The sequence below is a fragment of the Zootoca vivipara genome, chromosome Z2, assembly GCF_965207765.1.
Source record: "Zootoca vivipara chromosome Z2, rZooViv2.hap1.1, whole genome shotgun sequence".
Lineage (NCBI taxonomy): Eukaryota > Metazoa > Chordata > Lepidosauria > Squamata > Lacertidae > Zootoca > Zootoca vivipara.
Window position 1 is genome coordinate 36,792,711 of NC_142585.1, and position 269,401 is coordinate 37,062,111.

Sequence of the window (269,401 nt, forward strand, 5' to 3'; positions counted from 1 at the left end):
ACCTTTACCTTACCTGGCTACCTGTCATGTTGATCTACTTGCACTTTGTGGTGCTTTCGAACTGCTAGGTTGGCAGGCACTGGGACCAAGCAACAGGAACTCACCCTCTCGTGGGGACCTTCTGATCAGCAAGCCCTAGGCTCTGTGGTTTAACCCACAGCGCCGCCCGTGTCCCACAGCTCCACCCATAACAAAAGTAGGGGATGCTTATTTCCCTGCTAAAATCCTTCAGTGATTTCCAGCAACAGGTATTCAGAGGAATCAGTGCCTCCATGGCTAGTAGCCTTTTCCTGTATGAATTTGTCCAATCCTCTTATAAAGCCATCCAAGTTGGTGGCTATCATTGCTTCCTGTGGGAGTGAGTTCCACAGTTTAACCATGAGCTGTGTGAAGAAGTACTTTCTTTTGTCTGTTCCAAATCTTTCAACATTCAGCTAGATTGCATCTCCAGGAGTTCTGGTGTTATGAGGGAGTCAACAAAAAAAAACCTTTATCCACATTCTCCATGCCTTGCATAATCTTATAAACCTCTGTCATATCACCTCTTATTCTTCTTTCTCTAAAATAGCAAAGTTCTAAGATTTGTGTTCCCATCCCAGATCTGAAATAATGGATTGACAAGAGGGGCAGACTTCTATTTCTTTAATTCTGCCTGTTCCAGTTCCTTTCTGCAGTATTTCACACCTCAATTTTTATTCCCTGAAAAACGCTGCTTCACCTTGATCTTTTGCAGAGGTCAGGGAGAATGGTCAGGCACAAGACAAGCGTGTTAATACTCAGCATTATAACCTTTGGAGATTCTTGTCACACTCTGGCTGGGCCGGCCTTCTGGGCCAGGTTCAATCCTGGGCTGGTCGCCCAATTGCTGCTATTGAGTCTGAAAGATCAGCGAGTAATCACGGCCACTGCTGAAATGCATTATTTATTAGAGGCCCTCTTCGTGCCCTTATCATGAAAGATCAGGGTGGGTTCCAACAATATTTAAAAGCAGATTGTTATTATTTTGTATGTTCAGGCATTAAGATTTAAAATCCCATCAATCCTAACAAAATGAAAATCTTGGCTCTTTGAATGGCCTTATGAAATCATTCCTGTTTCTCTCGATCTGCCAAATCGTTCAGACACATTGTGGGGAACTTCAGGCCCAGGAGATGGTTGTGGCCCTCCAGCCTTCTCTAAGTGGCCCTCAGAACCCTTCCCCAGGTCATACCCCTCCCTCACCAGCCTTGCTCAGTGCTGATGTTATATAGACAGTTTTGAGTCCTGACCTTTGCCTGTTGGTTACTATTTCTTGGGCCACTGATCGCTTGTGTTGCTTTTGCTTGGACCTTTTACCACTTCTGCAACATCATTTGTGCAATGAATGAAAATGAATTTGCAATTGAAGGTGAAAATGGATCATCCATTTAGATAACAGTCCCTAAAAAAAAAAAAAAAACAGACGGCTTCCATCATCAGAGGAATAAAGAGGTCAGAATCTTCTTTTGACTATGACGTTGCGTGCATTGTTAACAAATTGTTGTTTTAAACATTGTTATTTTATTACATCAGCTGTTTATTATTGATTGCCTTCATGTCCTGTCCCTTGCCTGACATTCTCAGGATAGCACATGCCTGTCCCTGAGAGATGCTGCCTGGCCCAAAGTTATCGAGTAATCTTTATGTGTGGATTTGAACCCTGATTTCCCTAGTCTAAAAGCCCAAGTCTCTCATACCTAGTCCTGGACTGACGCCAGCCATGGAGTACTTCAAAGATAACAGCACTTTTTGAGCATCTTAACCAGCAGACAGGGTCTTCTGGTACTGGTGTTTGGGATCCCCTTGGGGGGCCCTCTGGGTTGGGACTTGCTGGAGAACCTCTGTAGCTGTTGGAGGAAAAGGCCCTCCAGTCCTTGAGAACATCAGCACCAAAGGTCCAGGCTGAACAATAGCATCATAGCACACATCTATGCACCCAGGGTTGTTGTGCTACTCTTGAGTAAGGGGCCAGCTTGTAAGCAATCCCTGAAAATTATTTAGTACTAGTGGCTGTGGCCAGTGCATGGTCCAGGAGGCCTGAGGTTCCCCACTCCTGAAGTAAGATTTAACTGTCTGTCTGATATGTATCTCTATGTGATTTTTTTTGTGTTGGGATGGGGAGGGGAAGTGTAATCTTGTCTGCCTCAGCCAGCAAAATGTATTGGGTCCAACATGCAAATCCCTACACTGCTCTGGCCCTTTTAATTTTATTTATATTATTGTGGCATCTGTAACTGTGCCAGTTTCGCACATCAAAGTGGGCATATATGGCGTCAGGCCATCTCTCAGGTAAACTGGCTCCAAGCTGTTAAAGGCTTTGTATACCACTGGTAATACTTTGAACTTGGCTGGTTAGCAAATCAGCAACCAGTCCAGGTCTCTGAGCACAGGTGTTATACACTGACAGGGCCTTGGTCCTGTCAGTAATCATGCAGCAGCATTCTATGCTAGCCTGCTTTGAATTCTGCCTCACACAAAAGGCCCATTCTAGATCAACCACTGAGTGACAATTAGCTCTTTGACAACAAAGAGACTTGTGGCATTTTCAAGACTGGCTAAATTTATTAGGCACCAGCTTTTGTGAACTTCGATGGATGTGAGACACATTCAGAGACTGTATTGTTAATCTGCTGGGCGGTGTAGGGTTTAGTTTCCGGTGGATAATGTGAAAGGAATGAAGATGCCAAGAGGCGAAATCTTGAGTGGGGCCAGAATAAATGAGCCTAGTGGCTCCTTCCAACTGGGCTCAGTAGGAGCTCTCTGATGGCACAGTTGAACTCGATTAACTTTTCAAGGGTTGGGGACCTCCCGTGGCCATTGGGAAATGAAGGCACAACTGCCCTCCCTGCCATGCTATGGACCCCCTTGCCTATTCTGGCCTTTGTTCCCTTTGTCTGATGAGGAAAAGGCTCTGTGTGTCAACAAATAGGCATTATGGAGGGCTTCTTTGCCTGCTGCTCCCTCTGAATTACCAAACAAAATAAACAAATAAATAAATAACCTCCAAAGACGGAAATCTGGAGGCCAGGCTCTGAAAAGGGGAAAAAAGGAAACACAGAGACTGAGTTGAGGCAGACATGAATTATAGAATCATACAACTGTAGGTTTGGATGGGACCCAAAGGGTCATCTAGCCCAACCCCCTGCAGTGCAAGAATCATGAAGAGGAGTGCTTAAGAAAGGAAACAATGCTGTGGCATTTCTCTCATTATCTGGACAATGTGCCCTGATTTTTTTAAAAAAAATATGTGGTCTGGCAGATGTGAAGTCTAATGGACCAGCTGAGTTAGCTTCATCACAAGGTCGTGGGTTTGAGCCCCACATTGGACAAAATATTCCTATGCTGCAGGGGGTCAGACTGGATGGCCCTCATGGTCCCTTCCAACTCTACAATTCTATGATTCTAAGAGAGATCTCCTCTTCTGCGGTCAGGAACCTTAAACCCAGGGGCCAAATGCAGCCCTCCCGACCTCTCTGTCAGGCCTGAGGGACTTTCTAGGCTATGCAGCTTCCTAGGTCACACCCCCTGTCCTCAGGTGACACACCTCAATCTGTACCTTCCCCAAGAGCTTTTTCTTGCCTGGGATGTGCCCTTCAGCTGTGATCATGTCTCTTGCTTGCCTGGATAGAGGACAGAGAGTGAGGGGAGGGGTATCTCTGAGTGTATGTAGAAACAAGCCAATGCACAAAGGTAAAGGGGGAATATATTGCTCCCCCCACTTTTGCTTCTGGCCCTGCCCACCATCTTGGAAGGTTGCCAGAAGGGAACATGGCGCTTGGATGAAAGGCTTCTGCACCCACCCGCAGCACATGAAGCATTGTGTAAATACTAACAATGAACTCATTATTCAGGTGTGCCTCCTTAGTTATCCAAAACATCACCTTCCATCCAAAAGAGGAAGGAATCAGAGAGGCCTATGTTAAAAAACAGTGCCAGTTTTTTGTAGGGGGGAGAGTTCTAAAGGGAGGGGGGAACCCAATGGCCACAGAATGCTGATTGTAGTATGAAATGGAAAGCAGGGGACCAGGATATGGAATGCAGTACTGCAGAGGAGGGCAGGGCCGTTTGGCATCCTACTCCATGATTAAAAAAAAGTTCTGGTCCCATTTGAATTTCAGTCTTCAGGAGCACCCACCCACCCACCCACCCACCCACTTCTTCACACACATCTTCCTCTCCCCTCCCCATCTCTGGTGTTACTAGTCCACTGTTAGCATCCAGGAACTTTGTGGGAACTTGGCAATACAGAGGGATGCTGTTTTCTTGGCTCCAGAATAAACTCTGCATGCCCGGAACTAGAGCAAGGAGAAATGAAATTGGAGATCAGAGCTGTCATGTCTTGTAACATTTCTCGTGGGGGTCACCTTTCCTTCCAGAGCATGATTTTTTAGGATTTGACTTTGGGATATTGATTTTGAATTTCCTTGTTTTTGTGTCCTGTTAATTTTCACTTGTTTCTTCTTCTTCTTTCTGCAAAGCAAGCCCAGAGTCACCTTCAGCTCCTCTGATTTTGGATGTGGGGGAGGCAGGGAGGAGAGAATAACTCTGCCTTTGAATTTCCTGGTCATAGAAAGTTTTCAAAGGAACGATGGCTCTGTTGGCGATTATCTGACTAGAAAAACACCATGGGTTGCATGCTGAGATTTTATATGGAACGTCTCTCTTGTAGATGATCAAGGAAGCCAGCTCAGTCTCAAAGATTCATTGTACAGTACTGGCTTACTCTATGGCCTTTTGCCACACTCCTAACCTTTTATCCAAGGAACTCAATGTGATGTATACACTTCTCTCCCCCTGCTACATTTTATCCTCAAAACAAGACTGTGGTCAGGCTGAGAGTCAGTTGCTCAGTCACCCAAAGTCACCCTTCATGACTGAGCAGGGATTTGAACCCTGGTCTCCCAGGTCCAGCACTCAAAGGTAGCTGTGGACTTACTTCAGGCATGGTCTCATTCTGCAGCTTCTTGGAGCCACCTTCCAGCCAGCTTTGTCTGGCTTCCAGCCAAGGTGTCACTGGGAGCTATCCAGGGTGCTGACCCATCTTTGCCTTCTCTACCTGGGCTTGTCTTCTGCTGTATTTAGCTTGGCCTTGCTGGGGCCTGGTTCTGTCTCTTGGATTACAAACTTGGGGCTAGCTGAAAAGGTGATGATATTGAGAACCCCCTAAAAACTAGGCAAAACATATACACTCCCCAAACAAATAAAACACAGGCATTAAAAAGGCAACAATGTCCATTGCCCCTAAATAACACACAGCTCTAGGGAAAGTTCTAGCAATGCTATAGAGCAGCCGCCCCCCAAACTGCAGCCCTCCAGATGTTTTGGCCTACAACTCCCATGATCCCTAGCTAACAGGACCAGAGGTCGGGGAAGATGGGAAATGTAGTCCAAAACATCTGGAGGGCCGAAGTTTGGGGGTGCCTGCTATAGAGCTTGAAAGTCTCGAGTGTTTTTCTATCAATGGGTCAGATAATGCATAATTTGTCCCTTTACAGGGCATTTTCCTGGTTGATCTTTGGAGATCCTTTTGATAACTTTCTTGAAAAGGGGGGAGGTGGCAACATATTTGAATGTTGAGATATTTCTTAGACCTTCTATGACTGTTGATTCTTCTTCTGAGGCTATGATTATGGGGTTTCCGCCCCTAAATATATTAGGGGCTCTGCTCACCAACCCAGAGTCTGCCAACCCCTATTCCCACACACCACCTCCCTTTGCACCTGACCAAACCCCCTCATTTTACACCTCACTCAATGCTTACAGCTCACCCCAGCCCCTTTTAAAGAAGGGTAAGAAGCTACAGGGCACAAGGAGAAGGGGACAACAGAGGATGAGATGGTTGGACAGTGTTCTCGAAGCTACGAACATGAGTTTGACCAAACTGCGGGAGGCAGTGGAAGACAGGAGTGCCTGGCGTGCTATGGTCCATGGGCCACGAAGAGTCGGAAACGACTAAACGACTAAACAACAATAACAAAGAAGCTACAGAGAGCAGTTTTCTCAATAGTTTCCCCTCCCTCCATTAAACTTCACTACAGCCTATCAGCAGCCACATGAACTGCAGCATGATGACATCCATTTGTTTTTATGTATATAGGAAGATATTTAGCACTTTCTTTAGTGTTTGGTTGACCATAACAAATATTTGATTGACAACTTTAAAAATTAGTTAAGAAAAAAACATTAAAAGGAAAATATTGAAATGGGCATGGGGAGCCTTGGCGAGCAGCAAGGGGGTGTCTGAAGAGGTCGGCATGCCTAGACCTGGTTCTCCCCATTGACTACAACCAGGAATCAAGGTTAATCAAAGAGAAGGATTGTTCTCGTACTGTAATGTAATACTTTGGTAGCAAGTGGGTAGATTAGCTGATGCTTCCATGCATCAGCCGGTTACACTGAATGCAGATGTCTCTGTTTGGAATCCTTTAATAATTTAAACTTAAATTATAATGGCATGTTTATTATGTCCCATGCAATGCTGCCCTCTAGAGAAAATTGATGGTATCAAATTATAACTTGTGTTTATGGTAGGCCTATTATTGAATAAAATAGATTTAATCATGAATTGATTGATGGCTGGACAAATGAAGGCTTAAAAGTTTTTGAAATGGAAAAAATGAGGTTGGAGCCAATGTTAGTCCTAATCAGAGTAGACCCATTTGTTTTAATGTATATTTTAATTAGGGATGTTTTAATGCCCTGATGGATTTGTTATTACACATTTTCATTACATATTTATTTTATTTATAGCTGTAAAACCCTTTTAGAGCCATTATGGCATTTAGGTTGTGTATGAATTAATAAATAAAACAATGGACATACTAACATGGATCCATTATTTTCAGTGGGTCTACTATGAGTAGAACTTAGTTGAAGACAACCTAGGATTGTCTATTTTTATGGAATTTATTTTTTGTTCTTGTAATTCTCTGTCTGAATCTGTTAGATGCCTTGAGTCTCTTTTGTTCTGTAAGAAAAATACATCTAAGGACATAAATGAACTAAATTTCTAACACTGCCCTTTTAAAAGAGGACATTTTGGACTGGTGTTTAACAGCCTAACCACATATATTTGAAAGTATATCCATATACTTCAGTGAAGATTCCTGCCATACAAAAACAATTTAAATGAGGTTTTAAAAATTACCAGTAACAAAATGTATCAGAAATTGTGTTAGATATATTACTTTGAAATATTTTAGGCACCTGGTTGGCCACTATTATTTATTATTTATTTCATTTATGAACAGCTTTCTGTGAGACATCTGGAAGTGAATTACAATAGCTTCACATATATTGCTGGAAACCTGGGGGGGAGGGAGGGTATTGTTGAACTAAGGGTGCTGCTTGCTGCTCAGTGCCCAGTGTGGCAGAAGTGGTTGCGCTGCCCTAATTCTGCCTCTGCAGTTGCTGATCCTGATCATTCTGCATTCTCATATCAAAGAATCATAGAGTTGGAAGGGACCCCGAGGATCATCTAGTCCAACCCCCTGCAATGCAGAAATACGCAGCTGTCACTTTCTGGGATCAGACCTGCAACCTTGGCATTATGAGCACCACACTGTAACTAAATGAACTATCCTCTCATTCGGGTCCTCAGGTGGGTCCTCGTACCCCAGGGCAAGAAGACAAACACTAAGCTGACTGCTACATTTATTCTGGAGTCTTTAGTTAGTTCATGGATTGAGTTAACAGGAAGACATTATATCTATCATCCATCCATCCATCCATCCATCCATCATCATCTCCCTGGATTTTTATTTTTTGTACTTCTGCAGACCTTGGGGTTCCCAGAAACCTCCTGATTGCTCCCTGTTGCTTGTGCATTGATCCTGGTTAAATAATGATTGGCACTCACCTCTGAACGCCAGAATTAGCAAGAGTACTGATGAGCAAGTAATGGAATGAAGCAGACCACCTCATCCTTGGAGCCACAGAACAGAAAGAGACACAACATAATACCCCTCTAGCCTAGTTTGATGTGTGTGTGATTGATGCACATTAAAGCCCTCTGTTGTTGGGGGCTGTCAGGGGCTCAAATGACTAACTTTTGCATCTGTGTGGAGCTGCCCTGTGTGGTGAGGCACAGAACTGCATGTGGCAGCAACGGCCTGGGCAATTTAGCATCCTTGGTCTCTGCAGTAGTGTAGCGTGGGTTGCCAATGCCCAGGGCCATGTGGAGGGGTGGGTGGGAAACAGGCAGAGTATGTATGCACATTCAACTGCCTAACGCTTCACCCAGACCGCAGCTGCAGAGATAAGAAGAGTTGTTCCATTGTCTGGATGGAGAGGTCACTTCCTGGTTTGTACGGAGGAGCCATTTTCAATGGAGCCCAGCGACAGAAGCACACAGTATTGAGGAATTGCTGGTTGTTGAACTGTTGCTCCTCTAACAATTTTAAGCCTGGGGAAACCATCCCTGCCCCCCCCACACTATGCCACTGGGTCTCTGCACCCACTCCATCCATTCTGGATGATAATTGACTCCTTCTGGACAAGAACAACTATAAGGGGTTCCTGCTCCAGATAAACCTTGCTTGAGCTTATCTGCTTCATACAGTTGCCCTTTGGTCTTGGCATTCTGGTTTGCCCCTTGTTCCTGTGTGTGTGTGTGTGTGTGTGTGTGTGTGTGTGTGTGTGTGTGAATAGCACAGTGAATAATAAATAATCTGGTAAGACTGCTAGTTGGAAGAATAAAGAAAAGTTAAGGTTCATCAAGCCTGGCAAAGAAAACCAATCTGAGTACAAGCTTACATTTGGCCATCATGGAGTCATGAGGATGTGAAAAGGAAGATCCAACACTGAAGAAGTAAAGGAACAAATGGTTACTCAAGAAGGAATTGGTGAAGGAAGAATAGGATGCCTTTCTGGCTGTTGTCCCCCAATGGTTTAGGTAACTTATTGCAACTGTTGTTGCTTTTAATTCCAACATTTTCTGCCTGCTGGCTGGCTCTATAGTCCTTATCCACAGCTCCTGTCTCACTGCAGACCACTTCCCACAACTCAGTGCTACCGGTAACTCCCTGGAACTCTGTGTGCATTGAGCTGATGGTAAGAAAATTATTCTCTTAAATACCCCCCAAAACAACTGCTGAATCTCAGTTTTGGGAAACATATCTTGGCTGTAGATAATAACACCAGGGCTAATGACAACTAAGAATATAACGTTATGGTTGCCAACTGGCAGTGGGTGGGAGAGGCTTGGCCAGCTCCTGCAGCGTGAAATGCAGTAATTAGGAGGCAAAGCTTTTCACAGCATTAATGGGAGAAATGTGCCTATTTGGCACCCTCAAAACTCTGCAGGGGTGGAGGCCAATTAGAATGGCTCACCCCCAGAGTCTGATAGATCCAAGTGTTTCTTAGTTAGCTCAGGGGTGTGTGTGTTCCTGCTGACATGGCTTGTGGTTCTGTCAATGCCTTGGTCACCCTCTGGAACTGGGAGCTTACTGGAACATCTGACCCTATTCTGCTTCATAAAGCCTATTCAACTCTGAGACAGCAGCCAGAGTGACAGTGGGGGGGAAACTGAGGCCGCATGTGATTGAATGACAGCTAAGCAGCCCTTTCAGTTGTGTGCATTTACTGTTTAGGGACGTGGGTGGCGCTGTGGTCTAAACCACTGAGCCTAGGGCTTGCCGATCGGAAGGTCGGCGGTTCGAATCCCCACAACGGGGTGAGCTCCCATTGCTCGGTCCCAGCTCCTGCCCACCTAGCAGTTCGAAAGCACATCAAAGTGCAAGTAGATAAATAGGTACCACTCCGACGGGAAGGTAAACGACGTTTCCAAGCGCTGCTCAGGTTTTGCCAGAAGTGGCTTAGTCATGCTGGCCACATGACCCGGAAGCTGTATGCTGGCTCCCTCGGCCAGTAAAGCAAGATGAGCGCCGCAACCCCAGAGTCGTCCATGACTGGACCTAATGGTTAGGGGTCCCTTTACTTTTACCTTACTGTTTAGGCTTAATTGCAGGCTTTTGGAGGAGAGCAGTGATGAGTCCTACCAGATGTTCCCTGGGAAGAGGGATTGATAAACCACTGTGGGAATTGTAGCTCCATGAGGGGAATAGGGATCTCCTAACAATTCTCAGCACCATTAACCAACTACAGCTCCCAGGATTCCTTGAGGGAACCCATAACTGTCTGAAGTGGTATCATAGTGCCTTTTATGTGTAGTGAAGATGAGGCCTGGGGGGAGGGAGGGAGGACAGAAAACCAGAAGGGAGGAAGATCATGGATGAAGTCATGGATGCCTGAACAAGAGCACTCCAAGATTTTGTTTTAAGTTTGACTTGTATTCCTTTAAAACAATGTTGTTTAGTATACACTGGAGTTAATTTAATAAAAGAGTTGCCTTTCACATAAGTTTCAAGGTGATTTACAAGCATACAGCAAAAGCAACAAAAATACCGGTAGGTTTAAGAGAAATACAAACACAAAGGTGTGTACTGAAAACAACACAAACACCCTAGAACAGTGGTTGTACTGCTCCCTGGGGAGGGGATTAACTGGGGGGAGGGGGCCACTGCAGGTGTAAATGACTTTGAAAAGCTGGAATCACTGGATCAACTTCATCAATTTTGTTGAATTAATTAAATTAAATAGCTTTAGTTGGATTTTGAATAAATGTGCAATTAATTGAATTTGATTGTGGTTTGAATTTTATTGTGTTATTATCGTCCGGAGAAGAAAAAGATAAAGAGTAAACATTACAAAAATCTGGAGTGAAGTCCCTGCAGTTGTATGCCTACTTCTAGAAACTCCTGGCAGCCAAACTGGTGCCAAACGTATTGCTCTGCTTTCCCTTGGACCACATCAGTGGTTGTATGGGCAGCCCATGACTTCCATGCACACTGCCCAGACTTGCACCCTGGGGATGGCACTTTTGGCGCTGCTAATGCAGCAAAAACAACACAGGAGGTTATGAATTACTGGTCTCTGCAGCCACAGTAGGCACTGTGATTCTCCAGTGATTTGACTTCACCCCCAGAGGCGCACTCCATTGTCTCTCGAGACAGATGGATGCCATGTGCAAACAGCTGTTCTGAATCAATGTTTTCTATAGAGCAGGGTAGGACGGAGGCACTGGGGATGAACTTATGAAACTAAGGGGGTGGTGGCTTGAAAAAGTTTGGGAACCACTGTCCTAGGCAGAGAATTTATTTTTAATAAACAAACAAATAATAAAAATCAGTCAACTGGAATGGTTTGTTGAAACATAAAAATTCTTCATTTGTTTTCAAAACTTACACATGCTGTTGCACAAAAACAGGGACTTCCTTAACATGGAGCTTTATAATATGGAAAACAGCTTACTTGAAAGGCAGATTACTCACCTTAGGAAGAGAGGAGGCAAGCCAGAACCTTTCCCACAATTATCTGCAAGCAATGGAGTTCTGTAGCAATCACGCAGGGGGTGTCCAGCAGGCAAGCTGGTGTGGTACGGGTTCCCTAAAAGGGTTAGAAAGTTTTGGAAAGTACAGTAATATCTTTAAAATATATAATCATGCCAGATTTATGCAGCATAATTTCTCTTCCCACCACCACCACTAGAGGCCACCCACTCTCTCTGTCTGGCCAAAATAATTTCAGGGCTTTCTACTGGAATTGTCAAAGAGTGCACCAACCAGGGTCAGGATTACAATTGAACCAACATGAAGCCGTGCTTTCAGGCAGTTGGTTATAGAAAAGGGCACAGTGCCCAATTTGAGGGGAGAATGTGTCATTTATTTATTAATTAAACTTTTCCTTCCCAGTTACACTGGCATGATACCCTGTTTCCCATCATACACATGGATGCACAGTCTCACTTTTTAGGGACTGAGGGAGGGGGGGGGGCTGTTTTTTGTTATTCCAAAATCAAAATAAAACCCAATCTGGATAAAAACACAAGACTGTAAGAGCTGTTCAACATTGGAACAAACTTCGACAAGAGGTGGTGGACTCTCCTTCTTTGGAGCTTTCAAGCAGAGGTTGGATGGCCATCTGTCATGAATAATTTAGTTGAGATTCCTACATTGCAGGGGGTTGGACTAGATGATCCTCAGGGTCCCTTCCAACTCTACAGTTCTATGATTTTATAAGACCCATCTAATTCAGCATCCTTTTCCCACACTAGCTAACCAGATGCCTCAATGGGAAGCACCACATGCAGGATCTGAGCACAAATGTTTTCTTCCTGCTTCCACCAACGATATTTCTGCATTTCTGCCCTCAGACTGTGGAGGCAGACCATAGCCATTAAGACTAGTAGACACTGATAGCCTTATCCTCTGTAATTTGTGGAATCCTCTTTGAAAGCCATCCTGTAACTGTTTCCTGTGGGAGTGAGTTCCACAGTCTAACTATGCACTGTGTGATAGAAATATGCTAATAATTGCCAATTCGTTCTTATTCTGAAGATTAAATATGCAAGTGAATGCAAGGCTATGGGAATGAACTAAAACCAGCAAAGGAAGGCTACTACCCATCTCTTAACCTCTCCATACCAGGAAAAAAGCTTCACTTGAACAGAGATATTTAGAAGAGCAGGAAACCTGCCCCCAGTTTAGTCTCTAAATCAGGGATAGGGCACCTATGGCCCTCCAGATGTTGCTTGATTACAATTACCGTCATCCCTGACCATTTGCCAGGTTTTTCTTCTTAAATATTTATTTTTAATTATTTAATCAAAAACATATAATTCAATTAACATATTATGGTAAAGAAACAAAAGAAAAACAATACAGTTGCATGGAAATTAAAATTAAACACACACAATCCCTGGGATAGCTCAGTCAGTAGGGCATGAGACTCTTAATCTCAGGGTTGTGAGTACGAGTCCTACATTGGCTAAAGATCCCTGCATTGCAGGGGAGGTTGAACTAATGATCTTCTGGTCCCTTACAACTCTATGACTTTGCTTTGCTGATATGGAGGGGGCAGTGAAAAATTGTTTTGTTCATAAATTGTTTTGTTTATGTCCTCAAGATCTTGCAATATTTTCACCTGAAGCTGAAAAGTGACTAAGAATTCTAAGCAGAAGGCATATTTCACATGACGCATTTGAACCCTTGGCTATGTTGATGGGAGCTTGGAGTCCAACATCTGGAGAAAGCCATGGGTTCCCCAGTCCTGCTCAAAATGGGTACAAATTACTTTGCCTTTAGTTTTGATGTGATTTTCAGACTCCTCTTAATCATTTATTACAGCTTGGGGGGGGCACCAGAAACCTTGGCTCTCTAGATCATGCATAGGCAACCTTGGCTCTCCAGATGTTTTAGAACTACAACTCCCGTGATCCCTGACCACTGGCCCTGTTAGCTAGGGATCATGGGAGTTGCAGTTCCAAAACATCTGGAGAACCAAGGTTGCCTATGCCTGCTCTAGATGTTATCAAACGATGGTTTCCATTAGCCCTAGCAAGGACAGCCAGTGGCCAGGGATGGGCAATTGTAGTTCAGCAACATCTGGAGGGGTAACAAAGCTTCTCTACACCTGGTCCGCAGGCAACCCAATTGCCCCTGCGTTGAATTGGTTATGGTGAGAAGTCACCTTGAAACTGTTTATAACTGCTCCTTAGTAGACACATAGACTGCAGTCCTATCCATGCCTACTTTATTGGCGTTATTTGCATTTATATCCCATTTTTCCTCCAAGCAGGTTCAAGGTGGTGTATGTGGTTCTCCCTGCCACTCCCCCCCCCCAATTTAAACCTCACTCAGGGTGACCTTAGGCCTGTCGTGCCTCTCAGCCTAACCTACCTCACAGGGTTGTCATTAGGGTAGAATCATAGAATCATAGAGTTGGAAGAGACCACAAGGGCCATCCAGTCCAACCCCCTGCCGAGCAGGAAACACCATCAAAGCATTCTTGACATATGCCTGTCAAGCCTCTGCTTAAAGACCTCCAAAGGGTAAAATGGGGTGACTTATTTATGTCACCTTGAGCAAACTGGGAGTAAAATAAAACCTATTACAGTATTGACAATCCTATAATGTACTGTATACACACTTCCCTGGGAGTAAGCTTCTGCTGGACTCAGTGGGGCTTAACACAGGATTTCCTTGGAGGGGTTTACTCCTGTGTAGGCAGTGTTTTGCCTCTGACTGGACAGGAGGACTAGGCTTGCCTTTTTGCCCCACTGAATTCTTTTTTTAAAAAAACAACAACATGTTTTTATTAAATTTTCCAAATAAACAAAACAAATTACATTTCATCATATATTCACCCTTCCCACTGAATTCAACGGGGCTCCCCCCCCCTTCCCCAAGCAAGGTCACAGCCCTACAATACAGCGCCTGCTTGCTGAATTCTGTGGGGCTCCCTCCCTAAGCAGAGGGGCTGGTTCATGACCAGGCAGCGCGAGGCCTCCCCCCTGCCCCACTGAGTCCCTCCCTAGGCAGGCTGCCATCCAGCAGGGGAAGAGAAGGCGAGAGGCCTTTCCCTCCCCCTTAGCCACCGCCACCGGCTCCACTGCCTTCTCCAGGGCGGGCAGCAGGGCGCGCTGTGCGGCCTCCTCTCCAGCCTCTCTCTCTCTCTCTCTCATACACACCGGGGCCCGGCCGAGGGAGGGGAAACGAGACGAGGCGGCGGCGGCGATCGAGGAGGAGGAGGACGAGGAGGCCGGGCTGAGCCGCTCGTCTTAGGCCCCGCTGCGGCGTCTTGAGGCGGAGCAGACTGGCTTCCTTCCCGCCCGGCTCGGGTGTCCCCCCGCGGCGGCAGCCTCGTCGTCGTCGTCGTCGTCTACCTCCACCGCTTCCTCCAGCCGGGCTGGGCCTCTGAGCCCCGAGCTCCCGTCCCAAGCCCCCCTCTGCAGGCGGGCGGGATCGGAGCCCAGCCCCGGCGCGGCCGCGACATGTCCGGCAAGATCGAGAAAGCAGGTGGGTGGACGGCGGGAAGGCCGCTGAGAGAAAGGGGGGCAGGGGGGTCGCCGGCCGCCTTTCCTCAGTCGGTGGGGCGGTACTTTGGGGACGCGGGGGGGGAGGGAAATTGTGTGGGGTGAGGGCGCAATTGAGACCAGGGCTTTTCATTCACACACCGTTTTGGTTCCTGATTTCTTTCATCAGCTGGATTATATGGGTCTGAGAGAGATAGAATCACACAGACGCACACCCCCCCCCCATGCTCCATGGAGGCAGCCCCCACCCGGAAGGGTCTGGTCGCCCTATAGAATATAATAATCCTCCCTCCCCCACGACAGAGATCCATTGAAGTTAGGCTTTCCTCTTGCCCCCTTCTCCTTTTGTTTTTCTTAAAAACGTTTTCCGCTTGCCTCATAGAATAGCAGCCCCATCTCTTTTCATTTTTTTTAAAAAGTCTTCTAAATGCTAGAGAGCAGTAGGCCCTTTGCTGCCCTGTAGAAGAGCAGGTTTAAATATATATATATATGTATATGTATATGTATATGTATATGTATATGTATATGTATATGTATATGTATAAAGGGAAAGGCTGCAAATCATAAATAGCAAATGTGAGAGATGCACACATACCCCCCAGTATAGGAAGCCCCATAGAAAAGGCGTCTTCCCTACCCCCTTTGGAGGAACACACCCCCTTTTTTCCCCTTTCCTTTCCTTTTTTTTAAAATGCTGTTTCTAATACTGTGGAGTAATAAGGGTTCCTGCCTCTTGGCGCTGCTGTCACTCATACCATAGGTCCTGGGATGCTCCTAATTTCCTCACATATAATGCTCTTTATTGGATGCATAGAATCAGAGCCATCTTCCCTAAGTTCAGTATCCCCCCTGATATTTACACACAGCCTTTTTTCCTCCTGTGGAATAATCCCTTTTGCACCCTGTACAGTACAGCTATTTGTTTACTCTTTCAGTCCTGTAGGAGGGTGCTATAAAACAGGTTTACTCCTGCCCCATGGAATAGCAGCTCTACATTCTTGCACCCCTGTTGTAAAAGACATTGAAGGCTTCTTGACCTATAGGGGGGACTTGCGCCAAGCCCCACATACTACTGGGAGGGTTTGTCAAAACCAATCTTAAAAGACTGACCTGAATCCCCCCCCCCAGGACACTCTATTTCTCAGGCCTGTGTGTCAGGTATGCTCCCTCCCTCAGAACTATATAAGCTTCACAACTTCTTTCAGCTCAGAACCACGCAGAGCAAAGTTCCTCCTTCTTCATATGGCAGCAGCAGCAGCACCTTTCCCTGAAACTTCATTCAGAACAGACTCTTTCATATAATCATAGAATTGTAGAGTTGGAAGATACCCAGAGGATCATCTAGTCCAACCCTCTGCAGTGCAGGAATATGCTGCTCTCCCAAATGGCAATCGAACCTGCAGCCTTGGCATTATCAGCACCACGATGTAACCCAGAAGTCAGCAACCTTTTTCAGCCGTGGGCCGGTCCACCGTCCCTCAGACCATGTGGTGGGCCGGACTATATTTTGAGGGGGGGGGAATGAACAAATTCCCATGCCACACAAATAACCCAGAGACGCATTTTAAATAAAAGCACACATTCTAATCATGTAAAAACACCAGGCAGACCCCACAAATAACCCAGAGATGCATTTTAAATAAAAGGACACATTCTACTCATGTAAAAACATGTGGATTCCCAGACTGTCTGCGGGCCGGATTGAGAAGGTGATTGGGCCGCATCCAGCCCACGGGCCTTAGGTTGCCTCCCCCTGATGTAACCACTCTCATAGTGCAATACAGTAGATAATCTGTTTTCTGACCTGAACAATCACCTCCAGCTTCATAAATCAGATTCTTCTTATTACTGTAGAATAGATGGTTTCCCCAATGCCACAGAATATCTTGTTTTTCTTCCAACGCTCTCATGCTTCATAAAGCTCTGTAAAACAAACTTCATTCCACTTGTAGATTAACACTTTTCCCCCTACCTGGCCCAGGCCTTTTAAATAAAATCTATAGTGTAAATTCATCCTATTACAGTACTGGATAAAGAATTGATTCTTCCAGCTCCTTATTATTTATTTATTTATTTATTTGTTTATTTATTTATTGCATTTATATTGTGGCTTTTCTCCATGGAGCTCAAGGTGGTGTGCATGATTCTCCCCCTCATCATTTAATCCTCACAATAACCATAGAAGGTAGAACAGGCTGAGAGGCAGTGACTGGCTCAAAGCCATCCTGTGAGCTTCATGCTGAGTAGGGATTTGAACCTGGGTCTCCCGGGTCTTAGTCTGACCCTTTAACCACTACAGCACATTGGCAACCCAGTGACCTCCAAATATTTTGGACTCCCATCAGCCCTGGCTTCATTGAGCCCTATAAAGCAGACTTTGTGGGGGAGCTTTCTCAAGTACCGTAGTGTTCAAGGGGGTGGTATTAATTTCCACTGACTGTATTTCACAAATAGGATTTAGTGGTATTCGGTGGTGTTGGGCTGGGACTGTGGAGGTCTGGGTTCGTATCCACACACAGCTATGAAAAGTTGTATCTGTAGATGCTACTTCCCAAGGCGCTGGGTGGGCCTGATGAGAGCTGTCGTTCAAAATATCTGGAGGATATCAGATTGAGGATGTGTGGTTTACACGAATAACCTGTAGAAAGAAGACCTTGGGCTTTCTCCCTCATCCCTCCAAACAGGGTCCTTTGCAGGTAGCATGGAACAAGGGAAGAAGGAGGCTTCTTGCATTCATGTACCAGTACCCTGTGTTTCCTCGAAAATAAGACACTGTCTTATATTTATTTTTCCTCAAGAAGACACACTATGGCTTATTTTCGGGGGGTGTCTTATTCCAGTGGGAAGAGCTCTGTGCAGCGCGGCATGGCTGAGGGCAGCGAGCTGTTGTTGGGAGGTGCCGTGTCCATGTCTTATTTTTGGGGTATGGCTTATATTGCGGAAATGCTTAGAAATCCTGCTACGGCTTATTTTATGGCTATGGCTTATTTTCGGGAAAACAGGATATATGCTTATCCTCTACTACTGATTAGCCTCATGAAAGTGTTCCCTGGCATTTTCTTGATATTTGCAGAACCCCACAGACTTAGAATTTCCAGAGTTTCTGCTCCTGATTTGCGGTATGAAACTGGTGGTGATTGGGGGAACTAGTGGGTGTTTCAAGATGTGACTGATATTGTGGTGTAGGTGGGGAAATGCCTGTCCCAGCACCCATTGAAAGGGGGGTGGGGTTTTCCTGCTGAATTGCATTGCGATTGAAGTTTGAACAGAGAGGTATGAGTTGAGGCCTCTTGTGAGGGAAACTCCAAATGGCACTTGAAAGAAATTTTCTACTTGTTTATATATTTGTCTTGCTTTTTTACATGTGTTGAGAGGGGTGCACTAGAAATGAGTTTCTCAAGTCTTTCATATTATTTCTGAAAACTAATATCCACTGTTTTGAAAGTTGTATTTTTGCACGTTTATTAACTGAAAACAAGGCTGTTAATGAGTGGCATAGTTTTATGCATAATGACTGGTTTTTAAATTCTAAATGCCCTCTTTAGTGGAAAGAGTGGAAGATATTCTCTTAATATTCCTTCCCTCTTCTTTGTTCTCCAGAATGCTGGATCTGGCTGGGATCTCCCCCTCCCCAGTCTTGAAAAGAGAGAGGTTAGGAAGACATTCCTCTGCTTGAAGCAGTGAACTGGGAAGCATTTAACTGGGATGCCTAGTGGCACTTCAGACTCTCCTAAAGCGTCTCCTCTGATTTTAAGCTGTAGCTGTTTACAGCTGCTTTTCGGTGTACCAGAGGTGTTATATTTAAAGATTCAATTAGTGTTTTGCAAATCAAGCAGTGAATTTATTTGGTTTCATTATGTAGCATTTAATTAGCAGAGAGAAATCAATGTTGTATTGTGTTCTGTGGTGTAAGGACTCTCTGGATATCTTCCTTGGGGGAATGTACAGTAACAGTTGTGGTTTCGTGCCACCACCCTTTCCTCACCAAACAGGCACTGTTCAGACCTGTCTGTCCCTACTTGCTTGAAAGGCATACAGTAGGGAGATTTCTGGGTCTGATGATTTTTAAATGCTTTTTGTCCTGACTTCTGAGCTCTGTGCATCATCTGAATCTGTCTTCCTGTGATAAGGTTTTGGAGGAACCCCTTGGGAATAAAAAGTGACTTGGTTTTCCCAGCAGCTGATTTCAAGTACTATGCACTGTGCAAATCGTGTCTCCTGTACCAAGTAACTGTCTAAAACAACTGAGCATCCCATTGTGTCAGAGGTCAAATTGTTCCCCAGATACTGATTAATTGCTGAGTAATATCTCCTGAATGCTTGGAGCAGAATACTGTGACAGAAGGACAAGGATGGAGCTCTTGAGCCTCTTGAGCTTGCAGATCTTAAGGTCAGCAGTTCAAATCTGCCCAACAGTGGTGAGCTCCCGTTGCTTTGTCCCAGCTCCTGCCAACCTAGCAGTTTGAAAGCATACCAGTGCAAATAGATAAATAGGTACCACTGTGGCAGGAAAGTAAATGGCCTTTCCGTGTGCTCTGGCACTCGTCATGGTGTTCTGTGTGCCAGAGCTGTTTAGTCATGCTGGGCAGTTGACCTGGAAAGCTGTCTACAGACAAACACTGGCTCACTTGGCCTGAAAGTAGAGATGAGTGCCATACCCCATAATCAAATTTGACTTAACCATCCTTTAAGGGGCCCTTTACCTTTAATTTGTGTGTGTGTGTGTGTAATGGATAAAGCAACTGTAGATAAAGCAACCTAGGGCAATACTTTTCAGGGGATCTCCCACTCATTCAGTTAGGGGGCAAAGCATTAGCCAGGATCAAATACAGTCCTTTGTCTAGTCCTTAGCTCTCTTCCCAGGCTGTCATTCCCCTCTCAGGCTTCCTCCATGCCCTCCTTGAGTACTTTTGCTTGGCTAGGATGTATCCTTAATAGGTGCCGTAGCTACCTATTTGTCTGGGTAGAGAATGGAGACAGGCATGGAAAGGGAGTATAGAAGGCTCTGGCTTTTGTACAGCTTTGATGAAGCTCACTGTGCCATTGTCAGAATTACATCTGTTGCCCTCCTACTAGTGGCATCTTGCTCCCAAAAAGTTGCCTATGAAGGAATGTGGACTGAAAAGGATTCCCCAACCCAGGGGTAAAGGAAGGACACGGGTTTGCCTGATGCTCTTGGGAGGCAAGGATCCCAGCAGCACTGTGGAGCACTGTGAACCTCTGGTGAAAGATTAACTGGCTGTCCCAGCAGGTTAATTGGAGAAACAATATGTCATGTCAGCCTGCCGTTACAGGACTGCTAGACCTGGCTGTTCTTTCTCTTCCTGGCTGCAAATAATAAGCCCAGGTACTATATCTTGAACAACTAGCAACTTTTGCAAGCTTATTTGAAAAACTGCCTACAAACCAGGGGCTTTGGAACCTTTTTCAAGAAGTAGGTATGGTAAAGGTAAAGGACTCCTGGATGGTTAAGTTCAGTCAAATTCAACTATGGGGTGTGACACTCCTCTCCGCTTTCAGGCCTAGGGAGCCAGCATTTGTCCACGGACAGCTTTCCGGGTCATGTGGCCAGCATGACTATATGCTTCTGGTGAAACAGAACACCGTGATGGAAGTCAGAGCACACGGAAACACTGTTTACCTTCACGCCACAGTGGTACCTATTTATATACTGGTGCTGGTATGCTTTCAAATGCTAGGTTGGCAGGAGATGGGACAGAGCAACAGGAGCTCACCCAATCGCACGGGTTCGAGCTGCTGACCATACAATCAAGAAGTATTATCAAAGTTCAAGGGCACATTCCAGCCAAGAAATAACACTCAGGTGTGAAGGAGGGCCAGTGAGGGGTGTGGCCTTGGAGAGGGTGCATGGCCTGGGGAGTATTCCAAGGGCCAGAAAGAGAGACCAGAAGGGCTGCATTTGGCTCCTGGGCCTGAGGTTCCCCACCTCTGCTGTGACATTTGGAATTTGCTAGGCTCATTTCGCACCTGGCTATTAGCTGCTTGCGACCAGTGAAGATGACCAAGTGAAGGGCAGCAGGATGGCGTCTGACATCACCATCTGAAGGTGCATGATCCTTGGATCTTGACTGTGTTCACACACTAGTAACACATCCTGTAGAATTCTATGGGTTATATTTTATCTGCACAATCCAAATGAACTTCAGTAACCAAAAAGTCATATTGAAAAATACGACTTTTGAACTGGCTGGCCCCAAAATGGCAACTAGGCATTTCATTTTGGTGACTGTAACCCTGATTTAATGAGCCATTTGGTGCCTAGCTTATAATATTTGAATTTCTAACATTGCTCTGTTGAAAGTAACAGGTGGTTATGAGACTAGTTCTATGCATGCTTATTTAAAAGCAAGCCTTGTTGAATTTGATAGGATGTGTACTCCCAAGCAGGCATATATAGGGTTGCGGCATGTACATCATCTTAAGGTTAATTAATCCACAGTGGTTGATCTTACGCAAGCTTGCTTTGTCTATAGGAGTATTTCGCAAACTTTTGATAGTTGAGGCATGCTTCTTCTAAATTAAAATGGGAGGTTCCCTCTGTTTCTCTTTCCAACAGGCTTACTTTTTAAAGCATTGAAGCAGCTTCCCCTCCTGTGTTTTTGTCAATAGGCAACCACCTTCAAGGGTGGGTAATTCTGATGACTGTTCACACTGGGAGTGATTAAATGTCTCAGCTGCTTCTAATGTAGAGACTTCAGAAGGGCAGTAGCTCAGTGGTAGAGCGTCCCATATTCCATCCCTGGCATCGTCAGGTAAGGCTGGGAAAGACACTTATCCTGGAGACCCACTGCCAGTTAATGCAGGCAATATGGTAGGGTTGTCATATTTTGAATAGCAAAAAAGAGGACACATTTGCCAATTTCCAAAGGATGTTCATATTTCAGCACCGTATACTACTGTTTGAAGTAAACACACTCCCCAGAATTTTTTTTATTGGTTGTAGGAGTCCCATGAGATATTGTATTCAGAGACTCTGGGCAAAATCTCATCTCTTAACCACACTGTTGTAGTGAGGGAGCTTAGGCTAACATCACTTTGAGGTTTTTTCTTTCCCTTTCCAAAGAGAGACGAATGAAATATCCTATCATGAAAAGATGGGGGGGGCAGACTTAAGCATAATGCGTCTTCATAAAGATAAACAAAGCTTTCTTTGGGAAGAACATCCATTCTCTCCCCCCCCCCCCCGCTTCTGTAGAAATCAAGGGAAGTGGCAATTTGGGAGCGAATCCTGATGGCCCCAAACAGAAAGAAAAAAGCCAATTATCTCCCCACCCCTATACTGTAGTAGTAAATAACCCTCTTCCCCCACCCTAAAGAAAAATGATGTTTCTTCTCCCACTGGTCCGTGCTCCCAACTCTCCCACACATAGCCATCTACTCAAGTTCTAGAAGGGCTGGTACATCCTCATAGCCCTTGGTGGGCCAGGTGGGGAGGCAACAAGTTCCACACCCAGCACACTAGGTCCATCTTGGGACCTTCCTCATTCCCACCACTTTAACTAATTGTAGGAAGAGAAAACACAGAGGCAGACATTTTCCAAAAATTTAAAAATCTGCCCGGGTAGTAATTTCACCCCTGAAAAAGAGGATGTGTCTGGCACTCGATACTGGAAATAACTGGCAGGCTTGCACTAACACTGTGATCAGCTGATTTCTGCTCTCAGGCTGGTGCAAGTGCATCTTACTGCTCACCGCATGGCAACAAGCTGTATGTATGAAATGTACACCGTGGGTGCAGTGCATAGCTTTTGCATCCGGTAAATATTAAGAGCTGATTTGTGATGAGGGAGAGCCGGCTTCGACATCAGAAGAGTCTGGCTCCTGGATCAGACCAAAGGCTTGTCTAGTCCAGCATCCTGTTCTCACAGTGGCCAACAAGAGGCCCATGATGGGAAGCCTAAAAGCAGGACCTGAGTGGAACAGCACTTTCCTCACTTGTGATTCCCAGCAACTGGTGTTCAGGGGCAGATTGCCTCTTATAGTGGGGGCAATTGAAAATGGTGTTGAAAATACTGTGGTTATAATCTAAAAAACAGTATTGCTAAAATAAGCAAAGTAGCCAACGGACTCATTAAGGTAACACGTGGATGCCTGTTCGGGTGTAAGAAGGGAATGTGTGTTTTGTGTTATTGGGATGGGGAGGGAGACAGCTGGAGTCTGCTGGAATGCGAGGCAGCTGGCTTGTGACTTAACCAAAAAGCTGAATTTGGAAAGAATTTCTAAATTTATTTTCTGGGTGTGGACAATTCCTTTGGACTCACCATCAAAGAGAATAGGGGCTCAAAATCTGGCTTAAAATATCTGTTGGTGCAACCCGGCTGCCCTTTTTGGTGAGAGATTCTTCTCCCCCATGTATCCTAAACCCATAATTTGCTTTTTCCAATGTAGTTGTTGCTGCCAGACTCTTCCGATGGCAGAAAGGCAATGGTTAGTTCTTCATGTGAGATTTGGTCCTACACGAGGCAGTGATGGCCACCAGCTTGGAGGGCTTTAAAAGAGGAATAGGCATATTCATGGAGAAAAAGGCTATTGCCTCCACTGTTGGAGGATATCTTGACATAAATCTGACACCAGGAATCACAAGACAGAGAAACCAGAGAAATCTCCCAGGACATTCTATACAAGATCTCAAATTAGCTGTCTTATTACAAAAGAATTTCAGAAATAGACTTGAAAGAGAAGTTGCTGAATTGCAACTTATTACCAAACTTAAAACCATGGAGAGACCTGGTTTGAATAGATCTAGTTACAGGTAGGTAGCCGTGTTGGTCTGACGTAGTCGGGGGAAAAAAAATTCCTTCCAGTAGCACCTTAGAGACCAACTAAGTTTGTCATTGGTATGAGCTTTCATGTGCATGCACACTTCTTCAGGTATCTATTAGAGACCAAACTGAGTCGGTCTCTAAGGTGCTACTGGAAGGAATTTTTTATTTTGTTTGGTCTGAATAGAGACATTGGATTCTTACCTCATTATACATGATAAAGCTATTTATCATGTATAAATACATGATTTTTCCTGTAAGACCAATTGCAGTCGTTAACAGTCGTCCACAGGTTTACCACACCTATCAGCCAATCACCCATTCCCACCACCCTTCTGAGTAATACCCCTCCCCACCCTCTCACTATATATAAGGGTCTGGTTTCAGTGTATCTGAAGAAGTGCGCATGCACACAAAAGCTCATATCAATGACAAACTTTGTTGGTCTCTAAGGTGCTACTGGAATGAATTTTTTTTTAATTTTGTTGGAGGCAGTGTACCTCAGAGCACCAGTTGCTGAGAATCACATGTGGTAAGAGTGCTAATGTACTCAGGTCCTGCTTGTGGCTTTCCCTTGGAGGCAGGAGTGGGGAACTGATAAACTTCCAAATGTTGCTGAACTACAATTCCCATCACACCTACCGGTAGCAAGTGCGGCCAGTGGCTAGAGATGAAGGGAGTTTCAGCAACATCTGGAAGGCCAGAGGTATTCCACACCTGCTCCTAGGGCATTTGGTTGACCACTTTTAGAACAGAACGCAGGACTAAATGGGTCATCAGGACTTTTCTTGCATTATTATGTGAGCATGCTGTTGATTTCCTTAAGACAACTAATCTGCTTTGCAGTGCTTTGAACCATAGAGTGGGAATGGGGAACACACAATGTACCAGATGTTGTGAACACCCAACTCCTGTCAGTCCTTGCCAGCATAGCCAGTAGCCAGAGATGATGAGTGTTATGGCCCAGCAAAATCTGGATGGCCACAGATTGGCCAACAACAGTCACATAGTTTTTGTTTTGGCCATAAGTCACCAATTTGTACAACATTTGGCAATACACCAATTTACATTCTTTCTGGGGACAAGTAATGTAGCTCACTGCTAACCAAAAGACTCCTCTAGGTACTTAAGCTGCATTCAGTCTGGAGGAGAACAAACTCCCTAGCAGTGCTCAGACAAAAACTTGACACTCCACCCTGAAGTTTGGAAACTATCTCAGTTCTTTTGAACCAATTTCTGAGATTTTCAGAGTTTCCCAGTGCCACCAGTGTGGGTCAGTAGCCCTAGGAAAACTACCATTCCCAGCTCTCCTTGCATTTGGCATGCACAACATTGGCTTGACTGTTCTTGGCCACCCCACAATAATTCTGCAGGTCATCTGGGTGGAGCTTGTGAGCTACTAGTGGACTGCCGCCTCTACCTTTAGCTTCTCTGGAGTAGACACCTCTTTGGTCTGATCAAGCAAGGCAGTTCTGTTTACTGTGAACCAGAATGCACAATCTGAGGACCGCATGCAGCCCTCAAGGCCTTTTTTTTTGTGGCCCTCAGCATTATTTGACGCCCCCCACAACCTCATGCTGCCTTCCTAAAGCTGGGTGAGCGAGGCACTGTGCTTTGTGAAGGAGGGAGGATTACTCTCGGTCCCTGCCATAGCCTTGTGCCTCCTTCCCAAAGCCTGGCACCTTGTATAGCTGACTTTGGGAAGGCAACCTGAGAACAGGGTGAGGCATCAGATTTTGGACTCACTCCCCAGCCCCTGTGCACACAACTGGGCAGTGTGTGGCCCACATGTTCTGTGTTGAAGTACTCTTGCAGCCCACTTGGTATGAAAAGTTGGACTGCCCTGAATCTGAATGATCTTCACTTACAAAGGGTTGTAGTAGGGTATTGCCTGCAGGGTATGCCTTTTTCAGAGAGATGCAGGTCATTAAAGAATTGCAACTGCGTGGGCAGCATAATTGTGAACTAATTTCATTCATTAATTGCTCTGCAACTATCTTCAGCCCTGGTTCCTTTATTTATCCATTCATATTCTGTGTTTCCCGAAAACTATTCAAAGCTTGTGACAATTGAAATCCGTAGAAAAGGACACACCCCAAACAATCCATTGTGTCCAATGGTCATGAACAATTGATTGCATTGAAAGGTCTCAGGAGTTTCTTTAGTGCCTTCCATGGGTTGTTTCGTCCTTGTGAATCTCTTGTAGTTTTCTGAAGTGTGTTTTCTAATCCAGTAAACCTCTGTACATGTGTGTGGTCTGAATTGCATTAAAATAGCCTGAGGAATGTACTCTGTATTTAGAAACCAGTTCTGTTTTCCCCCCAAAAAAGCTCAAGGGGAAATCAATAGACCTAATGGTCAGGGGTACCTTTACATTTGCCTTTTACCCACTAGGTTCAGGCTCATAACCTTCCGCCTAGCTCACTGCTTTCCAAGCTTCTGAAAAGTGAAGCTTGATTTAAAAAATAATAATATTTAGAGACAATTTTCATTCTTACGCTAAAAAAAGCTTACTTTTAGAGCAAGGTGTGAGGAAATTGTGGCCCTCCAGGTATTGCTGGACTCTAGCTACTATCAGCCTTGCTCATGTTGGCCAGTGGTCTGAAATAATGGATGTTGTTTGTCTTCTTATTGTTTTGCTCCGTCCGTCTTGGGAGACAATGTAAGAGTTTGCCTTTGGGAGTAAAGTGAAACTGTTGGAGAGTTACAGCTCCTGCTGTGGTTGTAGAGATTGTTACAGGAGAGCCAAGTTTTGTTGCAGGTGTGGCAGATGAAGGCATATGGTTTTGCTACAGGTGCACCATAGTGTTTTTTCTTTCTGCGCTCCTCCCAGTCATTTCTCCTTTGGTCACTGCTGTGAATACATGACCTGACTGTCTGTCTCCCAGCACTGTAATCGTCTGCAAGAGATTCCCATATGGCAGGATTAATGTTGCCAGCCTTCATATAACGTTTGTGGACATCTTTGTAATGCAGAATTGGTCTGCCAACAGGCCTAGTGCCTGAAGCATGCTCCTTGGGGAGCACATCCTTGGGGATCCTGTGATCTTTCATTCTATGTACATGACCAAGTCAGCCTAGACCTCACTGAGACAGAAGTGTGAACATGCTAGGAATGTGGGCTTGGGAGAGCACATCTTTGTTTGAGACGTGCCATGTGATACCCAAAATCTTCCTGATGCAGCACATATGGAAGGCATTGAGGCATCACTCCTGGCAAGTTGCCCATGACTCACTTCCATAGAACAGTGTGCTCAGCATGCAAGGTTGGTAGACCTTCATCTTTGTATTGGTTGTTAGCATCACATTCTCCCATACCCTTTTGGAGAGGCAAGTCATTGCCTTGCCAATTCGCTTGTCCATCTCAGCATCGATGGAAAGGTTGCTGGTTATGGTGGAACCCAGGTAGACAACATTTTCCATCATCTCAAGCGTGTTGTCACTAAGCTGATGCATGGAGTGCTGGCGATGTCCTGACCCAGGATGTTGGTCTTTATCAAGCTGGTGAGTCCAAACCCCTTGCAGGCTTGGACAAAACAGTTGATGAGTCTTTATAGAGCTTCCTCAGTGTTGCAGTCCGGCAGTATCTGAAGGGCCACAGGTTCTCCTTACCTGTCTTTAGAGAAGCCCACCTGTCCCGTTTCTGCATGCATTGCTGCTCTGTGTAGCTGCTGATTGAAAGGAAGCTGCCTTAGAGCACTATAACTCATGCAGAGTTAAATCAGGCAACCTCCTCTGGAGATGGGCCATGAGGGATGTACCGGTAGTGTAGGAATTGCCTTCTTAGGTTATAATCCTTTTGTATCCTTTTACCTCAAGGTATAGGTAGCGTGGGGTGATGCCCTTTCTTGTTCATTCTGCAATTGGGGTCAATAATTATTTCCAGAATCTCAGAGAGAAATGGGAAACGTGAACTCATACTGTATTTGGAATTTGCTGTCCATATAGGAGAGTGCTGGATCAGTTAAATTTTTACCCCACTCTTTCTTCCAAAAGAGCCCATGCATTGTGTGTGCACTTGGAAGCTTTGCAGCCTCCCCTCCCCTAAGAACCAGTAGAAGCCAGTGGCTCTGTTGCACAACACATGCAAGCCTTCTACCAGTACATGAACTACTTAGTCCGTGCCTTTTCTTATTCCCAGGTAGAACAGGTAATGTTTTTTTTGGTTGAACTCCTTGCTGCATTATTAAATGCTACTCCGCTGTGTCCTAAATAATGTCAGCCATTCAGGATATATAGGTGAAACTCGGAAAATTAGAATATCGTTGAAAGTGCATTTATTTCAGTAATGTAACTTATTCTTTTTTATTTTTCTTTTAATTTTTGCAAATGCTTTCTTTTGGAAATTCCACAGTAATAAAACAAATAGTTACAATAATACAAAAATAAACATTGCTATTACATTTCATTCATTCCATTCCATTTATAATTGACCCACCTAACAACAAATAATTACAGTTACAACAAATCAAGGCTTGACATCTCTTGCTTTGCATGCCATGCCTCTATCTCATATATTGGTTTCACCTTTTAAGTTGCATTACTGAAATAAATGCACTTTTCGACGATATTCTAATTTTCCGAGTTTCACCTGTATTCAGGGGCTCATTTAGATCAGGAGTGGGCACCCTACAGCCCATGGGGAAGGTGATCCCTGCAGAAAGTAACATTGCCAGCCCTGAACTTGGAGGTTTGCTTAGCATGAGGCCAGTAAAGCTCCTTATGCTGCAGTTCGCAAGTGTCTGATAACCAACCAGCTGTTAAGTGCTTTGGGAAGCACTACAGTGCACAAAGTACTTTTGACAAGGGTGGGTGTAGGGGGGGCAATCATAATGATGTCAGGTGATTGACAGGTGAGTTGTCCCCTTCACCTGTAAACATTGATGGGGAGGTTCGTGGGGGGGGGGGAGCCTGGGCAGGAAAAAGAGTCTGGAGGGAGGGAACCTGAATCAGGTGGGATGATGGAAGCAGCAAAAGCTCAGTTTCGACCTCTCTCAAAGAGCAACCTATTCCTCCAATAGCAGGAAGAGGGGAGTGAGAGAGAAAAGGAGTAGCTGAAAAAGAAAAAGGGGTGGCATGCAGTCTGAGGGCATGCAGGTCTCAACAGAAAAGGGTTCCTCACCCTGACTCGACTTCTGTTTTATTTTGAAATACTGCTTTCTTCTTCACTAGCTTTCTCTTTCTTCTCATCTTCCCTTTAGACTTGCTCACTTTCTGTCTCCACCTCCTCTTCTCCTTCTGTTTCCTCTTCATTGATGAGTTGCAACTCAGTGTGCCAGTGGGACGCCATGGAATGCATTCAGGTGATGCGGAGGTTCTCACTGTGGCGTTCGACCTGTGATGGCACACTGACACATGCCCTGCATCTGATGGTGAGGCCTGCATGTGTGAACATGAGACAAGGGCTTGCCCAAGGACATCCAGTGAGCTTTTGTGGATGAGTAGGGAGCCTGAACTGTGTCCAAGCTGTAAAATATCAACGTGTTGTGCCTTGAATAGTGTTGTGAAATGATTGTTTTCTCCCAATTTACTTAGTTTATGGCCTTTCATTTCTAGACTACCTTTCATGTATATAAATCAGGGTGGTGTGCAAACACTCATATAAAATTCAACAGCACATAAACACAACTGAAAAGAAAATCAAATGACAGTGTATTGCATAATTCTTTAAAAACTGGCAGTCATACAGCCTTTTCTTCCTACTTATCATCTCAAAAGACTGAATGGAAAAATACGCCTTCACATGGCAGTGAAATATTAATATGGAGTGGAGCAGTCTTATGTGGTGGAAGTTCCACAGTTGGGGTGCTGCTACAGTGAAGGCCCTGCCCCTACATCACCGCATGGTGAACTGCTTCTCTTGGGAGTGCCACCCCCTACCGATGTCACGGCATGAGTTGGTCCTGAGTCATTCAGAGCTTTATACACCAGCTGTTGGCACCTTAAATTGGTGATAGTCCATATAGCCATAAACCTGCCTATGTCTTAAGATGGAGGTTTTGCTCAGTGGAACTGTGGCCATTAAGATGCACAGCAGGTGGAGCATAGGAAACAGGGCCTCTTCTGTAGTGGTGCCTAAAACATGAGAATCCCTTTCAGGCTAGATCCATCCAGTTATGTCTTTTTGCTCGCAGTTTGAAGGGCTAGGCAAGGCTCATTTCTTCCAGCAGGCTTACTTTCTGATCTTCTGAAGTCACTGTCCTGGTTGCTACCTCTGCAATTTTGTTTTTGTGCATTTTAAACTTTCTGTAAATGCTTGGCCACATAAGAACAGCTTGCTGGATCAGGGCAGTGGCCCATCTAGTCCAGCTTCATATTCTCACTAGCTAGATGCCTTTTATCTCTCCTGAATCTTCCTGCATTCAGCGTCATTGGGTGGTCCTTGAGTCCTAGTATTATAAGAGAGGGATGAAATCTTTTCTGTATCCATTTTCTCATTCCTCATAACACGCCTTTCTAAACTCAAAAGCCCCAGATGTCATGGCCATTCCTTGTGGAGTTTGTTAGTTGCTTGGAAACTTGACACTGATACGCAGGGGTTCAAATGCCTTGAAATGCTGAAATAAATAGGAAGCCATTTTTCCTCCTGCCCTCCACTCTCCCCCAGCTTTTGTACTGTAATTTATTTCCCAAGAGATATTTTTATTTTATTGGGGATTGGGCAGGCGAGGGCCCAAGCAGTTTGTCTTACAGATGACAACTGTGTTGAAAATATATGACTAGCTGTGGCTGCATTTGAATATTCTTATCTTCCCTTGATTTGCATATTCATGTCTTCATTTAATTTGTGCTACTGCTTTGATAAGCTGTGCAGGTTGGCATTAAGAAGTGGAACATAGGGTCTTCCAGACATGTTTTGGATTGGCTATACTCAGCTGTGAAGGAGCTTTGGTGGGGTTAATGTGTTCAAGACCACAAGGGTCAGCCCCCCCTTTGTTCCCAAAGCACATCTAGTGTCTATTGTGCCTTACAATTCTTATTGCTCCTCCTGCCTTAGATCATAGGGCTGATACAGCTCTAGCACTTGTCTTTCTTGGTGCAAAATGTCACTGGACCAGGGATGATCGGAATTGTTGCTCATGATCCTAGCAGGTGGAGACATTGTGAGCGTGACCTTTTGTTTTCAGAGTCCTGTACTGTCATGGGGAATAGAGGGTTTGGTCAGGGTAGACCTTTACTCTTCTAAGAAGGAGCTTTTGGCTTCTATCCACATGGTCCCCTTCCTAAGATAAGGATTGCAGTGTTCTTGGTGTGCTTGGGGTGGGTGAATGCATGAGCAGAACTGGAACTGATAGCTCACTTGAGTTGGGGTGCCCTCCCCTTCCCAGATGTGGAGGGAGAAACTTATCTAGGATGCATTGCTAGTCAGCTTCGTTAGGGAAAGCTGTGTGAACATCTGCCTTGTATGCAGGTAGCCTCAGGATCTCTTTTTTTGAAAAATAATTTTTGTTGAAATTTACATTATTATTCTTTTATCACAATCACATCATAAAATAATAACAAATTGAATCCCCCCATGACTTCCCTCAACTTCCCCTTCTGGTTTTTTTTTACATATAAACTTGTCTGCTTACAATACTATACTTCAATATTATATTCTTAAATTGAATGTTGTTATATTCTTATCATTTTAACCTCATCTTTATAGCTTCTATGTTTATATTATTAATTGTAAGTGTTTACTCAAACCCTGCTAAAGAGTTACATTGATTCTGTAAATACAGCATAAATGGTTCCCAATCTTCTTTAAAATCTCTATTGTCTTTGTCTTGGAGTCTTTCAGTTAGCTTTGCCATTTCAGCATATTCCATCAGTTTTTCTTGCCATTGTTCTTTGGTTGATATTTCATCGCTTCTCCATCTTAGCCGCTGTTGTAGCGTACATGAACAGTTTTTTCTTCTCTTTTGGCATATCTTGACCTGAAATGCCTAATAAAAAAGCTTCTGGTCTTTTAACAATAGTTATCTTTTTTAAAAAAAAATTTAATTCATTATAAATCTTTTTCCAGTATGTTTTAATTATTTTAAAAATCCACCACATATGAAAGAATGTGCCTTCTTTTTCTTTACACTTCCAACACTTATTGGAGCCTGTTCTATACATTTTTGCCATTTTAGCAGATGTAATATACCAGGCATCCCCAGACTGCGGTCCTCCAGATGTTTTGGGCTACAACTCCCATGATCCCTAGCTAACAGGACCAGTGGTCGGGGAAGTTGGGAATCCAGATGTTTTGGCCTACAACTCCCATGACCCCTAGCTAACAGGACCAGTGGTCGGGGAAGTTGGGAATTGTAGCCCAAAACATCTGGAGGGCCGAAGTTTCGGGATGCCTGTAATATACCATCAATACATCATCTTCATGTAATTCTCTCCTAATAATATACAATTGGTAAATTTTAAATTTACTTTCCATAGTTTTTCCCAGTCTTCCATTTGAATATTATGTCCTACAGGCAGCCTCAGGTTCGGTCCCCATTGGCATCTCTAGGTAGGGCTGGGAAAGACTCCTTGCCTGAAACCCTGGGGAGCTGCTGCCAGCCAGTGCAGACAATATTGTGTTAGATGAACCTGTGTTCTTATTTAATTCAGCCCTATATTCAGAACCTCAAGGACTAGACTTTTACTTTACTTTTCAGGGAAAGGCCATTGCGCAGTGGTAGAGAAACTGTTTTGCATGCAAAATGTCCCAGGTTCAACCCCTCCAGGTTTGGCTGGAAAAGACTCCTTGCCTGAAACGTGGAGAGCTGCAACCAGTCATTGTAGACAATACTGAGCTACGGTAGATAGGCTGAGGGGCTGGCTCTTTATCAGGCAACTTCCTCTATTGAGCACCCCTAATTCATGCTTGTCACCCATAGTGAGTAAGAATTGCCTTCAAGGGACCAGAACAGGAAGTTATTCTGCAATGGTTTCGCCTTCCCTTTCAAGCTGCTGATTTGCCACAAATACATTCTATAGATAGATACGTCTGAGAAGCAGTCATTTTTGTGGACATTTGCAAAACTATACTGTTCATTTATTTATAGCCGTTATATTTCGAAACAGAGCTTTGTAGCCACGAGGACTTAGAAATTAAAGTTTGGCCTCCCAGAGTTTCTCTTCCTTGGTTCAGAAGAGTGAATTGGTGAGGGATGGGTTTTGTGGGCCTGCAGTGGAGACATGTCAAGAACACTTAAGTACCAGATCACCTCACCTGACACTGCATCTTGAACCATTGTCGTTTAACAGCTTTGATCCCAAGATGTCCCCAAACGTATGCAAGTTTAATTGACCTCAGAAACCAGGGTTCTTTTCTTTTTCTTTTTTAGAGAGAGATTACATAAGTACCACTAGCTATTGCATGTTTTAGCGGGTCTTATTTTCCACCTCTCTGAAAAATGCATGGTTCAGAGTCTGCATTGCCAGTTGTCTGACATTAGAAGCAGCTGTAAGATGAATTATTCATCTGTGATGGTAACTTCCAGAAGCTGGGGGATACCTGTGGAGAGACTTGAAATGACTTGGCCTGAATGTTCAGGGACTTAGTGCCCAGGCACACGGAGTTGCTTGGCGCCACGCAGTTAACAGCACCCTCTAAATAATTGGGAAAGTGGGGCAGAAAGTACTAACAGCCTGGCCTTCCTAGAAGTTGGGCTCATCAGACTTCTTTTTACAGATGAGAAACTGAAACTTGAGGGGCAATGTTTAATTTGTTCCTTGTTTCCAAATGTGCGGCGCATAATAAAAAATGTCCAGCTAACTGTGAAGGGTGTGTGCGTGGGTGTGTAGACAGTAATTCTTCTTAATACCAGTTGCTAGAAACCACAGGAGAGAAGAGGGTCTTATGCTGGGGTCCTCCTTGTGTTTTTTCCTGCAGGCATCTGGTTGGCCACTGTGAGAACAGGATACTGTACTACCGTGTTTCCCACATTTTAAGACACCGTCTTATTGCTTTTTTTTCCTCAAAAAACCACAGGGTGGCTTATTTTTGGTGGCATGTCTTATTTTTTTACGGTATTACGGTTTTTACAGCACCTTAAGGTCTTCTTGGCCGGGCCAGGCTGCTGGCTCGGGGCACTGCGCACCATGCTGCTGGGCTGTCTGAGCGCTGCTGGGCGCTTTGAGCAGCTGGGCGCTCCGCGCGCTCCAGCAGCCATTTCCGGGCGGCGGGACGGCGGCGGCCGGGTGGAGGCGAGGCCGCTGGCTCTGGCGCTCAGCTCCGGGGCTGCTGGGAGCTCCGCGCGCTCCAGCAGCCGTTTCCGGGCGGCGGGGCGGCGGCGGCCGGGTGGAGGTGAGGCCGCTGGCTCTGGCGCTCAGCTCCAGGGCTGCTGGGCGCTCCGCGCGCTCCAGCAGCCGTTTCCGGGCGGCGGGATGGCGGCGGCCGGGTGGAGGCGAGGCCGCTGGCTCTGGCGCTCAGCTCCAGGGCTGCTGGGCGCTCCGCACGCTCCAGCAGCCGGCGGCGGGACGGCGGCAGCCGGGTGTAGGCGAGGCCGCTGGCTCCGGTGCTGCTGGGTGCTCCGTGCGCTCCAGCAGCCGGTTCCGGGCGGCGGAACAGCAGGTCTCCTCCGGGCGGTGGAACAGCAGGTGCGGGTGGAGGACGCTGAAGGCGACGCGGCTATTGGTGGCTCGTGCACTCCGTGGGGGGAAGGGAGCGTGCGCCGCCTGGCCAGCCGCGTCTTGTTACTGGCGATGCCGCGCGCTCCGGGCTGTGGGTTGGTAGGCCTCCTCGGCCGGTCCAAGCAGAGACCCGACTGCTGGCTCGGCGCTCTGCCTGGCGCTGCTGCGCACTGTGAGCGCTCGGTGCTGCAGCAGCCACCGGAAGGCTTTAGAGTAAATGCCCTGAGCAGCATGAATTAATGCTACTGGCAATCAAGCAAGGGAGGGGAACTTTTTTTTGGCTTGACAGACCCGATCGTTCTTCCCACCCCACACAGTGTTTGCAAAGCAACATAGGCCCGGCCGCTGGCTCAGCACTCTGCCTGCGCTGCTGCAGGCATGGAGATACACTATGTCTTATTTTCGGGGTATGTCTTATCTTTCGCAAATGCTTAAAATTGCTGCCCTGGCTTACTTTATGACTACGTATTAAAAAGGGGGAAACACGGTAGAAGGACCGTTGGCCTGATCCAGCAGGGCTCTTCTTACATTCTTACGTTTTAGAGACCCACACACCCTTTTACCTCTAATTGTTGTCCCAGAAGTCTGATCTCCCAATTTGCATAGAAGGAGCCTCTTCTCCCTTGCTCCTCTTATTTTGGAAACACCACCAAAAATCTTAGTCTTGAAGTCCTGAAGAATTCCTGGAATTTGGTTGGGGGGGGGATTGCGGGGAAAGGAGGAGAGTTCAGATTCTTCCACAGCAACCAAATTCCATACATGTTTAGAAACCACCCAACTGTTGAGCTTCCAGTGAGACAAACAAACATTCTTAGAGCAGCCGGATTGTGTTAAGTGATTTTGTTTGGAAACTCATCAGTTTGACTTAGAAAAAGAATTGTTTGGAAACATTCTGCAATCTTAAAATAAAGCTGTCAGGAATGGAAACCAGGAAACAGATCAGCACTTTGTGTTTACAAGGAGTGCTTTGGAAATAAACCGATTTGATCTGAATAGGTGGAAGACATTGTAGGCATTTTACCAATCAGTTCTGACCTGGCATTCCTGTCACCTTTTGGGAAGACGCACACCACTCTCTTGGGTCTGAAAGGTAGGGATGGATGGGTCTTGATCTGGTCCCTGCTCCTTGAATATGAGTCAACTGGCTGGCTGTTCTGTCCCAGCTACCGTGTTTCCCCCTTTTTAAGACGTAGTCATAATATAAGACGTAGCAGGATTTTCAAGCATTTGAGAAATATAAGCCACACCCCGAAAATAAGCCATACCTAAGACGGCCCTGGATAGAGCTCCTGAGGGTGGCCAGCCTCGCTATCGCCACCTCCGCTACTGCTGCCACCCCGCACGCTCTTCATCCCCCTGTTGTTGTTTTAGTTAGTTTCTCCCCGCTGCAGCGTCTCCCGGGTCCCGCATGCTGAAGCGCGGGCAGATAAAGGTTCGCTCCGCATAGGATCGGCCTGCCGCAGCTGCAGAGCGGAGCACCGAGCCAGCGGCCTAGCCTCTTTCTCTTTTTTTGCCCAGCTGAGGAGGCCTGCAGCGCCGAGCGCTCGGAGAGCCTTGCAGCGGGCGGAGCGCCGAGCCAATAGCCTGGCCTCTTCCTGCCCCAGCCGAGGTGGTCTGCCGCCCCGCCGTCAGAATCGGCGGCTGCAGAGCGGAGCGCTCCGCAGCGCCGAGTGCGCGGAGCGCCCTGCAGCTGGCGGAGCGCCGAGCCAGCGGCCTGGCCTCTTCCTGGCCCGGCCGAGGAGACCTGCCGCCCCGCCATTGGAATCGGCGGCTGCAGGGCGGAGCGCTCCGCAGCGCCGAGCGCTCGGAGAGCCTTGCAGCGGGCGGAGCGCCGAGCCAATAGCCTGGCCTCTTCCTGCCCCAGCCGAGGTGGTCTGCCGCCCCGCCGTCAGAATCGGCGGCTGCAGAGCGGAGCGCTCCGCAGCGCCGAGTGCGCGGAGCGCCCTGCAGCTGGCGGAGCGCCGAGCCAGCGGCCTGGCCTCTTCCTGGCCCGGCCGAGGAGACCTGCCGCCCCGCCATTGGAATCGGCGGCTGCAGGGCGGAGCGCACCCCAGCAGCGCCGAGCGCTCGGAGAGCCTTGCAGCGGGCGGAGCGCCGAGCCAATAGCCTGGCCTCTTCCTGCCCCAGCCGAGGTGGTCTGCCGCCCCGCCGTCAGAATCGGCGGCTGCAGAGCGGAGCGCTCCGCAGCGCCGAGTGCGCGGAGCGCCCTGCAGCTGGCGGAGCGCCGAGCCAGCGGCCTGGCCTCTTCCTGGCCCGGCCGAGGAGACCTGCCGCCCCGCCATTGGAATCGGCGGCTGCAGGGCGGAGCGCTCCGCAGCGCCGAGCGCTCGGAGCGTCCTGCAGCGGGCGGAGCGCCGAGCCAACAGCCTGGCCTCTTCCTGCCCCAGCCGAGGAGGTCTGCCGCCCCGCCGTCGGAATCGGCGGCTGCAGAGCGGAGCGCTCCGCAGCGCCGAGTGCTCGGAGCGCCCTGCAGCAGGCGGAGCGCCGAGCCAGCGGCCTGGCCTCTTCCTGGCCCGGCCAAGGAGACCTGCCGCCCCGCCGCTGGAATCGGCGGCTGCGGGGCGGAGCGCTCCGCAGCGCCGAGCGCCCGGCAGCGCTGGGCAGAGCAAAGAGCCAGCGACCTGTCACCTCGGTGCCTGGAACCTGCTGCTGCTGCGCAGAGCGCCCAGCAGCACCATGCAGAGCACCCAGCAGCACCCCGAGCCCTCGGCCCGGTCCGGCCAAGGAGGCCTTAAGGTACCATAAAAACATAATTAAAAAATTAAGACATCCCCTGAAAATAAGACACCGTGTGTTTTTTTGATGAAAAAATGTTATAAGACGGTGTCTTAAAAAAGGGGAAACACGGTATCAGTAGCATTCCAGGATTCTCCTCATGCTTCAGAGTAATGTAGGAACTTCATATGATCATACAGGAAGAACTATGCTAGTGTCAATTCTGTGCCTGGGATTTCCCCTCCCAGTCGCTTTTCCTTTTGTGTCATGTCTTTTAGATTCTAAACCTGGGGGCAAGGACTGTTTTATCACTGACATTTGTAAACTGCTTTAGGACCTCCCCCCCCTTTTTATTTTTGCTAGGCAGCTAGAGGAATGAACTAAACATGCTTTAAATAAATAGGTCTTCCTTACCCTGATCCATTATCTGATTTTTATTTGTTTATTCTGACTAGTTCAAGTGGTTCATCCCCTTTTAACTGCACCTTGAGTAAGATTTAGTAATGCCATCAACCGTGGGTGGTGGGTAGTAAATAAAACTGCTTCCAAGACTGGCTCTGGCCCTCAGGCTACCAGTTTAACTGTTCCTGCTGTTAATTGAAATGGGCGGAGGCAGGGAAGCTTCTAAAGCACAATAATAGACACATATTTGCATGCTTTCTCTACTCAGTATTTTTTTCTCCCAGGAGAGAAGTTTGGGAGACAGCTCAAAAAGGGCGGTGGCGTGGGTGATAATTGTCCCTCAGGGCTACGCTTCCTTGCCAGTGCAGGGGCAATTAGACCATTGTAAACAAGTTGATTTAGCAATGTACTCATCTGTCTAAACTGGAGCAGAGCATGACATCATTCTCGTTCTCTCTTTCTTTGACTTGCATTAGGCTGCCATTCTTGGCAGAGTGTTTGTGAAGGAGTTTGCTGCTCAAGTGGAGCAACGTGCTTAAGACTAGATTGGTGTGGGGCAAGCAGGGTGATGGCATATGATGTCCCCAGTTCTGGGTGAATTACAACTCCCATCATCCACAGCCAGCTTAGCCCAGTGTTCAAGAATGGTGGGAGTTGTAGTCCACCCACATCTGGGGACCCACAGTTGAATAACGCTAGGTATGTAATATGATATGTTTTCCACCTGGTTTCCAACGTAGCTAAAGATTTTATTTATTTATTCATTCATTCATTTCATTTATGAATCACTTCCCGTACAACATCCCCAAGCCCTTGATAATAAAAACACCAAAAATGAAAAGCATGTATGAAAACAACTTTTAATCCATTACAGACACAAACAAGGATAAGATTCTGCACTTAAATTGCTTTTTTTTTAAATTGAAGGCCCTTCAGTGCCCTTTTAATTCCTTGTTCTCCTTTAATGACTGAGAGAAGCAAAAGAGATTACATGTATGTAGACGAAATGAATTTGTATCATTTATACTACCAGCAGCAAAAAATAAAATAGATAAATAAAAATTACTTTGTTCTTTACAGCAGGGAGTACATGCAGCTCTGGCCACAAGTGTGTTGTTGAAATGCTATGGTACGTAGTTAGCCCCTGCCTTTAAGAGAAACTCATATTTTTGTCTGAGAGGGACAGTACACTTTGCTTGCCTGGAGCCCTCCTGCAGCTTTGCACCACTAAGGAAATAGTGAACAGTGACAATGGATGGCTGACTACACCATCAAAGTAATGAAATACAGTAAAACAAACCTCTGCTCAATCATCAGTGCTTGTGCTTAACTGGAAAAATATGGAGGAATCTAAAGCATTCAGCTTTACAGATGTGTTGAACCAGTTAAATCCAGAGCGTTCCCTTGAATGCAACCCTTGAGCAGCTGAGGAATCTCTTGGAAAGCTGACACCTTTGGTGAGTGAAGGGTGTGCCTCTAGCTAAGATGTTTGGGGAAAGCAGCAGCCTGGGATGCCTTTGGCAGCCTCAGTGGGAAGCTGAGGCAACCTTATTGGACCCTTATTTTAATCCCACAAACTCTGGCAGCTGTTGCAGACCCCACTCCCATCTGAAGCCAACAAACGTCTTAAGTTCTGTACATGTGCAAAAAGCCTTGATGAGTAATTTGAGTATGACTTTGCAAAGGGCTGTAACTCAATGGTAGAACATCCAGGTTCACTCCCTGGCATCTCCAGGCAGGGCTGGGAATGTCCTCTGACTGCTATCCTGGAGACGCCTCTATAGGTTATATTTTATCTGCACCCTTTGAATGAATTTCAGGAATCAAAAAGTCATATTGAAAAATACGACTTTCGAGCTATCTGGCCCCAAAATGACAACTAGGCATTTCGTTTTGGTGACTGTAACCCTGATTCAAGGAGCCATTTGGTGCCTAGCTTATACATCTGATTTTCTAACACTGGGCTCACCTCAAAAAAGGGTATTATAGAAAGAGCTGGAACAAGAAGTTCAGAAGAGGGCATCCGAAACAAACAAGTGACACCGCTGTGAAGAAAGGTTGCAGTGTTTGGGACTTGCAGATTTAGAGAAAAGGAGAGTAAGAGGTGCCATGATAAAAATTTATAAAAATTATGCATTGCCTGGAGACAGTGGATAGGGAAAAGCTTCTCCCTCTCCCTCTCCGCCTCTCCCTCTCCCCAGCAGAACTAATGGACATTCAGTGAAGCTGAATGTAGCTGTCTTAGGTGCTGGCTCCTCCTTCAGTGGGAGGAGGATCTTCATTTAAAGGGGCCGAGCCCGCTTTGTTGTTGTTGTTTAGTCGTTTAGTTGTGTCCGACTCTTTGTGACCCCATGGACCATAGCACACCCGCTTTAGCAGTTGTTTTCTGATGGGGATTTAGGTTTCCCTAGAGGGCTTCTGAGCTAGAAACACAACATCATTGGGTCAAATTGATACTGCCATAATGGGCTTCTTTTACTTAAGTGTTTCTGCTTGCTTATATACTGTCCATAAGCTTTAATTAGCTTGTGTTTAAGTAAAGAAATTTACCGGTCCAGTCACGCTTCCAGACGTAAATCTTCCCTTTCAGCAGAGCCTTTTAGCACAGCGGCAAAGAGTAAGGTGAGTCAGCAAGAGTTGTAAATGCAGGAACTCTGGAGCATGTTGCAAACTCAAAAGGCTTTATTTACAAAACGTAGCCAGGAGATAAGGCAGACATTCTTCATCTCTGGCCAAGTAAAAAACTTAAACAAAACTGTGCCTCAGTGTACAAACTTCAGGCATCACTCCTACACACAGCAACCAAAACTAAGAGATAACACTACTGAGAGAAAAAACGCTCCTAAGAGAGAGAACACATCAAGGAACTGACTATTTATACAGGCTGTCTTACATTCCCGGATGCTTAATTAGGTTCAGCTGCTCAGTGTTTAGAGCGACTAGTATAACTTAACCCTTTAATACCAACACCCCCTCTCGCTCGTGACACTGAGCTGTAACAAACTTAATTCAAATTCAGACCTGAACAGAAATCTTGATGTGATTGCAAACTTAATGCTTTTGTAAAACCATCTGCGAGATTATCTTTACTCGGGCAGTACTGTAGCTTTACCAAACCTTGTTTTACACTTTGATAAACGTTTTGATAACGGATGTCAAGATGTTTCGTATGTGCCTTGAATTGTCCTGATTCAGCTAATCTAATGCAAGGTTGATTATCTTCCCATATTCTGATGGGTAGAGGACATTCCCCAAACAATTCCTGAACCAGTTGTTTATAGAACTCAAGTTCTCTGCAAACATCAGACACTGCAGTGAATTCCGATTCAGTGGAACTTAAAGCTAAGAGTGATTGCTTTCGCGATCTCCAACCAATTAATGCATCTCCAAATTTTATAGCCATTCCTGAAACTGATTTTCTATCTTGTCCAGCATCTGCCCAACTGCTATCAGCCCAGCATTCAAGTTCTGTGCTGCCCTCTGCTGACAGTTTTAGGCAAAGACTTTTGGTAGTTTGGAGATATCGCAACACTCTTTTTACTCCTTGCCAAGCATGAGTGGATGGTTTTTCAGCTTGTCTACATAACATATTCACAGCGTACGTAATGTCAGGCCGAGTCCACTGTGCAATGTGGAGTAGACTGCCTATTGCTGACTGGTAAACCTCGGGGTTACTGAACTCTGCTTGTTGCTCGGCTTGAGCATCTTTTACATAACTTAGTTCCATTGGGGTTTTTACACCAGCACATTTATCCATTTTAAATCTTTCTAGTAATTGTTGGATTTTAGCCTCTTGGCTGAGCCAATAACTTCCTTTTTCATCTTGCTGTATTTTAACTCCTAGATACACGGATACAGTGCCTAGAGATTTTAGCTTAAACCTTTTCCCAAGTGTTGTGGCAAACTTTTGTGCACATTTATCATCCTTTCCACAGTACAATAGATCATCAACAAATATCAGAACCACTTCTTGCTTACAACCAGCACTTTTTAAGTACAGACATGCATCTGCCATGCTCTTCTTGAACCCCATGCTCTCTAGAGCATCAGATAAACAGACATTCCAGTTGCGGGCAGATTGTTTCAGCCCATAGATGGATTTGTGTAGACGCCAGACCTGGTTTGGCTTGTCTCCCTCAAAACCTGGCGGTGGCATCATATACACTTCCTCCTGTAAATCTGCATTCAAATAAGCCACATTGACATCAAAATGAAATAGCTTGTTTCCCTTCTTAGCTGAAGAAGTTAAAAGCATTCTTAATGTCTCTGACCTCGCAGTAGGGGCATAGATTTGGGAATAGTGTATGCCTTTGCGCTGCGAAAACCCTTTGGCAACTAGTCGGGCTTTGTATTGCAGCTCACCAGTGGTTGTGGGCTTTATACGATATACCCATCGACATCCCACTGCTTGTTGGCCTTTAGGAAGTTCAGTGGATGTAAACACACCGAGAGACTTCATAGAAGCCATCTCTTTCTCCATCGCTTCCTGCCACTTTGCAGCTTCTGAGCTTGAAAGCTGTTGTACCTCTGTGTAGCTTTCTGGCTCACATTGGGCTAAATTTACATATACACTTGTCACTTTAAACCTCTCTGGTGGTTTGCCCTTTGTGGTGCGTTTGGACCTACGCAATTCCACCTCTTGTTCCCCCTCTGACTGTTGGCTGTCAGAACCTTTCTCAGACTTTAAATCTGGATGCGCCTCTAGGGATAAAGACCTTCGTTTAGATAATTCCCTTGGGCTTGGCGTTGTTGGCGACCTGCTGCGCTTTTTCTGCCTGCTAGGTCTACCTGTGGGCGATGTCGGAGCACTCCTAGACTCAGGCTTCTCTGCCTTAGGAGATGTTCCTTGTGCATGGTCAGAGTCTACATCTGAACCCTGTGCACCATCATCTTGTTCTGGTTCACCAACCTCTGGATTTTCCTCTCCAGTGTGAGTTCCTAAATCATCCCTCAAAATATCGGGGTTACCATGCAAGCGAGTCCAACCGGACTGCTCACAAAATTCAGCGCTCCTGCTGATGACCACTTTGGTAGTATCCCCATCTGGATTCACGAACCTCCAAGCTTTAGAGCACGGTTCGTACCCACAGAAAATGAGTTTCTTTGCTCTTGGACCTCCCTTTCTCCTTAACGCTTTTGGAATGAGAACATAGGCTGGAGATCCAAACACCCTAAAGTAATTCACTTTGGGTTTCTTGCCATATAAAGCAAAATATGGCGTGGTGTCTATAACAGAATTATAAACGCGGTTCAAAACATGAGTGGCCGTCGTCCAAGCTTCCGCCCAATAACTCTGAGGTAGCTGCGCATCGTACAGCATAGAGTTTGCCAACTCCTGCAAAACTCTGTTTTTGCGTTCGGCTACGCCCCCTTCTTGGGGTGAGTAAGGGGTGGACAGACGATGCTTAATTCCCTTTTTCTTAAAGAAATTTTGCAGCACAGACCCGGTGAATTCCGTACCGCGGTCCGACTGAAAAGCAAGGACTCTAGTACCAAATTCAAGTTCTACTGCTTGAACCCAATTTTTAACTGTTTCAGCAGCATCCCCTTTTGTCTTAATTGGAAAACACCATGTGACCTTTGTCTTGTCATCTGAGAGACAAAGCACAAACCTCGAACCTCCGAAGCTAGCGGTAGGCATCGGACCACATAAGTCCATATGCACAAGCTGAAACGCTTTGTCAGATTTCCTATCTGACCTGGGATAGCTGCACCTGTGAATTTTTGAACTTTTACAAGCAGTGCAATCCAAAAACTTTGTACATTTGTTTAGCTTACACCCTTCAGATAATTCAGGCTGTCTCTTAACGTATTGGAAGTTAATGTGTCCGAGACGCCTATGCCAAAAATGAACGCAATAATCATGAGTGGGAGAGTTTATACAGCCAGCTTGGACCTGTTCAACTGCATCAGAATTAGTCTCAAAGCTGTATAGTCCATTCTTGCACTCCACCTGTAAAAGAGACACACCATCCTTGGAAATAGTGCAAAACCCACTTTCAAACACAGTTTTAAACCCATCTCTGTCAAGTGTTGATACAGACAAAATACACCCTTTCATCCCCTCTAGCACATAGGCATCAATTTCTGTGTTCAAACAGCTCAGGAACACTGTGCCTACGGATCCTAGAGAACGTGTGGATGAATCAGCCATCTTGACAATTTTTGGAGTTTGAAGTTGCCTGCAATTTTTCAAACGAACACTAGATGGCGCCACCAGGTGATGGGATGCACCACTGTCAATAATCCACCGTTGATCACTCTTGCAGTCACTAGCTCCCCTTAAAGCCATAGCTGAAGCCATGTGCTGTGAGCTGTGGGCTTGGCCACGCCCTCCTCCTCGTCTCTGCCGTCCTCTGGAACTCCTTATCTGGTAACTTGGGGCAATGGCTTTGAAGTTGTCCTGGCCTGCATCACGTGGACAATTCCTAATTAAGTGGGAGGGAGAACCACAGTGGTAGCAGCGTCTAACTGCAAAGGCATTCACTGTGTTCTCAGGCTCTGCACCCCCACTCCTGGGCATAGCACAGCCTCCCCTTTCCGACAAGCCTTTTTCTCTTTGTCTCTTATCCTGTTCATCTGCAAGTCTAGATGAAATATAGTCCAGCGTTAAGTCACTGGCTTTCATGCATTCCAGAGTCAGAGCAAGAGTCTGGTAACTTTTATCAAGAGAGGACAACAAAATATATGACTGCTGCTCCTGTGTAAAAGGAATGTTCAGCTGTCTTAATTGGTTAAAGACAGAGACCACCTTGGCAATGTGCTCTTTCACACATGCTCCCGGCTGCAGACGTAACTCAAACAGAGTCCTCGTGGCATGGATCTTGGCCCCAGCAGTGTTTCTGGAATTTAACCGCTCCAGGGTCGTCCAGACCTCATGCGTAGATTGTAACTCAGCTACATAAGGCATTTGTTCCTCGCCCACTGCTAACGTTAAAAGACCTTGAGCTTTACGATCACGTCTCTTTGCAGCTGCAGCTATCGCCCTGTCTGCTGCTGAAGCGTCTTCTGCAGCCTCCACAGGAGATGCCTGTGTACAGTCCCATAACTCTTTAGCTTGCAGCCAGACCCTCACCCTGGCCTTCCAGTCCTGCCAATTTTTCCCATTCAGCCTTGCAAAGGGGACTATAAAACTTTCCTGGGGCTGTGCCATCCTCCCTGGGGTTTAGGAAAAAATACTCACACACTTGTAGACTGCTTGCTTGCTTCCCAGCTAATGAGGTGGCTCCTGCAGGCGTCTTCCAGCGAGTTCAAAACTGCACAGTGCCTCTTTAAAACTTTCAGCACATTGCAGGACTCAAGCTGCTTTCTTTTGGCTGCTTTTTTCTGCTTTCCCCTTTGCTGGCAGCCTCTTCTTGGCTTTGCTCCAGTCCTTTCATAAATCACTCTGGACTTCAATCCTTAACTCTTTTCACGCACTGACCATAACCTGTCCATAAGCTTTAATTAGCTTGTGTTTAAGTAAAGAAATTTACCGGTCCAGTCACGCTTCCAGACGTAAATCTTCCCTTTCAGCAGAGCCTTTTAGCACAGCGGCAAAGAGTAAGGTGAGTCAGCAAGAGTTGTAAATGCAGGAACTCTGGAGCATGTTGCAAACTCAAAAGGCTTTATTTACAAAACGTAGCCAGGAGATAAGGCAGACATTCTTCATCTCTGGCCAAGTAAAAAACTTAAACAAAACTGTGCCTCAGTGTACAAACTTCAGGCATCACTCCTACACACAGCAACCAAAACTAAGAGATAACACTACTGAGAGAAAAAACGCTCCTAAGAGAGAGAACACATCAAGGAACTGACTATTTATACAGGCTGTCTTACATTCCCGGATGCTTAATTAGGTTCAGCTGCTCAGTGTTTAGAGCGACTAGTATAACTTAACCCTTTAATACCAACATATACCAATGAGGGCAATTCTTTCTCCTGCTCCACATCCCCAGACTAATCTCCTGGAGAAAAAGAGCCTGAAGGTCAGGGTTCCACCCTTGATAAGCTTGCATCAAAAGGTTTGTTTAGGGAGTGAATGAGGTCAGAGCATGGAATAATGCATCCTTTGAGCTCAGGAGTTGTTACTAAAATAAAATAAAATAAAAAGGCAGGAATGGGAAAACTGTGGCCTTCCAGCTATTGTTAGATTCCACCTCTCACCATCCCTTACCATCAGCCTTACTGACTGGGGCTAATGAGAGGGGAGTTCATTGTCATCTGCAGGGCCATGAGTTCCATATCCCTGTATAATGGGAATGCATTTCTCATGATGCACTAGCTTCCCTTGGTGCATCATTTGGGAATCAATGTCTCTTCCTCATCACAGCACACAGATGTGCAGGGCAAGACGTGAGGACTGGTTGGTCTGCCAAACTGGTGCTCTTCAGCATGGTTGTGTCACCTGAGGCTGATGGGAGTTGTTGTCCCAAACATCTGGAGGGCACCAGGCTGCTGGTGGCTGTCTGGTTCAGGACTGGTAGTGTTTGTGAAGGCAACTTTTCAGTGTCGTCTCTGAGTGGCATTGAGGATGCTTTTGTGCCACAGCTTGACTCTCTTGTCACAACACTTGGAGCACTCTCTCCATGGCGAGTTGTGAGGCTGTTCTTTTAATAATAATAATAATAATAATAATAATAATAATAATAATAATGCCTCTCTTGTCATTTCAGTTGATTCAACAGATGTCATTTAATGTCATAATGTTTGTCCTGATAACTCTGTGAAACTGTGGCTGCATTGTGAGTGGGTCTGGGTTTTACAAGGAGTCCTTTGTGTGCTGTGTCTCGACTTGGATACCCAGACTGCGGAAGAGATTGAGTTTTGGGCCAAGCCATCCTTGCTCAATCCTTTTAGCCGTCTGCATCTGTGGACATTCTGGGAGCTTGTGTTGCCAAAGGCGGTCAGTGGTTCAGCAAGAGGCTGTGGATTTTCCATCCTGAGCTGAAAGGGCACAGCTTGATTAGCAAACATTTTTGTATGTACATGTCATGGGTGATGGATGTGTTTTCTGTTAAAAATACGACCAATGGTCACCAAAACTATGCTTCAAGCAGCCTTGCAGGAGTCCCTTGGAGTCATTGTCAGGCTTTTGAGCTGTTGCCCAATGAGGCATTAAGTGATATTGGACAGGCTTCTTTGCAAGACAGGTTAAGAACGTAAGAAGAGTCCTACTGCATCAGGCCAAAAGTCCATAAGAACATAGCATAAGAGAAGTTGTCAGGGTCAGGCTAATGGACCCTTTAGCCCAGCATCTTGGTCTCACAGTGGCCAACTGGGTGCCTCAAGGGGAAGCCCACAAGCAGGACCTGATTTCAAGAGCTTTCTTCCCACTTGTGATTTCCAGCAACTTGTATTCAATTTAGAACATAGCCATCATGGCTAGTAGACATTGATACCGTAGCCTTCTTCCTCCATGATCTAATCCACTTTTAAAGCCATCCAAATTTCTGGCTGTCGCATCTTGTGGGAGTGAGTTTCATAGTTTAGCTATGTGCTGTGTGAAAGTATTTATTTCAGTAGCCATGAATCTTCCCCTATTCAGTTTCATTGGGTGATCTTGATTTCTAGTATTATAAGCTGAAGCTGGAGGGAACTGGCAGGATCCTTGCAGTTGCACTGGACTCAGCGTAATAGGGTGTGGGTGGGTGTCCTGTCCAACTCCAAGCAGGGAACTGTAGTTATAGGATCATAGAATTGTAGAGTTAGAAAGGACACTGGGGGTCAACGAGTCCAACCCTCTGCATTGCAGGAATCTCAACTAAAAGCATCAATGACAGATGACCATACAACCTCTGCTTAAAAACCTCCAAGGAAGAAGAGTCCCCAAGGGAGACCATTGAACTGTTGAACACCTATTACTGTCAGAAAGCTCTTCCTGATGTTTAGTTAGAATCTCCTTTCTTATGACTTGAATCCATTGGTTTGGGTCCTACCCTCCAGAGCAGGAGAAATTAAGCTTGTTCCATTTTCCATGTGACAGCCCTTGATATACAGTATTTGATGGTGGTGATCATATCTCCTCTCAATCTCCTCTTTTCCAGACTAAACATACCCAGCTCCTTCAACCGTTCCAGACATAAACCTTGGTTTCCTTGATCATCTTGGTTGCCCTCCTCTGCACACATTCCAGCTTGTCCATTGTTGTTCATAGAATTTTCCCAAAGTCCTTTTCCCATCTAGTTATCAGTGTAGTAAGTGGGGGAAAGCACAGGAAGACTGTGAAGGTTATTGCTGGTGAAGAGGGAGCCTCCCTATATGGGAAACTCCCACCAAGGTTTTCATTGTAAAAGAGGAGTGCCTTCCTCCTGAACCCCATCAGACAAGGAAGATAGACTCATGCCTGGAAACAAAATACCTGGAGGGCACCACCTTATAGAAGGCAAATGCATAAAGTGTCACAGGTGACCAGGCAAGTGGCCTAAATGCAAGCCTACTCAAGCTATGGTAAATAACAGTTTCAAATTGAATCTGTTGCCAGTGAGGAACAGAGGGCTCCAGTGGTGCTGACTTGAGTGCCCTTGTGCACATGCCACACTGCATTGTGAAGACGTCGCAGTGACATGATGTCATGGCCCTATTAGAGGCCTTGCGGCAGAGGTGCAGACCTAGGCTCAGTTGCCACTAGAGCGTCTGAGTGCCAAAGGTAAGGCGGTGATGCGCTGGGGGGGGGCGCAAGCTGGGCAGCAGCAGGGGGGACAACAAAAAATTGTAGGTTGTCCCCAAGGAGCCCTGGAGTTGGCGCCAGTGGAGGGCTTATATTACCTTATGCTACATCAGACCGTAGGTCCATGTACCCCAGAATTGTCAACATTGGCTGGCATCATTTCTCCAAAATAAAAAAAAATTCCTTCAGTAGCACCAGAAATGTGCATGCACACGAAAGCTCATGCCAAAATATAAACTTAGTTGGTCTTTAAGGTGCTACTGAAGGAATTGTTTTTATTTTGCTTCGACTCAGACCAACACGGCTACCTACCTGTAATCATTTCTCCAGGATTTCATGTGTGTGGATATGTTTCTTTCTCAGCTCTGCCTGAAGATGCTGGGTGTGGAACTTGGGATCCTGTGTTTGCAAAGTATGTCCTGTGCTGCTTGAGCTCTGTCTGCTCTGTAAAATTTGCTAAGACTAATGTCTTTGCTAAGAGAGTGGAGGAATTTTCTTGTGTGAATTTTGAACAGTGGAGAAGGAAACTGTTTTGTTTTCGGTTTTGTTTTTTTGCCATCTGGAGTGTGTGTGTGTTTCTGAGATATTCTTATGATGGAAACAATATCGGTCACACTCAAGGGACTTTCGGATGTCTTCTTACCCTGGGAAACCTGTCTAAAACATTTTCCCTTTCAGCTCTCTTCCTTTTCTCCAGTTGTATAGAGGGTGTAACTGTTTCCTCGAAGGGAGCGCTGATGGCAGGAAGCCAGGGTTGCAAGAAAACGCACACAAACCCAATCTAGGATCTGGATTGTTTTAAGGGGGGAAGGTTTTGACTTCCCCCTTTGCGTTCTAATACATTGATTTACATTTAAGCAAGGAAGTTGCATGTTGATTCTGACCCTTGCCAGAGCAGCTGTTCCTTATGAGTAAGCCACATGAAGCGGGAGGGATGGATGTGTGGATAAATCTCGGGAAATCCTCAGCATCAATAGGAAGTGGTTACCGCCTTCACTGGCTGGCAGCAAAACACAACAGCTGCATCTCTCCTCCCCTCTTCTCTTCTTTCTCTCTCTCTCTCTTCTAGATTATCGTGTAGATTAGAGAATAAATGTGGAGAATCTCTTTAGAATAAGCAGTGCTAAGTACCCTGTTTCTCCAAAAATAAGACGTAGCCATAGCAGGATTTTTAAGCATTCAAGGAATATAAACCATACCCCGAAAATAAGACATAGTTATAGTCAGTTTAACCTTGTTAAACTGTACCATACTTAATAATAAAAAGACATCCCCTGAAAATAAGCCATAGTGGTGTTTTTTTTATAGGAAAAATAAATATAAGTCGTGTCTTATTTTTGGAGAAACACAGAACTCTTGTACTAGCACTTTCCTGATCAGTTATCCCTTCTATCTTCTGTGTGTTCTAACCATTTACACCTGATTTTCCTTTTTTAAATTGTAAATGGAATGGGGGGGCACTCTCCAACTTGGTTTTGGTCTCTTCTGAGTAGCGCCTTGGCCTGACAAACCCAGATGACACAGCAGTTTATCACTGATTTTAATTATTTTTAACTGTTTTAAATAGATGTTTTAGCTGTTCTTTTGTAACTGATGAAGGGTTTGTTTGTTTTACAGTCAAGTGGTATATAATTTTTGTGAAATAAATAAATAAATTATTAAGTAAGGTGGCTTGCAGCATTAAAAATAATAGCATAATTATTTTGAATACATAAAACGTATGACAGATTTTAAATACTGCAATCATTTTAGCAAAGGAAGAAAGTATTACTTGCCTGAGCAACTGAAATGAGATTTGAATTCAAAGCTTTCCAGCTCACACTAGGTGTTGGTGTTTCTGGTGATGGGAAGGACCATAGAACATCAGCTTTGGATGCAGAAGGTTCAAGGTTCAGTACCCAACATTTTTGGGTAGGATTAAGACAGACTCCTCTGTGAAACCCTGTAGAGCTGCTGCAAGTCAGTGCAGATAATACTGAACTAGGTGGTCCAATAGTCTCATTCTGTGAATCACCCACTCCATCTAGGGGAAGGTCTGCAACTTAGTGGTAGATCATCTGCCTTTCATGCAGAACGTCCCAGGTTCAATCCCCAACAACATCTCCAGGTAGGGCTAGGAATGTGCCCTTCCTGAAACCCTAGAGAGCTGCTGCCAGACAGTGTAGACATTATGGAGCTAGATGGACCCAATGGACTGACTTGGTATAAAGCAGCTCCCTGTTATCTTGCTCTGCACCAGTTCCAAGATCAACTGATCCCTCCCTGTTAGGAGATAGACCAGGGGTCCCCAGACTTACCTGCCTTTGGGCCGGTGTCCGCCGTGCCGATCGCGCGACGGGCCGGAGGGTGGGGGAGTGCGCGCCAGTGCGCATGCGCACACCCATTTACTGGCGTGGTGGCGCGCTTCCAGGCCAAAAAAATCGCCGAAAATTGTTTGTGCGCATGCGTATGGGCCTCCCCCGACCCGGAAGTGCACCTCCCCCGACCCAGAATTGCACCGGAAATGACCTCTTCTGGGTCGGGAGAGGCCCATACGCATGCGCAGAAACGATTTTCGGCGATTTTTTTCAGATCTGGAATGGCGGCGCCGCGCAGCGCGCCACAAGAGCGGGCGGCGGCGGCGGGGTCGTTGCGGGCCGGATTGGGAGGCCAATTGGGCCGCATCTGGCCTACGGACCGTAGTCTGGGGACCCCTGAGATAGACAGACACGCTTGATAGGCTTCCTGTCATTCTCTGCTTTCAAGGTCCATTCCAGATAGACAGCATTGCTATTTGGGTGGCTACCTCAGCAGAAAACTCCTGCCTTGAATGGAGATCAAGTGCATAATTTTCTTATAAGTTGACAAATGAATGTTGTGCTGCATAATATTCCACTAATCTTTGCCTGAGAAGATATACTTTTCTCTTTGTCTGTCTATGTCTCCCACTCAAACACTCTCGCAGCAGGATGGTTTTCTTCTTCTTTGAATGAGCAAGCCCAGCCAGAGAACATACTAAGATACTGCCTGGAGCTCTAGGTGAATCACAGCTGTAAGAAATGCCTGGACTGCTCCTGTGGTGCTCATTCAGGCTGGTAAATCCTCACCTGCATGGTTGCCTTTAAGTAACAAATCCTCTGCAGCCGACCAGGGAACAGTCAGGCGAGTCCAGGCTGCCTAACTTCAAATCTTAGCACCTAGTCAGCACTCACTTTGAAAGCTGCCTTATACCAACTCAGATCCTTGATCCACCTAGTTTAGCATTGTCTACACTGAGTGGCAGCAGTACTCCAGGGTTTCAGGCAGGGCATATTCCCATTCCTGGCTGGAGATGCCATTGGGGATTGAACCTGGGACCTTATGCATGCAAAGCCTTATCACCAAACTATGACCTCTTCCCACATCTCTAGTGTCCCCTAACCTAGTTTTCTCTTAATGTTGTCGGATTGCAACTTCCATCATTCCATGACCCTCAGCTGTGCTGGCTGGGTCTTAGGGAAGTTGTAGATGAAAACGTTTGGAGATTACCAGGTTGAGACTCTAGCGGGATCTCATTCTCTGTGCCTATCATTATTCTGTTTCTTGTATGTTGTATGGTAAGACCAGCCTTAATCTTCCCCAACACTTTAGTCTCCCTTCAGTAGTTAGCCAGCCACATCTGCTGTGACATCTTTCTCTTGCCTCAAGGCTTCCAGGTTTGGTCATTGGGGTATATACTGGTTCCATGATTTCAGCCGCCCAGTTTCCTCTTGGATGTCAACTCCGTTGCTGCAGCCAAAACTGTTACATGCATCAGCAGCTCTGCCAATGTGTGGTTGGTCCTGCACATAGCGCATAGCAGGCTTGGCCTCTTGTGCTGAGAGCTTCCAAGCCTCCAGGCTGCAGACAGCTGTTGTCCACTCCCTGTTAATTAGGGAGGCAGAAAGAGAGCTGGCTAAAGTGACAAGGCACCATCTCCCTTAGGCTACACATTTTGATCTGATTTAAAAGGACCTTATCAGAGAGAGATGGGGGAAGGAGACCTTTCTCCTTGCGCCCGGGTTAGACATTTACAAACAAAGGGAATGCAGGACTTTTAAAACCATGCTTAGATTTTGGACAGATTTCCATAGTTCAGAAGAATGAACCTGATGGGGACTATCTATGGAGGATAAGGCTATCAGTGGCTACTAGCCACGGTGGCAAATTCTGCCTCTGCAGTCAGAGGCAGCAGTGCTTCTAAATACCAGCTGTTGGAAACTGCAGCCTCGGAGAGGACGCTTGTGGCTCGGGTCCTGCTTGTGGGATTCACATTCAGGCATCTGACTGGCCATTGTGAGAACAGATGGGCAATTTGCCTTCTCCAACAGGCTCTTCTCATGTCCTTCTCCACAGACTGTCAACCCATCCCACTTGTGGTTTCTTGCTTCTAAGACTGAGAACACATCATACATTTGAAGTATGTGACTTTCCCCAAAGGATCCTGGGAACTGTGTTTGACCCCTCTGAGAGCTACTATTCAGACCACCCCTTAATAAGTGACAGCTCCTAGGATTATTTAGGGGTAGTCAAGGGCTTTAAATTAGCTTTAAATATACAGGGGCCTGATTAGAGCTAACATTGGCTACAAACCAATACCAGCAACAATACACTCTCCCAGTTAGAATTCTTCTATTGGGAGGATGGTGGTGGTGGGTACTGGTGGAAGGCTTTTAGCAGCAAATTATTTTACAGGTTTCCTCCTTTTCTAGCATTTGCTCAAGTGGTTCCTTCTCTCACCCCACCCCCACCCCTCCATTGGAAGCCTGTGAGCATTGACTGGTTTACCGAAGAGTTATGAGATCAGGGACCTTAAATGTTTTTATTGCGCCTTGTGGGTAATTGGGTTCCTAATGAAAATTGCTTTCCAGGGGATGCGGTGGGCAGTCCTTGGAAGCCTCTACTCAAGTGCCCTCAGTTTGATGATTTAACACTTGGACAACCTAAGAAGCAGTGATTGGATAATGCAAGCAAACAGCAGAGCTCCAGGCTTGGAGGGGAGGCAGGGAAGAACTTTTGGCCTGTGGGTGACACTAAGCTCTTCAAGGGGATGGGTGCCTGTGTTCTATTTAAGGCAACTGTTGTTGGTCTGATTCTGTGGGCAACTGTTGAGTGGGCTTAGTGTCTTTTAAAAAGAAAAAATGGTATTCCAGTATGTAAGCTGGTGAAGCATTTATTTTAAAAAATATGGTTGTTTTTAAAAACCCATTGTAGCTTTAATGCTGCTGCTTTGGTGATAGATACCTCCTTTTTATTTATTTTTTGCTGGAGTTCTTAACGTTGTCCTGTGGCAGGGATGGGGAAGCTGTGTTTCTCCAGATGCTGCTGGACTACAACACCCATGACCCATCTGGCCATTGTCCGTGCTGCCTGGCACTGACCAGTGCTTTAAAAAAAACCACATGTTTAAGAGTTCTCTCATTTTCTTACTCATATTGAAATACTGTCCCTCAATAACGCCAAACTTATATTCACAAAATGTTTAGGGGTATGATTCCCCCTGCATCTCCCCAGAAAAAAAGCACTGCCACAGACTATTGGTGGTCCATGTAGCACAGTTTGTGAGGCAGTGGGCTAGAGGTTCTCCGTCCTTTTCCTCTGCTTTTGTAACCGATTGGCTGACTGGCCCCTTCCTCCCACAATATATATCTGTCTGTGAGTCTTGCTCTCCCTTCACTCACTAAAGGAAAGCTAAACTGTACAAATGGAACTCCGTGTCAGCTAGTTGTGAAAAGTTTTATTTATGTTGGCTACTTGTAAATAAAAACAAAGCATGGAGCTGTAGGGAATGTCCATAATAGTATAGAAGGGACATTTTTCTGCACTTGTGTTTCTGACCTTGAATCAGACTCGCTTGAAAACTGTAGAAATAAAGATGTAAACTAGCTGTTTGGGGTTTGTTTGTTGCATTTTTAGTGCTTTTAAAAGATGACCACTGCATCTAAACTCTAATGGATTGCTAGGCTGAACCTTAATGAGAACACTCTCCGAATATGATGGTGTCCAAGCCTGACCTCCCTTGGCCTCTGACATTTCATGTGCTGTGATGCTAAGGCTGGGCTGTGGGGTTATTATTACCACTCCCCAGATGCCCTGTTGGCTGTCATTCCCTTCATTTTGGGGCACCATCTCCTTTTTCTGCCTTTAACTAGACAGTTCAGTTCCCAAAGAATGCATCTCTTAGTTTATAGCTAGCTAAAATTACCGGTAGTACTGAGCTACTGATTTGATGGTCAGGATCACAGGATTGGGGCCATGATCCAGAGAGAGAGGGGGGGAGGGGGAGGGAGGGAGGGAATGAGGGAATTGGAGAACTGCTTCAATCTTGCATCTGCACAAACAGAAACACAACCCCTGATTTCTGCACAAGTCACTAACTGGAAGGAGGTGCAGCACAGTACAGAGTTGCATCAGACAGCCTCCTCAAGGCTTAGTTTATTCTACTCTTTCTATGTCAGGAGTGATTAAGTGCTCCAATCACACCTGATACAGAGTAAGGGCAGAATCACCCCTGCCCCCGCTGCTGAGCAGTACATCTTGCAGAAATGCAGCAAGAATACTTTAATGTGAAACTTTGAGATCACAGGATCCTGGCTAGTTATGTATGACTCACCGTGCACCGCTTCCCCCAACCACCACCACCACCGAAGAACCAACAACTCAGGGGCTTCCCAGGCTCATGGAGAAAGGAGATAGAAGCCTTGGAGGAAGGGGAAACGTGGCAGTTGAGGTCACTGTAGCATCAACATCCCAAATGTGTAGTATTTGTTTGTTTGTTTGTTTGTTTGTTTGTAGTGTCCCCGGATTCATTGAAAAAAATCTGGTAACCTTACTCAAAGGTCCATTCTGCTTTCCTTAGTTGCCTGGTACCTCCTGGGGAACCTACAAACAGGGTGCAAAGGCGATAGCCCTTTCTTTCTGCTGCTTGTCCCCAACAGTTAGCATTAAGGGGCACCAGATTATATCAATTTAGCTATGTGTTAGCTATGTGTTTTGTCAATAACTCATAGAATCATTGAGCTGGAGGGTAATCCTAGTGCACCATCTAGGGCAGTCTCCTATTTGAAGCAGGAAATCCACAACTAGGAGCCCCGCCCAGCAAATAGACAATTGTCCAGCTTCTGCTGGAAGACCTCCAGCCAGAGGATGTACCCCCACCCATAGCTAGCTCCATTATTGAATAGCTGTGACCTTCAGGAAATGTCACCTAATGTTCAACTGAAAATCTCCCCTCTTGAAACTGAAGCTCACTAGATCTAGTGTGGGCTCTTCACCACAGCAGACAACACACTTTTGTTGTCTTCTATGTGACAACCTTACAGAGATTTGAAGACAATTATCTTGCCTTCCCCACCCAATTCTTTTCTTCCAAGCTAAAGGTGTCCAGTCCTATCAACCTTTCCCCTGTTATCTTTGGCCCTACCAAATCTACTGCCAATCAGTTGTTGTTGGATGACCCCCAAATTCTAGTCAATCATTGCACAATTTTATTGTCTGTGGTCATTTGATGGTCCCGTCGTCTGTCTGCAATCACTCCTTAACTTTGCCCTATCTTGGAATGCAAGTGTCCCTGAGGCCACTTGACCTATCCTTGGTTCCCTTGTTACACACATTTTTTTTATTTAAAAAATGGCTGTGGAAATCTAGCTGACAGCAGCTTTATTTCCCATCTTAGAGAGTAGGGATGGGGCTGTTGGGCTACAGATGTTGTTGGACTACAGTTCGCATCCTCCTCACTATTGGCCATGGTGACTGGGGATGATGGGAGCTGGAGTCCAACAACATCTGGAAAGCTGGAGTTGCCCCCCATCTTTGACTTGGAGTCTAAATGCCCCACTTGGAGCTGACTTGTTCTGGAAGCTCAATAGACAAGATGGAGAGATGGGTGATTCTTAGACACCCAGATATGAAAGGGCCCTTGTGGAAAAGCCTATCTCCCTGGCCCTCTCAACACAAATTTTAACAGTTGCAGTCTGGGAGTGAGGGCTGGGAAGATGAAGGTTTTTGAGAGGCAAGTCTATAGGATTTGATCTAGAAGTGCAGGTGGCTTCTGGTGTCACCAAAACATGGGGTTTTTGTTTTGTTTTGGGAGTTTCCCAATCTGATTGCTTCTGTCTTGTCCCTTGCTCCCTTGGGGCACAAGGAGGGGTGATGTACCCACCTTATGTCCCAAGTATAACTTTAAGTTGCCCAAACCAGCATTTACTTAGTTTTACAGTGACTCTTGCTTTTCACATAGCATTGAACACCACCCTCAGATGGGTTGGTGTTAGACATTTTGACTAAAAATGGTTGTGTTGTCATTGTTTTCCATGGCAAATATCTAAAGAGGAATGAGGCAAAGTACTGGAGGAGGAAGAGTCTGTCAGTAGTTCTTATCTGTGATGTCTGAATAGAGTCTCCAAGTTCAGAAGCAGTGTACCTTGTATGCCACCTACTGAAGATGCAGGCAGTATTTGGAAGGGATGGAAGAAAGCTGCTATTTTCAGTCCTTGCTTGTGGGATTCTAGGAAGCATCTGGTCAGTCGCTGTAAGAAAACAGGATGCTAGACTAGGTAGTCCTTCATCCTGATACAGGGGACTTGTCTGCTGCAAAATGTGTGTTGTATTGGTTTAGATCTATGATTTAGAGGAGTGGTCCCCAATTAGATAAGTATTATGGACTCCCTGTTTTTCAAAAGCCAAACCATTGACTCCCTACTTTTGAAAATGTTGATATCTCTATGGTAGTTTATGTTATGTGAATGGTGCCACCATAACCCCCAATATGTCCCAGCACAAAACTGGGACACATGTTTTCAGGACCATGCATCCATGCGAGTCACATGACACATGAAAGAGCACAGTGCCAACAAACATGTGTTTTGGGTCGCCACAATCTTGGGTAAGATGTGCATCTGGCTGTGATCTCACGTGGTTTTGGGTGCCATGTTCATGTGAGAAGAGCATGGCTCTCAACTGTCCTAGACAGTTGATAGGTTAGTGCTACGGATCCCCTGTGTGGGTTACACAGGCAGCTTAATTGGGAGCCACTGATTTAGATTCACTGATTTAGCCTTCGCCAACCTGGTGCGCTCCAGATGTTGTTGGACTCTTGACTCCCATCATGCCAAACAGCATGAGCAATAGTCAGTGATGATGGTTTATCCCTGCTCTGCTTGAGAGTGTGAAAACAACTACAGAACGCTTCCTGCTCAAGTCCTGAAGAGATTTTCCAAAACAGGGAATGCAGAGCATTTGGTGACACAGATCAATCCACATGTTTTTAACATGAACTAGAATGTTTACTTCCAGTTCCCATTTTGGATGAGGAATGGACTACAGTAGTAATATCTGCAACAAAATGTTGCAGTGTCAACTTCACATTCTAGGTGGTTTGTTCTTGTTCAGGGAGCTAGCTAGCCAATTTCCCATAGTGATTGGTTTTGACCCTCCCACCATGGGGCTGTGCAGGGGATGAATAAGGACATAAGAGTTGAAAGGGAGTAAAAAAAGGGCCTGGGGTAGTTTCTAAATTGTGTTCCATACTGCTTAATGTAACTTACGGATATGTAGAACCCCTTAAAAAGATATGTGAACCACTTCCGGTTTCCTTCTGTGGTAAGTGGCTGCCTCCCACATGAGCGGACCCCAGCTGTGCCAGTAATTCAGGGTTGATATGGGGGTAATTAGTCCTGGCAGGACTAATTAGTCCCCAGGGTGGGGAAGGAATGTCTCACAGACCCGCAGATCGTCTGTGATCTGTCGATTCACATCAAGGTGCGAGCGGCAGGGACGCTGGGTCTAAGAGCACAGCACAGCTGGCACTCTCCAGAGCCACTCCTACATGGAGGAGACACCTGTTTTATAAAATAATAAGATTTGGATTAAAAAAAACCAGGCATATTCCAGATGGAGGAGAAAAAAGAAAAATAACTGCCAAATTATACAGTCGTTGGATGCTGAATTTCAGACTTTAAATGGACTCTCATCTTGAAACGTGGATTAAGGAGGTGAGCAACCGTTATCTTTCCATACTTGCTATATTACATCATGATTTGGTGAAGCTCAGCCAGAAAGAATTTAATTACTTAAACGAAAAACAAGAAGCGAAAATTTTAATTGAATGTATAATGCACAGCCATCAACGGAGAACTCTAATGCGAATTAGAGCTGGCAGAACAAGATCAGATATGGCAGCTTGGGCTGAAAATGGAAACAAAATGGCAATCATTATTGCGCAGTTACCACACACACAAAAATGGAATTCTTATGGAAAAGAGCTCCTTTGGACTTGGGGTGTACTTTGTTCTAAAATACATCTGCTTATATGGATTATTTTTATACATTATTGTGGACAGAAATTGTGGACAGAAGGATGGAGATCGCTGGATCCCTGCCAGCTCTTCTAGGGCCCGGAGGAGCTGGGGGGCGGTCCTTTCGTTCTTGGAGGAATTTAAATAATTCTCATATAATATACAGCCGGGAAGCATGCTCCACAATACAGCATTATATACAGACATATACGGACACCAGCTCATTAAGAGACAGCAGAGAGAACTTGTTGACTTGCCATTTATAAACTCTATTTTTGGAATGAAGCCCGGTGCCTTTAATGAGAACTTAACGAACAAAGGAGAGATAAGAGGACTGAACACCAGCATAATTGGACGGAGAATAAGATTGGGGGCGGGGGGGGGCGCCTCCTGTGTGTTAACAATATAAAAATTTTGCTACAGAAGATGTGAGCCACAGAAACGACGACTGATCAGACTGAGAATAAGGATGGATAATATTAGTTTTGAATTTGAAAAATAGCCGAAAATGCAGAGACATAAATGAGGATGATTATCTCCAGAAATCTGGAACATGTGAAGTCCCCCCCCAAAAAAAATTTTTATAATTGGAATATATAATAGGTGGTGTTGTTGTTATTGTAATTTGGACTGGTTTTATTTAATTTGTCATTAATTGGAAGATTGTTTTGAAAATGAATAAACAATTTAACAACAACAACAACAACAACAACAACAACAACAACAGATATGCGAATCAGCTATTGGCACACGAATTCTTCCCAAGGATTGGAATAAAATTTGGGAATTGTGACCCTTAAAATGTGTTTCCAGAATGGCTAGGGGGAAACTCCTTAAAATTATTTGTTCATTCGTGTCCGACTCTTTGTGACCCCATGGACCAGAACACGCCAGGCACTCCTGTCTTCCACTACCTCCCGCAGTTTGGTCAAACTCATGTTGGTAGCTTAAATTAAATTAGCTAGGTGTTCCCTTATCACCTCTTTTCCTATCTTGGGCTGCAGCTCCTGCCTCACATCATTTATTACGTTATCACCAGGTAGGGCATTGTGTTCCTATTGGGTGAAGACAAGAGGCAAAGTAGGTGTTGAACAGTTCTGCCTTCTCTCTGTCACCCAATAGCATTTCTCCATCTTCTCCACACAGAGGCCCTACTACTTGCTTGTTCTTCCTCTTACTTCAAACAAGAATTGTAGCCATTTTCAAAGTTTCACTTTTTAAACCATTTCAAGCCTATAGCCCAGAATTCACAACTTGCTAGTGGCTAAAGCCCACCCAGGTGCACCCGTCTCATCAGAGAATATTACATGTAGGGTATCATTTCCCCCTACTTGTTTTGCTTATTTATTTTCTCTTTACAGATTATAAATCCTAGTACGTGATTGGTAATAAACAAGTGTAGGTGATATATTGATTTATTTATTTTTACTTTATTGGATTTATGCTTCTAATAATTTGAGTTGTGGACAATAGCAACTTTATCAAGGGGCCAGTGAACTCATAATTTTGGGAAACCTCTTCTCCGGGCTATTCCAGCCCATTCCCACCCTAATTTTGCATTTCCAGTCCATTCCATTCTGTGGCTACTGAGCCTGCTCAATTCTCATTGGAACTTGGCATTGGAACCTATGCCCTTTTAAAATGTGGTGGGGTTTTTTCGGGGGGGGGGGTATTGGGTTGTTGATTTTGTTTTGTGGTTTGATTTTGTTCTGTGAACCAAATTAAATAAGATAATAAAATAATAATAATAAGACCCCCCCCCCCATTTAGGCATTTATTTATATATATTCTGTACTGCTTCAAATCTCAGCATTTCCCTGAGCATGGCAGCACCAGCTCTCTTGTTCTCAGTGCTTTTATTCTGACTCCATTTAAGTCGGTACTTAGTATTGGAAGGTGCTTGCTTTATTTTATTTTATTTTATTTTATTTATAAAACTCTCTGTGGAGTGCCTTACATCTGAGCTCTTGAACCCTTGTTGTTAGCACTGGTGTCCTCCACAGCCCTTGCCATAATTGTGTGCCTTACTGGTGAGAGGCAATGACATCACCCCTGTTGCCTTGGCAATGGGTAAACAGCCCCTGGCAACATGGGGTTCTTTTTAGAAACCTGTATTCCAGCCAGACAAGTCGCATGCCTTGAAATCCAAGCCTAAATTCTGAAGTTCATTTTCCTTTCCCCCAAGAATGGGGGGGGGATGGGGGACGGGATGCTGAACCTTCCTAAGGGAAGTGACAGGCAGGTCAAACAAGAAAATAGGGACAATATCAATGTTTTACTCCCTTTCACTGTTCCTCCAGCTTGAGGCTGGTGCCTTGTGGGGGATGGGAAGGGTCAGAGCCTTTTGTTCTTTTTGGATGTGGCTTTCCAGCCTGGAAATCCAACCACTGAAGGTGCTTCAGACCTTAAGTGCCCAAGCTATTTGTTGTTATAGCCTTTTCACACTAGGATTTCGGTATAATCCAGTAGCAGCCTTGGTGGTCCTTTGTGCCCCTCCCGCAACATCTGCTGGGCTTGCCCGCAAGCAAGAGATGGGTTTCTGCATGCTGGTGGAGGGGGGCTTCCAGGCAAGCCAAAATACTGCTTTGTAAATTGAACCTGGACAAACGTAAGTCACATAATCTGTCATAAGGCAGCTTCCTGTGCTCCTTTGGGGTTTTAGCTTGTTGGTGCAGCTAGCCTTCTGTCAGCTCTGACTTTTTCTATTGGGAGTTGTTGTTGGGGGGGCTATACAGATTACATTCCCACCTGATACCCTTCTGGCCCCATGCTCAGGACTGCTGTGCTGTTGGCCTGCCACCAGTTAATTCACCCTTTTGAGGAAGTGCCACTGGTAGAGGATTTGTTTTGCATGCAGAAGGTCCCAGGTTTAATCCCTGCCAGCATCCACAGGTAGGGCTGAGAATGCTCACCTCTTGAAAGGCTGGAGAGCTGCTGCCTGCCAGTGTTGATAATCCAGAGCCAGATGGACCATAACAAAGAGATTGGTAGATTGAATAAGAGGTGTGAATTTACATATGTTAAAAAAATAAAATAGTATAAGCCCAAGGATGGTTCACCTGTGGCCATCCCAAGATTGCTAGACTATACCTCCCATCATCCCTGACCATAGGTCAGTAGGTTTAATAAAACTCCAGCATCTCTAGGTAGAGCTGGGAGAGACCCCCTGCCTGAAACCCAAGAGAGCTGCTGCCAGTCAGTGTGGACAATACTGTGATAGATGGACCAACCCTTTGAGTGACAGAAGAACTCCCCCTGTGATAACCCTGCAGCTTGGAACACCTTGACTGCTGTTGCTTAGGGTAGGTGGCTAGGATTCCAAATGAAACTTATCCCCCTTCAATTTTTTTTTTTTTTTTTTGCTTTCTCCATCAGCCCCTATAGGAGACATGGAAGGTAATGACATCTGTGAGTCATGGAGCATTCCCCTGGCCAGCAGAGGAAGGAGAGAGGGCCCTCCCTTCTCCAGCCTTCAGATGCTGCTATTGCCCTCCGTTATGAGCTGTGTGGTTCAGCCCAGCCATTGAAATGTCAGTGAAGTCAAAAGTGGCTGCTGGCTGCCTCTGCTTCCTGAGGGCCAAGCTGCTTGGGAGGGTGACCTGCAGATCAAGAACAAGTTTCTCCATCAATCTGGCTGGCCTGTCCTGTCTGGATTCAGCCCATGCCTGCCCACCACCTCCGCCTTCTTTCACTGAATCCTGGCTGCTTTCCTAATCTGCTCATTCCCAACAGAGTCTTGGGACTTGGGACAGCTCCACCCAAGCAACAGAGGTTAAGGGTGGGCCAGTTTCCTGTATGTTGAAGCTTCTTCCCTTGTCTTTAGAAAGGAAATGAGCCAAGGCTGCATTTACACACAATCAAAGAATGTAAAAAAGGGGGTTTGTAGGGCAGCCTGCCTTGGCCTGGTGCCCTCCAGACATTGTTGGACTCAAATTCGAATAAGCCCCAGCCAGCATGGCCAGTGTTTGGGGATGATGGGAGGTGTAGTCCACTATGTGGGAAGGCTACAGTAGGACTAAAATTTCTCATCAGATTGGGAAATTTACCATCGGCCTTGAGGGGAGTGCATTCATGTTGCAAAAATATGCAATAAAACTATTAATACAAATTAACTAATAAATAAATAAATACTAATGTAAATTCCTTCTTCCGACCATTTTCTGCCACTCCTTCAGACACCTGGCTCTCACGCAGGGCCCCAAAACTCACAGATCACTCCACTCCCACAGAAGTTTCCTGGAATCTGTTGGCACCACCCTAGTCTTTCATACTGGGGTTTATGGACAGGCACCCAGGTCTGATGGTGCTTGCTTGGGCTACCCACCACTGCATCCCATTCAGCTCTCAGATTAGCTGTACTGCACAAGCCCGGTTCCAGGCAGCAGCAGGTTTGGTTGGGTGAGTTTCCTAGGAGGTCCAAAGGATGGCCAATATGACATCCATCCACTTACTGTTCTTTCTGTGGCCTCTGCAGGGATGGTGGTGGTGCAAGCAATGCAAGCAGTGAGCATGGTTTCTCTAGAACATTGATTTTGAAGATTTACTACTCCCCTAAATTGATGAGAGATCTGATTTAGCATCTTTCTTTGACTTTTATGTATATCTTCAGTAAACAAAAGCAAAAAAATAAAGAAAATATGCCATGCTAGTTTTTTTCCCCATGCTATCTTGACAAGTTTCCCCAAATAATAAAAAAAAATCAATTGAATTGAAATTGGACTGGGGTGGACTTAATCAAATGAGAGTAGCATGGCTTAAATGTTTGAGCCAACTGAGTGCTTTACTTGGAAACTATTTTTATTGTAGGACTTGTAAATATTTTAAGACAGGAGAATGCAATAGCATTTACTTCTCTTCTATTGTTTAGAATTTAAGTGGGTGGTGTTAAAGACACTAAAACTGTTAACAGACTAATTTTAGCATGCCTGAATAACTCTGGGCATAAATATGTGATTCCTAGAGGTAGTCACCAGAATAAGTGATTTACAGCTTATACATGGTCCACCACTACATCATTAGGGACAATAAATGGGAAATGATGGCCATTGCACACTTATAAAAGCATAGAATTGGAAGAGAGCTGAGAGACTGTCTAGTTCATGCTTTGCACATGTGTACATATCCTCTACATATAGTGCTGCTACTCCTCCCTTCCAATTTGGTCTATTCCTTTTGAACAGGTTTTACCTTTCAATTTTTACATTCCAGTCTTGATTCTAAACCCACCAGATTTCAGTAATGCCTACCAGAAAACAAGCTTACACTGTCTTCCATTAGACAGTTCTTTAGATAGTTGAAAATGGCTTTAGATATTGGCAAATCACATCTCCTCTTATCCAGATGAAACATACCCAACTCCCTCAACCATTCCTCATAAGGCTTGGTTTCCATACCATTTTATCTTCTATGTTACCCTCCTCTGGGTACATTCCAGTCTGTCAACATCCAGGGAAGAATGGGTGAGTGAAGATTCTTCTTCTTCTTCTTCTTCTTCTTCTTCTTCTTCTTCTTCTTCTTCTTCTTCTTCTTCTTCTTCTTCTTCTTCTTCTTCTTCTTCTTCCTCCTCCTCCTCCTCCTCCTCCTCCTCCTCCTCCTCCATCGGGAACATGTGTCTGTCTGTGTGTGTGAGTGTGTCAAATCAGTGTTACCCCATGGCTGAAGTGGGACTCAAAGGCCTTCACAGTTGGAGGGCAGGGGCTCACTCTGAATCCTGCCAAGCGGGTACACAGTCCAGGAGACCCTATAGTATGTTGGCTCCCAGTACGTTTCCGGGCACAATTCAAAGTGTTGGTGCTGACCTTGAAAGCCCTAAACGGCCTCAGTCCAGTATACCTGAAGGAGCATCTCCACCCCCATCGTTCTGCCCAGACACTGAGGTCCAGCGCCAAGGGTCTTCTGGCGGTTCCCTCACTGCGAGAAGCCAAGTTACAGGGAGCCAGGCAGAGGGCCTTCTCGGTAATGGCACCCGCCCTGTGGAACACCCATCAGATGTCAAAGAAACAAACAACAGTATCTGACTTGCTATGGTCCATGGGATCACGAAGAGTCGGACACGACTAAACGTCTACAACAACAACAACATCTGACTTTTAGAAGACATCTGAAGGCAGCCCTGTTTAGGGAATAATTTGATGAATTATTGTATTTTAATACTTTGCTGGAAGCTGCCCAGAGTGGCTGGGGTATTAATAATAATAGTAGTAGTAGTAGTAGTAGTAGTAGTAGTTGTTATAGAGGGCAGCCCTGCTATTTGCTCCATAAATTTGGAGGACCAGCGGTGCCCCTTAATTGCCAAGAGGCCACTATAGAGGTGGCATGGGAGAGCAGATCCAGCCTCTAAGGAGTTCACTACAGCAGCGACTGATGCATTCCTCTGAGGACAAATCTGCTTCCCCTGTTGATCCTGCTGCCTGAGGCGACTGCCTCACCTTGCCTCAGGGGTGGGACGGCCCTGCCCCAGCATTTACCTATACATAAGCAATAAAACAACTGAAGCACGTTTAAGCACTTAAACCAAAGCTGAAGCCAGTGATTTGAAAAGAGAGCTCCATATTCTTCTTCTTTTATTACTCTTCCTTTCCATTCTTTCCATCCCTTTCTGGCCCACACCTGTCAAAGCTTATGTTTTAAACCCTCTTGTTTCAGGGACACCCACCCACCCACCCTCGTTGCACTTTTGCAGAGCTTAGGAAGTGGAGTCATACACTGGTATAATGTTAACAGTATGCTTTGGCCTCTAAAGCCCAAGCTTCCTCTTTCATCTGGAGTTCATCCTTCTGCTCTACTTCCGCCAAAATCCTCAGGCACCCCCCCTCCCCATCCCCATTGGCCAGGGCTTTAATTGAAGCTTCTCTGTCTTTGCCACTCACTCTTCAAATGACAGAGAGGCGCTCAGTGAAGAGGGAAATGCCATTTTAATGGGCAGCGTTGTGTAACTCGTTACATAAGTCACCTCTGTGCTCAGAAGCGCTTTGGAAGAGTTCTGTTCACTCAGAGACGCTTTGTGGCTTCATTATCAGGTGGGAAGAGAGGACCTTTGTTGCTCTCCCTCTGGTAGCTTTTGGGATGCTTCCTTCCTTCCTGTCCCCTTAGGCCTTTTTTGAAAAAAAGTGACACAGCTTGTTAGCCCTCCAGTTGATTGCATGATTCTTAAATTTTGAGTGTTCTTTCAAAAGCTGTGTCTGCTTCCAAGCATCATTGTCACAGTGGGGAAAATAAATGTTTTGACTGACCTGAGGCTTTTTTATGTGTGTGAAATTGTCCGCCTGGTCTTTTAAATGAATCATTTTTTAAAAAAGGAGTTTTTGAAAAGTGTCCTTGGAGGAAATCAAGGGCTTTGGGTTTTCTGATTATTTATATCTAGGCTGGATTGGTCTCAGTCCCTCTAATAGTGAACTCATGTGGTGGGTGCCGACAGAAATAGTGGAGTCAAACTGGGACTACTAAGAAACAAGAAAGAGGTAAATTGGTACGCATGGGGCAAGAGTGCCTTGAGGTTTGCAAAGTACAGGCTCTTTTTATTACAAACCACACAAACTCTTAAGGGAGTTAAAACACAGCAGCCCCAAATAATCCCAAAGAGAACTCAGCTTGCTTACTAGCCACATAATGTTGGTTAGAAAGGAAACTGGAAAGAGGGAGTGGAATGGAGTATCCTTGAGGAGAGCATGCCTGGCTGACTAGAATCCTGAACAGAAGCCCTTGTATTAGTAGCTGAGATACATCTTGCAGCTTTTTCTGTGCGTGTCCCACTATGGTCGTATGCTTCCTCCTGATTCGCTTGCACAAAGCTTACACAGGAGTTAGATTGTGGGTAATAATCCAAAATTTGTCCTACTCAGAGGAGACTCATTGAAACTGATAGATATGACTACCTTAGGTTCATGAATTTTGCATGGTCTACTCTGAGTAGAACTTTGCTGGCTACAGCCCACTAGCATCACACTACACTTTCCCCAAATAAAAGAGTCACTTGTTTTATTTTGCAAAAAAGTAAGCTAGTTTTCTTCCTGCTGCAAGCCTGGGGCCAATAAATCCACCACTGGCTCCTTTTTTCTGCCTCAATCTGCCCCTATGGTTTTCAAAAAATAAAAATAAAAAATGGACCTTCTTCACCAGGTTTTAATGTTCTGCCTTGGCCAACTGACAAAAACTTTGCTCAAGCAAATTGCAGTGTGTCGAAATGTCGCCCAGCTGCTCTGAGCTGCTCCAGCAGCATTCGAAGGTGACTCAGAATTGCTGGTGCTCGGGACTGGCTCTCTGTGCCTGAAGGCAGTTTCCCAGCTAGGGCGCTCTTGCCTGGAAGACACAGGCTGGTTTTAAATTTTTTGTCTGTGTGTGTGTGTGTGTGCGCGCGTGCGCGCTGTGTGTGCTGTCAGGAGTTAGGCACGCGCCAACTTGTGGCAAGGCAAGCTTTAAAGCCAGCATAAGGCCATGACTCAGCAGCTGGACCATGTTCAAACCCAGCCTGGTAAGGCACATTCGTCTTTGCCAGACAGATGAAATGAGGAAGGTTTGTATGCAGGCTTATGTGTTAGGTTTTCTCTTGGGGAAGTGGAGAGGAGGCAAAGGCTGTGGCCCAGAGATCTTGGTTAGGGGCGGGGGCTCTGTTGTTAACTATTTTCAAAGGCAAGGAAGCATCCATGCAGATGAAATGCAGGTGCCCGTGGGAGGCTGTTTTGAGAGGGAACGAAATTGTTTGAGTAAAGGGGTATAAAACTATGCATGGTGTGGAGAAAGCAATTAGAGTGACATTTCCCCTCCCCTTCTCATAACACTAGAACCCCAGGATCATCCCTTGAAGGTGAATATTTAAAGATTTCAAGACAGGCAGAAAGAAGTAGTGCTCCACACAACACATAGTTAAAACAGTAGGATTTGCTACAGCAGGTTGATGCGTCAACCACCAGTTTGAATGGCTTTAAAGTGGAAGTAGACAAACACATGGAGCAAAGGCTATCAGTAGCTGGTAGCCATGATATGCTTCTTTATGCCTCTGAATGCCAGTTGCTGGGAATCACCTGTGCAGAGATGGCTTTTGCACTCAGGGTCCTGCTTGGGGTTTTTCTTAGACCTCTGGTTGGGCACTGTGAGAACACAATGTGTGACTAGATGGGCCTTGGACCTGATCCAGTGCACCATGCTCTTCTGATTGGAATCCTGATCTCTGTCAGACTTAGCCGCTAAAAATAATGAGCAAGCTTTCAGAGGTTCTCCATAATTCATCATCACATCTTAATTCCCTTTCCGGTTCATTTTTGCTCTTTCCCCCTCTCCCTTGCTGTGAACATCTCAAAATATGCTTGCTATTTTGTGACATTTTGATATGTTGGATAGCAAAGGTGTTGCCTAGTTATGGATTTTGGAATTGTAAAACTTGAACATTTTCATATCATTTACAGGCTGACATAAAAGTAGTAAATGTGAAGAACTATTTTCATGTCACATTGATTGCACCACACACTCTGGCATGGGGTAGGAGAAAATGTAAGGTGGGCATTCCTAACCATACACATAAATTTACAATCACCAACATACAACATAAAGACAAGATTCCAGAGAATCTCCTGGACTTACCTCCTCCCCTTTGTGGGCCCTTTTATTAATAATTTCCTCCTGCATCTTTTATAATAATCCAAATCTTTTACATCTCCATTATATCCAAAATTCACCATTAAACTACAAGTGTTATTCAAATCCTACTAACAATTTTAACGGTTTACAATGGTTTTTAAGGTAAATTATAAAAAAATTCCCCATTCCTTATTAAAATTTTGATCTTCCTGATTTCTTATTCTTCTGTTCATTTTTGCCATTGAGGCATAATCCCATCAACTTGATCTGCCATTCTTCTCTGGTAGGGACTTTATCTTCTTTCCATCTCTGGGCCAATAATATCCACACAGCTGTGGTTGTATACATAAACAGTCTTTTCTGCTCCCTGGGGATTTCAGCACCTAGAATTCCTAAAAGAAAAGCTTTGGGGTTTTGTTTTGTTTTTAGAAAAAAAACTAACTGTACACAGTCTTAGCTAGGAGTAAGTCCCATTAAACTTGGTGGGAATCAGAACCCATCTGTACTGTACATTAAAAATACTATCATACCACTTTAAACAGTCATTGCTCCCCCCAAAGCATCTGGGGAAGTGTAGCTTGTACAGGATGGTGAGAGTTTTTAGGAGATATTGTATTCTCTTCCCAGAGTTCCCTGGGGAAGAGGGTTTAGCTGTTAAAACCACTCTGGGAATTGTAGCTCAGTGCAAAGACAAGGGGTCATCTAACAACTGCCAGGACCCTTAACAAACTACAGCGCCTATAATTATTTTGGGGGAAAGCCATGATTGCAAAGTGGTATAGTAGTGTTTTAAATGTTTGATGTAGATGAAGCCTTAATTCTTAGTAAACCTATACATACTTTCCCTCTCAGTTACTTACTAGACAAGAGGGATAAGGAAAGCTGAGCGTTGGAGGAAATGTTATTCTTTCTGTGACTGCCACCCAATCAAATTTAATCTCATTCGAAAGCAGGACATGGTGAAGGCGGGATAAACCCATCTCACTGTGGAAATACTAGAATTAGGCCTGTCATCCATTTTAAAAAGCCATGGCTAATTAATTGTATGAGTTTTAATCCATGGAAGGAATCTGTAAATTTGCATAGAAATACAAAAGAGTTCTTTCCGTCCTTTGTTTTAGACCAGAGGTCTAAACCCTTTTCAAGCTTGTGGGCACATTTGGATTTTGGAGTGAACACTGTAGACAGCATCCCCTCTGGTCACTTCAAGATACACATACCCAAAAAGACACTCACTCATCACTTTACTACTAAGAGTTTTGGGTAGAAGTTGGAGCTACTAGAATTAAGCTGAGCCTTAAAAATGTTATCCTTCCAATTCTATGTACGGTACTTTTTAAGGGAGAAAAAGCCTTTCTCATGGATCATGCAGCAAATTATCCTCCTACTCCTCCAGAGGGGAGGATGTAATCTGACAGGTCCCATCGTTCTGCCCAGACACTGAGGTCCAGCTCCGAGGGCCTTCTGGCGGTTCCCTCACTATGAGAAGCCAAGTTACAGGGAACCAGGCAGAGGGCCTTATTGGTAGTGGCACCCACCCTGTGGAATGCCCTCCCACCAGAGGTCAAAGAGAACAACAATTACCAGACCTTTAGAAGGCATCTCAAGGCAGCCCTGTTTAGGGAAGCTTTTAATGTGTGATGGATTTCTGTATTTTAATGTTTGATGGATTTCTGTATTTTAGAATTTCTGTTTCGTTGGAAGCCGCCCAGAGTGGCTGGGGGAACCCGGCCAGATGGGCGGGGTATAATTAATTAATTAATTAAAAAATGACAAGAAGCAGAATTTTGACAGAACATTAAGAATTCAGAAGGCAGCAGACTTACCTTTGCTAAGAGATTTTCAAGCAGAGGCCACCTTCCAGGGATATTGGACCAGATTATCTATGAAGAGTCCCCCCCCAAAAAAAAAGTCCTATGCATCTTTGGCACACTGTTATTTGGATTAGGAACACCCAGAGCACCATTTATGTCATGGCAATTTGTTTTGATGTTGGACAGTCACATATGCTTGAATATAAAAGGCTAAACTTAGCATTTATCATTGTTAGAGAGAGAAGGTTAGTGTTGAAACAGCTGACAGTCATAATGCAGTAATTTTTCTGCTAGCACAGAGGGTGTTTTGCATAATGACCTCAGTAGCAGTCTGCAAGTACAGTGGTACCTTGGGTTAAGAACTTAATTCGTTCCAGAGGTCCATTCTGAAGCTGAAACCGTTCTTAACCTGAGGTACCACTTCAGGGGCCTCCCACTGTTGCTGCTGCACAATTTCCATTCGCATCCTGGGGCAAAGTTCGCAACCAGGAGCAGCTACTTCCAGGTTAGCAGAGCTCGTAAGAAGAAGCGTTCGTAACCAGAGGTACCACTGTACCCCAAAACTATGTATTACCACAGTATGGAAGTCAGCTGCAGATTACAGGTGTGTTATATTGGAAAACTTGGCATGGGAAGTGTGCAAATAATTCCCTGCTAGTAATTTCTTTTTTCTGAGTACTTTGAGGTAAGTCTTGAGTCTACGAAGACTTCTGTGTGACTCAGCAGCTCCATGGGCCAGTTGTCTGCATGCCAATAATGACCCATCTCCATTTCCTTTGACATGAGCAGCTCTGGATTTCAACCTGTCCATTTGTGGGTTTACCACATGGCTGCAGAATCTGTTCCCTTGCACAAAATTCAGTATCCTAAGAATGTTGGCTCTGATATTTAAAATCAAGCAAATAAATAAATAAATAAATCTCTCATTTGAAGCTGCACAGTGAAATTAGAAACTTCCGTGTTTCTCATATTATAAGACACGTCTTATATTTATTTTTTCCTCAAAAAACCACACTATGGCTTATTTTCAAGGGATGTCTTATTTTTTTTCCTCCTCCTCCTGCCGCGGCCGGCATTGCTGCTGTGCCTATCACTATGTCTTATTTTCGGGGTATGGCTTATATTCCTTGAATGCTTAAAAATCCTGCTATGGCTTATTTTATGGGTATGTCTTAAAATATGAGAAACAGGGTTGGTTCCCTTTTGGCTATTCGGCCATTGAAGCTACGTAGTTAAATCAGCCACACATGTACATAGCCACTCACTGGGTTACCTATGGTGATTGAGAAATGCCCCTAGACAGCCAGACAGTCTGGAATCCTTCAGAGAAGAGCTGAAGCTCAATGTTATTTATTTTTATTTATTTATTAAATTTGTATACTGCCCTTCATCCAAAGATCCCTGGGCGGTTCACAGAATAAAGTGTTAGAGCATCTGCCTTTTACCCAGAAGGTCCCGGGTTCAATTCCTGGCATTTCTAGGTAGTTCTGGGAATGTCTCTTGTCTGAAACTCCAGAGAGCCACTGCCAGACAGTGTAGACAGTACTGAGCTTGATGAACTCATGGTCTATTTCAGTACAGGGTAACTTACAGTATGTACCTATTAATTTATGTACCTATTTATTCAGAACTCTTAAGGACTAGAATCTTACTTTATGATTAGGGGACTCTATGTTCCTTTATGTAAGGATTATTTCAAAGTTGAATATATTGCTGCTTTATTTGAAAAGCAGTCCTAACCCCTTACAGCTATAACTTGCTACAAAAACGAGATACAACATTCTTGGTATGTCCAGTCCTCTGCCAAAGTAGATGTGATGTGAGAGAAGTTTATAAAATTTTGCATGGCATAGGGGAACTGTAAAAGGTAAAGGGACCCCTGACCATTAGGTCCAGTCATGACCGACTCTGGGGTTGCGGTGCTCATCTCGCTTTATTGGCCGAGGGAGCCAGCGTACAGCTTCCAGGTCATGTGGCCAGCATGACAAAGCCGCTTCTGGCAAACCAGTGCAGCACACGGAAACGCCCTTTACCTTCCCGTCAAAGCGGTACCTATTTATCTACTTGCACTTTGACGTGCTTTCGAACTGCTAGGTTGGCAGGAGCTGCGACCAAGCAATGGGAGCTCACCCCGTTGCGGGGATTCGAACCGCAGACCTTCTGATCGGCAAGCCCTAGGCTCTGTGGTTTAACCCACAGCGCCACCCGTGTCCCCTAGGGGAACTGTATATAGTGTATACAGTGGTACCTCTACTTACGAATTTAATGTGTTCCGAACACACATTTGTAAGTCGAAAAAAATTGTAAGCCGAATCCCATAGAAATGCATTGGGAGAAAAAATTCGTAAGTCGAAGCAACCCTATGTAAAAATTTGTAAGTAGAAAAAATCCTATCTAAACCACATCCAAGATGGCGGACGGAGCTCCATTTGTAAGTAGAAAAATTCGTAAGTAGAGTTATTTGTAAGTAGAGGTACCAATGTATAGAGAAAAGTTTTTCTCCCTCTCTCAAAACACCAGAACTGGTGGACTTCCAATATAGTCAAATGTTGGAAATTTAGGACAGATTAAAGGAAAGACTTCTTCATGCAGCACATAGTTAAACTCTGGAGCCTCCTTCCACAGAAAGCAATGATAACTACCAACTTGGATGGCTTTAACAGAGGATTTGACAGACTCATAGAGGAAAAAGCTATTGATGGCAACTAGCCATGATGGCCATGCTCTGCCTCCATGGTCGGAGGCAGTAATGCTTCTGAATACCAGTGGCTGGAAACCACAAAAGTGGAGAATTGCCCTTGTCCTCAGGTCCTACTTGCAGGTTTCCCATTGGGCCTCTTGTTGGCCACTGTGAGAACAGGATGCTGGCCTAGATGGGATGTTGGCCTTTTCTAGCAGCCAGGCTCTTCTTGCATTCTCATGTATTCTGTTTGCAGGCAGATAGACATAACAGCAATTGCATCCTTGAACAAGCTGAAGAAACAGATTGAGAGAGCCATTGTTTATTTTTGTCTGATAATGTACTTGAAGGCCAGGTGGTTGTTTCCCATCTGGCTTGCCTGCCCTGCCGCTCAGCTCCCCCTGTTGTTGTTGTTTAAATTTATATACTGCCCTTCATCTGTTGTAACAGCGGTGTCAAGATTCCAGTGGATGCAAGCAGTTTTATCCTCAAAAGCTTTACAAACAAGTAACAGTGAGTTGCCATAGGTTCCGTCACCTCCCTTGGGCCAGACTGTAGCAGGCTCCATGCTACCTGGAAAAGCTCTGCTGGTTGGCACAATGAGGATGCAATGAAGGCAGGCTTCTTTGCAGGCTTCACTGCCCACTAGGTACACTCAATGATGAGCCTCCACCAGAGTTTGGTTGCATTCAACCAGATTTTTCTTCCACTCATGTTCGAACCATCTCCTAGCCTCTTTCCTCACCAGGGGCAAAACTAGGCTGTATTTCAATGGCGCCCCTCTGGAGCCTTCATCCAGGGCAAAACACCTGGCTAGCTCCCCTCTAGCTGTGACTCTGTTTCTCGCTCTAAGCTCTGGAGTATACCAAGGAGCCAAACTGACTCCACCAAGCAGGAGAGGGCGCTCAGGGGTGATCCTGTCAACAGCCTGAGCCATTCAGTTGTTCCAGAGGTCAGCCAGGGCTCCGACAGGAAATCTCCCAGAGCACTCTGGAAGCCCACTGGATCCATCGGCTTCTAAGGGCAGACCATCCTAACAGCTCCCCCACCTCAGTGGAGGGTAAAAGTGCTGAAAGCCTACATCACAACAGGAAGTGATCTGACAAGTGACTGATGTCAGTACCCCCTACTTTTAGATCACCCTCTTCCTATCCAGTTGAGAAGACAAGGTCCAGAGTGTGGCCTGCCACATGCGTTGGGCCGGTGACAGCCGCATAGTCATCATTGGAGCCATGATGTTGAAGAGCAGTATAGATATAGATATAGATATACATACATATGAACATGTACACACAGATGAAGTCCTGAGCCATCCCAGAGCCAGTCGCCTCAGTATGGATGTTGATGCCCCCCTCCCAACCAGTTGTCTGGGAGTCCCAGCACCTTTTCTGAGACCAGCTGTGTCAGCTCCGGCAGGAAACTGTCAGCATTGGCTTACTGTGAAATCACCTGGGCTTGTTTCACTTTGCAGTTTAAGTGGCTACAAATATGCCTGCTGGTGTTAAAAAGGCACTGCTTCTTCTTTGCAAGGGCTACAGACTGTGAAAAATGCATTGAAACTAAAATAGCTCAAATGAAAATGAGGGTAGAGAGGGGGAAACCCCTTACATGATGATGCTTCCTCTCATTTAAGCAGCCAGTTTAACAATATATCTTTACAGTGGTACCTTGGTTTACAACCATCTATTCCGGAGATCTGGTTGTAAACCAAAACAGGTTATAACCCAAGGCGCACTTTAGCCAATGGGGCCTCCCCCCCCAAAAAAATGGGTTTTAATCCCCAAAATCAACAACCTCAGATATGCTGATGACACAACCTTGATGGCAGAAACTGAAGAGGAATTAAAGAACCTTTTAATGAGGGTGAAAGAGGAGAGCGCAAAATATGGTCTGAAGCTCAACATCAAAAAAACTAAGATTATGGCCACTGGACCCACCACCTGGCAAATAGAAGGGGAAGAAATGGAGGCAGCGAGAGATTTTACTTTCTTGGGTTCCATGATCACTGCAGATGGTGACAGCAGTCACGAAATTAAAAGACGCCTGCTTCTTGGGAGAAAAGCAATGACAAACCTGGACAGCATCTTAAAAAGCAGAGACATCACCTTGCCTACAAAGGTCCATATAGTTAAAGCTATGGTTTTCCCAGTAGTGATGTATGGAAGTGAGAGCTGGACCATAAAGAAGAACTGAATTATGGTGCTGGAGGAGACTCTTGAGAGTCCCATGGACTGCAAGAAGATCAAACCTATCCATTCTTAAGGAAATCAGCCCTGAGTGCTCACTGGAAGGACAGATCATGAAGCTGAGGCTCCAATACTTTGGCCACCTCATGAGAAGAGAAGACTCCCTGGAAAAGACCTTGATGTTGGGAAAGATGGAGGGCACTAGGAGAAGGGGATGACAGAGGACGAGATGGTTGGACAGTGTTCTCGAAGCTACGAACATGAGTTTGACCAAACTGTGGGAGGCAGTGGAAGACAGGAGTGCCGGATGTGATATGGTCCATGGGGTCACGGAGAGTTGGACACGACTAAATGACTAAACAACAACAAAAATCCAAAAAAAGGGACACACACTTCCGGGTTTGACGTGGTTGTAATCCAAAACGGTTGTAATCCAAAGCAATTGCAAACCAAGGTACCACTGTACAGTATATCCTTTTCCACATTCATTCCAGCTACCATGGCCTCCCCCCATATATCTGCTGGCGTGTTTGGTTGTATTCAACAGAGGCCACATTCACATTGTACTCTTAAAGGATTATGATGATAATTTAAACAGTTACAGTTTTTGACAAAAGATTCTGAGATCTGAAGTTTGTTAGGGGTGCTGAGAGTTGTTAGGAGACCCCCTATTCCCCTCACAGAGCTACATTTCTTGGAGTGTTTTAACAATTCTTCACAGGAAACTCTGGGAATTGTAGCTCTGGGAGGGGCACGGGGTGGTCTTGTAACAGTTCTCGGCACCCTTATATTGGAAAAACTGGGAGAAGATTAAAGCTTTAATATCGAAAATATTAGATCATGAAAGCCCATATTGATCCTGTACTATTATTGACAGATTATACTGAAGACAGGGAAAGAACACAAAAATCTTATTGGTAACTGCAACCAGCTATTCTTCTTGCAAATAAATAGCAGTCTTTACCCTCTGCAAATCAGGTGGAGTTTGCTTTAAAACCTTCAGGTGAGGGCAACATCTGTCATAAACCTATCTGCTTCCACCCACAGTCTCCACTCAGCACCGTTGAGGCATATTATTTAATCTGGCAGTGTTTTCCTTCTAGAAAAAAGGTGTTTGGTACTCACTATGAAGTTGTTACAGTAAGTGCCACACTTTTAACCAGTGCTTCCTGGGGTGTGTGTGTATGTGTGCTGGTACTGCGGACCCTTGAGTACCCTCAGAAACAAAAGCACTGCTTTGAGGGGTCAAATAAATCTGTTACTGACCAGTGGTAGAGCATCTCCAGGTAGAGCAGGGAAAGACTCCTAGTCTGACTCCCTGGTGAGCTGCTAGCAGTCAGTGTTGACACTTCTGGAGTAGAAGGGACCACCAGTCTAACCTGCAGGTGGCAGTTTTCATTGTACCTATTTGAAGATTGTAATATGCAACACCCACTATAATGGTCAGTTTCTCATTTGTCATCTTGAATCATTAATAGCCAGTTCATCTGAGGCTGTGGGATTTTGTATTGCTGTATATCATGTGCTTTGTTTCAGCATCAGCCAACCATAATAAAGATTTGATTTATTGATATGGGCATATTGCTTGGTGCAAGTTGGATTCCAGCCCAATCAGATAAATAAACTCATGCTCCTCTTCTTGTTTTTTTGTAGATTCTCAGCGCTCCCATCTTGCCTCATTCACCATGAAGTTGAAGGACAAGTTCCACTCTCCCAAAATAAAGCGGACACCATCCAGGAAAGGGAAGCAGCCTGACCTCATGGTGAAGACCCCCGAGAAGGTGGTGAACAAGGTAAGTGGGTGGGTGTCATGCCCCCCTCCCCAAGGCAGAGCCTGTGAGAGGCAGGTGGTGCAATAGAGGCATTGCTCTTAAGTAGATATGTTGAGCGGGAAGCAGTGGAAGTAGGGAGGTCCACCACAGAAACTTCCTTGCATCACAAGCCTGCAGGCCAGCCTTGCTCCTTGGTCTGAGTTGAGTCTTTGTGGATTCCTGCCCCCCCCAGGTGCATTTCTGGTGTTGATGGGCCAACAAGGCAGGAGGCATAGGTCCTCAGTGTGGAGGCCCCACTCCAGGGGTCCCTGGACCAAGACCATCATCCCCACTCTGCCAGGCTTGAACACTAGATCCATTTCAGGTGTGAACATCATGCTGTATGTTTGAATCACCAGCAAGCCTCCTTGTTGGTGCCACTGGTCTGATGCACCTGCCCAGTCTTCATCCTGCTTAGTCTACTGCAGGCATCCCCAAACTGCGGCCCTCCAGATGTTTTGGCCTACAACTCCCATGATTCCCTAGCTAAGAGGACCAGCGGTCAGGGATGACGGGAATTGTAGTCCAAAACATCTGGAGGGCCAAAGTTTGGGGATGCCTGGTCTACTGCTCTAGGTTGGGGTCCTGGCAGAGAGAGAATGAGGCAGCCTGCAGCCTTGGGTGAATTTATTTATGAGTCCAAGTGTTTAAGCAGAGAGACTTAAGCAGAATCAGTCTTTGTGGGGATTAGCTCCTAAGCAATGTTAACTATTGTCTTCAGCCAAATGATTAGCTGGAAGGGATGCAACCGATCAGGTTCACAGTGCAGGCAAGGATGCTGTTACTCTGGGAGGATGAGGGTGGCCTGCGGAAGGCTTCCCCAAGATTTTATGCAGAGCCAACATGGGTGTTTCAGAGCAAGCTCTATATTATTTGTCCTGTATCTGTATATATTTATTTTGGGGGCCAGGTCTGGTTAACCATTGACTAGGGAGAGTCTAGCTAAAGTGGAAATTGAGTTGCTAAAAGTAACATTGAAATTCCTGGGTATGGTGCATCCCCCCCGCCCCAGAAAAAAAAAACTCCCAACCCAAAACAGAGTTTTAAAAAACCACACCTGCTTACTTTTAATAGAGCCCTGTTTGTCTTGTGCTAAATTTGATTCCCAAGACTTGCTGCAGGAAAGTGTTCCCAAAACATTATTCCATGCTATTTCTGTATCAGAGAGAAATAAAGTTTGCCTTTCTGATACAGCCCATCAGTTGCTAGGGCTCCAGTATCTTGGATTATGTAGGTGTCAGTCGCTCATTTAGTTTTTTGAGAGAGTTGTGGTGGTTCGACTCTTCTAGCTTTTGTGTGGTACAGTCCTCCTGCATGTGGCTGGAGGGAGGCACATCCCTTTGGAACTCCCTCCTGTTACATTTCAGCCAAGAACCATTTCCAAGGGCCTGATTTGCTATGTTGAAGATGCTCCTCTTTCAATAAAGTGGGGGTTATTTTTTTATCACAGTTGGTATTCATATTGAATTCGAAATCATTTTAAAAATAGATGCAATAGTGGTTTTTCTCGCATTGCGGAATCGCATCTTCAAGGTGCTTCATCGGAAGTAATTCATAATTGAATTCTGCCAGGGATTCTTTTAGTTGTGATTCTTGCATTGCAGGATATTGGAATGGATGACTCTTCCAACTCTATAATTCTGTTATTCTGTGAAAAATAACAACATGCAAGCAGACACATGTAGCAGTTAGTTGACCCAGTATCTTTTTTGATAACCCCTTCTTTCCTTTATGGTCACTGACCGAAACAGTAAACGTTTCCCTTTCTCCTTCCATTCTTCCTCAGAATCTCACCTGGCTGGAGGAGAGAGAGAAGGACGTAGTGAGTGCACTACGCTATTTCAAGACCATCGTTGACAAAATGGCAATTGACAGCAAGGTGCTGGAGATGCTGCCGGGATCTGCCAGCAAAGTACTGGAAGCCATCTTGCCGCTGGTCCAAGCAGAGACGCGAATTCAGCAGAGGTGAGTTGCTTCCAGGGGATTAACCAGGAACAAGGAGGCTGCTGCTGCTGCTGCTGCTGCTGCTGCTGCTGCTGCTGCTGCTGCTGCTGCTGCTGCTGCTAAAAACATATAAGCAATTACAGCTAAGAACAACCTTCCATCCAGTGACCACAGAGTTCCCAGGTGATCAGTTAATGTCATTAAGGCAGATCCAGTGGGTCTGCACTCAGTTGGGTATGCCATTGTGATGCAGAATATATTCAGTTTTGAAAGGCTCCAGCCACATGATCCACCAAGGAATTTGCCAGCTGAAAGGGCACCACAGCAGTGTGGTTGACGTCAAATGCCTGCAAACTCAAAGCACCCACCACAAGGCCTTGGATCTTAACTCATTTTAAGGATGAATGTGGACCTAACAAGGTCAAGAAAGCATTGGCAGGGCAAGAGTTATCGGAGCCTATGAGAAATGTCTTTACTTGGGACACTTCCCAGTGCTTGCTGAGATAAGTTCTGGAGCTGCACAGCTTACTTCCGATGAAGCACACATGTGTCTAGATTTATTTCTCTCTCCTCTCCCTCCCGTTTGAAGCCAACGCATTTTGCATCATCAACAGGGGAAGCAGAACTATAACAAGAAACTGCTTGGTTCTACATTTTCTCATGAACGGTGACCATAGTGTGCTGTTTTCAGAATTGGGGAGATGTGGCTGAATGTTGTTTCCTCATCTGCCATTCATCAGACTGTGCAGCAGAAAGGGGGATGGGGTGGCATGGATGAAACACAAATCCAACAAATTCAGGTCGCACATGGCATAATTAAAGTCTATAAGGAGGAATTCAATGCCAGGCTGCGATTATTGTTCTGTCAGTGCAAACATTCCCGTTTGCCAGATGGAACAGTCTCCCTTGTCCTCCCTCTGCATGCTGTCCTGACACACACACCCCGGCAAGCCAATTTGAGGAGGCCAGGGGAAGCAGGAGGAAGCCTTATTGCAACATTGTGCCAGGGAGAGTAGGGGGAAGCCCCATTGCAACCCTGTTTAGGAAAGTTTTTAATGTTTGGTGTTTCATTGTGTTTTTAATACCAGAGTGACTAGGACTTACAAATAAAACTATTATTATTATTATTATTATTATTATTATTATTATTATTATTAGGATCCATTGCGCAGAATGCTGCTGGCAAAACTATTCTGTTGAATCCAACCCTCAATAGTCTCCTTGGAAAATTGGGCAAATTGTTGCTTGATTTTTTAGGGTAGGCACAAGTACAGTGTGGGTTGTTGGGCTGCCCCTTGAAGACTATTCTGAAGCTTCAGGGGCTGTTGTGAGGCAGTGACTCAGTAGTAAGAGCCCTGTTTGTTTGTTTGTTTGTTTGTTTGTTTGTTTGTTTTTAACTATTCCTCATCAGACTTGGGATTGGTTTATCTTGACTTGCTTTACGGTAATAGTCTTCAAATTGGAGACCTGGTGAGTCGTACATCAGAATAAAATGTATTGTGACAAAGGATTTTTTTCCCAACATTTTTCCTTTATTGAAACACCTCTCTCCATGTATTCTCCTTGCCAATGCATTATTTATTTATTTGCTCCTACAGTTCGGCCATCTCTTCCTGCTATAGCCGTGTGTACCAGAGCCTGGGCAATCTGATTCGTTGGTCTGATCAGGTGATGCTGGAGGGCTTGAACTCTGAAGATAAAGAGGTGGTGAACACAGTGAAAGGGGTTATCAAGGCTGTTCTGGATGGAGTCAAGGTACAGCGCTGTCTTCTCTGCCTCTGACCATACCTCAGACCCCTTGCTCCCACCATGAGAACGGGCTGTCTCAAAACTGATGGTAGCAGTACTGAGGCTGGGCTCTTCTGACACACTTCTATAGATGCTTAGTTATAGCGCACACCTCAAATGCTTCTGCACTCACAACTTGGTCAGAAACAGTAAAATTCCAAGGGACCTTCCCCACCCCAGCCCAATAAAGCATACCTTTCTCATTTGAAATCCTGATTTGCGAGGTGGATCTGTCGTGGTTTATTATTATCATTATCATTATTAGAGCATAGACAGCAGTGTTCTACTTAAGTCACCTCCAGACCATAAGTAATTTGCAGGAGGAATTTAAGCATGTTCCGGAAACGTTAGGTTTGTGCATTTAAAATGGATTAAAACTCTCGGTTGCTCTGATGCAACAAATCCACTTTTAAAAGGGTTTTTTTCCACTTAGTAAAGTGATGGAGGAATGCTCTAAAAAGTTTCAGTGGGTCTACACTGAACTTAGTTGGCTGCTACTCATATAGTCTAACCTCCAGGTAAGCTTTGTGCAAGGAAATCAGAAATGCTCTGTCATCCGGAGGAACCCCATGTCAAGCCCTTGGTCCATCTATCTCTGTATTGTCAACACTGATGGACAGCAGCGCTCCGGGGTTTCTCACTGGAGTCTATTCCAGCCCTACCTGGAGATGTTTTGGGTTGAATTTTGGACCATCTGCTTGCAAAATTGGTGTCCCACTGACCTATGGCCCTTCCTCTTAATGTTAAACAGTCATTACTGGTTATGCAGAGTTTAACTGAAATCCTCTGCATCAGTATCAGGCAGCCCACTTAATGTTTGGGCTGTGCTACTTATTATTTGTTGGCATGGAAGTAATAAGTTCAATTGAGTTAAGTGGTAATCATTGCATTTAGGGTTGTTGTTTTGATTCTGTTTTGTTAACTGACCAAGTCTGCATGAAGAGTTGAGCTACCTTTTAAAGAAGAGATTTCATATTCTAAGAGCTTTGTGTAACCCACTTGTATTCCGCACACCTGCAAAAATGTCACAAATCCAAAACTTTAGTCATAAACAGCTGTCTCTTCAGACAAGTCACCATGGGGCTTAGGCTAACATATTGAGCTTTGGGAACCTGATGCAGAAATGAAAACTACCCCCCAGTCTACTGGCTTCTGTGGTTGTGCAGCTGTGGCATTTTGGGAAAACCATCTTCTATGTTTGCCCTCAAATTTTGGATATTGATAACCAGTTACATTGATTTTAAAACAAAAGCAGTGCACTTTCTTAGAAGAGGCCCAGAAATTCTGAGGCAACACAGTATTGTTGTCTATTTACATCAGCACATATGGTGCTTTACTGAGTATAAGGACAGGTCCCTGCCCTGAAGAACTCGCAACCCACAATTTCATATGGGGCAAACAGCAGAGGAAAGGGAGAGAAGTAGCACAGGGAAAAGAGTGTGATGGTTTGCATTGTGTGTGCTCAACATGCACGCCTGCAGATTGTAGGCTCATTTGCAGGAGAGCACAGGGAAAAAACGTTGGGCTAACAGCTTCACATAAATGGTGGGATTTGAGCAAGGATCTAAAGCAAGTCAGGGGGCCAAATGTAGCCCTCCAAATCTCTCTGAACAGTTCTGCTTTTCCCCAGACCACACGCTGTCACCAAGCCAGCTTCACACATTTTAGACAAGGTGTAACTTGGCCCTGGGATGTGATAAATGCTGATTGGCTGCCTGGATAGAAGAGGGCTGTGTGCAGAAACAGTGTAACTTTTGCCAATAATAATAATAATATATTTATATCCTGCCCTTCCCGGTTTAGAAATCGGGCTCAGGGCAGCTAACAACAAATATAAAACATTGATTAAAATGACTTTAAAAACAGCATAAAATACAACATCAATGTAGCATCACCAGGGCTAACTGGCCAAGTTAGTCCTGCTAAGGCCAGCAAGGAGACCAGGGAAGAATTTTAATGGGACCCAGAAGGGTTTCTTCATAAAAAAGGAAAGGGAAAAAGGAATGGGGGATCAGGCTAAATTGAAGGCCAGGCGGAATGACTCTGTCTTACAGGCCCTGCGGAAGGAGATCAAGTCCCGCAGGGCCCTAGTCTCATGGGAGCATTCCACCAGGTCGGTGCCATCACTGAAAAGGCCCTGGCCCTTGTAGAGGATAATCTGGCTTTAGGCCTGGGACCCTTAAGCCGTTATTATTCGTGGACCTTAGGGTCCTCTGTGGGGCATACCAGGAGAGGCAGTTCCATAAGTACGAGGAATGTTGTCTACTACTATACAAAGGGAGGGAGCCACACCCACTTCCCCCCCTCACCCTGCCCAGCACTTCGGTGCTGGTGCCTTTTCTGAAAGTCCAGCAAACCTCTTCCTTTCTGCTTCCGCTTTCCAGTAGCTACTTCCCTCTTTGATATATCTTGCGTTCACATGAAATTTCCATGCATACATTTCAATACACACGTACATTTCAATGCAGTACACCTTTGTTTGGAAGTCTTGCTTGAACCCTCCTTCTTTTTTGCATCATGGTAGATAATAATTCAGAAAAGAGACTGTCAGTGCTATGATCTACAATCAACCAACCCTCGAAGCCTGCTTGGGAACTAACAAACCCAGGCAGCCACCAGTCTGCATGGAGAGAGCTGTTTTCCATGTGTATTTTACCTTGCAGTGCATATGTCACTTCTTGCTTTGTTGCCCCACGCAAGCGCTGACATGGTTACACACAGGTTGCAACATCTTGGAAACATACGTTATCCTGAAAATAAAAGTTTTTAAAGCCAGCAAGGTGCTAGCCCTCATGGACTCATCAGCATGTGGATGTGTGGGGGGCGGGGAGGGAGTTAGAAGCTAAAGAGGTTGGGGTGGTGGTGAAGCAGGCTTACCAGCATTAGAGGGTGAAGCAGAATAGAAACAAGTTTTCTCTGGCGTAGAATAAAGTTGCAGTGGCATTTGACTGAGCCTTCCTTTTTGTCCTGTATTCCATTTTATGATTAGGAGCTGGTGAAGCTTACCATTGAGAAGCAAGAACACCCGTCCCCCACAAGCCCCGCTAAACCCAGCATACCTGCTTCTTCAACGGACAGGTGAGTCACAAAGCGTGTCTGATGAAGCAGTCAGAAACCAAACCTACTCATGGGACAGGCCACGCTTGTATCAGTTGCTTGCAGGAAACACACCCAAAAGAGAAATTGTAGAAGATGAATGCTTGTGTATTGTGACACCCTCTTATCCAATAAATTAAAAGACTGTTGTATTTAAAAAATAGTACCCTGCCTATGGGGTTAGTAGTTAATTAATGAATTGATTATATTTGGGTACATTTATTGGATACAATTTATAATGTTGTGGTGCTGTGGTCTAAACCACAGAGCCCAGGGCTTGCCGATCAGAAGGTCGGTGGTTCGAATCCCCGCGACGGGGTGAGCTCCTCTTGTTCGGTCCCAGCTCCTGCCAACCTAGCAGTTCGAAAGCATGTCAAAGTGCAAGTAGATAAATAGTTACCGCTCCGGCGGGAAGGTAAACGTCGTTTCTGTGTGCTACTCTGGTTTGCCAGAAGCGGCTTGGTTATGCTGGCCACATGCCCCGGAAGCTGTCTGTGGACAAACGCCGGCTCCCTTGGCCTATAGAGCAGGATGAGCGCTCAACCCCAGAGTTGTCCACGACTGGACCTAACGGTCAGGGGTACCTTTACCTTTACCTATATATTAGATAAATAGTTGTGTGAGCAAAAGGAATATAGGGAGAGGAACTGAATTAAATCATATCAATTAATTGTTAAACATGGATGTGGGAAAAGGTGCTTTTTTTAAAAGGGCCAGAGAGAGTGACTGGGTCTTCCAAATACTTGTACGTTCTACACAGCGCCTGGCGCCCTCTCTGGGGCCCCCGGTGCACAATGCCAAATGAACCTTAATGGTGCAAATGCTGTATACAAAGCAAGCCATGCTTTCCCCATCCTTCCCAGCCCTTCAGAGCTTCCCCTGACGGATCGTGAGATGGAGATTCTCAACAAGACAACAGGGATTGCTCAGACGGCGGAGATTTTGACGGTTCCAATGGACGAAGAAGTCGCCCCTCCCAAACCTCCCCTTCCCTGCATCCGGGTCGCTGAAAACAGGTAGAGATGGAAGAAATGAGTTCCAGAGTTGCCTCAGTAGCCTCTTGTCGCTACAGTCAGGGTTGAAATAATTAGCTAGTTGTCATTCAGAGGTTTTCAGACTTTAGAGAACCCTTTCCATGTCAGCCCAGCACTGTTCTGGGTTCATGCTGCCGATTTTGTGTTGTATGAAGAGACTGTAGAACCCCAGTGGTGGCTGATGCGGTACTTCTTGGGGCTGGTAGGGCAGAAATAAAAGGCAGCATTTCCTGTGCTGGTGACAAAGAGGCTGGAAATGATCTGTATGTCTCTGTGTGGTCTATATCTGTACAGTGTGCGCACATCTGAGCAGGGATACATTGGCCACACTCACCACTGGTACTGGAAAACATTCTGATTTCCTAAGCAAGGTGAGATTAGATGCATAAGTTGAGTGGGTGAAGGTGCAGGTGCATTCATTTTTGGTTTCATGGAAATGGGGGTGGAGGGCGTGCGGGAATAAAGCAAAAAAAGAGTGGAAGAAGGCAAAGCGGAACTCTTGTTATCTTCCTTAAGCAGCAAGCACACAAAAGCTCCTAAATTGTGGCAGAGAAGGTCACAAACTTAGATGGCTTTAAATTAGGACTGGACAAATTCATGGAGGAGAGGGCAATGAATGGCTACTAGACATGGTGGCTTCATTCTGCCTCCGTGGCTGGATCCAGTAATGCTTCTGAATACCAAGTGCTGGAAACTGCATTAGGAGAGAAGTGTCTTGTGCTTGGACCCTGCTTAAGAGCTTCCCTTAAGCGTTGGGTTGGCAACTGTAAAAACAGTGTGCTAGACTGGATGGGAAATTGCCTGAGTCTTCTTACATATTTTTGAGAAGTTGGGGGTGTGTGATATTTCTTATGACCCTCTACCTAGCTCTTCAGGGTTGTTTAAGAAGAACGGCAACACCTTGCTTGTTGAAGTGTGTGATGGGGGAATGCAAACAAATACTGTGTGGCTCGCTAGAATCGTGTGAGATTCTTTCCTTTTGCAGGCTCTGTGGTCACTGGTATGAGTTGGCTGTGCAGCTTTCTCGCTGTTGAAGGGCTTTGACATCAAGACACCCTCTGGGGCAATGGGCGTGCCCCAGAAACAGAGCAATTTGCAAACATATTGGCTCTAGAAAATCTTGCCATTATCTGGTTGTTTGGGGTGTTGTTGTTTTGGTCAGCCCCAACAGGAACAACTAACTCCTCCTCCCCAATTGAATGTAGAGGAATGGTTGGTTTGGGTTTTACTACCACTTTCAAACTTCATGAGAAACTCCATCCTTTGAAGGAAATAGCAGCTAATAAGGGAAAGGCTATAGCTCAGTGGTAGAGCATCTGCTTTACTTGCAAAAAGTCCCAGGTTCAATCTCCAGGTAGGGCTGGAAAAGATTGCCTGCCTGAAACCCTGGAGGACTTCTGCCAGTCAGTGTAGACAGTACTGAGCTAGATGGACCCAGCAGTACATCTCATTAGAAGGAAGCCTCTTAGGTTTTCCTGTTTAAATCAGTACTTTATTCAGAACCATGAAGACTGGAATCTTACTTTGTTTTCAGGGGAAGGGCCTAGATTCTCTCCCCAGCATCTTCAGGTAGGTCTGGGAGAGACTCCACATCTGAGAAATAACTGGTCAGTCTAGTTCCATGTTGTCTGCACTGATCAGCAGCAGCAGCTCTCCAGAGTTTTCGGTGGAGGGTGGTGGTCTCTCCCAGCCCTACCTAGAAATGCCAGCAGGGATCAAACTTGGGACCTTCTTCATGCAAAGGAAGTGCTCTGCCACTGAGCTATGGCCCTTCCCCAACCTTCCTGGAAATGGTTATTGTGTCTTTGTGATCCAGAAGTACTTGATTGGTGGTGTTGTGTTCATGTTTTTCTTTGACCCACCTTTCACAGCCCTCCTCCTGCACTGCCGCCGAAGAAACGCCAGTCAGCACCATCTCCCACTAGAGTGGCTGTTGTGGCACCCATGAGCCGGACCACCAGTGGGTCCAGTTTGCCAATTGGAATAAACAGGCAGGTAAGTCGGAAGTTGCCTTGTGCCGGTTCAGACTGTTGGCCCATCTAGTTTTCTGCTCTGAGTAGCAGACCACTGGCAGCCTCCCCAAACCCAATTTAATTGCTGGTGGTGGGACATGAAAGTGCAGAGTACCAGTGGTCCCTATTTTGTCACTGTACAGGGCATGGAAGTTGAAGGCTTGGCCTGGCCCAGCACAGTGATGAGGGGTACATCTTTTCCCCTCTCCCCACTCATCGTTAAAAGGAAGGGTGCCATGTTGGGTCTGGGTCTGTGAGTGGTATAGACTACCTTTGCCTCTGTGTGTGTGTGTGTGTGTGTGTGTGTGTGTGTGTGTGTGTGTGTGTGTGTGTGTGTGTAGCTTTTTGGGGTGGGGTGGGGAGGGAGGTGAGATAGTTTTATTGCAAAGGTTGAGAAGCCTTGTTTCTTTAGTAGATAAACATGGAGGGGGTTCTATACTTTACGTAAAGCTGGAAACAGCAGACGCTCTCCCCTTGTGTGTGGGACTTCTTTTGGCTCCACCCCTGCCAAATCACCCTCCTGCCCCCACCCCCATAACTGGGAGAAGTGTGTGCAGCAAATTGAGCTCCTTGGAGGAAAGGCAGGATATAAACTAAATAAATAAATAAATAAAAACTCAGTTGCAACAATGCAACTTCCAAACATTCCAAGACAACGAAACCTTAACTTTCCAAAACATATTAAAACCTGAAAGCATTTTATTGATGTTTTCACATTATATCATGCCTTTGTTGTGCACCGCTTTGTTATTTATTTTTGATGAAAGTGTGGCTTGTAAATATTTAAATAAAATAAATACCTTGAATAAATGAAACAAACATAACTCTCCTCCTCTTCTTTTGTGCCTCCAGGATTTTGATGCGGACTGTTACGCGCAGCGGAGGCTGTCAGGAGGCAGCCAGTCCTATGGCGGGGAATCCCCCCGCCTCTCGCCATACAACAGCATGGGCAAACTCAGCAAATCTGATGAGCAGCTCTCCTCGCTGGACTGTGACAGCGGGCAGTGCTCCCGCAACACAAGCTGTGAAACGCTAGGTAGGGAGTGGGTGTTCTTGCCAGAGGACCTGGAGAGGGGAAAGGGGACAGGGGACATGCACCCTACAGCTTGGGTTTTGAGGGCCTGATGTTTAGAAATGCCTCTGTAGCATCTAAGCTGATGGTGATTGATTAGTAGCTCCTTTTCACAAATGTGAACTCAAAGCAACTTAGAGAAACAAATGTTTGGAGACAGCCTAGAATGATAAAGTATATGTTATGTTTTATTCTACTCAACCAACCCTGTGAAAAAAGAAATAAAGCAGAAAACTAAGGGCCAGAAGCCTAGGTGAATAAAAATGTTTTTGCCTGGCAAGTAAGACCAGATAGTGACAACTGTTAGTGGAGCCTTGCTGGGAAGGGACTGCTCTGCAAACAGGAAGCCACCAATGAGAAGACCCTTTTCTGGTGTTGCTTTTTGTGTGCAGTTTAAAGAAAAGGCAAATAAGAGGGATATGTAATATACCAGTAGGTGTATAGTAAAAATGATGCATGGTGTGGAGAAACTGGATTGAGAGAGGATTATCCATCGAACCTGAATGCTCAGGACAGAGTGGTTTAGCTACAGCCACTCCCTCTTCACAGGGATCTCTGGGAAATAGTAGTTGTGTGGAGGAAATAGGGTTCCCTTAACAACTCTCAGCACCCTTACCAAGCCACAGCTTCCAGAATTATTTGGGGGAAGCCATGGCCACTTAAAGTAGTATCATAGTACTTTAAATATATGGCGTTGAGGTGGCCTTAGTTGGCTCTGCCTGTCATTGTGTGTGGAGCCACTTACTGTTTGCCTCCCTGACTTCCTCCAGGTGGCAGACCCTGGGGTCTGAATGATCAGCAGTGCCTCATTGAGATGCCAAAATTTGGCACCTCCTCCCCACCTCTTGCCTTCCATGCTACGTAACAGTTGTGGTGCTCCTGAGGTTCCACGCTCAGTATGACTGAACTTGCCATGCTCCCTTAAATCCACCTCTGCTTCTGCCCCACCAGTCCCAAGGGGCACCACCCACTGCTAGTCTGTCCTGATGTGTATCAGCACCCTTATGACACAGCAGTTGGGGCTCACTGTTGCCCATCGGCTCAGTCTCCTGATGGTTGCCTCTCTTCTATTCTCCACAGATCATTATGATCCAGACTACGAGTTCCTGCAGCAGGACCTCTCGAATGCCGACCAGTTACCTCAGCAGGGGCCCACTGCCCTCAGCCCTTTGCCAGAGTCTCTGGGGGAGGCTGGCTCCCCATTTTACGGACGCACTTTCCAGCTGCCAGTGGCGGCCGCTTTGGCTGCTGAGGTCCCTCCGGCTCTGCCAGAGAAGAAGAGGAGGGGGACAGTCAACCCTACTTTCGATACCTCCGGCTGCCGTGTCTTGTTCGAGAGGCACCCCTCGCAGTATGACAACATTTCAGAGGACGATCTGCACAACCCCACCCTGCTCCCCTCTATGACCTTCACGCCTTTTGCCACCGTGCTGCCCTTCCAGCCAGGGAACTCTCCAGCCCCCGTTGAATTCCTCACTGACTTTCTCATTCCGGACTCCATGAGTGACTCTGAGAAACCACCACCTCTGCCAGAGAAGAAAAACAAACACAGTAAGTGCAAAATTGACTCAGTTTCTCGTGGCTCATGTGCCCATTGCAGCTCAGGAAGGGGCTCCATGTTAGCAGAGTCACTTAAAATAATGCAGATTGAGTCTAGAGCAAAAAGACATGATAATTTCCCTGTGCAAACCAGACAAAACTGTGTATAGTTTGAGGAGAAAGGAAGAGAGAGGTTTTGTCTTTTTTAGTTCATGTACATAGCAGGAAGACATACATCCAAATATACAGAAGAAAACTCCCTTGGAACCACATAGCCAATCATGGCAACTGAATGATCCCTGCTGTTGTACTTCCAACATTCCACAGTGGTAGAGCACATGATTGCATATAGAAACTCTAGGGTGAATTGCTGCCATCTCCAGGAACAGCTGGGAAAGACTTCTGCCTGAAACCCTAGAGAGGCTCTGCCAGTCAGTGCAGACAGTAATGACCCAGATCACAGGTAAGGTGATTATGGCCCTTGTGATATTGCTGGACTACATTTCCCATCATCCCTGACTATTGGCCATGTTGGCTGCAGGTGGAGCTGGAGTCTGGAACTTTTCTCTCAGTTCATCTTTCCAATTTTCAGTTCTCCACATTTCCACATCACTTTGCATTTTTTAAAAAGTCATTGGGATGACTTCTCAGCATTCAGGTGTGCATTTCTTTCTCTCAACTCACACATTGTTGTATTCAATTTTCTCTAATGCACATATTTGTTTAAGCGATTTCCCCATACATTTTTGTTCATTGTTCATTTTTTTCACTAATATGCAGTTTAATGCACCTTTCCCCCTTCAATACACTTTTTTTTGGTACACATTTTTGGGGGGTGGGGAATGTACAAAATCTGGAAGTGTTAATCTGGCAAAATGGCTACATTTGGATTCAGGATTTCAGGAAATGCAAATGAGCTCATTTTTTGCTATGATGTAACCAGGCCAATTTCCCACATCCCCTCCAAATGGCAAATCCCCAGATTCCTCAAGGGAAGCCGTGCTCCCCCCCCCCTCATATAGTGCAGCAGTCGGGAACCTCCAGCCCATCTTCCATCAGTATCTTGTTCTAAGTGGCCTATGAGGCTGTTTGCCCCTGCAAACCATGCCAACCTGGTCGAGACCCAGCATCAGGTGTTGGGCTTGCTGGTGCCGCTGATCAAACCCTGTGCCTTTGCCTACATAGCTTCATTTCCAAATCACGCAAGCAGATGGAAATGCTTCCCCTGACCTCGTGGTGATGTCAGGCGATTGACAGGTGCACAGCTGCCATAATGACCTTCGGAGGATGGAGGTTAGCGGATGTAAGGATTCTTTCCCCCCGCTATAGGATGAGCAAAATCTCCTTGGTGCTGATGGCTACCACACAGTTGAAATGGCAAAGATAGCTTAGTTCTATACCTTGATCATCAATGCAGCCAGTGGTGCTGGGGAAGAGAAGGGTCCCCAGAAGCCTCCCAGGTGGGTAATCCACTCACACCCTCCTGTGTCTTTTCTGTTCCAGTGATGGCCTATATGCAGTTTGTAGAGGACTACTCAGAACCACAGCCTTCTATGTTCTACCAGACACCGCAGAATGAACACATCTACCAACAGAAGAACAAGCACCTGATGGAGGTTTATGGGTTCAACGACTCCTTCAGCAGTGCCGACTCTGGGCAGGATCTTGCTCCACCCCCTGCCCTCCCACCAAAACAGCGGCAGTTGGTGAGTGCTCCTTTCCTTCTCTTCCTGACCCACCAGATGTGATACACCTTGCCAAGGCCCCATTGCTTGTACAGTATTTCTTCTCCCCCGCCGAATGTTTAAAGATGATTTTGTTTTCATTTTACTTACTTGGGTAATTTATGGGGCCTTGACCATATGGCCCAAAAGCCACCAGGGTGAAGGCATTGGAACATCGGAAGAGCCTGGCTGCTGGATCAGGCCAAATGTCTAGTCTGGCATCTGGTTCTCACCATGGTCAACTAGATGCTCACAAATAGGACCTGTGTGCAACAGTTGTCTCCAGTTGTTCCTCATCAACTGGGCATGGAGTTTGTGCTATAACCATACATAGACCTCCAGGCCAGGGGCCAATCTAGTCAAGCATTCTGCTCTCACATTGGCAAACCAGGTGCCACAATGGAAAGCCTGTGAGAAGGACTTGGGTGCAATAGCTCTCTTCCTGCTTCCAAATCTGGCATTCAGAGGCATATTGTCTCTGACAGTGGATGTAGATACACAAGAAGAGCCCTGCTGGATCAGGCCAAGGACCCAGGACCCAGCTAGTTCAGCATGCTATCCTCACAGTGGCCAACCAGATACCCATTATGGGAATTCCATAATAGTTAAATAGCAGAAACTCTCAAATATGGCGAAACACTTTTTTGGGGTGGGTGGGAGAGGGGTAGTTCTTGTGGGACAATCTCCCTTTTTTGGTGCTTTCTAATTTAAAGTCGTGGCAGACGCAGCAGAGAGAGCCCAGCTTTACAGTTAACGTGGCAAATCAAGCACAGGCTCATCTGTTCATTTCCTGCCCCACAAATGTTTCAGGTGGGAGGCCATCAGAGAAACGCAGCCGGTTCTGCATTTTAGATGTTTCCTCATAGTTAAAACTTGCACTGCAAGACAATGAAATGAAACAAAGCTCCTGTTGCAGATATTCCCTTCTTTTCTATAATTTACTCTATTTCCTTTAGCAATGTAGAAGAATAAGAAGCTATGCAGGTCTCAAAAGATCCTGCTCCTGTCACTTGCTTGATCTGAGAGCTTGCAGGGCCTGGCTTGAAGCCATTCTTTCCCCCTTTCCTTTCTTTCTTTTCCTTCCTCCTCCTCCTCCTTTCTTCCTCTTTCTTCCTCTTCCTCTCTCATTCTCTCTTCCTCCAGCAGGCCTCTTTTGCTGCCTCCTCCTCCTTCTCCTCTGTCTCCTACTGTGTCCAGCCACCTAAAGTGCCCATCGCCACCGAGGACATCGGCACGGCTCAGGGCCTCACTATGTCCATCTCTAATTCCTTCCTCCACCAGCATAGCACCCTTCCTGTGCACTCGGTGAGTTACTAACTTTGGACTTCTTTTCTTGTCTTGCTGACTCCTGCTATCTCCTTGGTGGGTGGGGTGGGTGGCTGTGATTTACTGCCCTGGATGGTGGTGGGGTGTGTGTTGGGGGGGGGGCAATGTGTTTGTGACTCTTTGGGTGCCAAATATACCGACCATAACTGCACCATACATTTAAAGCAGTAACAAGCCACCAGAGGCATAGTGTTGCAGGGGATCGGGAGGGGTCAGAGACCCAGCAAGTATCCCTTTCTCCAGCATCCTAAAGCTAATTGGTGTGAAAGAGGAGCTTTTCGGCTACTGAGAAGTCTTCTCACCCTTTGTGCTGACTGGAGCCAATCAGAGTGAAAGGAGATGAGCCAGACACTGAGGATTGACTCCTAGGGAAACTCTGGAGAAGAACACTGAGGAGTTGTTATGCATGCACCAAAGCTAAGCATTTAGGAACACTGACAACACAAGGGGCTTCAGCTGTGAGGGGGCATGGCTGTGACTATCGTGAAGGGACCCAGCACTTCAGAATTTTCCACTCCACTACTTTGTACCACTTTAAACAGCCATGGCTTCATCCACAGAATCCTAGGAAATGTAACTTGTTAAAGGTGTTGGGAGTTATTAGGAGACTCATGAAGCTACAATTCCCAGAGTTCACTGGAACAAGGCATTGATGGTTAAACCACTGTAACATACAACATTCCTAAAACACTCATCCAACTAGTGGGATAAGTCCTACTTTACCCCTCTCAAAGATGAGCATCACAGAAGAGGCTTGCTTCACTACCAAGGGTCTGAGTAATAAAAACGGTCTAACCTGAGGCCTGAAAGCTTCCTAGCAAGAGCATTCCACAAACTGGGAGGGTAAGGGCAGGCGCCACTGAAAAGGGCTTCTCATGGGATCACTCCATACCGGCCTCAGTCAAAGCACACAGAGAAAAGCCTCTAATGAAGACCACAATGTCTGGGCTGGCTCACACAGGCAGTCCTTCAGGTAAGCTCCACACCTTGCATCCAGCAGGAATATATGGGAGGGAGGGGAAGAAGTGGCTAGTAGCTGGCAGGAGTAGGGACATTTGCCAGGGAGTCCCATGATGAGAAACACCCTTAGTCAATGAGGAGATATGCTGGGAGTTGTAGTCCAACAACATCTAGGGATCCAGGGTTGAATGGTACTTACCTAGCCTACTCTGAACAACGAAATCTCTCCAGGTCCCCTGCAGGGGCCTATTCTAGCTCTGCTGCTTGCAAGCGTTGAAATTAGATTTGACTCTTAGGCTTTCTGCATCCGGAACCACGTGCTGTATTGCCCACCCATCCATTGCCTTTGAAAAATCAACTGTGTAATAAATGAGGGTGCATAGAGGATCTTTCCTGGTTCCATCCCAGTAGCTCCTTCTGCGCCATTTTGTTTCCTTCCCTGGTGATGTTCAGTTGATTTTTGGAATATTTTGGAATATACTTTCTTCTTTCTCTATCAGGACTAGAATCTTTCAGCCTCCCCCAACCTAGCTCACTGCAGGTGTTTGCACAAGCCCCAATCTGCACAAAAAGTGGTCAGGGATGATGAGAATTGTAGCTCAGCTGCTTTCCCTTAACCTGGTATCTTCAGACATGGTTAGACTCCAGCTCCCATCAGCCCCAGCTAACGTAACCAATGGTCAGCGGTGATGGGAGTTGGAGTCCCGGCAACTTCTGGAGGTACCATGATGAGGGAGGCTGTTCTGTGGCAGCAGTGGAATTCAGCCACTGAAAATGAGGCTCACTTTTGCTGGCTCTCTGAAATAAGGCCTCATCTTCACTATGCATTTAAAGCAGTAGTGTTCTTGTGAAGAAGGCAGGGTAGAGAAAAGTTCCAGGAACTGGTTCTACATAGGGATGGAGGAGAAATAATTTTTTGTTTGTTTTAGTAAGAAAATACCTAATTCCCACTTCTCCAGATTTTGCAATGCAGTTATCTAGTAAAACAATACATACAAAAACATATAAAAATGCTGTATATTAGGAGAAATTGCTTGCAAAAATATGTTTATTAGACAAAAACTGCATACAAAAAAATAGCCATTAGAAATTTGCATGAAAATATTGATGAATTTTCTTGAGGAGAACTGATCCTAAGGCTTGAAAAATTAAGAATGTAGAAAACCAATATGATAGGTGTGGTTTATTTAGTAGAGGGCAGTCTCCCGACCCATTCAGCTTGTGAGAACAAAAAAAATTACAACCCCCCCCCCCAATACCAGCCTCAGCTCCTTAAGTTGGTAGTGAAATGGAACTATTACCCTGGAGGTGGGTGAACAGTGCCTTTCCCCCTTAGCAAAAAAGGGATTGAAGCTGAGAAAAAGAGTGATTTCGTTGGGAACCAGTGACCAGACCCGTGTTTTGAACCCTTATTCAGGTCCAGGGTGCCTCCAGATGGTCAGTAATTTTGTGTGAGGGATTCAGGCCCATATCAGAACTTTAGGTTTGTGTGATGGTTGTGAATTAAAGCACTGTGTTGCCCTAGCCTAGCACAACAAATCCACTTAAAATGCAACAACTTAGGAAAGTAATGGAGAAATGTGCTGAAAAGTGTGGGATGAACAAATGTTTAACAGGAAGACATGGAAACACACTTGAATGCCCTGCCAAATTAGGGTGGATGCTCAATGCTGTAAAACTGCCCTGCCCAAGCTCAGAATGAATGCTAGTGAGTACCATGCAGTGTCTGGCCTCTGCATAAGCTTTGTGTGAGCAAATCAAGGTAAAGGAGCCGGACTTCTAGCCCACCCTGTTTAAAGCTAGTCCTCTTGAGTTGGGAGACTAATGCTTTACCTTGCTCTCCTTGGAGACACACATTTAGATATCCTCACTTAAGTTACCCCCTCGCATTCTAAGTTCTGGCATTGTCCTCTACTGGTTATTAAGACAAGCAGGTTGTTGAGGATCTGTTCTGGTTTGTTTGCAGGGATCTTAGACGACTTTGGCTATTTAGTGACCGTTCATTCTGATTCGATTGCAGGGAAGTTAGATGACATTGTGTCAGAGCCAAATGTCACCCTGCACTTTCCTGTGTGTTTTCCTGTCACTTATAGTGCCATTTATTTATTTTTTAATCTTTTGGCAAACTGGGCTTATTGCCAAAGACCCTCCCAATCAGCTATAATTATGCAACCTGAATTTGGCAGTATGAATCACGCCCCAAAGTAACAACTGTTGGTCTTCATTCAGCTAGCTTTCCTTTTAAAACAAAAACAAACACACAATCTCTTCCTCTGATCCTAGGCTGATTTTGGCTGACCATTTCATCTTTATTATTTAAAAGCCCTTGTCTTCCAAAGCTTCTGTTCTGCATTGCCTCAGTTCTGCTTTCCCACTGGAGAATTGCTCACTTGACAGAGAAGCCCTTGCTGGGGGGTTTCCAGGCCACGGTCAGCTGTTGGCTTTAACCCATCTGACCCTGCAGGAGGCAGAGGAGGGGGAGAACCCACAGGCGCCGGACAGCTTCCAAGTTTAAATCCTCAGCTGCGATTTGTTAAGCTTGTAGCAATTCTGTGGACTGGACAGTCCTTCTTCCTAGCTATTGGATCCTTCAAAGAAAAAAAGAAATGTGGGCTAGGGGTGGAAGCACCAGTGTTTTCTGGAGAGGTTTGCTTTGCTTTGGTTTATCAGCCGGCGATCAGTGAGGAGGAGACCCAGGTAGACAAAAGACATAAAGTCTTCTCAGCCACACCACGCCCTCCGGCACATATAGACACTCGCATATTGTTAAATACTTGCTTCATAATTGGCACTGGTCCCAGCATGACTGCATAGCTAAGATTCCACTGCCTGATTCCAGACACACTGATCTGCTCCAAGGAGGGGCAGGGACAGTCCCTCGAGAAATCATAACAGTAGCCTCCTTCAAGAAATAAAATAAAAAATTGTACCCAGGCAATGCAGAGAGAGGTGTGTGCGTGTGTGTGTGCATGCGTGCGCGCGCACACACACTTGCTTCTGCAAGCTCAGTAAATTTTACAAACACATTTGCATAAATTCTGCAACAAGTCTACATTTAGCTCTGTTCTGCAGCATTGTTCTGAGTTTGCCAGGTGTGGAGGAGCGGCAGAGGAGCCACTAGGCAGAGGAGCAAAGCTCTCACCTACCCCCAGCCCACTAGGAATTGTATTTGCACACACCCACTAAAAACATTTTTTATTTAAACCCAAATGTTACAAAATTGATGCAAGTTTTAATCTGTTTTTAGTCTATTCTTAGTTTAACTTTTCAAAAGTCTTAAATTATTGTTATTTTTCTTATTGTTAATTTTATTGTTTCATCTTTTTTGGGAAATTACTTTGAGGGTTGTTGGGTTGTTGTTTTTTACAATCCAGCATTGTATACATTTTATTAGATAGATGGGTGGGTGGCCGTCATTGAGATTTCAGCAGACATTGCCTGTGTATTTTCCAGTATCTGTTGACAGGCATAAGAACTAGAAACTTGTTGAAAAAGGAAAGGAAAGGAAGGAAAGACAGTAAAGTCTGGCCAGATTGTACCCTTTTTGGCTCTTCAGTCCTGAATTGATATTTCTAACTTGTTTCCTTTTATTGTGATGATGCTGGTTGTATTATCAGTTCCATCTTCCATTCCTGTTTGCTTGGGACCTGCTAAAACAGAATGAACATTGATGGACAGCAGTAGCTCTCCAGGGTCTAAGGCAGGGGGTGCCCCCAGACCCAGCTTGAGTTGCCATCAAGGGTTGAACCTAAGGTCTCCCTCACGCAAGCGCTGGATTAAGCAGAAACCCAATAAGTTGCTTTGTACCAAGTCAAACCATTGGTCCATCTAGCTCAGTATTACCTACCCTGACTGGCAGCGGCTTTTCAGGGTTTCAGGCAGGGGACCTTCCCAGCTATACCTGGGGATTCCACTGGGCATTGAACCTGGGACCTTCTGCATGCAGAATATGTGCTTCACTGAATTACTGTTCTTCATCTAAATGTAATGTAAGACTATAGCCTTCATGATTCTGAATAGAAGATGCTGGGGATTGAGGCTGGCTCCTTTGGCATGCAAAGCCCGTGCTCTTAACTACAGAGCTTTCCACTAAAACAGAGAGTAAGAGAGCATGTGTGTGCAGTGAAATAACTAGATCCTGAACAGGACACCATCCAACCTGCAACTTCCACGAATCTCTCCCCAGTAGGCTGATCACGCCAAAGGTATCAGGCAGCCTAGGCCAGCAGAATGGGATTTGCTGAGCTAGGGTGATGTCATGAGCCAGGAGTCTTAACTGGGGATTTAATGTTTTCGGGCCAGGCAGGCACGAGAGACTCTCCAAACTGCTGTCCGTGACCCAGAATCAATATGGAGATTAGGGCTGTCGGGGTTACTGAGGCAGCACCAAAGGCTGATGGTACAGGACCCCTCCACCCACTCCCTGCACACATATTCCCACTGGCTCCGCTCATCTGGAACAAAGCAGACTGGGAGGGGCAAGAAGAGCCTCATCTGGAAACCAATATCTTCCTCTTATGGGCACTCTCCTTCCCCCCTCCGTACACCTTTAGTTTCAGCCACCCAGATTACTCCCGTGCCCCCTCCCCCCGCTTATCCTCTTCTCAATTCTTTATGCATGGAAAATCCAGTCGAGTCCCAAAGACAGGAGATGGGAGACGGTCTTGGGCAGGCTACGCTCGATTTGGGAAAGGGAAAAACTGCTCCATCAGTAGACAGTCGGGAGGTAAAGTGTGAGCCGCCGGCTTCTCTGTCTTGGGTGGGACCTTTTTTATCCTTCTAGCAGTGGGCTGCATGTGGGTTTCTGTCCAGACAGTGGGCAGGAAAAGAACAATGGATCAAGGAAGATAGCAAAGGGTGGCTGCCAGCAATTTATTTATTTATTGCATTTCCTATAGCACTTTTTCCTCCAAGGAGCTCAATATTTCTTTATTTCGTAACATTTATGTAGATTATCTGTAAAAGCAGCTGTTTAAAGCATTCAGAGATGGTGCCCATGGTTCTGCCCCCTCGCTGTGTTATCCTCACAACTACCCTGTGAGGTAAATTAAGCTGAGCGACAGTGATTAGCCCAAGGTTGCACCCAGGGAGTTTCATGGCTGAGTGAGGATTTGAACTCTAGGCTCCCAGGTCCTAGTCCAACACTCTAACCATTAAACTGCATGTCTGCCCAGTTGCAATTCGATGTACTTAGACATTTGGGAGTGAGGACTTGGGGATAAAGCCAAATGTGGGGTTGTTGTTGTTTAAAGTGCAGAACTAGCTATTTTACTAGACCTCTACAGTGTTTGCGTTTCATTTGCAAGTAATCAGTCTCTTGAGTGTTGCAGCAACTACTCTATGGAACTCCCTACCTGTTGGTGTCAGACAGGAGCCTTCCCTGTTTCCTATTCCTGCTAAAAACTTCTTTTGCTTAGGCCAACCTATTTAGACACATAATTTTATTATGTATGTATGTGTGTCTGTGTCTGTGTGTAACTGTTGGTTTTACCTATATTCTAGTAATCCTATTATATCTACTGGTTTTTAAATAGTCTCTTCTTATTGCTAGTTTTTAATGAATATATTATACCATAGTTATATAGAGCTTCTTAGAGATTTTATTATCATCATCATCATTATCATCATCATTATCATTATTATCATTGTCATTATTTTTATGTGGTACATATATTTTGCTAACTGAATGAATGAAAGAAATAAAAGTTGGGTTTTGAGGGAGGGATTTGAAGTGGAGGGAGCAAAATAACATCATGTAGGAAGTTTTGGGATGGAGTTGCAGGCATAAGGGGCAATGACGGAGGGTGGGGTTTAAGGTAATAAATTACAACTGTTCCTGATTTGGGGTGTGAGTCATGTGCCAGCAAGTTCTGGTTGTGATAAGGAAAGTGAGGGGGCAATGCACCAATAAGTGTGGGCACCCCAGTGTCATCTAGCTTCCCTGTAAACGGACTAGAATGAACTCTCACTAAATAGCCAATGAAGTCTAATTTCCTTAGCAAATCAGGATGAGATAACTCCCATCAGCCTCAGTCAGCCCAAAGGATCATCCCTCTTAGTTATCTGTTGGCAACCTGGTTTAACTCATAGCCCCATGAAGTCTTGCAAATGCTGGTTTTATGCTCGGGGCAACTTGTTTGAATACTTTTTTTGAGTGTGAAATTGGATCACTGTTTGTGTGTCCACCAGAATGTAAATTAGCTCTTTGTGCAAATATTGTTTTATTTTGCCCTGACATTTCGCAGCTCAAGAAACTCCTGTGCCAAGTGTGCTAAGAACCCAGCCCAACAACAATTCATTTATTGCATTCGTGTGTCACTTTCCTTTCTTCAAGGAGATCAAAGTGGCATGTATGGTTCTCCCACCCACTCATTGAGGTAGGTTAGGCTGAGAGGGGTAGTGACAGGGCCCAAGGTCACCCAATGAGCTTCTTGGCTAAGCAGAAATCTGAACAGTGGTCTTTCAGGCCATAGTATGACATTCTAGCCACAGTACAACACTGTCAACACCTCTCTCCTTTTTTTGCCAGTGGCAAGCACAGTTGGGAAGGCCCAGTGGTCTCTGGGACTGATCTGGCATGGCTCATTTGCTTCTTTCAAAACCCTGACACTTTCTTGAGGTCTTGTTCTGAGGTGTGCGTTGTAAAACCAATTACTCCTTAACCAAGAGAAGTTAACTCTCTGTGTGTGTGTGCGTGCGTGCGCGTGCGCGCTGATATTTTGAGCTGTGGAGGGAGGGAGCTAGAGGGATGATCCTTTGGGCTGACTGAGGCTGATGGGAGTTTTAGTTCAAAACATCTGGAGAGTGCCTGGTTGACAGAGACATGTCTCAGCTCTTTTAATTCCACAACCTTCATAAATTATACAAATAGAGCAAATGCCATATCATCTGTTCTCCGTTGTTTTTAGTAAGTTTGCATAATTTCTGCTTGTTTGATAAGTCAACTAGAGAGGCTAGAGGCTAAGCTTGGCACTGAAGCCCCCCTTCTGGCTTCTGGTATCTTTGCATCAATAAAGATTAGAGCCTTCTTTTGTTTTTAACAAATCCTTAAAATTTTGAATGTACCACTCTGGTGGGAGTTTGTCCTCTTAGGGCAACAACAGAGGCATGAATTGCTGTACTCTTTTTGATGCCTGCTGAAAACGTCATTGTTTAGGCAAGCCTATCAATACATTTTCATAGATGCCATTCCAAGCTTATCCTGTTTTTATGTAATATGGGAATTGCCCCCAGCCAGCATCAGGCTCTTAATCAAGAAGCAGATCCTAGCACCCACTATGGACACATGTCAAAAAGAAGACGATGCCCGGGATTTCATGTGGGTACAGTCAAGTGTTGTGTGTGCCATGTGCAAAGGAAATGGTTACTTTTGTACCAAGGAAAGCAGGTTTCTATGAATTCTGTAGATCATGCAAAGCAGTTTTCCAAATTCTGACTCTGCTATTTAGGGCTAAATTTGCTTGGCGGGACTCTGGAGCCCTGCTGCCAAACAACTGCAAACCCTAGCTGCAGATGCTGAATTTCCTCTGGGCATTGTCCTTGTATGTTCAAGCTTATTTTTGAAGCCATATGGACTAGCACCTTTAAAAAAGAAAACATACTGCACACTACCAGGGATCTTTGCATTCTGTGATTCCATGACAGTCCAGAAAAAGCAGACAAAATGGTCTTAGATACAGGGAGTTCAGCTTCATGAGAATCCCTTTTAAAAATTCTTATTATACTTAAAGTTATTAACCCTTGTGGTTGCAGAATTAATGGCAAGCTTGTAAGTGTATGGGCAGTGCCTGTTGACGTATCAGAATCCAGGTGGTTTACTGGACAACAATATCAGTGGTCAAGAGTAAATGCTTCCTGTGTAGCTAAGTACTGTTCAGTAACAACTCTTGTTCACCGTAGATGACTGGGAATTTCATGCAGGCAAGAGAGCAGGCTGGTGGAAGAAGGACAGATCTTTCCATTCCTCATCAACTAGTCCACTTGGTTTTGTGCTGGCTACAAATGAAGGGAATTTTCCTCTCAGCTCTGTCTCTCCTCCACCAGTCTGCTAGATAGAAGGCATTTAAAGAAGCAATTAGTAGTCTGCTAAGAAGTTGGTATCATAAATTTCCATGCTGGCTACAAAAGAAGAGGACTTCACCCTCTTCTGCAGCCATCATGAGAAACACAAGCTAGTAAAAAAAAATACCAAGAAGGAGTGAGCAAATTAGTTGCTTTTTTTAGTTTATTACAAGCCTGTCTCATTGACTTGTGAAATCTAGAGTGCTTTTGTTTTGTTTTTTGTTTTGTTTTTGAAAAGCAGAATAGGTTGTGCAGAATAGGAGATGAATATGTAGATATTCTTGATATGCATCATGGTATGTGGACTGCAGAATGCCACTTCCTGTGGTACGGAATGTTTTGTTTATTTGTTAGTGCACACAGTCCTGGCTATCCTCCAGTTCATTATTATTTTTTTGGCACAGTAGGAACGTTAAAAGAATAGAAGGGAGGAAGGAGGTTGATGTGATGGTAACGCGTTGGCCGTGGACCGCTTTGCCTAGAGCTGACGTTGTGATTTTGCCTAGAGCTGCTGTTGATCTAATTTCTTTTCTCTTTTCTCTGTCTTTCTTCCTCTCCTTTCCCCCTGCTCCTCAAACCCCTCCCCGTTGGCTTGGCCCTTTTACTTCTCCACCACTGTTGCTGTCTTCTCCCCACCCACTGCAGTACAAATCGGTGTTCAGGTCTTTCTCCCAAGACTTTGTGCCTCGCAGCCAAGTTTCCATCCCTCCTTTTCTCTCATCTGCCTCTGCCGCCGCCTCCCTGCCTCTGTGCTTCCCACCAGCACACCAGTCTCCGAACTCTGACCTGGCGGCAGGGTCTGCTGCAGCCGGCCAGCCTCTCGGCCTTGCAGATGGTGGGGTTACCTCTTCCTCTCAGGAGAGCAGCTTTAGTGGGACTGCTTCTGTCTGCCTTCCTTCTGAAACCTCTTTCACTGATTCTCTCCAGACATCTTCGGTGAGAACTCCTTGGCCGTTCGAGGCACCCTCTCTGTCGTAGGCTGCTTAGGTTGCCTTGTGCACTGTGTTGATCATGATGGGGGTGGGGTTGCGTGTTGGATGGCTGGAAAGAGAGCAGGGTGGGCATGCCTGAAATCAGCCTTGCAAGCTTAATCTGCAAAAGCTGCTGCCAGCCAGCTCACCAGCACTTTGGCCACACCCGTCTAGTAGCAGCAATGGTTGGTGCCCATTGAAACTGGTGGGGTGGAAGGCAGGGAGCCACAGCCCAAAGTAATCCTGATTATTTTAATTCTGAGGGTCTGGTGGCTCTTGTTTCTCATTATTGCTCCCCTCTCTATGAATATTTAGCTGCATGCCAAATTTGGAAACCAAGAGACTAATCGCTAAAACCATTTACCTTGAAGTGGGGGGCAGGATGCTTAGAATATTCTAAGGCTCGAAGGGAGTCATTCCCAATCTGCATGCCATGAGAGGCCCTATGGGTCCAGAGCACCTACCCATTAAAAGACCCACTCATCACACTTCTGTATGAGTTGTTCTTCTGTTTGCCTCCTTCCAGTGAAGCAGTACATTCCAATCATTGCCACAGTTAAGTAATTTTAGAGTGGTCTTGGGGATGCGATGCTCTTAGGGATACCTCTTTAGATGGCAATATTGTGCATTAGGTCACTTGCTGCAGGCTAGAGTAATCTAACACTGGTGCTTTTTTGAGGGGGGGGGCGTACTGTTCAGTCTGCTGATTGGAACCCTGGGCATCTTCCCCAAAGTCATAACGACCAAGACCAGTAATGCATGCAGGAACACAGCGATGGCAGTGGGGGGGGGCAGTTCCCTGAATGCGGGGAGAGTCTTTCCCTTACACATTCTAAAAGTGAGCCTTTTCAGGTGACAATGTGAAGTCTCCCTCCGAATATAATTCGGAAGGAACGTTCATCTCTGCCATCTGAAGCTGGTATCTCCTTGTGTCAGCCCCCGCCCCCCAGATTAGTCACTTGGTTTCCAAGAGACCCATTTCCCAGCTGTGATGCTCCCCACCCTTGATGCACACTCATTAATGCATCCTGAAATATATTTATTGGGGGGGGGCAGCTTTTACGAGGTGGAAAATTGCTCCGTTGGAAAGACCCTGAAACTGAATGAATGCCGTAAATTCCCCCCACCTGCCAACCTTTAAGTTTTTTGGGGGGAGGGTTCTCAGCCCTGTGAGCCCAGACTGCTCACTTTGTGGAATGGACTGTGCTCAGCCCACAAAGCTCACCCACCCACCAAGCCAGTCACCCACTTTCTTCCATCCTGTCTCCTGTAGAGTGAAAACGCCAGTGAGGAGGCAGGGGAGGGTGAATACGTCAATCTGTATTCCTCCAGTCAGAGCAACGGGGAACTCCCTCACTCTGAAGGAGTAAGTAAAACTGCGGTTGGGGGAGACCTTTTTGCCAATATGTGTGGTGGGGCCTGCATGCTGGCTGGGCTGCTGTTGGAGAGGTGAGTGGCGCTTCTCGCAAAGCTTTTCTCCAGCCATGCGGTGCCATGGGTTACTCCCAAGTAGGCCTGTCTGTTGGTGTGTGGGCTGCTCAGTACTATTTGCTGGTGTCGCACATGGCTCTTAGGGATTTGAAGGGCGTTTTTTTCAAACAGGCCTTGTGTTCTCTCTCCTCCCCCCCCCCCCCGCCACTTACCATGTGCTTTTGCGGTGCCTTCCCCCCCACCCCCCACCCCCGGTAAAACACTATGATAATTGGTTTCTATTTTTATTTGATGAAACATTGCATTCATATATGGACATGAAAGGAGGATGCTCCGTACCTGCTGTTCTGTGCTCAACAGAGATATGCCCAAGTTGGGTGTTGAATGAATCAGCTAAATGGGGCCACCTCTTTGGAAAACCAAATAATCGACCCAAAACTGTATTTTAACACAGTTCAACTAAGTGACATCATCTGCAATGGAGGCAAATGGAAAAGGTCTCAAGCCTTCAGAGCCATAGAGGAGGGACAGCTCACTCATTTTAAACCCAGGTGCTTTTCTGTTTTACTAGGAACTCCCAAGATCCAAACATAGGCAGCAGACATTTACAGTTGAAAGATCCTGAGTCTGGGAATTTGTTTTGAATACCAGTACTGAACTGAGGCCACAACCCCTTCTGCACGCACCCACCCCCCAAACCAGCTTATGGTTATCTTCCCCTGTTCCACCTGTAAGCTTTCTACATTTCAGCAATATAATATAAAGATTGGGGGGCGGGGTGGACATGACATTTTGTTGTTGCCTTTGCTAAACAATCCTTTCTGATATGCTTGAAATCAACCAGAGATATACCAGTAGATCCCAAACTACGCTTCCACCCCCATCCCGGTTTAAGCATTGTGATGACATTCTGAGGCCTTGAAATAATGTGATCAGAAAAGAGTCCAGTCGCTTAGTTGTTATATCATTATCTGGATACTAAAAGTGAACTCTCAATGTGTGTGTGGAGGGGGGCGGTGCTCGTGTGTGTCTGCATAAACAAGGTGTCACTATCCATGCCCAAGTGGGAGGCAGGGTGGAGAGGGGGACTCTGAAGATTTACAGAAGTATAGAAAATTTGGGGGGGGGGCCTCTATTCAGGAGTGCAGAAAGTGAGAAGACCTAAGCATTCTCAGCTGGCAAATATTATTAAATAATAATAAGGGTGGTGGTGGAACGGAGTACCCCAGCAAGGGCATGGTTGGCTGTTTGGATCCCTTCCTCCACCCCCTTCCCACTGTGATTGACCAATGCCCTTATCCATTTCCTGTCCAAACTTCCTCTTCCTTTCCATGCACCAAAGTGATTCACACTTGCGGTTCGTAATACGGTCATAGAAGATGGCCTAAGGAAGGCAGGTGTGGCCTGGCTGAGGTGGGGGGGGCAGAGCTTCAGTCACTCTAAGGACCACTCCTCGCCATGTTTGGGTAACCAGTTGCAAAGGAGGAACCGCAGGGAGGGCTATGCTTTTAGACAGTATGCATGGAAGAGGAGATATCAGGAGCTGCACTTTTCCCACTGCACACCTCTGTGTTTATAGTTGTGGGGGTCTAATCTAGCACTTGAAATAAAAGGTAACCCTTTAATGGCAACAGAGACTTGTACTTTCTACTTCCTCCTGTGCCTTCCTGCTTAGAGGTAGCCTACAGCTGTAGTCCATGTCCACTAATTGGGAGGGGCCCTCTGGTCAGTGGCAGAGCCTCATGGATGCAAGTGAGGAGAGAGAATGAGGCTGTGCCTAGGTAGCTCAGCCATGTCCTAATGGACTTTTCAGTACAGAGATAATAGCCAAGGATCTCATCAAGCCAAGTAGGAAGTAATCTTCCCATTCCTGCTACTTAGTTCTGGCCCATCGCCCTGAGATGGAAGCTTATTAAGCCTGGAACTTGGCACTCCCAAGTGGCAGGGGAGTGGGGGAGGGATGAAGGGTTTTCAACTTCCTCCAAATGAGGGATTTGTTTATGCATGACCCTGATTTCTGCTGGGCTGGGAAACACTCCGCTCATTGCTGTCGATAACACCAACCCACCCACTTCATGATGCAATTTTTAAAGGTACATTGATGTTGCTCACACGTGGCTGTTACGGACTTTGTTGAATATTTGCCCACAGCCAATGTGTTGGCACCCAGTTGACAATGATTTTAAAACTTGCCAATGGTGATTGGCATTCGATTTCATGTCACAGTGACTCAAAGGAAACAATAACAGTGTGTGAGTCAAGAACAGAGAACCTCTGGCCATCCAAATCTTGCTGAAATATGAATGGCAGTTCTCATCATCCCTGAACATTGGCGATGCTGACGGAGGCTCATGAGAATCTCTGCAGGCACACAGACTCCCAACCCGTTTTAGGTGACCAGGGAGCATTCTGATTTCCCCAGGCTGGATCCAGTTATGTTATTCTTGAGAGTAGACCCATTGACATCAATGGGCTAAACTTCATCCTAGCTAATGATTTTAGTGGGCCTGCTCAGAGTAAGGCTCAAGCTACACCCACATCATACATTTAAAGCAGTATCATACCACTTAACCAGTCATGGCTCCTCCCCAGCCCAAGAATAATGGAAAGTGTCATTTGTTTAGGATAAAGTGTCTCATTTGTTTAGTTGTTAGAAGACCACTATTTCCCTCACACAGCTTCAATTCCCAGAGTTCCCTGGAAAGAGGGATTGACAGATAAACCACTCTGGGATTGGTAACTCTGTAAGGACAATATGGTTGCCTAACAACTCTCAGCACACTTTACAAACTACACTTCCCAGGATTCTTTGAGGGAAGCTGTGACGGTTTAAAGTGGTTTGGTAATGCTTTAAATGTATAGTGCAGATGGAGCCTTAGTTGGATACAACCCCCGTTCTAACTGAGTTGTGCGTATTCTGTTGGTGTATTTAATTTGTACAGGTGGGTTAATTAGACACTGCACATTGAGTTGGCACCCCTGGTGAGAGGTCCTCTGTTAATAACACAAAGCTTGTTTCTCTTTGGCAGGAATCCCCAGCAATAAAAGACTGTCATGCCAAGGACTCTGCTTCTCTGAGCAACACCCAAGGGAAGGAGAACCAAGATGAGAGTGAAAGGTGGGACTCCTGTTGCCTCTATCTATACGTTTAGGGTAATCAGTTTGCTGGATTTATGCATCTTCTCCCAAGGAAAAAGTCCACAAGAAATTTACAATGCAGTTTTGCAAAAGAATAAGTATTATTACCAGCTGGCTATGTTTTCTCAAGATGCAACTCATGCCTTCATATATTTGAAAACTGCCATCCACAACTGGAGATGGAATCTTGGTTGGAATTATTATTATTATTATTATTATTATTATTATTATTATTATTATTATTATTATGTCCATTTGACTGAGTTGCACACCCGACAAGGGCTGCCTTCAGGTGTCTTCTAAAAGTCAGATAGTTGTTTATTTCCTTGACATCTGACAGGAGGGCGTTGCACAAGGTGGGTGCCACTACCGAGAAGGCCCTCTGCCTGGTTCCCTGTAACCTCACTTCCACCAAGAGGGAACCGCCAGAAGATTTGCTGGAGGGGATGTAGGCGTGTCAAAAAACTTTTATCCTGGGGCTGGAAGGCTCAATGGAGCAGCTTGGCAAAATGGAGCAACTTCAAGACCAAGGGCTGGGAAATGGAGGGGGGCTGGGTTTAACTCCCATGTTCTTGAGTATAGAAGCTTGACATTTCCACCTTGGCTCCTTTGAGTCTGTATCAGTCAGCTTGTCATCATAAGGCAGGCTTCCCCCTCATAACACCATGAAGACTAGAACCTTCTCCCACCCACCCCACACTTTTCTCATGTGTGTTCATCTCCATCCCTTGTTAGCTTTGCCTTATCTCCACCCATAATCAATATGCTGATTGTGACCTCCTTTGGTCAGAGACCTACCTCTTGCTTACATTACTTTTCTTTGAAACACCAGCTAGAAACTTGGCAATAACAATCTCTTGTTCTGCATCCAGGCAGCAGAAGTCAGCAGAATCTTCAGAGTCTTCCCAACTGGAGGAGGAAGTAGATGAACTGTCCTTGATTGACCACAATGAAATCATGGCCAGATTGACACTGAAGCAAGAGGTTTGTCCAGCAGCAGCTTTTATGTTATCATATTCAGGCCCGAATCAAATTGGATTGAATGCTAAACCAAATGTCAGAGCTGAACCCTTGAGCTAATATTTTTGCTTTAGCAAGCAGCACAGTTGAGTGTCTTTTCATTTCACATAGAATCTTACTGCTGGGTGGGACTTGTAGTCTTAAAGCAGTAAAATAAATTACAAGTCCAGGCATCCTCAAACTTCAGCCCTCCAGATGTTTTGGACTACAATTCCCATCATCCCTGGCCACTGGTCCTATTAGCTAGGGATCATGGGAGTTGTAGGCCAAAACATCTGGAGGGCTGCAGTTTGGGGATGCCTGTACTAGACCTTAGGGCCACTGCAAGTTTTGAAACTTGTATTGACCTGGAAGAATTTTATTCCTGGCCTGGGGAGTGAAGAGTTAGCATTATCATAGGCTTCTGCCATCACTACTGGTGTAAACTTTCTTTTATTGTAAATGGTCCTTGGCAGCCGATTGTCAAGCAGAAACGTGTTCTGCATTGGGTGCTATGAACACACACTTTGAAACTTATCTCCCCCCCCCCAATCGAACTAGAAACTTTGCTTTCTTTTAAAATGAAAGCTGAAGTTCTTGGGGTGCCACAAGGTGCATGCTAGCACACAAGTAATGCTTGACAAGCAGCCTTGATTCTCAGTTATTCCCCTAAACAGCTACTTTGGGGGAAGAAGAAGAGAGAGAGAGAGAGAGAGAGAGAGAGAGAGAGAGAGAGAGAGAGAGAGAGAGAGAGAGAGAGAGAGAGAGAGAGAAGAGAAGAGAAGAGAAGAGAAGAGAAGAGAAGAAAAGGAAAGCCCCAGTGGGTCCTCTGCCAGGCAGCCTGGCTCACTTGCTTTCCTGGGGCTCCAGGGAATGAGGCTGGGCCTTTGAAGCTCTCAGACTGTCAAGAGGTCCTGTCTGGAAGAGAGCAGCGATTGATCATTTGCGGGCACATGCTGCATGTGTTTTTGGAGCAGGAGGCGGGAGAAGCGCTCTGGCCAGCCACGATCTGCCAGCAGGCAGGGAGATGCCATTACTCATATCTTAAGTGGAATTCCAGGAGCCTTGCCAGAGAAATAGCTCAAGGATTGTGTCATGAACATAATTTCTCTGATAGATGCTGGTAGCCATTCCCCAGCCCTCCTGGTGTTCTTTTCTATGAAGAGCCAGGCACCATTTTGACGTCTTTTACACATGTAACGCTTTAAAATCAGGTCTGTGTGCTATCTTCCCCTGCCCCTCAAAAAATCATTCCTCTAATGCAGGTGTGGGGAAGCTATGATCCTCCAGCTGTTGCTGAACTACAGTTCCCAACAGTCCCCACAAGCGTGACCAATGGCCAGGGATGATGCAGATTGTAGTTTTGGGGGCATCTGTAGGGTCAGAGGTCCTCCCAGCACTTGCTCTAATGCAAGGATGGGCAACCTATGAGTAACTTCAGAATGTCTGGATGTAATCGCTGCATCCCTGTGGGGTTTGCATTGGCTTTCCAAGTAACACCTTTATAGTTAATCCTTTTCACTCAGCCTTTTGATTGTACACCTCGAAGATGTGATCAAATTGTTCCTGGTGGTGGTGGGATCTGGCTCATGGTACACCAAAGCCCACTCATACTGACCCCCATATAACCTCCAGTGACACACACATAGATTTTCCTTCTCCTTGCAAGCCTCAAGAGTTCGCAGGTGTCTTCCCACTCCCTTTAGTCTGACAAAACAAAATCAAGTTTGGACTGGAGGTCACCTCCAAGGCGATAGCAAGCCTAGGCGTCTCCCCACCCCCACCCCCCAGCTCAAGACTCGGCATGCAGCATGAGGAATTTCTGTGTAGCTTACTAGCCTGTTCAGGCACCAGGGTCTCCCAGAATGCAAAGGCAGGGGTTCAACTCACTTTGCAAGCAGAAAGCCCCAGGTTCAATTCCTGGTGTCTTCAGGCAGGGCTAGGGTTGCCATGTGTCCTCTATTTCCAGGATATGTCCTATTTTTCCGGGGTGAAATTTGAAACAAATAGCATTTATTTGCTTTGAATGGCTGTCATAGTGTCCTCTTTTTTGCTCTTCGGAGTATGGCAACCCTAGCAGAGAGAAACCCCCTACCTGAAACCCCAGAGATCTGATTGAAGTTGGTCTTGAGGTGTTGAGTGTCAGTCAGTATAAGGCAACTTCTTGTCACAGATGACAATGTTGAACTTGGTGTAAAGCCGGTTTCCTTGGTTCCTGCGGAGCCACCTGAAGCACAATCTCCATTTGTTTTGCTTCTCATACAGGGCGACGACGGACCAGATGTTCGTGGCGGTTCGGGCGACATCCTCTTGGTCCACGCCACAGAGACTGACAGGAAAGGTATCGCAGAAGTGAGAGTGGCTTGCTGAAAACTCCCCACATCACCGTCACATTTTGCAGATCAGGGCAGGCAGGATCCTTGAATCAGGGGCAACACACAAAGGAGGAGTCTGCTTAGTTGCAATCAGACAAGAGATAACATTCGCTGCAACAGTTATAGTTGTGTGCATCTGTGGAGAGGAGCCGTGTTAGCTCCCTGTCTGCAAGTGGAGCCACTGTAGATTTCATTGGAGTATGCGAGCTTGTTGTTTGCATATTGTCAATCATTTCCATTTACAGTTCTGATTGTTGTTTTTGCTTAGTAAGAGCTTCAAAAGTTGACTCTGCACTGCTCACATATTAAATTTGACTGCATTCTACCCAACTAAGTTCCACTCAAGAATTGACTCATTGAAGAATTGGCTCAGGTACCTAAGCATCTTATCAATTTCTGTGGGTCTACTCTGGGTAAGACACAACCCACTGAATGGTGACTAGATTCCCATGCAACTGAACACACTGAAGTTGCCCTTCTTTACTGTGATATTGTTTGCCACAACATCTCTTGTCTTAATTGATTTTGAGAGTTGTATTGGAGCATCATGATGAATGAAGAGTGGGTAAGAAATTTAATAGATACAGTTATTAGCAGCAGCAGCAGCAGCAACAACAACAACACACTGTGGTTTGGGTTAGAGTCATGTCATGCCTTAGAGTCATGCCTTAGAGTCATGTGCTCCAATTCTCTCTCTGGCTTCCTGACCCCCTAACCATGATTGGGGTAAACAGAGACCATGTGTTTCTATTTGATTCTTCCCCTTAGTCATACTTGCTGGGACGGATGAGCATTGTAGCCCAAACCATTGTGAGGGCACCATATTGGATGAAAGCTGTTCCGTTGATTGACAGGTGTATTATCTTTTCTTTTCTTCTCTTCCTTCTTTTGTCCTCAACAGATTTGGTGCTGTACTGTGAGGCCTTTTTGACTACTTACCGCACATTCATCACACCTGAAGACCTCATCAAAAAACTGCAATACAGATATCCTTTCAAACACTCAACAAATCTCCCCACCCCTCTCTCCCCTGCCCAAATTGTGCTATGTGCCTACCTTCCAAGAGGCAGAACCCCTAGTCAGTTTAGAACAGTGTCAATGTGGCCCTTCCGTAGCACATTGGCAGAGTATCTGCTTTACATGCTGAAGGTCTCAATCACCAACATCTCCAGGTAAAAGACTCCTGCTTGAAATCCTAAAGAACTGATGCCGGACACTCTATTTGTCTAGTTAGATGGACCATTGGTCTGACTCGGCATAAGGCAGTTCCTTAGGTTCCTATTTAAAATCAACTTTTTTTCAGGGACATGAGGGCACCCACTTTGCATGCAGAAGGTCCCAGGTCCATTCTCCATCCTCTCCAGGTAGGGCTGAGAATGTCCTTTTGCCTGAAACCCTGGAGAGCCACTGTCAGTCAGTCTGGGAAGTACTAAGCTAGGTAGAAGGCAGCTTTCTATATTCCTTTGGCTTCTCAGTTGTACCCAAAGATTCAAAACAAGGTGATGTGAAGAAGCTTGAGGTTCCTCTCTTCTTCCACCCGCCACAAACCAGGTTGTATATCAGAAGAGGAATTTGTGAAGACTGGAGTCTTTGGACAAAAAGAAGGGAATATTTAGACTTCCATTTGAGCTGGAAGGGGACCATTGCACTGTGGCTACTCCCTGGATGCCGTCGTGTTTTCTCTCCTTGGGCATCCATCACATTCACAAGCTGAGACACAACTATATTTTGAAGTTTGCACTTTTCTGAATTTTGTGATGCAGTTCTCCAACCCAGAAGCAGGCACAGCAGAAAATGGGGGCGGATTTGGGATGGGAAACCTCCACCCTATGGGCCAATCTTGGCGCACCAAGGGGATCCAATTTTGCCTGCAAGGCAATTTCCCCACAAATAAAGCTCACCTACTATCTTCACTTGTGGGCAGGAACCTCTCCTTTAAGTGAGCTGCAGGAGAGCAAGCAGAGAAAAGGCTAAAGAAGCCTGTGAAATGCAGGCTTCTTACCCATTCTCTCCCCACCACCTGCTTCAAGAGAAGTGCTTAGTGGGACCATAGCAGGGAACCTGCATACAGAGCTACATATATATCAGGATAAATGTGCATGAAAGTCGCTTGCTGTTTTCGCACAGACTTTGGGGGGGGGGGCGGGGGGGAGAAATGTAAGTAAGTAGATGCAGGAATGGGTTGAGCTGAACCTTAAAAACGAAAAGCTGAGAGCAAGCAGAATTGACAGGTTTATCCACCAGCATCTTTCATATGGGCTACCGTTTCTCTTTAAGGTTTCAGGGTAGGTGGCAGTTCTTGCCAATCCCTCTCCTCCTTACAACCATCTTCAGTTCTGGGGGCCAAATGAAGCCCTCCAGCCCTCTCTTGTCTGACCTTTGGAATATCTCTAGGTCACAACTCTTCTCTTCAGGACACACACATATATCTCCCACTGGTCTTGCAACAAAACCTGAGTGCTTTCACCAAGCTGGAATGCATCCTTGAACTCTGATAGTGCCCCTTGCTTGCCTGGTTGGAGGATAGAGGTGGGGGACGGACGGAACTGGCCTAATGAACAAAGATAAATTTTATATCCATTCCTCTGCCCACTTTTGCCACTGGCCCATCCATGTGGCCTCCACAAGGTATCCCAGTAGGGAATATGGCCCTTGGGGGGCAAATGGCTCCCTGCCCCCAATCTTTCTGCAATGGTAGGGGTGTTTGTGTCTCTCATTCGCCTCTCCCCACCTTCCCTTCCACTCCTGCACGCAAAAGGAGTGTTGTCTTCCCTTAGTGTTGCAGAATGCCATCCTTGCTGCCTTTGTCCTAGGGCGATATATTTTTCTAAACCACCCACATTCTCCACTTGAGCGCACAGGCCTTGTGGCTTTGCCGGTCATGTGCCAGCGTGTTCGAGAGGCATGGCGCCACACCTGGCTCATTACTGCCACCTGCTGCCAAGAAATGGCCCCTGCTGCTGCTGATTAATGTGATGCAGCAGCCTCTGCACTGCCCTCCTCCCAGCTGTTGGTGGAAATCCTTTGCTCTTGGCCAGAAGCTGTAAATCTTTGCTCCCATCTGCACAGGCAGGAATGAGAGCAGCAGCATTCTCATCTCAGGCAGAAGACAGGAATGAAAATCTCTCTCTCTCTCTCCCTCTCCCTCTCTCTCTCTCTCTCTGTGTGTGTGTGTGTGTAAGTGTAAAGCCCCTGTTCGCTTTTATTTCTGCGTCTCTTTTCTTTCTGTGGCACCTCTTAGGGATGTGGCTTATTAGATCTGTACTGTTATACTGCTTTGCCTTATAGATTTCAAGCTGGATGAGAAGCAGAAGCTTTGGAATAATAATAATAATAATAATAATAATAATAATAATAATAATAATAATAATAATATATACCCCATCCGTATGACTGAGTTTCCCCAGCCACTCTGGGCAGCTGGAAGTGCCTTGGGAATAGGGATGGCCAACAGACTGCTGAGCTTTTTCTATGTAATTATGACTAGCAACTGGCTTTTATTTTTGCATGTGAATCCTGGCATGTTAGTCAGGAGCGCTGGGTATGAGTCTTAGTGGAATGGGGTCTTTGAGCTCTTTGGGAGAAACTGGATTTGACCTTACCTGGGAGCATTTACAGCCAAGCCGGGCCAGGGAGGACCAAACAGGCTTCCTAGGTGGGCAGAGTTATCCTGGAACCAGGAAGATAACGTGCAATTGTTTCTTCTTAGCCTGCTGCGTCCCAGGAATTGGGATCCCTTGGTCCCCCAGATGTTGCTGGACTCCAGCTCCCATTATCCCCTGCCAGCATGTCCAGGGGTGATGGGAGTTGTAGTCTTGTGTCATCTGGACTGGCAACAGGTTGGTAATGCTTCTCCCTGAGGCTGCCCATGCAGGTTCAGAACTGGAGGGTCCACTGTAAAGGAGAGGTGCCTTAAGGTGTTCTGCATTGGTTTGGTCCCTGCAACTCAGCTACATCATGTTAGTCCTTTAACTTGCCTCTCAACATATGAGAAATTCTGCCACTGTCCAGACACCTTCAAGAAGCGAGTAAGCAAGAACACCTTCTTCGTCCTGGTCCGAGTTGTGGATGAGCTGTGGTGAGCGAGTTTTTTCTCACTTTCTAAGCACAGTTGCATGGATCTGAAATGCCAGTCATTGCACCACATGGAGGAGATGTATCCCCACCCCTTTTGCGAGGATACCCAGGGCAATGGACAGAAGTCCCTACAGTTCGGGCTGATGAGAAACTACTACAACCCAATCACCACTACTGCTGGTCTTTATTTATTTTTCAAAGCATTAAACATGCATTAAGACAATTGAGAAGTTATTAGAGCTGCACCATTTCGCTGCTTCACAGCACAGATTTTGGGGCAGATGATAAGAGCAGCTGCTTCAGAAGTGGCACCATGTTTCATAACAGATGCAGAAAACAGGCTGTTGAACTTTTTCTGCTGTGATCATGAGGACTAGCAGCTGGTTTTCATGCCTTTTAAAAAATAAATGAAAACTCACATCATCAGAATGAAGAGTTTCCATTAAATATGACCATGGCAGGAGTTGGCCTGGAGATTGTCACCAGCCCTACTCCTGGATCTGATGTTGGGGGTGAGGGGAAGCATTTTTGCTCTTTATTGAAAGCAAGTCAGCCTCTGATATTGGCTGTAAATTCAGGACCTTGTGCTTGTATTTTACCTCCTCTCTTTCCCTCACGTGCCATGTCTTTTTAGACAGCATTTTGGGGTAAAGCACTGCTTATAAATGCCATGGGTGAGTGCAGCACATGTGCATATATACTGACTTGCCCTGGGTTTCTCACACATTTTCTTTCTCAGTTTGGTAGAGCTGACGGAGGAGATCCTCAAGCTGCTCATGGACCTTGTGTTCCGCTTGGTCTGCAACGGGGAGCTCAGCCTCGCCAGAGTCCTGCGCAAAAACATCCTTGACAAAGTGGATCAGAAGAAAATGCTGCGATACACCAACTCGATCAAACCTCTTGCGGCCCGATGGGTGGCAGCCAGGTGAGATGATGCTGTTTTTGGTCTCTGCCCTCAAAAGTAGGCGGAAACCCAATCCCAAGCCAAGGATCTCAAAGTCTTCGTGCACTTGCAAGGTTCAAATTGCTTTTATTTATATATAATTTCTTGCAAGTATTCAATGCCAGAGTAGTATGCAATAGCCTACTTGCAGTTCGTTGGAGTGAATTGTACCACACTTGAAGTGCTTCTTGGTGCCCACATTATTGTATATGATTTCTTTTCCTCACTACTCTGGAGTACTTTTAGGTCAACATGAAAGCAGTCCCATTGAGTAGGAACCTGTTAAAAAAGTTCAGGAAGCTGGGGGCGGCACCTATATATTTATCCTACCTTACTAGTTTCTGAGGTGTCACCGAATGTGTGCAAACCTCCCTCTGCAACTAAAATGACTAGAAACTTGGGGAGGCTTAAAAAGGAAGATGAAACTAAGACACTCCAGAGTTTGTGCATCACCTTTTTCATTCTCTCCTTGTCCAGACCAGGGACCCTCCACGATTTCCACAGCCATGAGATAGCAGAACAACTGACCCTCCTGGATGCAGAGCTCTTTTATAAAATCGAGGTATTACAAACAACATGTCAGAGCTGGCCTGTATTCTTGTAGAAGAAGCACCTAAACCGTACTTAAGCGGGAGAACAGCCACTGTCCCACAAGGAATACATTTTGTGAAAAGGTGAAAGGCTCCTTCCTGTTAGCCCAGAGCACCACTCATAGGTGGCTGCCTGCTAACTCCACAGTTTTCTGGTTCCTGGGGTTACATTCGCACTTAAAACATTTAAAACACGTGGCTTCCCCCAAAGAATCCTGGGCACTGTTGTTTGTGAAGGGTGCTGGGAATTATAGCTCTGAAAGGGCTAAGCTACAGTTTCCAAGGATGCTTTGGGGAATCTCGATACTGTTAACATGGGATAGATGTGCTTTAAATATATGGTGCGGATGTGATGTGTGCTGGTCTCCCTCCCAAACAACTTTTCCAGGGTGGGATGCAGTTTTTTTAACACACATAGAGAGAGGGAGAGAGAGTTTTCTTTTTTAAATATATTTTCTTATTATTATTATTATTACCCATACCAAACTATTGCAAAAGTAATATTCATTAAAGTATTAATATAGCCTACCTCATAACATGCAATCTATTGTAGAACTAGTGTATTTCAGCCCGTTCAATAACGGGCGCTAGAACATCCTGGGGTTTGGAGAAGCGCTTGCGCAGCGCTTCTCCGAACCCTGGGACCTGTCCTTACTGTCGGCGGCAGGGGGACAGGAACGGAGGAGGAGAAAGCGCTGCTTTCTCCTCCTCCGTTCCTCTCTCCCAGCCGCCGACAGCAAGGAGACATCCTGGGGTTTGGAGAAGCGCTTGTGCAGCGCTTCTCCGAACCCTGGGACCTGTCCTTGCTGTCGGCGGCAGGGGGACAGGAACGGAGGAGGAGAAAGCGCTGCTTTCTCCTCCTCCGTTCCTCTCTCCCAGCCGCCGACAGCAAGGAGACATCCTGGGGTTTGGAGAAGCGCTTGCGCAGCGCTTCTCCGAACCCTGGGACCTGTCCTTACTGTCGGCGGCAGGGGGACAGGAACGGAGGAGGAGAAAGCGCTGCTTTCTCCTCCTCCGTTCCTCTCTCCCAGCCGCCGACAGCAAGGAGACATCCTGGGGTTTGGAGAAGCGCTTGTGCAGCGCTTCTCCGAACCCTGGGACCTGTCCTTGCTGTCGGCGGCAGGGGGACAGGAACGGAGGAGGAGAAAGCGCTGCTTTCTCCTCCTCCGTTCCTCTCTCCCAGCCGCCGACAGCAAGGAGACATCCTGGGGTTTGGAGAAGCGCTTGCGCAGCGCTTCTCCGAACCCTGGGACCTGTCCTTACTGTCGGCGGCAGGGGGACAGGAACGGAGGAGGAGAAAGCGCTGCTTTCTCCTCCTCCGTTCCTCTCTCCCAGCCGCCGACAGGAAGCAGACATCCCGGGGTTCGGAGAAGCGCTTGCGCAGCGCTTCTCCGAACCCTGGGACCTGTCCTTGCTGTCGGCGGCAGGGGGACAGGAACGGAGGAGGAGAAAGCGCTGCTTTCTCCTCCTCCGTTCCTCTCTCCCAGCCGCCGACAGCAAGGAGACATCCTGGGGTTTGGAGAAGCGCTTGCGCAGCGCTTCTCCGAACCCTGGGACCTGTCCTTACTGTCGGCGGCAGGGGGACAGGAACGGAGGAGGAGAAAGCGCTGCTTTCTCCTCCTCCGTTCCTCTCTCCCAGCCGCCGACAGCAAGGAGACATCCTGGGGTTTGGAGAAGCGCTTGTGCAGCGCTTCTCCGAACCCTGGGACCTGTCCTTGCTGTCGGCGGCAGGGGGACAGGAACGGAGGAGGAGAAAGCGCTGCTTTCTCCTCCTCCGTTCCTCTCTCCCAGCCGCCGACAGCAAGGAGACATCCTGGGGTTTGGAGAAGCGCTTGCGCAGCGCTTCTCCGAACCCTGGGACCTGTCCTTACTGTCGGCGGCAGGGGGACAGGAACGGAGGAGGAGAAAGCGCTGCTTTCTCCTCCTCCGTTCCTCTCTCCCAGCCGCCGACAGGAAGCAGACATCCCGGGGTTCGGAGAAGCGCTTGCGCAGCGCTTCTCCGAACCCTGGGACCCGTCCTTACTGTCGGCGGCAGGGGGACAGGAACGGAGGAGGAGAAAGCGGCGCTTTCTCCTCCTTCCTTCCTCTCCCCCAGCCGCCGACAGGAAGGACGCGCGCACTCTCCCCCCCCCCGCCTCCTCCAACCGCCGCTCCTCACGGCCAGGGAGGGTTGTGAGGAGGCCTTCGCCGGCCTCCACCCCGGCGGGAGCGGCGGTTGGAGGAGGCAGAGTGGGGGGAGAGTGCGCGCGCGCAGTCTCTGCTGTCCAATCCCTGTATCCCTGGGGCACATGCGCAGTGACCCAGGGACACACGGGACATCTGGACGCAGGGACAACATGGACATTATTATATAGGATACAGCACTAATGTTCCCTTTACAGCATTCATTGTTGTTGTTAATATAACCTATCATCAAAACAATTGACTCCATGAATTGGATTTGCATTTCATTCCCCCCCCCCATTCATTTATCCATTCTTCAACTGATCCTGTTTTTACCTTAAAAAGACCAAACCATTTTATGTATAGTTGGAACTGTCCTACTAGATTCCTGAATATTTGTAGAACAATTAAGCAGTTACACGCATACCCATTTTGACAGCGCAACTTGGGCAGCTCTCAGTGTCAAGGAGAAGCCCTCCCTTCCCTGGACGTAGCTGCATTTTCAGTGGCAAAAGGGACAATCGACCTTTGTCCCTTTTGTCATCACTTTTTTTTCTCCTTTGCAGATCCCTGAAGTTCTGCTTTGGGCGAAAGAGCAGAATGAAGAGAAAAGCCCCAACTTGACACAATTCACCGAGCACTTTAATAACATGTCCTACTGGTAAGAAAGACAAAAGAGCAACAAATCTCACTTCCTGTCTGGTTTCGGAGTTGCCTATTTTGTTGGGAGGGGAAGCTGCGTTGATGACAAGAGGGTGTGTGTATTTTGAGGGATCACAGGAAGGGCTGCGGTTCTGAGCAATGCACAAAGGAAGTCCCTGGTTTGTGGCTCACGTTTTTTTGACAAGAGGCAGGCTTTGGAGGTCTAAGAGGTTCATTTTTATTCAGGGTAGCGCCATAAAGTGTTGTTTATTTGTTTACTGCATTTCACCTTTCTGAATGCAAGGTGGCCTACACGGTTCTTCCTCTCCTGTGAGGTAGGCTAGTGACTGGCCAACATTCCAGCATTCTAACAACTACACCAGGCCATGCTAGATGTGATCTCCAGGCAAAACGTCCTCCCCCCCCCAATGAAATCTAATCCAGCTTGTTCATGCCCATGCCCCCCCCCCCACCATGGCACTTTGCATCTTCCCACACCTGCATTAATTTGAGGGAAAGAAAGTATCTCTGGTGGTGGAGCCTCCACTTTGCACATAGATGATCTTATGTTTGATCTTCAGGTAGGGAAAGAGTTCTGTCTGAAATCCTGTCCTGGAGGGTCAGAGCCGTCTCTAGGCCTGGGCTGGGTGGCGCAAGGCGCCAGGACGCCTGGCCACCAGGGGCGCGGAAGGGGCGCCGAACAGTGTCTGGGAGCAGCGCACGGCCATTGAGCTTCCTCTCCTCTTCTTGTCCATGAAGCAGAATCAGCGAGACTCCTGCCTAGAGTGGCACCATGCACCTGCTGCCACTCTAGGCAGGAGTCTCTCTGATTCTGCTCACGGCGCGCCTCTTGGTGGGCCACCCCTCAGGCGCCGGTGCTGCCACCGCCCGCCTGCCCGCCCTCCCGCTCACCCTGCTCTTTGCCTCCCGCCCGCCCACCCGTGGGGGCATGAGGAGGATGAGAGGCCGGGCGCTGCGTGGCACCACCACCCCCAGCAGAGGCCTCCGCGCCAGAGGAGGCGACGGCGGCACCCCGGAGGACGACCAGGCAACCCGGCCTGCCTGCTGCGATGCCTCCTCCTTTTCCACGCACTGTGGGCGCGCTGGTAGCGAAGCCTCTCCGGAGGCCGCGCTCTGAAGCAGCGAGGCCTCCCAGAGAGGGGGAGGCAGCAAGCAGGCCCGTCCTAGCCTTAGAGGCTAGTGGCGCAGAGAACCACAGCGCCGGGCGCTGGAAGGGCGCCAAGTGAGCGCAGGGTTCTGGCGATCTGGCCAGAACTGCGCTTCACTAGCTGAGAGGCTGCGCCGCATCTCTCTCCTTCTCCAAGGACTCCGCGCTGCGCCTCCTTCTCGCTTCCCCAGCGCTGGGTTCCGCTCAGTCGAGCTTCGCCACCAGCGTGCGCACAGCACCAAAGCAGCTCTTGCTGGTCCCGCGGTGCGCGCGGTGGTGGCGAAGCTTGACTGAGCGGAACCCAGCGCTGGGGAAACGAGGAGGCGCAGCGCCGAGTCCTCATAGGTGGCCTCCCGCTGGTGCCGCGGTCTGCTTGGCACTCCCTTGGAGAGGCTCTGGAGGGGGGCGATGGAGGGACCTTAGTGCCAGGGCACTGGATGGGCTTAAGACGGCCCTGGCAGCAAGCGCGACGGGTCTGTTGCGGGACGTGGCGGCGGAGGACGAGGCACTGTGGTCGGTGTCTGGTGGGAAGGCGCACCGCGCTCCCCAGGAGGCTTCGGTACTGCTCTTCCCCAGCCGCTGAGGAAAGTGCGGGCAAGGCAGCAGGCATGCGTGTGGGAGGGTGGGGGCGCCCAAGGGATCCCTGCGCCATGGCTCCATTTAAGCTTAAGACGGCCCTGTGGAGGGTCACTGCCAATTAGTGTAGGCTAGCTGTCACCAATTAGGTGCCCTATAGATGCCTTGGACTACATCTCCCATCAGCCCCTGCTGCCTGGGGCTGATGGGAGTTGTAGTCCGAAACAGCTGGAGGGCCCCAGGCTGTTGTTGATAGCTCAGCAACAGAGTGTCTGCTTTAGATGCAAAATAATCCAGGTTCAGTCGACGGCATCTGCAGGTATGGGAAAGTCCCTCTTCTGAAACCCAAGAGAGTGGTTGCCAGCCAGTGTAGACAATACTTGTTTTCTTTTTGAATAAATTTTATTAGAATTTGGAAAAAAGAATACAAAAATTAATATCAAATATATTTTTATCAAAGCTAATGTAAATAAAAACACAGGCCAGAGAAGAAGAAAAGGAAAGAGTCAGGAAGGTAGAGAAAGCTTACAGGAAAAAGGGAAAAAGAAAGAAGGGAACGAAAAAGAATTTATGATTCTTCATTTGATTCTTCATATAATATTGAGCCCTTCCCTTAGAAATTGCCTTTCCCCCCTCTCACCAACCAAGCCACCTTTTGAGTTAGCACAATCTACTAGTCCTCAGGAAAGCTTGCTATGGATGACACAGCCTTCCTCAACCTGCCAAGTTTTGGGATGGTGGTGGGAGATAGGACAAGGCTGACATTGGGATCCCTGCTAGGAAAAATATAACACACTGACTCACAACATCAAGAAATGTGTTCCACTGTCTGCTGTTCTGGAAGTGAGTGCTACAGATTAGTTCCTGTGTGTAGGAGGTGCACATGTTTCTTGGTAATTGAGAGAGAGGGGGGAAATCTTTATGCACAAGAGAGCAATCATTTTAAACAATAAACAAAACACCAAAAACAAACGGTAAACAAAACAACCAGATTTAACAATTTCCACATAGAATCATAAGAGTAAAAAAAATTGCAGCAACAACCCCTCCCCCAAACAAACCCCCTAAATGACACCCCAGCCCAAGATTCTGTTCCGCAGCCTCAGCTTTTGTAGCTGAAGACAGCCAGGACGCTGCCCTCCCAGGCCAGGTAGGAAAAGGCCTGCCAGGCTGGGGGAAGTCTTCCTGGACTACCAGCCAAGATGAATCAGGAAGCCAACATTACTGGTGCTTCAGCCAGCGCTTAGCAGCTCAGCAGGGATTCCTGGATCAGAAACCTGCTTGAACTGTTTAATCCTGATGGCTGCGTTGTTGCATCTCTCCCAATCTGCAAACTCACAGGGTCCGCTCAATAATTATGCAGCAGGAGAAAGCCCAGGACCGAGAGAGGTTGCTCCTGAAGTTTATAAAGATCATGAAGGTAAGTGCTGCGAAGGGTTGCTATTACCACCGCCATCAGTGTGAGTGCCCAGGGACTTGGAGGTTTGAACCTCAGTGATGTCACAGCCTAAGGTTGAAGCCCGATCTAGGGATACACCTGTGTAGGTCAGACTGGAGATGCTTTGTGAATTTTGGCAGGTCCAAATTGCAAAGCAGACTCACCTGATCCGCAGTTCCAGGAATAAGGTGTGAAGAGGAAAATGGCCCCTTCCGGAATCTGTACTGTTACCAAATTCCAGGAGGTTCTGCATCTGCCCACGGCCCAACCCTTTGCCCCAACAAGTGGCCTTTCATTTCATTTTGTTTCATGTGTTTATATCCCACCTTTCCTCCAAGGAGCATGCCTGGTTCGCCCCCTCCCCATTTTATCCCCACAACAACCTTGTGAGGATAACCTTGTAGTTGGCTAAGCAGCACAGTGACAGCCCCAGGGTCACCCAGTGAGCTTCCTGCCCAAGTGGGGATTTGAATCCTAGTCTCTCCAAGGCCCAAGCCCAGCATTCTAACTACTATGCCACACTGCCACCTTCTCCCCCCACCCCAGAACACCTTGGAACACCTCCAACCCTTCGTCCTCTTTTTTCCGCTTTGCTCCAGCACTTACGAAAGCTCAACAACTTCAACTCCTACTTGGCTATACTCTCTGCCCTGGATTCAGCACCCATCCGGAGGCTCGAGTGGCAGAAACAAACCTCAGAGGTCGGTTTTTTAATATATATCTTTTCGAAAATGTTTTCATCCTGTGTTTCCAAAAGTCCAGCACTAGAAAGAACAAAGAGCAAGCATGGGCTGCCTTTGTTTCCTCTTGACTAGTTAGTTAGCATAAAACTACAATCTTTTCTATCCAAGTTAATGCACTTCCTAAAATAAGCAGCTCTGCTATTTTTACTCTACTAATATTTCTCTATGTGGGATTGCAAAAGGTAAAGTCAGCTGTCTAGCCAAATTCACAAGCCACACTCTGCATACCACAGAGGAGCTCATTCCCGCTTTGCTCTTCCCTGGTACTTTTAGCTCAGTCTTTGCTCCTTGAAGCAGATGAAGATGTTTTCTATGAACAAAGCCTTCCAGATGTTGTTAGACTCCACCACCACCCCATCAGGCCTAGCCAGCCAGGGATGACAGAAGCTGTAGCCCAACCACATCTGGAGGGTACCGCAATGGCTAACACGTACACCTTGCCTTAAAGGCAGAGCTTTTCAAAGGAACCACTCAATGCCTTCTGCTGCCGGTTGTCAACTCGTTTTGGGTTTGTTTGTTTTTTGGTAAATAGCTTCTTACATTATTTTCAACAGTGACAGTACATAAAAAATGACAACAGGAGCATAGCAAAAGAGAAGAGCAAAACGGAAAAAGAAAGAAGGGAGAAAAAAGGAGTGAGGTGGGGGAAGAAGGGAGAAAACCATAAAAAAACAAACCAAATTAAGCAACTTCCCTGTTCCTGCCATCCACATTATAAAACAACAAACCAAACATTAAACATTTGGATCACCATAATTTCAGTATACATGAAAGAGAAGAACAAACCATATTACAGCCAGGTGTAATTCCATATATCCCAAGCTTGAGCAGACAGTTGTGAAGAGAAAGTTTCGCTTGCTGTGTAAGAAATAAAAGAGTGCACACCATTTGAAAAGGGTCTGGTGCTGATAATACTCCTTGTCAATATTTTTGAATGTGCGTGATTTCTCCTGTATAATCTCAATATTCCATAAAAAGTGGTATCCCTTGTCTAGCGCAGGTTCTTGAGTTTATTTCCAGTGGATTGCAGTAACAAGACGGGCTGCCACCAGTCATCAACTGTTGATGGGAAACACTGTGTAGTATAGTGCGTGCCCTTAAGTTTTTCACCACAACCATGAGGACTAGTAGCCACTTGCTTTTTCCTTTTTGTTGCTGTTTGGCAGGAATGAGGTTCTTGAGGTGCTAGATTCTTCTGTGTCCCATAGCAGAATACAGAGAGGCGTATCTTTTGCCTCCGACCCACCTGGATTTGTGGAGCATCCAAATGTGTTCAGCCTCTCAGACAATTCATGCTATGTCTCCTCCATGTTTTGTGTCTCCTGCCAGGGTCTGGCTGAGTATTGCACTCTGATTGACAGTTCTTCTTCCTTCCGGGCATACCGAGCTGCCCTCTCAGAGGTGGAACCGCCTTGCATACCATACTTGTGAGTAGCTCACACAGACAAACATTCTCTGGGGTTTCACCGCTGGCTGCAGGGGAGTGTTGCAGTCCATCCGGTCCACTTCACCTGCTGCTCAGTTTGGGGAAGTCCAGAGGAAGGTCATGACCAACAGATGGCTGGCCGAGTCTCTCACAGCAAATGAGAGACCACTATCCCTCCAGGTCAGGAGCAGAGATTCCATCAGACCGAGTAAGCATGACCAGTTGCCAGGGATCGTAGATAGGTGTTGTAGTTCAGGAACATCTGGAGGGCCAAAGGCTCCCCATGCCTACTTTTAGGTCAACAGTTCCCTTTTAAAACTGTTCTTCCCATCAAGACATTTCTCCTGATGTTCACCAGGAATCTACCCTCCTGTAACTGATGTCCTGCCCTCTGGGCAGACCTAAGTGAACACATTTGTCATTTCAAACTATAACAGAAGGCCTTCCTCTTCCACTTTCACATCTCTCTCTCTCTCTCTCCAGAGGTCTCATTCTGCAAGACTTGACCTTTGTCCACTTGGGGAATCCGGACTACATTGATGGCAAGGTCAACTTCTCCAAGCGCTGGCAGCAGTTCAACATCCTGGACAGCATGAGGTGCTTCCAGCAAGTGTAAGTGGTACCCACTGCTCTCTTGCATTGTGCACACCTATGAACACTTGAGGACTAGGAGCATGCTTTGTGTGACTATAGCAAAGAGCAAGAAACTTGTCTAGACTGGCATTTTATGAAAGGGTGGGGGGTGGAAAGTTACACTTCACTTCACTGTCCACTCGATTGAAGCCAGAAGCTATTAGCCACGACTTTGCTGCTGGTCGCCAACAGCTATTTTCAGGCAAAAGCCATGGAGACAGGGAGAGAGGTTGGACAAATCAGACAGCAGGAGAGTTTTTCTTTTGTCTCTTTGCTGGTTGACTGCAGCCATTTAAAGAAGAAGCCATGGTGGGAGGGGGGAGAGAGAGGTCATGGATTAGAAATGTTCCCATAAGAATCAATGGAAATCATGGACTTGTTATGCAAGCACTTGCCTAACAAACAATTTCCAGGAAATGCATTGTGCCTGGTAAGCAGGACCTACATGTATATTGGAAGACAGGAAATACCTCTTGATGTGTGAGGGGCGCCACCTTCCCCATGTTTGTTGTGTTGTAGACATTTACAGGATTACATCCATAGTAGCCTTGTACAGAATAGTGTTGAGCAGGCAGAGAACCAACCAGCTTTTTATTTTAGCCTAATAATTTGGAGACATTTATCGCACCCTCAGAAGCAGCCAAAGAAGATAGTGAAGGAGGGGGAATTAGGTGAATCTGTCCAATTTATACAGACCACAGTATCTGGCTTCTCTTAGCACAGGATTTTGGATGCTCGGCTTGCAGAATTTTTATGTTCTGGTTATATCAGTGAGCCTTTGCCTTTTGGGGTGGGGAGGCAGTGAATTGAACATTGCGTTCTTTTGGCTTCCAGCTAGGGGGCAGTCCTGAATAAAGCGGCACTTTCTCTTATAAAACACCTCTCCCTCCCTCCCTCCCTCCCTCCCTCCCTCCCTCCCTCTCTCTCTCTCTCTCTCATGGCTGCAGGCATTACGACATCAAACGGAATGATGACATCATCTCATTTTTCAATGACTTCAGCGACCACCTGGCGGAGGAGGCCTTGTGGGAACTTTCGCTCAAAATCAAGCCTCGAAACATAACAAGGCGGAAGACAGACAGGGAGGAGAAAACCTAGAGGGGAAGCAAATGAAGGCCATGGGCAAAAGGATCGCTGGGCGCCTGCACAGACGGCAGCTATGAGACTTGGACCTGTGACCGGGCCACATCCCCCCACCTCCTCCCCTCCTGGGCCAAGCCCAGGGGTTGAGTTGTCTCAGCGGCAGGCGTGGGCTCCCTTCCCATCAGGCCTCAGGGGAGAGTCACCAAAGCAGCGCCCTGCTCTCCTTCCTCAGTGCCATAGACGAGCTTTTCTGCCTGAAAAGGGAGCACACAGGAAAAGGGGTCAGGGTGGGTGTTTTTTTAGTGCCAGAGTGTTCCCACCTTTGCCAAATCTGAACGTTTTTTTCTTGCGCTCCTCGCACTGCAACAGGAAGAGAGGGAAGCGAAGTTGCTGCATCTTGCGTTGAGCCACGTATTGACGTGCCCATGGCCTCGCCCAATGGGCACTTAGCATGTGTGAGGGATGAAAAATGGGTTGCCTGCCATCAAGGTCGTACCCGAGGAGAACCATTTTTCACAATACTTCCCCACCCACAGACACTGGGAGGAAAGGAAAAAAAGAGTGAAGTAACATTCTACCCTTGCAGAGTCTTACATGTTTACAGGGATATTTAATCAATCAAACGGCCCCCATCACCAATGTGGAAAAGGAACGAGATGGGCAGCTGCCCTCTGGACAGTATGTCCACCACTGTCACCCCTTCCCCAAATTCACTTGGATCTCCTTGTATTAAATCAACCAGGAATCTCTTTACTCTTATCTGACTCAGGAAATCTGGAATTGTCGAGGTTCTGTGACATCCACCCCCTTGTACTTGCTATGGGGGGCCCTATATTGTAGCGATGGTACTAGCTGTTAATGCAGTAAACATGTAGAAAACGAGACCGTCTGTAAATACGAACCTCTAGGCAACATCATCCGTTTCCTTTCCTTTTTCTTTGGATGCATGACTGAGTAGTCCATGGGGTTTTTAAGAAGAAACTTCAAAGTGCTAAGTAACGCATAAAGGAAAACAAAACAAACAAAGTACTTGGCTGTCTGGAGGCATCAGGCTGAGATGGGGGTGGTGTCAAAAACCAAAGTGAGAACTTGGGGTGGGAGGGCACATCTATGAAGAGCTGTGGCACCATCCAGTTGGGCCGAAATGGTTGGAAAGCTGCCTCAAATTAAGTGGGTTGGAGAGACCTGCATCAGAGCCCTCTTTTGCATCTCCCATTTTTATCATTGAAGCTTCTGTAGAAGAACTTCCCAATGGATTTTCTCCTCCCCAAATGAGTCATATCTGTCCATCTCAATCTGCTAACCCAACCGTGGCACCTGAAATCAACCACCTCAGGCCAGCGGCTTCACCTTATATAAAACAGCTCCCAGGTCACACTGGGTTCTTGGTCTGAGCAACAAGAAAGCATCTCCTTGGCTACAGGTCACCTACACAGGAGCTGTGGCTGATTTGGGGGCCAGCTCAGAGATATTGATCCTGGTTTAATAAAACTTGACTGGCCTGGCAATGAGTGTTGTGCCCACTTGCTCACTCCTGTGCCTTTGACCCTCCCATCGTGGTTATTTTAGACCAGAGTTTCTTGTTGCAGCTGAAATATTACTGTGGCCAGGATTTAATCCTGTTTTTTTTACATCGAATTTGGAGCCTGAGGATTAAACCACAACGTTTTGGAGTCAACAGGAAGCTTTGGGTTTTGAAGCAGGCATGGGGAACTTTTGCGTCTCCTGATGTTGCTGAAGACAATTCTCATCAGCTCCAGCAAGCGTGGCCAGGGATGAGGGGGAACTGTAGTTCAGCAACATCTGCAGGGCCAAAAGTTCCCCAAGACTAGTTTAAAGGAACCATGGTGCACTGCTGGTTTATCAAATTAGGATAGTTAAATCCAGACCAGGCCACATTTTCTCTTTTTTAATATAATATAAGGGGGCATATGCCTGTTGTCTTTGTCCATGGAGTTTTCTTGGCAGGGATACTGGAGTGGCTTGCCAGTTCCTTCTCCAGGTGGATCACGTTTAGTCAAAACTCTCCACTATGACCTGTCCATCCTGGGTGGCCCTGCATGGCATAGCTCATAGCTTCTCTGAGTTATTCAAGCCCCTTCGCCACGACAAGGCATTGATCCATGAAGAGTCGGACACGACTAAACGACTAAACAACAACAACAAAGGGGGCATAAACAGAGCAGTTTTTTTCCTTGATGCCAAATAATCTTGAAAGCAATTTGTTGAAAATTGGGCTCAAGACGTGGACTCCTGACTTGCCTGCCCAGGATTTGGGAATGACTTTTGCTTTTCAGTTTGTTAACTGTAGCCAATGACTTTGTTATCTATTGAGGCAGAAGCTTCTTCCTCTTTTCTTTTCCTGTGAATAAAATTGGGAGGGAATCCACTGGGCAAAAGCAGACTACCCACCTGGCCCCCAACCTTCTCTGCAGAATCCTCCAGCCTAATACTGTGCAGCTCATCTTATTTTATTTTGTTTTGTTAATTTAAAGGGTGTTTTGCAGCAGGCAGTATGTTGCCGTTTATACCCTTGTGTGTGTGTCTTTCATTTCAACTTGCCACAGATGGGCATGCATGGGTGAACATCCTGTGCAAGTTGCCAGTGACATCAGGGGGCCTGGAGTTGGGTTGGGGTGAGAAGAGTTTGGTGAAGGACTCCCCACCCACCCCCATCCCCACCCCGGTAAGAAAATATTGGATGTTTTGTAATTGCCCTTAGTCTTGCAGCTAAGGTGTGCCTAAAAAGGTCCTTGCATTTCTGCCACCTTTGGAGGGGTTCTGGCCCTCAGCAGAATCTGTAGCTTTCACACCCTGGCAGCTTCATAATGATACTATTAGTCACCTAATTGCACTTCGCATTGGGGAGGGAAGAGTTAGGTGAGCCTTTGCCGCTGTGTCTTGGTTCATGACTAAGTGGATAGAGCCAAGGATGCCCCACCAGTCTAGCTAGTCCGCTAGAGGTTGTCAGTCCACAAAGGGGGTTGTAGTCCAATGGCATCCAGACTTTCCTCTAAACCACGCTCCATTCAGAATTGGGTGGGTGGGTAGGTAGGTGAGAGTTTTAAATGATTGTTAACCCAAGAATTGCATTTACTGCAAAAAAAATACCCAGCTTCAGAATCCGACTGTTGGTTTGTGTTAATTTCAGCACTACAGTATTTACTGTGGTGCTCTCACAGTCATTCCCTTGGCAGGGATGGGGTTTTAGTTAAATTGGGGGGGGCGTGAAGGCATTGGGGGGCAAAGGGAGGAAGAGGTGGTGGTTCCCCCCCCCAGTTCAGGTTGTGACTGTCTGCTTCAAAAAAACATGGGGCATTCCTTGCATTTTCAAGCTTGCTGAAAAATTCCCTTGACTTTGCTGTTCTGCCAACCAGCCTCCCTCGGTCTGATGGTGTATATTTATGGTTAATCCCACCCACCCTGAATCCTGATTGTAAAAATGTCCAAACCTGTTACTTTTTTTATATATTAAAGAGAAAGCGGCGGGGGAGACACTCAAACAAGTGACAATAAATGTGGTTAAAGAACCCAGCCTTGAATATCATCCTATTTTACAGTGCATGCCTTGGGTCAGCCAAGATTAAAGTGACAATCAAATCCAGTTTCTCCCATTGGTCTGGTTTCCTGCTTGTCTACCATGTCTCTCTTCCTGGTTCCTGTTGGTTGGCCTGTTTGGGCTATTAGCCTGATGGGAGATGGGGCAAAGGTGGGGTGTTCCACAGTGGGAAATCCCACGCCAGAGAACCAGGTGGTAGGCGAATTGCCATGGCCAGCTTCGGAATCAATATGCCCCTGAGTAAAGTTTGAGGGCTGTAGCTCTCTGGTGTAAGCATCTGGTTTGCAAGCAGACAGTTCTAGGTTCAATCCCCAACAGCTTCAAACAGGGCTGGGATAAGTCTCCCTGCCTAAAACCCCGGAGAGCCACTGCCAGTCAGTGTAGACTATATTGCATTGGATGGACCAATAGTTTGGCTCAGGATAAGGCCAGTTTTCCAGGTCCCTACTTAAAACCAGCTCTTCAAGACCACAGAGACTAGAATATTATTTTATCTTTGGAAGTAGACTACAGTCATACCTCATGTTACGTCCGCAGCAGGTTACGCATTTTCAGGTTACGGACACACCGAACCCGGAAGTCCCAGAACAGGTTACTTCCGGGTTTGGCATGCATGCGCAGAAGCACTACAGCACGCTTTATGCATGCGCAGAAGGTACCACTGTACAACTAAGTGGTATTGTGCATGTTTTTCATGCAGAAGGTCACAGGTCCAACCTCTGGCATCTCCAGGAAGGAATGGAAGAGATCCCCTGCCTGAAAGCCTCTACCAGATAGTGTAGACAATACTGAGCTGGATGGCTCAATGAGTTTGATTTGGGTTCCTAAAGTTCCTTCCGGTCTGAACCATCTTTAGGCATCTGCATGGCGGTGACAGTAACACTGCCCTCCAATGATGTCTGGGAGCTGTTTTTAATTTCCCACAGTGCCCAAGGGCACCCAGTATAGTGCTACTCTATGGAATTCTGCAGTATTTAAATGCCGACTCACAGAACAAATGGGCCAGCGGCTGGTGGGCCCTCCTGGGGTCTTGTTTTGCAGCTCTACCTGGAGAGGCAGATGCTCTACCAGGGAGCTATGGTTCACATAAGCTTCATTCATGTGGAAGCCATTCCCTTTGTGGAGGCAAAAAATGTGGCCAGAGATTTGTATCAAAAACACAGCTACCTTTCTGTTTTGCAAAGGCCAAAGGATCTTGACACAAGAATACCAGACCCTGCTTTACACAAAGATACAATACGAGACAAATGGCAAAGCCCTACTTTCAGCTGCAGAAACCCCCATGGATGTAGCAGCAAAGTACCGTACTTTTCCATGTATAAGACTAAGTTTTCCCTTATATATATGGATAGTGCATACGGTAGACATTTGACTGGTTGCTGCCACAGCTGTCAGCAACTATTGTGTGTGGTTTTGGTTGCTGCGTCAATGGCTGGTGTTGATTAGCTGATGCTGCGGCAATTGGGTGGGCGATAGGCAGCTTCTGCGGGGGGGGGGGGGGACAGATGAGAGGCGGAGTTTTGGACACGTGCGGGTGAGCGATTTTTGGCAATCCCCCCTAAAAAAAAGTTCAACCCTGGGTAATCCCCCCCCCAACAAAGCTCAACAACTCTGTGCCATCTCCCCCCATTTTCTTAAATTTGAGTCCCCCAAATTATACATGGGGGCATCTTATAGACGGAAAATATCTTCGTCTGGCCAGGCTATGCACAGCGGCGTCGCTAGCCTTCTGGCTGCCCGGGGCGGCAAACCAGAAGGCACCCCACCGGGGGGCAGGGTGTCCATCGCATCGCACTACGCACACATTGCACTACGGAGTGGGTTGCCAGGGGGCAGTGCTCCAGGGCCCGGATCTGAGCACTGCCGCCGGCAACCCGCTCCGTAGCGCGATGTGTGCTTCCTACTCAGGCGGCGTGGCGAGGGGCGTCTCCCCTGATGCCCCTAGCCGCTCCGCCTCTGCCTGAGTAGGAAGAAGACCAAGCGGGCTATGGATCAGCTTGCCGTGCGCTTTGTCTTCTTCCTACTCAGGTGGAGGCGGAGTAGTGAGGGGCATCAGCAGCTGCCACTGCTGTTGCCCTCTGGCCCGCCCCTTGCCTCCGCCCCACCAGGAAGAAGCGAGGGGCGAGGCCAGAAACATCGGGGCGTCCGCGATGGTCGTGCCGCCGTCACAGTAGCGAGGGGCGCCACGCTGCCCCCCGTAGAGCGGAGCCCGGGGCGCTCAGCCCCCCTATTGGGACGCCCCTGGCTATGCAGCACATATCAGCAGTTTAGAACTGCAGCAAAGCTTCCCTTTCTCTAGGTCAGTGTTTCTCAACCAGTGTGCCTCCAGATGTTTTGGGACTACAACTCCCATCATCCCTAGCTAGCAAGACCAGTGGTCAGGAATGATGGGAGTTGTAGTCCCAAAACATCTGGAGGCACACTGGTTGAGAAACACTGCTCTAGGTTACCTTCATCGGACTTGGGTGGTCCCATGATCTTGGCTAGCAAAGCAATTAACCCACAGCTGGGCCATCTTTGAGAACAGAAGCGCTCCTGCAAGCAATGAAGTCAGCAGGAGTCAGCATTAGACAAAGGGTGAATTGCGCAAGGCCACCTACCCCACCTCGATTGCAATTCTGCATTTCCACCACATTCCACCCCTTGGCTTACGCTATCTTCCCTTCATATCTTGCTAATTGCTCTGCTCTCTCAGCCCCCCAATAACAGCTTGCACTTTGGAAAATGACTGTTTCCAGTTCTCTGTCACGTCAATCTTCTGTTCTAGAAAGGAACTTGCTGCTCATGCACAGAAGAGGTTATCGGGTTGCTTCCATCAGATGCTTGTTTCCCTTCTCAAAGCCCTGCTTGCATAAAAAAACAAAAATTTGTTATATACAATATGGGGAACATAATACAGACAAGTTAAAGGACCGTATGACACAGGTAGTGTGCCCAGTTACGCTTCCTCTAAACAGGCTGAGAATCCGGTTATTCCTGCACCTTACTTAAGCTGTACACAGATGAATTGGGCAAGTGGTACTCTGCACGCACCACACCATCATGTCAGTGTGACGTCACATTGCCACATCATGATGTGCAGCGCACAAGCGTGCTCCAGCACTGTGATAAGAACTGGGCCAGGCCTTGTCTGGGCCTCTGTTGTGGAGCCCACTGCGGTACCACCCCGGAACCTCACCCGTGGCTGCAGCAGGCCTCAACAGAGGCTCCACAATGGAGGCACAGGCTTCAGCCCAGTCACCGCAACAGCACCGGAGCGCCAGAGGTAAGGCAGCAGGTGGCAGCAGCAGGGGGGGGGAGGCTGGGCACCCACAGCAACATTTTTGTAGGTGCACAAGCCCACGGGGGCCCTGGAGTTGGCACCAGGGGTTGGTGGGCTGCCCTGGCTCTGCTACCTGTTAGATGGCAGGTATGCCCAGTTTTTCACAAATCAGCTGGGCTATGCGCTGGCTACCCAGAAGCACCACACCCTCTGCACTGATATTAAGCAGCATCACCGTTACTTCACCTTGGAATCCGCCCATAGGTGCCACACGGAACTATGTTCCCTTCACCTAGGCTCTAGGGCAGGTGGCAGCAACCTTTTTCAGCCAGAGATGCATTTTAAATAAAAGCACACATTCTACTCAAGTAAAAACACCAGGCAGCCCCCACAAATATCCCAGAGGTGCATTTTAAATAAAAGGACACATTCTACTCATGTAAAAACACGCTGATACCTGGACCGTCCACGGGCCGGATTGAGAAGGCGATTGGGTCAGATTGAGAAGGCGCTTGGGCCTTAGGTTGCCTACCCCTGCTCTAGGGCACTGTTACGCGCCCTCTGGCCAGCACCACTTCCTCCTCTGGTGCTATAAGATCCTGCACTATTGGGTACTGCCTGGAGGCACAGCTTGCCATTTGGCTGAGCCTTCCACACCTTAAGTTGCTTCACAGGTGGAGGTGCTTCCAGTCCTATCATAATGATGCAAGGCGTTTGTCCAGCACTCAGTGGACAGTTAAAGGGTAAAGAGACCCCTGACCATTAGGTCCAGTTGTGACCGACTCTGGGGTTGCGGCGCTCATCTCGCATTATTGGCCGAGGGAGCCAGCGTACAGCTTCCAGGTCATGCGGCCAGCATGACAAAGCCACTTCTGGCAAACCAGAGCAGCACACGGAAGCGCTGTTTACCTTCCTGCTGTAGCAGTTCCTATTTATCTACTTGCACTTTGATGTGCTTTCAAACTGCTAGGTTGGCAGGAGCAGGGACTGAGAAACGGGAGCTCAGCAGGGGTCCCTCAGTGGATGGTTACTCCATTCCAATTCTGCTTGCTCTGCCACTGCTGCCCCAGCTTCAGAATGTGATTTGGGGTTAGCTGTTTTAGATCCTGCTGCCAAGTCCTATTCAGATGCTCAGTGAACCCTGAAGCTGCTGGAGGATGGGGGATGATTTTAGATGTTACAAATGGTTTTTAATATATTTTATTTTATTTTTAATAGTATTTCTGCCACGCCTGGGCTCTTTTTGAAAGGAACTGTGGGATAGAAATTTAATAAACAATTTGCATAAGCTAAAACGAATTGTTAGTCTTTTAGATGTCACAAGTCTCTTAGGCTGCCTACATGGCATACATGTAAAGTACATAATTTCCCCCAAATAATCCTGGAAATTGTAGATAATCCCTTGACAGTACTACTATTCCCAAAACCCATAACAAACTGCATCTCCCAGGTTTCTTGGTGGTGGTAGAGAATAATGCACTTTAAATGTATGCTGTGTACTTGGCCTTAAGTGTGGTGCAGGGCAATGAACAAAATTTGGTTGATTATAATTGCTCGGATTTCCAAGTCTTTAACTTTTTTCTTTTTATCCTATGCTGCAGCACTTTATTGCGCTTCCTTCCCAGCTTCAACACCGCCTCCTAACCCCGAAAGCCCCGCCCCCGGCGCCCGCCCCGCCCCTTGTCACTACCGCCTTCGTGCGCAACAGACTTTGCGCAAGCTTTCCGGAGGAGGATAAAGAACTTCGTTTCCCAGCGTGCTCCGCGTCCCGCCCGTGAGCCGGCCGAGCGCTCCCCGCCGCGCTGTGCTTGCTGGGAGATGGAGTCTGTGCGTCCTAGGGCAGTGGCAGCTGCGGCATATGAGACGGGGCCGGCCCTTTCTGCAATGCCCAAGTCATGGCCACTACGGGCAGCAATGGCATCGGGTGCAGCGGTAGTAACAGCAGCAGCAGTAGCAGCCTGCCGGGCGTTGGGGAGACGGAGCGGCCGCACCCGCGTCCTTTCCTGATCGGGGTGAGCGGAGGCACCGCCAGCGGCAAGGTAGGTAAGCGGGGGCTCCCTGGCTACGTGGGCCGCCGCGCCCCTGCTAGAGGGGCGGCTTAGCGCAGCCGAAGTGCAAAATGAAAATGCAAAAACAACAACAACAACAAAATAACGGTATTGCAAGCAAAGCAAAGCAAAAAAAGTTAATTCTCCTAATTGCATTGCATTGCACTGCGGACCTGTGCGCGATTCTTGCAAAAGCTTCAAATCCCTGAGAATTTTCCCTGTATCTCTCCTGGCACTTTTAAACGTCCCGGATGATGATGGTGATGCTTATATTGTATTTATTCTTACATTTGTATCTCATCTTTCCTCCAAGGGGGTCACGTGCATTGTCGTCTCTCCCCCCCCCCCGCGCCGCCCCATTTTATCCTCACAACAACCCCGTGAGGTAGGTTAGGCTGAGACACTTACGGAACTGGCTCAAGGTCACTTGGTGGGCTTCATGGCTGGAGTAGGGAAGTTTTGAGCCTTGATCTCTCCCAGGGCCTAGTCTGACACTTCTTAGCCCCTACTCCTCGGTGGTTTTTTGCCTGTAATCCTCGCTCCACCATCCAGGGGCAGATGATGATCTATTATGAAACTATTGAAACTTAATCTTAAAAGCCCCTAATCCCAGAGGGGCCACTGAAGTGAGTTTAGTCCACATAGTTTACATTTTTTTTTCTTTAAAAAGGACACCCCAAATTTCCCCTATTTTTCATTCCCTCCCCCCATAACTAGAAAACAATAAGGCATAGGATTTTTTAAAAAAATCCACACCAGTGACTTTGACCATAGCTGTCAAGTTCTCCCTTTTTTAAGGGAAATTCCCTTATGCTGAATAGGCTTCCTCTCGAGAAAAGGGAAAACTTGACAGCTATGACTTTGACATGCAAGATAATCCAGTACAGCAGTTTTAATCAAAATGGTGAGGTGCAGTAGTTACAATTTCTTTGAAAATTGTGATCTGTTGTGGAACAACCCACTGAAGATTAACAATGGTTACCCAGACCTCATTGCTGGTTTGGAAGGGGCCACCATAACAGTACAAGCTTCAGGGGCCCCCAAATGTAGGTCCACCACTGCTCTCCCCTCCCCCAAACCCCCCAAGTCCCTCATTACTTTGCATGGTAAAGCAGACACTGTAGGGTTTCTGGCTTTTAGGGTCTTCTTCTGTTCAGTTTAAATTTATGGTTACATCTGCCTCTTCTTTCGTGGACTTCAGTGCTGTGTTCATTGTTTTAGGTATGTTAGGCTGAGAAATTTCGACCATGTGTGTTGCTTTGTTTGTTTTTCTGATATGTTCCAAAATTCTCCTCCCCCCGGGGCAGTCGACAGTGTGTGAGAAAATCATGGAGCTGGTGGGGCAAAATGAAGTGGATCACCGTCAGCGGAAAGTCGTCATCCTCAGCCAGGATCGGTTCTATAAAGTGCTTACGACGGAGCAGAAGGCAAAAGCCCTGAAAGGACAGTACAACTTTGATCACCCAGGTATTCCCAGTGGGGCAGCCGGGTAATTTTTAGACAGTGGACTTAGCGGTCCTATGGACGGGAAAGATGGACTCCCTCAGAGTGGAATAATAATAATAATTTATTATTTATACCCCGCCCATCTGGCTGGGTTACCCAGCCACTCTGGGTGGCTTCCAACAGAAAAATAAAACACAGTAATCTATTAAACATTAAAAGCCTCCCTGAACAGGGCTGCCTTCAGATGTCTTCTAAATGTCTGGTAGTTGTTTATCTCTCTGACCTCTGATGGGAGGGCGTTCCACAGGGCAGGCGCCACCACCGAGAAGGCCCTCTGCCTAGTTCCCTGCAACTTGGCTTCTCGCAACAAGGGAACACATATTGTCTATATTTTTAAAAATTAAACCCAGCATTCATTTATTAATTTTAACAAAACTCTTGCCTTTGAAGATGCTGTCCATAGATAGGTTTATGTTGCGGCCAACTGAGCTCTGTTCAGAGGAGACCCACTGAAGTTTAAGCACCTAAGTCAAGGCCATCCATTTTGGTGGTTCTATTCTGAGTAGGGCTAGCACTGCACAGAACCATCTCCTTTTGCCCCCTTGCGTAGGTGAAATTGCCTCCACATCCCACCTGTCAAACAGGTAATAAAGCCCTATTTATTAGTTGCTGCTGTGATACACATCACCTGCATGGGTCCCCGGTACATGAGATCAGACTGGGTGGAAGCAGCTTTTGTACCACCGTCATAGTGCCTGACTTGCAGTGCATCTTAAATCTGAAACCGCCTCTGCTGCTGATCCAGTTCCGCTTGGCCACCCTTTTTTTTTTGCATTGCACAGATGCTTTTGACAATGAATTAATGCAAATGACGTTGAAGAATATAGTGGATGGCCAAACGGTTGAGGTTCCAACGTACGATTTTGTGACCCATTCCAGGTCAGTATGCATTTCCTTCTATTGTGCAAAATGTGGCCTTAGAATTGTAGAGTTGGAAAGGACCCCAAGGGTCACCTCGTCCAACCCTCTGCAATTGCAGGGATTGCAGCTAAAGAATCCCTGAAAGATGACCACGTCCTGAGGTAGCTCGTTCCACTGACGAACAGCTCTTACCATCAGAAAGATCTTCCTAAGGTCATTCGAATTCATTGGTTTGGGTCCTACCCTCTGGAGCGGCAGAAAACAAGCTTGCTCCCTACTTCCATGTGGCAGCCCTTCATTTCTTTGAAGATGGCTATCCTATCGCCTCTCAGTCTCCTGTTCTCTAGGCTAAACATCCCCGGCCCCCTCAAGCATGACATTCCAGATGTTCTCCCTGGGAATTTGGAACAGTCACACTGGGACCTTTCTTAACCACATCTTACCATTCCGTGTCATGTCCACTGCAGGCTGCCTGAGACGACTATGGTCTACCCTGCAGATGTGGTGCTTTTTGAGGGGATTCTGGTATTCTATACTCAAGACATCCGGGACATGTTTCATCTCCGTCTTTTTGTTGACACGGACTCAGATGTCAGGCTCTCCCGGAGAGGTAACCCCTGGTTCCTTGAATTTATTTAAACACTTTTACCACAGGGTTTGGAAATTTCCCTAGATGTTGCCTCCACCATCCCATAAACCATTGGCCATTCTGTCTGGGGCTGATGGGAGCTGGAGTCCAACAACATCTGGAGGGTCACAGATTCCCCAGCCCTGATCAAAAAATAGATCTCTTTTCTCATTAGGAAATGCTTCCTGTAAGGTAAAGGTAAAAGATAAAGGACCCCTGGACGGTTAAGTCCAGTCAAAGCTGACTATGGGGTTGCGGCGCTCATCTCACTTTCAGGCCAAGGGAGCTGCCGTTTGTCCACAGACAGCTTTCCGGGTCATGTGGCCAGCAGGGCTAAACTGCTTCTGGTGTAACGGAACACCGTGATGGAAGTCAGAGCACACGGAAACACTGTTTACCTTCCCACCAGAGTGGTACCTATTTATCTACTTGCACTGCTATGCTTTCAAACAGCTAGGTAGGCAGGAGCTGGGACAGAGCAACAGGAGCTCACCCCGTTGTGCGGATTCAAACCGCCAACCTTCTAATTGGCAAGCCCTAGAGACTCAGTGATTTAGACCACTGTGCCACCCGCATCCCTATGCTTCTTCTAAACAGAGGCATTGAAGAGGAATACTGCTACTTCAATCAGGGATAGGGAAACCTAAGGCCTTTTGGATGTTGCTGGACTCCCAACTCCTGGCATCCCTGATCATTGGCCATGCTGGCTGAGATTGATGGGAGTTGAAGTCCAACAACATCCAGGGGGTTCCAGGTTCCTCATCTCTTGGTTATACAGGAAGCAATGTTCTAAATATGTTAGGGAGAAGTAGAATGGAGACCATGGAAGTAGAATCTAGACGTTGTGACTCGTAACCATTGATAGCCTCTTCTCCACAAATTTGAAGCCATCTAAGCTGGAGGACATCACTACATCTTCCCCAACCTCCAGATGTTCTGGACTAAGAACATAAGGAGAACCCTTCTGGGTCAGGTCATTCGTTCATCTAGTCCAGCATCCTGTACTCATAAAGGTCAACCAGAAGCCATAATGTGAAGCCCACAAGGAGGACCTGAGAACAACAGCACTTGTGATTCCCAGCAACTGGTATGCCAAGGCACATTGTCACCAACATTGGAACACAGAACATAGCCATTGTGGCTTGTAGCCACCAGTAGCCTTATTATTCCCCATGAATTGGTCCAGCCCTCTTTTGAAGCAATCTATGTTGCTGGCCATCACTACATCTTGTGGACTTGAGCTGTGGTTGTAATTCTGTGCTGTGTGAAGAAAGACTTTCTTTTGTCTCTTTAAACTACCCTGTTTGGTTCCTCCGGCTGTAGTTCTCCGGGATATGAAGCGGGGAAGGGACCTGGAGCAGATCCTGACCCAGTACACGACGTTTGTCAAGCCTGCCTTCGAAGAGTTCTGTTTGCCGGTATCAGAATCTTTTATCCCCCCCTTCCCTCTCAAACCCATTTTGGAAGCATGGAAGGCTGGTGGAGGAACATTTCCTCCTCACAGTATCTCTCTGGCTGTCTCAAGAGAGGTTTCATTGATATTGGCTTGGAATCAAACCTCCCATTCATGTCAGGAACATAGGAAGTGGCCTTAAACCAGGCCAAACTGTTGGTTCATCTAGCTCAGTAGTGTCTATTCTGACAGCAGCTTTCCTGAGTCTCAAGCAGAGAGGAGGTATTTTCCCCATCACCTGCTCCTTGGTTATTTATTTTAGCTGGAGATGCTGATCTGGGCCTTTCTGTGTGCTAAATTGTGTTATTCCACTGAGCTTAATTGTGTGGTTCTCCGCTTTCTTCTGCGACAAAGCCTCACCTGGGAATGGAACCCAGAGGGGCCTCTTACATCCCAGAGATAATTGTGCCTCTTTGACAGAATTCCCCGAACCCTGATGCTATCCAGTTGTTCTGAACTACAGCTCCCATCCCTCCCTGGTTGTTGGCTGTGGTGGCTGGGGCTGGTGGGGTGTGTTCTCCAAAGTGGCTTGTGAAAAGTCAGCCCTGGGAAATGGTAAGCCTTGCAGACGTATCAGGCCTTCAGAACACTCCCGCAGGCTACATCTCTTAATGACCCGGATGCAAAGTGTGTCTTTCCCTGGCTGGAATGCCTCCCTGAATTCCACTGATGCATCTCACTTGTCTGGGTGGAGTTGAGTGCACCAGTGTTTGTACAGTAGGCTAGTTTCTACAAAGGTAAAATTTATAGGTTGCCCCATCTGCTTTTGCCTCTGGTCCCACCCATCACTGGCATGTGGCTCTTGGAGGGTTGCCCAGAAGGGAACTGTAACCTGATCTGAGGAAGGTTCCTCTGTCTTAAATGACACCAGTAACAAGAGGAAACGTCTTCACAAAGTCCACATGGACTTAGCCTCCTTGCTCCCTTTCTGTCCTAAAGGGCAGAGGTCAGGTGTCTCCAGAGCAGCTTTCCCTCGCCTGGAACTCTAGATGGGGTTGGGACTCTAGCTCTCATCAGACTGAGCCAGAGTGGGCAACTTTCAGGGATGCTGGGAGTTGAAGTCCACCAATGTCTAGAGGGCACTAGAGGCAGCTCTGGAGGTTTGTTCATAGACTCACAGTTCTTATATTTCTTATCTCCAGACCAAGAAATACGCCGATGTGATTATCCCTCGAGGAGTGGACAACATGGGTAAGAGGCATTTTTGCCGTTCTAGGCTCCTGAAGGCTCATTTTGTATATTCATTTCAGGCAATGAAGATGCAGAGACTTCTGAAATGATGGTTATTAGCTGGAATTTTCCACCACCTGCCCCGTGATTCCTTTGTAATAATTAGCAATAATGTAGATGCCAGACTCTGTGCTTAGTTTGCCACTGACCTCTGGTCCCTTCCCATAATTAATTCCTCCACCCACCTCTTGCCTTTCTTCCGGCAGTTGCTATAAACCTCATTGTGCAGCATATCCAGGACATTCTTAATGGTGACCTCTGCAAGTGGCAGCGTGGGACGATGAACGGGCATGGACGCTCCTCCAAGAGGCCCTTCCCTGAGCAAGTAGACAGCAGCCCCCTGCTGGCTCCCGGCAAACGGTCCCACTTGGAGTCCAGCAGCCGCCCCCACTAATGGGGCCAGAAGCTCCTCCCACACCAGCTGGACTTTTGACCGGTTCCAAGGTTCCCTTTGGATGCCCTTCAGTGCTCCATATTCTCTTCCAAGAGGTGACGAATCTGTGGTTTTAAACTGCCTTCTGTTTTTAGTTTCTCTCCTTTCAGATAGTACCTAAATCTGCCCCAGAAGTTAAAAAAAGAAGAAAAGTGTTTCTTTTTTTGGTGTTCTCTCTAGTCTTTGACTGCCATGGTTTTTAATTTTCTAGGAGAGAAAATGGGTCTGCCACAGGCAAGCAAATTGTCTTTGTGCTTAAATTCTTCCCTATTTCTCTCCCCCGCCCTAATATAATTTGACACAGGAGTGATGGCCAGAAGGCTGCTTTTCAGAGTCAAATTTATTTTCCCGCAAATTCATTTCATTACACCAAGACTTTTGCATAATATTTTGAGAGGAGAGGGCCATGTGGAACGGTGTGCAATTTCTCTCCTGCCGCGTGGCCATCAGCTTAAAAAGCCAGAATCATTTTAGTACAAAAAAAATCCAGCTTCACCATTATCTTCTGGCAACCGTGGGGATAGCCAGCCCCCTTCAATCTCTCAAATATATGGTGCTTTCTCAAGGAGGGGGGGCATAGCTTTGGTGTTTTTATGCACTCCACTAGGTAACGATGGGATAGACTCAGGAGGATGTGTGTTTTTAAATATAAAGCAGCTGCCTTTTCACAGACTGCATCTAGCTAACATAGAATTGACTGAGCAATTCTGCGCTCTCTATTTAGCAAGACAAGGGGCAACTGTTAGCTGATCAGCTGTGGGCAATGGCAGAATCCATCCCTTAAGGCTTCCAGTTGACTTGTAGTTTTAAGAAGTGGTAGATTCTTCTTTGATCAATAATCACCACCAAGTAAACAGTGTTTGCCTCATCTGAAATGTTTTGCTATTAAAATGCATTTGTGCTGCTATTGCTGCCACTACCAGGTGGCATTTTTCAAAGTTCGGATATCTTGTTTTGACGTTGGAAATTACCTGGTCAGTGGTTTTTATAGAGTCATTTTAACCCCTGGGCAAATGGTAAAAGTGAGGCCTTGCCAGCTCTACATTTTCTAAAAGCTTGACTCGGTTAGTTGGTTTGTTTTGGCTTTGTTAATAAATAAATAAAAATGACATGGCCGAGTTGTTTTTTCCCTTCCTCCTATGTGTGTGTGTGTATCCGTAATATGATCAAAAGGAATATGGTCAGTGCAAATGGTGTGGTGGTTAAAGACCTAGGAGACCAGGGTTTGAATTCCTGCTCGGCCACGAAGCTCACTGGGTGACCTTGGGCCAGTCACTGCAAGGACTGAAGAACCATGTTCGCCACCTTGAGCTCCTTGGAGGAAAAGGTGGGATACAGAGTCATGGGGAAAAGAAAGTACACCCTCTTTGAATTTGGTGGTTTACATATCAGGACATCATCATCATCTGTTCCTTACCAAATCTTAAAATTAGGTAAATACCACCTCAGATGAACAACAACACGACATACTACACCGTGTCATGATTTATTTAACAAAAATGAAACCGAAACGGGGAAGCCATGTGTGAAAAACTTAAGTACACCCTTACTGCTTCCGTAGGACTTAAGGGGCTAAGTAGAAGACAGGTCCTGCTAATCAAGTGCCCCTGCTTAATTGATCATCAGTTAGTTTGCCCACCTCTATAAAAGCTGAAGTTTTCGCAGTTTGCTGGTCTGGAGTATTCAGGTGTGTTTTAACACAGTGCCAAGGAGGAAAGGCATCAGCAATGCTCTTAGAGGAGCAATTGTTCTGATGCAATTAATGATACTGCCTTTCTCTAGACGGCGACATTCCTAATTCTCAACTCTGCTCTTTTGGTTCCCACTCTCTGTTGCAATACAGTGGTACCTTGGTTTAAGTACACAATTGGTTCCGGAAGTCTGTACTTAACTTGAAGCATACTTAACCTGAAGCGAACTTTCCCATTGAAAGTAATGGAAAGTGGATCCGTTCCAGACGGTCTGCGGAGTACTTTACCTGAAGCGAACTTTCCCATTGAAAGTAATGGAAAGTGGATTAATCCGTTCCAGACGGGTCCGTGGAGTACTTAAACTGAAAGTACTTAAACCGAAGCGTACTTAAACTGAGGTATGACTGTACTAAGCTATACTAAGCTACTCTGCTTCTAATGTGGGCATGAGTAAGTTTTGGCCCTTCAAAGTTTTTTGAACTACAGTCTCACCAGCCCTAGCAAGGAGAGCCAGGGCTGATGGGATCTGTGGTTCGGCAACAAACACCTGGAGGGCAACAGGTTCCCTATCACTGCTTGAAACGAGTTGGGAGTGCTTGCAGAATCAGAGCAGACCCATGTTTGGCAGGTATAGGTGCCACTTCTGTAATATCTGTAAGAGAAGATCCTCCCAAAATAAGCTCAATAGGAGAACAGTCCACTTCAGGGTGAAAGGCAAAAAAAAAAAAAGGTTCATTAAACTCCCTCCTTAAGGAGGAAGGCTCTGTCTAAAAGGCAGAGTTTAAAGCAAGAGTATGTTGAAGATCACTCTGTGTCCCCTGCTTTGTTAGCACTTTAGGCCAAGTTTCTGTTGTTGTTGTTTTTTTTAAGTTGCCCAGCTTCCAATTATTTCTCCTCCCATGTCTACATTTTATTCACTGATTGTGCTCCACCCCCCTCATTCTAAAACGATACATACAGTTCCAACAAGCAAATAAAATAATTTACAGTGATAATAACCGAACGCCAAGGTGAGACATTGCCCAGCAGTGTCTCTGCATTCTCTGGAGACCATCACCCTTTCCTCTTGAGCCGCAGAATCACAGAACTTGATCTGAGTTCAGCAAGAGATGGACTCGGCTGCCAACCATATTCAACCTCCTGGACTCTAGTTTACTGGAAACAGAGTGGGAATATTGCTTTACAGTGGGCCAATTCTGATGCCACCTTTTCTCCTGTTGCTTAATGCATAAGGGAGTAGCAAAATGCTACAACTCCCGATTTTTGGACTCCGAATCAATGGTTTTCATTGATCATCTGTCATGGGTGCTTTAGTTGAGATTCCTGCATTGCAAGGGGTTGAGCTACATGGCCCTTGGGTCGCCTTCCAACTCTACAATTCTATGATTCCATTTCAGTTTAAAAGGTGGTGTCAAGACTGGTCATCAGTTGGCAGGATGGGCAAGGCTGAATGAACAGTGGAATTATGACAGCCTGACCATTCTTTCCTCTAACCCCCACAGAAACCCAATCCCAACCTCTGCCGCAACCATGGGAGAAGTGAGGAGCAGTAGCAGCTTCTGGCAAGATCTTGCAACACACTTGTGAGATCTCACTTCATGGGGGAACACCCTGGAAACCCACCCCTGCCAAAACCCACAGCTCCACAACCTCAGTAAGCAAGGTTTTTGCAGCACAGCCGACACCTTTCTGTTTTGCTTCAGGTGGGCAAACAGGACAGGCTTCCCCTGTTCTAAGTCCTCACATCAAGCAGTCAGAGTACATGTGTTCACAGGCATGATCAGTGGGCTAAGTTGCCCAGGGGGCTGTTTGTTGCCTGTCTTGCAAGGCTAGTGCTTGCTGATCAAGATGTCCCAGCTGTCCTTCCAGCGTAGGTCCTGGAGCTGACTTTTGGTGAGCGGAGGTTTCCCGTAGGTGAGCGGTCGGAATGTGTGGTAGGTCAGGTAAACAGAAGAGAACCAGGCAACCACAAGAGCACTGTGCATGCTCTTTGAGAGTCTGGATCTATAAAGAATAGACACACAGGCTGAAGCAAACATGAACCAGCAATTTAAAAGGAAGATTGTCTCAACCAATGAACTTCTGCCCCTCCTAATGTTGCAATAACATCACTTGAATTTACATAAGTAGTGACAGTTATTCTGAGCATAGCAACCCTTTATACAGTCAGACGCTTGAGCCATCCAACTCAGTGTTGTTTGTACTGATTGCCAGCAGCTCTTCAGGTTTTTGGAAAGGCGTATTTCCCAGCTCTACCTGGAGAAGCCGGGGATCGAACCTGGGACCTTCTGCATGCAAAGCAGGTGCTCTATCGCTGAGCTACAGTTCTCCCCCTGGAAGTAAGATTCTACTCTGTATGGTTCTGAATAAAGGGCTAATTTAAATAAGTTGCCGTATTGTCAAGTCAGGCCAAAGGCTCGTCTAGCTCAGTATTGTCTACATTGTTTGGCAAGGTTTCAGGCAGGGCTCCCAACACAGTTGCTCCCTTGGTAAGCCATAAGGCTCCTCCACGGAATGTGGAAGAAAGAGCAACTGGACAATATCGGAACAGCTGCCTAGAAATTGGTGTTTGAGTTTTGATCTTTCTCTTCCCTCCTTGTCCCCTTTCCCTTGTGTGCTGTGGGTTTGTTTGTTTTTTAATACTGTAAACCTGCAGGTAGGGAGTGCCTTGTTTTGATATTATGTAAGCTGATCTGGGAGCCTTTATTGCTGAAGAGCAGGGTACAAATGCTATAAATAATAAACCAACAAACAAGCCAACAAATAAGTCTTAACTATAGCCTTCTTGCCTGCTGTTTTCAGCCACTGGATCGAATCCTGATCTCTGGAGTAACAAGAACAAGGTCGTTCCATCTTTTGTGCAACAGGCCCTTCTGATATTTGAAGTCAACCATAATGTCCCCCCTTAATCTGCTCTTCTCCAAGCTAAACATACACTGAGCCTTTCATTTGCTGCTAGTAGGACTTGGGTTTCCAGACCCCGCCGTCACCCGCCTCTGGACATGCTAAGCTTTGCCAATGCCCCTGTAACATAAAGCCTCCTGGCAGAGAGCAATCCTGGCAGGAGAAGTCATACCTGCAGAGGTATTCACTGGTGTGCTGTAGGACAACAGGGATCAGGAGGATCTGGAAAGTGAGAGCAGGCAGGTAGTGGTAGAGGAAGAGCGTCTTCTCCATCAGGAAGAATGGGAGGTAATTCATGGCCCAGCCTCCCACGCAGAGGCCTCCAGCTGACACCCACTGCCACCATGCCTCTGTCAGGGCAACACAGAGAGCTGCATTAAACAGACCGTGGCTTGAGCTAGCTCATTGCTGTCTACACAGACTGGAAACCTCCAGGATTTCAGGCAGTGACATTCACGGGCCTATTTAGAGAGGCTGGGGATTGAATATGGGGCCTTCTATATGCAAAGCAGGTGCTCTGTTACTGAGCTATAGCCTTTCCCCTAAAAATAAAGTAGGAGTCTTTGTTCGCGTGTTCCCAGTAAAGTGCTGAATTAAGGGAGAATGTAGGTCCGTCTGGTGCAATACTGTTTGCATTAACTGGCTGCAGCTCTCCAGGGTTTAAGGCAAGGGACTCTCTCAGCCCTACCTGGAGATGCCAAGGATTGAACCTTCTGAATGCAAAGCAGGTGCCCTGCCACTGAGCTTGCAGCCCTCACTAATAAGGGAGTGTTAATTCTATTCCATTTATATTCTGACTTTCCTCCAAGGAGCTAAAGTTCTTCCCAATCAGTTTTACGCAGGTTCAAATCCACCGTCAGGCGCATGAAGCTGACTGGGTGATCAAGCTGTGAGTTGTAAAACAGGTAAGGAAATAAAATTTTAAAATTTCTTCAGTAGCACCTTAAAGACCAACTAAGTTTTTATTTTGGTATGAGCTTTCGTGTGCATGCACACTTCTTCAGATACTTAAGTTGGTCTTTAAGGTGCTACTGAAGGAATTTTTTTATTTTGTTTCGACTCAGACCAACACGGCTACCTACCTGTAACTAGGTAAGGAAATAAACAAACAAGAGGTGGGATAATAGACAAAATATCTGACCTTCAGGGATGTCACAGATATTCCGTCTCCGCCGGAGCAGGTACCACAGGAAAAGAGCCACGTAGGCAGCAGTGGCTGCATTGGCAGACATCCAGGTGACGATGTTCCCCAGAAGGTGGATCTGGGCCTAGAGGACCAATAACCAGCAATGTTAAAAGCACCGCTGTGGAATTTGCCTTCCCCATCCTGGTGACTCTCCCAACACTGATGCTTTAAACTACAATTCCCATTATCCTTGACATCAATTTACCTCCATTTCCCCCCTAATCCAGGAGAGGTGCATTAAAGCCATTTTCATCCAAAGGAGAGGGAGAGAAAACAGTTCCTGAATTCTGAAATTTCAAAATATATAGTCCACACACTTCCAAGCAAACTTCACACCCATACGGAATAGAAGCCTTGGTTCTTTTTTAAGTCCCAGGAAGCTGGGTTCTGCATTCCTTACTACGTTACCTTTTTCTGTACTCCCAAAGAATCATAGGGTGAATACAATACATTATTTTGTGCTTCTCTTGGCAGAAAGTATAAATAGGTGAAGAGGCCCTTAGAAGTTTCTTATCGCAGCTACGTCTTTATTTTATTTTTGCATCTGTTTCTTCACATTTGAAAAGTGGCACGCAACATTCATGGGGGGGGGCTGTCTTTTAAAACTAAGGAGGAACCTGCCTGTACAAGGTTGAAACTTGCCAATTGCCTGTGGCAAGCAGAAAACTGCTCCCAGGTGACCAAGCCTTTGAAAATGACTCCCATAAGGCTTGTCTGGATAAACTTCTCACATAATAAGGAGCTGTCCTGAAGAGGGCTCCAAACTGTCAAACAGAAACTTTCAGCAGTGGTACCCTGGATGTAGTAAAAAAAATGTGGGCATGTCTTTCTACAGGTCCCCACCTGCAGAAAGACGTGTCTGCAGTCTTTTCAGCATCCAGTAAATAGCGTTTTTCAGATTCATTCTACTGGGCCTTTTAAGCTATGTCTATTGTCCAGTTCTGTGGCTCTCTGTCCAGCTGCTCTCCAATAAGGCTTTTTAGTCTCTGTTTTAATCTTCCTGGTTTTTAAACATGGGGCCTTATTGTATTTTTTAATGTATCAGGAGGACCAAAGCTCAGCAACAGAGCATCCTGCTTTGCATGGAGGACCCAGGTTCACTTGCCAGTCTGTGAAGACAATACTGAGCTAGGAGCACCAACGGCTGGATTCAGTGTAAGGCAGTTTCCTAACACTGAAAGCCAACCAGACAACATTTTTTTCTTGGAAGACAATATATAAAGAATGTCAGTTAATGGATTAACCTACCCCAGAGGTGGAGTGGAACCAGTAGGCGATGTTTGTGTCCAGGGTAATCCATTCCAGGGGAGAAGAGCTATATTTGTGTTCTGTGTCTTCATTTTTCAGAGTAAGTATCTTCCACTGAGAACAGAACACGACAACTAAGAACTTCTCTGAGCAATACAGCTACAACCAGTTCCCTGGCCTAATCCTGATTAGCACTGCAAACTAATGTGCAGGGCAATATATTTCTATGAATGAAAACTAACTTACTCACCAGCGAATCACTTTTGATAACCATGTGACGATTTGGGGGACAGGCAGGTTACAAAGTTCAGCAGCATCCCCTCTAGTCAGAGTATCAGACTAAGACCTCAGAGACCAGGGTTCAAATCCCCACTCGGACACAAGAAGCTCAGGGGAGATCTAGGGCCAGTCACTGTTTCTCAGCCTAACCTACCTCACAGGGTTGATGTGGGGATTAAACGAGGATTGGGGGGGGGGACTGTGTATGCCACCTTGATCTCCTTGGAAAAACAGGAGGAATATAAATGCAATGCATAAACAAACAAACAAATGGGATAACCATGTATGCCATCTTGAAGTCTCTGGAACTACAAATATTTATAATGTATTCATCTGGACAACTTCTATACAGCCTTACTTACAATCATCTCTGAAGTAGCGTACAAGAAATGCAATACAACAAAAATAAAAATCAGTTAAAATGACAAAATCAAGATTCAGTTAAAAATGCTTGATAGAATTTAAAGGTGAGGGGGGGAATAGTCTTCAGTGGGTGCCAGAAGTTCAACAAGTCAGGAGCCCCTCGCAGATTCCATAAAGTTTGGCCCATTGTACTGGAGGCAGATAAGCGTGAGCTGGGCACCTGAGCCATAGGGGAATCCCTGATCTCCATGATTTTGTAAATGTAATAACAAAGTAAATATAAAGTAGAAGAATAAACAATCAGAGCCAGCAGCAGCTATAAAGGCATCTCAAGTCCTTCCCAGGCCGGGTACCTGAGATCCTTTTGGCTGAAGATGCCAGGAATGAAGCTGAGGACGTATGGATACAAATGAGCCACAACCCATTCCCACTGTCTGCTATCACAGACGGAGTGTTTGCAACCCTCCTGATGATTCTGGACCCCCCAGGTCTCATCAACCTTAAGGGAAGGGAAGGAGTTCCAGTCCAGAGACATATGGAGGGCCAGAGGGGCCTCTTCACTGGCCCTACATCTTATACTGAGCAGGACCGCTGGGTCCACCCAGCCCAGTGCTGTGTCTCTGCTGATTCACCATGAGGTGCTTGGCTTTCAAGCGAGAGGATTTCCCAGCCCAGTTATCTCACATCCTTTAAATGGAGATACCAGGTACTGGGCCTGGGGCCTTCTGCCTCCAAAGCAGCTCGTCTGGCCCTCCCAGCCCCTTCTGTGAGTCACACACAATGCCCAATCTATTCACCTTACAATGGCTTTTCTACCTGCAAATGAAACAGCAATAATAAAACATTTAAAAAAATCTATTTGTGTCAGCCTATGAAGCTGGAGGGTGAGGAACCTGCGGCTGTCAGGCATCTTGTTGGACTACAGCAGACATCCCCAAACTTCGGTCCTCCAAATGTTTTGGACTACAATTCCCATCTTCCCCAACCACTGGCCCTGTTAGCTAGGGATCATGGGAGTTGTAGGCCAAAACCTCTGGAGGGCCGCAGTTTGGGGATGCCTGGGCTACAGCCAACTGTTTGGGGCTGATAGGAACTGGAGCCCAAAAACCTCTGGAGGACACCAGGTTAGAGTACAACTCCCATCAACACTGTCTGGAGGTTTCCCACAGCTGAGCTCAATGCCAAGCTCTCCTATGGGAACAGGCTGGTCTTTCTGTCTTCTTTAAGGTGCAAGGCTTCAATCCGGAAGCCAACTGGGTGGCTCCTGCACTGGGCTTCAGTGGGAAGATTCCTCCACTCTACTCTTTGCTGCCTCCAACCTCTCCCTGCTTCTCACCTGCAGTTCCGTGAACTTGGCCATGAAACTGAGGTTCTGGCTGATGCTGATCTGCGTTGGTGAATGCAGTTCCACCTCCCTCTCCTTCTGTTCCTGGCCTGGAAGAGAAGTCGAAACAAACTGGTCTGAGACATAACCCGATTCGTCAGGGGAGGGAGAAAGAGAAATGGTAAGCTTCCCTACGACACTTTTTTTAAAAAAAAGTTCTAAAAGCATGCAGGTCCTTGGATGCAACTCATTCCAAAGGAACATAAGAAGCTGCCTTATACAGACCATCGGGGTCCATGTAGCTCAATACTCTTTACTCTGACTGGCAGCGGCTCTCCAATGTTTCAGGCAGGGAATCTCTCCCAGCCCTAAACTGAGATACCAGGGATTGAACCTGAGATCGTCTGCATAAAGGGCCAGTACTAAAAGTAAACACAAGGTTCTAGTCCTCATGGTCTTGAATAAATATCTGTAGTGTCAGAGAAAGAGGCACTAGGTGGTGCTTCTCCTGTCCTCTGATGTAGCTGTAGTTTCTATTGTTTATATATTTGCTATAACGTAAGTAATGGCAGAAGTTCAAGGATGCCAGCCAGACAATATATAACAGGAAGGTCAGGAAGAGGACAACTTCGCTCATGTGCCAACTTCAAAGTGGGATCCACTTCTAAGGACATACCCTTAGAAGTGGATGAGAAAACGATGGCATCATGAGCACCTGTATATCAAAGACTACGTAATCTTGGCACAGGGCCTCTACAGATGCAGGTAAAGGTTGGTATATAAATTCAGTAAATAATAATAAAAAATAATAATATATAAGGCCCCAGCCTCAGCGATGAGATTTCAGCTTAGTCTGCTCAGGTAAAGTGCCAAGCATATTTTGGCCTAAGCAAGAGTGGAGCTGTTGCCAGTTCTGGAAATCTCACTGGCAGAAATGACAGGTGCTGAACTAGCTTAGCAACTTTATATTTAAGTTTATATCTTTTAATTATCTTCACTTTGTATACTAGCACCTGTTGTTGTTTCTATGCTTATTATTATAGCAGTTAAAAAGTCTGTTTCTGCTCCTTAAGAGTTTGTTGCCCTCCATTTACTGAGAACCCAAAGGACCTGATTGCTGTTTAGTGATTGCTCCTGACTGGGGTAATTCTTAAGCAAGCATTATAAAAGCTGATTTTAAATAGGAACCTGAGTCAGACCAATGCTACATCATCTCAGTGCTGTTGGCACTGACTGGCAGCAGCTCTCCAGGGTTTCAGGCCTGCACAATGGTCTTAAAGTGTTTAGCTTTTGAACTGACTTTTCCCATATCTGTGTTCTTCCACGTTCCACAGCATGCTCTGGTGGTAGCCTTTAGAAATCTTCTCCCCGATTATCTCCAGCTGCCGATAACCCCACTCGGGTAGAGATGCGCCACTGAGCTGCAGATAGGGAAAGAAGAGAAATCTGATTGTGCAGGAGAAGGTTGGTTAATATGCTGGCTGTCTTTCATTCTCAAGCCAAAATTATGCAATTATTCTCAAGCCAATAGTGATGCAAAGAAGACCACAGCACAGCAGTTCACAAAATGTTGTGCCTTCCAGATGCTCCTGGACTACAACCTCCATCATCCCTCACCACTGGCTATACCAGCAGGGGCTGATGGGAGTTGTAGTCCTTCTTCACACAGCACTGAGTTATAGCTTCGGAATCCACTCTCGCAAGAGGCAGTGATGATTACCACGTAGCCTTAAGAGAGGACCGGACAAATTTATGGAGGAGAAGGCTAGCAATGGCTAAACACCATGGTGCTTATGTTCTATCTACATAGTTGGAGGCAATATGCTCTTGACTACCAGTTTCTATAAACCGCAGGAGAGGAGGGTTGCTGTTATGCTCAGATCCTGCCTGTGGGCTTCCCTGTGGGGCATCTGGTTGGCCACCATGAGAACAGGATGCTGGAATAGCTTGGCCGCTGGCCTGATCCAGCAGCCAAGCTCTTCCTAGTCCAGAACAAGAGTCCCAGGTTGGGCAAGGCAGAGTTAGCATGTAATAAATCAAATGAATAAAGGCTTCCAGGAGCCCAAAGTAACCAGTCATGAAGGGGGTTGCCTGCTGTGCCTCTGCACAATTCCTGGTGAGAAGCTCCGGGGGTGGGAAAACTCAGAAACCCACATACCTTTAGCACTGCCGAGGTGTTCACATGGACAAGCCTTACTTCAGACAGGATTGTTTTCCAGACATCTGTATCCGAGTCTCGGTTCACGATTTCCTGCAATAATAGCACGTTAGCACTTGAATTTTGATCATTTTTATAGTTGAGCGTGTTTGCAGCTGAGTTGACTTTTCCAGCCAAGAAACACAGCCTGCGGGTATTTAATGTGGGTTTGTTCTAGAGACTCTTTCCCTTTCACCTCTCCCCCTAAAACTGGGCTGGGAAAGCCTTTTCAGCCTGGGAGCCACATTCCTTTTGAGCAAGCTTCTAAGGGACACAGAGCCACGGCAGAGCCATGAATGTAAATTTCACCTTTGTACAGGAGGATATATTCATTACAATGTTACACACACAAATGCCTATTCTTCATTTTGGGAAGGAAGAAACATGATTCAAGTACACATTTCAACCAGGCAAACCCCTGTAGAGGGGTATGGAGCAGGACTAATGAGGAGTGTGGCTTAGCAAGAGGGGGTGTCACCTGACAAGAATCCTTATGACCAGCCAGAGATGTCTGGAGATCAGCATTCATGCCCCAGGCCTGAAGTTCCCCACAACCCTGCTCTAAACATTCAGTTTTAAATGCACAACATGTTAATTCTATGTTTGCATTATATAATCATTGGAAGGATGGTAGTTTAGCATCACCAAGTGACAGTGCAAAGCATGCAGGATTGGGCATGAGTGAAGGAGTACATGTGTCTGGGTCTTCCTCCCACTGCAACATCTGGGTATTGCAAAAGAGAGCCTGCTCCTCCCACCTGTGCACAAAGGTTGCTGAATTGAATGTGTGAGCCATCACTGTGATGCAAAGCAAGAAACCAAAATTGACAGGTTTTTCCATCCCTATTGTGAGGAGAGTCTTTTAAGAAGCCTTGCTCATCTCAGATTGGAGAATATGGGGCGTGTGACTCCCTTCCCTCTGATCGACAACTCACCACTCTCCAGAGATTCTGAGCCAGCATGGAAATGTTGTAATCAATGTAGCAGGAAATCTCTTGGGAATGAGGGCTCAGGGGCGCAGCAACGTCATGTCTGTAAAGGCAGAAGGATAAAAGAGCTGCTGCAGATTCCTTAAAGCCTCTCCACAGGGCTACTTTTAGCACCTGACCTGTGCTGTTCCTTGCAGCTGCTTCTGAGAAACCACTGTTAAGGGGGGAAATGTAGCGGCTCAATTACTTTAATGGCAGTAGGGCCATGTGATCGTTACACGCTGTGCTTTGGCAACTTGTACTGACCCCCAACCCCCAAACCAGCTTCCCAATGCTGGTTTTGACCTTTAAACCTCCTTCATGGCTTAGGAGCTGGTTACCTGAAGGCCATCTGTCTCTTTACGTATAGAACTTGATGTCATCAAGATTTAGTGGTGGCTCCCAACGTGGATGGCTTTAAAAGGGGAATTGACAAATTCACAGAGAATAAGGCTACTAGCGGCAAGTAGCCACCACGGCTATGTTCTACCTCTGTTGTTGAAGTAAGTATGGTTCTGGATACCAGTTGCCAGGAATCAGGATGCTTTTGGCCTGATTCAATTGCTAAGCTCTTCTTATAAAGTAGAATCACGGGGACTGAACCTGCAACCGTGGCATTGTCAGCACAACACTCTAACCAACTAAGCTATGTCCTTGTTTACCTGCACATGCCTGCCAGATCTCTCCTCTTTTTAAAATGCTGGGAGTCTACTGTAAATTAACATCTGAACAAAGCTGAATCATTGCAGCTGGGGGCAGAAGCAACCTTGCTGAGAGCCAAGGGCTACTTACGTGTTGAGGTAGCGAGTTGTGATCCCGTGAACAAGCTGCACAATGCTGCCATGGCGCACGGGGCGAGGGGGGTTGCTCACCACCAGCTGCTGCCTGTTTGGAGAGATGTGCAAAGATGATACAGGGGGAATTGACATGCCTGGAAATACCAAAATGGAGCAGGTCCCAGTAATTAGAGGGGAAAGAGGTAAGTGAAGTGTTCAAGAAAAGAAAGAGAAAACCAGACCTAGGCTAAAAGACCAGGAGAAATATGTCCGAGGGTGTCAAACAGTGGAGGTTGGTCCATTACAAGCAGCTCAGGGAGTGGTTCTGCCTGTCAGCTTCCTCCTCCTTAGTAGTCTCCGTATTGCCCCTTGTAGAGGATGTCATTTGCTCTGCCGCCATCTACTGTTCAGCTCCCTGAATTCCTCCCTTTGAGTCCCAGTGGGCACCAGCCACCACTGGAGTCAAGCAGTGCTGCAGTCGGCTTGGGACTCAAGTACCTAAGGGAGTGTCTCCTTTAACATCAACCATCTTGAGCCCTTTGACAGGCAGGGGGAGGCCCTGTTGGTGGTGGTGCTGGATGCTGCCTGGTTAGCATTGACCAGTGACAGCACCTTTTCATTTTTGGAATGAGGTACACCTCATTTTGGAGGGATCCAAAAACTCTCACCGTTTGATGGCTGAAAGGATACTGTTTCCAGGCAGCTTTGAAATTAGTAGCTGTGAGGGTAGGTAATTTTCAAAAACATTTCAAAATGTTTTAGCTATGTTTTTATTTTACTCTTTGGGAGGAAGAAAATGATAAAGACATCTAAGATAACTGGTAATCCAGACGAAGCTCAAAATAACTGCTGGTTTTACAAATATCAGAAAACAGTAGAAGCATCATCATCATCATCACTACTGATTCGTTACCCACCTTTCACCCTAAGGTTCCAGGGCAGGTTACAACAATTTTAAATACAACATTAAAAACAGTTTAAAACCAATTTGACAATCACAAAAATAAGGCTGGTCCTAAAAATATGTATCCCAGGTGTCAAAGGCCAGGGTAAAAGAGGCACGCCTTCAGCATTTGCCAAAAACTGTATAGTGAAAGTGCCAGGCACACCTCTGCGGAAGGAGTGGGGATTCCACAACTGAGGGGCTGCCACAGAGAAGGCCCTTTCTTGGGTCACTACTCCAAGCTTCTGAGTGAGGCAAAACTATCATGAGGGCCCCTCTGTTGATCACAAGATGAGGTGCTGGCCACTCTCAACTCAATAGATAATATCTACAATTTCAGTTTATAAACAGACCTGGCATGATCCTTGTGCTTAAAAAAACAAAAACAAAAAAACCCAAATCAAAATAAATCTTGCACCCCCATGCCCATCCCAGCTCAGTTTTGTAAAAATGCATAAAGTTTGCAGATTAAGATATCTTGTTTTTCCTCTCTTGCATAGTTTGGAAAGGCTGCTCAGAAAGAGAATGCAGCCCTGGGCCTGAAAAGGGGGCTTTCCACCCCTTTTAAAGAGAAGTGTCTTTCTACTTACATCCCAGGGTCCTTCACAATCCACCAGTTGTTGACGTCCTTGAAAGGGTAGCAGGTGACTTGTTGCTGGTGGGAGCTTCCACGGCCGTTTTCATACCTAGGGATAAAGAGCGGAACTTGTGGGAAAGATTCACTCCCAAAGCATCACATGAACCAGGCATAATTCAGGAGTTAAGAACATAAGAACAGTTCTGCCAGAACAGGCCACCCTCCTGTATCACAGTGGCCAACCAGACACCTGTGAAAAACCCACAAGCAGGAACTGGGCACATGAGCCACTCCCTTCCTGTGATTTCCTGCAACTAGTATTCTGAGGCATGATTGCCTCTGATTTGGATACTAGGAGTAAAGCTGGCTTGCTCTGGTGGTAGGAGTAGTCATCACAATTTCTAAAATTCCCATGATCCTGTGGATTATACAGAATAGGAGCAAGGGATCTGGTGCCCTCCAGATGTTGCTGGACTCCAACTCCCATCAGCCTCCAGCCAGCAAAGCTAATTGTCTGGGATGACAGGAGTTGTAGTCCAGCAACACCTGGAAACCAAGGACACCCCATCCCCTGATCTAACAATTAGCATTATCTGCAAGAGACAGTATAATGCTTCTATTTAGAAGAGACATTCCTCCATGGAAAAAGGGAGATACCTCTCCTTAGGTAAGGCTGGAGAATCTGGGAGTTCTCCAGACGTTAGTGGGCTCCAGCTCCCATCAGCCCCTGCAGCCAGCATGGCCAATGGTAAGGGGATGATGGGAGTTGTAGTTCAGCAACACAACCTGATGACCTCAAACTGTTGTTAGGCTCTGTCAGGGGGACTCCCCCCCGTCATCCTGACCAGCACTTCGCCCAGCGAAAGCGGTAGCAGCGGGTCAGGCGGGGGAAATGAGGAGGAGAGCAGAATGGAGGGAGGGCTCAGCGATGTATCAGAGCCCCTGCACTGCCCTAGCCAACAGGTGAAAGAGGGAGTGCAGCTGCTTCCGGTGCCCGAATTAAGGCGCACGCCCAAACACAGGTTTAGGGGGCAGCGTTTCGGGGTCCCCAAGCTATTATGCTGGCCCCAAAGCAGAAGGGCGCCATTGCCGGATTCTGCGAGTGACTAGGAGGTCATGTTTTCTGCTATCTCTGCACTGTAAATAGTATGCACCATAAAACCTTAAAAGACAGATCGGACTGGAGCGTCTTTACTCGCGAGTAGCTGCAACAATCCCCTGACAGACTCCAACTCCCAAAAGCCCCTGCAGCCAGCATGGGCAACTGTCAGGAGTGATGGGAGCTGTAGTCCACTAAAAGCAGGAAGGAACCACCCGAAGTCCCCATCCCTACTACACACAGTGCAAAAGAAACCTATTCCATGATTGCAAAACTCACATGTCCAGATGCAGCTTGTTCAACCCAAAGGCCATTTTGGAAATCCAATGAAGCAAAAAATCTCACTAAGGTATTGCTCCAGATATTAAAGTAATTAAGAGACACCAAAGTCAGACACAGTGTCTTCTGTGTCACCCTGACTTAGGGCAAAGGATCTCTCCTCTCTCTCACCTGATAGGGTAAGTATTCTTGTGAGAATGCAGCCAGCAGGGCATGGGTTTCCCCAGGATGTTGCGCAAGGTGATCTGGGAGCCATATGCCACCTCCAGAGGCTGGCCTTGCGTGATCCGAGCGAGACCACCCTAGAAGGAGCCGCAAAACGTGGAGAGCAAATGGAAACACCTGATGTTAATGTTGTCCTTTGCTATTCCCAAGTACACACCAGAATCTAAGTAGCCTCTATTTGGGAAGGGCCGCAGCTCAGTGACAGAGCATCTGCTTTGCATTCAGAAGATACCTGGTTCAATCTTCAATGGCATCTCCAGGTAGGGGTGGGAATGTCCCCTGCGTCAAATGCTGGAGAACTGCTGTCAGTCAATGTACAAAACAACTGAGCTAGACAGACCAATGGTCTGACTTGGTATAGGGAACCTTCCCATGCTTTAGGGGAAGGGCTGTAGCTCAGAGTCGGTAGAGAACCTGCCTTCCATGCAGAAGGCCCCACGTTTATCACCCAGAAAGGATGGGAGAAACTGTTGTCTGAAATACAGTAGAGACAATGCTGAACTAGTTGGATCAATACTGAGCTAGAAGGAACAACTGTCTCACTCGGTGTAAGGCACATTCCTACGTTCCTATGCATTTCATGAATATGCTCAATGGTTGAATCATTTGTAGATGGGACTGGACTCATTTAAAACATAGCTCAGGATCCAGAAATGGCTGCATAGTTAACAGGGCTCTCAAAAACTCCAACAAGCTGATTTTCCAGCAAAACAGACAATGCCAATAAAAGCACGTGAACAACAATTATTTTCTTTACAAATTTATATCTTAGTGCATTCTTTCTGAAACAGACCCCTCCCCTGCTCCTGCAGCCCCTGCCCCATCTCCCATTCCTTACCTCCAAACTCGCTTGGAAAGCACTGCTCATGATCTGGTCATGAGGGCCTGAGCGATACAGCAGAGCCAAGTGGATGTAGAAGAAAGACAGGTATGTGGCTACTGGGAGGATCACGAGGGCCAGACCTCTGGCTAGCAGGTGGCACAGCAGAGACAACTAGGAGGAAAGAGGAAACACCCCCCCCCCAAAAAAAGGTTGATTTTCACACCTAGAAACAAGAATGGACAACTCAGAAGAGCCCTATGGGATGTGACTGAAGGCCTATCTCATTCCAGCTTCCTGTTTCCCAGTCAATCATATGTCTCCAGTACATGCACAGGCTGGGCAGGAAGGCAATAGCCCTTTTCCCATTTCTGGTCTGCAGTAACTGGAGTCTGGACATAATACCAGCGGCCATGGATAGCCTTACCCTGCATGAATTTGTTGCTTTTGTTTTAATTATGTTTTTATTTTGCATTTCATTCTGTGAACTGCCCTGGGATCTTGTGAGCGGTATATAAATTTAAATAAACTAATACGTCAAATCTCATTATGAGGCTGTGAAAGCTGGTAGTCATTGCGACACAGGATGGATTTGGTTCCCAGCGTGAATTTCTTTCCAGAGTGGCCCTGGAAACTTGTGTGTGTGTGTGTGTGTGTGTGTGTGTGTGTGTGTGTGTGTTTTAAAAATCACAATGCTGTTCACGGTTTCTGTCATATTTTGTGTTGTTGTTGTTGTTGTTTATACCCCGCCCATCTGGCTGAGTTTCCCCAGCCACTCTGGGCGGCTTCCAACAGAACAGAACATTAAAATGCAACAATCTATTAAACATTAAAAGCTTCCCTAAACAGGGCTGCCTTCAGATGTCTTCTAAAAGTCTGGTAGTTGTTTTTCTCTTTGACATCTGGTGGGAGGGCATTCCACAGGGCAGGTGCCACTACTGAGAAGGCCCTCTGCCTGGTTCCCTTGTATTACTGTTGCTTTAAATTGTGTTGTTTTAACACTTTGATGCCTGTTCTCCTTGAGTTCCTTTGGCAGAAAGGTCAGGATACAAATTTAATAAATAAAAATTAAATTTATTCATTTGATTTTATTTGATTTAATAAATAAATAATAATGGCTCCAAACTTCCATGGCCATTGGCTATGCTGACTGAGGCTGATGGAAGTTACAGTTCAACTACATCTGCAGGGCCTCATGTTGGCTATTCCTGTTCTAAAGGCAGGCAACACATACACAAGTCACTTTGCTACTTACATTGGGCAGGTTCTGGTCACCAATCAGTTGCCAGGAGTGGACTCCTGCAATGGTCAAGAGCAGGATGTATGTGAAGAGACCCATATATTTCACCCTGTGAATGCAGCAATCAATCAATAAATAGCAATGAAACCACTCAGACCTACCAAAATGTAAATTATTTAAAATGTGTGAAATGTTCCCAAACAGAGCAGAGCTGAATTCAGACCTTTTAAAGGTCACTGACAATCTAAGATTGAAGTCCAAGAGAATGGTCTCCTGCTTAACTCCCTGGAAAATGAATAGTATGCAAGAACATTTCTTGACATTTGTCATGCTCATGCCTGTTCAGGAAGAGCCCTTGAATTTGTGCCAAATTAGTCCCACAGGCAGCAATCTAGGATATGCTTCAGTTACCCTGTCTCTTCAATATGAACAGCTAGAAATTAAGGTACTTGCAACTGTGCCTCAGGCTGGGGAACAGCTCTCTGAAAAAGGGAAACGGTTGTGTTTGCACATAGCACTAAGCTATGGTTTAGCATTACAAAGAGGAGATTTAGGCTTGTGTGCAACCATCCCAACCTCCAACTTTGCCACAAGGGATGTTTAAAAGCTTCTGCTTCTGCTTTGTTGTTGTTGTTGTTGTTTAGTCATGTCTGACTCTTCGTGACCCCATGGATCAGAGCACGCCACACACTCCTGTCTTCCACTGCCTCCCACAGTTTGGTCAAAGTTTTATAAAGCTTCTGCTTTAGACTAACCTAAAACCTAAACTGACCCCAGGCATAGATGTCAATAGAGTATGTTATTAAATTGTAGTAAAATAATGTTGACTCATTCCAAGAAATCCTGTAGCATGTTACCTATCAATTGCATACAAAAAGAAAAGTTAAGTGGGGACTCTGTTAATGGAATCACTGAATACATTGCCAAAGCTTCAACTATCTGTGATGTGGCCTCTCCATAAGCAATCGTTTAAAAAGCTGGCTTGTTTTCAATAACAGTGGTTAAGATTAGGCATAGTTTAGAGAGCAGATGTAGTTAAACTGTGGTTGACCTAAAATATAATATGAAATTTGTTGCGGTCCCAGAAGAGAGGAGACAGCATGTGAGCACAAGGTTTATAATATATTGTTCTCCTAACATTAAATGAGGCCACTGTTTGCCTTCTAAATGGGCTAGAAAACCTTTCTATTTTATCAGGCCATTGACATTTCTCCATAAAGGAATCTACCCCACCCCCTGCTCCCCAGTTTTGGATGGCTGATATATTTTCTAGTTATTGTTTTCTGTTTTTATTGCCTTTATGTTATTTTAATTCCTCATCTTGCTCTTGTAAGCTGCTTTATAAAGAAATGCTGTAAAATTGGCATATAAATATCTAACAAAAAACAAACAAACAAAGTAAAGCAAAGCAAAACAAAACACACAACCATAAATAAGGAATTTCAGGAATCATCATGAGGCAGGAAATTTAAGATAAACCCTACTCAAAGCAACTTGGGAGAGAATTATCATACAATAGAAAAAGGAGACAGAGGAAAAAAATGAATGCTTACCCAACTGCACAGGAGCAACAAAGTCCTGTTAGTAAGAGCCAGAACCACCATCTTGCGGAAAAGGGTCTAGAATAAGAAAGACAACATTAAAACACACACACACACAAATATATATATAATAAGCAAACAGTTAAATCCATCACAATTAACTGCTTCTGAATAAGTGCTTGATGAAATGCAAAAGTCTGTGGCTGCTATGTAATATTGGGCTCTCTGGCTAATATCAGCTCTCCTGGACCACCACTGAGTGGCAAAGCATCTGCATTGGGTGCAGAAGGTCCTGAGTTCAATGTCCAGCATTTCCAGGTAAGGCTAGGAATGTCCCCAGTGAAGAATTCCTGGAGAGCTACTGCTGCCAGTCAGCACAGACAATACTGAGCCAAAAGGGTCGAAGGTGTGACTTTGTATGAGGCTGCTTCCGTTATTCCTGGAAAGGGCCATAGCTCAGTGGAAGAGCATCCGCTTTGCATGCAGGAGGTCCTGGGTTCAATCCTGGCTGGCATCTCCTGGTATTATTATTATTATTATTATTATTATTATTATTATTATTATTATTATTATTATCATTATTTCTATGCCACTTTATCTTTTTAAGGGAGGATCTCAAAGTGGTTTACAACCTACCTTAAAACACCAAATGAAACAATCCAGAATAAAACATTACTGAAGCAAGTCAAGTCTTCTTGTGGTACTTCTGGTTGTGGACACGATCCATTCCAGGGTGCCATTCGCACCCCGGAAAGTCCGCAACCAGAGCGGCGCTTCTGTGCATGCGTGAAACACGATAGAGCACTTCTGCGCATGCGCATCTGCGCGATAGAGCACTTCTGCATATGCTCAAAGTGCGCAAAACGCTTCTGCGCATGCAGCAAAACCCGGAAGTAAACACTTCCAGTTTGCCGCATTCGCAAGCTGAGAAGATGCAACCTGAAGCAGACGCAACATGAGGTATGACTGTATACACTCAAAGCAATGTAATTAACAGGAAACTAAAATATTACCTTAAAAGAATTCAAAACAAAACATTACAAAAGATGTCAACCACACAGAATAGAATCATAAAGTGGGAAGGGACCCCAAGGGTCAGCAAGTCCAACTTCCCTGCGATGCAAGAATCTGAGCCAGATCATATATGCCGGGTTGCTCCTTTAATGCAGCAAAGTCAACCCCAACATTTCTTTTATCTTAAACATTTCAAAATAAAACATTACTAAAGGAAGTCAGATATAAAATACACATCTAAAACAGCGTAATTAGCAAGTGAACAAAATAATTATCATAAGCATAGAACATATCTGCTGTTGCTGCTGCCATCCTGCCATTGGTGGTTCGTGGCAGGCAGCGGCTGTGGAAGCTCAGGCTCAATGACCTGGGCCTCCATGAAGAGACAGCCAAGATGGTCTCTGGCCTCTTCAGTAGACTCAGCTTTTGTAGCCTGGAATCCTGGAGAATTGCTGCCAGTCATTGTAGGCAGTAGATGGATCTAAGGTCTGTCTCAGTGTAAAGCAGCTCCTTATGCTCCTAGTCTAGCTTGCACACCCAGCATGGTCTAAATAGGTGTCAGTCATGTCCATCAGACAAACACAGGCACAGTGGCAAAGTGGGCAATGAAGGCCAGGATATACTTTTTAAAGAAATAAGTTAGAGACAGAAGTAAGTAAATACACCCTCAGGCTAGAAATCTGACTGGATGAATAAAATGAATTTGAATGTCAATTCAGTCCCTCCACACCCCTCCAGCCAATGCTCAGGCACCACACAGAACCCTGCTAAGCAAGGCAAGATATCCATTGCTATATATTCATTTATATGCAACAGCAATTAACACAAATTAAAAACCTCAAGATGTGCAGTTTGCGTCAGTGTGTTCCAGTTCATTAAGCCAAGATATGCACCAGCTTCACTTTGCTCTTCTCTTTGCCAGGGAAAGGAACTAGGAATCCACAGCTACTCCTTGCTTTTACAATTGGCTTCAAAAATCCCATCTAACTCAGAAACCTTCAACCAAAGTCTCCACTTTTTCTGGTTGGATCAGCCAACAATGGTCACTATATGTCTCGCTGTCAAATTATTTTACTTTATTTACTGAAAAGAATTCTGTGCTGCCTTTTACCTTTGCTTCTGCGAGTTGTAGAACTTCAGATAAGATAAAACTGCCAGCAGGATGAAAAAGATTAAAATGGACTCCAGTAGCATCAGCCTGGACTGAGTGATCAGGGAGTTCTCTGTTAGGAAATGAGGAGGAAGAGAGAACACCTTAGCTGAAATAAAAGTGATTGGCCCTCACTCAAAAGTGGTGAAAACAAATCAAAATGAGTCTTTAAATCTGGGGAAACGAAGCATTCCAAGAACCCGATGCTCTAAACTGGACAACATGATGCCCTCCAGATGTTGTTGGACTCCAGTTCCCATGATCCTCCACCACTGGCCATGCTACCTGGAGCTGATGGGAATTGGAGACCAACAACATCTGGAAGGCATGCCATCGGCTACCCCTGCTCTAAACACACAGTGCACAAATTGTTAGGGTATATCCCAAGTACAGAACACCCTCTTCAGACATGTTTGCCTGATGATCAGGCACCAGGAAAACACTGGCCATTTGCTAATCTCATTCAATGGGATTTGACTGCCATATTAAAAGAAATAAAAAGCTTTACTTGGAACAATTTGCAACTGGGACACTCACGTATACCTTCCTCATAGAGGACAACTCAGTGCTATGTACTTCCCTTACATTATTTCTAGGGCAGCCAACGTGACGTACAATTCCTGTCATCCTGAACTACTGGCCATGCTGGGGCTGATTGGAGATGTAGTAATCTGCCTTATATGCAGATGATCCTAGGTTCAATTCCAGGCATCTCCAGGTAGAGCTGGGAATCATCCTGTGCATGAAACCATGGAGAGCTGCTGCCAGCCCATGTAGGCAGTACTGAACTACATGAACCAAAGGTCTGGCTCAGCAGCAGGCAGTAGCTTCCTAGGCTCCAGAACCAGTCTAGAAGACAAAGGTTCATATCCCCCACTCAGCCATGAAGCTCACTGGGTGACTCTGGGCCAGTCACTGCCTCTCAGCCTAACCTACTTGACAGGGTTGATGCAAGGATTGAATGAGGAGGGGGAGAACTATGTACAGTGGTACCTCTACTTACGAATAACTCTACTTACGAATGTTTCTACTTACCAACGGAGCTCCGCCCGCCATCTTGGATGCGGTTTAGATAGGATTTTTTCTACTTACGATTTTTTTCTCCCAATGCATCCCTATGGAATTCGACTTACAAATATTTTCGACTTACAAATGTGCGTTCGGAACGCATTAAATTCGTAAGTAGAGGTACCACTGTACACCACTTTGAGCTCCTTGGAGATAAAGGCGGAATATAAATAAATAAATACCTACATAGCATGTGGGCTACCCTTGTTTATGCTGTAGCTTGCATAAAGAAACCAAAGCTCTGTGAAAACCTACTAGTTTAAGCATGAGTAAAGAGCTCTGAGCATAAACAAAGAGTGATAGAGCATCTGATTTGCATGCAGAAGGTTCCGGGTTCAACCTCTGGCATCTCCAGGTAGGGCAGCTTGAAATTCTGGAGAGCTGCTGCCTGTCAATGTAGACAACACTGAGCTACATGGACCAAACGGTCTGACTCTGTATAAGGCAGCTTACCAAGTGTGCATACTTTCTAGGGATGGTGACCAGCACCCAATAAGGAAAATAGCTGAAGAGGGATATTCCTTACCCAGCAGAAACAGCAGGGCAGCTCCAAAAGCAACGAAGTGTGAGTAATGCAGTTCCACAAGGATCTGGTATGCCAGAGGAACACACAAGGCGCCAGCCAAGGCTGGTAGCAGCCGCAGGGCCCAAACTGGCACAGTGGGATTGTATTCTGAAACAGAGCAGGACACAAGCAAGAGTCAGAAATAACTGAGCACCACGTGGCCACCTGCCTCCCCCTTGACCTGACACCTTCCAGATGGATTGGACTGCAACCACCACCATCCCCAGCTAACACAGCTGCTTTTGGACCACAACTCCCACCATCCCCAGCCAGTGATGCAAGGGCTGATAGGAATGCATCTGTGCTGGTTGGGGTCATTTATTTATTTCATAAAATCCATATGCTGCATAATTACAAACAACACAACAACTGCTTGAGGTTTACAAAAAAGAAAAAAAACAATAACTATTTTTAACTGTTATATCGATAGTGTTATTTGAAACATTCAAAGAATAATTAAAATGATTAGCTAAAAACAGATTTAAATTTACATTAGCATTCTACATATCTAGTTAATGGAACTTGAAGGTGGCAACATCTGGAAGAAACTGGGTTGTTGGGGAAGGGTGTGCTAAAAAGAACGAGCTTAAACTTCATACCTAGTATTTTGGGCTGTATCCAATGCTGGTCCTACTCAGGGCACAGCCATTGAAGTTGCTGCTCCTGAGTTAGTCACACCCATCCATTTCAGTGGTTTTACTGATACTGCATACAACTTACTGCCTTTTGCTCACAATCAGGATTGAACAGGAAAGCTTCCCTTCCTGAGATATCCCTGTCACTGAGCTCTGCTTCATTTGAGGTTTTTAAACAGAGTTTAGATGGCTGTATGTCAGGGATTCATAAATTGTGATTCCTGCATTGCAGGGGGTTGGACAAGATGATCCTTGAGCTCTCTTCCAACCCGAATATGCTATATCTACGTACATTCAGCTACCATTAAATAGTGCCTGCAGATGAACTGCTTTGGAAGCACACCCGACAGATGTGCATCTTCCTCCACAAAATCTGAGGGATGGGACTGCAGCTGTTCTTCTGGTTCAGTGCAGAAGCACTTTTTAAAAATCAACTAGCTACTGCAGAAGTAATCCCACCCATTTCTCAGAGCCAGGCTGCACAGAGATTATCTAGCACATATCAATCATGAAGCAACTTCCCCGTCATGCTTTCAAAATTAGGCTGTGCACAATTCTGGCGAGGCCCTTATTTCAATCAGGAGATAACCCTGGCCTCTTATCAGAGTATATTTCAAAGTTTAAAAGAACTGTTGTCAGAGGCTGCTAGGGGTGGGGGAGAAGGAAAAGATGTACTTTCAACCCAGAGGCTGAGGAGTGGGAGAACAAAGCTTTTCAACAACTGGAAGAAACAACCCTATACTTGTTCCTCTTTCAGGTGTGTCTGTTGGTAACTGAAAGGAAAAAGCTATTGCTTTCTTTTTTGAGATGTACCCTTCCACAAAAGGAATTAACTTCCAGCTAGCTCAGACATACTATTATGAACCAGATACACCTCTTACCTGCACCAATTCTGTTCCACAAGAAATTGCCATCAAACCCACCCAAGTAACCTAAAATGGAAGGGAGGAAAGAGGATTTCAGCCACATGCACATATACAAAGGTTATAATCCTGAAAATACTTATGCTAGGGGAACAATGGTACTTGCTTTTGACACATAAAAGGGCACTATTAAAGAGTGTGTATTGGGCGTTCGGTGTAAAATTGTGTAAAGTGGCAATTCAACAGAGCCCGAACTATTTTAGAATTAAACAGATCAGTCATATATATCAGTGTATTGGTTTACATGCAAGTTCTCTCTCTCTCTCTCTCTCTCATATTATTTATAACAAAGGGAACACATTTCTAGAAACTGGGTATATAGATATAAATGGTTTGGATTCACTGTTTGGTGTTCTGCTTTTTTGTTTTAGGAAGAGCAGTAGAAGCAGCAAGAGGTATGGATAATCATAAGAATATTAAGAAAATAAGACGGGCCCTGCTGGATTGGGCCAGTAGCCCAACTAGTCCAGCAGACTGTTCTCACAGTGACTAACCAGTTGTCCCTACAGGAAACCTGCAAGCAGGACCAGGGTGCAACAGAACTCCTCCCACCTGCAATATTCAGAGGCATGCTGCCTCCTACAGTACATCACAATGGCTAGTAACCCTTGACAGCCTTATCCTCCATGGTTTGTTTAATCACCCTTCAAAGACATCCAAACCAGAGCTGTCAACCCCCCGATTTGAAGATAAGGAATCCTATGGGGCTGTCAACTCCCGGATATGAAAGTAAGGGCGCTGAATAAGGGAATTTCCCCCCAAAAAGGGAAAGCTGACAGCACTGATCCAAACTGATGGACATCACTACATTTCATGGGAGCAAATTTCATAGTTTAGCTATGCATGGTGTTAAAGAGGTCCCTCCCCTTTCCATCAGCTAGCTTCTAAACCTGTAACACTGTTCCCTTGTGCTGAACCTTCACAACTCTTTTTCTCATGGCAAAGGAGAAATGAATACAGGCTCAATGAGATTCATCCCTACCTCCAAAGGCCAGAAGCAGATGACCAAATGGTGGGCCACTGTCATCCACAAAGAAGATCCGCTTCATATAGAGAGAGAGGAACTGGCCATAGTAAACTTCGTCAAAGCTGAAAGGCCACAAGCAAGCAGAAAGCACATGAACTTCTCAGCAGCTGGGCAAGGAACTGGGTTGTCAGTGTGATTGACTGTGGGTTTTGCAGCAATCTCAGCAAAGGACAACAAATTTGCTGGCAGGAGGCCCCAGGTTCAATCCCTGACATCTCCGGGTAGGGATGAGAGACTCATGTTTAAACCCTGGGCACCTGCTGCCAGTTAGTATGCACAGTAACTGAGCTAGATGGACCAATGGTCTGACTTGGTATAGGGCAGCTTACTATGTTTTAGAAAGGGCAGTAGCTCAGTAATTGTTTGCTTTGCATGCACAAAGTCCTAGGTTCATTCCCCGGCATCTCTAGGTAGTGATGGGAGAGACTCCCATCTGAAATACAGCAGACACACTGCTGAGCTAGATGGATGAGTGGCCTGACATACAATAAGGCAACTTCCTATTTGATTGGGTGGGCTGCAAATTGCAAAGAGGAAGAAAACCCTGGAGAAGATGGAAGATGGGGCAGTGTACCCTGGGCTGCAGATTTAGGATTTCATTATTAAAAGATACCAAACTGCCTGTTATTCAGTTGATTTATTTTATTTATTCACTCAGTAAAATATGTTTAGTCTGCCTTTCAACTTCAGTGGTGGGCCTCCACAGAATGTGACACGGTGTTCTTACACAAAGGGCAAAACAAAACAACTGAGTTGGATCTTGGGGTTCAGGAGAACCACTGTCATTAAATATATATATAAACAACCAAAGAATTTGCTTACACCACAGCATGAGGGTAGGACAGGGCCCACAACCGGCTTAGTAATCCCACCACAGTCAAAACCACCAGATTCATGTTGATCTGCACGGAAAATACAATTGGGTGCTTCAGGAATTGTAGCATCTTGCCTGGCAGTTTTTCAAGTCTAAAAGTAAAGAGAGCTGTTGTCATTATTTAAAAGAATATCGTTCCAGAAGGGGGAGTGGGGAACCTCAAGTCCTGGGACCAAATGCAGCCCTTGAAGCTTGTTTTCCTGGTTCAGGATTCCTCCAAGTCACAACTCCTCTCCAGGTCACATTTCATTTCACCATCCCTGCTCTGTAACCTCCTTGGGTGTTTTGGCCTTAATAGAATACGTCCTTGAAAAGTGATGCCTCTTTCTTGCCCAGGTGTGTGTGTATGTGTGTGTGTGTGTGTGTGTAGAAACCTATGCTTTTCCATGAGTCACAGCCTCCAGACTGTCCACCCATAAAAGCAGCTTACTAGAAAAAGACAGAGATTAAGTAGGAATCTGTGAATGGATGCTTTGGGCTCACCTTTTAATTAATTAAATCTGCAATCCATATGCATCACTTTGTATCTCTGACATCCTCATCTTCTCCCTTATTTTTTTAGCCCAGGTCATTCTTTTTATTCTGAATAGCACCCCCCCCCTGAAATTAAATTAGTCATGCCCATTCATTTCAATGGGTCTACTATGACTAACACTGGATATAATATACAGTCCATGTATATTATATTGTCCATACACATGTATACTGTCCATACACACAGACACCACAACAGGTGCATATTTTATGCAAATTTATGGCCCCAAGCAAAAGACTCCTCCTACTTCAGGGTTTCCCAAACTTGGGTCTCCAGCTGTTTTTGGACTGCAATTCACATCCCTGATCCTACTAGCTTGGGATGATGGGAGTTGTAGTCTCAAAACAGCTGGAGACCCAACTTTGGAAAACCCTTCCCTTCTCTGTTCCCTCAGTATCAAATATATTCTGCAGCTAAGAATGAGGCTCGACTTAGATCTTTCCTCTTCCCTGAATTGGCCTGCTCCCTATGTCCCCCTCCCAGATTAACATCCCTTTCCCCTCTACGTGCGTCGCTTTCCCCTTGTTACCCCCCACCCGCGCGCATTTTATTTTTTTAAAAACCGCATTTCTCGCCCCCGATCAGCCCCTCAGTAAAGCAGGACACGACTGTGCGCCTAAGAAAAGGCTCGTTTATATCTAAGCATCTATTAACCCCGCCCCTCCCCAAACAAGACGAAGTATGGAAATTTAATTTCACCCACACAAAGCCAGCAAGCTGCTACCTTTTCTTCCTTCCTCTCTCCGCTCTTTCCCGCCCCTCAACACACACACCCCCGCGCAAGAAATGCGGCCGTCCTCCTGGCTTGCTGACAAAAGTCGGAGATGGGCCGTACCACTTTTAATAAAAGGGAGGGGGCACGAAAGACGGCTCACTTCCATTAGGAGAGCTACCAAGAAGGACGCGAGGCAGGATGTGACGTCAACAGCACTACCCCGAGGTGGGCGGGATGGGAGGCAAAGGGAGGCTGTTTCCATAGCAACAAAGAGATACGGACCAATACAGTATATACCTTCTGCGCAGAAGTTGCGCACTTCCCCAAGATTCATGCGGGCTGTAGTTTATTAGAGTACAGGTGAAACTCGGAAAATTAGAATATCGTCGAAAAGTGCATTTATTTCAGTAATGCAACTTAGAAAGTGAAACCAATATACGAGATAGATGCATGACATGCAAAGCAAGAAATGTCAAGCCTTTATTTGTTGTAATTGTAATTATGTCGTTAGGCGGGTCAATTATAAATGGAATGTAATTAATGAAATGTAATAGCGATGTTTATTTTTGTATTATTGTAACTATTTGTTTTATTACTGTGGAATTTCCAAAAGAAAGCATTTGTAAAAATTAAAAGAAAATAAGTTGCATTACTGAAATAAATGCACTTTGACGATATTCTGATTTTCCGAGTTTCACCTATAGGTGGGAATCGTTGCTCCATTAGAGAGGAACTACAGTTCCAATGAGGGAGGCGGGTGGCGCTGTAGTCTAAACCAGAGCCTAGGGCTTGCCAATCGGAAGGTCAGTAGTTCGAATCCCTGCGACGGTCCCAGCTCCTGCCAACCTAGCAGTTCGAAAGCACGTCAAAGTGCAAGTAGATAAATAGGTACCGCTCCGTCTGGTTCACCAGAAGCAGCTTAGTCATGCTAGCCCCATAACCCGGAAGCTGTCTGCGGACAAACGCCGGCTCCCTCTGCCAGTAAAGCGAGATGAGCACCACAACTCGTGTCGTCCGCGGCTGGACCTAATAGTCAGGAGTACCTTTGCCTTTACAGTTCCCATGATCCTCCAGAGGGTGAGGATTCATGCTCTTTATATGTATGGCATGGATCTCACCTGTAAACATTGGGGTCAGATTCCCCAAAGTTTGCTTAAACGGCTGCTGCTTGTATTTAGATCCCGTGGCAATCAGTGGGACAAATTAGTCATAACACTATCCCATTGATTTCAGAGGGGCTCAAAATAAACCCAACTTAAGAACTGTATCCCCAATGAAATTCTTCTCAAGCGCAGAACCACTGACATTTAGAAAACGTTGAGTTTGTCATGTCCATAAATTTCAGTGTGTTTACTCTTCGGAAGATGAGGATTTAGGGAGTGTGACCGGTTTGGGAGCGCTGCAGGGGGCGTCGCAACCATGATCCAGAAGGGAAGAGGGAGGGGTGCCCCAAAATTTGGTATTGCCCAGGGCAGCTGTTTCCACTCCTGAGGCAGTAACGCTTCTGATACCAGTTGCCTGAAATTGTAGAATGGGAGTGCTCTTGTACTCCGATCTTGATCTGGTTGGCCTGTGAGAACAGGATACAGGGCTTTATGGTCTGGACCTGAAGGCTCTTATGATGTTCAACCCACCAGATGTAGGGAAAAGCCTGTGGAGGATGCTGAGATTCTTCCATTACTGGGGAGTTGGACTCGACGGCCCTTGAGGTCCCTTTCAACTCTACAGTTCTACCGTACTATGTAAGCATTTTAAAGCAAAATAGGGAGTGCAAAATGCCTGCTGCTGTTTGTGAGAGCTTGACGGTTAGATTAGTGATGTGTACGAGTGTACCGCTTTGGCGGGAAGGTAAACGGCGTTTCCGTGCGCTGCTCTGGTTCGCCAGAAGCGGGTTTGTCATGCTGGCCACATGACCTGGAAGCTGTACGCCGGCTCCCTCGGCCAATAACGCAAGATGAGCGCTGCAACCCCAGAGTAGGTCACGACTGGACCTAATGGTCAGGGGTCCCTTTACCTTTACCTTATGATGTGCAGCCTCATACTGCAACATAGTTTGAATCAAGAAAGTAGGGCACTGAGCACGTGCAGACTGCAAATGACGAAATCAGGTCTATGCAAGCACGAGCAGAGAACAAAGAAATGTAAACAGCAAAAGAATGTAATTCAATTTTTTCTGTTTATAGAAAAGGACTGGGGTTCTCTGTTCAGAGACTGTCTCTGTCCTATTAGACTCATTCTATGGGGCTGTCCTTTGCTGCAGTAGAGATTAAACAGGGTGCCTAGCTAGGTGCCTTGCTGGTTGCATCTTTTAAAAAATCCTACCTGGGAACAAACACCTACATTGTGGGGGGGTTGGACTAGATGATCATCAGGGTCCCTTCCAACTCCACAAATCTATGATTCTAGTTAACTCGAACAGGAGGCAGTAATGACCACCAACCAGGATGGCTTTGAAAAGAGGAATGGAGAAATTCATGCAGAGGGCTATCAAAACCTACATGCCCTGCCTCCATGATTGGAAGGCAGTAATGCTCGCGAATACCAGTTGCTGGAAACCACCGAAGAGTGCTCTTTAGCTTGGGTGCTGCTTCTGAGTTTCCCACAGACATCTGGTTGACCTCTACGAGAACCAAGTGATGGATTAGATGGGCCATTGGCCTAATCAAGCAGGCTTCTGTGTTCTTGTAAAATTTACCTTTGGTCTGTCTGACACAGCAGGGTTCATGCGGTCTGACCCACCTGTTAACCATGAGCATGTGCCAATGCTGACAAGCGAACCATTTTTTTTGTTTTTTGTTTTATTTAAATAAGGAGAATTCTTTCATATGGAAAGAGCTAATACAATCACATATTTGAAAGGAGAAACCATAGGAACTGAAATCAAGAAGAGGAAAGAGAGAGCTCGTTGCTGCCACCAGCCTGGCGATTTCTGTCATCAGAGACATCCAGTCCATGTTAAAAACTTGTCCCAGAAAGGTTTGGGTTTTTTGTTTTTTTTAAAGAAAAAAAAAACCACGTCGAACATTAAAAGATATTTTAAGTTGTCAGTTGTCATTTCAAATATATGGTCTACATGAAAAGACAAATAGAAGGAAAGGCCCAAAAAAGAAAAAAAGAGTTTTACTGTACAGTTTGTGAGGTTAAAAGGAGTACAATACCCTCTTTCAGAAACGACAAATGCAATTTATACAGGACGAGGGGCATGGGGTGGGTGGGGAACTTGCTGCTTAAGAAATGTCTCAACATGCCAAAGCGAGTACCACACTGCTATTGCAATTCCCACATAACTATTCAGATGGTTACATCTTGTAGAAAAAACCACTGGACACAAGTAGGTCTTAAGTTACAAGCATACTATATCCTAAAATAGGACCCAGACCAGTTTCATTCTTCCCACACCTAGCAGTTCCACTGCTTGAAAATGATTTGTTCATCTCATTTGATGAACACATTAAGACGATTCTGCTTCATCTCATGATCTTGTTTATCCATCCACACTCCCAATGGAAAGGGAGTTGCATCTTTGCATAAAATCAGAGGCTAACCATCATCACCACCACCACCACCACCCTGCATGCAACTCAAACGAGATGTAAGGGGTCCTTGCCTGAAGTGGGGGGTGCAGCTGCCAATTTAAAACAAAGAAAAAGGAGGCAACAGCTGAACTGCAAATCTATTCTTTTAAAAGTATAGCAAAGGGGGTGGGGGTGGGAATTACACCAGTTTGGTGCAGTCTTTCAAGAAGGGCAGAGGGAGGTCTGCTTTAACACAATGAGTAGGCAGGGCCACAAACATGAATGAAATTCAGCAGGCAAAGAATTGCATGGCTGCTGTTCTCATGCTGCGCAGGAGCTAGTCACGGATTATTCAATTTAAGGACTGCTTCACTTGCACCTGTGCAACTTCACCTTTAATTTTAGAGGGATATACTGCAGCCTTTTATCTGCTCCACAACTGGCCACAAACCGTGGCGTGAAAAGTAGCTAAGAACTCACAAGAGGGTTTTTCAGGAGAAGGGAACCACTGCACAAAGCAGTGGAGGCGTAGAATCGAACACTATTTACATGTGACCATAGCCTTAATAAAGCCTGCAGCTATGCCAGCTGGTTGGAAAACACAGTGCTGCATCAGCTGCCATTGGGCTTAGAGCATGGCTGCCCCTTCTGCATCAGCCTCAGGAGCAAGACAATCCTGTCTCTGAGTGAAACATCTTCCAGAAGTAGAGGATGCATGCACAATCGGTTCCGGTGATAGGGGAGACTGAGGCAAGGTCCAGTCTCCTCTTCCATTGAATGGCCGCAAAAATTACCCAGTTTGTGGAAGAGGAGCCCGCTCACAGAGGATCTCTCATCTACAACTGGTTTATTTCCATGGGTCATCTGCCAGCACTATCACCAGAACTGACAAAGTAGCTGCACAAAAATACAAGGAGGGAAGCAGAAGGCCAGAGAGGTTTTATGAATCTGCTACCTCTTTCCAAATTGTTATTATCCCACCCTCAGCTGAAGAACGTAGAACTGAAAGAATCAAAGAGACAAATTTCAACTTCTTATTATTGATCCCCAACTGGTACTGTAAAAAAACACATAGTTTTATCTTTTTCTAAAGTGGAAGAAAAACAAGAAGACGTGGCAAAGAAGGGACATCATTTGCATTTTTGGAAAACAAAGGTGTAAGGGGACAGCTTTCCATGTGAAAAACAAGTCCTGTGAGCTGCAGGTAAGAGTAATAATGCAAATTAAACCTGCCTGTCCCCCAAAAGAGGCAATGAAAAGTAAGAGGTTGCTTCTTGGCCTCTCCTTCACAGAGTAAATTCAGACATAATATATAAATAGAGCAGTGAAACATTTACTTCTTTCTTTTTTCACCTAGACTACAACATCAAATACGTATAAATAAATTCTAGTGTTTTGTCTTGTTAAAAGAGGGTGACTTCCCCCACCGCCCCTCTCAATAGTAAGTACTGTATTTCTGATTAAATTTACACCAGGAGTTTCTGTAATATTTTGCATCTAGCAATAAACTCAAGCTCCACCAATGCCACCTTCCCCCCCCCCCCCCCCGGCTGTGCGATTTGCAGAAGGACCACCTGAAAGTCATATACAAAAGAAAAAACAAGGTTTGTGTCTTCTTTAAAATAAAATTAAAAGGGCATCACAAGAGCGCTAAAGGTGTAAAGCAATATGCTGGTGAGAGCAGGATTTGAGTTTGTTGAAATTTAAAATCGGTCACAGCCCGCCCGCCCCCTAAAAAAATCCAAGGAAGCATTTTTATAATTGCTCATGATATTTCAAAGTAGCAGAGGCATCATGCAGAAGAAGAAAAAGAGCAAGATTATTCTGGAAATATTAATGTCACCGTCTTTGAAAAGGTGGGATGGGGACAGGGTGAGATTCAGGGGGTGAGGAAAGAACTCCTGCAACTCCAATATTACTAAACTTCAAATCACTCTAAGATACTAGAAGCATTGGGTGCAGCTCTGCCATCAAAGCTAGAAGCCCAAGAAATAACCCTCCTGCTCCCCAGGAATGGCAATTTTATAAATTTATTTAAAAGCACCATCTATCTCAAGCCCCTTCCACGGTTTTCTATGAAGAAAAACAAACACACAGACACACACAAAACGGTGAAGAGGAAACATTGCTATGGCTGAGTTAAAAGAAGCTTAGAAGTCAGAATGAAAGCTGCCCTATAAATGCCACGGTTTTTACCAAGCTTAAGAAATTAAAAACTCTTTTGAAAAAAGAAATCCAGGAGGGTGTTCCAAACTTTGCAAATCCTCTCCCCACCACCTCTCACAAATCCTTCTTAAATACATTCTTTGTTCAAAACATTTGTCTTTGGAAGCACCAGCAGAACCACCAGCAGCAGAAAAAGGCCGTTAGGACAAATTTTCAAGTTAGTGTCTACAAAAGAAAGATAATTTTCCTTCTCCACTCTTGTGTTTTTAACAAGACAAATCTAAACAGGAAACAAGTGGAAGCAATTAGTCCACTTGAGACCTCTACCATCTTTTAAAAACACAAAACCAGACATGAAAATGGGATCCAGTATAATCCATGGCTGCTCTGCAAGTTATGAAGAGGTTATGTCTGGTAGAGACTAGAGTCACTGAGTGCTCTAAAAGTAATTATTTGCAAAAGGGTGTGTGTTTGTGTGGATATGAGAGGGGAGAAGGAAAGGGGAAGGAAATAAAACTCTCCCGCACACAGCGATTCCTTTCATTCGTAAGGAATCAAGCCTTTGATCTGCTGTAGTGTGCTGTGCAGAAGGAGGCTTCTACCATTTTGCTTCAGTAGTGGACATGCATCTCAGCTACCAAAAGAAGTCCACTGGGTGGTATTGAACAAAGTTCTAATCAGAAACAAATCTACTGAAATTAGCGTGCCTAAGTTAGTCAAGTCCAGGCATCCCCAAACTGCGAGTCTCCAGATGTTTTGGCCTACAACTCCCATGCTAACAGGACCAGTGGTCAGGGATGACAGGAATTGTAGTCCAAAACATCTGGAGGGCCGAAGCTGGGGGGTGCCTGGTCAAGTCCATCAATTTCACGAGGTCTAACTGAAAACTGCTGACAACTGGAATCAACCCAATGGCTCTCAACTAACTCAGATCCCAGCAAGGCAACAACTTCCTTGTGTAGAATCTTGAGGAGACCCCCTTGCTGCAAATCTAATTGCTTCCAGAATTTTTGTTTTTAAATAGAAACAAAAACACCCCAACTCCACACAGATGACGACCAATCAGGGTAGATCTCATGGAATAAACACTGGTTTTCTTGTTCTTTTTACACTGCAGGGGGCAGGCAGGAGAAGAGGCACCAACTGGAGCAGCTACTAGACCTACTATAAATGCCTTTCGTAATGGTTTTTACTTTTAAAGCAAGCTCTGCTTCTAGTGTAACAAAGGAAACTCAAGGGTGGAGGGAGGGAAGGAAGCATGTCCTAAGCCGTCAAATGCCTTTACCTATCCCAGGTGTGGGGAACCTTTGATCTTAGAAATGTTCCTGAACGACAACTACCATCAACCCCGGAAAGCATGGCCAATGGCTAGCGATGATTATGGGAACCGTCGTTCAACAACATCTGGAGGGCCAAAAGGATTCCCCACACATGATCTATCCTATATTTTACTTGAAAGGATTTTAAGAGCCGAGGGCTAATCCCTGCCTATTGAGATGAAGCAGGCGCCTTCACTCTACTCTTTTTGGCACCTGCTAAAAACATTCGCATTTAGACAAGCCTACCCTGATGCTCAGAAAGTTGAGGTAATTTTATTATGTTTGAGCATTTTATTTATTGTAATTTTGCCTCAATTTTATTGTTGTTGGGGTTTTTCTTACCGTTTATAAACAACTTTAAGGATTTTCTACAATCAAGAGGTATATAAATTTTATGAAATAAACAAATAAGGGTAAACATTGACACAGCCTCAATTTAAAAGGAGCGTAGAAAGCTCAACATATCACACAGGAACTGTTTTCCATACATCCCCTCTGCCCAAAGTGGGGACCACCCAGGAACATGATTTTGATTTGGGGTGTGTGTGTGCCATTTTTCAGAAGGCAAAGAGTAGAAGACAAGAAGAGAAGGAAATGTAAGCGAACTTAGAAATGTCCTGCTATAAAAGACACATCATCCTGTTTTGCTTCAAAAACCTTGGGAGGCCTGTTTTTTGTTTGTTATTAAAAATAAAATAATATCCAGCACACTCCTGATCTCATTACCGCTCAGCTGACACAAGAGGAGAAGGGTGGGCTCCACCCCCACCCCCACCCCAAAAGCGGGGTCACTGCTATTTGCAAGTGGGAGCAAGGAAAAGGAAAGAACAAAAGCCACCAGAGCCACTCAAGTCATTTTCGGGGGGGGGGGGGCAGCAGCAGCAGCGGTACAGCAGGAATGGTTGCCTTTTGTTGTTGTCATGTCATTTGAAAGCAAGCAGGTCCACATCAAAATCCACGGCTCAAAGAACTGCTTTGTTGGGAGGAGGACTCTGACGAGACCAACGCTTCAGGCAGTTTGACAGATAAGTTGCAGTAAAGCCGGGGAGGGTGGCAAGGAGTCTCAGCACAGCTGGTGGCCAGGGTGGAAAAGGTGGAGTGATTTGCAGAGCCTTCTCACTCTCTCTTTCTATGGTGTGTGTGGAGTATAACAAAGCTGACTGGCATCCCGGGGCTGGGGAAGAGGGTGGGTTGGTGGCATAGTTGCTTAGGCCTTGCTCTCCTCCACTTTGACCGTCTGAGGCTTGATGGCTCCCGTGCGCACCGGTTTAATCAGATTGGCAGAAGGGGGCTCTGGAAGTTTCACCACTCCAAGGCTGCCTTTGCTTTCGTCCAGTCGCTGTTTTGCCTGCTGGGATATATGAGTGAGAGAGGGAGGGAGAATATGAAAACAAAGGAAGGAAGATCATGCTTGACCTGCGAGCGCACTTGGTGCACTGAGACTCTCCAAGCCCCTGCAATGAAAACATTTGCTTAGAATATAGTGATGCGGATTAAATCAGCCTTGCAAGTAAGTCTGGCTTTTTTAATTTTTTTAATACTCACATACTAAGAGGCTAGTAGCCTGAGAGCCACAAAGGGGGGGAGAAACACCCTTCTCTGTGCCCAGCATGGAAATGCCCACTCACAGAATTATTCGTTTATTCAGATTATTTGGGGCAGAGTGCTCCTAACCTTCAATCCACTGAGCTGAAGGATATTATTACTACTAATAATAACAACTTCAGGTATATCTCTCTTTTTCCTCCAAGTTCAAGGTAGTTACATGGTTCTCCCCCCCTTCCTCATTTAATCCCCACACACACAGCCTGGGAGGGTAGATTAGGGGTAAATTAGGTTGACAGGCAGTGAATGACCCAAGGCTACCCAGTGAGCTTCATGGTTGAGGCAGGGATTTGAACTCTGGTCTCCCAACTCCTAGCCCAACACTCTAACCACCACATCACACTGGACCTCAGTGGACAGGTGTGCAGGTGTCTCTGCAAGGAGTGGGAAGCCCTGCTGCCAAGTGGGGGAGCCCACTGACAGAAAGTGCCCCCACAGCACCAGCAAGAACAGCAGGTGGAAACTATGGCTGCTGGTACCCCCTAAATGGGCAGCTTCAGGGGTGGAATGAAGTTCTGGGATGCCATGGGACCCAGAATAACGTCTGCAGCAGAAGGGTTTTCAGGTGTTGTAGCCTTCCATCAGGAACCCTGTGAAAGTCATATCAACAACATACACAGAACACACATTGAAAGAACATAGCTTCCTCCCCACAATCCTGGTGACGGCAGTAAAGCTACAATTCCCAGCACCCTTAACAAACAATAGTTCCCAGGATTCATCTGGGGAAGTCATTTGCTTTAAATGCATTTGCTTTGGATGTAACCCGAGCCTCATCCAAGTTCCAGGAGAAAAGAGGCAAGAGTAGGCCTTTCCCAGAATCCTCCTGGCCCAGAAAACCAGGTGACAGCAGAGAGCCATTCTCAAGCCACCTGTTTCTGCTACTTGCCTTACGTCCCACCTGCCCTCGCCTCATTGCTCACCCCTTGGCCTGGCAGCCATTGTGAAGAGGAATGTGGCAGCAATTTTTGTGAGGACTACGTACAAGGGAGCTTTTGCCTTTATCCTTACCTGCTGGAGGTAATGCCCCTGCAGAGAGTTCATATTGACGGCCTGTCCAGAGGGCTTCCCACTGGGGCTGGCAGAATTAGGCCTGCAGGGGGCGAAAAGAAAACACACACACACACACAGACAGACACATACACACACACAAAGGTTAAGACAGAGCAAGCAACGACAGAGGGAATCACCATCTCAAAAATCAAGAACGAGCTCAGCAGGCAGGCCCCGGAGGGGGCAATCACAATTAAAAGAGGGTTGCCTGTGGACTCCACAATTATTATTTTTTTATCCACCTCACATATGTTCAAGTGTTTGCCAGGAGTCAGGGGCATGTTCCCCCCACCACGAGTCCTGTTTCATTTTACCTACCTCCCCACACTTCTGGAGCCCCGACATGTCCAGCACAATGCTCACCAACGATCCTTTCTCTGCTGAAATGCCAAAATTCCACCACAAAACAAAACAAAAATCAAATCAAATGCCGGCTGCCGGAACTGCGCAAATCCAGTGCCTCAGAGAGTCAAGACCCTTAATTTTATGTAACGCATCCCACAGACAAACAAAGTGCAGGAATGAAACACAAATAAACAGCCCAAAAGAGGCAAGGAAGGAGGCTGTGTCTCTCATCCACACCATACATTCAAAGTGCAATGATACAAAGTCACAGCTTTCCCCCAATGATTCAGGAGAGCTATTTATTAAAGGTGCTTATAGTGGTCACGACTGGACCTAATGGTCAGGGGTCCCTTTACCTTACCTTATAGTCTTTATGATACCTTCCCCTTCATTCCCCTCACAGAGCTACAATTCTCAGAGTTCCCTGGGAATAGAGATTGAGTGCCCAACCACTTTGGGAATAGTAGCTTTGTGAGGAGAATTGTCTCTTAACAACTTTCAGCACCCTTAACAAACTCTCATAATTCTTTTGGGGAAGCCATGATGTTTAAAGTGGTATCATAATGCTTTATATGTAAGCTGCGAATGTGGCTTCAGTTATGCAAATGCCCTAAGCAACTCAAGAGGTTGGCATAACATTACTGAGTAAAATTCCTAGAAAATGTGACATTGGGGTTGGATAATGAATCTCAGAGGCCAAATGGCTCTCAGGACTTTCTCCAGGCCACACCTTCTCAGTGGCCTTGCCCTGCACCCCCCTTGAGTCTTTTTGCCTGGCTGGAATGTGTCCCTTGAACTGAGATTGTGCCTTTGCTTGTTTGGATGGAGGACAGAGAGGTGTTTGTGCATGCAGAAATTAGTGAACTGTAGAAAAGCAGTATTTATATTCATTGTTCTGCTCCCTTTTGTCTCAGGCCCTGACTACCACCAGTATGTGGCTCCCTGAAGGTGATCCATAAGTACTCAGGAGTAGGTCTACTGAAATCAATGTAATGTTAGTCATGTCCATCAATTACAATGGGTCTATTCTGAGTAGGACTAACATTGGATGCAAGCAGGAATTCCCAGACCCCAAGAGGATTGCCCTCGTTCAGCCTATTAACAGTAGCCATTGAAATTTCTTTGAGAATAAAATATGGGCCCTGATGGAGTCATTTCCTTTGCCCAGCCCACTTCCGCATCTGGCTCCTAGAAGGCTGCCCATGAGGAAATGTGGCCCCCACCTCTGATTTAGCACTCTGCTATGCATGAGCCTGAGTGTTCTTAGGTATGAAGTATACCTTGTGGCTTAAAAACCAAGGGTTGCTTTCAACTAAGCCCTACTCACGGTAGACCCATTATAATTAATGAACCCAAGTTAATCATGTTTATTAACTTCAGTAGGTCTACTCTGAGTAGAACCAGCACGGGATACCACCCAAATTCCGGTTTACTGAGCAGACCAGCTTCACAAACCATGGGTTGAAGCTGGCTTGTTGAGAACCTGACTAGGGTTGTTTTAAATCACAGTCTGTGGTCTCTATGCAAGGACAACCCAAAATTCATGGAAACAAACTACAAAGAGCAGAAAGCTTTCTCCTGGACACACGGGAGGAGGAGAGAGCAACTGAGCCTAAGTTCACTTAGGCTCATTCCCGCTCATGCATGTGGTACTAAACCATGGTGAAATGAGAACCAGCTCAGCCCGACTGGCTCTTTTACATCAAGTGTAGGGGGCAACCCTAACCAACCAAGTTCAAGCAGGCAAGGGATTATGAAGTCCAACAACATCTGGAGTGCCTCAGGCTCTACACTGCAGCATTACTCACAGTTTCCCCCCTCTCCATCTCTTACACTAACACTCTTGAAGTCTGGGAAGCTGGCTGGCATTTGTTGGGTTTGCTTGCTCTAACTCTTAATTTGCAAATTTCTACACTTCTAAAGAGTCAACCAAGTATGTAGAAACCATTGTCTTATTATTATTATTTAGTTATCCCAGCACTTAATCAACCTAGATCTCTAAAGATTGCAAGATGGTCTTAAATGAAGGCTGCCAATTAATTAATTAATTAAAACAATTAATTATAGGCGTTTTAGTCAACTGCATGATCAATTACATCTTCATAAATATGAATTGGGGGGGGGGGGAACTGGCTGGATCTGAGCATTTAGTTCCTCACTGAAATCAATGGAATTTGAGTCATGACTAACTTCTCCCATTTAACTAACTTAGGCCAATTTGCGCTCTACATTTAAAGCAGAATTATATCACTCAAAAAGCCATGGCTTCCTCATAAAGAATGCTGGGAAATATAACTTCCTAAGGGTGCTGAGAATGGTTAGGAGAGTCCTACTCCACTCACAGAGCTACAATTCCAAGACTCCCTTGGGAAGGACTGTCCAACCACTCTAGGAACTGTAACTCTGAGAAGGAAATAGGGGGTCTCCTCACAACTCTCAGGACCCTTAAAAAACTACAGCTCCCAGGATTCTTTGGGAGGGAAGCCATGCCTTTTCAAAGTGGTATCATACTGTTTTACATACGGTATATACTGCCAATGGGGTCTTAGCCTGGATCCAACCCAATGGATTTGAAGCAAGCTTTTTAGATCAGGTGTGGGGAACCTGTGACCATCCAGATGTTGCTGGACTACAACTTCCACCATCTGAGACCACTCTCTGTGCTTGGCTGGGGCTGATGGGAGTTGCAGTCCAACCACACAGCTTCTCCATCCCTGTGCTACCCAAAGTAAATGTGCAAGAAGCATCCCCATCCAGGTAAGAGGAAAGGCAAGCTGCCTTGTGCAGCATCAGAACACTAGTCTACCTAGCTCAATACTATCTACACTGAAAGGCGGTGGTTTTCAGACAGCGAGTCTACCTGCCATCCTTACCTGGAGATGCCTTTAGGAACTGAACCAGGAACCTTCTGCATGCAAAGCAGATGCTCTGCCCCTGAGCTAGGATCCTTAGTCAAATAATGCTATCAATACCCACAGCTATTTATACAGCTAATTAAAATGCAAGCAACTGTAATTGTTGACAGCGGGACAGGGAAAATGGTTTCAGAAATGGAATCTTTCACACTGAAGATGCTGGGGATTGAATCTGGGACCTTCCGCATGCAAAGCAGGTGGAATATTATTTACCCACAGTCTTTCCCTTCTGTAAGCAAAAATGGCGGGGATGTCTTTTTAAGGTTACACTTCCCCTCTGCAGATTTTATGACTGTATTAGAAATAATAAAATGTAAAAAATCTGCAAATGAGAAAATCGGGGCACCTTTTTAGGAGATCATTAAAATAAAACCTGATTAAGCTAACTGTATCTCACTAAATGTAACTCGGAGTAGACCCAATGAAATTAAGGTTAGGCATGCCCATCAATTTCAGTGGATTGACTGAAATTTGAGTAGGACTAACACTGGACAGAACCCCCTAAATAAACTTTGTTTAACATATAAATTTCTTAAGATTAGAATTAAATTAACAAATTTCTTAGGCATTTATACATGAAAAAAAGGGTGGGGGGGAGGACTTTTCCCTTGCCCTGCTCTCTCTCCATCCCACTCAACAGAAATAAACCTGCAGCAATCAAAACTGTATTTCACCTGTATGTGTGAGGCGATGGAATAGACCCTGCTGTGGGAGCATTCTGTTTTGCATCTGCAAAGTGGAATCCTTTCATTTCTACATGCGAGGACTGGAAGGAGAAAGGAACAGGATGCAGGGTTATTTCCTTTTCACATAAATACTTCACCATCTTGAGGATGGGAAAGAGATTCTGGCTCAGTTTCAGACATTATCCCAAACCATAGGCCCCAGCTGCACTATACATTTAAAGCAGTTATCATGCCATGTTCAACAGTCATGGCTCCCCACAGACCAAAGAATCCTGGGAGGTGTACTTTGTTAAGGGTGTTGAGAGCTGTTAGGAGACTCCTGGTTCTCTTCTCAGAGCTACAATTCCCAGAGTGGTTTAACAGTCAATTCCTCTTTGCAGGGAACTCTAGGAACTGTAGCTTTGTGGAGGGGAATTGGGGGTGTATTCTAAGAACTCTCAGTTCACTTAACAAACTAAACCTCCCAAGATACTTGGAGCGAAGAAAAGGCAAGACATGCCTTAAATGTACAGTGCAGAGGGGACCCGACAGTCACAATTACAGACCAATTCTCTTCCATGACTTTGTCTAATCTCCTTACCACATTGTGGAGGAATAATCTCTACATGTTAGGAATACATTGTGTGGCAAGGTACTTCCTACTGTCTGTCCAGAATCTACTGCCAAACAAACTCTGGATGACCTCGAGTTCATCTCCAGATCATTCATTCATGACTTTATAAACCTGTTTCCTCTCTCTCTCTCTCTCTCTCTCTCTCTCTCTCTCTCTCTCTCTCTCTCTCTCTCTCTCTCTCTCTCTCTCTCTGTCATCTTTCTCTATTAACTATGGACACCCCCCCTCCAACCTTTGAGATAAGTAAGAAAACCCAAGTTGCTTGGCAAATGACAACTGCAAGGTAATGGGAAGCCAATGCAGATCTTGTTCACATGCTCGCCACACTCTTAAATCTGTCAGGAGACGAGATGCCATATGAATTGCTTGAAGCTTCTGGAATGAGTTCAAGGGCAACTCCATGCAGGGTGCATTACAGTAGTGTAGCCTCGAGGTTGTGAATTTGAAAAAGTATGTTAATAATAGAAATAAGTTGTTTTAAAAAGTCAATTAACATATATACACACCCTGTGGGTCCTTACCTCCCTGCTCGAAGCAAGGACAGGCGGCTGAGAGCCAGGCGAGAGAATTCTGCGAGGAGCTCCAACAGACAGGTTCTGGCCTTGGGGGAGCTGGATGGACTGTGGCAATATCAGGGGCTGTTGGCCAGAACCGTAACGGGCCATCGGGAGCTGGGAGCCCGGCATTGACATTGTTAGCTGCGTGTTAATGAGGACACAGTTACTTGAGAGGCAATAATGAGAAGTAGCCACAATGCTACTTCCCAGGGATCAAAACAGTTTTGGCGGTGGGAATAGCTAATTCCCAAGATAAAGCCTTTTTATCTTTTGATAAGTGCCATGGGGACCACCCCCTCTGGTCTCTTCTCAGCAGCCCCTCCCATGGATCATCCCACCCAGACAAAGAAAGCACACACACACCCCACTTTTCCAAGGAATCTGGCAAAATAATTCACCTGAGCCTTGAAAAGCACATAGAGATGAAAGAGGAAATGAGAAAGAATATCGTTCTTCCAACTTCCGCCTTCTGATCTATGCACTTTTCACGGGGCAAAAGACAACCACCAGCACCATCTCACTATTTTTTTTTTTGCTGTAGTCACTTAGTAGCCTTCTATCTCTTATAGCAATTGCACTTATTCTCTGTATAGAAGATTACTATCAATGAATTGTTTGATTCTTGTATTTCTGTCTTATATGAGCTATGTACTCAGTGAACCTATGAGCTACTAAATTTCTAGCTTATCTGTCTCTTAAGGATTGTCTGCATGAAGACAAGGTAATGTAGCGGAGCAAGACAGTTTTAACCCCTTGACCTGAGGCCTCTCTTTTTGTAAGTGTGCTATGAGCTAATGGCGTATTGTGTTCGAAAAAAAACCCTGTAAAAGCATTGTTCAAATGTGCCTCCGGGGCAGTTCCCTAAACTGGTGGTTCACTGAACAACTGGTTTTGGAGGCTGCCCTATTGCAACAGCTCCTCTAACAAATTGGGTCCCTACCGGATGCTGAGTTTGTATATCTCTCTTGGTTGTGTTTTTCTTTAAGGTGTTATTCCCTCACCTGGGTATGAACCATTAAGAGGTGGCTTACAGGTGAATTCTTACCACATTATGACCAAAGGAGCAGCAAGAGGGGAGGGGGCTAAGAGGCTTTGTAGGGACCAAAGGAAGCTCTCAAGGGCACCACTGGGTGCATGGGAGCACCACTGGTGACCCCTGGTTTAAACCATGTTTCCTGGATCATATGCAATGACAAGCCAGGAAAGTGAAATTAAACCATGGTTCATCCGCCTTCCCAGCCGCACATGAGGAAGAAATGAGGGGGGAGCATATACGGAATGCCCAACCACTAATTCCTTCCTCCAGCCAACGGTAATGTTTGCTGATATTTAATACTTTTTCACAAAATACATGCTTTGTAGTGGTGAAAGGATTCCGCAGGGATAAAACCATCCTCCACCCCACCTGCCTCTCAGTTTCCTCCAACCGTGTCTACCCGAGTAGCTCATCCTGAAGTCTTCTGTTTGCTATAAAAGGATTAAGCCGCGCACCAACTTTCCGCCAAATCATCTAAAGTGCTTCAATGCCAGATGGCCTTTCAAAGGGGCCTTCCGAAACCTGTTATGGTTCGTTTCCTGAAAGCAATGAGTGTCTTGAAGAGCCACATTAAAAACATGCTTGGTGTTGCAGCTGGATCAATTTACCCCTCATATATTCCAATTTTAAAAGGCAAGAGAAGCACAGCTCAGAGACGCTGGTACTAATCTGACGTCTGAACAACACACACAGGTAAAACTGGGGTGTTCAGATAAAAGCAACCAGGTCTATACAGGGCTGGCGAAGCTTCAGGCTCAGGGGCTAACTGCAGCCTCCCCATCTGGCTCTTCGCTCCCTCCCCAGGTCACTAGTCCTGTTGCTGCAGTTCTTTTGTTTGGCTGGAATGTGTCCTCAAGTCATGGTTATGCTGGATGACGGGGAGGGTGGGGTGGCAGAAGACCCCCCCCCCACACACACATACACTTCCACATGACTGGAATGTAGACTATTATACACACAGGTCCTGCTTTCCAAACCTAATGTGTCCCCAGGAAATTGTTCATTAGGTGAGCTGATGGTTTCCATGATTTCCTATGGGAACTTTTCTAGTACTGTACATGCTCTCTGCCTCCATACTTTTTTGCCTGAAGCTGCTGCAAAAGCCAAACAAATAAAAATGGGATTTGTCTGATCTCCCTCCCTCAATGGTTTCTGCCCAAAACGGCTGCTGCCAACCAGCCATTTGGCTATCTAAATCAGCCATGTGTGTTGTGAACTTTGCGTGTTAAATCTTTGTGTCTGGGTAACTTAAGATTTCAGAGGGCAATTGTTCTGGTAGCGGGACCTGCATGCACAAAGAACCACACGCACACAAAACTGGAGGTGCTCCCCAACCCCACCTCTATACTTCTGTGCCAGTTCTAAAACAGCAAACTAAGTAACTTTTGGAAACCATCTGTGTCTCTGAAACCCCTCTGGTGCAAACAGAAGAATATCAGCAACTGTCTACTATCTTTTTAGACATGCGCAAAGGCAAGCTACATGTCTCAAGCCACATTTTGGCAAAGATTTTTTTTTCCAGGCAGGAAGCTAGCAACTCCTTATCAATGCAAGCACAGGAGTGGGGGTTTTGGGAAGAGACAGAATGATACGCACACTGAGCACCAGCCTCATGACAGCAGCAGAGCCCTGACCTGTGTAAGCTGCGATTCCATCATCTGTGAGGCTCCCATACCGGGAGCCTGGTTGATCTGGCCTTCATACACCAGGGTCTGGCTCCCGTTAACTGGCTGATAAGGGGATCCGGATTGAGTTTTCACCATTTCCAAAGGCTGCATGCCTGGGAAGGCGGAATATGGAGGCTTCAGGGCAGTGCCCCCAGTCAGGACCACGGTGTTGGGTTGGGAGAGGCTGGGATGCATGTAGACCTGAGACCTAAAAGGATGCAAGGCAGATGTGCACAAACCTCAGTGTTTGCCTTGAGTTTGCTGATACCTTCCTTTCGTGCATAGGTGGCACTGTTTTGGCCACGTCTGAGTGAGAAATTGGGAGTAGGATTTAGGAATGTTGGCTGCCAGCTCTGGGTCTCTGCTATTCATATCCGACTTCTATGCTCCAGATTATGTACACAGTATATTTTGCAACTCTATAAAATCCTGTGCCAAGAGGATAATTCTGTATCCTGTGCAAATTCATTTAATTGTGTTTTGCCCAGCCTTCTTGGGCGTCAGGGCCCTTTTGTGTATCTGAGAAACTATTGTGGGGACCACAACATTTCACAGAAGGGAAAACAGGTAATTCCAAGAACACCCCCCTTCTCTCTTTCACACACACACACCACCACCAACAACAACAACAACAACATAAACAAGCACTCTATCTACACACTCAAAATAAATAACAGACCAAAAAAGCAGGGAATGCCTGTTCTCCCCCATAAAAACCCCAAACACGTTTTTTAAAAAAATGGGTGATCAGAGCAGAGGGGCCAAGCGGGTAGTAGTTTAAGGGTACCAGTCTGGGGACCCCAGATGTAGGGTTGTAGTCAATGCTAGTCCCACCCAGAGTAGACCTACTGAAATTAATAGTCATGACTTAAGCCCACTCATTTCAGTGGGTCCAAACAATCAATCATCAAACATGTATATAATTTCCATTCTGCTTCCACTACTAAGAAAGCCTACTGCTAATTTCCTTGCTTATGTGAAAGGGGGGTGGGGGGTCCCCCCAGAAGCAGCATTTCATTCTCTGAAGAAGTCGATTGAGCCCTAGCCAACTGGGGTAGGGTGGGGGGAAGAGGGGAAGTAGGCACTTGCTTGGGATCCCATTACCTGAAGGGCTGGATTGAGCTATAGATCTCCTGGGACTGTGAAACAGGAAGGCCGCCTCTCAGACTGAGTTGAGCCTGGGCTTGCAAGGACGTGTGAAGAGAGAGGGGGATCTGCTGAGCAGCTGCAGCCTACAAAGAGTATGAAAAAACAACAAGGTGAGATCAAGGCAGCAAGTTTCCTGGACCAAAAGGGACCAAAAGGTTTTCTGCCGCCATGAAAACCTGCTGCTCTTGACTCCATCTCCCTCTCCCTCTTTGGGTTCCCTCCCCTCTATTATTTACTGGCAAATACCCATCAGGTGATGGCATTCATGGCTTCAAGCTTCTTGGCAGGCAGTTGGAATTATTCAAAAGCACTCAAAACCCTCTGATTTTGGCAACAACAGGCAAAGAACGAGATACAGTTAGGTGCACGCAGCAGAGCTAACACTCTAAATCTGGTAAATGCCAACTTTCACATCCGAGCACTGCCAATCCCACATAGAATTCTGCAAAAGTCTAAAAAGAGGTATATCTATTTCTTCACTTTTAGGCAGATGGCAGGGGAGGCTCCCGATGTAGCTATCAATGTTCACCAGCACCATCTCAATGTTTTGAGACAAGCCCCCAAATCTGCCTGGCAGCTCTGTCATCATGCAAGATTGTCAAAGGTTTTTTATTCCTTTTTGGTTTTTGCACTTGTCTTGCTGTTTGCTGTTCTGGGCTTATTTTGGAGGAAGGGCAGGGTAAAAATTCAGGGCCGCATGCAACACTGTCTTCCAGTGGACGGGCGAGCTTTGATGTTAAGCAGAGGACGAATCCAGCGCAAGTGCTGCTGCAAGCAGAAACTCACCAGGGAACAGGCTGTGCAATGTTTTGTGCAACTAAGTCACCAGCAGCCTGCTTGGATGCATTCTCTTGCACAGCACTGTTCCACCACTGGTGCAAAATATTTTTGCCAGTGGAAACACACATACCGCTAAGAGGATTTAACTCAGTGCTACACTGGGTAAAACTCCTTAGAATCAGCCACCATCTTTTCCAGGCCCAGGATCCACCTTTAACCCAAAAATGTATCTGAGGACCTGTTTCTTAATCTCCTGCCCCTAGATATTTGATCAGCAGTGGTGCTGCTGCCATGACCTGCCACAGAAAGGACAACAGCCCAGTGGTGGATCTCAACCCACCGGTCAAAGACCAATGCCTTAGATGGTGATGATTATGAAGATAATAACACTCCTTGAGAACACATTTGCACAAACTCAGCAATAACAACAACTTCCCTTAATAATACATATGCACAGGCCCAGTCGTAATAAATAAAATAATAGCAACGTTCCTGGATAACATATCTGCACAGACCCAGTTGACTTGCCTGCTGATAGCTCTGCTGTTGGGGTATTGTCTGGGGGACGAGACGTGGCTGGCTGGCAAAGACGTGTCCATCGAGATACAGGGGTGGGATGTGGTTACCTAGAATCATATTTTTTTTCAGAGAGAGGGAGGAAATGGCAAAAAGTTAATCCCATTCACTCCGGAGAGGCGGGGAAGTGGGTAGAAGAAGGTGTTTCTGCTCACCATCTCCCTTCCACCCGGCCATCAAAGATACAGGGGTCCCACCCCATACTGAACTCCAGAATCCTACTTCTGCACTCCTTTGCCATAACGGTCCTAAATGCAAAGGGAGGCAGGTTAATGGGGCAGGAAAAGAAGGGGGAAAGTGACCTACGAAAAGGGCACACACGTCTGTCCTCTCTTTCCCACCCATTTCGAGTATTCCTAGACTGCCCTTCATATGACTGGATAAAAAGCTTTCAGGGAATACAAGCAAAGAGCATTTCCTTTCGCCAAACACACTCCCACATTGCGGATCGCAAAGGGTTGCAAATCCGATGCTGGTCCTACTCAGGGCAGACCCACTGAAATGAATGGACATAACCCATTTAGACTTATTGATTTCAGTGGATCTGTTTCAAGTAGCACACAACTCATAGCAAAGTATTACTAGAAATCATGACATAATTGGAATGGGTTGGATCCTACTAGTGGTCTTGCTCAAAACAGACTCATTGAAATTAATGGACATGACTAACGGAGGCCCCATCTGCTCAGTACATTTAACGCGTTATGATACCACTTTGATAAGTTATGGTTTCCCCACTGAACCCTCAAACTGTGGTTTGTTAAGGGTGCTGAGAGTTCTTAGAACACCCCTATTCCCCTCATAGACCTACAATCCCCCGAGTTCCCTAAGAAGAGGGACTGACTGTTAAACCACTTTGGGAATTGAAACTCTGAGAAAGGAACAGGGGTCTCCTAATAAACTACAATTCCCAGCATTCCTTAGGGAAAGCCATTGACTGTTCAAAGTGGTATAAATAGTGATGTAAATGTACAGTCCAGAAGGAGGCTACTTTAGGTCTGTTAAATTTCAATGGGTCTGGTCTGAGCCGGACTAGTATTGAATACAACCCAAAGCATTCTATTTGAACATATATATGATGAAAGGATATAGATATAGATATGACCAATGCATATAAATGACCAATACAAAATCTGCTTACATCTTATTGAAATAGACACAAGTATAAACCAGATGGGTTGGAAATAGTAGGGGAAGGTGATAACATAAGGCAAAACAGACATTTGTTAATACCCCAACAGCTAGTGTGGTGTAGCTGTTAGTGTCACACATGGGAGACCAGAGTTCAAATCCCCTACTCAGCCATGAAGCTCACAGGGTGACCTTCGACCAGCCATTGCCTCTCAGCTTAACCTACCTCACAGGGTAGTTGCAGGGATAAAATGAAGAGGAGACCGCTGGAGGAAATGTGGGATATAAATGTAATAAACAAAATAAAACAAAATACGGTAACAAAATAAAGAGGCGGCTTAAACCGTCTAAAACTTTAAAGCAGAGTAAGTAACATTAATTTAAAATGCCTAGGGAAATAATAATTTAAAATAAATATTGTAACCTGGGACTGAACTGATGGCAATGTGGTATTGGAGAGGACACACTAAACTTGAGGGCACCACCACAGAAATGGCTGTTTCCTTTCAGAGACATAACACACTTCCCTGAGGGAAGGTACTCAGAAAACAGAAAACATTAAAAACACCTTAAGGCTTATTTGGGAAGAGACGCTATTTTAGGTATTTGGGTTCCAAGACACATACAATGTTAATAGGTAAACGCCAGCATCACGCACTGGAATCAAAAGCGAATAGGCAGCCAGCGCTGTTTTTTCAAAAATGATGTGATATGAATTCATGTGGTTGAATCAGTTATGAGTCCGGCAGTCAAATCCTGCACTCCTTGCACTTTCCATCTTGTCTTCAACATTAGATAGGGTTGTCAATAGTGGACAGGACTTCTGTGCCTTTAATTGCCCTGCTCTCTTTTGAGTCTGGAAACCTTAAAGAGAAACCAGCAGACCCTTTGTTTAATTTCCAAGCAAAGGGTCTGCTGAAAACAGGTAACAGAACTGCACCCTCTTTTTAAAACCCTTTAAAACAGGGATGGCCAACTTCCAGGAGTTATAAACTGGAGGTGATCTAACCCCATTTTATTGGGGTTCAGGTCAAAGTTGTAAGTTGTTGAGCTATTTTTAGAGAGGGGAAATGCCCCATTTTAGTGGGGTTCAAGTCAAAGTTGTTGAGCTTTTTTAGAGGGGTTAGGGTAAATACGTCAGTTGTGGGGGGGGCGCCTAACTTTCAGGGGCAAGGGGATTACTCGCTCACCAAAATATTGCTGCAAAAACTCCGTTCTTCATTCCACGGAACAGGATAAAATGCAGGGAGGGGAGAGGGGCCGGGGGCTCTTAGACAAAAGCAAAGGAAAAGGAGCCCGCAATTGACAGCGATCGACTGCAGACTCCCGATGGACCTGTTGGACATCCCTGCTCTAAAACATGTTTGGGATAAGGAAATTGTAATGAGAGATCCCTCCTCCATCTGCTGGGGAAAATCTACAATCTGAAAATCTTTGAATACCACCTTCTGTTTCTGGAAAAGCTGAAGGGAAATTAACTGTTTAAGTGTCTAAAGCAAAGTGGAAAGCTTTATCTGCGGCAGACAAGAAAGATTAAAACGGGACTATAGAAATTCCGGTATCTTTTTTTTTTTGTTCTCTGCCACTAAAGAACTCAAGAAAATGAAAGTAGAGTAATTATCATTAGCTGTGACAAAAAGATTTTGTTTTGAGATAACAGTCAGAGAAGCCCAAGATTGTAGTTTTGGAGGAGGATAGAATGGCCATTAATAACAAGAAACATTAAAAGCATTCAATAGGGCTCAACCAGTGATAGTTGGTATTGTTCAGCCATTGATGGCTGAACAATTAACAATGATCAGCTCAATATTTGATGAAGGAAATGAGCCAAATGATGAAGGAAAAAAGAAGCTAGAGGAATATCAGGTAGAAAATGGATATGAGAAATATGCAGAGGCCACAGAACAAACTGATGAAAAGTTGGCAGAACTGGATCAAGAAATCAAATAGATGATTGTGTGGAAAAGGAAATGACCTCCATACAAGGATTTCAGGGAGAAGTAAAAGATAAAAGTCACAAATGATCTGGAGAATTATTAGGATATACAATGGTACCTCGACATCTGAACGACTCAACTTCTGAAGGTTTCGACTTCCGAAGTCGACAACCCCGGAAGTCTTTTGGCCCTGTGCACGCGTTCGGCGCATGCGCAGAACGAGCACTTCAACAACCGAAGACTTCGACTTACGAAGACTGCTGCGGAACGGATCATCTTCGTAAGTCGAGGTACCACTGTAGTGTTGATGGAGTGGAGAGGGGAAAACACTTTGGGACTTCAATCCTGGTATTTTTTTTTAGTTCTAGCAGAGAGAAAGTACTCTGCATACAATTTGGAGCAAATTCAGAGAATGTTGTGATTACAGCTATACTACTACCTCTGGAAAAAGATTTGAAACAAATTAAGTGGAAGGCCCTTGAGGAGAAGATTGGGATACCATCATAAATACAACAAGAAATGGAATACAACAGGAAATGCAACTGAACATATGGATCTGGACATGAACAATAGGATATATAATGAGGAACAAATATTGGCCCAATGTGTGATCACAGTGGAGTTTTTAATATGGAAATGGGCGGAAAAATTTATTGTTATTCAATATGAAGTAATTGTGGTGGGAATTAATAGAGGTAAATTTCAAAGAAAAAATATGGTTAGCATTTATTAATAATAATAATTTGGAAATATCTTGGACTTTTCATTGGAAAAGGAGACGAATGATTCTGAGACACCTTAACTTAAAAGAAATACTATTTAGCGCATAGTGGAGAAGATGGATGTTTGCATGGATTAAAAGTTTTAAATAGTCATATTTTATTCTATTATGTAAACGGCAGGTGGAAAATTGGAAGTTCTTCTTCTGTATTTTTTTGCTAATGTTCTTTTCTTATCTTATTTTATCTCTCTTTTTATCCTCTTTCCTCTCTTTATTTCTATTGTTCCTTTCTTTTCTCCTGGTTTTCTTCTTTTTAATTTTTCGTAGCTGTAATTTTACTGTATTGTGGGAAAATCTTATTAGAATTAAAATCTTTCATCCAAGAAAATGAAATTCTGCCCCAAGAGAAGATGATTTCTGCCTAACATAGTCAACAGCACAGTAGCAGAAATGAGCTGGCCCAGTGTCAGGCAAGATTAGAGTCTCTCAGTCACAGAATCTCTTCAAATGCCCTTTGCTCAACAGCATAGGCTTCAGTAGGATCCATTGCAAAACATCACAGAGACTGAGGACACGCAAAGACAGTTCTCCCAGAATGCCTTGCTTTTTCTGGGAAAACACACACAGTGCTAGCTCTCCACCACACTTTGCTATATAAATGGGTACAAGTCATATCCAACAGAATTAATCTGAGCCTTGAGAAGCACATGGAGATGAAAGATGAAATGGGAAACAGCATCACTCTTTTCCCCAGCTCCATGTACTTTCCTTCTTTGAAAAGTTAACCACCCTCACCATTTCATGACCAAAGGAGGGGTCTCTCTGTGGATAAGTTCTCTTGTGTGAGAAACTAAGGTCACTAGTACGCACAACCTGGTACAACTGTCAACAATAGTCAGTTTCATTTCACCTCTAGAAGAGAAGGAAAAGCAGGGGACCAGCAGGCAAGCAGAGAGGAAGGAGAGCAAACGGTATACCTGGGATCGAAGCAGATGGTGCCACGGATGCCACAGGCATTGGCGGTACAGTAACGCCACCAAAGGAGCTGTAGCTCACGCCGTTGGAAGCCCCAACACTGACAGGAGGTTGGATGCCGGAGCCAGCACCCCCAGGAGAGCTCTGTTCCGGGAGACTGGGGGAGTTTTCCCAAGCTTTGCGGGCTGACTCCATCTGCAAGGGCAGAGAGGATAAGACTGAAAACAACCCAAGACATTTCAGGTGCAAAGCGGGTGCATAGCCACAGCCCTTCTAAAAACAAGAAAGATGATCTTCCCCAGGGAGCCACAGCCAGAGTTTGCAACTAGGAAAAGAATTGGGGGGGGGGTCCTTGTTCATGAGATGTGAAAGCTTCGTGAAACAGCAGGTGCTCTGCATTCAGAAGATCCTGAGTTGTTTCTGACTAAGTTCTACTCAGAATAGATCCACTGAAATGAATGGGCCTAAGATAGTTAACTTCTCTCAGTTGCAACAGGTCTACTCAGAAGCAAGATTAACACTGGCTATTACAGTGGTACCTCGATTTAAGTATACAATTGGTTCCGCAAGCCTGTACTTAACCTGAAGCGTACTTAACCTGAAGCGAACTTTCCAATTGAAAGTACAGTGGTACCTCTACTTACGAATTTAACGCATTCCGAACGCACATCCGTAAGTCGGAAAAAAATGCAAGTCAAATACCATAGGAATGCATTGGGAGAAAAAAATCGTAAGTCGAATCAACCCTATCTAAAAATTTGTAAGTAGAAAAAAACCCTATCTAAATCGCATCCAAGATGGCGGACGGAGCTCCATTCGTAAGTAGAAACATTCGTAAGTAGAGGTACCACTGTAATGGAAAGTGGATTAATCCGTTTCAGACGGGTCCGCAGAGTACTTAAACTGAAAGTACTAAAACCGAAGCGTACTTAAACAGAGGTATTACTGTACTACGATTGATCCAGGGTACGGCTTAGGAAGACCATGCTGCTACTCAGTGTAGACTATGCTGAGGTAGGCGGACCAATGGTCAACATAAGGCAGCTTCCTGTGCTGAAGCCCACACCACCTCCCCCAGAGTAATACTGGAAGTCCCTTTTTCGAATTCCAACCTTCATTAAAATACACACACCTTTCCTTATAGATCAAAGGAAAAGTAGGTAACAGCCCTGATGGATCAGAGCCAAGACCCATTATGTCTAGCATCCAGATCCCACAACGACCAATCAGATGCCTCGGAGGAGCTCACAAACACAACAGCACTTGCCCCACTGGTCGTTTCCCTGCAACTAGTATTCAGAAGCTGACCTCACCTCCAATACTGGACGAGCTACACTGCCACCTTGACTACTGACACCCTAATTCTCTCCCCAACCCCTGTTTTAAACCCATCTAAAGTGGGGAACCATCACTAGATCTCTCATGGGATGTGAATTCCATAGTATAACTACGTGCTCCTGAGGTCCGTGGGCTTAGAAAAAGATCCTCTGCCCTTGCTGGATGTGAATGGCTGTTGTTTCTTTCTAAGCTGCCCCTGTGGCAAGTACCCTTATCTGCCCCACTCCCGTTAAACCCAATGTTTACTTTAAGAGTGAGGTCAGTCGTGGGGTAAGACATGGGATTCAGGCCAATGCACCGCGGAAGGTGGTGGTCTCTTCGGAGCACAGGGAGGGTTTGTGTGAGCCCAGCCTGCAGAGACACAAGCACAGAGACAACAGGTTTTGTTTTTATTCTGGAGAAACTGCATACCACTCTTCTTATTTAAAAAAGAAGTCAAGGCTGACAAAAGCTTCATTAGAGATATAAAATACAATCAGCATAAAGAAACAAAAAAATAAAAATCCCATGAGACACTAATTAAATAAAAAATTAGACTTGAGCTCTACAATCACTAAAGGACTGGAGAGAATAATTAAGAGGTTTATTTAGTGCCAAAAGGTTGCAAAATAGATGCCGGGAGGGCCTCTTTGGGAATGAAGTTCCAAAAGGAGGGTACTGTAGTTCAAAAAGACCCCTGCTTTGTCATCATCCACCTCCAATGGCAGCAGCAGGAGGATCTGAAGAAGGGCATCGGCAGATGATATTCCCACCTGGGCAGGTCAATAGGCAGACTGGAAGCCAATAGGAAGGAATGCAAAAGCAGGTCTACTTACGTTGCTGGCCAGGGCATCTTGAAGCTTTGTGACCGAGTTAGCTGCGGTACTGGAGGCCGGTCCAGGAGGCAGGCTGAAGTCCGAATCCTGCAAAGAGGCAGTTTCTACATAACCCCTTACTCAACATTTTAGTGCAGAACTTACAGCCCTTTTATGGTTGCTGGATTCCCAACTCCCATCAGGTTCCCAGCCAGCATGGCCAAGGATCAGGGGATAATTGGGAATGTAGTCCAACAACATCTGGAATGCTACCTTTCCCAGCCCAATCTAGATGCGAACCCCCCAAGGTGAGGCTATGTGAAGGACATGGAAGGAACGACACAGAGGGCAGATGGCTTGATACTTTAATGGTCAGGAATAACAGGGGACAAGGTTAGCCCCCTAACCTAGCAGAGCCTCCAGTGCCTCCTTTAACTTTCCCCCATAGAAAGGAAGGGTTGAAAGAAGTAGGGAAATTAGCTCCTATCATTGGGAAAGGGGTGGGGGAGTGAGAAAGAGATTTGGGTCTGTGTTGAAACTTAGGCCCCACCTGCAATATGTACATTTAAAACACTGGGATACCACTTTAGCTGTCATGGCTTCCCCCAGAGAATCCTGGGAGTCTGTTGAGTGTTGTTAGGAGATGCCTTATTCACCTTACAGATACGGTCTGCCTAATGCCTTAATGCCTCCCCCTGCAGGTCTGGGTCCCCACTCTGCGCCCCCCCCCAGCTACTACCATCACTAGCCCCGTCACTGGAATTGTATCTTTACTTCTGGCGACACTGCTGCCACAATGCAGCAGCAGTGGTGAGGATATAGAGGGGCCAGTGGTTAGGGCATAGTTGTTGGGTTGGTGGCACAGGAAGCCCCAGAGGAGCTGGCAGCGGCGCAACAATAGGGGTTGGATCCACTGCTTGAGGCAAATGGGTTCACCTTATCTCATGCACAGACTACCCCTACTCACAGAGTTCCCTGGGAAGAGGATTTGATTGTTAAACCACCCTGGGAATGGTAGCTCTGTGGTAGGAATAGGGGCATCCTAACAATTCTCGTCACCCTGAACAAGCTACACCTCTGGGGGAAGCCATGACTACTTAAAGTGGCACCATACTGCTTTAAATGCATGTCATGACTGTGGCCTAAGAGAGCACACACACACCTGCCCAAACAGATGCCAACACCCAAGAAGGTTGGTAGGGATGAAGGCGGTCCTTCAGATATTTGGGGCTTAAGCCCACAAAAGCATAACAGGCGGAAAAAGAAGATGCAAAAGTAATCCTTACTTTAGGGTTTACTCCAAATTCAATGGGAGGCACAGGAAGGACCGAATCCACGTGGATCTCCACCCCATTGACTGGGGGGACACTGCCTTCAAGGCGTTCTGCTCCTTCAGAGCCTTTCCGGTTTTTCAGGGAGCGCTCATTGCCAATCGGGCCAGGCTTGTGGTCCTTGTTCTGACCCAGGCTTTGCTCTGAATCCTTAGCAGGGAAACAAGAGAGGCTCGGATTTAAAGGAAGGAAGGAAGTTCAGCTCCCAGCAGCTCCAGGTCAGGCTCAGAACGTCCCCTGTCTTAAACCCAGGAGAGCCGCTGCCAACCAATGTTGACAACACTGAGCTAGAAGACTTCCAGCCCTATCGAGCCCGGTTTCCAGAATGTGCCTGACAAAACCAGACCACCCTTGGCTTCCAGCAGCTGGATCCAGATGCTAGACAACACATCTGGTGCCAGTGGCAGTTAAGCAAGGTTACCTTTTTATCTGACTGTTTTGGTGCTTGCTCTTTCTGGCAGTCAGTTTTGGGGTCCACCAGGCCACCTCCACTCATCTCTTCAGGCTTGAGAGTGCCATATGGAGAGCTGCGCTGGGAAGAAGTGGCGGAGGATTCCCGCGACTCGGCGCTCAAGTCAATGCCACTATCCCCCTGGCTGCCTTTAAATCCCTGCTGTGCAAAGCATGGAAAGCGTTAAAACCCCTCCCAGCAATACTGCTACAAGTCGTAAGAAACCTGAGGCTGCCCCAAAAATTAACATCTCTTTGTCAAAGCCATCACCATACCCACAGTGTACAACAGCGGTTGCTCTTTATGCTCAATTCCTGATCGCACCAGCTCAGCCTCTATGACACTAAACATCCCTACCTCTTTACACATCTACATTTCATTGGATGGCAGGACTAGACACCGGCCCTCCCTTCCGCTCTTTACAGAGGAGAGGCTCTGGTGCCACTTACCTCGGTGGAGCTGGATTCGTTACTGGTAAAGGCATTGACAGGTTTGCTCCAGGAATCCGTGCCAGGTGACTGAACAGAGAGTGCTGTGGCAAGGGCAGATAAATGGGGGGTTAAGATGCTTCAGAGAGGCCTCCTGGGCTGCTTCTCATGTTACATATATCGCCTTTTCTCAAACATGCATGTTGGGGAAGCAGAATAAAACTCAAAACAGTAAGGGGAAATCCTATCCTCTGGCTTTTAAGCGTATGGAACAGATGGGCTTTAGCAGTTTGGATTTGGTTTTACCTGATACCTTTTGTGCATGGGAAAATAAGAAGCTGGTCCATCTGGTTCAGTGCTGCCTACAGTGACTAGGAGCGTCTCTCCAGGATTTCAAGCAGGGCTTTCTTTCATCCCTGCCTGGAGATGCCATGGGGGACAGAACCTGGGACCTTCTGCATGCAAAAGCAGATGCTCTACCACTTAGCTATGGCCCTACCTCCACCTTATGTTTTGAGGAATTTTCTTTTGAGTTTAGTTCATAGATGAAGGGTTGACTGCATTCCCTTAGCAGTAATCTGCCAGGTGCTGGGTATACTAGTGTTTGGCAGGCTCACAGCTGAACATGATGAGGAGGCCCACCCCTTTCCATCTCTTTCTACCGTCCCAGTTTCTCTCTCCCTACCCTGCTCCATTTCTGAGGCTGCCTGGGGATCTGATGCATTTCCAGCCAACCTAGAGAGGGTAGTCTTGTCTACACTTTCCAACACTGGGTTTGCTGGAAATGGAGTAACTCACAAGTGTCTCCAGACTGGGATGGTGAATCTCAGGTCTGAGGCCAAATGCAGTCTTCTCTATCTGGCCCTTGGGACTCTTCCCAGGCCACATGCCTGAGCAGTCCTACTTCCTTGTGTGTTTCTCCCAGCCTGGACCGTGTCCTTGAACTCTGGCAATGCCTCTTGCTTGCCAGGATGGAGGACAAAGGGAGGTGTGTGTGTGTGTGTGAGAGAGAGAGAGAGAGCGAGAGAGAGAGAGAGCGAGAGAGAGAGAGAGAGAGAGAGAGAGAGAGAGAGAGAGAGAGAGAGAGCGCATATGTACAAACCGGCCTACTGTACAAAAGCAAAATTTGCATTCATTGCTCCACCCACACTACTGGCATGTCCAGGAAGAGAATGTGGCCCCCACCCTGGCCCAGACACACCTGACTCACCTGGACTGTTAGTCTCCCAGATCTCCGTGCCCAGGCTGTTTCCAGAAACCGAAACATCTCCTTGCTCAAGGCACATGCTGCTCTGTTTCTTGGCAAAGCGAGGTGGGATACGAGACTGTAGGACGCGGCCCTTGGCTGGAGCCTGTGGGAGAAAGGAGGGAACCCCAAGGAGGATGTCAGGACTCCTGGGGAACACTGGAAGGGTTTGACCCAGTGACAGAATCTCAAGGAAACATTGGTTTTTGTCTGGCCAAAGTGTGAACCTCTTTCTTCCAACTCAAGGGGGTGGTGAAGAGAGGCAGTTGTGCAGAGACCCTAATCTGCAACAGCAGCACCATGGGGCAGGAAGCAAGAAACAGTGCTGGGCAAGATCTGGTAGAACACCAGCAAGCAGGGGCATCAGAGAAGTTAAATCTACAGCACAATCTTCAGGCAAGATAGGAGCCTGACACAGATTTGGCAACAACACCCACTGTGAAAGTGGCAGCAGGACCTTGGAAAGGCTGCATGGAACACCCCGGAGGGCCACACACGGTTGCCCCTTTTCTGCTATAAAGTCTCCAGGTTGGGATGGGGATTTGCCTGGGAAAGAACAGGATCAGCTTTGTCCAGCTTTTGCTCCAAGATTGGTGGTGGCGGCGGCAAAGTTGTCCTTGCCTGTCATTTCTGATGGTTTAGAAAAGGTGTTGCCAATGAAGTGCCCAAAGGATCCAGAGCGAGTACCTCCTATGGCACCTGAGAAAGGTCTCAGTAACTCCTCCCTCAAATGTCCACAGTGTACAACCAGAGCTGTTTGCTCTTCATCCTCAGTTCCTGTCTGCACCAGTGCAGCTTCTCATGCACTGGGAAACCCCCCCCCCTTTAATATGCCCTCATTTCATTGTATGACAGGATTAGACACTTTGTTCCAGCCGCTTTGTTCCTGGTGCCCATGGCACTCTCCCACAACTCCAAATGTGCCTACTGGCCCCCAAAAGAGTTTGGTTTACAACAGATGAAGGGAACCTTTGGCCCTCCAGATGTTGCTGAGCTGCACTTCCCATCACCCTTGGCCACTGGCCACACTTGCTGGAGCTGATGGGAGCTGTAGTTCTGCAAAACGCCTGGAAGGCAAAAGTTGTTCCCCCTGGTTTAGAATGTATAACACCAGGATATGAAACCCAAACCCTGGTTTGTTAAGACAGCTGCCTTTACATGTGGTGTGTGTGTGCGCTAAAAATGGATACCTAGGTTCAGGGGGCACTCCTGCCCCCAGGTGCTCACCTGGGCTGCTTGCTCTTTTTTCCGTCGCTCCTCCTCCAGCAACCTCCGCTGCTTCTTTGTCAGGACCTCGATGAAGCCTTCACTCCCAATCGGTCCGACTTCCGTCTCTTCAGCGGGGCCCGAAAGCCGTCCGTCCATGATACCATCTGAGAGACAGTTTGAAGACAACGTCAGCTTATTTCCAACTTTGCCCTGGTTCTCACTAGACTAAGAACTTGACATTGGGGCTGCGGTTTCACCCAAAACCTTCAATGCTCAAAACCTTTAAGGTTCAAAGTGCAGCAAGTGTAAAGCATGGCAGACCAAGCTCTGCTGTTGTTCTAACAATCAACATCCACCTGCCCCCAAGGGCTCCTGCTCTAATGTGGCAAGCAAAAAGTATCTTTAGACTGGGCAAGAAAAAGGACACTCCTCCAAGAGGGCTGGGTCTCAGCTGTTTTTGCTGGTGCTCATGTCTTTGTGTCCGGACAGGAGGCAGTGCTGGCTTGAAGCCCAAAGCATCTTCAGGCGCTTCCCCTGCAGCCAGAGACTTGCTGGCAAGAGCGACTGGAAGGCCGCCATGACAAAGGGGGCAAGATAGAAGCACCAGGAAGCTTCTGGGTGGGTCCTCTTTCTGATATCCTTCCTTGATGCCCATGGCATCCTCCCCAGAGACCTCTCCGGGTCCAGATGTGGCCCAGCCCAGCCCACTCGGTCCCATCCCAGGATCATTGGACACCAATTCTTTGAACTCCTCCCACCACTCATCCTGGTCTGGACAGCCATTCCAGGATGTCTCTCTTTAGAAGAAGCTTCACATTCTGCCTTTAAGCTGCAGGAGCCAAGATGGCTTATAATATAAGATGAAAACACATTTGCCACAAAAACCACAACAATACCACACGTTTCTGGGGGAAACCAGAGCAGCAGCAAACCAATTGCAGCAGCAGGGTTAATGTTAAAACAATCCCAAACCCTTGCAAAACAACATATTGACCATTCACTTAAGGGCTACATGACAGCAAGCCAAACAAACTTCCTGAGGAAGGGCACCACTACTGAAAAGGCCCTGTGCCATGACTCACCCAACCATTTCTAGGCATGGAGAGGGAATTCATTTGGTCCACATCTTGAAGTGAACTGATCTAATCCACTGGTCCTGGATTTATATCCAGATTGGAACGACAGACTGGAACAGAGCTGTCCATCAGATTACGCACTTCTCTGAATCTTTGACAAATCAGAAACCACTGCATCTTCTCTCCATAGACACCTTCAGGTGGTTTGGAACAATCACCTAAAGATGTGTCCAAATGCACAGAAAGCGGACAGACGATTCCCCAAACTACCTATCAGAAGCTCATCCTCTATTGGATTAACTGAACAGGACTTACTTCCGTAGCTCAGCTCAAACTGAGAAATGGCCTCTCCCTTCTCTCCCATCTGCTGAGTTCCAGACTTGGGCTCCCTCTCTGGATTCTTTCCCAGCCCTTCGGTGCTGTTCAGGTTAGCATGGGAGCCGTAAACGGAATGGCTGATCTCAGGACTGCTGGGGTCATGCCCCCCACTGTCTTCGGGAGATCTAGAGGAGACAGCAAAAGAGAACCAGCTTCAGGGAAGATCATTTCATGCAAGTATAGGAAAACCTCTTGCCTGGGGGCCTGAATGTGACCCTCCAGGCCTCTCTTTCTGGCTTTTGGAACTTGCCAAGCCACACTGCCTCATGCCAGACCTCACTGGTCCTGCTTCACAGCCTAAGTATTTTTTTTGCCTGGTTGGACTGTGTCTTTGTCTGGATGGAGGATAGATAAGTGTGTGCACAAGTATGTGCAGAAAACAGAAAGGTAAAGGACAAGAAAAGGCTCCAACGAGCTGTAAGAATTGCAGAAAGGGTAATTGGTGCTAGCTTGCCTACAATAGACACAATCTATGCTACCAGAGTTAAGAAGAGAGCAGAGAGAATTGCAGCAGATCCTTTACATCCTGGTCATCATCTGCTAGATTTACTCCCATCTGGAAGTCGCTACAGGTCTTCATATACAAAATCGGCCAGGCACAGGAACATTTTTTTCCCTTGTGCCATTTAATTGTTAAATTTGTAGATGTGTAGCTGAAGGGGAGGTCAATTATGGGTGGGTTTCTTTGCTTATTTGTATTGTGAGTGGAACAGTGTGTGTATGTTTACATTGCAATGCAGGCAAAACAAATTCCAAGTATGTTGGAAAATGTACTTGGCCAATAATAAATTATTCTATTCTATTCTACTTTTCTTGCTTGCTCTGTTTTGTGCCTCAGGCTCCACCCATCACTGGCATGTGGCCCTTGGAAGATTACTCAACAGGGAATGTGGCTCTTGGGCTGCAAAAGATGACTGGCAGTGACTCTTTGGTTTGAGACAGGGGGCATTCCCAGTCCTACCTGGAGATTATGCCGGAGACTGAACCTGGGATCTTCTACATGCAAAGAAGGTGCTCTACCACTGAGCCATGGCTTTTGCCCACAATGTAACAAGCAAAGCAGTTGAATTTAAGTGCAGTGCAGCAATCTGGGCACATCCTTACCTGCATATGCTACATAAGTCCACCACTGCCACCGTTATAGGTACCATGTAATACCCATTCCCCATTTGTAGGGAAACCAATATTCTACTGTGGCAGCACCTACACACTGGAACTCCCTGCTTATAGATAGCAGGCAGGCGCCTTCACTGTACTCTTTTGGGCACCTGCTAAAAATATTTTTATTTAGACAATCCTATCCAGATGTTTAGAAAGCTGATGTGAGCTTTAATCTGTTTTGAGCCTATTGTTACTTTATTTTAACATTTTGATAGCCTCAAACTATTATTAATTCTCTTATTGATAATTTTGTAGTTTTATCTTTTTCATAAACCACTTTGAGTGTTTTTTTTTCTACAACTGGGTGGTGTACAGTAAGCTTATACAATAGCAGCTTTGTGCAGGTGGGGGAATAATAATTGAATGGGTGGGGGGAAACCCACCGTTCCCACTCTCCATTTATTTATTCCCCACCCAGTGTGTTTTCCTCACTTCTCAAACTTTGGAAAGGCAGTGCAAGGATTCTGGCAGCATCCCAGAGCCCTTGTGCCTCCTTTCCAGAGCCCAGCAAGTCATTTTCCAGGGTGTCTAAGGTCACAGGAGCTCCCAGAGCCCTCATGCAACTTTCCCAGTCCCTGGTAAGCAGTCCTGCCTTGTGGGGGTTGGGAAGGGGGCAGTTCTGGGGCGCGATTGTGGCTTTGCACATGGGACTCCCAGAACTGAACCCTCCCATAAGTGGAAGGCCCACCATATCAATTTTACAAAATGAATAAAGCAAAATCATTGTTTATTAAGCAGAAGATCTGATTGCACAACGACAGCCATTACTTTGGGAGGTGGGAGGACATTAAAGCTGTGAGGCTTACCTTTTTGTTTTTATCTGTGCCCCATTCATCTGCTGGCTTTCGTAGCAGGAGGCTGCTCCATTCCCACCAGCTCTCACAGCTTTCTCCCCAAACCCAGTCGAATCGGCTTTCCGGCTCTGCCGATCCACTAAAGGTCTCTGGCTGGAGAAGCTTCTCTTGGCCAGCTCCCTCTTCTCCCCCATGCCGCTGCTGGAGAGATTGCCGTCCAGCTGGGCCTCGCCCTCCGAGATGGCACTGCCACCACGCCTCTCCCGCCTCTCGCTGAAGTCGCTGCTCTCAGAGGCTGTCTCCCACTCCTCATTGGCATGGTCAGAGGAGTTCTGGTAGGGCAGCTCGGGAGACCTCCTGGTAGTGGCACCACCCCGATCCATCATGGTCAGCTTGGCTCTCCCTGGCCACTGGCAAGCTAGGAGGTTGGTTCCGCTGTCCTCCGGGTTCCACTGCCCCATGGACTCACGCTCCTGCCTCAAGCGCCTGAACCGGGGAGGCTTGTCCTGACGAGGTGGGCGGCGGCGGCGGAAAGGACGGTTCTCAGCATTCTCGGGATCACCCCCGTAATCCTCCTGGAAGTAGTGCCTCTTGTCTAATGGATCCTCCTCAATGGCCCGCCGGGTGAAGGAGTCTGGGTGCTTATATGAGTCTTGGCCATAGTCCCTCTCAGACAAGCGCCTGGCCCCAAAGGTGTCCAGAGGTGTGCCGTGGCCGTACTCCTGCCACGTGTTCCCCCCGTTCCGGCCCTGCCACTGGGAAGGCTCCTTGGAAGCAAAGCCTCTTCGCCCATACCCGGAATTGCTAAGTCTTGGGGGTAGCGAGCGCCCGAAAGCTCGTGGGGCCCTCGCTCTGGCATCCAGGGTGCCTTGGTCATCTGAATAGATCTTGTTGGACCGCCAGGAGTCACGGAAGTCTCCCTTCTTGAGGTCGCTCTCCTCCCTTTCTGCAAGGGAGCCCTCGATGCTGTTTTCAGAGCCCCGCTGGCGGCGGCGCTTGGGCAGCTCCTCATACTCTGAACCTTCGCTGTGGGTCTCACTGGCAATCCTGCGCCTGAGCTTCCCTCGTGGGAACTCTTCCGGCTGGTTGAATTCCCTCAGGGGCCGCCCTCTGCTACTTCTCTGAGCACTGCAGACGCCAGTACTGTTGCTGCTGTAGGCACCCCGGCTACTGATGTTGCCACTGCCACAGCCCACAGCACTGCCACGGCCTCGGAAGGTGAACTCCCGGAAGCCACGACCACGTCCCTGGCCCCTTCCGCCAAAGGCTTGTTCCTCATCAATAAATATCCAGTTGTTTCTTTTGGTGGGGGGCAAGTCGCTGGACTCCCTTAACTGAGGCTTGGCCTCCCAGACTTTCCCGTTTTTCTCCTCTTCCTCTTCCTCCTCCTCCTCCTCTTCCTGCTCTTCCCCCTCCTCCTCCTTCTCCTCCTCACATGGTTTCTCAGCTTCTTGGACCACTGTCCGAGAGGGGTACTTCTCGTCCAGCAAGTGGAAGCGGGCAGAATGGAGCAAGGCAGCAGAATCATGATCATCCTCCTCTTCCTCCTCCTCCTGCACCTTGTGAACCGGGGCCTTCTCCTTTGGTGGGGGAGGGGCGGCCTCTTCCCCATCTGCTTTCACCTTTTCCAGCTCTTTCTCCTTCTCTTCAACTTTGAGAGCCTTCAGGACCGGCTTCTTGATCGGGCCAGATCTTCGAGCCCTCCCCGTCTGCTCCTGGTGTTGCTGTTGCTGCTGCTGCTGTTGGCTGCTGGCATTTCGGCTCTCAGGAGCCCACCCTGGCTTGGCAGTTGCCTGCTTGCTGGCAGGCCCGTCTTTCTTCCATGCCTCGAAGGACTGCTCATCTCGGCAGGCCTCTTCATTTGCAGAAACCACCCCGTCCGAGGACTTCTGATAGTGGCCAGTATCCCAGCCATTGTACTCTGGCTTCTTATCGCTGTGGGCCAAGCCAGCTTCCAAGGAAGAGCTCCTCAGGTTGGCATGGTGAGGGTCGGCAGTGCTAATGGAAGGGGCACACTCTTGATGTGGGAAGAGACGGTCTTGGCTCAGCCTTTGGGAGGAGCTGATGCAGCTGTCAAAATTAGCCTGGGGCTTCTTGTCAAAGATGTTTAAGTAATCTTCTCTGGACTCCTCAAACAGGTCACGTGCAGGATTGATGCTGGTGCTCTGCGACGAGTAGGAGCTGTTGTTCCTGAAATAGGAAAACGTCCCCCACAAAAAAATAAAAATCAGTCAACAACTTGCGATGGCTTTAAAAGACAATTAGACAGGTTCATGGAGGATATGGCTATCAGTGGCTACTAGCCACTACGGCTATGTACCACCTCCCCTGCTGAAGAGGATACACCATTTTCCTTGGAATCACTAGTGGAGAGCGTGGCTGGGCTCAGGTCCTGCTTGTGGGCTTCCCATGAGAGCACCTGGTTGGCCAGCTGTGAGAAGGATGTTGGACTAGGTGGGCCTTTCATCTGATGCAGCAGGGCTTTCCTTAGGTTCTTAGCCTTCTAATATTCATATTCCTCCTTCATCTCTCTCTCTGCATCCAAGATACAGTGGTAGCCACCAACTTGGATGGTTTTAAAAGAGGACCAGACAAGCTCATAAAAGAGAAGGCAATCAATGGCTCCTAGCCATGAGGGCTATGCTCTGCCTCCGAGTATCAGTTGCTGCTGCCCTCCGGGCTTCCAAGTGGAGCATCTGGTTAGCCACTGTAAGAACAGGATGCTGAACTGGGTTGGCTTTTGCTAGAGTTCTGTTTCAGCAAAAGCAAAGTGCTGTGGACTTGCATCCGCAGCTGGTCCAGATTTAATATTGGAAAGCTCCCAAGACCATCACCTGCCACTCTCACTCTCTGCAAGGAACGCTTATGATTTCAGGGGGTTGGGCCAGGTGACCCTTGGAGTCCCCCTTCCAACTCTACAATTCTATCATTAATATGCTGTAATGATTGCTTTTCTTCTTCCCCTCTAGGCACTGGGCACTTCTCAAAAGTGGAGTGCCCAGTGACTGGCAGAGCACATAGCGCAAGGGAGGGCTGTGGGCATAGGCAGGCAGTGGAGGACTTGAATCCAGAGGCAATTTAGCGAAACAGCTTGTTTTTTTAAAAAAAAAAAATAAAAGTTTATTATTAGGGAAATCCGGATCATTCAGAATTCAAAAATATAAACGTCCCTACAGACTCCTTCTCATAATTTCTCAGTGCTGGTTAAAAATGCTTCCCTTTTCCCAGGCAGTTTGAAAAGTCTTGAATATCATCGCTATAGGGTGTATATCCAGTAGGTTGCTGCCTGATCCAAGCAAGGTGCCACCGTGCCAATGACTTACAAACAATCCCAGGTTCAGTCCCCAACATGGCTGGCCTGAATACCTGGACAGCAGCTGCTAATCAGTGCAGACAGTGCTGCGTTAGGTGGACCGATGGATCTGACTCGGGATAAGGGAGTATCCTGGGTTTTAGGGGAAGGGCTGTAATTCGGTGGCGGACCTTTACGTGCAAAAGGTCCCAGGTTCAATGGCATCTCCAAGGAGGGCTAGGGGAGAATCTCGTCTGCAACCCGGAAGAACAGCTGCAGTGTCAATTCAAACAATACTGAGCCAGGGGCCTGAGTGTCCTCATGATGAGAGCACCTGGGCAGGTTTCCCCCTCACCTGGAGTGCAGTCCTTCGCTGGCCATGCCCTCGGTCTGTTTCGGGCGGGAAATGGGGCAGCCTTTGCTCTGAGAGGGAGTGTAGCTCTCCTGACCCCACACTGCTGGAGCGGACTCCCCGGACACAGCTTTCCTCTCCTGCTGCATGGAGGTCTGGCTGTTCTGCTCCTTCGACAGGCAGCTGCTATTGGTCAGGGAATCCTGCTGGACCGCCGGCTTCATGGCCCCTGTTTTGGGACAGAAGGAGAGATAAGGAAAGGAGGCAATGGAAAGCTTGGGAGCCCAAACTGGGTTCCGAGATAGAGGCACCCAGGAGGCCCCAGGATCAACCCCCAGCTTCTGTCTGTAGGGCTTGAAGAGACAGGTGCACATACGTGACGCCGGCCCCAAATGTCTGAGAGTGACTGTTGGTGCATGAATGGTCTGACTCAGTCTAAGGTAGCATCCTGTGCTCATCTCACCCCTGATGTAATCCCCAGTCCCGAGGTGTCCTCTACCTCTATCCCTGGGGAAGGCATGCAGGCTAGCAACCTTTGAATAATTAACTGCAAATTGGAAAACAAATGAGCAAACCAAACCAAAAACTATTAGAGCAGTGACAGCCACTAGTCTGGATGGCTTTAAGAGATTAGACAGATATCTGAAAGATAAGGCTATTGATGGCTACCTGCTACATCCAGTGTCAGAAGCAGTGTGCCCCTGAATACTGGGAACTGCTGGGAATTACAAGTTGCGCCCCAGTTCCTGCTCGTGGGCTTCCCTTTGAGGCCTCTGGTTGGCCACTGTGAGAACAGGATGCCCGACTAGATGTGTCTTTGGGGTGATATCTGGAAATGTTTCTATTTGTTTCCATATACTTCGTGGAACATACATTAGAGATCTAGAAACGTCCTGGGTTCTGTTCTATTGGACCCTGTGTTTTACAAAACATTAAACGTTTCTCAACGATCCTTACCTCTAAGGCTTTAGTGGCGAACTGGATTCGTCTGGAAGGCTTAAACCTTATTCTACCCCCCCCCCAAATTATCGTGCAAGTGGGTTTGGCAAGTGGGTGGGGCTGCCTACCTGTCATTCACCTGACCCTTACAATGACATCAGTGGACCAGCCTTTGCTCACATGGATTATCAGATCATCACCATGGCTTACAAAGAGCTATAGAAAATGGGGTGTACTGAGAGCAAGAGGAAAATGAAAGCAGGCAATCAGCTCTAAAACATGGTTTGCCTGTATGAAAGCTAAACCATGGTTTCGTTCTAACTCCTGGTTAGCACAAACTGTGATTTGATGCAATTTAACTAAGCACTGGTCTTTTCTTCCTTTTAAGAAAACATTACCTGAGGGATGAAGGGCTGAGGGGTAGAAATCCACCGGGGGGTGCCCCTGGACCATGCGAGGGTCCATGTAGGAAGGCATCATCATCCAACGGGGGTCGAAGCCCAGCATCTGTGGATGTGGTGGATAGAAGGTCCGCTGAGGGTGGGAGGAGGGAGGATAGACCTGGGACTGCGGCCAGCTCTGCATTTTGTACAGCTGGTCCTTAAGAGGGAGGAAAAAAACTAAATGGGCATGGAGTGCAGGTGTCTGCGTAGCCCCTGAATAGAAACCACGTTGTTAAGACTCCCTAATCCCATAATTCTAAGACTCTGGGTTAAATCAGGTTCACCCCCCAATGGCATCTCCAGTTGGCAGAAAGTCTCCATGCCTGAAATTCTGGAGAGGCACTGCCAGTCAGTGTTGACAATACTGACCTGGATGGACCAATGGTCTGGCACTATGAGGACTGAAATCTTACTCTGTTTTTAAGCAACGGCCAGGGCTTTGCACGCAGAAGGTGCCAGAGTAGTTTAACAATCCACCCATACTCCCAAGCACTTTGAACGTTCACGGCTTCCCTCAACAAACTTCCCTGCAGTTTGTTGTTAGAATTAATTCCCAGAGCGGTTTAACAATCAGTCTCTCTTCCCAGGGAACTCTGGGGGTGGTAGTTCTGTAAGGGGAATAGGGATGCTCCTAAAAACTCTCAGCACCATTAAACTACAGTTCCCAGGATTCTCTGGGTGAAGTCATGACTCTTAAGGGTTGTGAGAGTTGTTAGGATATCCCTGCTCCCCTCAAAGGGATATGATTTCCATAGTGGTCAAGCCCTCTATCCCAGGCAACTCTGGGAGAGGAACAGGGAGGTGATCTCCTAACAACTGTCAACACCCCTTAGCCAGCCACAGGAGTTTTTGGGGGAGGCCATGACTGATGAAGAGGTACCATAAAGCTTAGAATATACAGTGCTGCTGTGGCCAACATAATATGAGAGCCATAAAGCTTAGAATATACAGTGCTGCTGTGGCCAACATAATATGAGAGCGCGTTCTCCCCCATGCCGCATACACACACCCCTCCAAGATGAACGGCGTATTTGGCGCAGTGGAGGTTCTTACATGCTGTTGCTGCTGCCGTTGGAACCGTGGGGGAAGCAGTTTTGGGTACTTGCTGAATTCCTGTGCGGGGGACATGGCTTCTCGCAGCTCCTCCTCACTGCTGCTCCGGTGTGCTGCCGACGTGGCCAGAGTTTCCTCCTCCAGGTAAGCAGGAGGGGAAGAAGTTTCCTGGGTATGGAACTCAGGGTTTGCTGAGTAGGAGAGAGAGAAAAAAGTCTTCTTAATAAAGATGCTCCAGGCGAAGCACCTCTCCGTTGACCCAGATGCCCTCCCCTCACCCCTAAAAGCAGGGCATCTGTTTTGCACACACAGGGCCCTTGGTTCAATTCCCGGTATCTCTAGGTAGGGGTGGGGAACATTCTCTTTCTCAAACCCTGGAGAGCTGTTACAAATGGTCTGCTTCAGTGTATTAAAGCTCCTATGGCCTCCCATGAATCCAGCCAGTGCAGCCCTACCTCTCCGGGCAGCATGGCTGTTCTCCGGCGGGCTGGCCACCTCCAAGATGGCGGGCCTGGGCTCTTCGTTCTCCACGTGCTTGTGGCCATCTCCAGCTTTCTGTGCCAGCTTGCACTTCTGATCCAGCTCCTTCAACTTGGCAGCGCAAGCAGCCAGGCGCTCCTCCCGCGCTCGCCGCTCCTCCTCCTCACGCCGCCTCCGGGCCCGCTCGACGGCCTCAGACATCTCAGAGTGGACAAACTTCTGCCTTAGGGGGAGCTTCTCCTCCTTGTCCTCAGAAGACTGCTGCCGGAGGCCTCCCAGTAAAGGTTTCTAGCACAGGAGGCGGGGGGCAGGTGAAGAGTAAGAAGGTCCTTACAGTGGTGAACCGCAGTTCAAAGGCACTCGCACCAAGGAGAGGAAAAATATGTACCAACATCTCCGCACCAAGCAGGAGAAATCTGCAAAGCTGAGAAATGTGCTCCCATCCCTTATGTTTATTTGTTCAGATATCTACACACCACGTTTTTGTACCTTCCTATATACATAAAAATGAAAGGCTGCGTCCCACAAGTCCCACTGGAGAATCTGTAGTGCCTGAATTTGCATGAAAGGGGGAGGTGGGGCAGCAAAAGAGAAGGCAAGTTGCATAGCATGGCAGGGAGGGAGGGAGGGAATGCAGAAAGGCAAAAGGGGCTGTGGAACAGAAGGCAGATGGCTTCATAATGAGGCGGAAGACAAAAAAACGTGCTCAGTAGTTGCAAAGTGTGGGAGGAGGAAGACGTAGGTCACAATGAAGGTAGTTTGTGTGTGGGGAGAGTTGCAAAAAAGGGAGTGGGAGGAGGCACAGACGTGGGGTGAAGGTGAAAACAGGGGTGCAAAGTAGGATTGCAAAGCAGAAAAGTGGCTTCAAAAATAGGTCTGGGAAGGTGAAAAGTGGGTTCAGTAGTTACATGGAGCAGAAAGGGGAAGCTCTAGGGGGTTAATGTGGAGGGAGTGGCAAGGGGGTTGGTGAGCAGAGCAAGCAGGGGCCCAGCCCCTAGTGTAACATACAAGCATAATACCGTGGCATAGAGCATAAAGAAGTGATAGCAGCCCATGTATGTATGTGATAGCATGTCCATACATGTTCACATCTGAATGTGCAGTGAAATGAGCAATAGATAAGTAGTTGTGTAATTGATTTATATATAATGGATATTCTTTTTTTTGCTCCTATTTAATCATTTTTGCATTTCTACTTTCTACATTTAATTTGTGTAGCAAAAATGCAAAAAAAGGACAAGGGGGGAAAAAGAACAAAAACATAACATTGCAATAGTGTCAATAAAAATGTTAGGTCAAAAATGAATGAATGAATGCAGGAATGTATTCTGGTTCCTTTTAATATGGGGAAACACTCAAGCAGCCTGGAAATGCACACCTCACAGTACAGCCCTTTCCCATCTCCTTCATAGCAGTCACTAACAAGGCACACTAACATAGCAGTTAATAGCAAGCCACCTTACTGAGCAAGCCCACCATACCTGATAGTCTGAAAGGGGAGCCCAGCCATTCACTTTCCCTGAGGGAGGCAAGTTATCTGGTCCTTTACGGATTGGCCGAGGCAGGCCAGCCAAGTCGCCCCAGTTCTTTGCTTCTTCTGGGGGGTGCCTGGCCTCTGTGCTGTCTGCCGAGCTCATGGAGAGCTGCCGCTGCCTTCTGGGATCCCAGGTGTTCCTGCCAATTAAGGCACATTGGATGTTAAAACAGCACCAACTGGACTTCAGTTGAACTACAGTGGTACCTCAGGTTACAGACGCTTCAGGTTACAGACTCCACTAACCCAGAAATAGTACCTCGGGTTAAGAACTTTGCTTCAGGATGAGAAGAGAAATCATGCTCCGGTGACGCGGCAGCAGCAGGAGGCCCCATTAGCTAAATTGGTGCTTCAGGTTAAGAACAGTTTCAGGTTAAGAACGGACCTCCAGAACTAATTAAGTTCTTAACCAGAGGTACCACTGTATAGAACTTGCTCCTGCAGGAGGCAGTACTGGCCACCAATTAGGATGGCTCTAAAACAGGATTGGAGAAATTCATGGATGAGAAGGCTATCAACAGCTGTGATGGCTCTGCTTTGTCTCCATGGTCAGAGGCACTAATGCTTTTGAAAATCAGTTGGGAAACCACAGAAGGGAAGAGAGCTCTTGTGTTCAGGTCCTGCTTGCAGTTTTCCTCACAGGCATCTGGTTAACAACTGTGAGAAAAGGATGTCAGACTAGATAGACAAAGGAGAGCATGGCCCTCCGGCTGAAAAATATTCCCTCCTCCTGCTCTATCTGCAAAGGTGGCCTCACTACCTACTGCTTCTCTCATCCACATTCATGGGCACAGCAACCTCTCTCTGTGTTGCTTGAAGGAGGCCCGCTAAGCTGCCGATTCCCTGTCCCACCCACTGCTCTTACCATTTTGGCCTTCCGTCCTTATGAGTCTCCTCCTCCTCTTCATCTTCGCTGAACTTCAGTTTCTCAGAGTAATCCACTTCGTCATGGATCCCTGCAACAGCAACAAAAGAGATGGAGGGTGGTTAGCTCACTTCCCTGAAGTTATATGCACATCCTACGTCTGGCTGGGCCTGTCACTCAAAACCAACAGGACACAAAAGGCCAAAGATCTCAGAAACCAGCTCTGCAGTAACTCAGAGGAGCAGGGCTTTTAGTGTGGTGCCCATGTTCTGTAGAATAGCAGCATTCCTCTCAATATACAACAGGCGCCCACCATCTCCACTTCGCAGAAAGAGATGAAGGCATTTTTGTACCGACATTCTTTCCCAGCTGGATACAAGGGTCTTTACTACAAATGTTCGCTGTTTAGGGGTTTTAGCCTTGTTTTAAATGTATTTTTCATTTCTATATTTGTAACTTCTTTAATTACCTTATGCGTAAATTGCCTTGAGCTGGCAATTTATAAGGCGGTTAATGCTAATCAGCATGGCCCCTGGATTCCCTCCCCCTGCACATAGTGTGCACTGCTTAGGGAATGTTGAAATATTAAGCTGTTTAGAGATGCTTTTAAATAAACAAACAAAAATAGTGAACTACCCTACCCATTTGGCACTAGAGAAAGATGTTACCACCTTCCATCAATGCAATGCTTTGGGTTTATTATTATTATTATTATTTACTATAATCACGAGTGGACAGAGGGAGAAGGGACCCATGTGAGCCACCCAGCCTGGCCACAGAGCCCAAACTCATGCAAGTGGGCCTTTTACCTGCCCATCCGTCGTCTGCGTCATTATCAAGTTCATCTAGCCCCTTCAGGTTCTCTGCGTTGATGATAGTGGGCCGGGGAACCCGCTCCCCTTGCGGCCGGGCAGAGCGCAAGACCGCAAGCCGGTTTTCTTTTCTGTGGAGGGCAAGGCAGAAAGACATTGTGTGCCTGCTAAGGAAGCGTGCACAGCCGACAAAGGGACAGGGCGAGCCGCCTAAAGTAAGCGGCGAGGGCTGGTGCAGCAAACAAGGCAGCCACGCTGTGCTTGTGCAACTCAGCAGTCAGCTGCACCTGCTACTTCCTGGACAGGTCTCAAGGCCAAACAAGCCAAGACACGAGCAATTCACCAGTGGTATCTCCCAGTCGTAGGAACGCTTCAGCCTATGGCATTTCCGATACGTAAATAGCACCCACCCCTGTGCTATTTAGCCTTGGAAGGTATCACTGACATCATCACCAATCATCATTATACCCCCCCCCCTTCATTACATGGGATCGCAGAGTGATGTACAAACGAAACAAAATACACAAATGGGATGTGAGCAGCAGGGTTAAACCCCTTTCCCATTGCCATGGCTGTCATTCAATCACACACACACACACCAGCGCGAAGTATGTAGTGTCTCTTTTCTTGGCCAACCCGGAATACTCCAATACCTATCAGTCCTGGCCAGCATGGCTATCTTGGACTACAACACCCCTCAGCCCTGACTAGCCCAGTCATTTTTTGACTAATACTCCCATCAGTCTTGACCAACACAGCTATCTTGGACTATAACTGTCACCAGGCGCGACCAGCGCTGCAAAGGCTGAGCTGCTGTGACAGATGAGCCAGTTGTTCTGATATTTCTCCTTGCCTTTAAAGAACTTAAGAAAAGCCTTTTTGGATCAGGGCCATGGCCCATCCAGTCCAGCATCCTCTTCCCACAGTGGCCAGCCATATTCCTGTGGGAAATAGGCAAGCAGGACTCAAGCAAAAGAACATTCTCCATCTCCTGTGGTCTCCAGCACTACTGGTCTTGGAAACAGAACACAGCCATCTTAGCTGGTAGCAACTGACATGAATCTGTCTAACTAACAACAGCCTTACCCATCTTGGTCGTTGGTCTGATATTGTCTGAAAGGGACACGGGGCTCCAGGCGAAACTGTGGGAGGGGGAAGGAACCGCGGTCCACCGGCCCAGGAGTCTCGGATGGCTGGTTTGAGCACATCTGGAAAGAAATGAACAAGAGCTCAAAGAGTTCAAAACTCAAAATTTCAAAACACAAGTGTCAAAAGAGGCAGAAAGAAGGAGAAGACTCACAAAAGCTGGTAGCATGTCATGGTAAGTTGGGGGTTGGTAGGCATTGGGCGTGAACTGCGAAGCCCCCTTGCGGATTGGCTGTGTTGAGCGGAGAGAGGGCTCCTTAAGGTCACTGGAGTTTGCTGAGGAGGGGGCTCCGTCTCCTGCGCTGGAGGTCTTGCAGCCCAGCTCAGCCAGGGAGGCGGTCAAAGATGCAGCAGGGGTTATATTTCTGCCGCCGCCCTCCCTCCAACTCGTGACATCTGTGTGGAAGGGGAAACGCACTTCTAAGATGAACATTTTACTACTACTATTATTAATATTATTATTATTAAATTTTGTATACAGTGGTACCTCTGGTTAAGAACTTAATTTGTTCCGGAGCTCCGTTCTTAACCTGAAACTGTTCTTAACCTGAAGCACCAATTTAGCTAATGGGGCCTCCCGCTGCTGCCGCGTCGCCGGAGCATGATTTCTGTTCTCATCCTGAAGCAAAGTTCTTAACCTCAGGTACTATGTCTGGGTTAGCGGAGTTTGTAACCTGAAGCGTTTGTAACCCGAGGTACCACTGTAATGCCCTATACACTCAGGTCTCAGGGCAGTTCACAGGATAAAATCACAATATAAAAACACAAAATACATAATCAAAATAAAAACAAAGAGAACCTGATAACCCACCCCCCTTCCTAACACATTTTAAAAGGGCATTAGATGTGAATGTTAAAGAGGAATGTTTTTGTCTGGCTACTGCTCCTACTAGGAAATATAAAGAACTGTTTGTTTGTTTTTGAAAATGAAATGGCTGCATTGTTACTACCGGTACTCATCAACTCCCATGCTCTTAACTCAATCCACAGGTACCATTGGAAATATTAAGGCAGTGTTTGCCAGCCTGGTGCCCTCTAGACATTTTAGACTGCCAAGACCCAGCCAACATGGCCAGGAGTCAGGGTTGATGCGGACATATAGTCTAAAACATCTTGAGGGAATCAGTTTGGGAAATGCTGCTATATACTGGAAAACAGCAGCCATGGACCCTTATATCAGAGATGGGGAGCCAATGGAGCTCCATATATTATTGGACTACAATTCTCATCATCCCTGGCCACTGAGGGCTGATGGGAACTGTAACAGGTGGGGTCGCCACCTCTGCCTCATTTGAACATACTGTATATGAAAGCCTTGAATCTTGCAGGGAGTACGGTGGAGATAAGATATATTGAATCCAGAATGTTGGCTGCTATATTACAGTAATGGGAAATGTCACCTCTTGGGAATTCCACATTTTGAAAATGGCAAATAAACTAGAACCCTGCTTCAGAACTACCGGTAGCAAAATGCACCACTGTCTGAACCCACAGCTGAGTTTTTCAAAGGTTCCTATAAAAGGAAGCTGGTCAGCAGGGCAAGGTGGGGCAGAGCTCTACCAGAAACATTTTTTTCTGTACCATAATCCACTGCATTAGTCCAACAGTCCTGGGTCTTCCCCCTCCCCACACCCCGGCCCTATTCATAAACTTCCTGTAATTCAGAGACTCCCTGGAGTATTTGCTGTCCATTTCCTCACAACTGTACACAATACAGTAAATCACAAACATCACTATGGCCAACAGGTTCCACCTTTCACCCTTGTCTCCAAGTGGAGAAGGGGGAGCTGGAGGTGCCAAGTGTCCACAGTACCCTTGTAAGAGATGAGGACAGGTAGAAAACACCAAAGCAAACCAGTTGTCCCACAAAGGCCACCCACCAGTTCCATGCTCCTAATGTTGTCTTTTCCATCTTACATTTCCATATCTTGTTACAGGTAGGTAGCCGTGTTGGTCTGAGTCGAAGCAAAATAAAAAAATTCCTTCAGTAGCACCTTAAAGACCAACTAAGTTTATATTTTGGTATGAGCTTTCGTGTGCATGCACACTTCTTCAGATATCTGAAGAAGTGTGCATGCACACGAAAGCTCATACCAAAATATAAACTTAGTTGGTCTTTAAGGTGCTACTGAAGGAATTTTTTTATTTTCCATATCTTGTGTTCCAGTACTCAACAAAACATTTCCACCTCTCTGCAAAATCAACAATCTGAAACCTTCCTTCTCTTCTTTGATTTCTGTCCGATTCCATATATCTTATGAACAAATTCTTCTCCTCTTTGGAGCTTGCTGACACTTCTGTTTCTTGGTCCACACTGGGTTGGCAGCTACCACCAAGACGTATTCTTGTGATTTCAGGTTTGTAACCATTTCATCCCCGATTACATTAAAACAGAATCAATACTGGGCTGAGTCTCAAGAGTGGTTCCTATTACATTAGAGTTACAGCCTATACTACCTGCCTCCAATGATTAGTTATGAATGGGCATTCCCACCATGTATGGAGAAAAATGTGCATTTCCAGCATTTAAATCAATTTACTGTCAATATTCCATTTAATCTTGCAAGTGCTAAGTACCACCCTCAGGAGCAATTTAGACCGTAGCCGCGCTATACATTTAAAGGAGCATCATAGCACTTTAAACAGTCGTGGCTTCCCCCAAAGCATCTTGGGAAGTGTGGATTGTTAGGATTGCTGTACGTTGTCAGGAGACCCCTATTCCCACACAAAGCTAAAAAATACCAGGGAGGCTTAGTAATCAATCCCTCTTCCCAGGGAACTTCAAGGACTGCAGATTTGTTATGAAAGGGCCTCCTAACAGCTCTCAAAACTTAAACTACAGCTCCCAGAATCCTTGGGGGAGAAAGCCATGGTTGTTTAAAGTGGTAGGATACAGCTTAATAAATAGTGCAGGTGGGGCATTATCTGCACTATTTGAACATCTGTGTGCACATCTGAGGCCAGGAAATGAGTCTGCTACAGTGAGAGGAGGACTCTGGCTTCTACTGTTTACGTACTCTGGGGGCGGAGGCTTGGTCCGGGCCCATACGACGGATCTAAGACGCCCTTTTCTTTGCCAGCCTTGTCCTGCTTGCCAGCTGCTTTCAGTGTTGGAAACTCCTCGGGAGAGAAGGATAACTGTCGGCTTGAGGCCCTTGAACCTGATGAGGGGGGAGACAGAGGGTCATACATGGTGATCAGGCAGAGAGGCTGGGGCTCCATGCTCCAAAAACTATCCCTCCTTCTTTGCTTGGGAGACAAAACCAGAAGAACAAAATACGCACAACGGCCTATATGTTACGGCAACTTCCGTTTCACGTGCTTTTGAAGCACGTGTGACCACTGACAAGTGTACCTTTTTCGGCCCCAGAAGGGGATGGGCTTATGTGCGCCCTGCCAACATGTGCAATGACCCAGAACACGACCTCTGTGCAAACAGGGAGTTGCCTATACTTACCACCTTCTGGTCCGGCTGGCTTTCCATTCAGCTGTGCCCATGACTTTGGTCCACCTGGCACTGAATTTGTACTCTGTGGAAGAAGACAAAAAGAGAATTAAGAAGAGTCCAGCTGGATCAGGACCTGACAGCTTTGGGACTTAATATGAATGGGCAGACTGGCAACCCATGTCCAAGAGAGTTGAACAGACAAGAAAAGCAGCACTTTTCAATCAAAGATGGAATGTGCATGAGGCATGAAAAACCAGTATGATTTTCTTCTCTCTTTTTTTCTCCTTTTCTTTTAATGAAATCTGTCTACAGATGGCATTTAACACCAGGAAAAAATAGGGAAAATTTATAAAACAGGATCTAATAAATGCTGGAAATGTCATGATAAAGTAGGTAATTGTTTCCACTGCTGGTGGCAATGTAAAAAAATTCAGGAGCTCTGGAGTAAAATATATGAGAAATTGAAAAAGATGTTGAAAATTACATTTGGGAAAAAACCCAGAAATATTTTTATTAAGCATGATTCCTGATAGCATACCTAAAGATAGAAGGGATATTCTATTATATGCAGGTGCGGCAGCTCGTATGCTTATTGCACAAAAATGGAATGGGGAAAAAATCCCAACAGTACAAGATCGGCATGTGAAATTAGTAGAATTTATGAATCTAACTAAAATGACAGCAGCCATAAGAAATGTTCCTCAACAAAAAAATTCAAAGCGAGTGGAAATGCGTAGAGGACTACCTAAATAAAGAAGGTATTAAAACAGAACTGGTGATGTGCTTAAATTAAGCTACGCATAGGGTGATGTATTTGAAAAATTGATATACCTGTGGTAGGTGGTTTGAGTGAAGAGATGAAGAAAATAGAGTTAAGAGAAAATGGTGGCGGAAGTGATATATACACAATCGGAAGTACTTTTTAAAAATATTCTTTTTTTCTTTTTCTTTTATTTAATGTTGGTTTCTGTTATGATTGTGTATATTTTTGTATATGCCTTTTGTATGTTATGTTCTATTTTGAATATAACTTTGGAGATTTATATATTTCCTTTTCCTTTTCCGTTATCTGATTTGTATTTGTTATATTTGTTATATTTTAAAGAATTGAAATAAAGATATTTTTTTAAAAAACAAACCAGTATGATTCTCTCACCTCCTGACTGATTGACTGCGTCAGCTTCTGTAAACTGGAGACAGATTTCTGCAAATCCTGCTGCGGCAGCAACTCCTGCGGCTGTGCGGCCGTGGCACTGGAACTGGGGGAAGGCAAGAACAGGGGAGAGTTAAAACACTGCACGTGCAACGTGGGCCAAGCCCCAAAATCAAGAACAGCTCAAAAGACATCTGCCATTAAGCCACAACTGCAGCCTAAGCCCTCTACACTGCAACCAAGCTCTGAACAACTTGGTCCAGGATACCCACAGAGACCGCCTGAACCTTTATATCCCAGATCAATCACCACGTTAGCCTGCAAGAGCATCTCTGGCCATTCTGAGATGAAATAAAAAAATTCCTTCAGTAGCACCTTAAAGACCAACTAAGTTTTTATTTTGGTATGAGCTTTCGTGTGCATTCCGAGGTGGTGAGACTCATTTGATGACCATGAGAAATTGAGCTTTTAGTGCCATTGCCCTAGTCCTGTGCAACAGGCTGCCAACTGAGATTCAGCTGGCACCTGCTGTGCCAACTTTTAAATGCCTGCTGAAAACATTTGTATTCTGTCAGGCCTATACAGGCAATTAAGAGTATATCCGTCACGATGATCTATTGGAAGTATGTTTTTTCTTAAAAAGATTTTTTGTTTTTACTTTTTAAATTGGTTTTACTGTACTGTTTTATATTGCTGTAAATCGCTGTGATGTATTTTTATGATGCGGCAGTATATAAATATTTTCTACGAATAAAATAAATTTGTGCGCTGCAGTCTATTATTTGATTATTGATGTAAACCTCCAAAATGTATTTTGTATAGCTATGTTTTTACCTCTATCTTCAGTACATCTTATTTTATTTTATTGTTATGGCTAGTGGTTAGTGGCTGATGCAAATAAACATTATTCTGATCCGATCTGCGCTGCAGCAGTTTAGCATGCCTGATGAAACTCCAGCCTTTTCCACAGCTTGGAAGTTTCAGCAGAGTTGGAACTGACCTGGCAGTTCTGTGGTGGTCCTCCATTCCCAGCTCAAAGTCTGGGAGCTACTTGGATACCTGCACCACACAGCAGCCAGAGCATCACAACAATCTCCCTTCCCCAGCCCCAAAAGCTGGAGCCACTGTCCAGTGAGAAAGGAAAAAGTCTAGGCCAGTCTTGGGCTTGCATGCCTCACACCCATCCTCTTCTAGTGCAGCAGCAAAAAAGAGGGTTTTGAAAAATACCGCTTATGTTTTTGATTAACAGCAGCTGACCACACTGCTGGTAAGCAATGGACTCAGCATTAGCTATGGTTTGCTTGAAACGAAGCCAATGGAGCCCATATTCCATGGGTTCCTTGAAATTAGGGATTGATGGTTAATCTGCTCCGTTCCAAAAATCCTCTGGTAGGGAAGTCACGACTTTCTAAAGTGGTATTGTTGTGCTTTAAATGTATGGTGTGAATCGGGCGTAACATTGGATACAACTCAATGCTGGTTATACTCAGAGCAGATCCATTAATGGACACAACTTAGCTCTATTTATTTCAGCAGGTGTACTTTAACGTCTGTTCCCTATGCTCTGGTGACCTCTAGGTTAGATTACTGCAACAAGTTATATGTAGGGTTGCCTCTAAAGACGGTTCAGAAACTTCAGCTGGTGCAGAATTCAGCAGGGAGGCTGTTCACTGGGGCAAGATGTTTTGAGCATATAACACCAATCCTGGCCCGTCTTCACAGCCAATTAGTTTCTGAGCCAATCTAAAGTGCTGGTTTTGAGCTGTAAAGCCTTAAAAAGCTCAAGACCACAATAACTCAAGGACCACTTCTCCCCATATGAACCGGCCTGGGTCCTGTGATCAGGTGCCCCCTCCATGAGAGGTCTGGAGAGTGGCAACACAAGAACAGGTCTTTTTGCAGTGGCTCCCCATTTGTGAGATCCTCTCCCTATGGAGTCTTTGTTACATATGTTTAGGTGCCAGACAGTTTCCTCTCCTCCCAAGCCTTTAGCTGATTACATAATCATGGGCTTTTAAATAGGTGGGGGGTGGGGGGTGGAAGTGTTTGTTGCTTTGTTATTACTTTATGCATTTTTGTGTTTTTATACTGTAAACCACCTTGTAATTCTCGAATGAAGGATGGTGTAAAAATTAAATCAATAAAATTATAAAGAGCTGGACCATAAAGAAGGCTGACGCCGAAGAATTGATGCTTTTGAATTATGGTGCTGGAGGAGACTCTTGAGAGTCCCATGGACTGCAAGAAGATCAAACCTATCCATTCTGAAGGAAATCAGCCCTGAGTGCTCACTGGAAGGACAGATCCTGAAGCTGAGGCTCCAATACTTCGGCCACCTCATGAGAAGAGAAGACTCCCTGGAAAAGACCCTGATGTTGGGAAAGATTGCGGGCACAAGGAGAAGGGGACGACAGAGGATGAGATGGTTGGACAGTGTTCTCGAAGCTACGAACATGAGTTTGACCAAACTGCAGGAGGCAGTGGAAGACAGGAGTGCCTGGCGTGCTATGGTCCATGGGGTCACGAAGAGTCGGACACGACTAAACGACTAAACAACAACAAAATAATAATAAAAATACTCGGAGCAGAACTCAAGTTGGATGCAGAAGGCACTGCCTCCCGCAAGCAAAGGACCAAGGGTTGAGGGTGGTGCTCCTTCTCCTCCTACCTCTTTTGGTCTGGCGGGTCCTGCTTGTTTGCCCATCCTGTGCCGTCCTTGGGTACGATGATGATATTAGGGTCGTTTCCTTTGTTCTCAGACTTCAAACTTGGCAAATTGGCAGGAGGTGGCATGCGCCGGGCAGCAGCAACTTTCCCAAGACTCTGTAAGCCATGTCTAGGAATAACTGGAGAGAGGCAGAGCTATTTTACTCTTTTATCATTATTCCTATCATTACCAAATAAAACCACCTGCCCTTCACACTAAGGTCCCAGCATAGGTTGCAACAATTAAAAACGCAACATTTAAAACAGTTTAAAGACAACTTGCAATCACGGAAACAAGATGCAGCCTAAAAATATACACCCATCGAAAGATGAGACTATATGGGGAAGGTGCCTCTGTGGGGAGGGAGTTCCACAGCCTAGGGGCAGCTTCAGAGAAGGTCCTCTCCCAGGCCACCTCCAGCCACCTCCCAGGCCACTTCTGAGGGAGGCAGAAGTACCAAGAGGGCTCACCTCTGCCAAGGTGGGTAGGGAAGGACACAGTATTTTAGGTATTGGGAGTCCTAAGTTGTTTGGGACTCAGATAAATGAGCAGGGAGTTGTTCAAAAGGAAAAGGGGGGAAGGTAGATTGGGTGTTAATAAAGAAAAACCACAAGAATTAGCACACTTTCCAACCAAATGTACAGCATCCATAAAGATTTTAACAAAACAAAAAGAAACTGCACATATAAATATAAAGCTTGTATGTCCAATAACACATTGGGTAGATTGATTAAAAAACAAACAAAAATGAAGACAGTACCAGGATAGAGGGTGGGGATCGACGGTATCTAACACCGAGTAAACTCGCAAAATTGTATAAATCTAAATCAAATACGTGTTGGAAGTGTAAAAAGAAAGAAGGTTCTTTTTTATCATATGTGGTGGTCTTGTAGTAAGGTTAAAGCTTACTGGGAAATGATATATAATGAAATGAAAAGGATGTTTAAAATAAGCTTTGTTAAAAAACAAAACAAAAAAACAGAAGCTTTTCTTTTGGGAATTATAGGGACAGAACTATCTAAACTGTATAGAAAGATACTTATTCATGTATGCTACTACAGCAGCAAGAATGTTACATGCCCCCAAATGGAAAAAAAGTCGTCCCAGCAAAGGAAGAATGGATACAAAAATTTATGGAATATGCAGAAATGGCAAAACTTAGCAGAAAAACAAGAAATCAAGGTAACAAATAACAAACTCTTTATAAAAGAATGAAAATGGTTCTTTTTACAGATGAATTGTAAACAGATAAAAACATTGGCAGGATTATTGTAATAACCTGCATTTTCATAACAGTATATATTTAAAGAAAATAAATGAGCAAATTAAGTTCATTTGGATATGCAGAAGATATTAAAAGATATTAAAAATAAATTTAAGGGACTGCAGAAAGAGGGGGAAGGACGTGAAGTTTTGAAATGTCAAAATGGTTGCAGAATTAGTGAAATGTATAAAATTAGTGAAATGTATAAACTTGAAAAGTATATATATATATATATATATATATATATATATATATATATATATATATATTTATATATATATATGTTTAAAGACAGGTTGGGGGTTATAAAAAAGGCACATAAAATATAATACTCGAGAATCAACTTAAGCTATCCCTTATTTTTGCAGGGGTGGCAGGAATGATGACTCCTGCAAACTCGCCCACTAGTGCAATTATTCGACTGAAGCAGCCAGATCCATTTAAATGGGGTGACTGGCCATGTTTCATATTATAAGCGTACTCAATAAAATCATATCAAATAGAAAGGAAATTATTCTTCCTTTGACCTCTAGAGATGCTCAGTTTACACACTGATCTTTCTAAAAAGGGCAGTCTCCCAGACCTTGGAGGGATTAAACTGTTTCGAGTCATCCCGCACTTGCTTTCATAGCTACGAGCACTGGCCTTGGATGCACAAACAGAAGCACAAATGCCCTACCACAAAACCCTATCACTCAGCTCACTGTTATCTGCACTGATCAGCAGACATCCTCCAGGATTTGAGACAGCGAGTTCTTCTGCAGTCCCTGTCTTGAGATGCCAGAGAATGAATCTAAGACCTTTGGCATGCAAAGCTGATGCTTTGCCACTGAGCTATGAACCTTCCTCCTACCAGGCTAGTAACTTATGTGAGCTTATTTGCAAAGCAGCTGTTATTGCACAGAAGACTGTCCATGAATCCAAAGCCTCTAGCCCAGGTGTTGGTAACTAAGGCCCGTGGGCCACAAGCTGCCCACAGGGGTCATTTAACCGGCACATGAGCCGCCCCCGAACCAAGCCGCCCACTTGGTGAGTCCCCACACACTACGCTAAACCGGCACAGCGCGGTGCGGGGAATCGCTTCCGCAGCGCTGAAAATCCATATGGCGCCTGTGCAGACACCGGAAATCACATCTGTGCAGACGCAGAAACTGGAAATCGAGGGCACGCGCGTGATCCAGCCCACTGAGGGATCTCCACTGGAGTGAACCAGCCCAGGCGAGGTAAACCTTGCCGACCCCTGCTCTAGCCCATAGTTCTCTCTCCGCTTCCCTCCAAGTTCATTTCCCCCTTCCTTGCTTACCTGTGGTCCTGATAGCTTCTACTGACTTTCCTTTATACTTATCAAACAGGCTGAAAGTGGAGTACTTGCTTTTCCCATCCTTTCCCTTGGTAAGTTGCCCCAAACGATCGGACATTGCGATGAAATGTCATCTAGTAAAGAAATTTCTCTGCGCCGCTCCTGATTTGCCTGAGATGCGGGGGAAAGAGAAAAGCAGCACATTAAAAAAAAGACCACGTTTTTCATAAAGGACAATATGAATCTGCATTCCAAGCATCTTATTGACCTGCTTTTCTTATTATTATTTATTAAATGTGTTAATTATTTTTTGTCATAGCACCTCAAAGCAATTTACAATATTTCAAGAAAAATACGCATATTCATATACAGTGGTACCTCACAAGACGAATGCCTCGCGCAACGAAAAACTCACAAGATGAAAGCGTTTTGCAATGTTTTCGGCACTTCGCAAGACAACGACTTCTATGGCCACGCTTCATAAGACAAAGTTTCTCGGCGGGTTTTGTTTTGGGTTTTTTGCCATGGCAAACCGCGCTTCACAAGATGAAATTATCGCAAGACGGAGTGACTCGCGGAACGAATTACTTTAGTCTTGTGAGGCACCACTGCATTACTATTATTATTTATATTACATTTGTACAGCACCCTTCAAAGATCACAGGGAAGTTCACAACATAAAGAATGAAAATACATAATAAAACAAAAACAAACCAATATTCCCCTCCCACAAACAGATTTTAAAGGCCATAGATCACCCAAAGGCTCAGTTATAAAGAAATGTTTTTGCCTTGAACCTAAAGATAAGCAATGAAGGCACTAAGTGAGCCTCCCTGGGGAGAGAGCATTCCACAATCATGCCTGTTCTCATTCTGCCAACTTCCAGGCTTCTCGTGGAGGGGACACATAAAGAAGGGCATCAGATGATGAGTGCACCGTGTCGGTTCATGTGGGGAGAGGTGGTCCTTGAGGTATTGTGGTCCTGAGCCGTTTAAGGCTTTGTAGGTCAAAACCAGCACTTTGAATTGAGCCTGGAAACTAATCGGCAGCCAGTGCAGTTGTGCCAGGATTGGTTCAATCCTGTGCTCAAACCTCCTAACCCCAGTGAGCAAACTGACCGCTCAAGATTCCAAACCATCAGAGGCAGCCCTACACATTACACATTGCAGTAATCTAACCTAGAGGTTATCAGAGCAGACAACAGAAGGTAGGCTATCCCTGTCAAGATAGGAGCTCATCTGGACCACTAGCTGAAGCTGATGGAAGGCACTCCAGAAGTACCCCCTAGGTACTTACCCTGCCCCTGCCCCCCCTGCTCCTTCAGAGGGAGTACAACTCTATAAAGAGAAGGCAATCTCCCATCCATCCGTTCCAAGGAACCACCCACTAATGGAGCCTCAGTCTTATCTGGATTGAGCTTCATTTTTCTGGCTCTCATCCAGTCCATTACCAAGGCAAGACAACAGACCAGGACATCCACTGCCACAGCTGCAGATGTAAAAGAGAAATAGAGCTGTGTGTCTTCAGCAAACTGCTGACAACATACTCCAAAACTCTGATGACCTCACACAGCGGTTCCATGAATTTGTTAAATACATAGGGGATAAAACTGAACCCTGAGGAGCCCCACATTGAAGGCTCCACAGGAAAAGCACACACACCACCCTCTGGAAATGACTAAAACTAGCATTTAAAAAAAATTCCAAAAAGACATTCCTTTTTATTCAGGTGTATGGCTTTTAACTATTTATGGCCTTTTTGCATGTGAGGGGGGTGCTTTAATGTACCGGTAGCTGTTATTGTCTTTTAACAGAATTCATAGAATCATGGAATTGTAGGGCCCCTCCTAACTCTACAATTCTATCATTCTACGAATTCTATTAAGAACAACAACACCTACATTAAAACATCACATACATACAAATAGGTCATAGATAGTTAAAAGCCAAAGGCCTGATTAAAATGAATGTTTCTGCTTGGTGCCTAAAGATATGTAACAATGGTGCCAAGTAAGCGTACCCAGGGAGAGCATTCAACAAGCAAGGAGCCACCACTGAAAAGGCCTATTCTTGCGTTACCACCCTCTCGACTTCCCTATTTGTTAGCATCCAGGCTAATAATAGCCAGACATTGGAAGGTTCAACACTGATTCAGCTTCTCTGTAAGCTTTTTTTAAAGGAAAGGAAAGGGGGGGATCTTGGATCATGGTCTTCGTTTCCTTGAGATAGGACTTCAGGTGAGAGATGGGCTGCACCTCACAGCATTTGGCAAGAATGTGTTTGCCAAGAGTCTTGAGAATCTGATCAGGAGGGCTTTAAAGCTTGAGAGGGAGGGAGCAAACAAGAACACCTGGCACTGGGGATAATAGCTTCATTGAAGCACAGGAAACTGAGGTGGTGCTCCTGCTAAAGGGCAAGAAACTACGGAAAGAAGCAGCTGCAGGGCACAACTCATGGTTTCAGTTGTCTCTACAAAATGCACAGAGTATGGGAAACAAACAAGATGAACTGGAGTTTTTAATACAGGATGGAAGGCATTACTGAATGGCAGGCATTACTGAAACCTGGTGGGATGAGACTCATGACTGGAATATAGGAATTGAGGGGTATATAACCTGTTCAAAAGGAATAGACCAAACAGGAAGGGAGGAGTAGCAGCACTGTATGTAGTCAACTGTTAACAACAACTTCTCCTCTCCGGGGGGGGGGGGGGTGTTTCATACTTTTCTTTGGCCCCAGGATGTAGAAAATTTTGGAGGAACATTCCACACCCACAGGAACTGGGCACTTTATGTTAATTCATCCAGAAAGAAAGCCTACTGCTTTATTTAAAACAGCCAAGATTTCAGGAGGATAACTTGTCCTTTGGGTTCTCTTTAAACAACCCTTTGGTGTTAGAAAATGATTCCACTGAGGTTGTTTGTGTTCGTTTCCCAGGTTTATTAAGTTGCTTTGCTATGGCTCTAGGCCGCTGGGACTAAGGACTTCGCTGTGTGTGTGTTTTGTTGGGGGGAGGGGGAGAGAGAGAGAGAGAGAGAGAAGCAGTGGCCAAATGGCACTGGTGGGTGGGCCAGTGGCAAAAGTAGATAGAGAAACAAATTTAAAATTCACCCTTCTACAGTAGGCTAGTTTATTTCTGCATACACTCACAAACCCATACACCAGGGATCCCCAAACTTCGGCCCTCCAGATGTTTTGGACTACCAGGGTGGATAAAAATCAATGATTTTTTTTAAAAAATCAAAAAAATCGGATTTTTTTGATTTAAATCGGATTTTTTTGATTTAAATCGATTTTTTTGCTTTAAATTGGATTTTTTTAAATAAAATGCTTTTTGAGGAAAGCATATTACCATCCAAAGGTTATTCCATCATGAAATAAAGATTAGTTTTTTTAATTATGTAGTATAAGGTTGTATATGTTTAATTTTGGGGGTAAATAAATTCCATTAATCCATTCACCTCTTCCAGAGGTTTTTGTAAGATTATTGGGCAGTTTCTCTGCCTACAAGATATTATCACAGGTGCTTGGTTTACTTTTGCAGTTCTCAAAACTGAATTTGACTCAACAGAGATCACATGCCTCTTCTTCACAGCAAAAATGTTATAACATGAACAGAGTTGAGAAAAAGACCTTAATCCTATTGTTCTACAAACCTATGAATACAGAAGCAACCCCTTCAGTGCAAAGTTTCAAGAAGTTCAGTGAATAGAATAGAAACAATATTTTTCTGATTGTTTGGACAGTATTTAAGTTTTTCATGTGTAGGCTGGGCTGACAGTCTAAGTTTCTTAAAATATATATATTTTGTTTTTGTTTAGCCAAATTAGTTAACAAACATGGATGTTTGTTTAAGCAAATAACATTTGCTGAAATGTTATTGTTTCAGTTGAATAAATCTATTTAAATTGTTATTATTAAGGTAATGATTATTTTTCTCCTTCCTAAGTACAACAGTAAAGTTGTCCAAATATGAATGATTAACCTATTAAACTGAGGATAAAAAAACTAATATGAAAAGTTGTTATTCTAAAAATCTTCATCTACTTGCATAATAAAGTTATACCAGCAAGAATTAGTCTTTATGATTTAAATCAACTATGATTTAAATCAACCCTTACTGACTAGTGATTTAAATCGTGATTTAAATCGTGATTTAAATCAGTTTGATTTAAATCAAATCCACCCTGTGGACTACAATTCCCATCTTCCCCGACCACCAGTCCTGCTAGCTAGGGATCAAGGGAGTTGTAGGCCAAAACATCTGGAGGGCCGCAGTTTGGGGATGCCTGCCATACACTATCCCCCATCCAGGCAAGCAAGTGGCAATTTAATAGTTTAAGGACACTTTGCACCCAAGCAAAAACACTCAAGGGAGGTGCAAAGCAGGGCGGGTGAGAGGTGTGGCTTGGGAAAATTATGAGGGCAGGACAGAGAGGTCTGGATAGCCACTTCCAGCCCTTGGGCCTGGGGTTCCTCCACTCTGACCAGAGCGAGGCAAAGGGTGATGATGAATAAGTCCCCAAGCACAAGAATTCCCCAAGCACAAGAAGACTTGGCATGCTCCCCAGATTCTAATCAGCAAAACAGAATAAATGCAAATAAAGACCCGAATAATCTACATATTTGCGGTTGTTGTGGCAATATCAGTCAGTCTTTTCTGCATAATAAGTTAGTGCTACTCGTTAGGTCTGGATTGCTGTGGCCTTGGCAGCAACAAGGAAGGCCCAATAGCGACCGGCCTGCGCTTGGCAATTTAACTGAATCAAAGCGATTGCACATATACACAACAGGAAAACAGTGACTCATCAACCTGCACACTCTGCGCACTCTCATTGACAATACAATTCCCCAGATCCTTGCAGGAAGGGGAACATTTGCGGTAGCAGATGTCAGACGGTTAACAGAGGATGGAGGAAAAGGAGAAGGAGAAGAGAGGGCAGGTGGTAATCCTTCAAGAAAAGCCAGCAAAACAGGTCACAGTCTGGAGATCCCAATGAGAAACCCTAGCAACCACCCTTTCTCGCAATCCCAGTTCGCGTCGGAACTATGACAGAGGAAGGAATAAACAACTGCCAAATCTCAAGGAAGGATGTTCGGAGAGTGTTACCATCAAAAAGGTTTCTCGAGAGCTGCTTGGGCTTGATCCCCACATACCTTTCCAAAAGTGGCCTTGGCCCAGTCACATGTAAAGAAGAAAGGCGGTGAAATTTAAAGCACAAAATGTGCACAGGCAAGAAAGAGGGCTGCCCCATGACTGCCTGCCCCCCTCAAGGCCATGAAGCTCACTGGGTGTGACCCTGGGCCAATCACTACCTCTAAGCCCATAACGTACCTCACAGGGTTTTTGTGGGGATTAAATGGGGGGGGGGAAGAACCCTGTGTACCACATTAAGCTCCTTGGAGAAAAATGAGAAAAATGCAATAAAATAAGCAAATAAATAAAGTAGTACTAGAAAGCTGTTGATAGGAAATTGCTTAGGGAAAGTGTGTGTAGAGGAGGGCAGCAGAAGGAAAACTACCAAGTGGGTGCTTGCCCCCCACCCCAGTCTCATACTCCCACCCTTTTACAGATGGCTGGGGGATAAACCGGTGTTTAAATACTTGGGTCTGCCACTACCCTGTGACATGGGGTGGAAGATACCGGTATGTTGCCCTCAAGACATTGCTTTGGCTCCATCTGCCATCAGCTCCAGCCAGCGTGGCCAACGTTCAGGGACAGGAGTTGGGAGTTCGGCAAAGCACTGCTCTCAACAGTGCAAACCTAGAAACAGTTACTATGCCAGTAGGCAAGCTGCAGAGGAAGGGGCTGCTTGCTCCTCAGCCCCACCCTGCTTGGCATGAATGATAGGCACCTGCTGGAACCAGCCAGACTGACTAAAACACGTACAGTTCCTATTCTTACTCTCTATAGCCACAACTTTCACATCAGCTCTGGTTACCCAGATGCTTCCAGAAACAGTCAAAGTGCTGGTGATTACCTTGAGAGCTCTACATCATAAGGTATAGCCAACACAGAGCCCACCAAAGGTTTATTTATCAGTATTTATGAAGCACTTCATAATTTAAAAGCTCTACGCAATACTGCATACAGAATAAACAGCAATAAAATAGCATCTTTCACAAAGAACAGCAGCAGCATTATAAAAAGAGGAATTCAGAGACAAAATGGTCCAGTCTTATGGACCACCAGGAAACCCTGAGCAAAAATGATGTGCCTTTGCAAGATGTGTAAAACAGTTGATGATCACAGAGCAAAAAGGGTACCTGACAGTGCAGGGAAAGTGGCGGAAAATGCTCATACAGTATTGGGTCACCACTCTGCAGTGTCCAAAATTCTCTAGGCACTAGGCATGTTTTGCAACTGGCACAGGTACGACTGTGACCACATGGAGGTCTCTGGATGCCAGGTTGGCGACTGACATTTCCATCTGGCTGATCCCTCCAGCTTTCTTAAAACAGGTAAGCAGAAGAGCTTATTTATTGCATTTATATCCCACCTTTTTTCTCCAAAGAGCACATGGTTCATTCCCCCACTCAATTAATCCCTACAACAACCCTGTGATGTAGGTATGGAGGCTGTGACTGGCCCAAGGTCACTCAGTGAGGTTCATGACGGAGTGGGGATTTGAACCCTGATCTCCCAGGTCCTAGTCCAACACTCTAACCACTAAACCACACTGACTTCCTAGAGTCCTGCTCCCTGGGGGTTTCAGGTTATCTTACAATACAAATTAGCCCAATTTACTTTGGATTTTCCCCCACTTTCAAACCATGGTTAATGACCCTGGCTTCAAGAAACCATATACAGTAGTTTTAAACACAACAGTTTGGACACAATGAGACATTTCCATTAGTAAAAAATAGAAGCAATGCCTTCCAATTTTCTCCTTGCAGCTCACAAAAAATTGTGCTGGTCAAGGGTTGGAGTTGTTAAGGTCCACGTTGCCTTTGGGATAAATCTGTCAGGGGCCAGAACAAAGAGTGTCCTCCCACCTTTTCCCTTTCACCATGGAAGCAAAGCATATCCTCTAGCACTGATCCTGGTGCAGGGTGCAGGGTGCAAGGGACGTGGAATCAATAGGGAGCGACCAGAAAACAAACAGAGGTAACCTAACAAGGTTATTTAATTGTACTAAACATTGCTTAAAATTTAAAAATAAGGGTTTAGTTCTTTGCCACTGGTGGCCAAAACATTAGTAGCCCAGAAAAAGAAAAAGGTTAAAGTCTACACAAGCAACTGAGCACAAAACTGCACACTTTTTAAAATTCATATCCACGAGGGCTAGCAACTTGACTTTTTAAAATGTAAGCTGGAAATTCAGGAAAGGAATATACAATGTCCCTGAGGTATCCAGCTTCAAGGTGATGAGGGAGAGTCTACATTTGGAAATCAGAGGAGAGACAAGTTATTACAGTACTTCTCTCCCCCTGAAGGCTGTTGATGGGCAACAAATGATTTGGCAGAGGTGCATGTGGACAGGTGGGTAAAAAAACACCTGTGGACTGATTTTGTAAGGTGGCAATTGGATAACACCCACCCACACATTATCGACAGTCCTTAGAAAAATCCTAACCCAGCAGTTCAGAACTAGGGCCACTTGCCAATCTCACCCGAAACGCTTGCCAAAAGCAACATCAAGCAGAGGCAGAGGAAACACTGGAAACTGCCTTCTATTAGGACACACGGTTTGCCCATCTAGCCTGGTATTGTCTGTTCAGTGGTGGGAAATCTCCCAAGCCCCATAGACCTGCCCCATGCCCAATACTAACACAGTACAGCCATACCTTGGTTCTCGAACAGAATCTGTTCCAGAAGTCCGTTCTACTTCAAAAAACGTTCAAAAACCAAGACGTGGCTTCTGATTGGCTGCAGGAGCTTCCTGCACTCAATCGGAAGCCACAGAAGCCGTACTGGGCGTTCGGCTTTCAAAAAAAAGTTTACTAACCGGAATACTTACTTCAGCTGTTCCACACTCCTGCTCTAGGTGCTTGGGCAGAGAAGGCTCTCACCTGCGACCTTCTACATGCAAAGCATGTGCTCTGCCACTGAGCTATGATCCTCTCACCAGAGAGAATAGAATGGAATGCCTGGGTTCAAATCTCTGCTCAACCACATACGAATAAGGCATCTTCCTCACACCCATACACAAAATTCAACTTCCAACCAGGGAATGGAAATGAAAATTGCCAACTCTCACAGAGCCTCAGTGCAGATGGAATGCCAAACCATGGTTGTTTGGAATCCTGGTTTGGAAGGCAAGCTCAAACCATCATTCGCTAGTTCAGATGCAACAAGAAACTGGAAAGTATTTCATTGAAGCGGAGCAAACAAAGAGCCTGAGCCTGACATTCAGTCCTGTGACATTGACATTGCCTGTGAAACGATCCCACTGCTTCCATACCCCTCACATCTCATTGTGATGTCATGTGATTGCCAGATGGGAGGCAATGCCCATCTTCCAGATTTGGCCCATCAACTATGTGTGGAAGAGATAACAATCTGGCCTCCTGGCCAAATCCCATTCTCTAATGAACTAGAGCACAGAAACACATCTACACAGCCCTGGCATGTATCCAGGTCAGAAGTGGAAGCTTATCTTCACAACTGTTGAGATTAGTGGCAAAGGAAAACAAACACAAGGTTGAAGATGGGGGCAGGGAGAAAGAAAGGGTTATATCCAGTGCTAGTCCTTCTCAGAACAGAGTCAACATTTATGGCTATCTTGACTAAGTTAAATCCATAAATTTTAATGGGTCTACTCTGGATACAACCCAAAATTCCTATTGCCAAGGCTTTAGGTAATCCTTTATACCCAGGAGGAGGATGTTTCACGCCTGGTATTCCAATGCAAAAAACAGTTTGTTAAGAGGGCATAAGAGGAGAAAAGCAATGGACTTTCCTTCCCTGGAAGTTTTTAAGTAGAGGTTGGATGGCCATCTGTCATGTGTGCTTAGGTTGAGATTCCTGCATTGCAGGGGTTTGGAATAGATGATCCCTGGGGTCCCTTCCAACTCTACAATTCTATGATCCTATGGAAGGTAGATATAAGGAATCAGAAGAGACATTAAAACAAAATATAAATACTAGACCTAAAATGATAATCCATGAATATGAAGTCCAAAATATTTTAAAAGACAAACAACCTCAACCCCACTAAAAGGATGAACAGGGGAGAAAGGCCACAGATATAAGCAATTACTTTCCAAACTAAGGGGTAAAGGCCTGGGTAAATAAAAGTATTTGTGCCTGGTGCCTATAAACAGACAGTGATGGCGCCAGTAGGGCCTCCCTTGGGAGAGCATTCCACAACCAGGGAGCAGTGTTAGAAACAGATATTTCCGCTAATCACCAAATGGCACCTTAAACCTGGGTGACAGTCAGTATATATCTAGCAGGGATTATTTTTCATAGCAGGATTATTATTAAGAATTATTTAATTTCTATACCTAATAATAATAATAACCCGCTCATCCATCCGACTAGGTTTCCCCAGCCATTCTGGGTGGCTTCCAGCACATATAAAAACATAATAAAACGTCAAATACTAAAAACTTCCTGATACAGGGCTGCCTTCAGATGTCTTCTAAAAGTTCTTCATCTCCTTGACATAGACAGCATTCCACAGGGAGGGCACCACTGCCAAGAAGGCCCTCTGCCTGGTTCCCTGTAACTTCACTTCTAGCAGTGAGGGAACTGCCAGAAGAGCCCAGGAGGTGGACCTCAGTGTTTGGGCTGAACGATAGGGGTAGAGACGCTCCTTCAGGTATACTGGGCAGTGTTTGGGCTGAACGATAGGGGTAGAGACGCTCCTTCAGGTATACTGGGCAGTGTTTGGGCTGAACGATAGGGGTAGAGACGCTCCTTCAGGTATACTGGACCGCCACTTAGGGATTTAAAGGTGAGCACCAACACTTTGAATTGTGCTCGGAAACGTACTAGGAGCCAGTGAAGATCCTTTAGGACCAGTGTTATATGGTCCAGAGGCCACTCCCAGTCACCAGTCTAGCTGCTACATTCTGGATTAGTTGAGGTTTCCAAGTCTCCTTCAAAGGTAGCCTCACGTAGATGACATTGCAGTAGTCCAAGATGGAGATAATCAGAGCACGTACCACTATGGCGAAACAGTCTGTGGGCAGGTAGGGTCTCAGCTGGCGTACCAGACATGGGCATAGCCAGGGGGCAGCTGCCCCCCTAAATCAATAAAAATAAACAAAAATACATAGCAAACTGAGGTTCTGCCCCCCTAACAAAGGCCTGCCCCCCACAGCAAAAATCCTGGCTACGCCCATGGTACCAGATGGAGCTGGAAGACAGCTGTCCTGGACACAGAACTGACCTGTGCCCCCATGGACACATGTGAGTCCAAAGTGACTCCCAGGCTGCACACCTGGTCATTCAGGGGCACAGTTACCTCATTCAGGAGCAAGGAGTCCCACACACCTGCTCACACCCTGTCTTCCAAAAACAGTACTTCTGTCTTTTCGGGATTCAACCTCAATTCATTACCCACCATCCATCCTCCAACCGCCTTCAGACACTCACACAGGACATTCACTGCCTTCACTGGTTCTGATTTAAAGGAGAGATAGGGCTGGGTATCATCCGCATTTTAAAAGAAAAAACTCTCAAAGCAGTTTACAACACATTAAAACATCAAATGAAACAACCCAGAAGAAAACAAATGCAAGTTTCCATGAAAATATTGCAGATCTTTCTCTAAGTGACATTTTGCTTTCCCCATACTTCAATTCAATTCCTTTATTGGCATATGACCATACTTATTTACCTACCTAGCTGCCCCATAGCAGGAAGACTCTAGGAAGCTTGTCTAAATAAGACAGATCTGTCTAATTAAGCTCCTTGGTATCAACAGTCTTGTCCATCTTGATTGTTAGCCTGATGTTGTCAGAAAGGGACACACGATTCCAGCAACTGGTATTTGACTGTGGAAGCAGAGCATTGCCACCACGGCTAGTAGCTGCTGATAGCGTTATCTGTGGTTCACCTGTCAATCCTCTTCTAAAGCCATCCAAGTCGGTGGCCAGTACATTTAGGAGCAAATCATGTCAAAGGCCCATCAACTCCAGCATTTTCTCTCTAATAGTGTCCAACAGTGAAGCCCACAAGCAGGACATCCTCAGCACTTCATATTGTTTTTGATTCTGGAGGTGGCATATGGCCACCATGGCTAGCAAACACAGATAGCCTGATTTTCTGTGAATTTGCCTATTCTGCTTTCCAATGGCTGCTAGTCATGCTTGCTGTTACAGGGCCTTCAGAATGAGAGGCAGTGTGTCCCTGAATAGCAGTCACTGGGCAACAGCTGCAAGAAAAAGGGCATTGCTCTTATGTCCAACTTGTGGTCTTCCCACTGGGGCTTTCAATCGGCTGCTGTGGAAAAGAGGATGGTGGAATTGATAGGCCTTTGGTCTGATTCAGCAGGGCTCTCCTTATGTTCCTGAAGCTGGTGGCCACCAAATCTTGCGGCAGAGAATTCCACAGTTTCCCCATTCTTGATCCTAGCTAGGGCCTGGACAGGAGGCAGGAGCAGCAGGGAAACCTCCCAAGAGTTATCAGAAAACCCCATGAAAGGGTTGTAGCTCAGAGAGGGAGCATCTACTTTGCATGCAGAAAGTCCCATGTTCAATCACCAATGGCAACTATTCCAGGAAGGGATGGGAAAGTTCCTTTTCCTGAAATCCTGGAGAGTTCCCGGCAGTCTGCTTAGCTAGATGGGTCAATGGTCTGACTCTGTATAAGGCAGTTTCCTAGGTACCACAAAAGGCCAGAGGGTCACAGGTCCCCTGGGCCTGCTTATAAAATGTTTTCCTGCTTCATCAGTGCAGCAAATCCAGCAGTCAGCATTCAACAGTAGCCATCCAGATACACCTGAGAAGCCCAAAACCTGAGCCTAACAGCCGTTATGCAGTTTGTCAACAACACCTGATATTGAGAGGTATACTGTGCTGAGCATGGAAGTTCCATTTGGCTATCATGAATAATAGCCCTCAATAGATTCATTCTCCCCAAAAAACAATGCTCATCTATAAATTTTAAGGGCAGTATTCAACTCAAACGTCCCATCAGTGCAAGGATTTGGCTACCAGCAATTATAGGTGTGCTCTGCCTCCACAGCTGGAAAACGCAAGAGGGGGAGAGGGCTTGTGCTCGGGTCCTGCTTGAAGGACAGGCCTCTCTGGTTGGCCACTGTGATAACAGGATGCTGGACTAGATGGGCCATTGGCCTAACTCTGCAGGGCTCATCTTACATTCTTATAATTTCTGCTTGTGCAATGGGACTTTCCATCCTCTTTTCCTTTTGCCCTCTCACCAATTCTGCTCCAGAAGGTTGGGGGAACCCCTAGGGCTGGTTTTGGGGAGTGATAATATTCTGCTGCGCAAACAAATTCCTCATGTAGCACTACACTGGATATAACCCTAGGTCTAGGGAGGGGAAAAGCAACAAAAAATTTTCCCATACCATTCCACCACCACCCCAGGACTTCACATCTCTGGTCTACTTTAATATTTCCCTCTATTTTGGAGCAACAGATCCAGTGTTAGAAACTCAGATATATAAGCCAGGCATCCCCAAACTTCGGCCCTCCAGATGTTTTGGGCTACAACACCCCGACCACTGGTCCTGTTAGCTAGGGATCATGGGAGTTGTAGGCCAAAACATCTGGAGGGCCGCAGTTTGGGGGTGCCTGATATAACCTAATAAGCATTGCTCCCCATCTGACCCTTGAGGCTGTTTCCCAAATCACACCCACCTGCCCCACCCCTCACATCATCTGTAACATAAGGTATGGGGCAGCTGCCATTGTATGATCAGGAGCCTTAAAGTGCACTGACAAGGGAGGCTTGCACTCCCTGTCAATCAATGGCAAGAGGGATCAGATATATTCCTGAGTTTCCCATGGGGAGCTCCTCAGCACCGCTGGACCCAACAGAAAGCAGGGCTTATAATTAGTGCTAGCAACCGATAGGCACTAACTTAAAGCTTCCTGGGTCTGGCTGTACTGCTGTGTTTTCCATGGAAAATTCCACAGCTGGTCAATCCTTGAAGGGGCTTACAAAGAGCCCTCCTTAGCACTTTGAAGCACCAACAATCTTTTGGTCGGCAGCACTTCAAACCACTAAGCGCTCTTGGCAAGCCCTGAAGTCACCTGAAGTCAATGTGTTATGAGGTGATTGACAGGTGAGCAGCCTCGCCCACCTTACCCAGGGACAAGTATGGCTTAGCACCAGTGTGAAGAACACCTGAGGCCCTCCAGCTATCATTGGACTACAGCTCTCAGCCCATCATCATTGACTACTGGCCATGTGGATTAATGGAGGTTGGAGCATACGGACAGAGAGAGAGGCACAGATTTAGAGTGATGCCCAAACTAGTCCACTATCTTTAACGCTAACACACATAGGAGGAGCCATTTCCAGACAGACCATAATATGGACCAGGAATGGTCACAAGGCAGATGTGCACTGTTCAACGACACCTGCCCAATTACCAACCAACTGGGATACTGATAACCCTTCTATCAGAGAAAAGCAGGGGGAGGGAGGAATGAAGTGTAGCCCACATTGGATAAGCTCCAGAAGAGAAAAAGTCCAGAAGAGAGGCTTTGATCTCTCTCTACATGGGGAATATACCCCAAATACTAGGCAAGGGTGGGGGCAGGGAACTTTCAAGCTTTAACCAGTAAAAGAACATGTATCTATATCTGCAAAAGGCAAGCACAGTTTATTGATATTTATATACAGTTTCATGGCCCACCCTTCACAATTTTACCTGTGGCTCTGGATCTTTAAATGCTCGACTTTGGAAAAATGTGTGAAAGCTAGGTGCTAACAGAAATCAATGACTGCCTGTGACTGCTCAGCACTGGAGAAGAGATCTAATGTAACATTCAACCAAAAAAACAAACCACCCCAGCAATTCTACCTGCTAGAAGCCACCTCAAGAAAATAAGAAGCACCCTTAAACGCAGGCCATCATCCTGAGAAAAAAGTAGCACCACCTTTTGTGCCTTTCATCATGCCCCCCCCAAAAAAAAGCTTAAAGAGGTATTGATCAAAGACAACAATAAAAAAAATTGAATTGTCACAATCCTCATTTTGCATTGACAGTAGAATTCTGGATGCGACACACAGTGACCATCTTGAAGGCACAGACAGATCCAACTTCCCAAATGTTCTCTTCTTTCATCATCACCATTTCACAGCTGGGAAGCTGCACAACTTTGGGGATGAAAACGAGGATTTGTAGCCCCAAAAAGACACAGGAAAGAGGGGCGTGTTTAAATGTACAGTTCTTAAAGAACAGATTTAAAATTCTAATTTGATCTACAAAAGGGCACGAGGAAGATGGACCACATCTGAAAAACTAACAGCCATACACACACACACCAGTTTCATAGTAGAGAATAACATCACCCAACAATATACCTCCAACATTCGTTACACCACACCACACACGCACACACTCTTAATGTCACTCATTTCTCAAAGCAAGACTTTCCTTAATTTCCTCTCTTCCACTTTTAGTCTCTGGGCCACGATCCTGCCCGCCCCCCCATAAGAAGCTGCAACAGGATCATAACACAACCAATGAAAAAGGTCAGACCCAAACTTCTGAAATCCCGTTGAGATTCAAAATTCTTTCTTTTTTAGAAAAAAATTAAAGAATCCCCATCTTTCTGCATTTGAAATAAAAAAATAAAATTGCACGTTATTACCCTATTTAAAGTGTGCCCTCTCCAGCCAAAAATGCCAATTTCTGTATACATTCAGGTGTGTCGTAATGGAAGAGTGATGTCGGTTGCTATTTTAAAAGATGCCCACACACACATTTTACATGTATGGCGTGTCAGAGACAGATCTCTAAGGTAAGAAACAGTTTTGCAGCTTTCAATCATAGTGGGGACACACACACACACACACACACACACACACGTAGATATACATTTCCAGGCCTTCCACAACCACAACGCACGGCCAAAACAATGGAAGGCAGAGATGGATTTAAAAGCAAAACAGAAGCCTGGGCAAAATGGCAACGCTGAAAGGCAACACACTAATTAAAAGTCAAAACTCTCCCAATCCAGCGCACTCGAAATATATTCAGTCACTCTCAATTATGTTTTAGTTTTGGAGCGGCGGAGGGGGGGGGGCAGAGAATAGAAAGAGGTGGGTGTTAACTGGCCCACATCTTCTCCAAAACCAAGGACAAACCTCCATTCTCCATCCCTGAAATCAGCATCGCACAATTTTGCAATAACAACGATAATTACAATTGCACGGTTTGTTATTGAAACTTCAGAGGGGGGGGGTGGGGAACCAACGCCCTTTCATCAATTCTCCCTTGCAAAACCTTCCAATTCCCTCTCTCCACCACAAATTAATAATAACAGCAATAGCAAGGAGCACCTAACAATAACTTCATAACCCCTAAAATGACTTAAACCAAATGCGTATTTGGGTGTTGCTCTGGCTTTTTTTCCTTTTCTTTTGCAGGGAGGCATCAAAACTGGATGGAGGTCTGCTTTGCATTTGCAAAACAAAAACAAACAAAATGGGGTCAGCATAGCCTGAAATAAGTCAAATATGGAAGGGGGGCCTGCGACCCCTTTAAGGGCCAAAAGGGGGGGTAGGTGGGGAGAGCTAAGGGGCTTGTTGGGGGGCTGGTAAAAAAACATTCCCCATCGCCCCTGGGGTGGGGGAAACCTGGCCTACTTCACTCCTTCACTCGCTCGCTTTCCTTTCTCAGTCTCCATTTTTATAGCTGCCCGGCCTCCCACCTCGCCCCACAAAAAAAGCCCCCGAACTGCATCCTGAGCCCCCCAATACCCACCTGTTGTGGTTGTAGGGAGCCAAATGTGCCTGGGGAGCCGGCTGGCGGGGGAGCTCGGGGGCTCGGGGGTCAGGATGGCTGCGGATTGCAAGGCAGAGGCGGCGGCGACCTCCCAGGCTTCTCGCGACTGCCTCTCAGTGTCTGCTATGGTTGCCTCCGCCTCCTCCGCCTCCTGCGAAAAGGCCTGTCAATCCCCGGGCTGGAGTGAGCAGCTCAACCCGCAGCGGCCAGGCTCGCGAAACGGGACAGCGGCGCCTGCCGGGCCCGCCGGGGAAAGCAGGGCGCTTTGGCTGAGGAGGGATGAAGGGAAAAGAACAGAAAGAAATAAAAAATAAAAAGGAAAAAAATGGATGGTAGAGCAGATCAAAGAGGAGGAAAGAGAAAAACAGAAGGAACGGACTTGATCCCAACAAAATTAAGCACTTAGAGTGGTTTGTTGTTTTGTTATTTGCCCTTCGCCCTAAAGTCCCAGGTTGGGTTGCGACAATTTAAAATACAACATTAAAATTGATTTCAATGTTTATATTTATAACGTGTTTTAGTTGTATCTGTTTTAATTTATGCTGTGAGCCTCCTCTGGCCTTTGACTAGGAGAAAGGTAACGTACAGGTATAAGCAAAATTCATCAGTTAAAAACAGTTCTAAAGACTTTCAAAAATGTAGTCACAAAAAGTAGATTGTGTCCAGCTAAGCTCTACTCAGAATAAACCCACTGAAATTAATGGATGCAAGTAAGTCATCATGTCCATTTTTTTTGCATTGGGTCTGTTCCTCAGCAAAGCTAGCATTAAAAACTAAGGCTGCTGAATCCTTAGCCTACCTACCTGGGACCAAGACCCATTGCATTCAACAGGACTTTCTTCCAAATACACATGATTAGTAAAGAGCTGTAAGGCAACAGAACAATCCCAGCCACAGGAACATAAGAAAGTGCTATATACTAGCTGAGACTATTGGTCCAAGTAGCTCAGTATTGTCTACAGCTGTGGTTTTCAACCTTTTTGAGTCCACTTCTCCCTTGACCAACCATGTTCTTTCTACAAAACCCCTATGGGAGGCGCTTACACTGGGGTTCTGTTACAGGACTTGTGTAAGTGGGAATTCCCCCATTCTGCCCCTGGGGGAATTCTGCCCATGGGGGGGGATATCTACAATATACATGCAGGAAGTTAATGGGCCACAAGTTACAGCTGTTGACTCCCCAGGATGTTTCTTGGAGAGAGAGAGATAATGCAGGAAGAAACGGGCTGCAAGTTAATGAAAGGACGACCCACTGGGCGCCCCCCCTGAATGTTCGTCAAGTCACCCCAGGGTGCCATGGCACACTGGTTGAAAACCACTGATCTATACAGACAAGCAGCTGCTGTCCAGGGCTTTAGGCAGGGGGCATTCCCAGCCCTACCGGGAGATACTGAGAATTAAACCTGGCACCTTCTGCATACAAACCAGATGCAGTTTCACTGAGCTAATGCCCATTCTCATACCAAAGGCAGTTGTATGATACAATAGAGTTATTATCATTATCATTATTTTATATATTACATTTAAACCCCACCTTTTTCCAAGTAGCTCAAAATGGAATACATGGTTCTCCCCTTTTTCATTTAATCCCCACAACAACCCTGTGAGGTAGGTTAGCTTCAGTGACAGGGACTGGCCCAAGGTGACCCAGTAAGATTCATGGCCAAGTGGGGATTTGAACCCTGGTCTCCCAGATCCTAGTCTGGCACTGTGCCCACTACACCACATTGGTTCCCTGCTCTGCTTTTTAAAGAGCCCTGTTGAGTCAGAAGGCCAGTCTAACGCAGAATTCTGGGCTGAACTTTCCATCTAAAGCCTGCACTTGGCCACAGGGCAAGGACCTCTCTCCAAGACTGACTGAATGACAGGATCAAATATTTGCAATATTTTTCCAGTTTGCATTGAGCAAATGTCAGATTTTAGTTTCCTCAATGCAGAATGTGCTTTTAATTGAGTCGCAGCCCATTTGTAATGCAGTGCCCTTTTACTGCACTTACAGCTCTTATCCCCTCTACAGCCTTGCAAGGTTGAGCAGGCCTAGGTAAAATGACTTTCTTAAGGATGCTGAGAAATCTTCACAGCAAAGCAGGGAACTACCGGTAACTCCGAGTCTACCCATAAACACTATCCACTACACCAGTTTCTCTAATTTATATTGTATTACAGAGAGATGGCATACACAAACAGTACCTTATTTCTTCCCTTGGGACAGGAGCTAGCTTGTTCTAACACCACCTCCTACATACCCATTCCTATCAATAAGACATTCTCTAGAGATCTCCTGTGTATCTCCAAGGAGACGTATCAAAGACAGGGAACAGAAGCACCAAGAAGAATTATTCTCTGCAAACATACAGGGCAGAAAGATCTCAAAATAAACAAGAATGTAATACATTCAAATTAATGAGCATGGTGTGTTCTCCCATACCTGAAATGAACTGATAAATCATTCACATCGGGTAGATCACAAGCTACTTTCTGCCTAGCCCTGGTCTAGATCAGCCTACTGCAATCTGGTACACTCCAGATTTTTTGGACTACAACTCCCATCAGCACCTAGAGCCTGTTGGAATGTGAATAAATGCTAGGAAAGGATATTTTTAATTAGATATTGTCCTTCCTTCCTCACATTTGTGAGTTCAGCAGAGTGTCATCCTTTTGCAACTTAAAAAGGAAGCTTGGATAAAATAGTTTTAGTCTTTTAGTTTAAGTAATCCAGGATGTTTTAAGGCAGACCATATTTTCATTGTATTTCCTCCTTTTTGCCCCTTTAAAGTGGTTGCTGAACAACTCCAGGCACGCCTGGAAGAAATGGACCATTTGGATCCCTTCCAGTTGGGATTCAGGCCTCATCATGGGACTGAAACTGGCGTGGTCGCACTGGTCGATGATCTCCAGCGGGCTAGGGACAAAGGTGAGAGCTGTTTCCTAGTTCTGCTGGATCTCTCAGTGGCTTTTGATACCATCAACCATAACATCAAATCAGAACCAGTGAAGGGTGAGAAGGTCCTGTGTGAGTGTCTGGAGGCAGTTGGAGGATGGATGGCGGCTAACAGATTGAGATTGAATCCTGACAAGACAGAAGTACTGTTTGTGGGGGACAGGAGGTGGGCAGGTGTGGAGGACTCCCTGGTCCTGGATGGGTAACTGTGCCCCTGAAGGACCAGGTGCACAGCCTGGGAGTCATTTTGGATTTGCAGCTGTCCATGGAGGCACAGGTCAATTCTGTGTCCAGGGCAGCTATTATTATGGGGAAGCAGGGTTGTCGTTCCCCAGCCCCTCCGCAAAAGGGTCCTCACAGCCCTACACGAGACACACCCAGGGGTAGTGAGGATGAAGGCCCTTGCCAGGAGTTATGTGTGGTGGCCGGGGATTGACAGAGAGATAGAGGCCTGGGTCCAACACTGCCAGACCTGCCAAGAATCCCGCCCGGATCCCCCAAGGGCCCCAGTCCAGCCCTGGGAGTCCGCCCGAGATCCATGGTCACGCTTGCACGTGGACTTCGCCGGCCCCTTCCAGGGAAAAACATTCTTCATAGTGGTGGACTCCTACACCAAATGGCTGGAGGTCGCACTGGTACCGTCCACTTCTACGGCAGCAACCCACGGGCTTCCTGACACCCTCGTCTCGGACAACGGAACCGCATTTACATTAGAAGAGTTCCAGACCTTCACAGCGCAGAACGCCATCCGCCACATCCGCTCAGCACCATTCCACCCTGCCACCAATGGCCAAGCAGAGCGCATGGTGTGGACCACCAAGGACAGCCTCCGGCGCATGACACAAGGGGACTGGGAATACCGCCTTGCCGCATTCCTTCTAGCACAGCACCCCCAGCACAACGACTGGCCGGAGCCCAGCTGAACTACTAATGGGCCGGCGCCTTGCTACTAGACTGGACCGACTTCACCCCGACAGAGCTCAGGATGAGGTAGTGGTGGGGAAAGGCAGGACATTCGTGGCCCAGGACCCAGTGTACGCAAAGAATTTTGGGGCAGGCCCAGCATGGGTACCCACCACAGTCACCAGGGTGACCAGTCCCGTGTCGTACGAGGTACTAACAGAAGGGGAGCAATGTTGGCGCCGCCACTGCGACCAGCTACGGCAACGATTCCCAGGGGAAACCCGGGAGGAGAGCGGGACAGAGGGGTCCCAAGGGGGCAGCAGGGCAGTGAGGCCTGTAGAGCGAGAGGGGTGGGCAGGGGAAGCAGAAGCAGTAGGCACAGGGGGGTGCCCCGAGGCTGAAAGGACACCGGAACCAGAGCCGCAACCTAGTGGGCCGGTGGCACCAGACCAGACAGCCCCGGCACAGCCAGCAGCCTCGGAACACGAGCCAGAACCAGAACCCCTGACCAAGGAACACCCTAGGCCACAACACACACATAGGCGGCCAGCATACCTTGGGGACTACAAATGCAACCTCCCAGGCAGGACTGGAACTAAGAGGGGAGGGGTGTTATGTACTGAGCTGAATCATAGAACAATAGGATCCAGAATCAGCAGTCTGATTGGTCCGCAGGAGCCACCCAATCCAACTCCAGGTGGAAGTGAATCCGCAACCTGATTGGCCTGCAGGAGCAGCCAATCAGGCGGCTGGCAGAAGTGAATCCGCAACCTGATTGGCCTGCAGGAGCAGCCAATCAGGCTGCTGGCAGAAGTCAATCCACAAACTGATTGGCCCACAGGTGTAGCCCTGAAGTAGCCAATCACGCAAAGCCCATTGTGTAAATAATGTATATAAGCAGATGGTTTTGGGAAAAGGGCATTATTCTTCTCTTCTTCTCCTTGATTACTACGAGCTGAATAAAGAGCATGAATTTCACTCTCGACTCCGAGTATATTTCAGCAGCTCTTTACCAGCTCCATCTGGTACGCAGGCTGAGACCCTACCTGCCCGCGGATGTCTCACCAGAGTGGTGCATGCTCTGGTTATCTCCCACTTGGACTACTGCAATGTGCTCTATGTGGGGCTACCTTTGAAGGTGACCCGGAAACTACAACTATTCCAGAATGCAGCAGCTAGACTGGTGACTGGGAGTTGCCACTGAAAGACCAACATTGGCTGCCAGTATGTTTCCGAGCACAATTCAAAGTATTGGTGCTGACCTTTAAAGCCGGCCTCGGTCCAGTATACCTGAAGGAGCATCTCCACCCCCATCATTCTGCCCGGACACTGAGGTCCAGCTATGAGGGCCTTATGGCGGTTCGCCTCACTGCGAGAAGCCAAGTTACAGGGAACCAGGCAGAGGGCCTTCTCAGTAGTGTAACGCCCTCCCACCAGATGTCAAATAGAACAACTACCAGACTTTGAGAAGACATTTGAAAGCAGCCCTGTTTAGGGAAGCTTTTAATATTTGACAGACTACTGTATTTTAATATTTTGTTGGAAGCTGCCCAGAGTGGCTGGGGAAACCCAGCCAGATGGGTGGGGTATAAATAATAAATTATTATTATATTATAATTATTATTAAATGAACAGTCACACAAACAGTCTTGTAAAATGTAAAAATAGCATTTACTAACCCAGAATACTTTTTGAAGAGTAACAGATCTGATTTTTTTCATCAACTAAGCCTTTCAAGAACCAAGGTTTGACTGTATAGCTATGTCATCATCCCCTCCCCCCGCCCCGGTCAGGGCACAGTGGGAGTTTTTCTCACAGAGTTCTCTCTAGCAAGTTTACAGGTAAACTCTGTGGCCTTTAGCTCCTTTCATGATTTTTTTGTGGGATATTAAAATGCCGTCTAACCGACATTTTAAATATCCCACATACCCCTTCTCAGGCAAAACAACATAAATTCATATTCATATTAAACCACGCAGAGTCCCATCTTGACTTTAAGGTTCTGGAAACTTGTCTCTTGGTAAAGGCTTGGTCTGAATATCTGCAGGCATCTCTTTGGTATGGCAATTAGACAAGTCCACAAGTCTTTGACCAGTTGGTCGAGCCAGACCATCTCTCCAAAGGCTTCTGTGGCTACAGACTCTGTAGAAGGCAAAGCTATACAGTTCTGTCTGAAATGGAACCATTGTCAAGCATCCACCTGTGGATTTGTAATCTTGGAATCCCTAGTTCAGTCAACATCAGTGTAACCCACCAGTTCAGGATTGCTGTGAGCTGACAACTTTAAATGACAGTTTGTGGTACCTTTAAGGTATCGAACCACCCTTTTCACACCCACCCAGTAATGAGATTCGTCTGGCATGACTTGTTTTTGAGAAACCCATGCTGGATTTTGTAATCATAACATTATTTTCTAAGTCAGCGATGGGCAACCTTTTGAGCTTGGTGTGTCAAAATTTGCCAAAAAACCGAGCATAACTCGGGTGGTGTGTCACTTCAAGAAAAAAACCATAATTTCACGATATTTATAGTTTAAATAACAAAAATGTTTAATTGTAACATATAACTGTATTTAATAAACCAAAAACTAATTATTTAACCAAACCAAACAAAAAAACCCTTATTTATCACAAAGTGCCCAGAGTTGTTGAGCTTTTTTTGGGGGGGGAGCTGCTGACCAAAGTTTTGGAGTTTTTTTGGGGGGGTGCAAAAGATGCTTTGCTTTTGGGGGGGATGCCCCAATGCTGCTGCACTTTTTTGGGGGGGAGAGAACAGAAATAAATGGCGAATAATACCTTCGCTGGAACTAACACGCAGCACCGACATAGTCTGCCAGAGCATCAGAAAAAAACAGCACAGAAAGGGTTAAAAACCAATCTCTGGCTACCAGCAACAGTGGAGACAAGCTGTAGCAGAGACAAGCTGTAGGAAGAGCAGGAGAACAAATTGGGGGGGGGGCAACAACAACAGCGTGAATGGGCCGATGGGGCGCGTGCCAGCAGTGAGGGCTCTGCGTGTCACGTGTGACACGTGTGTCATAGGTTCGCCACCACTGTTCTAAGTGTTCACAGACTAACTATTGAATTATCTGTTCTAGGACCTTTCCAGGTATTGAAATTAAGCTGAATAAGTTGGTGGTTATTTGTGTCTTATTTTTTCCTCTTTTTGAAGACGGGGACAACATTTGCCCACTTTCATTCCGCAGGGATGTCAACTGTTCTCCAATAATCCTCAAAGGTTATAGACAGAGTCTCTAACATTACATCCACAAGCTCCTTTAGAACCCTTGGGTGCAGCTCATCAGGCCCTGGAGATTTGAAGTAATTCACCTCTTTTCCTATCTTGGGCCGCAGCTCCCTCCTTCCTGCATGTTGGCAACTGTTTTAAAACTTACATGCCCAAAATGTCTATGGAAACAATGAACACCGTTGTCATGTGGTTTAACATTTGCTACAGCATGAACAGCTTCATTCTTACCATTAGCAGCAACATTAGTACCCTTCACATTCAGTACATACTGTACATACAAAAATCAGAATTTCTCCCTTCTGAACACAGTATCCCACATTTCAGAATTTCACATTTATTCTTTCTAAAATTCACTTCATGCCCATCCTCTGTTAACCTAGCTGCAGATAACAGATTACATTCAAGGTTAGTTATGTACAAAACGTTTTCAACAGTTTTACCCAAGTCATTGCCCTTCAATGCTTATATCCAATCCATCTGCTAAAGCAACACATTCATAAATATTCTCTTCTTTGAACAAAATAAGGAGGATAAAACACACTTTCTCTCCACATGAATCCATCCTGAATCTTCTGCCCTGGAGGTTACAACCCAGATTTGTGAGGTGCTTGATGTGCTTCATTCTTATATAAAAAAGAGAGTGTGGCTGGCTGGCTGGGACAACGAAGAGCAGCCCTTTACACTGCAACATTTCATTACAGCAGGACCCATTTTTCAAAATTCAGAATGTGGCACACCTGTATGTCCTGTAGACAGAGTCACTGGGGAAAGTTCAGCGCCACCCTTTCCACCAACCTCTTATTCTTCCCTGCAAATGGAACCACACACACTCTCTGCAACCTGCAAGCCCGGGGCTGGGAACCCTACATTTGTTCTCGAAGCTACGAACATGAGTTTGACCAAACTGTGGGAGGCAGTGCAAGACAGGAGTGCCTGACATGCTCTGGTCCATGGGGTCACGAAGAGTCGGACACGACTAAATGACTAAACAACAACAAGTTACCGGTAGTAATGATGTTTTGGGTTTTTTTAACAAACTTTATTTCAATTCCTTAAAATATTACATCCAAATACAAACGAAAAAAGAAAAGGAATTAAATACATAAAACATAATCCAGACAAAAAAAACACAAGTTAGTAATGATGTAAAGATGAAACGGAGGTAGGGGGAAAGCCATATACTGCATCTTTAGTTCCTGAGAGGAAAGGCAGGCTATAAATGTAGTGTGCTTCAGGATGGAAACAACCTAGATTGTATTAATATGAAACTAAAATAGTTTACTGGCCAACCAACATAAGTGACCCCCAAACCCTTAATAATCCTATTTCATTCAGATGGGACAAAATGTCCATTTATAAGTCAAAAACAATTGCGCCCATATCAAAGTTTAAGAAATCGTACAAAGGTAAAACAGCATATACAAATATAAAGGTAAGTAAAACAAATAAAATATGGTGCTGGAGGAGACTCTTGAGAGTCGCATGGACTGCAAGAAGATCAAACCTATCCATTCTGAAGGAAATCAGCCCTGAGTGCTCACTGGAAGGACAGAGCCTGAAGCTGAGGCTCCAATACTTTGGCCACCTCATGGGAAGAGAAGACTCCCTGGAAAAGACCCTGATGTTGGGAAAGATGGAGGGCACAAGGAGAAGGGAACGACAGAGGATTAGATGGTTGGACAGTTTTCTCGAAGCTACGAACATAAGTTTGACCAAGTGGAAGACAGGAGTGCCTGGCGTGTTCTGGTCCATGGGGTCACAAAGAGTCGGACATGACTAAATGACTTAACGACAACAACAAAATAAATAAATTCATTTTTTAATTATTAATATCATCATCATCATTTAGATTAACATTTATATCCATTTATATCCAACTTTTCCAACCAGGAGCTCAAGATAACAGATACAGTTCTCTCCCCTCCCTGTTGTGTCCTCACAGCAACCCTGTGAGGTAGGTTAGGCCAGGGGTCCCCCAAACTAAGGCCCGGGAGCCGGATGCGGCCCAATCACCTTCTGAATCCGGCCCATGGACAGTCCGGGAATCAGCATGTTTTTACATTAGTAGAATATGTCATTTTATTTAAAATGCATCTCTGGGTTATCTGTGGTGCATAGGAATTTGTTCATTTTTTTTTCAAAATATAGTCCAGCCCCCCCCCCCCAAAGTCTGAGGGACAGTGGACCGGCCCCCTGCTGAAAAAGTTTGCTGACCCCTGGTAGGCTAAAAGAGAATGACCAGCGCAAGGTCACACACTCAATGAACCCAGGTATCCTAGGCCCTAGAGGAAAACTTTAACCACTACACCCAGTACCACAATAAGAAACACTTACATTTGTCATCATCTAGGATTATACCTAGATTTCATAAATTGATAAAGGGGAGCCTTTAAAAAAATCCCTATTTCTTTTATCCTTTAAATTTATACATCCTGTGAGTTTGACAGCCTTAAGAATTATTATTTTTATGGCATACATATATATTTTTGACCACTGGATGGCAGTATGTGATAAAGAGCATACAGAAAGCCTTGAGTGTCATCCAATTATCCTGCTAGAAGCCAGACAAGTCAAAAAAAGAGGACCACTATTGACAACTTTCCTTCTAATTTGACCACTGTGTACATATTACAATTTATTCTGGCTCCAGTGAAAATGCACCACAGCTGGTGTTTGATGCCAGTTTGAGGGACACAGGTGCCACTGTGGGTTAAACCACAGAGCCTAGGGCTTGCCGATCAGAAGGTCGGCGGTTCAAATCCCTGCAACGGGGTGAGCTCCCGTTGCTCGGTCCCAGCTCCTGCCAACCTAGCAGTTCAAAAGCACGTCAAAGTGCAAGTAGATAAATAGGTACCGCTGCAGCGGGAAGGTAAAAAACGTTTCCGTGCACTGCTCTGGTTTGCCAGAAGCGGCTTTGCCATGCTGGCCACATGACCTGGAAGCTGTATGCCGGCTCCCTCAGCCAATAACGCGAGATGAGCGCCGCAACCCCAGAGTCGGTCACGACTGGACCTAATGGTCAGGGATGCCTTTACCTTTACCCACGATGTTAGCCACAATCCGTATTTATCATGCAGCTTCTTGAGGAGCGCTGCACGGTGAAACCAAGATGTGTACGTTTCAGACATCCATTGCAATATGCTCAGAAGATAGTTGTGTTGAATATGAATTCTGGGTGGGTTGCAGGCACAGGGATACAAATCAGTTAATGGTGTGTACTGCAACGTAAACATACATCTTTAAACACACGGGGCGAGGAACAACTGTGCTGTGTTTTAAGCCGATAATGTGTTTGTGTCCTTCACTGGCACCTGGCATCACATGCCAGGTGTGAAGAAAAAAACAAACACCTGGGATGGGCTAGGGGCACAGGATGCTGCCTTAGATGATCTGAGTCCAAGAGTCAAGTCCAGAGGTATCGCCTACCACTCTGCACCTCCTGTTTAACTACAGGTATAGATTATTTGCAGGTACAAGAGCACTGAGAGTTGTGAAGAAACCCTTATTCCTCTCCCAGATCTACAATTATTAGGGCCTGCTGGAAAGAGGGGTTGATTGTTAAACGGTTCCAGGGGTCAGCCAACTTTTACAGCTATGAGCCAGTCCACTGTCCCTCAGACCATGTGGGGGGCTGGACTATATTTTGAAAAATAATAATGAATGAATTCCTATGCCCCACAAATAACCCAGAGATGCATTTTAAATAAAAGGGCACATTTTACTCATGTAAAAACACGCTAATTCCCGGACCGTCCACAGGCCGAATTTAGAAGGCGAATGGGCCGAATCCGGCCCCTGGGCCTTAGTTTGCCTACCCATGGTTAAACCACTCTAGAATGGTACCTCTTTAAGGGGCACTCATAACAAAACTACAGCTCCCAGAATTATTAGTGGTAAGCTGTCACTTTTTAAATAGGTATCACGGGGCTTTAAATGTATGGTGTGAATCAATGTGGCTTCTGAGAAGCAGAGACAGGACCAGGGCCGGCCCTACAGCCAGGCTGGGTGGCGCAGGGCGCCAGGGCGCCCGCCCGCCAGGGGGGTGCTGTGCAGCTGCGCCCGCCCGGCAGCCGCGCTGTGTCCGCCTGCACAGCACTGGCCGCGCAGCTCCGGCCGGCCGCCGCGCTGGGAAACGGGGCGGGGGCGCCGGAGGGATCTGTCGCACCACGGCGCCAGGGCGCTAAATATACTTAAGACGGCCCTGGACAGGACCTTAGAATGTAAGAAGATCAGCCCCAGATGAGACTTAACAGCCTTGTTCTAGCAACAAAACAGGATTTTTAAAAACCAACCTTGCTGCCTGGGACTGTGGCAGAGCATCAGAAGGGAGTATCCAATGTAGATTGGTCTAAGATGGGTCTGCTTTTTGCAGCATGTCCTAGTACAGTAGTGCAAATAGAACACATAACTTTCATGGCACCACAGGAGAGAGAAATGTATTCTGGCAAAGCACTGTCGTAAGCACACCTCTGTCCCTTGGGATGGCAGGAGAGTCTCAGGCACAGATAGGCTTTTTCAAGCTTGCAGCAAAAAACAAAAACAAAACACGACTGTCGGGCCTGTCCCTGAGGATGGGGGAATGCCTGATGGCGCAGAGGGTGGGGGGAGGGGAGAGGAAGAGAAGATTTTAACCTTGCTGGTGATTAAAGAAAAAACAAAAAACACCATCAAACGGTGCATTCTGCAGTCTCTAGAGGAGAGACAGAGGAGACGCTGGCATGGAAATTGCAGCAGTGGAAAAGCTTGGAGGCCTAGGGGCCTGAGCCTTATTAATAACCTGCTGAGTCAGAGGGGCTCTTGAGTTCCAGGATCACAAGATGCAGGTGCTGGGCAGGCTGGATGGTGTCTTCCCACCCGCCCTCCGCTCCTTAAACCCTCATACCCTTCTTATAGAGACAAATGGGAGGGAGGGAGGGAGGAGTGCTGTAACAGCGAAGCACTTGGCTGACCTTTCCAGCAGGGACACTGGCACAGGGCTTCGCCACTAAACCAAAAGCTCAGCTCTGCAACAAGCAAAGGGTTAGCGCAGGATTAGTGCCTCTGAACATGTGCAGAGTGTCGTTTCAAAACGGCACCAGGTAAGCTTTGTGCAGCTGGGGCTGAGATTAGGGTAGGGATTCCAGGGGAGAACTATCCAACTCTCTCTGACCCCATCCAACCAACTTCAACCATCTCTATAATACCTCTCCATCCCAAATGATCAAGGGGGTGGACGGATTTTCCCGGGGAGAAAGTTTGCAACCTTCGGGACTTTTGCGTTTAGTTCATAAAATGATGCATGGCATAGTGAAAGCAGCTAGGGGGAAGTTTTTTCTCCCTCTCTCATAACGCTCGAACCAACGGACATCAAAAGAAGACAAACGTCAGAAGATTCAGGATGGATTGAAAAAAAGTACTACTTCACACAGCACGTATTTGAACTACGGAACTCGCTCCCCCAAAAGGCAGTGATGGCTACCAACAGGGGCTGCATGTCTGGTTTCACCACTTGAGGCAAAACAGGAAGTGCCGCCATTCCCCGCCGCCAAGCATCTCTTGCCTAGGTTGTGCGGCAGTGGCACAAAGCGGCAGTGGCGATGGCGAGATCTTGCGAGATTTTGATGGAAATCAGTGCTGGTACCTGCACGGCTTCTCCAGCAGAGGTGGCAGGCAGGGAACCTGCTGGGGTTATGTGTCCACCTCACTACCAAAGCCCCATCCCTACCCTAGCCAAAGTGTCAGTGGGGGGGGGGGAATCTAAGGATTTCCCACCAGTGCAAACCTTTGAGAGCTGGAAAAGCCTCTAGAGGCAACGACTATGAATCGAGGGAATACTGACGCTGCGCAAGCTGTCACTCTAGGCAGGGAGCCTGGCCAGGGTGAGTGACAGGCGAGATCGATCGGAGTCACACATTGCTTTGCATGGTGGCTTTTAAGCACATCCCACACTGGGAAATGTCATGGTGGATTGACAGCCCTGCAGAGGGGGAAGACATGCTTTTCCCACACAGCCAGAAGCTGCTAGTCTTGGAGCAACAGTTCAAGCATCTTTGGATGCTGGTTGTTGGAAACTGGCCTGATGACTGACTGTCCTCAACCACCACTGGGCTTCTGACCACCAGGCCCTCGCTCTGGCAGGATCCTGTGTGGCCCTCTCTCTTTAAAGAGGCAGGCAGGAAAAGTGGCTGGCTGAGATCTGGCACTGGGAAACTTTGTGCCTTCCAGATGTTTCTGAACTACAGCTCCCATTTCCCACACTTGCTAGGGCTGATGGGAGTTGTGGTTCAACAACATCTGGAGGGCCAAATGGCCCCCGCTGTTGCTGGTTGGCTGAGGGTGCACATTTGATTCCCCCGAGTGTCTTTCTCCTTAGGGTAGCCCCCCCAAAAAACCTGGTGCCTTCCAGATATTTTGGGCTACAGCTCAGAATGGGGGGCAGGTTGGAGATGGCTACTTCAGGGTTTCCCCTCCCGTTACTAAGGAAATCCTCTTTATGAAGGTACATAAAGTATGGTCCACTTGCCAACAGCAGCTCTTACACTGACAGGTTACAACTGGAAATAATCCAAAACACTTACAGGAGATGAGTCATTAATTAGAATATGGAACACAGCATTGATGGTTAAGCTAATTAATATAGTAAGGGTGAGAGCGGGGAGACGACACATTTATTGAAAGATGGAGCCTCTCCCTCCCTCCTTTTGTGTTGGAACAAGAATCAGTAAAAACAATTTTGTTTTACACCAGAACTCACATTACTGAATTTGTTTACTGGAAATAATGAAGACATATTTTGTGAGGGGAAACTGGTTGGGTGTTGTTTTGTTGTTTTGCTAATTGCAGCAAAAACCCTGACCACTAGATTTTGCAAGGGCTTACAAGGACTCTTAAAATGATATAATGAAGTATGGGAAATGGCTCTCCCCAACAAGCTAACACATCATCTGCATATGGAAAGGGGAAAAGGGCTACTTTTGGGCAGGCTAGTGGAGCTTCAGAACTTCCACTTACAATCTGAAAATGGCAAATATCCATCAGACGTATTTCAGAATACGTGGATGATGCAAATGTATAACATTAGCCTAAGTTATCACATATTGTTCTCCAGGCAGGTATAGCACGAGAACATTCTTTTGTTACAGCTGCCAATTATACCCCACCCCATCTTTTTTGTATACCTAGTCTTGCTTATGTAATTGTTTTCTTTGCATGATTAACATAGGTAATAAATAGAAGCCGGGCTGAGAAAAGACTCTGCAGAGTTGCTGCCAATCAGTGTAGACAATACTGAGCTAGATGGGCCAGGGTCTCACCCAGTGCAAAACAGCTTCCTGTGTAAATTATCTGTTTAATTAGAACCATGAGGACTAGAATCTTACTTTATTTTTAGGGGAAAGGTCACAGCTCAGTTGTAGAGTATCTGCTTCGTATGCAGAAGGTCTCTGGTTTAGTCCCATCCAGAAATCCTGCAGAGCTTCTGCCAGTCAGTAGATGATGCTGAGCTAAACAGACTGGTGGTCTGATTCAATACAAGGCCACTTCCTGTGTTCTCTTTGTCTCTTCACAAATAGATGTAGCAATGCTGGAGTCACTTTTGTGAAAAGCAGGAGTATCACTCTACTGTTGGATGGTATTCTCACCCGCTTTCTTTTTGCATTTATCATGAGCAATCCTGTTTTCAGTGGAATACAATGAGCTATATTCCCATCCCATTAGAAAACAGAGGAACAGAAGGCCACGTTAAATTCTACTCAGTCTAAACTCACTGAAGCTAATGAATTGATGAAACCATTCATTTCAATGAGTTTAATCCGAGTAGGGCTAACTTTGCATACAACCCAGAGTGCAGAAAATGCAGCCATGTATGGGGGAGACGACACATATCAGAATATATAATATTAGAGAAAATTATTTTTTAAATGTCTGTGTATATAAAGTGGGGGATGCTTTTAAAAAAATCCTCAAACCAGTTTGGAAGTGTGAAGAATTGAACCTAAGTTTTCAAAAAACAAGAAACTGAAATGGACCAATTTGCCCATCCCTAACTTGGGAGAGAAACTCTACCCTGACCAACCTCCCTCCTCCACATGCCTAATCTTGCAGCATTTACCCACTTCTCAGCTGAGGCAGGATGTCTCTCCCCATTTTGCAAAGTGACTCCCACCTATTGCCCACAACTGATATACCCCAGCTGCTGCTGGGCCAAATTTCATCCTCTTCCCTGCCTCCCTCGGTTGCCCTGCCGTCTGAAGGGAGACTGGTCAAACAGAGTGGCAGTATGGCAATAGCAGGTGCAGAAAACTTCTCCTCCAATCACAGGGGCCATAGATCCTCATCCATCCCTTTATCTGGAGGCCAGAGCTGTGGAATCCATTCATTTCAACCAGGCTGTGAACCTGCAAATCCTATTGGTGGGCTCAGATGAGTTACTGTAGAGATACTTATTGCTTGGCATGGAGTAATTCTGCAGTGTGGAAGCAGACATGTTGGAGGACTTTTAAAGGGTACAGCTCCCTCGTTTTCCCCCAGTCACAGGCATGATTCAAGCACAGCCGAAGCTCAGGATTTAACTCCCCCCTCTTACTATCCTAGGCTTGCCTGTTGCAATTGTTTTGTCATAGTTAGTTCTATCAGGCTGTTGGGTTCATCAAGCTCAGTACTGTCAACATGGATTGGGAGCGACTCTCCAAGGCTTCAGACAGGTGTGTTTCTCAGTCCTGCCTGGAATTCTGCTGGGGATTACATTTTGGACCTCTCACATGCAAACCATCTGCTCTGCTACTGTGCTATTGCCCTCCTAAAAATAAAGTAAGATTCTAGTCCTCATGGAACATAGGGAACTGCCTTACCATGAGTCATGGCATTGGCCCATCAAGCTCAATGTTGCTGACACTGACTGGCAGCAGTTCTCCAGGGTTTCAGACAGGAAGCATTCCCAGCTCCACCTGGAGATGCCCGGGGATTAAATGTTGGACCTTCTGCATGCAAAGCACGTGCTCTACCCCAGAGCCACTGTCATCCCTCAAAGTACATAATTAACACAATTTGCTTCCCATTTTCACAAATGTGGCAGATGTCAAGATTACTGTCAGGGACAATCTCTGTGGGGGAAAAGTCTTGCTTGAAATGGATTTGGCTTTGTGAACTCATGGAAAAGGCGTGACTCCTATCATGTCCGCAAATGAGATCTACAGGCTTTGCTCAATTTTTTTTCAGCTGCAATGAATTAGGTATCTGGGCTTTGACTTTGCCGGTTCAATTTTCTCTAGGTTTGCAAACCCAGGTCTCCTAGATGAGCAATTCCTGTATTAGCAAAAACCATGCAAAGAATTGTAATGTGAATGAGATGTGTTCTCTGTAAGCTACGAGGCCAGAGCACCCACCCCTAGCTGCTCCGTTTTATTTATTTACCAAATTTATTTATTACAAATAAACACTTTATTTATTTACACTAAGTAAATAACATCACAAAATCTTAATCCAGCTACACGGAGCAGCAACTCAGTGACAATTATCTACAAAGCCCCACCTTATGGTCCAAAAGCCATGCCAAATAAAAAGGTCTTAAACATCCCTACAGTGGGTAGACACAGATGTCAGTTGGGAGGGAAGTCAGGGTGGTGATTGGCGGAGGCAGTGAGAGTCGTTCTTGCTTTCAAAGGTTTTCCCTGCATTATATATTTTGAGAGGAGGGTGAGGGCAAACGGTTCCAAGATATCAGCCTGCCGCTGCTCTACTTCCAGTAGAGAAAGCTCTCTTCCTGTCCAAACCCTGCCTGCTAATTTGCAAGCAGAGCAGGCTGAATTGAAAGCCTACTACCTTATCTAAGATTTTCAAGTGGAAGTAGACAGTGTCGCCACAGTCAACAACTAGGGAGATCTGTGTCCCTGTGAGAAGCAGAGTCAGGGGAACTTTCTCAGGCTGAGGGTCACATTCCCTTCTGAGCAACCTTTTGAGGGCCACATGCCAGTAGGGGAAAAACATAATTGTTACCCTTGTACAGCAGGCCAGTTCAGCCAGCCAGCCAATGATCAAATGTGCTTGTTAGAAACTATAGAAACAGCACAGGCAGTTCCCAGCAGGTGGGACCCCCATTGTACAATGAAATTTAATCTGCCTCATTGGACTGCTAAGGCAGACCTAGGGTTATATCCAACTAAATTCTATTTAGAGCAGACCCGTTGAAATTAATGGATCTAAGTTAGCTATGTCCATTATATTTATTGGGCCTGTTCTGAGCAGGACTAACATGAGATGCAATCCACACAAACCTTATACAGTATGTAGTGTATTTATCCCCACCCAACAACAAAAAGTTATTCAGCAAAGTAAAGCTTCTGGAGAATTCCTTTGAGAAGTCTATCCCTAGCAGAATCATATAGGGACCAATGCAGGGCAAAATAAAGAATATTTTCCACCTCTCCCTGACTGTAGATAAGCAAACAATTATTTGCTGGCATGTGTTGCACCCAAACAGGCTGTGGGCAGAGGGTGACATCTCAAAGCTGTAGTATCTACATGCTGGTCTGCGTCTCCTCCTTCTTTTGCCAGGACCTTAAAGAATCTGACCAAATTCTAGGGTGCTGTCTCCATTACAAGGCTTATTTACCCAATACTATTTGGGGGAGAAGGGACCCAGGTGGCGCTGTGGGTTAAACCACAGAGTCTAGGGCTTGCTGATCAGAAGGTTGGCGGTTCGAATCCCTGCAACGGGGTGAGCTCCCGTTGCTCCGTCCCAGCTCCTGCCCACCTAGCAGTTCGAAAGCACGTCAAAGTGCAAGTAGATAAATAGGGACCGCTCCGGTGGTAAGGTAAACAGCGTTTCCGTGCACTGCTCTGGTTCGCCAGAAGCAGCTTTGTCATGCTGGCCACATGACCTGGAAGCTGTCTGCGGACAAACGCCGGCTCCCTCGGCCTATAGAGCGAGATGAGCGCCGCAACCCCAGAGTTGGACATGACTGGACCTGATGGTCAGGGGACCCCTTTACCTTTACCTTTATTTGGGGGAGAAATACCCTGAAGGGCAGTGATATTTGCAACACTACATAAACCATTACCTTCAGTGCTTCCTTTTCATTCCCTCCCCAGTGTTAATTAATAAAGACAGATGGACCTCCAGAATGCTGCGGGCCATTTGCTCTGCTTGAACAAAATGGCCTTTGGCTGTAATCGCCAATTTGTCCAAATGCCACAATTAAGAGCTTTGGAGCTCAGCAGACGGTTTGCCCACACAAAGAGGAAGCGAAGGGCCCTTTGCTTAGCTGAGCTTCCTCAGACAGTCTGCCCAGGCGATTTAAATCTCTCACTCTCCCCCATTCCCTCCCACTCCACCCCCACCCCCACAAAAAAACCCTAGTAATTTACTTGGACAACCTTCTCAAAGCAGATGTTGAAACACTTCCTCATCAACCCCAGCAGGTGCCCAGTATATGTGATGTCACAGGATTCAAAACAGGCGATAAGCCAGGGAAGGATTTGCCATCAAAGCCATGCTGAAAAACACTTGCGATAGAGAGCAGAACACTAACCACGGATCCCTGTGGCGTCAGCTAGGAAAAGGGTGTTCTCTGCAGTAGCATCTATGGCATCTTGGTACAGTCTCCCCTTAAGAGATTCAGCAAGCACCTTCACTTATGGAGTCCCTTTTATATAAAGAGCTCATCTTGCCCGCCACCTCCTTAGACACTGTCCTTGCACCTACATTGGCCCAGAAGTCCCACCAGACCCAGAATCTCCCACATACCATCAGAGGCAACATCTGCTGAAGCAGGCAAGGCCTGTTTAAATGAAAGAGGTGGCTTTCTAGCCACCCAGAATGCACTGAAGCTCTGTTCTCAGTCTGGGGTTACCTGTGGCTCATATGAGCCAACCCCTAGGGACTAAGGTCCCTTTGGACCCCCCAGTAAAATATTTGAGGGGGCCACCCCACCAAGTTGATGGGCATTGCCATTTAAATGGTGTGTGTGTGTGTGCCGTGCCTTGTGGTCGATTATGCAGGATGGTACTTACTTGTTTCCCCCAATATTTTATTCAAGTTGGCACCCCTGTTGTTGCTGATGCATCGTGTCATCGTTTGAGTCCTGCTCCTATAAATGTCCAGTCTGACTTATGCATTGAGCTGTCAGTGGTGCTGGAACTTTGCATTGCTCTGTTCTGCCTTACTAGAACTTGCTTTTCCTCCATTCTTTCCAGGCATGATCCACGCTTTAAATCTCTGTGTCCAAGCACCCCCCTTCTCTCTGAAGTTCTATTCGAGCAAAGTAATCCATGGAAAATCTAAATTGATGTTCACTCCAACTGAGCTTCAAAGAGTGGGTTTTTGCAGAAAATGTTCTGGGGCAAAAAACCAAAAATGCTCACAGAGTTTTTAAGCACGGAAAGAGAAGGGCAAGAGATAAGTGTGGATATGCCCTAAACTTTGCCTCACTTTGCTTTCCTTGGTAGAGCTCAAACTCTTTGCCTGGGATCCCTGGCTCGTGCTGACACTGCCTCCCACCACCAGCCATCAGAGTGAGATCAACATCTGAGGCAGGACAGGTGCAGCCCAGACAACAGAAGAGGTGTCACATTACTATAGGGTCATCACTAATGGTACTGAAACCGAGAGGGGGTGCTTTGGCATACTCATCTCTCCCTCTCTCTCTTCCAAGAACAGCTTCACTTTCTCAGCCGGCATGATGCACCAATTATATTATGGGTAGCTGAGTCTGTGTGTGCATGAAGCAAAAACCGCATGGGTCGCTGTGGAGTGACACCAGTTTTGCTGAGCTTCCTTGCTCACTGGACTCTTAACCAACAAGGCGACTTAGCTGCAGGCAGCAGCTGAAATAGCCACACCAAAAAAAGGTGCCTTTCCTTTAAGCTCTTGTGAAATGAATTATTGCGTAACAGCATTAATCACACTCTCACACACACACACACACAGGGTGATCTCTTTGCAGGATTATTCTTCCTGTGGAGAAACAGAATTACGTTGCCACCCGTATTACAGGACTTGAGGTGGGGGTGGTGGGGGTGTTCCTGCTCTTTGATGGCATGCAACACTACACACACTATGCAGATGCTGCAATCGTGTGCCACAGAAAGACACAGTGCTGGCAAATGCAGAGACACTGTCTAGTTGCCCATGAATACAGGAACAAACATGCCTCTCAACTGCACAAGGCTGATTTTCATTCATACATATTTTTTTAATGCATTAAATTTCTAGAGTATGTACCACTGCTCCATATACAGATCCTGACTCTCCTTTGAAGGCCACTATTAACTCTCCCAAAACTGCACCTGTGAAGGCTGAAACAAAGAGGATACTGGCTTGCTATTTGATCCATGCAAGGATCAAATAGCCTTTCAGCCCTTTTTGTGCTTAATAGATGTTAACATCATCTGATCCCTGCTCACTTTGAGACACTGAAGAGGAGGAATTTGTGATGCCAATGAGCATTATGGACAATGAAGGGATGTAGCCAATGTTAATCATACTCTGAGGAGAACTACTGAAATTAATGGACCTAAGTTAGTAACACCTGTTAGTTTCAATGAGTCTGCTCTGAGTGTGACTAACGTTTGACACAACCCGTAGCTTTTATGCTCGTATTACACTAATGAGTGGTGTCACCTGATTAAAGAAAACTAAGATGATTAATTATATTCATTGATCAATTAAATCTTCATAAATGCACCATTCTTTGTACTGAGTCAGAAGCTCCAATGGTGTAAACAGAGGAAACTGCCTTATACCAAGTCAGGTCAATTGTCCACCTAGCTCAGTATTGTCAATACTGGCTGGCAGCAGCTCTCCAGGGTTTGAGGCAGGGTACACTCCCAGCTCTACCTGGAGATGCTGGGTATTGAGCTTGGGACCTTCTGCATGCAAATGATCCTGGGAACTTATAGTTTACCCCTTGTGACGGATTGACACGGTTTTGAAATATTTATTCCTACCTGGCTGGAAAAGAGTTAATCCACCTCTAGCCTGACTGACATAACATTCTCTGGTGGGGGCGGGACTGTTCCCAGTTTAAAAGGAGGGAGCAGCGGTTTTGTCAGTTGAGAAGAGGGAGTGGGAGTGGGAGTGTGTGAAGAAGAAAGTTGAGAGGCCAGGATAGTGGTGATCTAGATGAGGTTCAGGAAGGCTCGATGTTAAATGTTTGACAGAGATTACCTACAACCGAAACGTAGCTTATAAACACATGAAACGTTAAAGAAACAACTATGTTCTAAGGTTAATAAAATTCTTCTCTTTTGTGCCAAGAAGTATCGTCATTATTTTTCCAGCAAGGTATCGGGACTCACAGAAGTGGTAACTCATTAGAGGACAAAACTTACCTCAGGAAAAGAGGTGAACGTTTGTGTCTTAGGGTAATACTGAGGAGGCTTAGAAAGATAACCTGGGGTGTCAACAAGTTGCCAGCGTGGAAAGGGCAAACTTTTGCAGTAGGAGGAATCAAGCCGAGAGAGAGACCCTTTACTGGTGGCAGGAGGTTATTCTATCAAACAGCCTAGAGCGCTTTTTAAATATATATACCAGGCCACGTGAGTGGGAAGGAGAGTCTCTTTACTTATAAACCCACAAGAATAAAGGGGTTTATTTGGAGGCAGCGGGAGAAGAGTGTGGGTGGCTTCACCTCTGGATTCCTGTGTCACATTTTAGTAACAGCGAGGGGGACATTCGTCGCACCCCTCCTCATGGAGCTACAATTTCAAACTATGGTTCCCAAGATTATGGGGCAGGGGGAAATGAGCTATAAATATATGTGTGCTGTGGGTATCACCTTTTATGCACCAGAAAGGTACGGGAGAACCCTTGCTTTGATGTAACAGTCATCTAACCTCCAAACAGGCAAATCAGAATGAATGCTCACTAAACAGCCAAAGTTGTCTGATCTCCCTGCCAAACAAATCAGCAGGGATGCTCAATAAGCAGGTTGTTTGGAAGTACTGCACAAATGGCTTGTGAGGCTTACAGGGAAATGTATAAAGGAAAAAGCAGGATAAAACACATCCACTCTCTTCCACCTCATATTTTCTCTGCATGCCTGGAGGTTACAATCCAGATTTGCGAGATGCTTGGCACGCTTCATATTTTCTATAAAATTAAAACCTCTTTCACTCCTGAATTTAATCAGCTTTAAAAGTCCTGAGCTGGAGGCATCTTACGGCGGTCACGCGAAATGTAAAGAGAATCACTGATTGCTTCTCTGCATGGGAGAGGAGGACCCGATGGCATCTTTTGTACCGGAGTGTCATTGGTACCCAGTGGGTGGCTTTCGGGTTTGCATTTCGAGCTCTCATAGGCTGGTGTCGCCCAAATAGCTGAACAACCGTGGAACACTTTTCACCCCCTGAATTAAAATTGGAGAGGCACACTTACCGCGTTGTTCAGCAGCAATGCTAGAAGGGCAGAGAACATCCTATGCTGGCGCTGTGCACTTTGAGCAGCTTTCCAGCAGGGTTCCTGTCCCACCACCGCCCCAATTTCTCTTTATCTCTTTGAAGCACTGCCAAGTCAGTAAGAAGCACAGTAAGTGGGAATGGGATGAGATGCTGCTGCTGCTGTTCAGGATGCCTGCCAGCCATGCCCTCTTAGAAGATACTCCATTGTGTTTCCCGCTCCTCCCTGGCTTTCCATTCCAGTTTTTCCGGGTCATGTGGCCAGCATGACTAAGCCGCTTCTGGCGAAACCAGAGCAGCGCATGGAAACACCATTTACCTTCCCACTGGAGCGGTACCTATTTATCTAGTTGCACTTTGACATGCTTTCATAGAATCATAGAGTTGGCAGGAGCAGGGAAATACTGCTTAAGCAAAATTACATATGAACATGTATGTGAGGAGAAATCCGTATTGAAATGCTGGTGAATTTTCCTGTGAATTTTGTTTTTGTTTTAATTGCAAATGTGGAGATCTGAACTTATGATGGGAAAGAGGGGAAAGCTCTTACACAGAAATATGCGTCTCCTCCCCCGTCTTTTAAAAATGCATTTTTTAAAAAAAATAATGGAAATGTAAAAATATTAATTCCTAAGTGAGTCAATCAATGGGGCATTGCAACTAGTCACCCCATTCTGTTACAGCCAGGCTGGCAACCAGAACGATGCCCAACGATAATGGCTAGATTTGGCCCAAGGATCTTCAGATGTTGTTGCCTACTTTTAGCAGCTCCCATGGACTACAAGAAGATCAAACCTATCCATTCTGAAGGAAACCAGCCCTGAGTGCTCACTGGAAGGACAGATCCTGAAGCTGAGGCTCCAATACTTTGGCCACCTCATGAGAAGAGAAGACTCCCTGGAAAAGACCCTGATGTTGGGAAAGATTGAGGGCACTAGGAAAAGGGGACGACAGAGGATGAGATGGTTGGACAGTGTTCTCGAAGCTACAAACATGAGTTTGACCAAACTGCGGGAGGCAGTGCAAGACAGGAGTGCCTGGCGTGCTATGGTCCATGGGGTCAAGAAGAGCCGGACACAACAAAACGACTAAACAACAACAAGCAGCTCAGAATGCAATTCCTCAGTCCTCAACACATCTAATCAGAAAGGAAAGAAAAAAATGGGGAGGGGGGACCATCCAGAAAGAATGGCACTGAGTAATTGCTGTAGTTATTCCAATTCTTAATGCTTCTTCTTCCCCAAATGCCGGAAGCAATCAAGGCATCCCCCACGTCTTCTTGCACAACGGAGGTTAAGAGCCGCATTTTGAATGATTTATCCTAAATCAGCATGACAGGGAGAGGAATCTCTCCCGTTCAAGGGAGGGGGAGTAGTCCTTCTACCAATAACTGGGTGCATGGTTGGAAAGGAAAGGTGAACACGCCGTTACATTTTTTGCACAGGTGCCACCACGTTCATCAGCCATGACGCTGTGCTTTGCTCATGCAAAGTTGATATACGGGAGCGGGAAGAGGAAGGGGGAGAAGTGGGCATTCTGCAATCTTTGACTGTTGCTATAGAGACAGAAGCAAATTTTGAGTTCTCAGATGCAGGCAGCACAATCCCTGTGAGGGCTCCTTCCTGCACCCCAAGATGCGCTGCAGACTCTTTGCAAAGTCTGAAGTGGGCTTCAGAAACAGATCTCTCCCCACCCCCCTCCCACACAGGCACACCGATGAACTGCACTTCTGCAAGGAAGCTGCCGGTGTCAGCACCAAAGAGGCATTTTATTCCCTCTCTACTATATGCTAACCCACCTGCTTGACCTCTCTAGTTCAAAAACTTCAGCAGTCCCAAACATGGAAGGGTATACTTGTCCATTTCAGTTTCTCTCTGTTTTCTGGTACAGTATATCCAGTCTTAAATTCATTTCTCCACATTTCCACAGTGGTTTGCATTAAAAAAAAAAGTCCTCATGAGATTTCAGCATAATATAAACACTGAAATTTTCCTCTTTTGAGTTTGTGACAAGATTGCATCGTTTAAGTTATTGGTGCTCATCTTATATGTAATTTTTTAAATCTACCATATGATATTATACTTTATTACAGTGGTACCTTGGTTTACGAACTTAATCCATTCCGGAAGTCCGTTCTTAAACCAAAACCGTTCTTAAACTGAGGCATGCTCTCCCTAATGAGGCCTCCTGCCGCCAGTGCCCTTCCACCGTTTGGATTCCCTACTTAGACCGAGGTAAAGTTCTCAAACCAAGACACTATTACTGGTTTTCTCATTTTGCTTTCTTCCATTTTAGTGCCAAATTTCTTCTACTACACACATTTTTGCAAGTGAGGTCCTCCAATAAAGACATTTTTGCAAACTATGTCGCTTTATATAATGTACTGGCGGGGAGTACCTGGCGCTTCCTGATAAAAATGGGGGGGGTTCTGTATTTAAATGGACAGTGTAGTTTGTGAGTTTGGTCCCATCACACCAAAAACTGGGTGAACTCACACCAAAGTTACATTTCGGTCAACCATCTTATTTCAAAATGGTGCCTATCATCCAAATGACAACAAAGGCCCCACCCCACCTCAGGAACCCTTGTGTTGAGTTTAATGGTGACTGTATATCTAGAAGTGGTTGAATCTATGCTCCAAAATGGGCAGTGTCATGCAAAAGTGATGTTTCGGTTTGCCATATGAATTTAAAATGGTGGCCGAAATCCCAACATTGATGAGAAGTGCACCCCACACCTCAGGAGCCCTAATGTTGAGTTTGGCAATGTTATCTCAAGAGACGGCCAAACCCAAAGAGAATGAAGTCCTACTGGTACAGCAATAAAACTGCTAGTGCTAGCACATGTGCAAAGCTAAGCAGAGTCAAGTATGGCTTCAAATTGGATGGGATATCATGTATTGAGATTCCTGCATTGCAGGGGTTGGACAAGATGAACCTGGAAGTTTCTTCCAGCTTTACAATTCTGTGAAATGGACAGACTGACTTTCTAAAATGTGTAATAGATTTATTGTATATATATATATTTCTATTATAAGCATTTTAATGCACCTTTTCATATAGTATACAGTGGAACCTCGGTTTACAAACACCTTGGTTTATGAATTTTCGGTTTACGAATGCCGCGGACCTATCTGGAATGGATTAATTCACTTTCCATTACTTTCAATGGGAAAGTTTGCTTCAGTTTATGAACGCTTCAGTTTATGAACAGACTTCTGGAACCAATTACACCCATGCTTTGGGTTAAGTACGCTTCAGGTTGAGTACTCCGCGGACCGTCTGGAACAGATTGATCCACTTTCCATTACTTTCAATGGGAAAGTTTGCTTCAGTTTATGAACGCTTCAGTTTATGAACAGACTTCCGGAACCAATTGTGTTCATAAACCGAGGTACCACTGTAGACAATTTTCTACCCATTGTTTGATTGGCGAACTGCACCACAAAATTCAGAAAAGTGTGGATTTTGAAGGGTGGCTATGTTCCCATTCTTGTATTAATATCGAGTTAGAATGTATTGTTGAGTTTTGCATTAAAATTCCCAGCTGAACTGATTCCCCCCCCCCTGTCAATATCATTAGTGGGTAGGTGCCAATCCATCATTATCATTCACTCCCTGGCACTTTATTTACAAAAAGTACCAGGGAATCTTGAGATTTCAGGGCTAGAGTTTTCTGCTCTTCAAGGGAGGAGTCTACATGCAACTCTACTGGGAAGTTAACAGGACCCCAGAGTCCAGGGCCCACACTTGCCATACTAGGTAGCTGAACCTGCCCTGCCATTTTAATTTCCTACAATTCTCCTTGCATTTCTTGACGGCATTGTGGAACATTTAAATGGCAGCTCAGACCCAGCAACCCTGAGGTAGCCAATGCAGTGCCTTCCAAATGCTGTTGGACACCAACTCTGATCAACCCTGACCACTGGGACATGCTGGCTGGGGCTGATGGGAGTTGGAGTTTGACAACAAGATTTGGCCATGATGAATGTGTCCAGACCAGTTGATTACAGAAAAACAACAATACTTTCTTCCTTTCTTTCCTTCCTCTTTCTTGTGTTTTAAGGTATCATCTTTTTACAGTATTATGGCCCAAAGTAGCAGTGCCCTGCCCTCTCTGGACCTCTGAGACAGCCTGGGTGCCAGGACAATGCCTGCCACTTTAAGTGAAAGATGTCATCACACAGGAAACAAAGATGTAAAGAAAAAGGAAATAAGGCTCGCAAATGACAGATGACTATGCAGTTTCTTTCGCTGCTGATAGAGAGAGAGCAAGCCACAAATCACAGAACAGAGCAGCTCAACCCGGATTCAGAGAGTGGGAGCTTATTGGCTATGCTAACAAAACTGCATCTTTCAGAGAAAGGTGCATTTGGCCAGCAGTGAAGAAAAAGTGGACTAGCTGTTGTGGGGGGAAAACAATCAATAAGGTGGAGACACAGAAGCCAACTCCTAGGGCCTGAGGGGGCTTTGGCCTCCCAATAAAACTTTTGAGGGGGTCAACCCCCCAGCATAGCTGTCAATTTTTCCCTTTTCTCACGAGGAAGCCTATTCAGCATAAGGGAATTTCCCTTAAAAAGGGGAGAACTTGACAGCTCTGCCCCCCAGGTTGATGGGCATTGCCATTCAAATGGTGTGCATGCACTGTGTCATGTGATTGATTATGCGAGGCGGGGCTTATCTCCATCTCCCCCCCCCAATATTTTATTCAAGTTGGCACTCCTGTGTGTAGAAGTACAAAAAAACAAACCAGGGTGAGAGTGGAAAAAACCAAGTGACTCAATAACTTGGGATGACACCGAACCAGAATTCGTTAGCAAAGGAAGTTGCTGCTTTTGTGTCAGCTTAAAAATGCATGCCCTGTAATAAAATATTTAAAAAGTGCAGGTCTAGTGGGAGAAATAATAATTTTGCTAAGGTTTAGGCTACAAGCAGGGACTCTCACATTCAGGGTTCCATCTTGTTCTCCAAGGGTGGGGAACCCATGACCCTCCATAATAACTTGTTAAGAGCTTTCCTGGATCAGGCCAATGGCCCACTCCGTCCGTCATCCTGTTTCCACAGAGGCCAACCAGATGCTTAAGGGAAGCCCACAAGCAGGGCCCGGCCACAACAGCCCTCTCCCCCTCCTGTGGATTCTAGCAACTGGTACTCAGAAGCATTACTCCCTCTGACCATGGGGGCTGAGCATAGCCATTGCGGCTAGCAGTCATCAGTAGCCTTCTGCTCCACAAATCTGTCGGGTGTGTGGGGGGGGGGAGTTAATCAAAATAAAAATTATTCAGGGGAAGCTTCAAGGAAGATGAAGCTTGTAGCAGGGTGGGATAATTATTTGAAGGGGGAATAATTTGTTGAGGGAGGGAGGAATCTCAGAGAGGATGGAGATTCCTTTGCTTCATTTTGGGCTGCTCTTGAGCCCAGGGAAAGTGTTGGCGCTTGAAACTGCTGATGGTGTAAACTGGCCAGCTTAAGAGTCCCAGCAGTGGAAGCTGCATAGGATCCCCTCCTGGGTCTTGGTTGCAATAGGATTCCTTCTGTCTGCTTTGCAAGCTAGTGCTTCTCCGGTGACTTCCTGGGGAGAGGGCAATTTGTATGCCAGGGATAGATTTTCTATTTATTTGCTTCTCGCATTGATTACCCAACAACAAACAATCGCGAAACAGCCACAGCTAAAAATCTACCTGCACCCACCTCAACAGGCATTGCCTATAAAGGTTGTTAGCCAAGCCAGTGTATATCTTATCACTGGGGTAGGGGACATTTTCAGGCCAAGCACCACATTCCCATCTGGGTAACCTTCCGGGGACCACATGACAGTGGTGGGCCAAGACCAAAGCCAAAAATGGGTAGAGCAATGAATATATCTTTTGCCTTTGTTCAGTAGGCTAGTTTCTATGCATGCGTATGTGCATATGCTCACACACACACTCTCGATCCTCGATCTAAGCATGCAAGGAAAAATCACCAGTGTTTCAGGATATACCCTAGCCAGGTAAAGAGGGGGGTGAAGTGGGGATGGTGAGGGATATGGCCTCGGGAAAGGCCTGCAGGCCAGATAGAGCCAGTGGGCCACATTTGGCCTCCAGCCTAAAGTGCTACACCTCTGCAGTTAAATGTGTGAAGTAACTCTTGCAAGGTGTGTAATTTCTGGACAGTTTCACAGTATTTGATCCCCAATGGGTTACCTTTTACTCTCAACTGACTCATACCCTCCAACATTTCTCTGATGAAAATTAGGACATCCCATTCCATAATGATAATTTTCCTATTTATATCCCACACATCTTACTGGGTTGCCCCAGTCACTCTGGGGAGCTTCCAATGTATATAAAAACATAATAAAACATGAACTTTTTTTTTAAAAAAAACTTCCCTATACAGGATTGCCTTCAGATGGCTTGGGGGATTGGATAACTCCATACCCTCCAACATTTCTCCAATGAAACTAGGGATGTCCTAAGGAAAAGCGGTAACAGGGTGAGCTCCCGTTGTTTGGTCCCAGTTCCTGCCCACCTAGCAGTTCAAAAGCACGTCAAAGTGCAAGTAGATAAATAGGTACCGCTATGGCGTTTCTGTGCGCTGCTCTGGTTCGCCAGAAGCAGCTTAGTCATGTTGGCCACATGACCCAGAAGCTGTCTGCGGACAAACGGCGGCTCCCTTGGCATATAGAGCGAGATGAGCACCACAACCCCAGAGTCATCCGCGACTGGACCTAATGGTCAGGGGTACCTTTACCTTTACGGAAAAACGGGACATTCCGGGACGGCTTCTCTCAATCAGGGACGTCCCTGGAAAGTAGGGACACTTGGAGGGTCTGCTAAATCCCCCT

The 269,401-nt window shown here is 46.0% G+C and overlaps 4 protein-coding genes and 1 non-coding gene across 44 annotated transcripts; 2 read left to right on the forward strand and 3 right to left on the reverse strand.

The window, feature by feature from the left end:
• Nucleotides 1-14,311: 14,311 nt before the first annotated feature.
• Nucleotides 14,312-128,879, forward strand: RAPGEF1 (Rap guanine nucleotide exchange factor 1). Of its 12 annotated transcripts, none has more exons than XM_088664796.1 (27): nucleotides 14,558-14,873; nucleotides 28,875-29,045; nucleotides 76,236-76,375; nucleotides 78,180-78,358; nucleotides 79,936-80,092; nucleotides 83,115-83,203; nucleotides 84,085-84,237; nucleotides 86,127-86,250; nucleotides 87,120-87,303; nucleotides 88,420-88,890; nucleotides 90,382-90,584; nucleotides 91,749-91,907; nucleotides 101,595-101,885; nucleotides 103,194-103,286; nucleotides 106,381-106,469; nucleotides 107,362-107,473; nucleotides 109,754-109,829; nucleotides 110,765-110,849; nucleotides 113,849-113,941; nucleotides 114,680-114,865; nucleotides 115,361-115,445; nucleotides 118,203-118,297; nucleotides 121,364-121,442; nucleotides 122,060-122,161; nucleotides 123,533-123,630; nucleotides 124,113-124,241; nucleotides 125,210-128,879. In XM_088664796.1, exons 3-27 carry the CDS (start codon nucleotides 76,268-76,270, stop codon nucleotides 125,358-125,360), a joined length of 3,591 nt encoding a protein of 1,196 aa, XP_088520922.1. In that variant the 5' UTR covers nucleotides 14,558-14,873; nucleotides 28,875-29,045; nucleotides 76,236-76,267; the 3' UTR covers nucleotides 125,361-128,879. The 12 variants fall into 12 exon arrangements, with proteins under 12 accessions (XP_088520930.1, XP_088520919.1, XP_088520920.1 ...); XM_088664795.1 differs by having other exon boundaries at nucleotides 14,589-14,873; nucleotides 91,746-91,907; XM_088664793.1 differs by lacking the exon at nucleotides 28,875-29,045 and having other exon boundaries at nucleotides 14,554-14,873; nucleotides 91,746-91,907.
• A 5,123-nt stretch (nucleotides 128,880-134,002) lies between these two features.
• On the forward strand, nucleotides 134,003-141,434 carry UCK1 (uridine-cytidine kinase 1). 2 transcript variants are annotated; one of them, XM_088664817.1, is made up of 7 exons: nucleotides 134,003-134,209; nucleotides 135,522-135,681; nucleotides 136,503-136,599; nucleotides 137,049-137,191; nucleotides 138,533-138,627; nucleotides 139,805-139,853; nucleotides 140,099-141,434. In XM_088664817.1, exons 2-7 carry the CDS (start codon nucleotides 135,543-135,545, stop codon nucleotides 140,284-140,286), a joined length of 711 nt encoding a protein of 236 aa, XP_088520943.1. In that variant the 5' UTR covers nucleotides 134,003-134,209; nucleotides 135,522-135,542; the 3' UTR covers nucleotides 140,287-141,434. The 2 variants fall into 2 exon arrangements, with proteins under 2 accessions (XP_088520943.1, XP_034968519.1); XM_035112628.3 differs by having other exon boundaries at nucleotides 134,003-134,205.
• A 358-nt stretch (nucleotides 141,435-141,792) lies between these two features.
• Nucleotides 141,793-168,689, reverse strand: POMT1 (protein O-mannosyltransferase 1). 4 transcript variants are annotated; one of them, XM_088664814.1, is made up of 20 exons: nucleotides 168,612-168,689; nucleotides 167,190-167,333; nucleotides 166,323-166,429; nucleotides 165,299-165,349; nucleotides 163,744-163,890; nucleotides 162,111-162,222; nucleotides 159,998-160,063; nucleotides 158,460-158,553; nucleotides 157,223-157,378; nucleotides 156,331-156,461; nucleotides 154,795-154,890; nucleotides 153,278-153,370; nucleotides 152,453-152,549; nucleotides 151,479-151,571; nucleotides 150,621-150,741; nucleotides 149,333-149,430; nucleotides 147,355-147,468; nucleotides 146,062-146,188; nucleotides 145,093-145,270; nucleotides 141,793-144,020 (listed from the first exon to the last, which is right to left on the reverse strand). In XM_088664814.1, exons 2-20 carry the CDS (start codon nucleotides 167,309-167,311, stop codon nucleotides 143,846-143,848), a joined length of 2,178 nt encoding a protein of 725 aa, XP_088520940.1. In that variant the 5' UTR covers nucleotides 167,312-167,333; nucleotides 168,612-168,689; the 3' UTR covers nucleotides 141,793-143,845. The 4 variants fall into 4 exon arrangements, with proteins under 4 accessions (XP_088520940.1, XP_034968516.1, XP_034968515.1 ...); XM_035112625.3 differs by having other exon boundaries at nucleotides 168,501-168,676; XM_035112624.3 differs by having other exon boundaries at nucleotides 168,480-168,667.
• A 7,664-nt stretch (nucleotides 168,690-176,353) lies between these two features.
• On the reverse strand, nucleotides 176,354-240,263 carry PRRC2B (proline rich coiled-coil 2B). 25 transcript variants are annotated; one of them, XM_088664806.1, is made up of 34 exons: nucleotides 240,088-240,263; nucleotides 224,235-224,402; nucleotides 221,629-221,806; nucleotides 218,964-219,066; nucleotides 217,817-217,889; nucleotides 217,377-217,520; nucleotides 214,514-214,755; nucleotides 214,300-214,421; nucleotides 213,211-213,344; nucleotides 212,402-212,492; nucleotides 211,484-211,676; nucleotides 209,978-210,290; nucleotides 209,523-209,713; nucleotides 208,425-208,626; nucleotides 207,091-207,316; nucleotides 203,456-205,633; nucleotides 201,426-201,613; nucleotides 200,053-200,198; nucleotides 198,790-198,931; nucleotides 197,601-197,683; nucleotides 197,122-197,310; nucleotides 196,656-196,850; nucleotides 195,391-195,477; nucleotides 194,822-194,926; nucleotides 193,240-193,432; nucleotides 188,629-188,721; nucleotides 188,426-188,523; nucleotides 187,073-187,200; nucleotides 185,936-186,176; nucleotides 183,215-183,406; nucleotides 182,084-182,175; nucleotides 178,468-178,529; nucleotides 178,108-178,189; nucleotides 176,354-176,842 (listed from the first exon to the last, which is right to left on the reverse strand). In XM_088664806.1, exons 2-33 carry the CDS (start codon nucleotides 224,347-224,349, stop codon nucleotides 178,137-178,139), a joined length of 6,792 nt encoding a protein of 2,263 aa, XP_088520932.1. In that variant the 5' UTR covers nucleotides 224,350-224,402; nucleotides 240,088-240,263; the 3' UTR covers nucleotides 176,354-176,842; nucleotides 178,108-178,136. The 25 variants fall into 25 exon arrangements, with proteins under 25 accessions (XP_088520932.1, XP_034968536.2, XP_088520933.1 ...); XM_035112645.3 differs by having other exon boundaries at nucleotides 178,468-178,526; nucleotides 183,230-183,406; nucleotides 197,122-197,313; XM_088664807.1 differs by having other exon boundaries at nucleotides 176,354-176,839; nucleotides 183,230-183,406; nucleotides 197,122-197,313.
• On the reverse strand, nucleotides 192,745-192,827 carry LOC118084593 (small nucleolar RNA SNORD62). Its single transcript, XR_004692515.1, has one exon. It is a non-coding gene; the product is annotated as a small nucleolar RNA SNORD62 (small nucleolar RNA).
• Nucleotides 240,264-269,401: the final 29,138 nt, after the last annotated feature.

Excerpts from the sequence above, each read along its gene's own strand:
- RAPGEF1 (XM_088664793.1), top strand. The coding sequence starts at position 14,849 with ATGTCCGGCAAGATCGAGAAAGCAG. Across the intron at positions 91,908-101,594 it reads GCACCCTTCCTGTGCACTCG|TACAAATCGGTGTTCAGGTC; the intron begins GTGAGTTACTAA and ends CACCCACTGCAG. Across the intron at positions 107,474-109,753 it reads GATTGACACTGAAGCAAGAG|GGCGACGACGGACCAGATGT; the intron begins GTTTGTCCAGCA and ends CTTCTCATACAG.
- POMT1 (XM_088664814.1), bottom strand. The coding sequence starts at position 167,311 with ATGCTACAATTCCTGAAGCACCCAATTGTATTTTCCGTGCAGATCAAC. Across the intron at positions 166,430-167,189 it reads TCCTACCCTCATGCTGTGGT|CTTTGACGAAGTTTACTATG; the intron begins GTAAGCAAATTC and ends GTGGCCTTTCAG. Across the intron at positions 160,064-162,110 it reads TACAACTCGCAGAAGCAAAG|ACCCTTTTCCGCAAGATGGT; the intron begins GTAAAAGGCAGC and ends TTCTTATTCTAG.
- UCK1 (XM_035112628.3), top strand. The coding sequence starts at position 134,062 with ATGGCCACTACGGGCAGCAATGGCATCGGGTGCAGCGGTAGTAACAGC. Across the intron at positions 138,628-139,804 it reads TCGAAGAGTTCTGTTTGCCG|ACCAAGAAATACGCCGATGT; the intron begins GTATCAGAATCT and ends TCTTATCTCCAG. Across the intron at positions 139,854-140,098 it reads TCGAGGAGTGGACAACATGG|TTGCTATAAACCTCATTGTG; the intron begins GTAAGAGGCATT and ends TTCTTCCGGCAG.
- PRRC2B (XM_035112630.3), bottom strand. The coding sequence starts at position 224,349 with ATGTCCGATCGTTTGGGGCAACTTACCAAGGGAAAGGATGGGAAAAGC. Across the intron at positions 197,684-198,789 it reads CTGGGAGACTAACAGTCCAG|CACTCTCTGTTCAGTCACCT; the intron begins GTGAGTCAGGTG and ends CCCTTGCCACAG. Across the intron at positions 188,722-193,239 it reads ACCATCTGCTTCGATCCCAG|GACCGTTATGGCAAAGGAGT; the intron begins GTATACCGTTTG and ends CTTTGCATTTAG.